The sequence below is a fragment of the Phoca vitulina genome, unplaced genomic scaffold, assembly GCF_004348235.1.
Source record: "Phoca vitulina isolate PV1807 unplaced genomic scaffold, GSC_HSeal_1.0 scaffold16, whole genome shotgun sequence".
Classification (NCBI taxonomy): Eukaryota; Metazoa; Chordata; class Mammalia; order Carnivora; family Phocidae; genus Phoca; species Phoca vitulina.
In genome coordinates, this window is record NW_022589719.1 from 29,474,024 (window position 1) to 29,698,968 (window position 224,945).

Sequence of the window (224,945 nt, forward strand, 5' to 3'; positions counted from 1 at the left end):
TCAGCGAGGAGCCTGCTTCTCCCTCTGACCCTCCCCCCTCTCATGTACTCTCTTTCTCATTCTCGCTCTCTCAAATAAATAAATAAATCTTTAAAAAAAAAAAAAACTTTAAAAAAGAGCTGCTGCTCTGCAACATGTCATCTTCTTTGACCTAGTAACTTCAAGAATAATTATTACCTCGCCGGTTTTACGGCTTACAGAGGAGAAAAAGAACTACAGGAATTCCTTCTCCCGCTCTCAAACACACACCCCCCTACCTACAGCTTGTAAGTGATGAAGCCAAGAACTGAACCTAGCCTGCCTCCGGAACATCTTGATAGTGAAGCTACCAGCCCTACCTCCGTCTTTACAACTAACCACAGCATAGCTGGACTTCCCAAAAAATACGGAAACAAACTAAACATCTTCGCTGCCAAACAGAAACTTAGGAAACAGAACGTTACCAAACTTCTCAGAGGAGAGAAAGCAGTCACTCACACTTGGGATCCCTAGAGACCAGCTGTTACCGGACACTCTCTCACGTCCAAGTCCTCGGCAGAATACAGGGTAACCTGCAAGACTCATCACGTCGTTTCTAACCGCCCCCGCCCTCTGCCAACCTGATTCTTTATAAACGTCACCTGTTTATAGAGCCACAACAGGGTGCAGACAACTGTGATGTCAGCCAGTGTCACACGTTCGCCCACCAGGAAAGTCCTCGTCTTCAAGTGAGCATCCAGTAGCCCCAAAATTCGCCTCACTTCCTCCTTTGCATTCTCTGTGGCCTATTGATTTAAAATGATCAAAAACTTAATAGTGGGTACCCATCCCTTTCCCTGCTCCCCTCCCGCAATGACAGGACAAAGGTAGCTATTTCATTTACTAAATTCTGGCTCATCCCCATCCTCTTTCAATGGAGTCAGATCCTAGGATCACTCCAAATGTATCACAAATGAAGCTCTCCATGTCAAATTTCTTCGTGGTGCAGTCTGGATTAATTTCCCACTATACTGACCTACTCCCTTACCTCTGGATTTTAGACGGAACCTTAGAAGTCGTTTAACCAGCCCCTACCATTTGGTATAGCTTTTCTACAGCAGAAATCTCTCCTCTGACCACTCACAAAAGGCACCACTTCCATTGGGTCTGTGTGACAAAGAACCCAGATATCATCAACTGCAACCCAAATTCACACCCCAATGATGAGGTCTTTTATTATCCACATATTCTTAGCATCCCCTTCTCTCAATCTATTTTATTTCTTACTTCCTGACGCTCAGGAGCTGATGCCATCCCTGCCCTTGGCTTCGCCCCCAGTTCCAAGGCTTACCTGCTTATTGTGGTGCATGATGCCCAAGGTGGGGAACACCCAGGTACTGGCTGGGGGCACTATGTCGCTATCAGCGAAGCTCACCCACTGCACCACCTGGGCTGCTGCCTCTGGAGTGCTTCCCCGCAGCTCCTCATTGCTCACTGCAGAGGCAGAACACAAAGGTCAGAACTTTGGGGTCATGCCAACATCAATCCAAGTCCATGCAAATTCCTCTCCTGTCCACTCCAGCTCACCCTCATCCTCTCCTACCTCCTTCATTCCAGATCTTCCCATTCCCACCCCCACTGCAAATTACCATAGTACGCAATGGCATTGCTCTCGAACACACAGAATCCATCGTCACCCTCAAATGCTGGAACCTGGGACAAAACAGTCAAAAGATAAGTAAAATTCAGAAAAATAAGTGAAATACACAGTAAGTTCTCACTAGCCAATCCCAGGAAGTGAAATCATTTTGGATAAAAATTCTTACATAAGGCTGACAACCCTTACTCAGCAAACTATTGATACAAACTACTGGTACTACCCGTAACCCAGGAATGAGAAATATTTGTTTTCCCTTACAATCTAAACTCACATAAGAAACCCCAAAGATTTAGGTATTTTTAAATGTTCATATAAAATCCCTCAATCAAATAGGCAAAAGATCAAAAACCAAGTGTCACATCTCTGTCCATATTCTTTAAAGTATGGCTCCCCACACTGCATTTCTCTCTTCTCTGTTTAGCTTGGTTATTTATCGATCTCTATAAGCCCCTTGGCTGGCTCATGGCAGATACTTGATACATTTGCACTGAAAACCATCAAAACTCACTCTCTCCCACAAATACAAAGAAACCTGTGAATTTTGTAACAAGTCACTGGACAGCTCTGCATTATTTCTAACTACATGTAAATCTACATTCATCTCAAAATAAAAAGAATTTTAAATCACTGAAATGCAAAGGAAAAAAAAAAGGTTATATGAAAAGCTCCCTTTCAAAGATGGAGACCATCTTCAGAGTGAAACAATCTCAGGGCTCCTTGAGTTCTCAGGACCTAAGACCCCTCTTCACTTTCCTACTTACCTTGCCGGCAGGAAATTTACGGAGAAATTCAGGGGTGCGGTTGGTTTGGCCGAAGTGGAAGTGGGGTGGTGCGGAGAGCACGCGGACCTGAGCCCCGCTGTACTGAGCAGCAATGAGAGCCTTGAAGGCCCTCCAGTTTTCAGGATATGTGTACAGGGTCTATGGGAGAAAGGGGGGAGGGAATACTAATGAGTAAAAAGATCCCAGTCCTAAATGTCACCTCCCAGGATAAATTCCGTGAGTTACTCCCAATCTGTTCAACTCACTTCTACTCCCCCTGGTGAACCAAGCTCTCTAGTATTGTGGTCATGTGTAATCAGAGTCCTCTGAAATACCGAAGACAGAACCACACACCAACTGCTAAATAAAGCTTGTTGACAGGCTTGACCTTCCCTGAGGACAGCTCTAGAAGCATTCTCATCTCAAATACATCCTCGAGAAACCCAGAACCTGTAGCTCCCTCAGACTCCACCTGCCGACACACACACACTCCTCCCTTCCCGGAGCCCTGGTTTCATTCATTGACCGTGAGCGAGTACCTGCCTACTCCACTGCGGAGCCGCTCACCCCTTCCAAAGCATCACCCTTGTCTCTCACACACACCATTTCCAAGTTCCCCTCAGAAGAGCCACGGAGAAACCGAATGGCATCTTCTCTTCCTAAATCAACTCGTTCTCCCCAAAGAACCCCTCCTTCTGTCACGCGTACCGTCCCTCCGGTTCTGTCCCGCAGTGAGTTCCCTGGCGTTGGCTTCTCCTTCTATTAACCTGGCCAGCACGGTGTGCTCCACCGTCCGGAGAGTCCTCCCACTCCCAAACCTCCCCGCCAGACGACCCTTAACCGCAGGCAGCCGTACCTGCCCACAAAGACCCTCCTCTTCACCCCATCCCTGCTGTTGCCCCACAAAACGGTCGCAAAAGTTCGGTCAACCTGCCCGGATCCCACGTCTCGAGGCGGCAATGAACCCGAACCCCCTTCTCAGGCCCCAGACGGCCAGGATCCGACATCTCTTTTCTCCTCTACCCCAGACCCTTCCACCTCTTTGGCCTCCAAGAGTCCCAGCCTCAGTTCCCCTCCGGGGCCTGGAAGCCTTGCTCTTCAACAGTACGGTCTCTACACCCCGGATCAGTTCCCCACTCGGCTCCAGAACTCCTCTGACGCCGGAGGGCCCTACTCGGGCAAAGGATGGCGTCGGATACGGTGACCTGGATCGCTGGAGCCGGCAAACTTACCCCAGCCGCCATGGTGATTCCGCAGAGAAAGGGGGTGGGGCTCTCGGCGCTGCCGCAAAGTAAGCCGTCAGGGAGAGAGGGGGGGAAGGGGAGAGCCGTGGAGAAATGGCAGCCGCAAAGCGAGGACGGCACAGAAGGCATACGCACGACAGTTCGGTCTCCCGCGGCGGCTGAATTGGAAAAAGAAGGGGGTGGGGCCTGCTGGTCTGCGAGGCGGAAAGCTCGCGCCTGCGCAGTGGGGCTCTCGGCTGGCCCGCCCCGCACCCCCCGCACCCCCACCCCCGCCCAGGCATGGCCAATCCGAGGCCCGACGTGGAGGTTGAAGGCGCGGAGGGTAAACTGTGAGAACGAGCTGGAAAACCTCCCCTTGTGTGCGACGTGGCACAGCTGCCAACTCCGCGCCGCGCCGGCTCCCAGAGGCGTTCCCCTCTAGCTCGGGAACCCGCGGTGACTTGACGGAGATCCTGCCAGGCCCCTAACATCAGGATTGTGGGACACTCACAGGAGCGGAAACAAGTCCGGCGTGGATAAGTCCATTTGTCCATTTGTTCCCGCTCTGTTTTTTTAGAGGAGAGAATGAATATCTAACCAGAGCCCAAGTCAGAAACCCTGCCAGAGTGAGGTTTCCTCCCATTAAACCACCCTACGGCTCCGCGATGCATTCGCTGCAAGAAGGGCCCTGGTACCGGGCCTGCAGCCGGGGAGAGCCGAGGGAGAACACATGGCGGATCCCTTCCACCTGTCACCCTGGAGGGGCTGCCAGTTTACCCATGATGGGCTGCCCTTTACCCACGCTCAGGTCGGAAAATGTTTCCCCCATTTTAACCAGAACTCCGTTAAGTGAGAGAGTGGACGAAGAAGCCTGAACCCCAATTTCAGGCCATCACCATATAAATCCCGGCGGCAAGGTAAACGTGGAGGCAAACTTGGTTCTTCTGCCAGGTACTGCCCAAGCCGCCCAGCCGGCCCTCCATCCTTCGGGAACCCTACCGAGCGGGCTCGGGGTGCAGGGACACACACACACCATTGCAGGCGCTCGCTGCAGGTTGTGATAAAGGGTAGGAAGGAAACAGGCTGAGACCTATTTTAGGGTAGCCAAGGACGGCATGGCTGAGAAGAGGCAGTAAGGTCTGGGGAGGACAAGTACTGGGTGGAAGGAGAATTACTACCAGGTGGAAATCAGAGGAAACTGTAGTGTTCATTAAACTAGCAGCTTTATTGCCCCTTAGGGTCCCTGTCTTCACTCGAGGAGGTTCCGAAGTGCTTGAGGGAGGAAAACCTGTAAGAAATGATGGAGGTCAGGGAAGAGGCCTTGAGAATCCTGGATTGGGGTCACGGTGAGAGTCTGGTCAGCCTGGGAGGCAGATGCCACAAAGGTGAGGAGCGGCTCAGCCTCGGGCCGCCGTGCAGCACTGCTCAGTGCTCTCAGCTCCTGGGTGACCTGAGCCTCAACTGCCAGCCACTCCGCGGTGCCAGCGCCGCCTGCACCTCTCCCCTTGGTCTGCTGCTGCAAGCGTCGCCGGGCCTGCCGCCGCCCCTGCCACACTCGGTGCCACAGGGCACAGCGCCAGCTCACTGAGGGGAGCCCCACGCCCTTCCCTGTCTCACCTCGGGACCCTTCTCGGGCTGCCTCGGGTCCTTTGGGCCCCTGCTCTGCCAGTGCTGCAGGGCCCGACTGCACCTCTTCACCAGCGGCTAGCTGCTTTCCGGGCGTCTGGGGTGGCTCCCCTGGCCGCCCAGGGCTCTGTACCCAGTCCTGCACCGTCTCTCCAACCTCTACAACCATTTCCTCCACCCCGTCTTCACTGTGGTCCCCAATACACCCCTGCTGCTCCTCCTGCCCTTCCTCACAGCTTTTTTCCTGTCCATCTAGTTTCAACCTTTTGCTTGTCCCTCCCTGAGGAGACTCCTCAGGTCCCCCTCTGTCTGACCGCAGTCTCTTGGTTCCCTGTTCTATATGGCACCCCAGTGCTTCCCTTAACACCTGGGCCAGGGCAGCGGTGAGCTGGGTGAAGGGAGCAGGGGGTAAGGGGATGGGTGTTGCAGACAGCAAGGAACTAGGGGAGCTGGGCTGCAGAAGGGGGAGCAGCCCCCAGTCCCGACCCCGGCAGGAACGCCGCTGGTACTGGAGGCTCCGGCAGTAACTGGCTGCCGCTCGGCAGCAGTTCTGTAGCCGCCCAGCTACCCGGCTGGTCACGTTGGCTGCCACATTGTGACTCAGGTCAAAGGGGTCCTGGAGATTCATGGGGCCAAGGCGCAGACCCTCCCAGCGATTAGAGAGCAGGCCCCCTGCCACGGGCAGGGCCTGACCCTCCCGCAGGGATAGCAGCGAGCCACGAAGATCCCAACAAGAGACACAGGAGAAGAACTGGGCTAGCAGAGAACCTGGAGGAGGAGGAAGACCAGGCAGAAGGGGTTACTTAGAGGCCGGGACCGACACAGGCCTGCACTAGAGGCATTCTCTTAGAAGGACTTTCTTTTCCCTTCCAAGTAGCTCAGAAGAGTGTCAGAAGCCAGACTCCTCTGATCTCTATATAAACAAGAGGCCCAGCCTCTCTCCCCGTGCCCCCATTTCTATCCACAGCCAGCCCCAAAGGCCCCAGAGTCTCCATCTTTGGACTCGGCCCTTGCATCACCACTGGATCCTCAAGCCCTGGCCTGTACCCCGGCTTCCCCCCCAGATGCTGCTCCTTCCCCTCGCTAGCAGTGTAACCTTGAGCAAGCCACTTAATTGCTCCAAGGCATGGTTTCTTCATCTGTGAAATGGTATTAACCGTACTAGCTCTCCCACGAGGTTGCTGTGAGAACCATGCCTGGCAAACGGTAACTGATGGATATAACCTACAGTTGTGATTAACATCATTTATTAATCCTCTCCCGGGCTCCCCAAACTCACTGAGGGGCTCCTTATTGGTGCTGGGCTCCAGTCTTGAGGCATCCCTGGGGAAACTACAGTCCCAGCCATCAACCTCCACCTGCTCACCCTCACCTGTGAAAGAAAAAAAGGTGAGGGTCAGACCAGAAGCAGGAAGATTTGGGGGTGACAGCAGAGCTCTCATTCCTGGAGTAGCTCAGTGCATCTAAATGAGAAAGGAGGAAAGCCGAAGCTAACAAGATAAAAGAGGGTGGAGGCCAGGCCACTGTACCTGCTTTCTGGGTGAGCTGGGACACAGTGGGCAACACAGGAGGGTCCCTGGTCTGAAGGAAATAGACCACGAGCAAGGTCAGGGCGTAGTTACTGAGGAGGGGGCCACTTCCTGGGTAAACAATTATTCCAATTAGATTGGAGGTGCATCTAACACCCTGGTTGGATCTCCCAACCCTGGTTCCTGTACCTGCCTCCCCTCCCCTCCCTGAACCCCCGCCTTTGCCCCAACACCAGCTCAACCCCAAGTCTGTCCTGATTCACTCTCACCTGACAGCCCTCGACCTTGAGCCCAGCAGCGGAGGGTGTACACGAGGGGCCGAACTCGCCCATCCAGCTCAGAGCAGAGACTCAGGAAGCGAGAGTTATGCAGGGCCAGCCTGGAACCAAGACAAGGATGTCAGTGCTGGGGAAACCCTCTGAACTATCACCCCAGCCCTTGTTCCAGGCTTGCAGAACGGGGGGCCAGCTGGAATGAGGCCAAAAGAGGGTTTCCCAGGTGTTTGCTGACACAGTCATGTGAAGAGGCATGCAAAGAAAGGGTATGCAAAAGGATGTCACATGTGGGGGCAGGGGGGGATAGACACACACAACATCCTATATGCCCATCCTGGATAGGATATTCAAGAAGGGTTTTGTTACAAGACTGCTCAAAGCCTTTCGTATGCCAAGAAACAAAGACCAGAAGGGAGGGAGAGGGCGCCTGGGTGGCTCAGTTGGTTAAGCAACTGCCTTCAGCTCAGGTCATGATCCTGGAGTCCTGGGATCGAGTCCCGCATCGGGCTCCCTGCTCAGCAGGGGGTCTGCTTCTCCCTCTGACCCTCTTCCCTCTCGTGCTCTCTGTCTCTCATTCTCTCTCTAATAAATAAATAAAATCTTAAAAAAAAAAAAAAAAAGAAGGGAGGGAGAAAGAGACGGAAAGAGGAAGTGGGGGAGAGGGTGGGAAGGGAGAAACTGATTTGCATCTAACTTAGCATTTCCCAAACTTATTCAACCCTGGAACTGTTTTCTAAATCCCCTAAAGATAGTATTCCAAGGAACAACACACTTTACACTCATGAAAATGGATGCCAGACAGGAGACAAATGGCAGAAGGAGGGATGGGACCCAACAAGGATAAGCTTGAGGTTCAGCAAGTACAGGAGCTTCCTACACCAGGGTTCCCTCCTCACCCACCCCAGAATGCTCAGCTGGCCTTCCCCAACCACCCCCCTAAACAAAGGTACCGGTTACTGAGGGAGACGTCACCGTGAAGACCTGAAGGTCGATGGCAAAACTTGACCACAGGGCGTCGGGCAGAGGGCACAGTTTGGACTCGATACACTCCAGGGACACAGCCCCGAAGAATGGATCCCACTAACTCCAGCATGGCTATCCCCTCTGTTTTCTCCCCCCTCAGGGCCTCTGCTAGTTCCAGGGCCTTCCCCAGGTCCCCCTCTCCTCGGTCCTCCTGCAGTGGTGAGGCTGGAGGCAGGGACTGGGGAGAGGCGAGGGTCTCAGAGGCCAAAGCAGAGTCTGGAGTCTGGGGTGCCAGGGAAGAGGAAGGAGTTTCAAAATCCAGGGCTTCTGACTCTTGGGGAGAAGGAGGCTGTGAGTCTGGGGGGGAAGCCGGGGTACAGGCCAGGGCTTGAGGATCCAGTGGTGATGCAAGGGCCGAGTCCAAAGATGGAGACTCTGGGGCCTTTGGGGCTGGCTGTGGATAGAAATGGGCTCAGTGAATATTCACCTCTCCTGCTGTCCCCCATCTGGGCAACATTCCCCAGGATATATCTGTTACTGCTTATATGCCAGGTCCCATTCCAAGGCTTTTATATATATTAACTCAGTTAATCCTCACACCCCCTTTTTAAAATTAAAAATAACTTTGTCACTGTCATGAAAGGCAAAAAAAGGCAGAAGAACTGTAAAGGAGACAGAGGGGCCAGCACTAGCCTGCTGGTGGGCAACTGATGAATGCAGGGGATGAGTTGCGGACTAAAATCTCGTAACATTTTTTTTTTAAGATTTTTATTTATTTATTTGAGAGAGAGAATGAGAGGGGGGAGGGTCAGAGGGAGAAGCAGACTCCCTGCTAAGCAGGGAGCCCAATGCAGGACTCGATCCCGGGACTCCAGGATCACGACCTGAGCTGAAGGCAGTCGCCTAACCAACTGAGCCACCCAGGCGCCCCTAAAATCTCGTAGCATTTTACTCCTGCACCAGGTAACACGTCTGTCCTTGCTAACGGTACTGTGGCTGTACCCAAGGATGCCTTTGTGTTTCCCTAATAGACACTGGACTATTATGGGCATCATGTATGCACCCTGCTCTCAAATGATTCTGAAAATATAAAGTGTGTGTGCGCATGTATGTCTATATGTAGGGATAAAGAAAAAAAAGACTGATAAAACAAATTTATGTTTTAAATAACCCTTTTTGTGGGGCACCTGGGTGGCTCAGTCGGTTAAGCGTCTGACTCTTGGTGTCTGCTCAGGTCATGATCTCAGGGTTGTGAGATCAAGCCCCACATTGGGCTCTGCACTCAGCGTGGAGTCTTGAGATTCTCTCTCTCTCCCTCTGTCACTCCTTCCACTCGAGCTCAATCTCTCTCTCTCTCAAATAAATAAAATCTTTAAAATAACCCTTTTTGTAGGGGTGCCTGGGTGGCTCAGTCGTTAAGCGTCTGCCTTCAGCTCAGGTCATGATCCCAGGGTCCTGGGATCGAGCCCCGCATCAGGCTTCCTGCTCAGCGGGAAGCCTGCTTCTCCCTCTCCCACTCCCCCTGCTTGTGTTCCCTCTCTCGCTATATATCTCTCTGTCAAATAAATAAATAAAATCTTTTTAAAAATAAATAAATAATAAAAAAAATAACCCTTTTTGTAAAGTAGGGAGCATATGAAAGCTGTACTTTTGGCTCAATTTTGCTGTGAACCTAAAACTGCTCTAAGAAACAAAGCCTATTAAAAAAATACAACCCTTTCCTATTCCAAAAGCAGAATCTGTACATCAGATGTTAGAAAATACAGATAAGTAAACACATAACCCCAAAATTACTTTATTGTATGTCCTTTCATATATTTTTTTCCCCAAAATACAATATTATATACACCATTTTGAAATCTGGTTTTTTTCTGTTACCAATGCCATGTATCCTGTGTGAATTCGTATTCATCCTATCTAATACCCATCTAATACATTCACATTTCTCCAATTATAATAACCCTTCCAGGTTCCATTATCCGCATTTTACAAATGAGGAACTAAGGCATGAGAGAGACTGTGCTTGCCCAGAGTCCCATGACCATCCCCACTGACTCTTCCCAGCTGCCTCCCCGGTCACTCACCTGGGACTCTTCCAAGTCACCCAGATCCAGGAAGAGGTCAAGATCACAGCCATGGACATCAAAACTGTTTATGGAAGAGCCAAAAGGATGGACCACACAGCCTGGATGTCGAGCAGAAAATAAAGGTCGAGGGCCATTACAGAGGAGTATGGGGTGGAAAAACACGGTGGGGCACAAAGAAGGAAAAACAGCCAAATAAATGCCTCTAGCTGCGGGAGACCTGGGGAATGCAGACTGGGGGCAGGGGAGGGAGGGAGGACGGGGGCTCCAACATGGTAGGGGAAGTGACTCACCGGGGAAGAACTCTGTGAAGACCTCCTGCATCAGGGCCACCACGAGGCTCCGTAGCTGGCGCTCAGCCTCAGACAACTCCCTCAGCCCCACGAGTTTCACCATTTGTGCCCCCACATCTGGGGCCTCAGCTAGTGCTTTGGCCAGCTGGTGACTGTCAGGGGCCACTCCTTTGGGGGATTTGGAGGCTGGGCTCTGGAACTCTTTCTGCTCCCGTGGCCGGACCCGCAGGCGATGTCCTCCCAGGCTGTGCTGGGGCTGTGACAAGACAGCTTCCCGGGTCCCGATGTCCCCCATCTCCACGATAGCAAACACTCCCTGGCAAAACACAACAGGGGCAGGGATCATGGTTTTAGAATAAAAAATCCGAACACATGGTTTGACAGTGGGTGAGATTCTTTGAAATGGGGACCACCCTATAAATTGGGAATATCTGCTTAGTGTTTCTGGAACAGGGAACATATTTAGAAAAACAATTCTCTCCGTCACTCCCATCCCACACATTTACTCTCATCCCATTCTGCCTCTGAAAATCCCATTTTATTTATTCCATTCTCCCCTACTCTTGCCAATGACATGATTTCACCGCTTATACTCTGATGCATCACCTAACTTTTCCTTCTAACTTAATTAGACCTTTTAGCATTGATTTAGAATCCATGTAACTGTGCTAGGTGGAAATATAAACATACCCTACCTTGAACAGACTTCCTATCTAGAAACAACAACAACATGACAGTGTGATGCTATGATCTGGTTGAGTTCCACAATATTCACTAGGAGATATATATATATATATATATTTAAGGCAAAATGTTAGCAGGAGCAGGAAAAATATGACTGCCTCGGGGCAAAAGTCCATATTCTTTTACGTTCTCTTCAGTAGTAAAGATAGAGCCTCATCCTGCTTATAACAAAGTATGCGACAATAACCAAGACAGTGCAATACTGGGGCACCTAGCTGGCTTAGTCCCTGGAGCCTGCGTCTCTTGATCTCGGGGTCTTGAGTTCGAGCCCCACGTCGGAGGTACAGGTTACTTAAAAAAAAAGGAAAAGAAAAAAGGGTGGCACTGGCACAAAGACAGTTATTCAGATGAAGGAAATGAAACAAAGACTCCAGATATTAAACCCATACCTCTATAGTCAACTGATTTTCAATAAAGTTGTCAAGGCCCACTCAATAAGGAAAGAATAGCCTTCCCAACACATGGTGCTGGGACAACTGGATAGCCACATATAAAAGAATAATATTGGGGGCGCCTGGGTGGCTCAGTCGGTTAAGCAGCTGCCTTCGGCTCAGGTCATGATCCCAGGGTCCTGGGATCGAGCCCCAAATCGGGCTCCCTGCTCGGCAGAGAGCCTGCTTCTCCCTCTCCCTCTGTCTGCCGCTCTGCCTACTTGTGCTCTCTCCCTCTGTTAAATAAATAAAAATCTTTAAAAAAGAATAACATTGGACCCCTACCTTACATCACATAAAAAAATTAATGAAGTGGGGGGGTGGGGGATATAGGGGGGAGCAGCCTCACCAGCACGCAGGCTTGAATCACACATGAGGAGTGATAAAACATTCTGGAAAGATGGGTGCAGAACCTTGTAAATATACTAACAACCCCTGAATTGTATACTTTAAAAGTATGAATTTTATGCTGTGTAAGTCACACCTCAATCAAAAATACAAGCGGCGGCGGGGGGTTGGGGGGGGGGTGTACCCTTCCTACCCTCACTTCCACCCACGCCAAACACGGCAAAGAACCATAGTGAAACCAAGGAGAAAGGCAGCCACTTGGACCTGCCCAGGCCAATCTTCTGACTCTGAGGAATCACACTACTCACCAGACTGCAGTTCAAACCCAAGTATGCAATCAAAGCCCCAGCTAGAAATTAGGTGTCTCTTTGCCTGGCCTTGTCTTTGAGTGCACAATTCTCTCAAGAAACTAAAACTGAGAGAAGTTAAATAACTTGTGACTGCCTCCAAGTAAAGGCTTAATCCCCCAGATCTCCAACTTCCCAGTGATGCTGTCCCTCGAGGAAATGTTGTGGAAATGAAATGAGATACTGTATGTAAACCATTTAGCACATGATTAGGGCGTGATAATTGCTCAATAAAAACTTTAGTCATTACTGTCAAAATAATTAGAAGCCTCAGAAACGTGAGGTTTAAGTTCAGAAAAAAGGTCATTCTCTACAACTGAAACAAATCTGAACAAAAACAGAGATACTGAGTTTTCTGAAAAAGGAATCTGGGGCAGACACTGCCAACTGCCCTCCCAATATACATTCTCCTTTTCTTTCTTACTAACAGAATCCCAATTGTTCAGAAGGGCAAGGTGTCCAGCTAAAAAACTTCATTTCCCAGGCTCGCCTACAGCTAGGGGTAACCATGTGATAGAATTCAGGCCAATGAGAAGTCTAATGAAGAGGCCCCTGGGAAAGACATTTTCCTGGAAAATAAAGAAAAGCAGGGGAAGAGAGGAGAGTCAGACTCAGCTGGCACTACTTTTATACTCTGTCCCTCAGCCTGCCCCCTCCTCTTACCCGAAGATGTGCAAACAGCATTATCACAACTAGGAAGGGAGAGCTACGTGCCAATGACAGAGCAGGAAAACAGTAAAGGGCTGGAGTGCCCAGGTCTGGACTTCTTGTTAAAGAGAACAATTAAGCCCCTTTTGTTAAAGCCTCTGTGGGTCAGTTGCCGAATGTGATCTCTAAGAAAAACACCCCAGCGGGGCGCCTGGGTGGCTCAGTCGTTAAGCGTCTGCCTTCGGCTCAGGTCGTGATCCCAGGGTCCTGGGATCGAGCCCCACATTGGGCTCTCTGCTCCGCGGGAAGCCTGCTTCTCCCTCTCCACTCCCCCTGCTTGTGTTCCCTCTCTCGCTGTGTCTTTCTCTGTCAAATAAATAAAAATCTTAAAAAAAAAAAAAAAGAAAAACACCCCAGCCCAGCCTAAGAGAAGAGATGGGCTGCCAAAGCCATTTGGGATCACCTAAGCCACGCCTACACAACCAGAGCACAATCTCAGAACTATAATATGACGATACAACACAGCAGTACAACAGTGAACTTTTTTCAAAGGACTAAAGAGAAACTGACAAAAGCCCTGCCTGGAAGACAAAAAGGACCACAAAGAACAAGCTTATTTGTCTAGTACCATCCAGAAGACAGGGTATTTTGACCAGTTAATTTCAGTACCTCTCACTGTAAGTTAATAAACTGCTAGCTGGTTTATCAGCCAGTCTCTTGTGGAGTTAGGATAGATCTGCCGATGGTGTGGTCTTAAAGCACCTACTTCATTGTAATTACTCATTTAATTGTCTACTTTATTCACTAGACTATAAGCTCTGTGCCTGCACGGGCCACATCTATCCTATTCACTATTGAAAATGCAGCTCTGACGCACCTGGGTGGCGCAGTCAGTTAAGCATCGGACTCTTGGTTTCAGCTCAGGTCGTGATCTCAGGGTCGTGAGATCGAGCTCCATGTCAGGCTCCACGCTCAGCGTGGAGTCTGCTTGAGATTCTCTCTCCCTCTCAAATAAATAAATCTTTTTTAAAAAAGTGCAGCTCTACACAGTGCCTAGTACAAAGTCAACAGCTAATATTTGGCAACTAAAATGAAGACTGACTGACTAAATTAATGACCAACAAGTCCCCCAATGACTAACTCTAGTGCACTGATAAAATCCAAGCAGGGGCCGGGGAGGTGGGAGAGTTGGTGGGGGGGGGGGGGGGTTGCGGTTCGGGAAGGCTCACAAAGCTGGACTGGCCCAAGTATTGTGGTGTCCATCAAGGAACAAGCCACAGAAGGCACCAGCTGAAACAAGGCTGCTGGTTTCTCTCTCATTTCGTTTTGTATGTGGCACACCTGACTCATCCTTTACCCCAAGAGCCATTCACTCTACCTTGTCCTTGTCCATGACGACACTGGCCACGGGTCCAAATGCCTGGAAGTACTGAGTGAGCTGAGCAGAATCCACATCCCGGGGAAAGCCACTGACAAACACACTTCGAAGTCCCTGGGCCTTTCGGGCAGCTCGTAGTTCTACCAGGTGCCGGTGCTTCCGGCCCCCCAAGTGGGCATCTAGGCTGGGTCCTGCAAAGACAAACGTAAAACAAAAAACATCCAAATCACTCTTCAGTGTACTTACCCCCTGACTTTACCTAAATGCACTCCTAAATCCTACTAATCCTCCCAAGCCACAGAAAGTGTGACCTTTGAATATACAAAGTCCTGGCTCTTTTCACCTTCCTCTCTTGTCCATGTGTCTATATAAAGTATTCTAAGTGGTTCCCAGGAGAACTAGCTACAAGTTTTTCTTAAACTATCTCTAAGTGCTAGGTAGAGCAACACCTGCAAATTATAAAACAAATTAACAGGAAACTTATCCAGGTCATATACAGAAGAACTAAATAAAGCAGGACCCTAGACTATTCCCTCAAGGATGGTCTCTAGGTATGGTACAGAGATTGCAAGTGCAAGATTTGAGGTCACACTGCCCAAGTTTAAATCCCGGGTCTGGCAAACTGTGCGAGATCTTGGGCAAGTTACTTAACCTCTCTGTGCATGTTTCGTAGGACACAAAATTAAGATATTAATAGTACTTACCACATGGTTATTATGCAATATAGAGTACCTGGCAGTCTGGTACATGTTGAACATGGGAAAAGTTAACAATTATTATTTTTATTAAATTCTGGGTCAGCTGTTTGTTGTCACCAATGTATATGATGGGCCAGGGAAGACTATGCTGGATTTTTGTCTTGCCCTACAGGACAAATAGTGATAGTGCCATTCACAAAGAAAAAGAACAGAAGATTCTGTTTAGGGAAGTTAGTGAGTGATTCCCGTTTAGGGAAGATCATGATTCCAGTTTAGGGAAGATCACGATTCCAGACTTCAGAAGTGGAATTTGAGTCCACCTGAGTGGCTGAGTCGGTTAAGCGTCTGCCTTCCGCTCAGGTCATGATCCCGAGGTCCTGGGATCAAGTCCCGCATCAGGGTCAGAGCCTGCTTCTCCCTCTGCGCCCGCCCCCCTTGTGCACTCTCTCGCTCTCTCTCTCAAAAATAAATAAAATCTTTAAAAAAAAAACCTTGAATTCGAGGTTTCACGTCCCCTGCGCTGTCATACAAGAACCCTGTCTACTTTGCCAAACCCACCTCCTTGTCACGCATGCCATGCTCCTTCGTACACCTCTGCCTTTGGGTAGCTCCCCCGTAGGGCTTCCCTGAGTTAATTACTACTTTCTCTGTGATCCTACAGCTCTCCAAACATGTCTACTGAGCACTGGAATTGTCTCCACCTCTCGATGGTGAGTTCCTTCATCTCTGAATCTCCTCACCCCACCCGAGAGCCCAGCAGAGTACCAGACACAAAGGTGGCGTCCAACAGATGACCGTTAAAGAGGGAAGAAACTTTCGCTGTGGAGATTTCGGATACCAGGAAGGAGGGGGTAAGGTGGTGGGACTTTCGCCACTCTCCAATCCCTTCGTACAGACGGCGTGAAAACGGAGGTGAGTGACCCTACCAACCGACTTGACAAGAACTATATGACCTGTAACCCTAACTTTCGCTAGGACCCAAAGACGAGAACTCACAACCACCCCCTCACAAGCCACCGCTTACGGTTGGCTGTAGTAACGTGGCAGAGGCAGCAGCGGAAACCCCCACGGGGCAGCGACTGGACATCCGAATCCACTGCCGCCATCGCGACTCTCCAGTACCGGCAACACACAACCACTTCTGCCACCACCGGAACTCACGCCTACAAATCGCAACGCGCTTGGAAGCAACTTCCGCCAGTCCGATAGGAAGTGACGTACGTCGACCAATCGCTCAAGCACACTCCTCGGGAAACTGAGCTCCTTGGACTCAGGGTTCCGTTTCCACCCCGCGTTAAAGTCTCTTCCACCAGTTTCAGGAGAAGCCGCCCATCTTTGATACTTATCTGCATGCTGTAAGCCGATTGGTGTGGTCTGAGCCATTCAGGCGTTAATTGGCCCAAAGATCATGAACATTCATGAGGCGGCCACAAACGCCGGCGCCGGGGCCCTTTGAAGTCGACCGGCTGTTTCCCTCCTGCTGGTTGGTTGAGGGACGCTGTAGGTACCTTCCCTCTGGGGCGATAGGGACCCGCGGCGCTCCATCCTCAAACCCGTATTTACCCGGCGAATAAAGGCGGAGGATGGGCCGACTTCACGAAGCTCAAGGCTGTCCCTGGATTCCCGAGTTCCTTAGGGCTGCTACTCTCTCCTCTGCCCTCGGTCCTCCCCCCAAATGGCTGTTCTGCGACCACTTCCCAGCCCTGGTTGGGGAGCTCTGCCCCACTGGGCACCTCCCAGACTCCACTCAGCCACAGCCAGATCGCTGCAGCCCCGTGAGTCAGGCTTTCCTTCCGCAGGAGTGGGCTGCGTGGAGTGTAGCCACGAGGCGCTAGAGCCACCAACCCACTCCAGGCATGCGGTGGGACCTACTTTGGTGGCAGCGGAATGAAGACTGTTGGAAGAAAATGCTGCTTTCCCCAGACTGGTATAGTGGTCAACTCCTCCCGATACTGCCCAGGTGTAAGCTCGGAATGGGGAGAGTGAAGGAGCTGGGAGGCCCCAGGGGCAGAGAACAGGAAATGGAGATAACTCTCGGTCGGGCTAAGCAGCTCCTGCTGTAGTTATTGGCCCACAGCTTTGGACTGTGAAAAGCACACTGGACCTGAGGCAGACATCTGAAGGTCTGTAACCTTAAGCAAGTCCCAACTGCTGAGGCTGTTCCCCTATCTGTAAGGAAGTGCAGAAGGAACACATAGTAGGCCTAACTTCCTGTACATTCAAGGGTGCTCCTCCTGTTGGGCCCTGCTCAGGCTTCCATTTCCCAAACCCAAGAAAACAGGAGACAGTTCTAGAATGGGCCTGGATATCAAGGCAGGTGCTGAGGCTGGTCTTGGGAATCCTTGAGCAGCAATCTGTGCAAATATACCACAAAGCTGGGTGGTAAGAGACTGCAGTATCCCCAAGGTAGGCTACATCTTGCCCTGGCCTCTAGCAACTCCCAGAATTTCCTGAGAGGTGAGTAAGGGTTGGGAAATAAAAGGAAAAGCACCTTCACACCTCCCTTCCTGTGGAAGCCACCAACCACCCAGAGTCCTCTCATTCCAGCTGTTCTGAATGAATCTGTATATATCTAGAGGAGCTTGGGTTCCAGCACCACAGGGATCTGGGGAGCAGTTTGGGCCCCCAGAGAAAGCTAGCTGAACAGGCTGCCTGTCCATGCTGCCTATCTCCTAAAGCTGTTCCCAGGGCAAGTCCCATCTGTATCTCCTTTACTATCCTTTGTCCTTTATTTTCCCAATTAAGACACCACTCTCCCCACTACCACCCCCCCCACACACACACACACCCATGGCAGAGAACAGCTGAGCCAGGAGAAGCTGAAGAAAACAGCTTTTTATTTGTTACTGTAAGAACCAATTACAGAATCCGAGGTTAAAAAAACGGACAAAAGATCTTTATTTCTGAGAATTGGCGTACAAAAGGCAGAGGGGGCACAGGGAGGGAAGGAAAAGAGAGAGCATGGGCTGGGGTCGATGCCAGCTTAGGGGCTTCATACTCCAATTAGGAAAGTCCGGACACCGGACAGGAAGAGAAACCCCCATTAGAAAAAAAAAAGGATAGACATGGCAGTCATGGCAGTGCACACCCCCCCCCCCCCCAACCACCACCTCCTATGGATTTACTCTTCCCCTCCCCCATCCCTTCACAAAGGGAGGCAAAATTTTTAAAAAATTAAAAAACCCTCCCCCCAAGACTGTCCAAGACAACTGTGGGTCCTACCCCCCAAAACAGGCTAGGTTCCCACAATGGGTCAAGTTCCTGCAGTGTGCCCTCCACCACCAGGTGTGGAGAAGCATGCGAAGGGGACAAGCCTCCAAGTGGTAACACCAGAGGGCGCCCAACCCCTCCAAAGACACACTCACTTGCTCCCTCCCTCCCTCACTCCTCATTCCCTTTGATACTAGAGGGAAGGGAGGTTGGATGCCCTGGGCACCCACCCTCTAGCTTTCAGCCCACCTCCCTTCCCCCACAGATGCTCAATCCTCCAGGACAATGGGCTCATTGGTGCTGGCAGGATGTGCGGGTGCAGACAGTGGGACTGGGGGCCGCACTGCAATCAGTGGTGGCTTCACCTTCAGGGGCAAGTTGGGCCGGCGGGCAGCTCGCCGCATTTCCAGATGGGTCAGAGCCTTCCGCAGGGCCCTGGCCAGGAAAAGAAGAATGGAATAAAAAAACGAAGACTCTCGAGGTGAAACCCCACATTCCACACTCCAGTTCTGCCTTCCGGCCCATTCTTTCCTGACATCCCCATTCTGCACCCAGTCTTGCTGGAAGCGGTCTTGCTCAGAACTATTATCCTTACCCACCAATCTGGGTTGTCAACCTCTCAGCCCCTCCCATGGTGGCCTGCCTACCTGGTATCCTTTGTGGCCACAAACACCACAGGATTGGGGGCATCAGCTGGGTTTAGTTTCTGACGCTTGGCTGCTGGCTGTGAGCTTGAACGAATCCCTGAGGCCAGAGGCCTTCCATTGGCAGAGAAGGGAACCCCTGCTCCTGCCATCTGGGGGGGGGGGGGTGGGCAGCACAATGAGAGAGGACTCACAGATTCCAATCAGAAATAAAAGCCCACCCAATCAGCCTGGCCCACTCCAGCTGTCAACTCACAGTTTCATAGGCCCGTTTCACCATAATGCCCCCCAGACCCCGGTTCTGGGTCAGCTGGTTTCTGTTGATCGGTGTCTTGGTACCCCGAGGTGTTTTTGGTTTCAGAGGCGCCTGGGCCACTGCCATGAAAAATGTAAGAGAAAACTTAAGAGAACTTTCATGCTTTTTCTTCTCTATGTAGTTTCCCTGGGCATCCCCAAAAGCAGTGATGGGGGGAGGGGTCTGGCAAGCAATTAGCACATGAGTGTGACCTTAGCATTCACTATGGATAGCTTATGAGAACTGTTATTAACGTACAAAAGTACAGGCTGTTAGACTAAATCTCTTTGGACTTTGACAGCGAAAGGATGACAGAGAACCTGACACCACCTAACCGGTTCCATCCCCTACCCAGATCTTTGACGATGGTTGCCAGCGGCAGCCGCACCAGAGGGTGAATCTTCAATGGAGTCTTCGCAGCCTTAGGAAGTCGAATGGAGCCTAGAGAACAAAGAAGGAGGCTCTTGAAGGGGCTTCGCTATTCAGGCCTCTCCTATGGCCAGGAGACACATCTACTCTCCTACCCAAGTGCTGTGGTCTGCTATCCCTGCTGTCATTAAACATCCTGAGAAACACTGGTCTCTGCTCTGCTTTCTGGCCAGAGCATCCCGACCTGCCACTAGCCCCACCACTCCTGCCCTTACACTCCGCCTTGATGGCATTGGCATTGATAGGGGCATAGGGTCGTCGGGCAGCCCTCCTCGGCTGTAACAGGTCCCTGCACATGCGTCTGGCCAGACGGGTCAGCTTTGTGGTCTGGAGCAGGAATGTTTGCCTGTTCTTAGCCAGCAGCTTGGCCCGGTTGGCGCTGGTCGTATAGGGGGAGAGACTTTGGGCTTCAGGTCTAGACAAATGACCCCTCGAGTGTGGCTCCTGCAAGAAAGACATGGGAAAAAGGGAGAACCCAGAAGGGCACTGAGGCTCTCCTTTCTTCCATTCTCTGCAAAAAGCAATTTATTCCTGCCTGATCTCTTCACTGCCATCCCAACCTACCTGTCTCTCCAACCATCATCGAGCACCCCCTCCCCACCCACATACACATCACACCATCACCAAACCATCACCATTTAAGGGGTTGGGTATTCTTGCCTTCATCTAAAGCTCACATCAATATGCCTACTGCTCTCCCCTGCCTATTCCCCATCAGTCCTTACTGTTGTGCCCCGAGCAGCCCCCTCAAGCTGGGTCGGGGTCTTCAGTCCCCCATACTTCTTCCAGTAGATCCAACAGGAAGCACAGAGGCGGCACTGCATGTTGGGTGGGCCCCAGGCATACCACTGAGCAGACTGTGTGGCTGTAGGAGCGTGGAGAGAAGGGGGGAGGTTTGGGAAAAATACGCCACCTGAGCCCCTCAGGTCCTTGGACCAGAGAAGACCTCACCCACCCCCAACATCCCTATCCTTCCCTGGAACTCACTGTGGCAGCTCTCACAAGTCAGGCCCTTCTGGAATCCAGCGCCATTCATGCCAGGTTTCGAGCCCACAGAGATGATCTGGTTAGGATTTGGCTTAGTACTAATGGGAACAGTGTGGGGAGAAACCAGGAACTGGTCAAGGAAGAGAATCCCATTTCCACCTCGTCTCTATCATCATTTGACTCTCTGACCCTGACTCCTGCCCATGGCCAATCACTGAGAAAAGCATGAGTTGGGGGAGAGGGGAAGAAAAAGAAAACGCACCAGCCTCCCCCACCTACCACACTTACTAGGTAGGGATATAGACTTGTTTTAGTTTGCTGTCTGCTTCAGCAGCTTTCAATCTTTTCTGCAGGAAAGGAAAAAAGAAAGAAAGAGAAGGATCAGAGCATCTCTGCAGGAGGATGTCATCAACTCCCAAAGGCAGAGGTGAGCAGGAGGCCCCTGGTCCAGCCTTCCCAGCCCAGCCCGTACCTGCTGAATATAGCGGTCTGTGGTTTTCCACATGTAATAAAACTGGACTATGCTGGCGAGTGACTTCCAAGGCAGCTAAGGAGGCAGAGGAAAGAAAGCAGAACTGGCGTCTGACCCCAGGTCCTGGTTCCCTCACCTGTCAACTCTTCCACCTCTCCTCCCAGCCCCATCCACTTACAAAATCCTGGCGAATATCATTGAAATCCTTCCCATACTTCTCCAGGGCCTCCTCAAACAGCATAGCCTCCGAGGCAGACCACTCCTCCATCTCATCCCGACATAGCACCGGGCCCCCCTGGGGCACCAGGGTCGACATGGCTTTAGCCAAGTCATAGCCATTCCTCTGCAGCGTATCCATTGCATGGAACTAGAGAAAAAAGAAAACAACGCTGATGGCCCGAGCCCCTCCGCACCACACTCTCAGAGACCCTTCTCCTCTCCTGTCTCCAGGCTCTGCAGGTCCCCACAGAGCCCAGCCTGTCCGACTGCCCAGCCGCCTCTGCTTACCAGGGTGATATCTCGGGAGGCGGCGGCTGCGCTCATGTGCAGGCTTGGCTGCCGAATGGAGCTGCTGCAATCTAGGGCTCTTGCAAAGGTGCCCACAGCTCTGAGGGAGAGATTGGGAAGTCAAGAGGAAAAGAAGAAGGCATGAGTGGGCTGAGGAATTAAGCCAAATAAGGAAAACACCCATGCCAAAAAAAAAAAAAAAAATCAAGTCCACCTCTGAGAATTCAATGCAAGATGTCCACACCGCCCCCAGCCCATCTTCCCCATCCACCCACCCCTCACCGGGCCACCACGAGAAACTGATCAATCTGCCGGTCTGTGAGAGGGTTGTCTGGGTCCCAGACCTTCATCTCCATCTTCTGTTGGTTCCGATTATCAGATTCTCCTGGGGAACAGGGCGATGGCAACATCAGGGACAGGGAAAGGAGGACACGTGTCTTGACACAACAGCACCTCGTTCCTCCTTGTCTCCTGCCAGGATTCTATCAGCCATCTCAACTCTCAGACTTGTCTTCCCAACTGTGCTCATTTGCCCCTCTCAGGCTCCCAGGGTCCCATCCCGTCAGGGTGGCAGCATAGAGCCATGAAGACTATGCAGCGTACAACTCCATGGCACACCATTCACAGACCCTACCATGTTCAATGACCCAGTAGCCATACAGTCTGTCCTGCTGCTTACCCTCTGCCAGGCGATCTGGGATCTCAGCTTGGTATTTGCAACCAACTCTGATCTCCCCCTGATCAGCTAGAAGTGTCTTCTGCACAGGGTCAAACACCAGTGAGTAAAAAAAGCAGTCCTGGAGATGGGAAGAAAAGGTAAGCAGGCAGCAGTCCTCAGAGGCAGGGGGCAGTGGGGAGGATCCAGAGTTCCCAAGACAGGCAGTCTGTCAACCTATACCTCATCACAGTTCTACTTTCCTCTGCCCTCCTCTTGGGGCATACCCACCCTGCTCCTTCTCCCAGCACCTCTTTCTCACCTCCTTTTCCAAGTACTGGCTCAAGATGTCAGTCTCATTCAAGAGGGTCACACTGCATTTCCCCCTACAGAAGAGAGGTCCGAAAACCCTGGGTGAGCTCCTCATTCCCTCGCCACAGTATCTCCAATACACCACCCCCTCCTCTCCAGCTTCTAAAGAAGTGCATGCAGGCCACAGTGGCCTGGACTGTCCTATACCGTATGTGGGTGGCTGGTAACGATTCAAACTGCCGAGAAAGAAAAAGCTCCCGGTGCTTCAGCTGATGTCGCTGCTGCTCCGACACCCCTGGCTGCTTTGATTCCTCCTCAAACTCCCCTGGGAGATGAAGGGGGAAGAAGCCAAGTCAGAGACTAATTCAGAAAGAAGCCACCTTGGAAACTCTAACCCAGGGAAAACACTTCCTGTTCCAGCTGGCTTTTTCACGTTCCCTGAGCATCTGCCTCTCATACCCTTGGCCCACCAGCTTTCCCGCTTAGCCCTCTTCCCCGTTACAGTGCTCCCAACTCCCCATCGCTAATGCCTTGCGAATAGCTGCTGAGAGTGCAAAGAATGCCACAGATACACATCCCAAACCCAGGTGCCGATGCTCAGACGCCACTCATAAAGCACAAATCTGCCTACATTAGGCCCAGCAAGAATATTACACTCGTCTCTCTTGCTAAACCAGCCTGAGGTGCAGAAACCCAATAAGGTGAAAAATCATCACACAAGGTTGTGTTTACCGTTCTTCTTTTCAGATTTCAGGAGTCTCTTTGCTCTTAAACAAAATGCAACCCTAACTACCCTTCACTGTCCACTCGGCTAATGATAGTTTGTTTATGGGGCTTCCAAGGACGGTACCTCTCAAGCCAGTGCCAACACCTTCTTCCCCAGGCACTGCAACTTTGCCCTGAAACCTTGGTGGAAAGGGTTAACTTGGCCGGGGGCCAACCAAAGCGGGAGGGGGCAGGACAGCCACAGGCCCAGGCTCATTGGTGCATTGTTCCCAACCTCAGGGAGAAGGGGGGGGAGGTGGGGGTGCAGCAGGCTCCACCCCTCGCCTGTGTGCTCCGGAAACCCTGTGCTAAGGCAAGGGGGGGACCACACCCCCCCACCCCTTCTGATTGGACAAGGCCAAGGTCAGCCCCTGCCAGATGGGGCTAGAAACCCCAGAGGGCCAGAGAACTTGGTAGGCCTAGCTCCTCCTTAACCCCTTCATGCCCAAAGCCGCCTGAAAGAAGGAAAATAATTTCAGAAGGAGAAACAAGAGGAAGAGGAAAGAAAGCCAAAGCAGGAAAGGAAAAAGAAACAAAGGAAAACTGAAGGAAATACGTTTTTTAAAGGAAGATGAAGCATAAAAAGAAAGAAGATAAGGCAAAAGGGAAAGATGTAAAATGGAGTGGTGAGAAGACAGAACGGGTGAGAAAGAGGAAAAAGGGCAAGAAAACTTTTCTAACTTCCTATTCTCTCCCTTCAATGTATTCTCACTACCTTGTGATCACAAAATTAGGCCGCTTCCCTGTTACGCAGGCTTCTAAGTACAAGCTCTTCCTCTTCAACCTTGACCTTTACAGTCACCACCCATTGTCTCAGTGTACCCAAAACTGTCCCCCAAGGGTCTTGCTTCTCTAAACGCCTTCCTCATCCCCTATTTAAATACTATCATCTCTTTTACACCCATCATTCAGATACACACAGTCACACATAGGCCATTTTCTGGCTTTCCTTATCTTGGTCTCTCCACCCTGCTTCCAACCCCAACATGTAAAAACAGGCCTCCCTCCGCAGACCAGGCATTTCCCACCCCCAAACTCACACCCCTGCTTTGGGCATGCTACCAGGGGAAACACCTGCAGGGACATGCCCTGGCCTCAGATCATGGGGAGGGGGAGTCGGGGGGGGGGGTGAGGGTGAGGTGGGGGTGTGAAGACACTCACTGGCATTGCTATCAGCCAGGCTGTTGAGGCTACTAGAAATGTCCCTTCGCCGGAAAAGGCACACAACCTTTGCCTCCACGTTTCCATTTGCAGTCTAAGGGGATAAAAAATGGCAGTTAAAATTGGTCATTTAAAGGTGGAAACATATAAAGAAGAAACTAACAACAGTAAATAAGGTTCTAAGGGGTGTAAGTAGAAAAACCCAAGAAATTATGGATAAAGAGACTTACACTTAAGGACAGACTTCCAAACTTTTTTTTCCCCAGACTGTCCCTTTCCTTAGCCCCCAAGAGATAGACCATGAAAGTTCCCACTCAACTCTCAAAAGCCTTTCCTGAATACATCCAATGAATGAATGAATGAATATGAATGGGCACTTAGGATAGGGTTGGTTCCCCACCCCCACCCCTCTGGCTTCCACCTGAAGTTAGTGACCTCAGAAGAAAAAAGACCCCCCAGGAGGGGGAGGGGGGAGGCAGGACAGGACAGGGGTGGGACTCTGCTCCACTCACCTTGTTGAGCTCCTCAATCCGTCTAACCAGGTAAGGATTGCTAGAAGAATTTTCAAAATAGACATAATCTGTAGGAGGGGGTGGGGAGGCATCGGTAAGATCAGAGGAGGAGATGGAAAAAACTGAGCACCAGGGTAGGAGAGAAAAGTAGGCCCGAGAGGACCCAAAGGATAAGGGTCCAGGTAGAGAGAACGCTGAAATGTGGAAGTGGAGAGACTACGAGAAAACAAGGGGTTTCCCCCACCACCACCCCTGACCACCTAATTCTTTTATCAAATCCTTCACTCAAAAGTGTGCCTTAAGGAAGAGACGAGAAGCAGGGGGTCCCCCTGCAGTCCCCACAACTCAGCAGTGGAGGTGCACCCCAGTCTCGGCCGAGCGAGCAATTGTTGACTCCAGCGCAGGGCCCTCATCTTGTAGAACCCAGGCGCACAATAACGCCCGGGGAGAGGAAACCTCCCGTCGGCTCCCGCTCAGGTGGCAGAGCGGTCGCCTCGGCCCCCCGCGCCCCCTGCCTGCCCTGTCAATTCCCTCCGAACCACTTTCCCAGGCCCCGCTCCCCGACCCAGGAGCCCCCGAGGCAACCCTGAGAGTGCCGTCGGGGCTGCCCGCAGCCTCTCCCGGGGCCGCGGCGCCTTCCCCGCACCCTCGCTCCCCATGTTCCCGGTTCCGGTTCCGGTCCGCGCTCGGGACCACGCCGCCCCAGGCGCGGCGCCCCGCACTGCCGGGTGCCGAGCCTCTCCGGCCCCGGACCCCGACCTCTCCCGCCCCAGACCCCGCAGCCCCTGCGCCCGGTACTCACCCCCCACCCGGTACATGTTGGCCGCCATGGCCGTTCCCGCCGCCGCCTCTGGACGCACAAAGGGGTCCGGGAGGCTCGCGGGGACAGGGCTCGGCTCGAAGCGAAGCCCCAAGCGCGGGGCTGGCGCTTCGCGTAAGTCTCGGTCGGGCCCGCGCAGCCGGCACCTCCGCCGCCTCAGCCGTCGCGGTTCATCCCGGCCCGCGCTGTCGCCGCCGCCGCCACCACCTCAAGCCCGGGACGCGGAGGCCAGCGCCGGTCCGCTCGGCCTCTTCCGGAACGAGCTCGGCTCCCGCCGGACCGGAGCCAGGCTCCGGGTCCCCCCTCCCCGCTCGCCGAGCCCCACCAGACGTTGGGCTCTGCCGGCCGCGGGGAAGGCTTGCCCTGCCCGCCTCGGGGTTCGCCTCCTTCCGGAACACCTTCGGCCGATCCGGAGAACAAGGCCCGGCCCTCGACTCAGGTCGGAGAGCGAGACCCCAGAGCTCGGCTACTTCCGGAAGAGATTCGGCTCCCTCCGGCCAACCGCGGCCCGGCGCTCGGTTATTTCCGTTGCAGCTCGGCCCCTCCTCCGAGGGCGGGAGAAGAGTTGGGCTTAACCCTCTCCGCGCCGGAGCCCTGCAGCTCCTCCTGCGGCCCCGAAAGACTCGCGCGCCTTTGCGCTCGGCCCGGTTATTTGCAAGCGGCTTTGCCTGTTATTTGCATGAGTGGCCTACGCTCCCCTACCCTTTCCAAACTCCTCTTTTTCTTCATCGCCACCCCCACAGGGCCCCGGAGGCGCCCAGCCGCGCCCCACAAAAGGACTGGGAGGCGACTTTGCTTTTGGTTTATTGCCCCTCAGCAGGCGGCGGGAGTCAGGGCCCAGGCTGGGGCTGCCCGGCTCAGCCAGCGGGTCTCTACAGTGTGTGCGGGGGTGCCATTCGCCCCCTCCAGGGAAACGCGCGATCGGGAATGTCTCGAAGTCCAGGAAAGGTCGGCCCCTGGTCCTGGGGGCTTCGGGTGGGGCGGAGCCGCGCCGCAGGGCCGGTGGGTCCCCTCCCGCAGCGGTCAGACGTCGAGAGAGGAGGCGGGGGACAGGGAGGGGGTTCGAGAGGGCGTGGCGGGCGCCGGCCCCGCGCCCCCAGCGCCCAGCACTCGCCACTGGAAGATGCTGGCGTCCTTGCCGCCCAGCGAGATGAGGTGCGAGTCGTCGTGCGTGAACCGGACGCTGGTCACGTGGCTGCCGTGGCCGCCGTACACGAGGCTCGGCGCCTGGGCGGGAAGGAGACCGAGTTGCGGCGGCCGCGGAGCCCCGGGCCCGCCCGGCCCCAGAGGCCCCGGGAGGCCTCACCTTGGCACGCGCGCACGGGTACTGGAACAGGTGCACTTTGCAGAAGTCGTCGGCCACGGCCACCACGCGTTCGTTGTGGGAGCGGCACAGGGAGTTGATGTCGGTGCCATCCGAGCCGTCTGGCCACACGCCTAGCACGGCGGCCGGCCTCAGTGCGGCCTCCTCCCCGTGGCCACCCACGGCCCAGGGCCGCACCGTTTCCGACGCCCAGGCAGCCGCGGCCACCCACCGGCCGCGTTCCAGGCAATCCTTCCCAGTCCCGACAGCCCAGGGCCTGAGGGGCCTCCCGGGCTGGATCTGCCGGTTTCTTGACGCCCACCCCTCGACACACGCCCTGCATTCCGAGCCCAGGGCGGGCTCCACCTTGCCCCCCACCCCACCCCTCCCGCAAGGTTCCAAGGCCCTGCTCACCATAGACGTGGAAGCCCAGCACGCAGGTATAGGTGGCCCACTCCCGGTCGCGGCTGTCATAGCGATTCCTCAGCAGCTTGCAGCCTCCAACCACGTCCCCTGGGGAGAGAGAGCCCACCCAGCTCAGCTCTAACCCTGCCCTCAGTCGGGAAGACACCGGGAAGGGCAGGCTGGAAAGACCGGCTTCAGGTAGTGACAGCCCTCAGCCCAGGACAAAACCCAGCCCCATGTGCTTCCTGAATTCTTGCTGAAGTTCTCCTAACAGCTTCTCATCAGTTCCTCCTCCCTAGATAAGTCAATCCCTCCACACCTGCCCTGAGACACTTGTCCAGAACAACCTCTTCCTAGTACATTTTTCAACTCCCTCAAGTCCTCGTGCGGAAAGACACGGTGTAAAACTGTGGGGGGGGGCGGTTTCCAAATCACAGTATTTCTCCTATGTGTACAATCCCAACCCCATCTCCCCCTCCCTATGTAACAGCCCCTCCACCTGGAGTTCCCTACATACTCTCCTTCAACCGCTCCCAACCAGCAGCCCCCCTCAACCAAATAAAACCCACCCGGTTACCCGTTCCCCATGCTCTCCCCTATTTTCACTCACAGTAAAGGATCTCATAGTCCCCAGAATTGGACATGATGAAACTCCCATCCTTGGACCAGTCAAGATGAGTGATGAAGCTGGAGTGACCCTAGGAACAAGGGTCAAGAGACTAAAAATGTAGCTACCGTTTCCCCTCCCCAGATCCCCCTAGTGCATTAGACCCCTTCAAGGAGTTTACCTGCTATGGCAATGCCCCACCCTCCACCCCAGCTTCCTCACCACACAGCGGCCAAAGCGGCTGGACTTGGCACCATCACTGGAAACGCTATAGATGTAGATCATGTTGTCATGGGAACCGATGGCCAGGTACAGCCCATCTACAAAGACAGTCACTCAGAGAAGGAAGGGCCAGGGACAGGTCTGGGTCCGGGGTGGGGGTGACTCCCACCTGGGCTGTACCGGACCACTGAGAGCTGCTCATTGCCGTCAGTGATGTCCGACACGATCTCCCGGGTCTCTGTGTCCAAAACCAGCCACCTGGAAGGGAGGGGGTGGAAAGCAGGTGTGAGGTTACCTGTCCTGGGCAAGGTGGAGGTTGGCAAGTTGGACTCTCAGAGACACCGACAGAACAGCTGTGATGAAGACAAGTTGCCACTGCATCTTTTTTTTTTTTTTAAGATTTTATTTATTCATTTGACAGAGAGATAGAGAGCACAAGCAGTCAAAGAGGCAGGCAGAGGGGAGAGAGAAGCAGGCTCTCCGCTGAGCAGGGAGCCCGATGTGGGGCTCGATCCCAGGACTCTGGGATCATGACCCGAGCCAAAGGCAGCCACTCTACCAACTGAGCCACCCAGGCGCCCCACATCTTTTTTTTAAAAAAGAGAGGGTTGGGGTAACTGGGTGGCTCAGTCAGTTGAGCCCCTGCCTTCGGCTCAGGTCCTGATCCCAGGGTCCTGGGATTAAGTCCCTCGTTGGGCTCCCTGCTCAGCAGGGAGCCTGCTTCTCCCTCTGCCCCTCCCCCTCCTCATGCTTTCACTCTCCCTCTCTCTCTCTCTGAAATAAATAAATATTAAAAAAATAAATAGAGAGGGACAGTGGGGAGAGGCAGAGAGAGAATCTTAAGCGGGCTCCATGCCTAGCACAGAGCACACGCAGGGCTCCATCTCACTACCCTGAGATCATGACCTGAGCCGAAATCAAGAGCTGGACGCTTAACCAACTGAGCCGCCCAGGTGCCCCCAACACTGCATTCTTAGGCTAGGAAACCGGAAGGGGCTAAGGAGAAATAAAGGCTGAGGGGCTGAGATGCCTCTAAGAAAGGAATACAAGGGCCGAGTAGGAGGACCTTGGCTGAGGGGCTGAGATGCCTCTAAGAAAGGAATACAAGGGCCGAGTAGGAGGACCTTATGGAGTCGTAAGCCTGTCACTTCCCTTTGTTAGTCTCTCCTGAACCCCTCCCATCCACACTGCTCCTCTATCCTAAGCTGCCACGTCCTCCACTCCAGGCCCGGAGGGGAGAGTGGTTGAGTGATGATGGTTGCCACAGGAGAGCAGGGGAGGCCCGGGCTGCAGAGAAAAGCACTGGGAAGGTGCAGTTGGGGCTCCTGAGCAGGCAGCAGCCACATTCCTCCCCGCCCCCACACGCACACCCCATAACCGGGGAACCCTTCCCATACCTCCTGCTTTCCCCTCCCAGGAATCCTGGCTCCTCTCACCTCCCTGTGTTCAGTCCTACGGCCACGACTGCCCCACTGGGGTGGAAGTCAGCACAGAGACCAGTCTCCTGGGAGGGGGGAGAAGGTGAATTCAAGAAGATGCCTTTCTAGTGAAGGTTCCCGGATGGACACCTCGTCATGTAGGTAACACGAAAGCCTTCTCCTCCCAAGGATGAGACGGGGAGGAGAGGGACAGTAGACCTGGGGTGGAGGCAGGGTGTCACTGGAGCCTAAATGAGGCGATACTCAAGATATTTAACAACCAGAACTGAGCTGGGAAGCTGTGCTGGAGAGTAACCATTTGTTGCTGGATCGAGGGGAGGTCTGGGGCTTTGGGGGCAAGGGGGCAGTGCGCAGGGGGCGCTGGAGGCATCTGCACAGAAGGGTGGAGATTTTAGTAGCCCTTATAGCCATACCAGTACAAACTGGTGGCCTCTGGGGAGAAGGGAAAAGGATGTTGGGGAAGGAGTGGCGGCCACAGAAGCCATGGTGGGCGTGGCATTGGGGAGCCAGGGACGCGGGGCTCTACCTTGAGGTCAATGCTCCAGGCCAGCGCATGGCCCTCCCCATCCCACAGGCAGAGCTGCCGGTCATGACCACAGGTCAGGAAGCGGTTCTGGAAGGGATGCGTGCAGAGCCCCCAGAGCTCATCCGTGTGGCCCTGCAGCGGAGCGTGGGCTGTCACCTCCGCCCCGCCTCAGTAGCTCTTCCCGCCCTCCTCCCCCACCCCAGGAGCCCTCGGCCCCCCAACCTGGATTACAGGGGAGAAGCCCTGGGCCAGATCTCCCCTCAGCAACGCATTCTTCGTGGTTCCCACCAGCAGCTCGGAGCCCAGCCCCTCCGCAATGGCCCGCACAGCCCCGAAGTGTTCAGGAATCTGCAGGATGGTGGCGGGAAGTCAGGGGCCCCCTGGCCATTCCTCTTCCTCCTCCCTCCCCCCGACCCCAGCCTAGCCCTCACCTCAGCCTCCTGGAGGGCCACCAATCCCGGCCCCCACTGGACCAGCCGGCGGTCCCGTCCACCACCACTCAGCACAGTCCCATCCCGCCGGAGACAGAGGGCAAAGATGGAACCTTCATGAGCGTGGGCCTGGGCTACAATCCCGTAGGTCTCTGTTGGAAGACATGAGTGGGTCATGCCGTAGGGGTGCCGGGAAGTGGGGAACTCGAGCAGCCCTGACCGTCGCAACAGAGTAATAACTCCCAGCTATTGAGTACCTACTGAATACGGTCTCTGATCCTCGGCTATCATTTTACCCAGTTTACAGACTGGACAACCGAGGCCCAAAGACGTGAGGTAACTTCCTAAAGGCCAAACGAGCAGCGGCAAAACTGGAATGTGAACCCAGCATCTGGCAGACTCCAAAGCCCCAGCCCTGCCCCTTTGCCATGGTGTCCCTACCCTTCTAGATGGCCCTCCTCTAAGAGAGCCTCCTTGGGGCCCACAGACAACTATCAGCTCTCATGGTAAAAAAAAAAAAAAAAAAAAAGGAAAATCGTCTTTGTTCCCACAGACCCTCTGGGGTACTGGACTTCCCAGGAGCCACCACCCCCAACCACGTACCTTTGGCCCCACCCCTGCCTGGGGTCCTGGAATCTGAGAGGCTCCGCCCCCAGGTGAGAATGTTCCCCTCTGAATCCCCAGTGAGAATGTCTCCATCCGGGAGGAACACAAAGCAAGGGATAAACTTGGGTTTCTTGTATTTCTGGGGGAGAGGCAAGCAGAGAGCAGGAGTCAGAGGGAAGGGCAAAGACTGAAAGTCATGAACCGTCGCTGGGTGGGGAGTAGTAGGGTCTACAGTACTCAGACCAATCCTCCCACCTCTGTCCTGTCCTCCCACGCCACCCCGCACCCATCCACGCCTCACCCCGAAGACACCCTGTTTCCGGGTGAGCGTCCCGTTTCCAGGAAGCCCTGCTCCTCCGCTCCAGTTCCAGAAGTGAACGTGGGATTTCCCGCTGGTGACAATGCAACTGCTGTCACGAGGGCTGAAGCCAACGGCCAAGACTGAGTCATTTGTACTCTGAAGGGAAGATAACCAGATTCAGCCACCCCAAGCCCTGAGCACCCTCACTTCACGCGACTCTTCAGTGTGCATCCTGACAGCTGGTCTGCTGAAGGCCCGAAACCCCAGGACAAGCCTTCCTTCCGGACCCAGACCCTGGTCCCCTAAGAGCACCCCTCCCAGTTACTCATGATGACAGGCCCACCCTAATGCCTAGCACGCTATGGGTCCCTCGGGAGGCCAGAACTTCCAGAGTTCCCTTTCACAACCTCAGGGAGGCTAAGAGGCTCGCTCCAGGTGACCCAGCCAGAAATGAAGTCAAGGTACGGGGAAGTCTGGAGTTCGCCGTGCACTCCACTGCTCTTAGCTCCCTAAGCTCAGTGCCCCACCAGGCCACCCGGACTCGCTCCTCACCTTGATCTCAGCCAGCTTTGTGCCTCGGCTGCAGTCCCACACTGACAGCATGTGCTCATTGGAATCATCCACCACACAAAGAAAAGCACCCTGATCCTGAGAACGGGGGACACATCGGAGGGGCTGAGTGAGGCCTAGAGGTCTGTGGGCTCACAGTCATTAGGCACGGGCTGCCATCACGGGTGGAGTGGGCAGAAGTGGACACCTGTCCCTTTCTCAGGAAAACCGGCTGGGTAGGGTTCAGGAAGGCCAGAACTTCGGAGGCGTCCTGGTGAGGTGCAAGAAGGAGGTTCCTGGGCAAGGAAGATGGGGGCTCTAGAGGCTTTAGGGCCAGCTCACCGCCACTGAAAAGGCCAGGGCTCCCACACCCCGCTCGAAGGCCCCCAGTCCAATCTCCTGCAGCTTCAGCAGGGTCTCTGAGTCCCAGACGTGGACCACCGGCTGCAGGGGCTGGTGGAGTCAGAGAAGGGGTCAGGGACGTGAAGGAAAGCCAGGCTGGAATTTCATCCTGTCTGCCTGGTGTTTGACTTTGGCCTTACCTTTCCATCTTTATCCACTCCAGCTGTCTGTCCTGAGGCTACACGAACACCATCGGGGTGGACGGCCAGGCTAAGTGGGGGAGGAGACGCTCTAGGGAAGGGGGTCGGTCTCTCATGACCCCCCAGGACACTTTCTCCATGCTTGGAGAGCAGCCAAGTAGCAGCTTCCCTCCTGCTCCTCCACACCCGCCCCGACCCTGTTCCTGCCAAGCCCACCATCCCCACGCCTAGGAGCTGCCCACTCCCAGGCCCCAGGCCCCTCACCATCGAACGCAGTCCGTGTGGCCCCGGTAATGTCTCTGGCCGCCACCTCCAGGACCCCCTGGGCCTCCCTCGGGCCGATACAGCACCACCACACAGGCGATAAAGTAGACCACCTCCCCAGAGCGCAGCACAAACAAATTAGAGCGGGAGTCACGACCCCTGTACCCATAACTGGAGTGGGGATCACGGTCAAGGAAAGGGTCAGACCAAGGGCAGAATGAGGAAGAGAGGGGGCAACGAAAGAGCTTCTGGCTGGCAGCACCGTCGGCAGAGGATGGTAAGGGAGGGGTCAGAGGGCTTCCTGATCCCGCAGACCCAGGGGGAAACCATAAAGAAGGGGGGGGTTCCCAAGATGGGAAACGTGGCTCCCATGGGACTGGAGGGGGCAGGATACACCCAGTCAAGGCTGAGGGTCTCCGGGGGTGGGCCGCTGGGCAGCTCCTCAAGGCTGCGGATGCCAGACGGGATGTACATGGTAATGGGGCGGCCGCGAAGGAACATCTTCACTGAGATGCCTTCTACAGAGAAAAGGGGGGTGTCAACCACCACCCTGCAGCCTCCCTTTCAGGAAAGCCAGAGCAGAACTCTACCCACCACACCTCACAGGTCCCCCACAATAGCTCCTGGGGCTGTAGCCCAAACCCCAAGTCCATCATCCCAGTTCTTCCAGACTCCTCTGTACATACCCAAATTATAGTTGCTCCTCCGAGACCCAGGACCCCCGGGGCTGGAAAGGGGGTCTTTCCCCCCACGGCTGTTGGGAAGAGAGAAAAGCAGAGGGATGGGGTCAGGTCCCAAGACCTAAGTGGGAAAGGGCAGGACACAAGAAAGGAAGCTCCTCTAGAGCCCCAGTCACCTCTGCAGGCTTTTAGTCTGCATTCAGAGCATTCAGGGCCCCAAGTAGATGGGGACTTTCAGCCCCATGTAAGAGATGAGAAGGTTTAGGCTAAAGGGGCAGAGCACACGGCACAAAGCCCTAAAGCCTGGTGAGAGGCAGGGCGGCATGGCAAGGAGGGGCCCTTTCCTCTAGACCACCAGGCCTCTGGCTGGCCTTTTCATTTCTCCATCTGTAAAATGGGACCAAAGTGAATCCAGAATGTACAGCAGGCCTGCCTTTCAGGGATCTGGGAGGTAAGCAAGAAAGTCCTTATCTCGCCAGAGGAAAGTAACAGGTGAATTCCACAAACAGCTGTCCCTAGATTATAAGGTAGTAATATCTCTTCAGAAAATAAAGGAGACCAAGGACAGGACTCGAATAAACACTCAGGTGTCCTGGGGCCTGTAGGCACTCTGAGACAACTATACTCAGCCACTAGCATCTCCCCTTGCTCTCTAGAAATAAAGCCTGGTAGACTGGAGCAGGGAGCTGAGGGGTAGAGCTGAAACTCTGAAAACAGTCATCCATGAAAATGAAAATCATGAGAGCTTTTGGTACCTCTTAGAATCTTGGAAGGAATGTGGTGATATGGTAGAACCGGAGTCAGGAGGAGTAGGGTTCAAATCCTAGCTCTAGCTGTGTGACCCCAGGCAAATGACTTACCCTCTCTGAGCCTGCTTCCTCACCTGGACAATGAACCGCATGAGACCACCTACCCCCCAAGGGTGTCGTGGGAACTGAATGAGGTGGAGGAGGTCGAGGGTTTAGCACAGAGCCGGGAACACAGCAGGCGGCCCAGGAGTGCTTGTTCCTTTCTTCCTGTTGGGCAATGAGGTCCCCCCACCCCACCCAGGGAAGTGAGGTGAGGGATGTGGAAAGTCAAGAGCTTGAGCCTGGGGGAGGGGCGGGAGGGGCGCGGGGGGAGCCTCGCCCACCTCTCTGTGCTCCCTGACCGCAACAGCAGGTTGGCCGAGGAAGCTGCCTTCCGGGAGAGTTTCTGCCGAGGCCGCTCTGAGGGGGATGAGGAGGAGGAGGAATTTCTCCGTGGCCTGGTAGGAGCATAGTGAGCAGGTAAAGATCATTCCCTCTGCTCGTGCTCTCCAGTCCTCCCCCCCCGCCCCGCCCCGGCCAGGCTCTGCCGCAGGACACTTACGTGTCAGCACGCTGTGGGGGCTGCACAAGCCTGAGGACCCCCGGGGGGCCGGGGGAACCAGTACCACTGCTGCTGCTGCCCCCTCCTTCAGACTGGGTCCCACCAGGCTCTTCGCTGCCCCCCTGGGGGGCTGGGGGCCCATTGCTCAGGCCAGGGGGTCCAGGGGATGGCTCCGTCTCCGCCTCTGTCTCGGTCTGGGTGCCCCGGCTCACCAAGGAGGGGCCGCATGTGGGTGGCAGTCCTGGGGGCACTGCAGGGCTGCTGGGGAGACAGTGAATCAACCTGATGCCCCTAAGAGGTCCCTGGAAGGAAGAGGAAGAGGGTGTGTGACAAGAGGCATACCTGTCCCGTGGCGGAGCGGGCGTGCCAGGGTCCTGCAGGGGGGTGGGGGGCACGTGCAGCCGCAGCAGGCGGAGGGCCTCTGCCAGGGCTGCCTTTACCAGCTCCATCTCCTTCTCCTGCACCTGAAGCCGCCGGCTCAAGGACTGCAGGGCCTCCGGAGCAGGGCCCTCACCTGGGAAAGGGGCGAGAAGCACTCAGAACGTGCCCAACCCCGAAGAGAGGGGTTGAGGGGATTCTGTCTTCCCCCAAGTTTGCATTTGTCCAATAGGACTACCCCCTTCAAGCAGCCGCAGGCTTGGAGGCTGGCCCAGAGGGGAGGAGACGGGTGGTAGAGGATCAAGGGCCTCCTTCTGGCAGGGCAGGCGAGGAGCCTGGCAGAGCTCCCTTCCTGCTGCTGTCTCAGCCTCCGCAAAGGCAGGGAGCACCATGGAGTACCCGGGGGGGAAATATGGAGGACCGCCCAGGAACGTGGGAACCACAGAGGGAGGCGCAGTGCGGGTGAAGGATGACAGCCCACCGCAGAGCAGGCTCAGCTCTCCCGGGAAGGCAGAGAAACTGAGGAGGGGGCGCAAAAGAAGAGGGGGACAAGAGACTACAGTCATCTGAGGGCTCAGAGGACCGGGAGAAGAGATAGAGAATGACCGGAGAGGGTATCAGTGGAGACGGAGTCATAGTGAAGGTCCCAGGGTAACGGGTCAGAAGTAAAACGACCCGAAAAACCAGGGGAAGAAGCCCAGAATAACACAGGGGACAGAGAAACATCGAGGGGCCCAGAGTAACATGGGGAGTGGATGACGTTGAGAAAGTTCGAAATGACAGTAGGAGATCCAAATAACTGGGGAGAGCGACCTGAGGAACAGTGGAGGATGCTCAGAGCCCCTGAGGCCGAGGAGCACGCGGGTCGCCACCAGACAGCCGTCGGGCACTGGCAGCGGCCGACCGGCCGGCGCTCCGGGAAGGGGCACGCCGCCCGCCCCGCCCCGTACTCACCGGGCCCCCCGGCCCCGTCCATCCGGCCCCCGGCTTGCTCCGAGCGGCGGCGGCGGAGGAGGCTTCTAAGCCGCCGGGGCCATGGCCAGGGAGACGGGAAGGGGAAGCACCCCGGGGCGCGCGCGCACGGGTGCCGTGCCACCCCTCGGGGGCGCTGTCGGGCGCGGGGAAAGGGCCTGGAGGGGGCGCTGTGGGGCGGGGGCGGCCGGCTCCGGGGCCCGCCGGGGCCTCGGACTCTCCCGGGGCCGCTCTCGGCTCCCGGGGGTGGGGTGGCGGGGCCGTCCCGGGCCCCAGCGCCGCGGCACAAACAGGCGCCGGACGCGGAGCCGCCAGGAAGCGCGGGAGGGGGGGGCGGGACGGGGGGGGGCCGGGCCGCCTGGTAACCCCTCCCTGTCCGGGCCTCGCCGCTCAGGACACGGGCAGGGCCAACCCGCTGACCCCCGGGCCCCCTCCGGGCCTCCGCCCTCCAGGCCCTGCCGGAATCCCCGCCCCCTGACTCCCTGGGGTCCTCTCTGGTCTCCGAGCCCCCAGCCCCTAGCCCCTAGGGCCAGAGCCGACCGGCCCCTCCCCACTTCCGCGAGGGGGCAGGGGCGGGGTCACGAACTGGGCCTCTTGCCCGGGGGCGGGGCTTTTCCTAAGGGGCAAGGCCAAGGCATCTCGAACTGGGGCTGGCAGGGGCCAGGGCAGCGGGTTATTAAGGCTGGGGGGGGGCGGATTCCCAGGGTATTGGGGTCAGGGTGGCATTAGCCCAGCTCAAGCCGGGCTGGGCTGACTCAGCATCGTGCCGCGGCCAACCCTCGTCCCTGACAGCCCTGCTTTCCCTTGGGCGGAGATGGGAGATGGCCCCGGTGTTGCCCCTGGTGCTGCCCCTCCAGCCCCGCATCCGTCTGGCACAGGGGCTCTGGCTCCTCTCCTGGCTGCTGGCGCTGGCCGGTGCCCTCGCCCTCCTCTGTAGCGGGCACCTCCTGGCCCAGCTGGGGCACCTCCGCACCTTCTTGGCTCCCTCCTGCCCATTTGCTGCCCTGCCCCACGTTGCCCTGGCAGCCGGTGCGGTGGCTCTGGGCACAGGGCTGGTGGGTGCGGGAGCCAGCAGGGCCAGCCTGGATGCGGCCCACTACCCTCCCTGGCGAAAGGTCCTGGGCCCACTGCTGGTGGTTGGCACTGCTGGGGGCGGGGGTCTTCTGGTCCTCGCCCTGGGGCTAGCCCTGGCTTTACCTGGGAGTCTGGACACCGGGCTGGAGGAGGGCCTGGGGACTGCCTTGGCTCACTACAAAGACACAGAGGTGCCCGGACACTGTCATGCCAAACGGCTGTTGGATGAGCTCCAGCTGAGGCACCACTGCTGCGGGCGCCACGGGTACAAGGACTGGTTTGGGATCCAGTGGATCAGCAGCCGTTACTTGGATCCCAATGACCAGGACGTGGTTGAGTGAGTGTTTTGTTTCTCCCCTCCCCCCACTCCTCCTGGCCTCCTTCCCCTCCTTCGCCTCCTCCTCCCTTGAAACCCACCTCACCCCACAGGCAATAAATAGAGCGTAGTGATTGAGAGCCTCGGGTTACAGATCTGCCGTTTATTAGGTGTGTGACCCAGGGCATGTTACCCAACTGCTCTGGGCCCGTTTCCTCCTCTGAAGAATGGATATAATAGGACCTATTTTACAGACTTATTGTGAAGGTAAATGAATTATGCATGCCTCGCACACAGTAAACCAGTCAGCAAAGGTCTTTCGAGTTTCCCTTCTGAACTCCTGAGCCCCGTAGCTTCTCCCCGAGGCCTCTATTTCCAGACATCCTAACATCCCTGCCCCTCCCTTTGCAGCCGGATCCAGAGCAACGTGGAAGGCCTATATCTGATCGATGGTGTCCCTTTCTCCTGCTGCAACCCCCACTCGCCCAGACCTTGCCTGCAAAGCCGGCTCTCAGAGCCCCACGTCCACCCTCTCTTTGATCCCCGTCAGCCCAACCTAAACCTCTGGGCCCAAGGATGCCACAGCGTGCTGCTGGGGCACCTGCAGGGCTTGGCGAGCATGCTGGGCAGCATGCTGGCAGTCACCTTCCTGCTGCAGGTGAGTTAGCAACGTGTCTGAGGGCTCCCTCCATCTGGCCCCCCTCCCTGCCTCCAGCCCTGGCCCCAGGAGCAGTTGGCCCTCCCTGACCTCTTTCTCCCTGCCTTCCCCACAGATTCTGGTGCTCCTGGGCCTGCGGTACCTTCAGACGGCACTGGAGGGGCTTGGAGGAGTCATCGACGGGGAGGGAGAGACCCAGGGCTATCTGTTTCCCAGTGGGCTGAAGGACATGCTGAAAACAGCGTGGCGACACGGAGGGGTGGCTGACAGGCCGGCACCTGAGGAGGCCCCACCAGAAGAGGCACCTCCTAAGGAGGGTCTACCTGAGGCCTAGTGGCCTGAATGTTCGGGTGGGGACTGGGGGGGGGGGGGGAAGGGGAGGGATGGACAAGACTGAAAACCTCACAACTCCTTACCAAGGCTCCAGGTCGGGGAGGGGGGATCCCTGGGATTAGAGGAGGGGTTAAGGATAGTCACGGAGCCGGAATGGGGACGGCGAGAAAACTAGGTGTCCAGGGCCTAGCCCTGTGGCCAAGAGCCACCGGGGAACAGAAAGCACCCAGGGTGATGGGAAGGTGACGTGGGAAGGACTGGAGACTGGTCCTGGCACACAGACTCAATAAAGCTTTTGGACTGAAGCCACTGATCTTCCTCTTCCAGGGGGTGGGGGGCCCTGGGAGAACTGATTTGTCTGATAGAGAAGCCAGGACGCCTAGGTGTTGACTCTGGTAAGGATCAAACGCAAGAACCAGACGTGCGCAAAGAAGGAAACCAGAGGCCCCTCCAGCTTGAGATCTTTTATTCTGGAGGTAGGAGGGGGGTCAGCATGCTCAGGTGGGGAGGGTCCAGCCCAGCTCCTCCAGCCCCCCAGTGCATGCCCAGCCCCAATAAGTTACCCAGTTGCTCAGGAGCCCTCCCTCCTGAGTGTCTGTCCTTCTGCTCTGCCCCAGACGGGGCTGACCTGGCTCAACACAAGGGCCGCTTGTCCCCAGCCTGTGGGCAGCGCCACATGGCAGGCTGGGGGAGGGGAGAAGCAGCTGGGCCACGCCCTGGGGCTGAGGGGGCAGAGGGACCGCCCCTGGCTCTGAGGGGTCAGGATTTGGAAAACTGCATCCTGGGCAGGCCAGGGGCCCAGTCCCCCAGGTTCGTGCCTGACGCGGTGGTAGTCAGGGTGGGGCTGCCATCACACCTCAACAGCTGGGTCTGAGCCTCGGCCCTGCCGCTGTAGCTGCTCTTCCTGCTTCATCTTGGGCTTCTCTGTCCGTGTGTGCCACACCAGAACCTGCCCCGGGAGCGTTTCAGTTAGAGCTGGACCCAGCTGCAATGAGGCCTCTGGGGCCCTCAGTGTGGAACGGATTCTCTCACCCCCTCTACACACGCAGCGTTGGCTGCAAAGTGTGAAAGGCAGGGGCCTTTAGTGCCTCTAAAATGGGACCTTATCCCCGTACCCCCTCTGTGCTACGTGGGTGCCCAGGAGACCTCTTTCCTTCCCTGGCTCCCAGCTTCCCCTACAGGAGAGTAAGCAAGGTTGAGTCCAAGCTCTGGAGGGTCCCTCCTGGTTTAAACACCCATCCTTTGATCCTCCTCCCCAAAGCCTTACTCCGCTTCCCCCATCACCATTCCATATCCCAGAGCCAGGTTTGTGCCCACCTCCAGCTCCTTACCCGAGTGCAGTTAGCTGCCCGCGGCTCCAGGTCCTTGGGATCCACGAGGTGGCTCAGGAGACTGCTCTCCAGGTGGCCCCGGGGAGCAGTGGCGTCGAACTGGGCACTGGGCTTAGCCAACAGCAAGGGCAGGGCAACAGCAAATCCTGCCATATCCACTGGGAAGGGCCTGTTGGGCTCCCATGCTGTGTGGAAGCCCACAACCCGGCCATCCTGTACCCGAGGGCCCTCAAATCGCAGGCCGCCCACCAGCCCCACGGGCCACACTGAGACACCACGGGTCCAGCGCATCTAAGAGAGGTCAGGAGAGAAGAAACAGACAGAGTGTGGCCCAGGGGCAAGGGAGCAGCAGGAAGGGCCGCTGCGGCCACTCTGCCCCACTGCTCCCCCTCCTCCCACCCGTAACCAAGGCAACCGGCGAGGCTGGCCCCACCTGCCTCTTTCCCCATCCCCGCCCCTCCCACCGCTCACCTCCTCAAAGAGTTCCCGGCTGTAGGTGTTGTCATCATCTGCAAAGTACACGACTCCCCGCGTGCCGGCTGGAGGGGGGTCCTTCTCTCCCCCCACAGCGCCCCCTCCGCTCCGCAGCCAGTCCAGGGCCCTGTTCCGTTGCTCTACACCGCGGGGCCGAACCCAGCCGGGCTCACCCTCCCTGAGCCGCTGGGCCTTGGGGGTGAGGACCGCCAGGTGTGTGAAGAGGAGGCCCGAGGCAGCCAGCAGCCGGGAGACCAGTGGGGTGGGGCCCTCAGCATCCTCCACCAGCAGCCAATGCAGCCGGGGCACCAGGCTCAGTGTCTGGGACAGCCGCACCAGCTCCGCTTTCTGCACCAGCCTGCAGGGGGAAAGATGCACGGGAGGGCGAGGGGTCGGCACCATCTGCTCACTCCCGCCCCTACACGTAGCTTCTCCTGGGTCCCTTCCAGTAACCCCCATGGTCTTTCCCAGCCAACACCCAAACTCCCCTTCTTGCCTGTCAACTTCACACTGTGCTCACCTGCCCTGTTCCTGCAGCCCATGTCCGGCAGCCCCCTCAACCTCAGGGCTCTGGCTGTGGGAGACTACAAGTTAAGGGCACAGGCTTTGGAATCAGACAGATCTGGGTTTGAATGGCAGCTTGGTAACTTAATAGGTGAGACACTGGAGGAAATGGGTCAGATCTCCCCACACCTCAGTTTCCTTGGCTATGAAAATGAGAATAACGGTATTTTACAACAATGTTGTCTTAAAGATTAAATTATAATGACTTTCTAAAATACCAGGAGGGCCAGGTCCTCTTCCTGGGTTTCCAGGTAGAGAGATTTAGAGGAGCCCTTTGCCTCATTCCTCTCCAGGGGAGGATTTGCCTGAGTTTAGACAAGAAACTGGGAAGGTGTGGCCCAGTCTCTTCTAGGCTTCTTTCTCCTGCAGTTTGGTCTGTCTGCCCCAGGGGTGGTGCTGTGTGTGTGGAAGGGGACAGGGTCTAGAGCTGCCTGTGCCTACATGGGTCAGCCACCTGATTCCAGGGAGGTGTTGGAAGGCTCTTTAGCTATAGATCCAAAACCATGTTCCCCAGTTGGTTTGTACCCAAAAAAACTACAAAAAAAAAAAAAAAAAGTAAAGCCCTTACTTAGCACAGTGCCTGGTAGAGAGTAAACACACCGTAAATCATAGCTGGTGTAACTATTTCTAGACCCTATTATCACTGTAAGGCCAAGCCCTTTCCTATTTCAATTTAGTCAGGGATCCTCAAACTTTCTCACCAAAGGATCCCTGAGAGAGAGAGTGAACTCATGGGCAAGCTCAACATTTCCTTGAAACTTTATTGTTCTATCTTAAAATGTGTTAGGAACTGTGTATTCTATTTCAGAGTATACCCCTGTCTATTTTACTAGGAAAAAAAAACCCTTTTCCCACAAATCTTTGAGGAGAGAGAGGTGTGGCTCATTTATCTCATCATTTGGCGTGCCCTAGTTTGAGGCACATCACCTGGCCCAGTGCCTCCCCAAACTCATCATCAACCCCAACCTCCTGGCCCATGCAGGCCTCTGGGGTACACCAGAGCCCATACCTGGCGTAGGTGGGGGTAACAACATAGATAGTGGGCAGGGCCTCAGGTTCAGGGGGCTGGGCAGGGGCAGGGGGTGGACGGCGGAGATCGGCTTGCAGCTGGGAAATCCTCAGATCCTTCTGCCGAAGCTGCTCTGCGGCTGCGCGCAGGGGAGGGAGGCAGTCACATGGCTGACCTGGTCCCAGGAAGCAGGGATGGGGGCAGAGAACCACAGCATGTTGAGCATCCCAAAGGGGCATAACCTTCTTGTTCAACTCCTAGCCAGTGCAGGAATCTCCTGACAACTTCCCTGGCAGCCTCTTCCACACCCCTGATTGGGGGGTGGGGGGGAGCTCATTGTCTCAATCAGCAGCCCCCTCCAACTGCAATCAATTCCATCTGTTACAGCTTTTACTCGGATATTGAGCTAATCATCTGCCTCCATCCCTTCTACCTGCTGATCCTAATGTTGCCTTCTGGAGCCATAAAGAACAACTAGATCTCCTGAAACAGGGCTGTCTTTTAAATACCTGAGGATCAAGCCCTAAGCCCTGTCTCTCTGTGTAAGAGGCAACGTTCCATCTGTTCCCTTGGCTGTGTGACCAAAGACTCATAAAATTCAATGATTCCGTTATTGGATAAATATTTATTTGAATGCTCCTCGTGGGAGGCACAGCCTTAGGTGCTGGGGATGCGGCAGGGAGCAAAGCAGACACGGTCCCTGCCTTCATGGAGCTTTCAGTTTAGTGGCAGAGGCAGACACTGAGCAAAGAAACAAATTAGTAAAATCATTACGAATTTTGGTAAGGGCCACGAAGGAAACACGTAAGACAGAGAATAAAAGAGAATCCAGAAAAAGAGGAGTTAACGCTAGCTAAGGTGGTCGGGGAAGGCCTCTCTGAGGCGGTGACATTTGAGCTGAGACCTGAAGCATGAGAAAGCGGCGGCCAGGAAGAGCAGGGAGAAAAGCACCGCAGCCAGAAGGAGCAGGTTAAGAGCTTGAGAGAGCAATGAGCGTGGGCTTTCGAGAACCTGTCATGCAGCCAGTGCGGCCGGAGCAGAGCGAGCGAGTGGGAAGGGGAATGGGGTTGGAAAGGCTGACGGCCACAGGATCATGCGGGGCCTTGCGGACTCTGGGAAAGAGTCTGCATTTCATCCGAGGTGCGGCGGGAAGCGGCGGTGCATCCTAGAGAGGGGAGAGCGCCGGCGGCCGCAGAGGGCTGTGGGAGGGCCGAGCCGGCTGAATGGTGTCTGCGCGGGGGTTCATCCCCAGGGCGGGATGCACGGCGGCGGGCGCCCTCGGGCGGGCCCGCCGCACCCCCGCCCCGCCCCGCTCACCGAGCTGCACCAGCGCGTAGAGGAGGCCGGCGATCGACACCAGGAAGTAGGCGAGAAACACGTTCTTCAGCTTCAGCTTCATGGCCGTGCCGCCGCCTGGGCAGGCGGGGTCCGGGGGGGACTAGGGGGTCCCCGCCCCCCACCCGCCAGCCTGCAGACCCCGCCCCTGCAGCGGCCCCGCCCCGTGTCCCGCCTTCCTCACGCTCCGCTCCACCGGCTCGCGCGAGGTGGGAACCGCGGCGCCCGCCAGGGCCCACTTCCGGTCAGTCTGCACCCCTCCCCTCGGGTTAATTTCCGGTCCCTCTGCCTAGTTCTGGGAACCACGGGAGTGGGTGACGTCACATCCGGCGTGGCGAGCTCGCGTGGCGGGCAGTGAGAAGCCTGGTGGGAGCGACTTTGAGACCTTCCCCTTGAACTCCAGTCCCTGTGCGCAGATTTCCTCATTTTCATTCATTCATTTTTCAACCACAGCACCCAGTAACAGTTCTACAAACGCTTGTTACACGAATGAATGAAATCTTGGACTTCTCCCGTGCCAGGCCTGTGCTCTCACGCATCGCAGTTCTCACTCTAATCCTGAGACAGGTGGTATTGTCCCCATTTCACGGACAAGTAGCCAAGGTTGACAAAAACTATGAAATTGCCGCTATGTAGTTTTCTATGCCCCTTCTAGATACCTGTCTCCAAAATCTGTACCGTTTCCTCTGACCCACGTTTCTCAAACGGATGACAATAAGGGTCGCGGTGTATGGGGGGAGGGTAGGGAGTGGGGGGCCAAAGCAGTGGGCTACCTCCCAGGAAATCGTCAATATTTGAGCTGAAAATTGCACGAAGACATCCCCTAACTACTCACAGGCACAAGCCTTCCTGAGCATTTTCCCTAAAAAAAAAGCACAACCCTCTTGTTTCTGGTAAAATCATCTCTAAAACTGGTAGTCTCCAAAATGGAGAAATCTATTTCCTGTCACCAAAACAATGGGGAGTTTTAAAAAGTGATGCTAAGGAGAAGCAGCCTTTTGCACGTGAACATGACTATAAAGCTGTTTCTATTCAAGAGAGACCCCATCAGCTCTGGTCACCACTATTAACTAGGCCTGCTAAAATCTGATGAACTTGCTGGACTCCTCTATGAAAATATTGGCATCTAGCAAGTTGAGGAAGACTTGCACTCATTCATTTTGCTGAACTGATGAGGCTCATGCTGAAGTTAGATGAAAATGTCAGGCCCTTAGGCTTCTAAGGGTCTGTGGTTCAGGCCAGAATCAGAATCCGGACACCAACAGTTATTTATTGGTTTCTCTCTTTATTGTTTCTCCTTTTATCAAAACCTGTCGCAGCTGGGGGCCAAGAGGAAGTAAAAAAAATTGCCACAAATATTCCCCCTTGTCCCCAGTTAGTCCTCCCCCACCCCCCACCCAGGGCTTCAAGCTAACCCTGGGCACACATGATCATCTCCCCCCACCCTCAGCCTTCTCCCAGCAATAAATACAGGTGACCATGATTTGATGAAACCACAACTGATTTCTCCATCTTGAATGCCCCCCGAGGGGACAAAAAGTGGGCAAAAGAAGTTTAATGCCCATCCTCTCTTAAGGAAGAGTGGAAACTTCTTTCCCCCAAAGGACAGGGAAGATAGAACTGCCCCTGTCAGAACTGCAGCAGCTCTAGAAGCAATCGGGGAGAGGAAAGGTTGGGGCAACAGGGAAGAGGATGTTCTCCAGCAACCTCACTCCTTTGATCCATTCATCCCTTATCAGGTAAGGGGTGGTCCCAGTGTATCAGTGGGGCATAAAAAGGGGAGGGCTGACAGAGAAGAATCGGGAGAAAGAAATAAAAGGGGGAGAGCAGTTTGGTGGGGAGGGAAGGGGAAGGAGAAAAGGAGCCCTAAAGCTCACTGCCCTCTTCTTCTTCCAAGAAATGGCATCAACACACAAGAGGTATGAATGAAGAGGGTCTAGAGGAGATTCGGGGCCCCCAAAAGAAAGGAAAAAGAAGGGAAAGCAAGGGCCTCATGGTCCCCAGGTCTTCACAGGTGAATGTGCTCCAGTTAGAGCAACAGAGTGTTGAGGGACGATGGGAGACTTGGTGTCAGCGGGGTGGCAGAGGTCAGGAGGTCACAGGAGGAATTCAGAGTGCAGGGACAGCTTCTCATCCTGCCCAGATGTTGGCAGAATTTGAGTCTTCAGATAAGAAAGGTGAAGTCTGGGGAGGGTCAAACTCCAAGGCAGAAGGAAGAGGAACTCTCGTCACCACTGCACCCCTCCCACCCCCCAACATCCCTTGTGTTATCGCAGGTGAATGCTCCAGTCGGATGCCACGTTGACGCCAGGCTTGCGCAGGATCAACACAGAGGTCTCAGGGTCATGTTGGAAGGACAGGCGGCTTTCAGGAGATCCTGGTGGAGAAAAAGAAAGCGTTCCGTGGTCACAGCAACAGGCTACGGCATAGCAACTGCTTTCCTACAGGCAAGGTGTCCCAGCCCTGCCCCTACTTCCCCTCTTTCCCCCGCCTGGGGGCCAGTCTCACCCCTCACCTTTTGTCTGGAGGACCACGGCTGCTGGCTTTCCGGCCCCTATTATCACCACCCGCTCAATCCAGATTGGTGTCTCAAAGTGGCCTTTGGGGTCTGCTGAGCTAGAGGGAACAAAAACAGATGCCTGTCAGAGAGAAAGATGTCAGAGTAGAAGGAAGGAGGAGACCCAGAGCAAGGTCATATGCAAGAAAAGAGCACAGTGCACTGTGAGCATCCCTGAGGCTACCAAGGACGAATGAGCACTTCCTTACCTGGAGACAAGGCTGTTGCCAGAGTACGAGAACCGACGCAACAGGAACTCATGGCGAGTCTGATAGTTGAATGTGTGCCCATCATCTAGAAAGAGCTCTCCTTGGGCCGTACCCTGAGCGGGAAGTGGGATAGGGGAGAGCCTGAGCCCAAGAGGGAGTGGGGGGCACTCCCCCCAGGGACTGAATCCCGGGAAGGCAGGCAGAGGGCTGAGGGGGCTCCCTGCCCACGCGCTCACCTGGGGACTGAGAGCAACGAAAAGAGTGATGGGGTCATCCTTCATACAGTCAGAAGAGCGCCGCACTCGCATCCACCGAGGGATAATTGTCCCTCCACGCTGGAACACAGGGATCTAGGGCAAGAGCAGGGGATGAAGTTGCCCCACTGTCCAATCTTGGGCCCGGCAGTGTCTTTTGCTCTTGCCCCTCTGTGCCCACTTACGTACTGGACCCCAAAGCACACACTCTCCCCTTCCGGAAACTGACAGGCAGATGGAGCTGGCAGCTGGGCCAGGCATACTCACACTGCTCAGGGTTACAGGCAGGTACAGGGTCTGGGGACCATAATGCTTCTGGTAGCTCTGAATGTCATACCACACCTGTGGGTGGCAGAACACACAGTAAGTCACTGCACATGGCCCCCATCCTATTTACCCTTGTTGGCCTTCACCACCTTTCCCCACCACACCCTTTCTTCCTTAACTCACCTCCCCTTGGCCAGGCAGATAGACCTGCACACCATGAGCCCCGGAATCTGATACAGGGTGAACCAATAATGCATCCCCTAAAACACACCAGAATCAGCTGTGAACTGAGGGGACCAGTTCCCAGGCAGGGAGCACCAAAATGCCTGCCGCCTTGTGCCACCGGCCTCACTCACTCCTCCCTCCCTGGGCATCCACAGACATCTCTCCCACAGGTGCTTACTTCTTCTCAGCCCTATCCCAACCCACCAGCAACTGTCCCCTCCATTTCTCACCAAGCAGGAACTGATCGTCTATACTGAAGGTGGTCACATCCTGAGGATAATGTACCCACAGGGGCCTAGGAAGGAAGCAAGAAAACAAGGGAAGACACCTGCTGTCTTGGCAGAGGTCAAAGATGCTAGCCCAGGAACCAGAGATAAGAACAGCACAGGGTACAAGCCAGGAGCTTGCGCCAGACAGCCCAACTGCGCGGTAGGCCTCAGCTACACAACCTACCCTTGGTCTAGTCACTGAACTTTCTAATCCATCTCCTTGCCTCCTCCTCCCCAGCCTCCTCCTGAAACTATTCCACACGGCAACATACCAGTGGCCATTTCATTATCCTGCATCAGGTCGAATTTTCCTCTCCTACGGCATCTCCTACCTCTCCCTCTGGGTCCTTACCCTGAGACACACTGGTCTTTCTATTCCTGGAACACAACAAACTCATTTCCACTTTAGGATGTCTGCACTTGCAATCTCCTGTGCTGAAAACTTTCTTCCTCTAGATCACAAAAGTCCATCTTCCTCCTTAGTCAGGCCTCATCTCACATGCCCTTTTTTTAAGTAGGCCCTACACCCAGCATGGAGCCCAATATGGGGCTTGAACTCATGATCCTGAGATCAAGACCTGAGCTGAGATCAAAAGTCGGACGCTTAACCGAATGAGCCACCCAGGTGCCGCTCACATATCCTTCTTCTTAAAAAGGCCATTTGTAGAACTAAATTACATTACCCTATTCAAAGAGCTTATCATTGTTGGCAATTTTTTTTTAAATTTTTTTTTTAAAGATATTTATTTATTTATTTGACAGAGAGAGAGAGAGCGAGCGAGAGAGGGAACACAAGCAGGGGGAGTGGGAGAGGGAGAAGGAGGCTTCCCGCTGAGCAGGGAGCCCGATGCGGGGCTCGATCCCAGGACCCTGGGATCATGACCTGAGCCGAAGGCAGACGCTTAACGACTGAGCCACCCACGCGCCCCGGCAATTTTCTTATTTGCATATTTGTGTACATGTCTGTCTGTCTTACTCCCAAGGATGGAAGGATACTTGTCTGCCTTGTTTCAGGCTCTGGGGACAGTGATGAACAATGCCTGGCAGCAATGTTTACTGCTACTGCTACTTAGTCTCTTCTTACTCTTGACCTTGCAGCCAGAATTTCCCTCCTTTACAAGGCCCTGGTGAGTGGCAAAAGAGGCCCAGAGATGGAGCCCAGTTCCCCACTGTCCCTCAGCCACCTCAGCCCACTCTACGCAGACCCAGCTCAATGCCTCACCTCATGACAGGAATGCCTTCACGGTGGGCCTGATAGAAAAGAGTGTACCAGAAGGGCAGCAAGGAGTACCGCTGGCCCAAGGCATCTCGGATGATGTCATGGTACTGAGCTGGTAAGAGCCAGGGCTCTCGCCGCCCAGTGTCCAAGTGTGCATGTGCCCGGAAGAATGGCTGGTAGGCTCCCATCTGGTACCAGCGCACAAGCAGCTCTGGCTCTGGATTTTTGAAGAAGCCGCCCACATCCGCTGGGAGAGGGGAGGGAGGAAAGAGGTTGGAAAAGAGGGTGAAAAGAGGGCTGCTACCTAAGGAACTCCCCCAGGTCCCACCCTAGACTCTCAGCTCTCTGTTTGTGCCTGGGTCCTGTGCCCTCTACCCAGCTCCTCTCCCACCAAACCAAGACCCCCAATTCCTCCCCCTCTCACCTCCACAGAAGGAAAGTCCCACCAGCCCCAAGCTGAGACACATAGGAATAGAGATCTTCAAATGGTCCCACTCAGCAGTGTTGTCCCCTGTCCACACAGCTCCTAAGGGAAGATGAGGGAGATGGAGCTTGCCAACAGTGGAGGGGCTCTGCTTTTCATATAGCCAACTCCTATGACCTGCCACATCTGTTCTAGGGCCCCCGGGGTCCTGTCCAAGGTGGCAGAATTCACAACAGCACTTGAAAGGGGACTGGTCCTCCCCCGTCCCTGGATCCCCTTAAAGTGCGCAGATTGAGGGGGGGACGGAGATGCAGCCTGCTGCTCCCGGAGGACAGCCGCGTGGACACATTTCTCCGAGAAGCAGGCCTTGGTGCACCACTCTTCCCATCTGGCCTTCACACCCTCTGTCACAGCTCTATTCTCCAAATCTTACCAAAGCGCTGGGAGCCAGCGAAGAAAGCCCTGCTCAGGACAAAAGGGCGCTCTAGGCCCCCAGAGCGCAGCACCAACCCGTCTGCCGTTGCCATGTGCTGGGTGGACACAGGAGAGAAGGGGTAGTGAGGAACAAAAGGCTGCTGTCCCGTGTAAGTTACCCAGCCCACAGGCTCTCCTCACTCAGCCTCTTACCACGTAGAAGCCATAGATGTTATGCACGTCTCGGTGCTCCCAGCCCCCATGATGTTGGGCATCCTTGAGCATGGTAACCTCTGGACCATTGAACACAGACGGTTCGTTCATGTCATTCCAGACATAGAGGTTGGGAGCTGAGCCCTAGGCACACGAGGCAGAAAATGGGACAGAGGGGAGGAAAAAGACAAACTGTGAGAGCAGAGAACTCCTCAGAATCCAAAAAGCATTTCTCAGGGTCCTCTGAGGAGCATGATAAATGCTCCTAATAAATACAGGCAGCCAGGGGCGCCTGGGGGGCTCAGTCAGTTAAGCACCGACTCTTGATACCGGCTCAAGTCATGATCTCAGGGTGGTGGGATCAAGCCCATTGTCAGGCTCTGCCCTCAGCGGGGAGTCTGCTTCTCTCCTTCTCTCTCTGCACCCCCTCCCCGCACACACTCTCTCTCAAATAAATAAATCTTAAAAAAAAAATACAGGCAACCAACCACAGCAGGGCTGGCTGGCAGAGAATGACGGACTTAGGGAGGCAGGGTGGGACAGACAGTTGCAGGCAGGGGAGGGGCTGCCGTACCTCATAGTTGTCAAAGCTGAACATGTTAGCCCACCAGGCCCTCATCGTGGGATTGGTAAAGTCAGGGTAACCAGCAGCGCCTAGGACAAGTTAAGGCTGGCTATCAACCTCCAAGGGGCAAAACGGCTCCCATCCTACCTCCCTGGTCTCACAATAGCCTCTCCCTCAATTCTGGGCCCACCTACCTGGCCAGCACCAGCCCTCGTAGTCAGAGCCATCCCGGGTTTTCACATACAGACCCCGGCTCTGCAACTCTTCGTGTACACGGTAGCCGGAATCCACCTTGATGTGGGGGTCCACAATGGTCACCAGCTGCAGGCAAGGAACAGGGCTGCTCAGAGCTCTCCAGGGCTGTTGTGCCTGAGAAGACTGAGCATGACCACAGCCCTCTTACCTTCCGCCTCTTGGAGGCCAAGTGTTCCAGCATGGTAAGGGGTTGGGGGAAACGGCTGGGGTCCCAGGTGAAGTACCGCTTGCCATCGGCATGCTCGATGTCCAGCCAAATGACATCGCAGGGCAGGTTGTGATCATCGAAGCCCTGATCGACTTCCAACACATCAGCCTCATCCCGGTAGTTCCAGCGGCTCTGGTGGTAGCCGAGGGAGAAGAGCGGGGGCAATGCCTGGGTCCCTGCAGGCACGGGGGTCACAATGGGGTCAGGCCCAACCTGGGGCCATCGGGAACACCCAGAAATTGAGGGAGGCTTGTCAGAGAGAGAGGAGAGAGAGAGAGAGAGAGAGAGAGAGAAGGGTACTGGGCTAGTAAGCAGGCTGAGGCACAGAATTTTTGAAAACGGAGTCACCCGTCTCAGGAAGACAGGGCCAGCGGAGGAGGCTGCTGGCTGGCAGAGAGGGGACGCACGTACCTGTGAGACTGGCATACTGCCGGAATACATCAGAGACAGAGGGCCCGAGCAGCAGGAAGACATCAATGATGCCACTCTCCGACATCCAGCGGACATCTGTCTGCGGGGTCTCCCCAGAGCCTTGCAGGTAGTCTAGCATCTTCCCAAACAGGGTCTACAGAGGGGACCAGAGACACAGGTCCGACACCCACCCTCTTCTTCCCTGACCTAGAGACAAAGCAGCAATGTTCTCTTCAGAGTCCTCACACAGCTGGGTCCTAAGGAGTCAGTCAGGGCTGAGATCAGGTATCACCTCCTCAGTGAGGCTTTTCTGGACCACGTCATCTCAAACAGCACTGTCTCCGTCCCCACCATGTGATCACCGCATTTCTTTCTCAACACTTACCGCTGCGGAACTCACCCCGTCTTCTTACCTGTTTAACATCTGTCTTCCACCCTGAGAGTAAGAGCCTTTCCTACCTCAATGAGCAATATATCCCCAGCACCTCCAAGAGTGTCTAGTACCTGACAAATGGTCACTAACAAATGTACTGACAACAGATGCAGAAGAAGCAATATTTTCTCCATGAGTGTGTGTTTTCTGGGAAGGACCAGGGAACTCAAATGTTGCTCCCAAGGCTCAGGGCCCCTTCTCCCACCCAGTCCCCAAACAGTATCCCTGAGAGCCTCCAGCCGGCCTCTTCAAAGTAAACGCCCCTAGCACACGCATTTGCCTCAGGCCTGAAGACTCACTCTCTTACTCCTCCCCGCATGCGTGCTCACCTTCCCTGCAGTGTTGGAAGATATGTCAACCCAGGTCTCTGCGGCATTGAGCCAGAAGATGCCCAGGTCCCGATGAGGGCTGTGTGCCAGAAGCACAGGCACAGACCCATACAGGGCCATGGGGTTGTACAGCTCGTACTGGAATACATCCAAATTGTAGAGGCGATACGGCTCCCCACCCCTGCAGGCAGACAGACAGGCTGGCCCTAGGCTGTAGCACCCACAACCTCCATCCCACAGATACAGGTGAGTGATAAAAACTGGCCCCCCTGCCCTTTCTCAAAGGAGAATTTTTTTTTTTAATTTTATTTATTTATGAGAGAGAGAGAGAGAGAGAGAGAGAGAGCACAAGCAGGGGGGAGGGGCAAAGGAAGAGGGAGAAGCAGACTACCCGCTGAGCAGGGAGCCTGATGCGAGGCTTGAGCCCAGGACCCTGGGATCATGACCTGAGCCGAAGGGAGACTCTTAACGACTGAGCCACCCAGGCGTCCCTGAAGGCAGATGCTTAACTGACTGAGCTACCCAGGCGCCTCTCAAAGGAGAATTTTCTGATCACCAAAGGTGATCTGGCCACAGGAAGTGATCCATGCTTGTCCAGAGTATCCAAACTGCACGGACACCGCCCCACAGCCCTAACGTCCGACCCCTCTTTCCCCATTTCTTGATGTCACCATGGGACTCACTCAGTGACCTTTAGCCTCAGGTTGTCTGCATGCTCAGGGATCCCATACACATGCTCCATGCCTGGCAGGGAGAAGTCCAAACCCACAGATGTGGGGCCTGGAAGGAAAGCAAAAGATGGGCTTCAAAGCTTCTGTTTGACAAGGAGTCCCTGCGTCCCTGCCCAAGGCTCTCCCCTCCCAGTCCCTCACCATATGGCTTGCTGTCAGAGTGAGTTTTGAACGTCTCCTCCCAGGCTCCTGGCTCATCTTTCTCTGCTTTCCCCTGGGTCTCCTCTGGCTGTGAGGAGGAAAGCAGACCACCTCCAATCACACACTAGCTCTCTCTTCCCCCACCCTCTTCTAAATCCCGTCCCCAGTGGGGAGACTGAGCTCAAGTTTCCTGTGGGCCTTTCCCCTCCAACCTCCCAGCCAGCCCTGTGCCCAACCACCCAGCCCACTGACTTGCCTTGTCACCATCCCCAGGTGCTTCCTCGGGCTGGGCCCCATCGCCCTCAGCTGGGTCTTTTGATCCTTGCCTGGAAGGTAGGAGAGCTGTCTGCTCCAATCCAGAGGGGGCAGGGACGAGGGGCTAGTGGAAGGAGGGGTAAGGGAATAGAGAGCCAAGGGTCCAAAGGAACGAAGGCATTGGAGGAAGGGACTGAATGTTAAAGCTTGGCGAGGGACCCCAGTGAGCAGATCAATATGCAAAGGATGGGGAGAGAAATGAGAAAGGGAAATGATTGAATGCCACCAGGAGGTGCCTTCCACACACAGGACTAAATCACTAGCCTCTGCCTGCATTCCAGAAGAGACAGGCGGGATGGTTCAAGTGCCTGGACTGGCAATGTCAGTGCTGGCTCTGCAGCCTCCGAGAGAATCTGGCCCCCGCTACTCTCACTGGGCCTCAGCCTCTTGGCCTGACACCAGGATTTTACAAAGGCAAGTGGGTCATACCATGGTCAAGCCTCTAGAGATATATGCAGGGACTCAAACAAGAGGTTTTGCCAAAGAAAGCTTTCAAGGGCAGCTGGCAAGCAGTTCCACCTAGGGCCTCTGTGCACTCCCGCTAAGAGCCAGAAACCCCAGCATCAGGCGGCATCTCTCCACCCCTTGGCAAAGCAAGAAGCACCCTACATTCCTTAAGGACTCCCAGCATTTCATCTTCCTTCTCCTAGGGAGCTCCCACAGGGGAACAGGGACCAGATACCACGTATCTGGGGAAAGAAGGGTGAGTGAAGGGCAGGGCATAGGAAGGTCTGGGGCACCTTCCCCTGGGGGCCAGAGTGAAGGGCAGGTAAGGGCAGAGGAACAGATACAGTACCAGTGGCCATGGATTTACCTAGAGAAAAGGTTCTTGATCTTATCCCAAATGCTACCGAGCGTGAGACTAACTTTATCCGAGAAACTGGGGCAGGAGGAGATGGGTAGGGAAGGGGAAAAGGAGGCACAAAACCAACACAAAAACAGAAACATAAAAGTGAGTTTCAGTCGACAAACTTCCAGAGATGGGGGGTGGGGCGGAAAAGAAACCAAAAAAAAAAAAAAGAAGAAAATAAACCTGGGAAATGTGATGGTGTGAGAAGGGGAAGAGGGAAAGGCAGACCCAGGCAGGCCTTCCAGAGGAGGTGCCCAGGGTACAGCTCAGAGACAAAAGTGACTTGCCTCCTGATCTGTACAGGAAACGGAGAAAACCGCGACCCGGGTCTGCTTCCTACTCTCCCCGAGAGCAGCTTTTCCCAGCCCCAGCCCCTACGGTGGTCCTGCCACCCTGTCTCCTCCCAGGGACCCGGGGCCAAATCCACCACATCCCTGGGCTCTTGCACACTAGGTTCTCTCCGGTCCCAACCCCTGTACTCACGGGACCCTGGGGGCCCTCTGGTGCTCAAAATCCAAGAGTCCTCGGGCATTGACACTGAGCAGAAGACTGCGGTCCTCTAGCAGGTCCAGGCGGAATGGCCGCGCCGTCAAGATGATTTTATAGGGTCCCTCAGCCACGGTGAGCTCCACGCTGTTATCATCACGGCCAGAGACAGAAAGCCTGGGAAAGAGATCGAAAGGGATACAAAGAAGCACAAAGGGTGAAGAGTAGTGATGACACTTTTGGGGGGGGGGGGAGACTGCTAAGAGCTATAGGTGGTGTGGGGACAGTGCCGGGGCGGACAGATTCACCAAAGGAACCAAAGAAGAGCTTGGCAGTGGACCCAAGCATAGTTAGAACTTAGAAATGTAACAGAGGTAGCATGGCGGTTGGTGAGGAAAAGAGCACTATTCAATAGTGAAGTCAGAAAAACAGATTTCCTGAACAGGAAAAAAACGGTACCAAATACCTACCTCATACCAGATACTAGTATCAACTCCAGACAAATTATTACTTAACATTTTAAAGTAAGATTTTTTAATTCTTTTTTTTTTTTTTTTTAAGTAATCTCTACACCCAACATGGGGCTCAAACCCACAAACCCAAGATCAAGAGTCGTATGTTCTGGGGCGCCTGGGTGGCTTAGATGGTTAAGCGTCTGCCTTTGGCTCAAGTCATGATCCCAGGGTCCTGGGATCGAGCCCCACGTCTGGCTCCTGGCTCAGCAGGGAGCCTGCTTCTCCCTCTCCCTCTGCCTCTCCCCCTGCTCATGCTCTCTCTCTCTCTCTGTATCTGTGTCTCGAATGAATAAATAAAATCTTTAAAAAAAAAAAAAAGTTGTATATTCTGTTGACTGAGCCAGCCAGGCATCCCTAAAGTAAGATTTTTAAAAAAAAAAAAAAAACTTTTCTGACCTTGAGATAGAGAAGAATTATTTCAACACAACTTAGAGGGGCGCCTGGGTGGCTCAGTTGGTTAAGCGTCTCCTTTGGCTCGGGTCATGATCCCAAGTTCCTGGGATCAAGCCCCACATCGGAGCCTGCCTCTCCCTCTTCTTCTGCCTGCAACTCCCCCTGCTTGTTCTCTGTCAAATAAATAAATATTTTGTAAAAAGTATATAAAAAATTAAAGTTAAATTAAAAATATAAGATTATATAAAATAGGGCGCCTGGGTGGCTCAGTTGGTTAAGCGACTGCCTTCGGTTCAGGTCATGATCCTGGAGTCCCGGGATCGAGTCCCGCATCGGGCTCCCTGCTCAGCTGGGGGTCTGCTTCTCCCTCTGACCCTCTTCCCTCTCATGCTATCTCTCATTCTCGCTCTCAAATAAATAAATAAAATCTTTAAAAAAAAAAAGATTATATAAAATATAAGAAATATAAAAATTAAAAATTATATTAAAAAATTAATAATAGGGCGCCTGGGTGGCTCAGTCGTTAAGCGTCTGCCTTCGGCTCAGGTCATGATCCCAGGGTCCTGGGATCGAGTCCCGCATCGGGCTCCCTGCTCGGCGGGAAGCCTGCTTCTCCCTCTCCCACTCCCCCTGCTTGCGTTCCTGCTTTCGCTGTGTCTCTCTCTGTCAAATAAATAAATAAAATCTTTAAAAAAAAAAATAAAATAAAATAAAATAAAATAAATAAAAAATTAATAATAAACACAACTTCGAAAATGCTAACACCATGGGGCACCGTATGAATATATATGGCAGTAAAAATGAATTTCTAAAGCTACATGCAACAGAGTTATATAAAGTTATGTCAAAAACAGAAGTTCCAGAAGCCCACATTCACTAGGATACTTACCTGTAACACTCAAAACCAAACACACCTAGTTTATGGCTTAGGCACACAAACACAAATACGTTTGTGTATATCTGTTCTTATGTGCATACACGTGATACAACTGTAAGAACAAGACAAGGGAATGATGAACTTCAGAGTAACAATCACCTCTGGGGGCGGTCAGGACCACAGGATAGTGACAAGTAAATGGTTGGGCTGGGTAAAGGGTATACAGGGAAGAGGGTTTATCATATCGTTTTCTATAGATTTTCTTTTTTAAGATTTTTATTTATTTATTTGACAGAGAGAGAGAGAGACAGCGAGAGGGGGAACACAAGCAGGGAGAGTGGGAGAGGGAGAAGCAGGCTTCCCGCAGAGCAGGGAGCCCGATGCGGGGCTCGATCCCAGGACCCTGGGATCATGACCTGAGCTGAAGGCAGATGCTTAACAACTGAGCCACCCAGGCGCCCCTTATTATATCATTTTTTAAATTAAGTACTTAATAGGGGCGCCTGGGTGGCTCAGTCCGTTAAGCGGCTGCATTCGGCTCAGGTCATGATCCTGGGGTCTTGGGATTGAGCCCCACATCCGGCTCCCTGCTCAGCGGAGAGCCTGTTTCTCCCTCTCCATCTGCCTGCCACTCTGCCTGCTTGTGCTCTCTCTCTCTCTGTCAAATAAATAAATAAAATCTTCTTTAAAAAATTAAGTAAGTAAGTAAGTAAGTACTTAATAGAGAGCCATTCATGGGGTGCTGGGCTGGCTCAGTCAGCAGAGCATGTGACTCTTGACCTCGGGGTTGTGGGTTTGAGCCCCACGTCGGGTGCAGATATTACTAAAAAAAAATAAATAAACAAACTTAAAAAAAAGAGAGAGAGAGAGAGGAGAGAGAGCCATGCATGGAATATAATGACACTGTGTCATGATTCAAGAATTTGAGTAATCATATCATGAGTATCTGAAGAAAAACAAAGAAAAAGAGAAAAGTAAGGGGAAGGGAAAGGACGGGAGGAACCAACCACAGAGACACTAACACTGGAGGGCAAGACCTGGGGCCTTGTTTATCTACTCTTGCATTGCCAGCCCCTACCCCAGGCCTGGCACAGAACTGGAAGCAGTATCTGTTTGCAGAATGAAAGAAGAAAAAGGGCAGAAGAGAAAATGCGTGAAACAGAGGGAGAAATGGAGCAAGGTTAGGAGAGTGACGAGATGCTAGTCAGCTGTTACCCCAAAGTGGGAAAAAAAATCAGCCAAATAAAGGTTAATCGGGAAGGACAAAAGGAGCAGGGAAATGGATAGGTTTCTCAGGAAAAATTTACCGAGATGTGGGGGGATCGGCCACCAATACATCTGGCACCCGGTATCGGGGCCGCCGGGGCTCCAGTTCATCAATCCTGATCCGGGTCATATTCTTTTGAAGCCCCTGGAGCTCCAGCACCAGCACTACCTGTGGGGGCAGAGGTTTGGATCTGGAGAAGGGAGAGGGCTACACCATGGAATGCCCTCTGAACCCACTCCCTCCTGAGGGGTCTCCTCCTTCTAGCCCCTTACCTAAGGGATCTGAGATCCGAATTCCTCACAAAATCCCAAGACGGCTGGGATAGAATGTTGGCTACAGGTTCACCTTTGCCGAATTACCCCTTAGCCATTTCCCCACCCCCACCAGGCTCCTCCTTTTCTCCCCTGACCTTGGTGACCTCGTTGATCAGATGAACTGTGAGGGCATCAGGACCAAGATGTAGAGAGTCCAGCAAGGCTCGGTACGGAGAGAGGCCTGGCCGCATGCTTCGTTGCCTCCTGCCAAGTGAAATGGGAAGGAGGGAAGGTTCCCCAATGTTCCTAGGTCCCTCTACCACCTGCAATGTCCCCAGGCTACCCCCCATCTGCCACAGCACCTCCCACAGTACCCTATTTTCCATCCCACTCTCCAAGAAATATCATACTTGCAGAAGGAACTCTCTTCACAGGTCTTAAAGTTGCTTCTATCCACAGCAAGGGTAACTCCCAGGCAGACCCCTAAACAAGCGAGTACCAAACCTCTCCCAGACCTAAGGAGGAAAAAAAGACAAAGAGGGAACAATCAGCACAGAGATCAGAAAAGGCCCCACCTTCACAGGGAAAGGCCCCTTCCCACCACAACCCTAAAAGGGGAGAAAAATAGAGTCTGGTCAAATAGAAGAGAAGGCACAGTGGACATGGGGTGAAATGTCAGGCCTGAGGAGTTGGCTCACTCACACCTTCCCTTCAAAAGGCAGGGGAGTGGACAAAGGATCTTTGGCCTTCAGAGGCCCTGGTATTGACTCTGGTTACATCAGCTTCTCAGAGGAAAGGAGCAGTTAACAGCCAGTCCCAGGGGAAGTGGTGGCACCATGTGAGGAAGAGAGAAACAAAGCGAGCCATGCCTTTCCATGGGGAAGGCATTAGGTGGAGCTACGGTGGAAAAGTTAAAGATGTACCCTCAGCTAGCCTGTTGTCACAATACCCAGAGTCCCAACATCCCTAGCACCCTAGGCATCCTGCTCCTCTGACCTCCACTCCTAGATCTTCAAAATAAGTCGCCACTACCATGACCTAAGCCTGAAAAGAGTAACAACAGCCACATGTACTGAATCCTAACATACCCCCAGGGGCCGGGCTAGCTGCCTATATCCCTAGTTTTCAACTCAGCCTGAAGTTTTTAAAAGTGCCAATCTCACCCCCAGAGATTCTGATCGAACTGGCACGAAGCGGGGCCTGGGCATCAGAGTTTTTAAAATCTCCTCAAAACAACTCTAATGGGCAACCATCACTCAAAACCACTTCTTGATACATACTACCTCTTTTTCATTTCTTTCATTGTTTTCTTGGTGAATGTAGGGTTGGGGTTTTTCCCAGATGGGAAAATCGAAGCATAAAAGGTTCAATAATCCATCCAAAACTGAACTGCTAAAAGGGGTGAAACTGGGATTGAACTCAGCTCTGCCTGACTCCGGGGCCCACATAACTTCATGATACACAATACAGCACGCTACCTACCAGCAGGGCCTGCCTCACTGAGGACCATTACCCCAAGGTTACCATAAACTGTTACTTCCCCAAGGTGCTATCAAATGACAGACAAGGGACTAATTGGCTAAACAAGTTAGTTTAAAAGATACATTCATCCATTCTCAGTAAATCCTAAACAGAGGTTCTCAAACTTCATTGTCTGTTAAGAATTACCTGCAGTGTTTAGTAAACGTAGATTCCCGAACCCTGGGAGAATCTGCATTTTAAACACGCTTTCCCAGCGACTGATGTGGGTTGTCCAGGAGCACACTCTTAAAGTGTCCCAAATAGGAGACAAAACAAACACAGGCTTCTCTTCTTCTAAGTCTTAAAACTTTGCAAACTGCTAACTAGAGACTATATACATTGTACCCAGCATTAGCCTCAGCATCTGCCTGAAAGCTAAAGGTAAGGAAAATTCACCAGAAGGGAGATGGCAGAACACAGTAAGCCCTCCAGTTCCAGAAGAATGTGCAAAGCAAGCCAGGGCACACAGAAAAGTGATGAAAACACCAGGCACTGTCTTTTGATAGGCCAAGCAGGAATAATTAGTAGCAAAACAAGCACAAGAAATGCTACCAGAAAACTCAACAGCAAGGCTTGTGGCCCAGATCCTGAGGAGTGACTGCAGCAGGCACCCTGCACCACTGACTCCATGTCCACCTGCCCAAAGCAGCAGTAATCAGAAGTAAAGTGAGTTAAATACCCTCTGGAGTCGTATTTGCACAATCTATGCAATGGGCTTGGGAGAAATGCCAATGAGGACAGGATTTCTAAAAGATCTTTCAGATGTGACCTGTTGGAAGGCCCTAGGAACTCAGGGATGCCTTGAACGCCCGAGAGCAAGAGGTGGTCACAAGCCAATGTCAGGAATGAGCCACAGGGTAAGGTGCACCCGTTTATTGTTTCGATCACAGGCTTCCAGAGAGTTGAGTTTACAGTCCAATCTTTTTTTCACTGCTGGTGACAGTACATGCCTCTCCCACCCCAGTACATCCGTTATGTCCAGGTAAACGTTTTGTGGCGCTGGTGATTGTTTCGAACCGTTTTCTGTTTTTTTGCTTTTCGGTAATAGAAACTCGAGAGCGCAGACCAAAACATTCGACTGCATGTTGTGTTTGAGCACCATCATCCAGGCAGACGGTGAACTTACGGGATCCTGCCCCAGCCGTGCCCAGCGACCGTGAACACCGAACAAGCCATGGTTGGTGTCCACGTGAAGACAAGGGCAGGGCAGGGTCCGGGACTCTTGGGGGGAGGCGGGGGGTAGGGCAAGAAGGGTAGTGCAGGCGGGATAGCAGGCCGCGGGGCTTCCCGGCTGAGGGGCCCGCAGGACAGTGGACTGCGTTCCCGGAGGCCCGGCCGCGTCTAGTCCCCCGCCCGGATGGCCCGCACACTGCAGGAAGGAGGCGGCAGCGTTAACCGCCGCGAGCCGCCAAGGCCAATAAGAACGAACGGTTGCGGCCCTCTTGAGCCGCCGGGCTGGAGCTGGGAGCCCCAGAAGCAAGGGCCCCCAACGCCGCGCGGATGTACCGCGAGGAAACCGGGGAAGCCTGAGGCCGCCTCCAGAGGGACAAAGGCTGCTCACGAGGCCGGGGGATAACAGAGTCTCAGGAGGACACACAGGAAGGAGAGATATGGGGTTTGGGGGGCCTGGGGGCCTCCCGGCCGTGCCCCCGGGTTCCGGGCTCCTCACCGCCTCCTACGCGCCGCCACTGCCGCTACCGCCGCCATCTTGTGCCGGGTTTGCTCCTTGACCCCGAGGCTCCCCTCCCCCCGCGCGCGTTGAGCCACGTATCTTAGCGCCCGCCCCTTCCGGCTTTCTGATTGGCTCGACCGGAGAGCGCCGGGCGGCTGTCCCATTGGCAGAGCGCGCACAACAAATGCCCGCGGCAGGCGGGTCTAGGGGCGTGGCCTGAGGGCGGGGGCGGGATTGTCCAGAGCCAGATGCTGTCCGACTTTGCCAGCTCTCAGCATCAGACAGAGGCACTGGACTCTGCTTTTCTCAACTCGGCAAATTTTATTTAGAAAAAAAAGATGGGGGAGGAAAAAAGTGACAGCGCTCTTTAGGCCAAGGTTTTAGAAGAGAATCCTCCACCTTTCTGCAGCACCTTAGCTCCCTAGCTCTCTCACCGCTCAACCTCCCTTGGCTTCCGAAGCTTGGAAAAGGCTATGTGCCCTGCCGAAGGAGAGTGGACGGTGAAGGTGCCTGGAAACGGCCAGAGAAAAGGCCCAGGCGGTCAATGTTGCGGTGGAGGACACTGTGCAGCACAGCGAGATGGGGTCCACCCTCACCCCCGCCCTCCCTGGAGAAGTCCCGGATGAAGCGGCCACGCTCTGACTGGAAGATGAACTTCTGGGGCAATGGCCCATGCTCCCGGAGAAAGCCCCAGACACTGAGCAGCAGCAGACGCACTTCAAAAGGTGCCAGTTGGCTAAATACCTCGTGCATATTACCCAGGGCTGGTGGCAGGAGGCTTCCCTCTGCCATGACAGCTACCAGGGTGCAGGATGCCTCCAGATGCCAGGGAGAGTGAGCTGTATCAGGGTGGCGAGAGGCTTCCCAATGACCCAGAAGGGCGGCTAGTAGCCCCCGCAGGAGCACGGAACAGTAGCACAGGGCTGGGGGAGCAGCCGCCACCAGCTTTAACAGCTCAAAGAGCAAGGGCTGTTCCCGGAAGCGCCGGCCAATGCGGAGATCCCGCTCCACGGTGGCCCGGGCGTGCTCCTCAGGGGGCCAGGCTAGCTCAGCACCAGCTGCATCAGGACACACACTCTCCACCAAGGTCACTGCCACCGCTTTGGCTGCCTCAGGGCTCAGGGTGGGAGCCCCCCAGCAGCCCCCACATTCCGTACCCCCAGGGGCACTGCAGCAGTGCACCAGGAGGCTGAGGAGGCTCTGGGTGTTATAGACCACTTCCTGCTGATTGCGTGACCGGACAAACTTGGGTGGCTTGAGGCCACGACCGATGACTCCAGCGTGGAAAACTGACCAAATCCCTCCAGGCCCTGGCACAGCTGCAGTGTGCCGCCTGTTTGTGTCCAACAGGGAGGCAGAAGCCAAAGGAGCTGAGACAACTGAAAGAGTCTCATTGTCCCTATCCACTTCCCCTCCAAACAGTTCTGCGTTGCCCCGATGTAAGGCTCCCTCAACTAGCAGCTGCAAAACAGCCTTGAGCCCAGCTGGAGAGGTCTGAGAGAGGCGGGTAAGAAGCTGAGAGGCCGAAGCCACCCCTGGGGGGCCATGCAGCCTCAGAGACGCAAAGAAGCGATGTACTCCAGCTCTCACCAGTCCCAGGAGTTGGGAGGGGGACAGGGCTTCTTGAGGAAAGGGACAAATGGCCAGGAGGGAGGCAGCAGCTTCAGCTACTTCCTCCTCAGGATGTAGCAGGAGAGGAGCCAGGTCAGACAAATGGGCTGATGCAGACTCCCCAAACCGGGCCCCTAGGGCTGCAGGGCCCTCACCACCCTGCTGTTCCCACCCCACGAGCAGTGCCAAGTTGCGCAGGAACCGGGCAGTGAAGGGAGGCTGCAGAGTCCCTGCATGCACCCGAGCCAGGCAGCTTCGGAAAGCCAGAGGCAGGAGGCCAGAGAGGCTGACTACCAGCCCTGCATATAATTGGGTGGCCAGACTCAACTCTTCAGGGCTTCGGGCCCGGCTCAGGAGATGGCCCAAGGCCTCAGGTCCACAGCTAGGCCGAGTATAGACAGAAAGCAGCCCCAGGAGCTGGTGTTGCCAAAGGAAGCGCTTCCGTTCCAATCGTAAGGTCTCTCCACACAGCTCTCCAACATGGTTTCTTAGCGCATCTAGAAAGGGCACAGGGCGGGGGGGTGGGGGCGGGCCCAGCACCCCTTCCCCAGGAGACCCTCCCCGGTGATGAACCAGTTTTTGCAGATGCAGCAGCAGCAGCTGGATCAGCCGGTCACAGGCCTCACGCACCGTGTCCGGCACAGCCAGGCCTTGGGTGGTAATGACTGAGGCAGGCATAGCTGTGTCCACCAGGAACTGCAACAGGCGGTAGGCACCTGCCCCCGAGGCCTGGCTCACCAGGTGCACAGCCAGATTCAGCATGTTGTCCAACTCCTCTCGGGGGAATCCCTGCAGGTGTTGCTGCAGCTGACTCAGCACAGCTGGGGGCTTAAGGCAGTCCACCAACTCTCCAGAGACTGTGCCCAGCAAAGCTGGTGACATGACCGCCAGCTGCAGCAGGAAGGGGACTGTGGCCTGAAGGGACGGGTCCCCACTCCGGCCCCCAGAGCCCCCTGCCAGGCTATCATGGAACATTCGCAGAAGCTCCCGGCGGATGCTGTCTCCGTGGCGGGAGGCCAGGTGCCCTAGGATGCCTACAACTGAGGCAATCTTGGGCACCCGTTTCTCCCCAGGGATAGCAGGAGATCCAGGGAAGGGGTCTATAGAGGGGGTTTGAGAAGAGCTTGCACCACTGCCACCAGCTCCGCCTCCAGCCCCACCGTGAACACAGAAATCCTTAAGGCCACAGGAGAGAACTCGGGAGATGATAGTGCCCGGAAAAGAGGAGCCAATGTGGGCCACAACCCAGTCGAAGTGTGGGGAATGCTGGACAGAGGTATCCAGCAAGGCGTCCACGCAGGCATCTGGGCAACTACCAATGAGAGCTGAGAGACACTGAACATAGATGTCCATTAATGTGCGGGTGGCCCGACAGCCCATCCACAGCTGCAGCAATTCGTTGAGAGAGCCAGTGGCATGGGGCACACGCTGGTGCTGGCCTGAGTATGTGCTGCTCAGCTGCCCCATGAGGTCAATGGACCATGCACTAATCACAGGTGCCCAGGCCTTCGGGTTGGCCCGGATAAACTCAGACAGCACCTGCTGTACTTCCTGCACCACATCTTCTAGACCAGGTCCCCCAGCGGGGACATGGGAGGGTGGGGGTGGACGGAGGTGAGGGGGGCCAGCCACAGGGCTTTCATCCAGGGCAGCCAGGTGGGCCCGGACACTCTCATCAAAGACACCTCGCAAGTGGTCAAGCACGGCAGCCCGAGCAGGTGGCAAAGAGCGGAGCAGGAGAAGACCACAGCGAGCATGTTCCCGGGCCGAGAGTTGGTGGCCCAGAATAGGGTCCACGCCAGTCAGAAAAGCCTTGATTTCCTGGGACAACTCTTGAGCGCTAAAAGGAAGCAAGAGAAGCAGACTTAGAGCGCTGGGAGATGTTAGGCACATTACATTCCCCTCGTGAGCTTTGGTTTCTTTCCATGTAAAACAGGGGTAACTGTACCTCCCTCATAAGATAATGCACATGAAACACTTAAGCACCATATCAAGTTCACACTAATCACCAATAAATATTTTTTCTTTCAATAATAACAATAATATCAATGTTAGGTTAACTCATGTCAGGTACTCTTTAAGTACTTTATGTATATTATTTCAATCCAGACAACAGCCCAATAAGGTATGATCCCACTTTACAGATAAGAAAACTAAGGTTAAGTAATCAGACTATAAGCTCCAAAAGGGTAGTAAACATTTCTATTCTCTTCAACACTGAATCCCTTTCTATTGAAGTGCCAGGCATACGGGAGGTACTCCATGAGTATTTTTTGAATTGAGTAAATATATCTTGTGTGGCTACAACATCTGCTTTTAAAAACACCTTTCCAGCTTGACTACCCTCCCCCCAAAACACAAGCAGCGGGGATTATACTCTTAAAGAAAATCCTAAACTCAACTTGTCCCTCATTAAGGCCTCCTAGTACCTGTTTCTTCCCCATATTCTGCAAGCATCCTAACCACCCACCACTTGAACACATCAACAACCAACTCCGGGCATCCTCCTGGTGCCTAGGAATCACAGTGTCCCAGGATACAGACAAGGTAATGTCTGCCTTTTCTGCCAAAGAAGACCGCATCCTCTAGGGGCTGATAGGGCTCCAACTGTGCCCTCTCTGATTCCTTAAATAAATAAATAAACAAATAAACCACCCTAAGGTGAGAGAGAGTAGCTTAGTTGGAGGGCAAGGCAAAGGCTAGAGGGAAGCATTTTGTGGGTTTCCGGGACTGGGTTCCCAGGGAGTCTCCATAAAGTCAGGGGACCCTGGGTTCTCTCGGGTCTAAAAGGGGCAGGACGGCTGGGTTCCCAAGAGTTCTGATATCCCCAACTCTTGGGAAAACAAGGCCGGGATCTGGGGTAACTAGGCGTTTCGGTTAGAAGGAGGCAGGACCGAGATCTTAGGAGTGCGGGCACTGGAGCCCAGAGTTTTGGTGAAGCAGTCCCTGAGTTCTGGGAAGACCCGAGCAGGAATCTCTGAGAACCCTGACGCGAGTTCTCGAGGTAGGATCCGGGTTTCTGCCGAGAAGGCTGGGGATCGGCGCAGGGCCGCGCGATGGGGGAAGATGCCAGGGGCTCTGACTACCTGAGCGGCGCGGGACCGTGGGTGGCCGGGGCAGGACCGGGAGGCCCTGGGGCCCCGGGAGGGTCGCACAACGCGGACATCCCGGAGCCCTAGCCCGAGCCCGAGGCGGGAGCGGCGAAGCGCAGGCAGCGCATGCGCGCTGACGGGAAACCCAAAAGGAACCAGCGCCTAGGCTTCTCAGGAAAACCCGTCCGGCGACGTCCGCGACCCTCATACATTGGTTCCGGACCGCGTCGGGATCCCAGAGCAGGACTGCGACGGTGACAACGAGAATCCGACCGGCCTCAACAAAACCTTGTTTTCCCTCAAAGGGCTTTTAAGACACAAACTAAAGCTAGCTGCGGCTATTCACAATTGGATTTAATTATTTTTCCGAAAGCCAAAAATTCAGTGTTCAACTCAGGAGGTTTTAAAAAATGAAGCACTAGGAAACATTTTCATCAATAAATAGTGACGATATTAAATAAATAAACAAACAAGTAAACAAACAGTGACAATGGAAAAAGCAGTTAAAGGAGAGAAGGGAAGGGGAAAGCGGTAAGAAGACGGAAAGAAAGGAGGCAGGGGCACCTGGGTGGCTCAGTCGGTTAAGGCTGGGAGTCTGATCTCAGCTCAGGTTTCAATCTCAGGGGCGTGAGTTCAAGCCCCTCGTGGGCTCCACAGTGGGTGGGAGCCTGAGAGAGAGAATGAGGAGGGAGGGAGGGAAAACTCCTAAGAGAGGAAAAGGAAGTAAAGGGAAGGAGAAAAAGCCCAAAATAAACTGGGCTGGCTGGGCTGTAGGTGTTCTCCCAGTCATAAGCTGGCACTTTGTTTAGGCTTTGCTCTCTCCCCAGCCTGCCAACTCAGGACCTCTCCTCTCCCTTGCAGAGAGGGAGTGTGGTAACTATATGAGGAGCTCACGTGCACCTCTTGAAGAGCCCCTAGAACAGCCAGTCTGTCTAGATCAAGTTCCAGCTATCTCACTTACTGGCTGTGTACTCTGCTCAACACCCTCTCTATGCCTATTTCCTCTTCCCCAGTGAGGATGATAATAGTACAACTCCCTCATAGGGTTTGTTGTGAAAATTGAAACCAGGGAATATGTTCACTGATGTGAAATGTTGGGGTCCTGGAGCGAACGGTCAAGAAAGAATTCTTGAGACGTCTACTGTGCAAAAAAAAAAAAAAGGTTTTATTAAAGCACAGGGACAGGACCCGTGGGCAGAAAGAGCTGCACTGGGGTTGTGAGGAGTGACTGATTATATACTTTTAAGTTGGGAGGGGGATAGGGAGAGCGTAAGTCTCTAAGGTTTCCAGGACCTTGAGGGGTCATTTACTACTGTCTAGTAAACTTTAGTCATGAGATCCTTCAGATGTAGATTAGTGGCTCATATGCTTGGAGGATGATTGTTAACATGTATCTTGGGGGGGAGGGTAAGAGATGAAGGACGTTTCCAAACGGAGTTTCATATGTTAAAGGAGACTTAGAGGATCCAGGACTGCGACGGTCAAACAAAGGTTGCTAATGTCAAAGGTTGCCAATGTCAAAGAAAGGTTGCCTTTTGCCTCTAGCAAAGTATTAACATTGAAGCAGTTCAGTTCTTGGAGGAAGGTCACTCTGCCTGTCTCAAGTACTTGTCAATGGGCTACAAGTTGTAAGGAGGTTTAATTTTTTTCCATATTTCTTTAGCCTTTGTTCCCCACATTATTCACTGTATAGCGCTTCGTGCCTGCAATGGTTAAGTAAGCACTATATAAGCATTCACTACTTTTATTATATTTGTGGGTTTTTTTTAAGTTGATAGTATTTTATTTTATTTTTTTAAATATATAATCTCTCACTTTTTCTTTTTTTTTTTTTTAAAGATTTTTTATTTATTTATTTGACAGAGAGAGACACAGCAAGAGAGGGAACACAAGCAGGCAGAGTGGGAGAGGGAGAAGCAGGCTTCCCGCGGAGCAGGGAGCCCGATGCGGGGCTCGATCCCAGGACCCTGGGATCATGACCTGAGCCGAAGGCAGACGCTTAACGACTGAGCCACCCAGGCACCCCAAGTTGATGGTATTTTAAAGATTTTATTTATTTATTTGACAGAGAGGGATAGAGCCAGATAGCACAAGCGGAGGGAATGGCAGAGGGAGAGGGAGAAGCAGGCTCTGCACTGAGCAGGGAGCCCAATGCGGGGCTCAATCCCAGGCCCCTGGGATCATGACCTGAGCCGAAGGCGTACACTTGACCATCTGAGTCTCCCAGGCGCTCCTTATTTGTTGAATAAACTCCAGAAAAGAAGCTCTTTGACAACAGGAACTTTCCCTATTTTGTTGAAGGCTATATCCTCATCCCCTACAACAGTGTTTGCCTAGCACATTGTAGTAGGTTCTTAGTAGTTGGTTAAATGAATGAAAAGGAAAATTGGTTCTGAGGCCAGAAGGCTTACTGCTCTCAGTGGAAGTGTGAGTTAGAATAATACCAGATGGCAGTTCCTGAAGATACTTTTGAAACCACTTAAAGACATAGAATTGAACAAAAGTCAAAATGACTGCACTAATGCTTCCGCGAAGCTCAATTTTAAAGTAAACTTTTCCCTCTCCCGCAAACCTCCTCTCCTCCTTTTTTAGCCTTTTGTTTCAGGAACCTGGTACCACCCTGAAAAGGACTAAGGAGGCTGGCAGCACCTACACAATTCCTGTAGAAACCAGCTAGATCCTGTATTTACCTATAAAACCCCCCAGCACCTTCCTCTGAGCCCCTTCCTCCCGGTAGGCTTACAGTTTTTGAGGGCCATAGCTTGCTGCAGGCTCCTTTGCCCAGCAAAGCAATAAAGCTATTGTTTGGGGCGCCTGGGTGGCTCAGTCATTAAGCATCTGCCTTCGGCTCAGGTCATGATCCCAGGGTCCTGGGATCGAGCCCCGCATTGGGCTCCCCGCTCAGGGGAGAGCCTGCTTCTCCCTCTCCCACTCCCCCGCTTGTGTTCCCTCTCTCGCTGTGTCTCTCTCTGTCAAATAAATGAATAAAATCTTTAAAATAAATAAATAAATAAAAATAAATAAAGCTATTGTTCCTCTTTATCCCCAACTCTTGTCTTCCTGCTATATTTTGGCTCTGAAGCACGGAGGTCGATTTTCCAATAACACTTTTGAAGTGATTGTGTTTTAAAAGCTAAATGACTAATTATGGCTCTTTTTTTGTTCTTACATTTTAGAAGTTCAATCACTTACAAAGTGTATATACTACTTACTAGCAAAATCTGTTCTAGAACAGTAATATGAGACAATTTCTGCTCCTAACACTGCCTCAAACTTGGACCCAACACTTCCCATCTCAGAGCCTCAACTTTTGATCTGTAAAAGGACTTTTGAACCAGATAAGTTCTCTAGCACTGAGACTGTTGTGTGGTCTTTGCTCTTAAGGATTTCATAATCTAAAAGTGCCTTGTTTTGGTGTTGGGCAGATCTAGATTCATTCTGCTATTTATCAGCGATGTAATCCTGAGACAGTGACCCAACTGTTTGAAGCCCATTTCCTCATCTGTAAAATGGGTATGATGTCTCCTATCTCACACATGTTTGTTAACAAAGATCACTTTAAAAGACTTAGCATAATGCCAGATACAGAAACTTCTTTGAACACAGCAAGCTCCTTCTGCCTTAGATACGGGGGTAGAACAAAATTATGAAGAATGGGTATACCAAAATATTAAAAATGTCTTTTCTGGGGCACCTGGCTGGCTCAGTCGGTGGAATGTCTGACTCTTGATCTTGGGGTTATGAATTTGAGTCCCATGTTGGGTGTTGAGATTACTTAAAAATAAAGTCTTTAAAAAAAAAAAGAATATTATTGGAACTAAGGAAATTAGAATATGAAAAACTCAGTATTAGCCAATGTTGAATGTGTTAGGTGTGACAATAGTATTTTGGCATAGTATTTTGGCTATATAGAAGAATGTTCTCAGGGGTAAAATCTCATCTGCAATTGACTTTCAGATGAGTCAGCAAAGACAAAAATACAGACACATACATATTTGCAAGTGCATAGAGATAGAACAAGTGTAGGAAAATGATAAAAACTGGTGCATCTCAGTGCATATGTAAAGGTTCATTGTACTAATTTCTTAACTTTACTGAAGGTTTGAAATTCAAAATATGAAGCTGGGCTGGGAGGTGCAACACGGGCCCAAACCCTCCCTCTTCCAGGAAGCCTGCACTGATTAAACAAGACAGACGGAATATGCTTTTCCTCTGTTGAACACACCTCCACACAGGCAGCTTTTATTTATTTATTTTTTTTTAAAGATTTTATTTATTTGTTTGAGAGAGAGACACAGCGAGAGAGGGAACACAAGTAGGGGGAGTGGGAGAGGGAGAAGCAGGCCCCCCGCGGAGCAGGGAGCCCGATGTGGGGCTCGATCCCAGGACCCTGGGATCATGACCTGAGCTGAAGGCAGACGCTTAACGACTGAGCCACCCAGGCGCCCCCACACAGGCAGCTTTTAACTTTAAACATCCCAGCCCTCGCTTCCAACAGAAGTTCTGAATGTTAAATGGGAAAAATAATGCTTGGTTTTCAGTTTATTAAAAGTATAATCCTGGGATGCCTGGCTGGCTCGGTTTGTAGAGCATGCACCTCTTGATCTCAGGGTCACGAGTTCCAGCCCCGCGTAGAGCTTACTTAAAATAAAATTAAAGGGGCGCCTGGGTGGCTCAGTCGTTAAGCGTCTGCCTTAGGCTCAGGTCACGATCCCGGGGTCCTGGGATCGAGCCCCGCATCGGGCTCCCTGCTCTGCGGGAAGCCTGCTTCTCCCTCTCCCGCTCCCCCTGCTTGTGTTCCTGCTCTCACTGTGTCTCTCTCTGTCAAATAAATAAATAAAATCTTTAAAAATAAATAAATAAATAAATAAATAATCCAGTAGGGGTGCCTGGTGGCTCAGTCAGTTAAGCACCCAACTCCTGGTTTCCACTCAGGTCATGATCTTAGAGTTGATCTCAGGGTTGTGAGATGGAGCCCCTGTAGGGCTCTGTACTCAGCAGGGAGTTGGCTTCCCCTCTCCCTCTGCCCCCCCACCCCACAAACTCTCTCTAAAATAAATAAATCTTTAAAAATAAATTATATATTTATAAAATCCAGCAAAGGAAGTGGAGACAAACATAACATAAAGTGCCTTGCCCCCTCTGGTCACACAGAGGCAGTGGCAGAGCTGATATCAGGACCCTTATCTCCTCTACCATCTCTGCAATAAGCTGTATTTTTGTCAGAAGTGGAGAGTTGGGAGTGTCACCCACTAGGGAGATAGGATCATCACAGAGCCTGGCTTCTCACTGCCTTAGCTCAAGTGAGCTCCCGGGTCTTAATTGTCTTGTTTCCACACCCATAGCCCAGTTCCCGTGGCCCATTCCCGGTCCCACATTAAATCACACGCCTCTCCGTGAGAACTCTAGGGCTTTATTAAAAGTGGAGCTGACTGCGAGGGAGCCCCATTCTCCAGTCTTTTTTCTCCACCCTCTTCCTCTCAACACATCCCTCTGGGGCAGGTCACTAGGCCGTCAAGGAAGAGGAGTCTGAGGAGAATGAAAAGGGGCAATGCTTTCTCCAAAGTCCTCTGAAACAACCAGAGTCCTTCTGGCTCCAGCTGAGAATCTTCTGGTGGAAGGGGTGAGAGATTCAGTTATCTTCGAGGTCCTCCATGTCTACATCCTGGGAGGCTTTTGTCTTCTTTTGCCGCTTGGGCCGTGGTTCACTAGTCCTGACTGGCCTTGTGGGGGCTTCCACTGACCAAAAGGAAAGAGGAAGCATTAAAGAACCCCAACGAATCCAGGCTGCCCCCTTACCCCACCTCTGTGCCCCAGCCTCACCTTCCATGGCTGCTTTCTCTTTCTGGGCCAGCCGGATCTGCTGGAGGAGCTTTCTGCGCTTCTTCCCAGAGAGAGTAATGTTGGCACGTGCACTGGACCTGAAGGGTCGGTAGGAGTAAAGATATCCAGTTTAACCTGAACCAAGGTAGGTTGATTCTGGCTACTGAAAAGGTCTCTGGGGGAGTCCCTCTGACCCTCCGCCCCCCCCCCCCATGCTCTCTCGCATGGAGCAGGACTTGATCCCAGGAGCCGGATACAGGACTCGATTCCAGGACCCTGGGATCATGACCTGAGGTGAAGGCAAACGCTTAACCGACTGAGCCACCCAGGCGTCCTGTGTGTGCTTTAAATTTATTTATAAAAATCTGTGTGGACGTACAATGGTACTTGGGGAGGTGGGTGAGTCGACAGTTCTTACATTCTCAGTGGGGTCCAAGACCCAGAGAGGTTGTGAGCTACCGGTCCTGTGACAGGATAGCGAAGTGTGGGCACAAACGCTGCTTATACAAAAGTCAGTGCGCACGGAAAGCAGAGGGGATACTTGCGGTGGAGCTCGGCAGGAAGGAGAAAGGGGACTCGGTGGGGAGGAGCAAAGCGAAGAGGGTCTGGCACTCACGCCCGCTTCTTCAGGTGGTGCCGCGTGATCAGCCCTTCGTCTATCACAGCCCCGATCACCCGGTGCTTCAGTCGCCTCTCCCGGCTCAACACCCGCCGTCGCTTGAACAGCTTCTTCTTCAGCTCCTAAGGGGGAGGAAGATGCTAATCAGACGGAAGCCGCGACCCGGGACCCCGCACCCGGCGACTCCAGCCCATAGATTCCCATCTCTGGCGAGATTAGGGGGCTCCAGGACGCATGGGGAAACAAAGTCGGGGCGCCCACACAGTCACCGTTCGCGGCCGGTTGATCTTTCCGCCGGGAGCGCCCATGTTGGCTCCACCACCGCGTCTTGGCTCTGCGCAGCGTCAGTGCCGGCCCCGCCCCTCGGCCTCCGCGAGCCAATCGCAGCTCGGGGGCGGGTCCTGAGGGCTCTATAAAGGCGCTCGGCGTCGTTACGTGTCTTTCGCGGGACGGCGTTCGGGGAGGTACGTGGTCCGGTTGCGGAGCTGGGTGCGAGGGTGGGGGTTCTGGGCGAGGCCTGCGCACCCTCCTTTTCTTGGCGGCGGTCGGGTGTGCGGTCCCGGTCCCCGTAATGTACGGAGGCAGAGGGAAAGGGCTCCGGCCCCCTCGGCGTCATGTCTTCGGTGCCCGCGGCTTCTAGTCCGCCGGTTCTATCCTCAAACGCCGGGACACGGGCTCCAGGAAGCGTGACGGAACCAAGGCTCTGCAGGCTCCTCTCTGGTGTGCTAATTTAGCCTTCTCCTTTGATTTCAGGTCCTTGGAACCGTCCCTGGAGCCGGAGCTGTCGTGTGCCCTCCTCTTTCACTGCCCGTTGCAAACAATAAAGGCCGTTCCTACCCTAGTAGGTGTGTGTCCGCGTTCTTTTTTCCGAGGTTGTTGTTAGGGAGGCTGTAAGCGTTATTCCACAAAGCGGAATTTGCAGCTTTTCTCTTGGACCTCAGGCCCCTGCGGGAGTGCGGGCGACATTTCGCGGAAGGTTCTCTGGCCGACCTTGCCGGGATTTCCAGATGGCCGCGCTGCGCCGAACCCTCCACGTGGCGACCCTGGCGGCTGGGGCGCGCCGCGCTTTGGCGGGTAGGGAAGGTGGACAGAGTGGGAGGGAGGGTTCTTAGTGACCTGGGAGTCTAGTCCCTGAAATTGTGATTCTTCAAACTCCAGGGTACATAGCACCGTTTCTGCAGCATTTTGATGGAACTTGGGCGCTGGGTGACACACGTACTCCACTCGTGTCCACAGGCTCCCTGGCTGGTAGCTGCCTGGCCGACCGTCGCCTCTGGGATAAGCTCCATGCCGATGCCCGTAGGGGCAGCGTCCCCACGTTCGACTGGTTCTTTGGGTATGAGGAAGCCCAGGGGTTGCTACTTCCGCTGCTGCAGGAGGCACGGGCTGCCTGCCCATGGAGGGTGTTGGACGTGGGCTGTGGGACCTCCAGCCTGTGTACAGGCCTCTACACCAAGTGCCCACATCCCGTGGATGTGCTGGGGGTGGACTTCTCTCCTGTGGCTGTTGCCCACATGAAGAATCTCCTGGAAGGTGGTCAAGGCCAAACACCCCTCTGTCCTGGGCATCCTGCTTCCCGACTCCACTTCATGCAGGCTGATGCCCAGAACCTGGAGCCAGTGGCTTCCTCAGGCTGCTTCCAGCTAGTGCTGGATAAGGGCACCTGGGATGCTATTTCCCGAGGTGGTCTGCCCGGGGCTTACCAGCTTCTGTCAGAGTGCCTCAGGGTCCTAAGCCCCCAGGGGACCCTGATTCAGTTCTCAGATGAGGACCCTGATGTGCGGCTGCCCTGCCTGGAGCAAGGGTCCCCAGGCTGGACTGTGACTGTGCAGGAGCTAGGCCCTTTCAGGGGCATCACCTACTTTGCTTACTTGGTTCAAGGCTCTCATTAAAGACTTCAGTCCTGACCCGAATTTTCCTGTTGGGTAGCTTTTCAACTTTGTAAGATGGCTGGGAAGCAAGGATTTGAGGGCTGGCCTCCAAGTTTATTAGCTGGGAGCACAGAGTATTGAATGTTTCTGTGCCCCAGTTCATGCTCTGGCAGCAGGGTAGGAATAATACCCGGAGTTAGGGGATTACATGTGATGATAGGTGAAACGTGGAGCATTTAGCAATGCCAGGCACAAGACGGAGTGCTGAGTAGAGAAGGTGCAGTGGCTTATTCCCCAGCCCCAACGGACTGGAACTCCTAAAAACACAGGAGTTCTGTGGGGTTTTTTATTTGTTTGTTTGTTTGAGGAGTTTAGGGATTTGTCTGTTTGTTTTTATTTTTTTTTTTTTTTAAGATTTTATTTATTTATTTGTCAGAGAGACAGAACACAAGCAGGGGGAGAGGCAGGCAGAGGGAGAAGCAGGCTCCCCTCCGAGCAAGGAGCCCGATGTGGGACTCGATCCCAGGACCCTGGGATCATGACCTGAGCCGAAGGCAGCCGCTTAACCGACTGAGCCACCCAGGCGTCCCTGTTTGTTTTTAGATTTATTTATTCTAGAGAGAGTGAGCGAGCAGGGGGAGGGGCAGAGGCAGAGGGAGAATCCCAAGCAATCTCCATGCCCAGTGCGGAGCCCAAATCAGGGCTCTTCCCTGAGATCATGGCCTGAGCCAAAACCAAGAGTTGGGTGCTTAACTGACTGAGCCACCCAGGCGCCCCTGTTTGAGGAGTTTTTTAATAGAGGGGTTCTTAACCCAAATCCCAGTATTGACTGACTTGTGTGAGCCAGTGGCCTCACCCCTAAGCCTCTTGTCCTCACCTGTAAAAGGAGACTGAAAGAACCGATAGAAGGGCCTCATAACAAACCACTGAAATGTGGAGGGAGACAGAACAATACTTACCCTCAAAGCTCCTGGGAGGCAGGAGATGTGAATATTCCACAAAGCAGCTTCTACAAACACGGGAGCTGGCTGCTGGGTTCCAGAGAGGACAGGGGTTGGAGGCTTCCTGATACTCTGTATCCTCAGGAATCCAGGAGACCTCTTGTTCTCCCTGTTCCTGCCCCCAGCTGAGTTCTGGGTTAAAGGTTCTTAAGGGAGATCTGGGGTCCAGTGGGCTCCAAGTCCAGCCTGGGGGAGAGAGGAGTTGAAGAGCCCATTAAGAATGAAAAGTATTCCTGATCTATTACTGACTTTTTAAAAGATGAAACAAATTTGTGTATTTTTTTCTTATTGAAAAAAGTAATACAGCAATTATAATTAAGAGGCTAATTTCAGGGGTGCCTGGGTGGCTCAGTCCCTTAAGCATCTGGCTCAGGTCATGATCCCAGGATCCTGGGATTGAGCCCCACATCGGGCTCCCTGATGCTTCTGGGAGTCTGCTTCTCCCTCTCCCTCTGCCATCCCCCTTGCTTGTGCTCTCTCTGTCAACTAAATAAAATAAAAAATCTTTTTAAAAAAAAAGGCTACTTTGAGACGCCTGGGTGGCTCAGTCCGTTAAGTGTCGGCCTTGGGCTCAGGTCATGATCCCAGGGTCCTGGGATCGAGCTGCACATCGGACTCCTTGCTCAGCAGAGAGCCTGCTTTTCCCTCTGCCTTCCGCTCCCCCTGCTTGTGCTCTTTCTCTCACTCTCTGACAAATAAATAAAATCTTAAAAAAAAAAAAAAAAGGCTAATTTCACAGCCTGTTTCCTCATGAGGATGAAAGGATCTCCCTCACTGGGTTCTGAAAATCATGAGATAAAAGCATTTAGCACACTGTAAATGCTAATAAATAAGCTTCTAGAACAGTATCAGACATGGGGAAAAGTCTGGAAGAAAAGGCATCCAAAATGTAACTTATCTCTGGGTAGTTGATTTGGGATGATTTTATTACCTTTTTTCCCCCACAACAATGAATTTTTTTTTTAAAGATTTTATTTATTTATTTGACACACACACACAGAGGGAGAGAGCAAGCACAAGCAGGGGGAGCGGCAGGCAGGGGAGAAGCAGGCTCCCCACTGAGTAAGGAGCCCGATGCAGAACTCGATCCCAGGATCCTGGGATCATGAGCTGAAGGCAGACGCTTAACCGACTGAGCCACCCAGGCTCCCCAAACAATGTGAATATTTTAAAACATTAAGAATAATTAAAAGGCATCACCCTCAGACCCATCTGACCTCTGAACTTCCCTCTGAAGTTCAACTTTGCCAGACACCTTGACTTTTCTCTCCACCTCTACTTTTTTCCCCACTACATTTACTAAGCACCTACTGTATGCTTGTATTGCTTGGCGCGGGGGATACAGCTGAGGTTCCTATCTCAGTCCTGCCCAGAACATCCAGGTCACAATGGCCCCGCTGAAGCAGCTGCCTCCCTCACCTGGCTCTTCACTTTGGTCCTGGAAGAACACCTCGGCCTCCTCTTCCTCATCGGTGAGCAGCAGCAGCTCCTCATGCGGCCAACCAAGCTCCCCGCTGTCTTCACTCACCTCAGAGGCTTCCACCACAATGGAGGGCAGGTGGGTCTTTTGAGAGACAACCTGAATCGGGATAGCAGGGTGCTTGGACCAAGTTGGAGGATGAGCCAGCAGCCGGACACAGGGTGGAGAAGTACTAACCTGAACATCCTGGTGGCCTTCAACCCTGACAATTTCTCCTCCGTCCATCCACAGAGGGTTGGTCAGCTGAGGACTTTCCGGGTGCTGGGAGGAGCCTGGGCTATCTCTAGGCCAAGGGCCATCCTCACTGCTCCCTGGCACAAGGGCCATGGGTGCTAATTCTTAGAGTACAGAGTGGTTGAACTCAAAGTGGAGTACCCCTGCTCAGTACCCTCCACAGACTGCTCCTTTAATCTTTGGAGCCTGGCCCCTTAATCACTTCTGAGAAGAGAATGACAAGCTAGGAGATTATGGGCCTTCCAGGGGAGGGGAAAATCCCAAGAGGTGGAATAGGAGCTTTATGTCTCCTCACTCCCTGGGTGACACTGGGAAAGGCAGGAGGGATAAGATTCAACAAGGGCATCTGGATGAAAGCCCTGTGAGTGAAGAGCTTTGCTAACAAACTTAGAATTTCCTGATTCCTTTGCTTACTGGGTCTCCTAATTTGACATGTTTCTTTGTGTCTTATTTAACAAATATTCATATGGTGTTAACTATTTGCCAGGAACTGTTTTAAATGCTTTATATATAAACTCATTTAATTATCCTATAATTATGAGATAGATACTGTCATTAGCCCTATTTCCTGATCCAGATCCCCCCTGGGCACAAAGAACTTAAATGACTTGCCCAGAGATACCCAACTAAAAGGTGCTTTCTTCTCCAAACTAGAATTCAGTATGTTACTCCAAATTCAGAGTTTTCATTGGCAGGGGGTGGGGGGTGCAAGGGTATACCATGATGAGAAAAACAACAAATTTACTTTCTTTTGTTATTATTATTTTTTAAGATTTTATTTATTTATTTGACAGAGAGAGACACAGCGAGAGAGGGAACACAAGCAGGGGGAGTGGGAGAGGGAGAAGCAGGCTTCTCGCCGAGCAGGGAGCCCGATGCGGGGCTCGATCCTAGGACCCTGGGATCATGACCTGAGCCAAAGGCAGATGCTTAACGACTGAGCCACCCAGGCGCCCCTACTTTCTTTTTTTAAAAGATTTTATTTATTGGCACCTGGGTTCCTCACCCAGTACACTTGGCTTTGAGTTTTTGTTCATAAATTGAGGGAATTTGGAGGGGGTCAGTAGATTGATGTGTGTAAGCATCTGGATGTCCAGTATGTGCTGTACTGAAAAAGCACAAATCATTGTAGGAAACTACAGAGCACAGTCCTAGCAGATTTCGGAACTGGGCAACTGCAAAACCCACAGCAACCAGGCTGACACGCACTCTGACACGCACGCTCCCCTTAGCAATCCCACTTGGAATTTCCTGACAGTGGGTCCGGGGCTCGGCCCTCGCGGCCAACACTTCGGGACGCGCTCAACCTTCCCAGCCAAACCCGGTCGTTTAAGACGCAGGCGCTCCAGATTCGGAGGCCTTGGCCGATCAGGCCCTCTAGCCGGGCCCCTTCTCTATGGTTTCCTCTACGCGCCGCTCTAGCCTGCGCGGGGGGCGGCGAGACGTCGTGGCCGGCTTCCCAAGCAGCGGGAGGCTCCAGAGGGCGCCCCGCCGGGCGCGCGGTCGGCCATGGAGACCTTGCGCAAAGCGCTGATCGTGGGTGCCCTCCTGGGCGCGGGGGCTGGCGTGGGCTCCGCGCTCTTTGTCCTCGTGACCCCGGGAGAGCAGCAGAAGCAGGCGATGCTGAAGGTGGGAGTAACTGGGGGTGCGAGGTGGGGTGGGCGGATGGAGAGCCTCTGGCTTGGGCGGGGGGGGTCAGGACTACGAACCTCCCTTCCTGCTCGCAGGAGATGCCCGAGCAGGACCCGCGGCGCAGGGACGAGGCGGCGAGGACCAAAGAGTTAGTGCTGGCCACTCTGCAGGAGGCAGCGGCCACGCAGGAGAACGTGGCCTGGAGGAAGAACTGGAAGGTCGGCGGCGGCGGGAGGTCAGCGTGAGCCCGGACCTCCCTCGTGGGCGCTGGGACCTCGCTCCCGCGCAGGAGTCCGACGCGGCTTCTCCGTCGTAGGCCGGGTAGGGAGTCCGGACCCGGGATGCCGCGCCCAGGCCGCCCTGAGGCCCTGGGAGCCGCTGCGGGGTGAGCACGTCCCCCCTCCACCCGCAGACGCTGCACTGACTGCGCTTTCACGTCCTACGTCGCGGGCCGGGGCGTCGGATGTGAGAACTGAAGGAGCCAATAAATCACGTTCCTCCGTCCAGTGAGCCCTGCGGTCTGACGCCTATGTCTAGAGTGTTCTCGGGATCCGTACAGGGGACGCGGAAGACTGTGGCTCCCACTGCCCAGCAGCGACCACATTTTCAAAACACAAGTCAGGGCATGTGGTCTGTTTGGGTGTACTTTTGGTGATAACCAGGCGACATTCTCGAAATCAAAACTATCCTGGAAAATCTTGTAGCAATAGATGCCCATGGAGGACGCTTTGGGTTTCCTGTTCTTTGAGTGAGGTTGGAGAGGGGCTGCTAGCATTTAGCATGTGCCATGATGCTTTCTGAGGATACTGGACCGTTGGAGGCCAATTTGCTAGGAGTGAAAGGAGCGTGCTTTCAGTCAGACAGATCTTGATTAAAGTCCTGCATATTACAAAACCTCTCTGAGCCTCAGTCCTGTTCCATAAAAGGTGTAATTATCTTGAAGGTTGTTGTGACAAGACTAACTTGGAAATGTAAAGTGCATTGCTTGGCACAGAGCAGCCCTTCAATAAATGTAGGGGATGGTTTCCCCTTCCAAGGGATTTCAAGGTAGTAGTTCACAATCTCTGAATCCAGTCATGGGATCTCTTGTAGATGCCACTGAAGTAATGAAATAAAGCTGGCATTTGGGTCACACCCCACATCCAAGTCAACCAATTCACTCCCTGTTGTCTTTTTTTTTTTTTTTAAATTTATTTGAGGGACGCCTGGGTGGCTCGGTTAAGTGCCTGCCTTCAGCTCAGGTCATGATCCCCGAGTCCTGGGATGGAGCCCCACATTGGGCTCCTTGCTCGGCAAGGAGCCCGCTTCTCCCTCTGCTTGCTGCTCCCCCTGCTTGTGCTCTCTCTCTGATAAATAAATAAAATCTTTAATTAAGAAAAAAAAAAAAGATTTGAGAGACCCTGGTGGGGAGGAAGAGAGGGAGTCATAAGTGGACTCTGCTCAGTGCAGATGGTGGGAGGAGGGGGGCTCAGTCTCACAAGGCCGATATCATTACCTAAGCAGAAACCAAGAGTGGGACCCTTAACCAACTGAGCCACCCAGGTGCCCGCTGTTGTCTATTTTACATCCTGTGGTTCCAAGCAAGATTTCAATTGAAGGAAAAAAAAAAAAAGCCTTCTTTTATCTAAATAAAGCCAGAACAGTAAATACAGCTTGGTAACACTGAGGTGTAAACCCAGATGGGAGCATTGGTGCTGTTTTCAGCTGCTTGATGGTGAAGCCCTAAGCCAAACACATTTGTTATGTGTGATCTTCGGTTTGTGGCCTTTTTCCTAGCCTGGGAATGACAAGGAAAAGGTTAGCAGCTCTTTGAGGGAACATTAGGGTGAGCTGATCAGCAACAGTGACGGGCTATGATGCAGGAGCCTGGAGGTTGAGAGCCTGAGCCCTAGAGTCGGACTTCCCCAGGTGTGTCCAGGTTCTACTGTTGGTTACCTGTGTTGGTTTCAGCAAGCCATGTGCTTTGGTGTCCCAATCTCTAAAATGGGATACTTGTACTTATTCCCAGATAATTGCCTTCTTATCTCAGTTAATACATATACAGCAGTTAAAACTGTGTGGTGCATATTAAGTACTCAATACTTTTTATTTTTTTATTTTTTTTTTAAAGATTTTATTTATTTATTTGAGAGAGAGAGAGAGCGCAAGAGGGGGTAGGGTTAGAGGGAGAAGCAGACTCCCCGCAGAGCAGGGAGCCCGATGCGGGACTCGATCCCGGGACTCCGGGATCATGACCTGAGCCGAAGGCAGTCGCCTAACCAACTGAGCCACCCAGGTGCCCCCAGTACTCAATACTTTTTAGTGAAGAGGAAATGCAGTTGTAAAGGTCACTGCAATGCTCCCCTGGCCATTTGTGAATGGCTACATTAAAAAAATTACCCTTTAAGGGGTGCCTGGGTGGCTTAGTCGGTTAAGCGTCTGCCTTCGGCTCAGGTCGTGATCCCAGGGTCCTAGGATAGAGTCCCGCATCGGACTGCCCGCTTCTCTCTCCGCCTCCCACCCCCCCTCCCCCAGGCTCATTCTCTCTCTCGCAAAAATAAAATCTTTAAAAAAGAAAAACATCTGAAAAAAAAATCTTAAAAAAAAAAAAAGAAACTTAAGATGAAAAATAGGGCCTATCCTAAATGCCTTCCCTTTGGCTTCTTCCCCTGCCTCAGTTTTGTCCCTCCCAGCCATTCAGGAAGGAGTCAGGCACATACAGAACTCAGAGGGTCTATTTATTAGGAAGGAGATGTCAGTGCTTTATCAAAGATGAAGAGGTCAGAGAGGGATGGTGGGATAAAGGCCTCTCAGCTGGGACATTTCTTGGCCACAATGAGGACAGCAGAAGGCACAAGTCCTAAGATGGAAGAAAACAGCTTTGACCACAAAGATCCTTGCCTTTTGCCCCCCCAAATTTCTGGCCTCATTCCATCTCCACAAAGTCTCTTCTGGCATTCCTTCCTTTCTCAGGCATCCCCCTCACCCCCGCAAGCCCTGTTTCTGGTCCCAGGTGTCATACCCAGCTCCTGCAGAGGCCGTTCCATGTCAGCCTCTGAGAAGGCCCGTCGGGGGAAGCCACTGAGCAACTGCACAGGGTCCTGGTCTCCCCCAGGCTCTTCCCCCCGGTGGAGCTCCACATACAGCCTCACAGCTGCCAACTGTTCCCGAGCCCGGAACGTCTGCGTCAGTGAGGTCCCATCTGGCAGCCTGACCTGGAGGGCGAGCGAGAAGTACGGTGTTGGGAGCATCAAACCTGAGGAGGTGCCCAAGTAAGGAAAACAAGAGCTGCAAAGTTGGCTTCTGTTTCCTGTTCGAGAGACTGAACCAGCGTAATTACTATCTGAAGCACCCTGATGAACAACCACTTCTCTGCTTTACTAAGCAGTGAAGAGAGGCTCCAGCTTCCTCACATTTTAACAAACACAAGGATAAGATCGTAACAAAAATACCTAAATACCCCATCATGCAAATAGCTGTGTAATAAACTAAAAGAAAACATGAACAACTAAAAAGGTAACTGCTGACGTAAAAGGGAGGTATGGATTTAAATTAAGACCAAGGCAAGAGAAATTTGATATCTTTCCAAGAGTAGAGGAGATAGGATTTCAAAAGTCATTTCCAAAGACGGAAGAGGTTTCGCAAAGAGAACCCAACTGAATAAAGCTCTGAGCCAGGTGTCTTACAGGCCAGCGAAGGGGTCCCAGAAGCAAGACAGGAATTAGAATCAGTACCTGTATGCGACACTGGTCATACTCCCGCTTGGTGGGAGGCTCCTGGCTGGGAGACGAGGGAACAGGACCTGGCTCTGTTGGTGAAGGCCGAGAACCCACACTGCCACCATACTGGAAGATAAAGGAAAACACTGATCAGGCCCTCACCCACTCTTGAGAGGAACATCGTATGCCAATCCTTTCCCTCTGAAGCTAGAAAAGGGAATTTTTTTTTTTTTTTTTTTTACTAGCCCACCTACTTCCTTACTCCAGTGTCTTCCCAATCACCTACCTTCTTGGCTCTCTCTGCTTTGTCTCTTTCAATCTTTTCTCGGACTCTCTGTCTGGAATGCAGACAGGAAGAAAGTAGGTCAGACGTTGACAAAGCAAACCTAGCTTCCCACCTCCTCTATTATCCAACATCCCCATCACCCAGACCTGGCTGCTAACTCTTCAGCCTTTTCCCTCCTCCGCTCCTCAGCAGCCCGGCGCATCTCATCTTCCTGAAGCCGCTGTCGAGCAGCTGACAACTCCTGCCCTTGTTTCCTGCGCTGCCGTTCCCGTTCCAAAGCCTCTCGCTCCTCTCTTTCTTCCCGCTCCCGCTGCTTCTGGGCCACGAGCTCCAACATCCTGTGTTGCAGAAAAGAAGGAGCTTAAAAGAAATGGACATAGATCGAGAAGGTGAGTTTATAACCAGGATTCAAAATGAAATGCGGAGGGGCGCCTGGGTGGCTCAGTCATTAAGCGTCTGCCTTCGGCTCAGGTCATGATCCCAGGGTCCTGGAATCGAGCCCCACATCCGGTTCCCTGCTCCACAGGGAGCCTGCTTCTCCCTCTCCCACTCCCCCTGCTTGTGTTCCCTCTCTCGCTGTCTCTCTCTGTCAAATAAAAAAAATAAAATAAAAGACAAAATGAAATGCGGGAACACGCGTCCAAAGAGAGATGAAAGAAACAGAAAGGAAACTGCCAAGGCAGGACAGAGGGAAAGTGTTAAGATCCAGGTTCTTTAATCAGACTTGTGTACTGTGGACAGGTGGAAGGTGACCCTCAGAAACGTGACACTGTTCCTTACTATACCTCTTAGTCTGTTCCTGTCTCTCCTCTTCACTCAAAGTGGGTTTGCCTTCTCCGGCCGCAGAGCCGGGTCCTACAAACAAGCAATCAGTATTATTGCCCGTTCATCCTCCTCGAACGCACGTGAATAATCACACTGTCCCTCAGTCAGGACCTTCAGGGCCACCTTGCTCCGAGGAGGTGGGTTCCCTTCCCAGGACATGTCCGAGAGGGGTCGCGAGCGGCTCGTCTACATCGGGGTCGTCTTCGTGCTCCATCAACCTGGCAGGGAAAGTCGGGAGGGAGCTTAACACTGACGCTGCCCCTGCCAGCAGCCCCCCAGGCCCCCTGCCACCCGGTCTGAGCGCTCACCAGTCCATTGCAGCCTCGATGCCCTGGTTCCCTGTGAGGGCCAGAGCCTTCTCCCTGGGGGCAGAAACACCGTGAATAGCGCCCGCGAGCCATGGTGCTGGTCAGGCTGGGGCGTGGAGCCTGAGGCCAGGCTGGGGGAAAGGCCAGACAGGCCCGCGATCCCCGCGGGCCAGGGTTTGGGGGGCTGCCTTACGCGCGTCCCCTGGGGAAGCCCATCTCGATGAGACTCTCCAGAGCCGTCAGCTCCGCCATGGCGCCGCCACCGCCGCTTCCGCGGGGACCTGGGGGAGGGCGAGAAGGAGGGCGCAGGGGCGGGGGTCAGCGCGGGGTGCCCCCGGGCCGCGCGCGGTCCCGCCCCCGACGCCCCAGCTGGGCGCTCTCTCACTCACCCGGCGCCGGACCCGCAGCCGACACTGACGAGAAGAAAGCCCAGGGGAAGCGGAAGTGCCCGGATCTGTTTGGGTCACGTGGAGGCGGGCGTGGACGGGGGCCGCCGAGAGCCAGAAGACACAGGCCTGGCCGGCCGCCTGGGCCCGGCGCCCGCGGGGGTGGGCGGTGGCGCGTCGGAGTCGTGGACCCGGAGGCGCCCCCGAAGCTGGGCCGCCCGGCGGCGGTGGGGAAGAAGGGTGGTGCGGCCCTGAAGCCCGTGGGCGGAATGTAGCAAGCTCTCGATGGGGTCCCTGAGCGCAAGCGATTGGAATGTTCTCTGGCAGTGTTGATCAGGAGCCATAGAAATGTGCGTGGTCTTTGACCTGCTCATCCTCTCCGGGGAATTGAGCCATCCTCCGCCCCACTGCCAAAGGGATTTTTGCAGAACACAATTATCTGATCCTGTCATCACCTCCCTGCTTAAAAATTCTCCATAACGCCCCAGTCACTTAGGATGAAATTTAAGTGCTAGTACTCTGGCTTCCTCCGTTTTGTTTGTTGTTGTTTTGTTGTTGTTGTTTGTTTAGAGCCCTCTCTGTAAAAGTGAGAGTAACAGTAAGCACTTGCCTTAGGTGCCTGGCAAGACTGTACCTTGTAAATGTTGGTGGTGCGCAGTGTCATCTCCCACCACGTGCTGCTAACTTGTGCATATTGCAAAACAGGCCCTCTTGCTCTTCCAGGCCTTTGCACGTACCAGTCCCTCTGCCTGGGATGTCGGGCCTCTTCTGTGGGATTGTTTAACTCCCAGTCATTTTTGAGACTGGACCCCAGGTTTCCTTTCTAAGGGAATCCTGCTTTGACCACCCCCTTCACCTCCCAGCCCCACTGGAGACTTATGTGATCAATGCCTATTCAATCATCACAACAATCTATACGATTATACTATTATTAGTCATAGGAGACACAGAAAAAGGAGATAATTTACCTAAGGTCACAAAGCTGGTAAGTAGCCAAGCTAGGATCCACACCCATGCGGTATGCATTCACCAAATCACCATGCTATGTTGCCTCTCCATAGTGGAGTGAAGAACATCTATTTTGGAGTTGGGCATCCTAACTCAACTCCTTAGTTGTAGCTTCAAACCATTTAGAACTTCAAATTTCTCATCTCCTCCCAAGTGATTCTATCTCTTGGAAAGACTGTGAAGAGTAAATGAGAATGCATGCAAAGCATGTCTTGAATAATGAGATTGGGCCCTCATTTGTAAATGAATAAATGTTGAGGAAATACGGGAAGCAAATAAAACAGGACACAGCATTCACTACAGTGTGGTGTGTTAGAGAGGTTAAGTGTTCTAACACACTTAGTTCTTAGTGTGTTAGTTCTAACACACCTCATTTATCCTGAGATCCAATGATTAAAAAAAATCATTAATTGTATGGTACCGCGTCTTTTTTTTTTTTAAGACTTTTTATGTATTCATTTTGAGAGAGACAGTGAGAAAACAGCAGGGGAGAAGAGCAGAGGGAGAGGGAGAGGCAGGTTCCCCGCTGAGCAGGAAACCCGAGGTGGGGCTCAAGCCCAGGACCCTGAGATCATGACCTGAGCCGAAGGTGGACGCTTAACTGACTGAACCACCCAGGTGTCCCATACTGCGTCTTTCATCTACTTCCAGGTAAGCACCCTACAGAAATACACAAACGTGAGGATACATAAAGATGCCCATAGCAAACACTGAAGACAAATGTTCCAGTAAAGAGCGATGGCTTCTATCAGTCAAGGAGCATCCTTCTATGGAAAGTTGCGCAGCCTTTAACATAACCAAGGAGGCTATGATTTACCAACATGGAATGTTGTCCATCATCTATTTAGTGAACAAAGAAAATATCGACATTGAATAAAAATCTGCTCTACTAGGGATAATTACCTCTTGAGAAAAAGAGGAACTTTCTTTTGTATTCTTTAGCAGTATTTGAAATTCGTATAAATGTTAGTTCTATAATTAAAAGTTGTAGGACCAGGGGCGCCTGGGTGGCTCAGTTGTTAAGCGTCTGCCTTCGGCGCAGGTCATGATCCCAGGGTCCTGGGATCGAGCCCCACATCGGGCTCCCTGCTCAGCGGGAAGCCTGCTTCTCCCTCTCCCTCTCCCCCTGCTTGTGTTCCCTCTCTTGCTGTGTCTCTGTCAAATAAATAAAATCTTAAAAAAGAAAAAAGTTGTAGGACCAGCAAAAATGAGGATTATACTCTGTAGCAACTCAGACTTTTCTACATCCAGTTGATTTATTTTTTATTTTTTAAAGGTTTTATTTATTTACTTGGCCGGGGCTGGGGCCGGGGGGGGGGGGGGGGGGGGGAGGGGAAGAGGGAGAAAGAATCTCAAGAAGGCTCCACACCCAGCTCGGAGCCTGAGGCGGGGCTCGATTTCACGACCCTGAGATCATGACCTGGGCCGAAACCAAGAGTCTGACACAATCGACTGAGCCACCCAGGCGCCCCATATCCAGTTAAAGATAAATTTAAAAGTATACAGTACTCTGAGAAATAGGTGTGTGGACAGGGAAATTAAAAGGGTCAGGAAAAATGAAAATAGCTTCATTTTATATTTCCTTTAATGTTGGTACAGTGAATATACGATAGACACAGACTGAGGGAAAGTGGGGGACATCCTTGGACTTGGGAAATGCCCCAGACAGCAGTTTAGGCAGTCCCTGGTTCTCCACCCCATGTCGGTCATTTATCGTCACCCACGTCAGACACAGGTGGGTTCCGACTCAGGTGTGCCCATCTTCAGTATCGAAATGAAAGGTGAAAGAGGGAGTGGTCTTTCCCCAGACTCCCAGCCCGAAGCAATTTGTTCTCAAAAATCCCACCGAAGCCACCAATGTGACAGGGCCCTTTTGAGGGTCTATGACAGGGATTGGGATCAGCTAACTACAGCCAACAGGCCTAGTATGGCCGGGGCCTGATTTGAAAAGAAAAGGCCCATGAGCTAAGAATGGTTTCTACGTTTTTACATGGTTACATGGCCATAGAAGCACCTACATATTATCTTTGATTTTATCCTCTGGAACTGCAAAGCCTACGTTATTTACTCTCTGGTCCTTTAAGGAAAAGGTTGCCAACCCCCCTCTGTTCCTTTCAGCCTGGAGCAGGACGGAAAGTTTGGGACCTGAACAAGCCCTAGGGGCTGAGCACCGAGACTCAGCTGGGGCCCCAGGCGCCTGGCCTTCTACTCTGGCGCCCGGGCTGCCCAGGGGAGTCCGGGCCGAGCTCTCCTCTGCAAGCCTGGGCTCAGCTGGGCCCGAGAGGCGCCCAGGCTGCTTCAGAGCCCTGCTCTTGGTGGGGAGGCCGGCCGGTGGGGGCAGCCCCAGCGCTCGCGCAGGCAGAAGTGCCAGACCAGAGCAGAGCAGGTCAGCAGGGCCAGCACCGTGCCCACCCCTACGGCCGTGTGGACCAGGGTAACGGGCCTGGGGGGCACGGCCAGCCTGCCGCAGGGCCCGAAAGCAGGGCCACCCACCCCCTCGAGGCCCTCCCCACCTGCCCCCGGCACGCTGCTTTCTCCAGCCCCGTTGGCAGCCACCACGCAAACGACGTAAGTGCCCCCAGGCTTCAGTCCCTTCAGTTCTGCTCTGCGGACCGTGGCGTTGAGCGGGGGGCCCTTCTGGGTAGCCCCACCGCCTTCCCAAAGCAGCAGCCAGTACTGGTGGACCGGGGAGGGGGGCGCACACCAGCGCACCAGCGCGCTGCCGGCCTCGGCCACCACGTGCACCTCTCCCAGGCGCGGCGGGGCCGGAGGCTGGGCAGGGCTGGAGAGCCCGGGGCACAGGCAGGCCCCCGGCCCGGCCCTCTGCAGCTCCTGGCATGGCACCTGCAGGTGGCGGCAACTGTCGTAGTCGCAGGGGACAGCCGGCAGAGGTGGCCGTGAGGTCTCATCTTCCTCCTCTTCCGTAAGGTCTTGAGGGGCCAAGGGCCGCGTTCTGGGCACTAAGGAGGAGGTGACAGCCAGGAGCCACAGAAGGCAGGGAGAGCCCAGCATGGGGTCTGGAAGGGAAGGAGGTGAAGAGGAAAAGGCTGTCCAGACCCCATGCCTTCGAGGCCCCCTCCCTCCACAAAACCTCTGGGGACAGGGACACAGAGCTGGGGGCCAAGAAGAGAAGAGGGAAGAGGAGGAAAGGGGGGGACACACTTATTTGTCAACCAACTTCTGAACAGCCTATGGACTTGGTTTCGGAGGGCTGGGGGGGGGGGGGACAAATGTGGGCTGCCCGGAGAGATGGGTGTGTGACCGGCAATGGTGAAGTCCCAGAAACAATGAATAAGCAAAGTGCTGGAGGGGAAAAGAAGAGGAAATGATTTACTCAGCCTGGGGAAGAAAGGTGGAATAATTCCCAGCTGCCACCCAAAGAAAAGATCTCAGTAAAACAATTATCAGTCAGCGACACACGCAAAAACCCCAAAGCGCACAGAAAAGAGAAAGAAGGGATGGAATAGAAGGGGGAAACTTAAGGACCCTGGAATCCTCCCCACCTGTCGAAGGAACTCCAGTCCCTGGCTGCCCCCTCTTTCCCACCCCTCCCCTTCCCTGGCCCCCAGCAGCCCCTCACCAGCGGGGGGGTCTCGCAGTGGTGCAAATCTCCAACCAGAGGTCTGTGGGGGTGCGGCCGGGGCGACCCCGGGAGCACAGGCTCGAAGTCAGTGTCTTCAATTTCAATTCTGTTTTGGCTCGAAGCTTTTATACCCTTCCACTATGATGTCACCACCTAGGCCCCCTCCCCTGCCCCCCCCTTTCCCGGTGAATGCCAAGAAGCGGGCCGGTCCCTTCAGAGAGCCTGAGTCACGGGGCCAGGGATGGGGGGCAGGAGGCACAGCAGCTGTTTCATCTGGAGGCCAGGATGCCTGGGTTGGGAGCCGGGAGTGGAATGTGGCCGGCAGCCAGGAGCAGAGGATCAGAGGGCTGAGGCTATGTGGAGGGGTGAGGAGAGAGGGCCACCTGGCTGGTAGCAGAGAAGAAAACAACTGTGACCGCATGCGGCCTGGGCTACAAAATGCTGTTTCGGTGGAAATCATACCACATCCATGGCAGTCATTTCCTGTCTTCTGCCTCCCAATGGACAGAGAAAGGGAGGGGTGCAGGGGCCAGAATGATGCAGCCCGGCTCTCCAGACCCGCCCTACACAATCCCCCTCCCCAGAGTCACGTGGATGGAGTAGGCCGGGTAGGTTTTCTCTCCTAGGACTTTCTAGGCTTGTGAATGGAGACAGCTGTACCTAGGATAGTCCAGGTCTGGAGGCCTTCCCCGTCGGCAGGCAGCCCCCGACCAGACAACCTCCTCCAATGCAGGGGGGCGGGGAGGCTGCCCGGGGAGCACAGGGTTCTCAAATGGCCCTGAATCCATTTCAAGGAGTCAGGCAAGCAACTGGCATGAAAATAGTTTATTGGGGAAGGGGTCAGGTGAGAAAGGACTGGAATGTCAGGACTCTGCCCTGTTCTCTTCAGGAACTAGAGCAGGTGGCGCGCTGTCGGAGATTGCCCACAGAGGGTTCAGAGCTGCCCAGAGTCTCCGGGGCAGGGGCAGGGGCAGGGGCAGGGGCAGGCAGGTTGGCCTCGGTCAGCAAAGCCGCGTCTTCCCAGGAGCCCGAACCTGGGCCAGAGGAGGGAGAAACAAAATCCCAAATGGGAAATTAAGTAACCAGCGTCTCTTCTCCCCCAACCAATATAACGTCCTCCCTTACGCACACGCCGCCCCCACCCCACCCAGAGCCGCAAGCCGAGCGCCCCTCACCATCACTGGCCTCTGGCTCCAGCTCCTCCTCTCCATTCAAGGGCCGCTGGTCTGCTTTCTCCTCCTCAGGGAGCTGACCCTCTGCAGCCACAGGGGGAAGGCAGAGGTCAGACGAGAAGAGGCTGAAGGGGACAACTGAGGACTCCTGGGGAGGGTGGGTGGGCAGGCGGCAGCACGTACCTGCCCCCGGGGGATCTTCAGGGCTCTCGCAGTCCTCCGTGATGTCTGACAGCTGGGTTGACTCCTCCTGGCCTTGGGGCCCTGTGCCCCCAAAGTGGGTAGAGGACGGGGCAGGGCTACCGCGGCTGCACCCGGGCAGCGGGGCCAAGCTCACCTCCTCCAGCCTGCCCTCTGCCCCTGAGCCCCGCCGTGAGGGCCTAAAGCTTCATACTGGGTAACACAGGCGCCCCCCTCCCGTCATGTCTACCTGGATGACGGACAGAGATCCTTCGCTGCACTGCCTTCCGGGAACTGTCTCTTTTCCGGATGTTGACCTGTGCCGGAGAAAGAGGGAGCCGAGAGTGTGATCTAGGCCCTCGGGGCCCGGCCCTGGCCACGCCCCAGCCCGCTCCTCAGTCAAAGGATCATGAAGGGGAGGGGGAGGAGGTCCTTTGTGACCTGCAAAGAGAAGCGGTGTCGGGGCCAGATGCCCCCCCACACCCACTGCATGTAGCTGAAGAGCACGATGACGCTGAGGAAGGTGAAGTTGCTGGCGACGCCTACGAAAGCACAGGTCATCGGGAAGTTGTACAGCAAGTACCTGGGGCAGGTAAGAGGGTGGCGGTTACCGGGGAGCACTAGCCTCCTCACTTCGCAGCGATTATTTCTAGGAAAGTGCAAGCTAGTTTCACTGAAGGACGGCTCCCGCGGGAGTTGCCCGGCGCTGCCTCACCTGAGGCCGGTGAAGTGGGCATGGATGCGGAGGTAGGCCCCGTACATCTGGATGCGCTTGCTGTGGATCTCGATTACCGCTCCGGTGGTCGGCACGTACTGCGGAGGGGAGGGGAGGGTCAGGCCACGATCGATGCTTACCAGCCCAATGTGAAGCCCACTCCCAGCATCTCCGTGGCTGACCGAGCCCAGAGGCTCCTCAGGCAGAACCCTGGGCTCATGGGGAGAGCGGTCTCTAGTCTTCCTTCACCCCCTTACCGAGTTCTCCCTGTATTCCGCGTAGAGCTCCACCTCCAGGACCTGCTTCTGCTCTGCGAAGCCAAACAGCAGGAGGCTGGAGAAGACCAGCGTGTCAAGCATCTGGAGCAGGTCTGAGCGGTAATGCAACATCACCTGCCAGGGCCAGGAGGGAGAGGCTGGGGACAGGTCCCCCCCCCCCCAATTTCCACAGCCCTACCCACCCCTCAACCGAGGTTCCTGAGCCGTCTGTGAAGCTGGCTTCTTCCTCCGGTCCCCCGCTCCCTCCTTTTCACCTCCTACCACGCTCCCCCTACCCTTGGCCCAACCATTCCAGCTGCTTGAGTGACAGGCCTGTCCTGCCTGACCATGTCTCCATTCCTTTCTTCGAAGAACCTGCACAGGTTAAGCCCCACACGGTCTCTGATCTTTCCCCCAAGCAGTTCTACCATCCAGAATAGACTAAGTTTCAGTGCACCACCTGAAATTTTCTCCATGTAGACATTCAGAGATTTGCTTCATCATGTGGCTCTGTTGATAATTCATGTAAGAATGGAATCTTAGTATTTACTGAAGACCCACTATGGGCTCATAAGCACTGTACATTTCTTCACCTAATCCAAACTAGTCTTGCTACGGGACTATTACTAACATGCCCCGTTAGTAATGCTTTGTAACCAAGGGGTTAAAGAAGCTGTCTCTCAGCTAGTATTTTTCTTTTTTTTTTTCCTCCAGTTGGTATGTTTCTGAGGATTCCAGATCTTTGGGGCCCTAAAGAACCCCATTTTGGCTCCACTCTTCAGACTTTCCCCCAAAGCTGGACACGCTCATCAGATATATAGGGTGTCTGTCTGGCTTGGTAAACTGACTCCTCTTCCCTGTCCTGATGAGTCTGTGACCTCAGAGCTAGGACGTTTTCTCCTGAAGCCCTACCCAGACGTTCTGACATCTGCTGTCACCTCCGCACCCTCCCAGACAGGCCAGGAACACTTACGGAGCGTGAAGAAGTAGAGATGATTCGGCCACCTCTTGTGTAGCATGAAATGGTGACTAAGAACATACCCAAATCTTGATTCACAGGGGACTCTGGAAGCTCAAGCTCTAAGGTGACGCGGTACGGCTGTCCATACATCAGCACCTGCCCAAGGTAGCCCCCGTCTCTTTTCAAAAAATATATATATTTCAAATTGTACTGTCTCTGATCAATCTCCCCCCATCCCTCCAAACACTGCCACCCCCAATCGCCTGGCTAGCGCAGCAGGCCGCTCAGTCTCTCATCCCAGGAAGGTGCTGCCCTCTTGTGGTAGCCGGGTCCCTCCCACTTCTGAGATCAGCAGCATCCTGTGACTTGGCTGAATCAGAGTCCGCTCTGTTCTGAGAAAAGGCTGTGTCGCTTTTTTTTTTTTTTTTTTTTCCGAAAGTGAACCGTCATGTTGCCAACTGGGCCATCTGTGACTCAGGCCTCTGTCCCCATGAGGCCATACCCCTGGGCCCAGCCTGCCTTCCCTTACATTATTAATTAACCAAGTTGTAGTGGTGCGCACCAACTCCAGAGTCACCCCTCCCGGTCACCGTGGCTCCAGATCAGCTTTATGTCACTCTGGGTCCCTTACCTTGCTTCTGTTGATAGAACCCTGAGACTCCTAGTGGGAAGGCTTCTTCACTGGGATTAACCTCCAAAGGTTAAAGATTTGCCACCAAATATACCCTGGTTTTTCCTGACCATTCCTATATTCTTCTAATCCTTTATTCAGTTATTCTTATCTGAGCATAACCCTCCTCAGGGTGATACACAAGAATCACAGGGGCAAGAGTAAAGCTTTTGTTTTTAAATAAAGGGAATGGGTTTAAAAAAAAAAAAAAAGCCCATAGTGAACCACCCCCCAAATCCAGATATGGCTGAGGGTGCTCTGAGCACTATCACTAGGGTAAAAGGTGGAAAATCACTGATTAAAGTCTTTTTTGTACAGATTCTTATTTTCAGAATGAATTATCTGTTGAAAAAATGGATTCCATGAGATTCTAGCCCCTGGAAGAGGCCAGATGACGCCAGCTGCTTCACTGAATTCGTTGAAACATTTTTTAGGGGCGGGGGAGGGCCACAGGGAGAGGGAGAGAGATGCTCAGCACGGATCCTGATGTGGGGCTCGATCTCTCAGGGCCCTTCTCAGGGTCATGACCTGGGCTGAAATCAAGAGCCAGATGCTTAACTGACTGAGTCACCCAGGTGCCCCTGAAACATTTTAATAGGTAGTTCTCTGAGTGGGTTGGAGGAAAATGTGGAGTGACTGCTAGCTAACGGGTAGGAGTTTCTTTTGGGGGTGATGAAAATGCTCAAAAATTAACTGGGGTGCTGGCTGCTCAACTCTGTGAATACACTAAAAATGACTGAACTATACATTTTTAGTGGGCGAACTGTTATGGTATGTGGGTTTTCTCTCAATAAAGCTGTTTTATATGGGTTTAAACTAGTAATTCTGTCTAAACAAACATCATCTCCTCCAACGGGATCCACACGGAATCGACCACCAGAATCTTGTGAATGACTCCATGCCTTTGTTCACATCTGATGGGCAGATTCTCCTTCTGTTCCCCCATACCCACACAATGTCCACCCCTCCTTACAAGGTCCACTTTGAGCCTCGCCATCTCCACAGTCACACTGATCCCTCAAATTCTTCACAAATTCTTCTGAAATGCAGAAGCTGCGTCTTACACTTTGCTACTTAATGCAGCATATAGATTTCTCTATCAATCCTGTGAGCTCCTGGAAAGCAGGATCCCATCTTCTAGCAGTGTTACACATAAAATAGACACATTATTTCTTCTATTCCTTCCTTCCTAAATGTTCACTGTAAATGGGCAAAATGATCAACCTGCTTTAATTATCAGGGACTACCCTGATCGGAGACCCTGATACTGGATCTCCCCTCACCCTTCATCTTTCCCTTCCTTCCTCAGGCAGCAGCTTCACACCCAGTTTTTAGGCTCCCTGAATCACCATTAGGATCTCTGCAACAGGCAGCCACACAATGGTAGGCAGCGTCTCAGGGGCAGACACATTGTAGTATGTAGCTGGACTGTACCTTTGTTTCTAGCTCCCTCTCAACGTAGTCTATTTATTACTATTTTTAGCCACAAAAGCACATCGAATCAGTATCTTCACAAAAGATTCTGTAATAATCTCCAAACTCCTTTTCTGAGTAGCTGGATTAAAATGATAAATCTCGGGGCGCCTGGGTGGCTCAGTCGGTTGAGCGTCCGACTCTTGACTTTGGCTGTCATGATCTCAGGGTGGGGAGATCGAAGCCCCTTGTCGGGCTCCGAGCTGGGCGTGGAGCCTGCTTAAGACTCTCTCTTCGTCTGCTCCCCACACCTCAAATAAAAAAAATAAAACAAAAGGATAAATCTCTTACAATATCCAAACTTCCACGTCACTACATCCATTTGGGACCCAATTCTTCAGACCTGGTAAGTCTTCTTGATGGTGTATGGCTACCTCCTGATCAAGTGGAAGTGGTCACAGGACACACAGAGCAGGCTATTCGTACTGCCAAACAAGGCCAGTCTAAACACCAATCCCAGAGGCCCCCAGATGCTACAGCTTACATTCCTCCCTTCAGTGACCATTTAGGTCTGTCCCGTGTCAGGCAGTGTCCTCCCATGAACCACTTAAAAAAGCTTTTTTTTTTTTTTTCAGATGATTTAAACATTCTTAGTACGTGTGCCCGCTGATGACTATGAAGTACGTTGCTGACTAACAACTCAAACAACTCTGGTGAGCAAAAACGATGTGGATGCTCCAACGGTCCTCTGAAGCATGCAAGGATCCTCCTCTCTTCTCAGAGCCTCCACCAGCTTGCCTATTATAAACAGACGCACTCCCATTCTGCATTTCCCAGGGCTTCCGGGTTCGCTGAGGTCCTACTGGTATCTGGCCCCTCCCCTGGCACACACCCTCTGTAGTGGCAGATGACACAGATTTGTCAAGAGTTTCATAATTTCACATATAGGCTTTCAAAACTCTTGGGTGGATTCCATCCTCGTCCAGTGAAATAGCAGATTTAGGTTCACTGAGGTCTAAAACACATCTCCTGCCTGAAACAACCTGAGAAGGGCACTGCTAACATCTGCGACAGGCAGATGCCTGCGACATTTTTTTCTTTAACCTCCCTTGCCTTGAGAGCCTTCCTCTGAGTCTCTATTACTCAATCCCTGCTCGCCAGGTCTTTTCAATCCCTCCGATTTCAAGTCTTCAAAGTGCTAATGAAACGTCTCTTCAGCTCCCATACTCACCCGATCACGTCCACCCTTAGCCAGCGAGACATTGGCAACAGGGAAGGAGCAGAGTAAGGAGGTGGAGGAATCACAGTCAGTCCTAGATGAGAATGGGGATGATACTCCACTAAGTTATAGAGTCTGCCTTACCTGTCCGTACACCTCCTTGGCCCCCTAGGGCTCCCTCTTGTCCCCCATCCCTTCTTCCAGAACAGGTACCCTTCTCTCTGTCAGAGAGAGATGGAAAAGAAATGCAGCCAGGAGATTCAAAACACCTGAACAATTCTTTCATTCTCTTCTTGCTACTTCAGATTATTTCCTCTCGTTAGAGCAGAAATTCTTACATGGGATTCAATGAACACTTAGTTGAATAGTTTCAGATTGAAGTGTTTCTAAAGACTCACTCGGGGAGCTTGATAAAAATGCAGATTCCTGGGGGCACCTGGGTGGCTCAGTCGGTTAAGCTCCAACTCTTGATTTCGGCTCAGGTCATGATCTCAGGGTCTTCGGATCAAGTCCTGTGTTGGGCTCCCCACTGGGCACAGACTCTGCTTGGGATTCTCTCTCTCCCTCTGCCCTCCCACCTACTCACGGGCGTGCACGCATGCTCTCTCTCAAAAACAAACAAAAAACAACAACAACAAAGCAGATTCCTGGGTCCTATCCCCAGATTCTGGGGCCTAGTTTGAGAAAATTCCTCCCAAGGAATCCAAAGATGGTCTTTTTTTTTTTTTAATTTAAATATTTTATTTATTTGAGAGTGAGCGAGAGAGGGAGAGGGAGAAGCAGGCGTCCTGCTGAGCGAAGAGCCTGACATGGGGCTCAATCCCGAGACTCCAGGATCATGACCTGAGCCGAGGGCAGACACTTAACTGAGCCACCCAGGTGCCCCCACAGATGGTCTTTAAGAGGCTCACAAATCTCAACTTGTAAGCAAAATTACACATGGGCGTGCATTTATGTGTGTGTACGTATATATATATACACGTACACACACACACTTTTTAGTAAGCTCTACGTCCAACATGGGTCTTGAATTCACGACCCTGAGATCAAGAATCAGAGTCATGTGCCCCACCAACTGAGCCAGACAGGTGCCCCCATGCATACATGTTTTTACAGCAGAAGGGCCAAAGTTTTCATGAGATCATGCCTCCTAAAAGTTTAAGTAGCTCTGACTTAAGAAAGTACAGTTCATGATCAGGGACTGAAGACAGGAAAAAAAAAAAAGACTCTGGACCATTGATAACAATGCCCTTATCAGCATCTCTTGATTGGTCCTACTGCCACTGTTAAGAGAAAGGGAGAGAATCTGGCAAGGTCTGTAAAATCAGAAGGAACTGAGGCCTCAGGTGAGAAGCAGGACTCTGGGACTTTATGTACCCTGTCACCTTGTGTTTCCATAATCTCTATTGTGCGGGTTTATCGGGAGTGGGAGAAAATCATGTACAAGGTAACTTGCTGCTTTCCTAATACCTTCTCTACTGAAGGCCAAGTTAGTTCTGAGATGACCCAAGGGATCTGGTTGGTTAAGAGGTCTACAGTGGCCCTGAGCGAGATCTGACCCAACCCAAACAGAACTGATCCTCACAGTGACAGTCTAAAAGGGGAATTTTCTTCTTCTAACAAATTTCAGTAACCAGAGGTAAAACTAGGACCTTAGAGCCCTACCAACCCAGAACTTCCTCAGCCTTGGGCTGTGAAAGGTAAGAAGTCATATAAACACACAGGGCTCAAATTTTCTCCTCTGTAAATGAGGGGGTTGAAATGAATAAGCTCTAAGGGCCCTGACAGCAATTCTCTCAAAGAATTCCTCTACTTTGGTAGAAGACCCCTCTCACCTGTAGTAGAAATGCACGGGGCTGAGGTGGCTGACTGTGGGCATGTAGGAATAGTAGAAGGAGCCATAGAGGAAGACAGACACCCAGAGCAGGAGGAGGATGGTACAGAAGAGCACCCCAAACTGGAGCAGCAGCTTGCGGGCACGACCTGCCAAGATGTGGCCCACCTCCTGGGCCCATAGTAAGGCAGGTACTGGTGGGTCATTGACCATGGCAGGGAGTACAGAGTGTCTGGCCCCAGGTTCAGGCCTTGAGTTCCTAGCTGCTCTGCCACCTGGATGCCACCCTTGGCCATGGGATGAAGCAGCTGGTGGTTCCTGGAAAAAGACAGAGAGGGGGAAAGAATGGCTCTTTTCCCAGGGAAGGTGGGGACAAAAAGGACAAGCTTACTGGACTGGCTTTGAGGAACCAGAGATAGCCAAACACAGCCAAGTCTTTGTTTCATACGGCTTTTCTCCAGATGACTGCGTTTCTCAACCAGTTACCCGTTCCCTTTTCCTTCACTGTGCTTTCTTCGGCCCCACCGCCCCAACAACTCAGCTGAACTTGTCTTTTGGACACCTGATTCTGGGACAGGCCACCTTGAAACATTCATAACAACATATAATAATACAGAAGATGAGCACCTCAAAAGGCTTTTACACACATGATGACACCGCGTCCACACCGCCAGGTGGCCGCACCGAGAGAACGCGCGACTGGCCTAGGGTCGTACAGCCGCACTCAAAGCCAGCGGCCTAAGCGCGGCCACAACTGCCTCCCGAGTTTCTCCTCTTCTCCCAGAGCTGCGCTCGCTCCCCGACAACAGGGCCGCGCCCGACGCCGGGCAGGGCGCCCTGCTGCCCACGGCCGCCCCCCGCCAGCACCCCTTCCGGCTGGCGGTGGGCGCGGCGTCCGGAGCCCCCACCTAACCGCGCCAGCAGGGAACTCTGCTCGCCAGCCGCCGCGGTTCTGCAGACTCACCAGCTCGCGGGCTGCTGGGGCAACGGCGAGAAGGGACTTCCGCCTCCCGCGGAGGCCCCGCCCCCTTCCGCCGGCCGCCTCCGTGACTTGGGGGGCGGGACCTCACTCCAGGGCGGGGTCCGGCGCAAGGGGCGGGGCCTGCCGGGCGGCGGGTTTCCCACCTCCGCGCGCTGCGTACGCTCCCTCCCTACGGTCCCCTTCCCAGACCCAAGAGGACCGGCGCCTCCCTCCAGGCCTCAAGATAGGCCCCAGGGCACGCTATGAGTCAGCAGCATCCCCCTCAGCCTGCCCCTCGAGGCCACAATCCGGGCCCTCCACCCACACCTTCATCACCGGCCACTGAAACCCCCGCAAAGGGGGAGAGGGGCGGGCATCCGGCTGGCGCTGATTTCTATCTCCTACAGCTCCTTGGACTCGTAGGCGTCCAAGGCAGAGAGCATCGCTGGCCGGCTGGCTGGCCCCTATCACAAGAGTGATAGCATTTCAGCTCCCTGTTTTGTCCCCAGCATTTAGAATGTGATCGACCTCCTCTGGCCCTAACTGGACTCTCCCTCGGAATCCCCGCAGCGCGTTATGTACACTAGATCTTGGCAGACGGTACCTTCTATTTTATATATGACTATCCACCCCAAATAAGATCTCTCAGAGGGTAAGGTTAATATTGTGTACATCTTCGCATTCCACACAGCACCAAGCACAACCCTGCAGGCCTGGGATGTAATCTCTCAAACCAATACCCACACTCCAAAACCCACCCTGGGAGTTCATCTATTTCAAGAAACATCCAAAGACTTTCCCCACAGTGCCCCCTACCTCTTCTTTGTCCGATTCTTTGATCTGGTATCTGCACACCTCTTTTCCCCCAGCTTCTCCTTGTTCTGTAGGCATCTTCCTGACGTACCTTGTTGCCCCCGGATCTTCCGCTCGAGTCACTTGTGGCTAGAACATGAAGTGGTTGGTGATCTAGAAGCTGATACCTGTAGCTCATCACATTTTCCTGGATATAGGGAATGGAGGGTCCCTGGGAAAGAAAAGAAGATTCAGGCACTACATGCTATGTCAGAGCGGAGGGAGGAGGGAGGAGGGGGGCGACTGCCCAGCTGATGTCAGATTTTCAAATAAGCAGGGTCCCCCGCAACCAGTACAGACTCCACTGCGGACGATGTCACAGGTCCAGACCACCCCATTTAAGGGGGGGGGGGGAGAGTCTGCCTGGGCCTCAGCTCCTTCCAGCTCCGTCCTAGTCCAGGTTCAGAATGCCTGCAATGGGGGAAGGGCATACAGTGAGACAGTTCACGGTGAGGGTGTGCGTAGGGGCTGCAGACAGCAGCCAGGCTCCCCCACTGGCCGGCAGTTGGTATGCTCCAGGATCTGAGCAGCTCCTTCTAGCATCCTTCATCCTTCAGGTACCAGCGTCTGGGCAGTGCTTGAGCTGCAGGAACTGGGACCAGCCCTCGACAGACCTCTGACCTGCCCTCCCCAGTGGACTTCTTTGTATTAGCTGCTTCTGCTGCTGCAGCAGATACTTTCAGCTGCAACTCCCTGCAAGGTGGGGCACCCATCTCAGGCAGGTTTTGTGCACCCCACTGACTACTCCCCAGGGCTGCCGCTGCCTGTGGCCTCAGGTGAGTAGGGAGGATCCTGCTTTTTTCCCCCTGGGGCTCAAGGGGGCAGGGGGTGTTATGTGTCCTCATCAGGGCGGGGCTTTTTCTGGCTGAGGCTTTCAAAGCTGGGAACACACATGGCTGGAAGGGCTGAAAAGCCTTAAATCGTTTTTATGCCTAATGATCTGTGGCCCAGGCCATGTGGGAGTGTGGGGGGCATTTCATCCCACCCCCTCCATTTCCTTAGTCCAGGAGGACGGGGATGGGAAAGGCCACTGGAGGATGAGGATAAGAGGAACAAAATATTGGGGCATATGACCCCAGTCTTGTAAAGACTGATGAAAAAGGAGCACGGGGGGGGGGTGTCTTCAGATGAGATTATGCAGCCCCTCACCCCCCACATCATGCTCTGAGCTATCCCTCTCTTTTCTCCAGGATGAAAGGGGAGACCCCTGTGAACAGCACTATGAGTATTGGGCAAGCCCGCAAGATGGTGGAACAGCTTAAGATTGAAGCCAGCTTGTGCCGGATAAAGGTGGGCGGACCCTGGGTCCCATTAGTTGGCCCAGTTGTGCTGTAGGTCCCCAAATCTCAGGTTAAGAGATGTTTTCTTTCCTGGACTCCCTGCGATCATGGGAGGAGTCTCTGGCTCTGTGAGGACAGCTGTCCCCTGGTCTCTGTGGGGGATGAAGGAAGAGAATACTGTCTTAAAGAAGCCCTAGAGATGGCAAAAGATAACCCATTTGGGGAGGGAGGCTGCAGTCCCTCTCAGGGGATCTGGCTAACAATTCCCCTCCTGGCTGTGCCCCAGGTGTCCAAGGCAGCAGCAGACTTGATGACTTACTGTGATGCCCACGCCTGTGAGGATCCCCTCATCACCCCTGTGCCCACTTCGGAGAACCCCTTCCGGGAGAAGAAGTTCTTCTGTGCCCTCCTCTGAGTTGCCCTGTCCCTCGGCACAAGCTCTGAACCTTTCCCTCTCCTAGGCTCTTCCTTAGGTCAGTAACTGTCGTGAGCCCCTGAGGGTCCCCGCATCCCATCCCTAGCCCTTGTCCAACCCTATGAGGTTATCTGAAGCACAAAGCTCTCCTTCACCATCTGTCGACCCCATTTCCTCGCCCACTGCGGCGGACCCCATGTACCCCCTGACCCAGGGCCCCCTTAGCTCCATCCCCAGAAGGGCCGTTCAGACTCTGCCAGCGTCCTGCCGGCTTCTCTCTGTGACCCGCTCAGACAATGGAGAGAGGGATGGGCCGGGTGCTTGCTCTCAGTCTCACCTGGAGCTATGAGAAGGGTAAAGCCATTTGAAGAATAAAGTCATCCAGAGTCTCAGAGGACAGCTCCTGTGTTAAGCGTTCTTGGGGAGAGGATCATCGGTCTGTAGATCTGGGAGTGTGTGCGGCAGGTGAAAGGCTTGCCATACCCCAAGAATAGGGCCAGTCAAATCAGGTTAGACATTGTCTAGGATCGGAGATCGCCGGGACCGGGGGGATGGCGGGCGCGAGAGGGTGTCTCAAGTGGAAGAATTAAGTTAAAACAGACACTCAGAGGCTACGGAGAGCACTCACACACACACGCACGCACGCACACGCGCGCGCGAAAGCACTGAACACAAGTGAAAATGAAAACAGACCGAACAGGTTAGATCTAGGGAGGGATTCCGAGGGTAATCGCAGCCGAGGAACTCTGGAACGGAGGGGAGGAGCTCGGCTCCAGCTCCTGCGAAGGGGCCGGTTTACTTCTAAGATGGCCGCGCCCACAGCGGGCCCTTTTCCAAGATGGCCACCGCCATGGGACCAGCGCCAATATGGCAGCCCCACGTCACTGGGTTTCACCGTACAGGGCTTCCGAGCTAGCCCCATATTTAAAATGGCGGCCCCAGGCAGCCAGAGTTCTCAATATGGTCTCTTGTGTGCTCATCTGGTCTCAAAATGGCTGCCCCTGCCCTTGCCAACGCGATGCCCATTCCTACCCACCCCGGAGTCTGAAAGTCGACGTTCCGCCCCCGATCCAGGTGAAGGCACGCGGGTGGCTATAAGCAAAGATCATGGGACAAGAGGACCCTTGCAAGCACAGCGTAGCAGGCGCTGGTCGCATGGATCTTGCGAGGGAATCGAGGTTCTACAGCTTGCCAAGTAGAGGCTCCCTTTGGGGTGTAAACAGAAGTGTGCAACCAGTGCCCGGCGCCATTCCTCGGTCGCCTCCTGGTCTCCCTAGGAGCTGGATAAGCCCGAAATTGTTTCAGTTTGGGTTTCCTGGTAGGGCTTGCTGTGTTCCCATTTCTCCCTCAGGCCCACTCTGTCACCCCGCCCCTAGTGTGCCTACCAATCTTCGTAGTGGTCCCAGCTTGCCATCTGGCCAGAAGCCAAAACCAAGGCTTAATGTCTCACGAGCGCCTCCCAGACTCAAACTTGGCGGAGGTTTACAAGCCTGGGATGCTTTTCTAGAAGCCTTTTCCTTCCAAGGGTGAACATATGGAGGTGGGACCGGGGCCAAGGCAGGGAAGGTAACAACAGTCCCAGGGTGTCTGCTCCTCATGCATTATCAACATCCCCCAAATTCAGGGATATATCCCTCCCAGGGGAAGCCTAGGCCAGCTCCTGTTTTGTGTTGGGATACACTTTGGGTGGGGCACGTGGGTGATTCAGTTGATTGTGTGTCTTCAGCTCAGGTCATTGATCCCAGGGTCCTGGGATGGAGACCCACGTCGGGCTCCCTGCTGAGGGAGCTTCTCCCTCTCCCGATCCCCCTGCTTGTGCTCTGTCAAATAAATAAATAAAATATTAAAAAAAAAAAAAAAGATACCCTCGGGGGGGGGGGGGGGGGGGGAGGAGCCACCCAGCAGTAATAGGAGGTATTAGGGATAGCCATCACCCCCAGCTTCCCCACACCTTTGCACAGGAGAAAGCAAGGGGAGAGGAATGCAGAGAGGAAACCAAAAGGAATAAAGGGCATTCTACCAGGAATTGAACTTAGTCTCCTATGGATGTCTCCACAGGTCTAGGGGCACCCAACGAACTTGGGGCATTTTCAGGAACAGCAGCTTTCCAGCTGTTGATGAATTTCTGAGCCCTAACAGGTCCTGAAAGTCATCTAACTACCTCATCCTAGAGATGAAGAAACAGGGAAAGTAACCTGGTTGCCCTCTTGAAGTGGGGGCCTACCCCCATTCTGTTCAGGAGTCCCCATTAGTTCCTTCTTGGTGTTTCATCAAAACTCCTTAACGGATGGTCTGTTCTTTTTTATCCTTTTAAAGACTGATTTATTTATTCTTGGGGGGGAGGGGCAGAGGGAGAGAATCCCAAGCAGATTCCCCGCTGAGTGCAGAGGTGGGGGGGGGGCGGGATGCGGGCAGGGAGGACTCAGTCTCATCAGGAGATCATGACCTGAGCTGAAATCAACGGACTGAGCCACCCGGGGGACCCCAAGGATCGAGTCTGTTTTAATCCCTGCATCCTGAAAGTGTCTGGCACAGAGCTGGCACTCAAGTATTTAATGAATGATTGTACGAAATAGCAAGCAATACAGAGCAGACACTAAGAACCTCTTTCTTTTTCTACTGCATCACAGTGTTGGGCAAATTCCAGGACAGTAAATGAAAATTTCCATATCAGCTCAGACTTGGTAAAAAGCCAGAAAAGAAGTGCTCAATAAATGTAATCTTGATATTAGTTGTTTTGTGTTTTAAGCCTCTGCTCAGTTTTTCTGCACAATTTTCATACTCACCAAATTGAGGGTGAATGGTTGCAGCCCTATTTGGGCACAAAGGGGGCTTAAGAGGTTACCAGATGGGTGGCTCAGTCAGTTAAGAACCTGCCTTCGGCTCAGGTCATGATCTCAGGGTCCTGGGATCCAGTTCTGCATTGGCTCCCTGCTCAGCAGTCTGTTTCTCCACCTCCCCCACTTGTGCGCACGCTCACGGGCTCTCTCACACAAAGATAAATAAAAAATCTTAAAAAAAAAAAGGTTACCAGAGACCAGGCATTAACTATAAATAACCATTAAAAATGATTAATTAGCTCTAAAACTGACTTTAGGATGCCTGGGTGGCTCAGTTGGTTAAGCGACTGCCTTCAGCTCAGGTCATGATCCTGGAGTCCCGCGATCGAGTCCCGCATCGGGCTAACTACTCGGTGGGGAGTCTGCTTCTCCGACTCTCCCCCATCTCATGCTCTCTCTCTCAAATAAATAAAATCTTAAAAAATTAAAAAATAAAATAAAACTGACTTTAAATATCCCAGAGAATGGGCAAACACTGAAATCAAGGATAGCCTTTACCTATACAAAGCTGTAAGCTCCTGGGGTCTGAACCTGTGTCCCACATACAGGGAGGAGTTAGAGCAGGATCTGTAGCTTTTGTATCACTACTCTTTCAGAACACTGGTTGTGAGCCTGTGGCCTCTCAGCCTTAGTAAGTCCCTGACCATTTACTAGAAATTACAGTTAGGATCAGTTCAGTGCTAGCAACACAACAGTGCTTTTGTTACAGTTACCTTCTCATTCTCCAAATTTACTATGAAGTAACCCCCATCAACCATCTTCCACGGAGTAAGGCTTTTCCTAAGTGGTAATGACTCATTAATAAATTTACTTGGGGTGCCTGGGTGGCTCAGATGGTTAAGCGTCTGCCTTCCGCTCAGGTCATGATCCCAGGGTCCTGGGATCGAGTCCCGCATCGGGCTCCCTGCTCCTTGGGAGCCTGCTTCTCCCTCTGCCTCTCTCTCTCATGAATAAATAAATAAAATCTTTAAAAAAATAAAAATAAAAAAATTTATTTGGCCCCCAAGTGGAACCTTACATTTAGCTTTAAGCATCCAACTGGTTTTAGTATAGGCTAAGTACAGAGAGGTCATGGCTTACAATTTATTTTCTTCTACTCCAGTGGCTCAAGCGCTCAGCGAAAGCAGGCACTAAGGGAGCTAACAACCCTCAAGTGAAGGCATGGCCGGCTCCCAAGTGATCTGTAGAATAGGAAGGGAAGAAGAGCCATGCAAGAGGAAAGCCACCGTTGGTTGGACCCAGTACAACTTGAGGAAGCAGCATCAACAATCAGTCAATCCCCCCAGATGACACACTCCGCCCCAGTCAGTGCAGCCACAGGAGATAGGGTGAATTCAATCCAAATGGTTATTTATTCTAAAACTGGAAGCTACTGTGCCTACATTTTCGCCAGGATGTAATGAGAACAGGGGAGGAAAAAGTTACAGATGTAAACAATGACACAGTTACATTTTTTTTTTTTTTGAACGGTAAAACCCTTTTTTACTGGCCACTTCCAAGAATGCTTTACAGGTTGTGCAAAAACATTTACAGGCTCCATGTGGTGTGCGTTTCCATCTACAACAACTACAACAGACGTCTGATAAAACACTAAACAAATCCTCTAAGGAAAACAAGGCTAGGGATCCCTCCTGGTAACCCACATTTCCCCCCCATAACATCGTTTTTTCACAATAAAAAGACATAAACAAAACCCAGACATCTACTGTTGTTGTAAGTGATCTCTTGGGTTAAACCAACAAGGATGTGGCAGTTTCACTCTCCATCCATCAGAAAAACAGCTTTTTTTTTTTTTTTAAAGATGACTTTCTGGTGTCAAAAATTAACAGCAAGTCCCTCCCCTAGCCCTCCCCCACCCCCGAAGACCTCCAAACGGCTTGAGTTTTGGCCCCCTGCCCCGAGGGCCCAGCATCCACAAACCATGCCAGAGACTAGAGAGAGATGCTATTCGCTGGAGGACGGAACGTTTGGAAACGAGACGGCAACTTCTGCCTCAAATTCAATTTTCTATTGTTACGTAATCTTGCCCTACGGGAATTTCTTTGGGCTCCAGTTTTTACCTCCGTGCCTGACACTACGAGCAAAGCTTTCTCAAACTCCCTTAATAAGTAGTTAGTGGATTACAGCAAAGTTCATGCAATCACTCCACCCACTGCCACACGCAAATCCATGAGGGCACCACAAGGAAGCAGGCGCCAACAGAAAGGACATCACTAGGAGCAAGCCGACTTCCTACCAGCACCCCTCGCCAGTCTCGGGGGCAGAAGGGTGTACGGGACAGGGGTGACTGGAGAACTAGGATGTGGGCCTGCACGCCTAGGGGAGGGCTGCACGGAGGGAATGATGGCCAAGGGAGAGGAAGGTCAAATCTCAGCACAAAATTTTAACCCGAGAACTGCCCAGGTGAGGAAACGGAAGTGAAGCCTCGGCGGGCAGCCCGAGCCGGGCTGTACGTGGTGTTTGCGGAGTAAGCTCTTGGCTGACACAACGCTGAGCACGAGGATGACTTACAAGTGAAGCGCGGAGTACTGAAAGAGCATTCCCATATCCCCCCCGGATTCCTGAGCCCAGCCACCTGAAGCGGTTTGTCAAGAACTGGGAGGGTGTTGGTAAAGTCACAAACAAAAACTATCCCAACTGAAGTCTCTTGGCTAGAGGCCTCTCTGGGGACACGCAGGGACAGCACCCATGGAGGAATCCGGTTTCAAGAAGTCGGAGGGGGTGCCCCATTCTCATGCACACAGTACACACGCTCCCATTCTCGCTCTTCCCCAGTTTCGGCAGCCCCACTGAGCTGCCTCCCACCCCCCACCCCCCTCCTATCCACTCTCTACCTGTGTATCAAAAAAACCAGCAGGGCTTGCGCCCTCCACATTGTATAAAATAGTTGCTATTCTCAGCACCTGGGCCCCGGAGCCCACACCACAGGATTCACCTATATACATATCCTGCTGCAGCAAAAAGAATCCTGCTTCGTTTCTGTGTGAGCTGAAACCCTGAGAACCGTTCCTTCTCTCGCACTAGAAGAGGACAGATACTCTAACAGAGATGATTTCAGAGACTTCCCGCCTGTCTCGAGCTTGGAAGACAGAGAGTAGAGACTGGTAAAATCACAATCTTCAGGCTGAGGGCGGCAATGCCCTTCTCCCTCGAGGTTCTGCAGGAAATTCATTACGGGGCGCACAGAGGGGGGAAGCTATTCTGCTCTGAAATCACGAACAGTCCCCGTGCCCCCTTGGCCTGGGAATCCCATCTGACAGAACCACCCAATTGGTAGTCTCCGCGCCTCAGCCAAACAGCACGAGGCACGGGAAAGTGGAGATAGGGACACTTTGGCCTCCCAGCCCACCAGACCAGATATCCCAAGAGGGAAAGGTCGGTAAAGAAAATACAAACGGTTAGTTGGTGCAAGTGATTGATAAGAGCCAATCGTTTATTTTCACTGCCCCAGTCACAAGCTGTCCCTCTGTCCCCGCCTCCTGCCTGCTCTGGAGAGAGTGCCCTCACATGCGTGCCCACCCTCTCCGCGCCACCTCATCACTCTCCCTTCCTTGGCTGCCAGGCCAGCTGCCTCAGAATGTCAGAAGGGTGACATTTTCAGTTCTTTTCCTGTCCAACTGCAGGATATAGGACAGGCAGCCCTAAGTGCTGCTTTCTGCGCAAATGTTTTTTGATTACAAATATCTAACTAGGTTTGAAATGTTTTATAGAATAAGACAATATTCTTTTCAACAAACTTTTAAAAAAAATGTACAGTTTTGTTGTTTCCGCCTCCCCCCTCCCCTGCCCCTGCTTGCGCACCCTCCCCCCCACCGCCCCTCCCCGGCAGCTCAGCCCCACCCGAACAGCCCCTGTTTTCCTTGGTTGTGTTTTGGGGGGTGCCTGGCACCCCTAGAGATTCAGCTTCATGGCTGACAGGCGAGAACAACAGGGGCTTCACCGATACCCTTGGTAACCGTAGTAGTTCCTGTAGTATCGGTCTCTGTCCTGGGGGTGGTGGTAGTAGTAATTCTGCCACTAGAAGAGAGGGGAAACCCCATCACTCAGAGCCACAGCTGGCCGAGGACGGAGAGGCATGACACTCGTTCCTCTAGTCCTGCCACCCCCACTCTGTCCCCAGGAGATACTCACATCCCGATTGTACTGCCTGTAGTAGTCTCTGTATCTGTTGTACTCATAATCTCGCCCGTAGAATCGATCATAGTCTCCCCTGTATCGATCGTAGAAATTACGGTAACCCTGGGAAAGGAGGAGCGAAGATTTATGGGTTGTCAGGATCATGATCCACTCCTATCCCATTTTAAATGAGACACATGTCATAGCTTCATAGTATCAACAGGCTTAATCTTCCCAGAATAAATTCTTCCAGAGGAACACATTAAATGGGCAAAACCCTAAGCCCTGAGAAAACAGCCCGAACCACTCTGCTCCCCCAAGCCAAGAGGAATGGCCATCACGACCCAGAGGGAGGAGCAGGAGAGCTGCACTCACCCCTCTGTTTCCAGACTGCCCCCAGTACTGCTGCCCGTAGGCCCGGTTGTCGTAGCCTCGGCGCTGCCCGCCCACTGGAAGAGAAATGGAGAGCGCGCTCAGACAGCTGGCGTGGGGTCCTGGCTCCACAGCTGGGTGGAAATCAAAAAGTTGGAGCCAAAGGCAATTCTGGGAGAATAGGAAGCCTGCCTCTGTCAGGCTCACACAATGGTAATTAAAGCACCAGCCAGGAGCTTTTTAAAGAGTCTGAAGGGGGAGGGCAGAGGAATAGAGACACAAGAAAACCAAGCCACCTTGCTTTTGAAGCTCCCCAGTTCCTGCAAAACATCTAAGATGGCAAAAGGATACATGGCAGAGTTAGAAAGAGGAGTAAAAACTGCCATTCGTACAATCATAGACCTTCAGTCTCAGAAGGGACCCCAGATATCCTATATCCTAGACGCATTATTTTATACCAATGAAATCAAAGTCTAAATACTAAGCTCGTCTAGGGGAGGAAGTTGGTATTCTCAGTGCCTAGCGCACAGCAGGCACTCGAAAATTTTGTTGACTTATACACACACACACACCCCCCCCCAACATTTTTAAAGGGCAGTGAATGCACACTGCGGGGTTCACTGACAAACAAGACATTCAGGAGGGGAATTAATTCTACTACTAGCCTAACTGACTTTGTAACCCCCCAAAATTACTCAATAATAACGCATTCACTTTCTGGTCTACACAGCTGGGTTGATCCAACAGGCAAAGCAGCAAGAAACCTTAAGTTAAGAACCCAATTTCACTGCACACATCCTTAGGCTATATACTGCAACAGTGAGTAGGAAACAAAGAGGGGCACTCGTATGTAAAAATGAAAACGAGACAGAGGAGAAGGTCAAGCACCGCTTTTCAAGGAAACAAACGTTTCTGTTGCAAAATAACTACCTTTCGCTTAAGGAAGGCTTATGGGAAAAGCGTAAGAAGGTGGGGGTGAAGGACATAGGAAGAACGAGCTCCATAAAGAAGGTACTTCCTTATTGCCCATGACTTGACTGGGTGTCCTCGGACTCTGCTAGGGATCCCGCTGTGCACAGCACCAACAGCACACCGAGGCTGGGGGCTGGCAGGTCCCCAGGACTCACCGTAGCCTTGGCCTCGGCTTCGGTTCTGCCGGTTGCGCTTGTTTCGATTGTTTCGGCGGTTTGTCCGCTTCTCGGAAGGGGGCAGCAGCTTCCTTGCCTCCTCCTTGTACTTAGTGACAATGGGCTGAGCTTCCTCCTTCTCCAGCTCCCCGTATGTCACCTCATCCATATAGTCGCATTTTTCAGGCAGAGAGAAGTTGGCTGTAAGAGGAAGAGAGAAGCCTGTGAGACCTGGAAAGTGCATACACGTGCAAGAGCTCCCCGTGAAAAGCCCACTATAGGAAGAATGGGATTTTCTAAGCCTCATCTACCAATGCACGCTAAGGTGCTGAGTGCATACCCACTCACATTTAAATGAACAATGCACTTCCCCTACCAAAAGTGTTTCCCTAAACTGTAACAGCCCCGAGCCAATGGCTCTCTGCAAAGTACATCTACGAGTTCTCTAGTGTTCCATAATAAATTAACAGTGAATTGGGTTAAAGTTTCTTATCAGGGCAGATGCAGGTAGCCAGAGGCTAAAAATAACTGAGAAAGTTGTGGTGTTGATTAGATAAGACACTGAGAAATACACTTTTAAAAGAGACTCCATGAGAAACTGACCCAAACCAAAAGGACTTACTCATCTAGATGAGAAGAACAGGAAACAAGAGTACAAGGGAGCTCATTTACTACCTGTGCACGATGGGCCAGCACATGAGCCGACTCTCTAGACATCAAGGTCAGAGGCTGGGTCTCAGTGGAAGTCAGCTCAATGGGGCTCTCTCGATTCTAAGATGAATCCAGTTAGCCCTCAGTTTCACAAAACAGAATTAAACTCCTCCAAGTGCCTGAATATCAGTTATGGACTGGCAGAGTTCATTCTGAGTTAACTCGGAGACTCCAGCTCTTAGATGTGTCATTGGCTCCCAGGCCTGGGCATTATCATAACTCAAAGAGCCAGCAGTTGATAAGACAGGTGGGATGCCAGAAGGTGAAGGAAGCAAGGGGGAAAAAAAATCACACTCTGAAGGAACAACTGGAAGTGTGATCAATCAAGATGGAGATGATGCTATAAGGCTTTGTATTGCATTAAAATTTTCGGGCACATACCAAAAACCAAAACAAAAGCACAGTCCTAATGTGATACTAGAAAAAGCAAGGTATACTGATGAGATTGTTCACTCCAAACACCAAAGGTTCATTTGAACCATAATAATCTCCCCTCTCCAGAATATAAATTCAATGAAGGTGAAGCCTCATTTCACTGACTATTCCCTATACCTAGAATAGTACTGGACAAACAATAAACACCCTTGAAGCTTTTACTAAATGAATTGACTCAGCAAAGCTTCTGCCTTGAGTTTTAATCACCATGGGGTCTATCACTACCTCCCTTTTTGTATCTTCTCTGGAATGAGTCAAGGAATTACTGCCTCTCCGGTCACCCTCCTCATTCATTCATCCACAAGTGCTCATACCCATTAATTTAGTCTTCAGATTTACACTTTTTTTTTTTTTTTAAGTAAGCTCTATGCCCAACGTGGGGCTTGAACTCATGACACTGAGATCAAGAGTCACATGCTCTACTGACTGAGCTAGCCCGGCATCCCCAGATTTACTCTTTAGATGTGGAGAAGCACTCCAGATGCTAAGAGGTGCTAAGAGGCCCTGGAAAGGTGTGCACGGACCAAGGACAGGGTCCCTAACTTGTATCATGTTAGCCCACCTTTCATCTCCAGCATTATAGACTCAGGCACATCATCTCCCTCCACTTCCTTCCTCAACTCCAGCCTCTTCTTCCAATCTTCCTCATTAGGAACAACCACCACCACTTTCCGAGAGAAAGTCTTGAACAGCAACAGCTTCCGCCGTTGGCCAGAGTTGTACACATTACACTAGGGACAGGAAGGATAACAGATGTTTTAGGAATAAAAATTGCCACTCATATGCAACCAAAACACTTACTGAGCATCTTTTATGAGTAAAGCAAGAGATTAGGGGTCTTACAGATACAATTTCCTCTAATTCTTAAAATTCTACCTAACAGATATCATCCTGTTTTGCACATCAGAAAAATTGAGACTCAGAGACCAGACTTGTCTGAAGTCATAAACCTAGTAAGTGGTGGAGCCAGAAATCCAAACAAGCTCTTCCCATTACCTCTATTACATGTTTTATAGTCTGGGTCCATACACTCTCTGGTAAAAACACTGATAAAACACATCTCTGAGTTCAAAAAACATTACGACCACAATATACCACTTTGTCATAATTAGGTAACCTGGTTCTGATCGTTAATTCAGTCTCCCTCTACATGTGCACCCTCTTGGGACTGTAAGCAATTTTATCAGATAATTTTTCATCTTTGGACCTTCTGTAAAGCTAGATTTCTTTCTTTCCTTCTTTCGTTAAGTAATCTCTACACTCAATGTGGGGCTCGAACACACAACCCCAAGATCAAGAGTTGCATGTTCCACTGACTAAGCCAGCCTGGTGCCCCAGGTTGTTTTGTTTGTTTGTTTGTTTCAATGTTTGAACAATACCTGATCAAGAATGAAGTTCCTCTTTGTCCGGGAAGCAATCTGGACCAGCTTACTAAGGCACTGGGAGGCTTGCTGAACTAAAAGGTCTCTGCTTTTGGGATCCATCTCTGGCTCCTCAAGCCCCTTCATCTGGTGAGTTTGAGAGGAAGTGAAGAGAAACACAAGAAGTTATGCAGCAAGTTAAAACCCAAGAGTCACTGGTAAAGGCCACCTCTTTAAATGCCACCAAAGCTATCACAGTAGTTCACTCCTGTTCCTCAATGCTGTGAACATATGTTGTCCATTTTCTAAGAGTTATTTCCAGTCTTGATCTGGATATAGTCCAGATTTCACCTGCTTTCAGCAATTTGACAACACAGCAGAGGAAAAAAAACCTACTTTAAACGTATACTGAGAATTCATTTCTCTATTTGTGGGACCCTTATTCTCAGACACTTAAAAGACCCAACTCCATCAGGAAAAGGTTATAGGCATTTCTTGGAACCCCCAGAGCAAATACCACAGCTAACCTTCCCTAGCAACTCACCCTCATTTGATTGAGCACAGTCTCAGCTCCCAGAACATTGTATCTTTTCTCAGGATTTTCTTTTGCGTATTTCAGTGCCCACTGGGTCTTTCCAGATCCAGGCAGTCCTACCATCAGAATCACCTGTAAGTAAACAGAACCAGGAATACCACTGAAAACTAAGGAAGGGTCATGTTTACAAAGCCCTATTTAAGAACATCATCACCTGCCCCAGTTCGGTAAAGCTCTGAGAAGAAGCTTTAAGAAAAGCCTGAAGACCAACCACTCCAAAGCACAAGTACTAATGAGTTTTTGCATGTTGTCTGGCATACCTCACACTCCTCTCTGGTCTTGGGAGGGACTGCAGTGCGCACACGCTCCTCAACAGGCACAGCATGAATGAACACAAATTCTTCTGGTGGTGGGAAGAAGGGCTCCTCCTTCTGACCAAAGTTTAATTCTACAACACAATTTTTGCAGAGGACATGGGGTAGGAGGGCCCGTTCTGCCAGGGATTCCTTGTTGATCCGGAACGCCACACCTAGGTCTTCTCCGTTCTTGGAAAAGGAAAGTTCTACTTCTTCAGTCTCAAAATTCTACAATGACAACAAACAAGATCATTTATGACCTTACAGGGTTTGAGACATTAAATCTTACAATTTTATATTTTTTTAAACTCCAGACTACTGAACACAATTAAGCAAACAATGCATCAAATGCACAAAAGACAGGAGCTGACAAGAAGCAAATTGAGGGGTGCCTGGGTGGTTGAGCGGGTTGAGCGTCCGACTCTTGATTTCAGCTCAGGTCTTGATCTCAGTCATGAGTTCAAGCCCCACACTGAACTCACTGATCTATTCCAGACTTTACCTGCTTTCAGAAATTTGACAACACAGCAAAGGAAGGAGGCTCCCGCCTAGCATGGAGCCTACTTGGGGGGAAAAAAAAAAAAGGGAAGCAAATTGAATTCCCAGTGCCCTCTATCCACTCCTTGCTCTGAATCCACAACTTTTAGGAGCACTTACAGCAAAGCAGCCAATGACATCATTCTCCCCGAAAGTCTGGCCAAATTCTTCAAACTGCCCATTCTCTGCCTTGAGTCCTCGTCCATCGAAACCATAAGAGAATTCATCCTCACCTAGAATGGTGAACAAATTAGTTACCTACACCCAAACTTCCCATGGAGTAAGCAATATGGCAGCAAACACAAACGATTAAGTTAAAAATAACATTACCAAGCTGTGGATGGGAAAAATCAACAGACCATCCAACTCGAAGGAGAGAAACCTCTGTGCAGCCTTCTTTCATTGGGAGATTCTGGGTTACCTGGCCAAGTCAGAAAAGGAACTCTCAGATACTCTGACCAACTCAGGAGCAAAGTCTGAGTTAAAAAGACAAGACTTGTATATAAACTGAAAACAACTATCACAACTCAACATCAGAATGTCAGGGCGCCTGTGTGGCTCAGCCATTAAGCGTCTGCCTTCGGCTCAGGTCATGATCCCAGGGTCCTGGGATCGAGCCCCGCATCGGGCTCCCTGCTCAGTGGGAAGCCTGCTTCTCCCTCTCCCACTCACCCTGCTTGTATTCCTGCTCTCGCTAACTCTCTGTCAAATAAATAAATAAAATCTTAAAAAAAAAAGAAAAAAAAAAGAGTAACAGCTGTCAGTGAACTTAAACCAAAGCCACAGGGGTCAATTTCTTGGTTACTGGAGCTAAGGTTATCATTAAAACATGGTGCCTTTTACTGCATTAATAAAATACTGGTGGGCAGGAACCCAAAACATAGTTTAATAACGAGTAATTTAATAAATGAATGGTCTCAATAAACTGCATATACTACCTTGTCCTCAAAACAGACTTTCCCCTTTGTCACGCCGTAAGTACTCCTTGCCCCAGACCAAAGGGTGGGGAACTTCTCTGAAAAAAGTGGCTGCCCTCCATAGCGGTCTTTGCTCACTTGAAAATGGAGATCCGAGGTATCTGTTAGAAAGAAGCAATCTGTTTATTCCAAAGCTCAACACCCGAAAGCCAACAGAACACAAATATACCTAGTTGTCAAGAATGGATACAAAGTCTCCGGTTGCTAAATCTCTTAAAAATTGCAGGCCATGAAATTTTAATATCCCAAATCATGTGTGATTGGCTGAAAACCCCAACCTATCTGCCTTATACATACACGTGTCCAGGTTCACAAGAGTCTGATCCTCCTCCTCGTCTTTTGCCTCTTCTTCAGGGGGTGGTGGAGACTTTGAGCTGTAGGTATGAGAGAAAAGCAATAGTGTATCCAAAGCCCTCTTCTTTGAGGGATGTCTGTCTCTGTAAAATGTTTTAAACGATCAGTGAATATAAAACTCGAGCAGACAGCTTCTTTCAACAAATGAGAAAACAGCAATAGGAGCTTTCAGAGCAGATTCGATCTAAAACTTATGCCTATAAAAACCTATTCAATTTTTAATCCACCCCTCTTTCCAAACTCTCCAATCAACATCAGGTATACCAAAATCAGAGCAGACACTCCTTTCAATGAAAGGGACTGTTTCCCTCACCGGCTGTGGTAAGCCTCCTCTCGGAATTCATAGTAAGCTCGGCCATGTTCATCCTTCTCATCCCGCTGTCTCTTTACCCCCCGCCGCTCACCATCTGAGCCTGCTGGTTTTGACTTTTCACTATCTTGGTCATCTCCTACAAAAAGGAGGGAAAGAAAATCAGCAGTTTTCATTTTGGAATGTAGAATAAGCTCAGAACCAATAGCAACTAAAGGGGGAGCTGAGTGTCTAATCAGAACAGCCAGATTATTCCCACTGCATCCACAGAATGTTTTATTTCTAAAGATCATCTTCCTGTCATTGGCTGGTATTTTATTTTAGAAAAAAGAAAGGACGGACATTATGGGCTAATTACAGTCAAGCAGTAGATAAAAATTGGACAATTTTTGCATTCTAAATTTACCTGCTTAAATCAGGTCAAACTTGCAGATTTTCCCACCAATATGACATCTTTGAAAATCCCCTAAGTCTTTAAAACACTTCATAGGTTAATTTAATTTTGATTCCTGTCAGATTTGGATGTAAGCTGGACACTTAATATACATTTTCCAACACTCTTCCACAGCTTCATGATATAGACGCCTCAGTATGTGTGTGCGCGTTTTAAAGAGTTTGCCTTTCTAGCTTAGAATGCACAGCCATTCACAGCTTTTACTTATATTGCAAACAGACTCAGGTGCACATACACAGCTGTATTTTTATCATGGGTTTTTACTGAAAGTCGCCAAGAGCAAACCATTAAGTCACAAGAGACCCATAAATAATACTGCATCTTTACTGCACATAATTTGGGCCAGAAAGGTGGTGTCATGTATTTAGCAACATTCTCTGCAAAAGGGGAAAAAAATTGGAATTTTTCCTTAGGCTTTGGTAGTTTGCAACACGAAGATTTTTAATAATAATTTTTTTAAAGCAGTCCTTTATCTCTCAACCTTTTTTATCTGCTATTTGGGATACACGTTAAGTCAAAGGTTATGTAATGGGATTTTTGTTCGAGGACACAGAACAAACAATCTGTAAGTTGCATGTGACTGTCTTAGAATGGGTTCCAATCATACCATGATTACTAATAGCAGCTTAAAAAAAATCTGTTATAAAAACTAAGGCAACCCACTTCATAGTAAGACTTGGAAGCAGCTCTAGTTTTCCTGCCTACTCTGACAGACAGGTATGGATCCAACCACTTCAAAAGAAGAAAGGTCACTAACTCCCTGGGGCGATTCTACACATTCTCTTCCGAGGTTACTCAAATGGAGCCACTAACACCTCAATTATTTCAATTCAGGAAGTCAGGGACCTAGAATGTAAAAGGCTGACCAAGTGTACAGCAAATCCACAAATTTGCCCATCCACGGACCCAGTGAGAAGATTAAAATTTAATCATCAGAATTCAGGCAAGATAAAACCTCTACCAAGAGGCTGGCTGGTTCTAAATGCACTAGATCAAGACCTTCTCTTCACTAGTTAACTATTAAACTCCACACCCTCACACCACAGGCTGCTAAAGCAGGAGCAAGGTTAGATTTCCAGATTCACTGTGTGGCTCAAGCTCCAGCCATTGGATGGAGCGAACTTTGGCGAACTTAGCTTATTGCTTAATATTTTTAAGGCGGAAATGTCAATAGTCAGGTAACCCAAAGGCCAAAACCTCCAATAGTCCGGTCTGGCCGTCCGTGCAATCGCCAATTTCTCAGCGCATTCCCGCTTTAGGAAAAGATAACCAGTACCGCGAGAGACTGCTCCACAGGTAGCTCACGAGCAGTTCGCATGCAAAATCGCTCACTTCCATCCACTACCACCAAGGAACCGAGTTAGGCAGGAACCTCCCTCCTGCAGAGAGCGGGGCCACCAGAGGCAGCCAAACCCCCCCAGAAAAGTGGGTAGAGAATGAAAACCACCTCCCCTGGGGAGTCCCACCAAAAGGCGACGGGAATCTTGCGCTTTCGGGCAAGTGAGAACAAGGATTCGGACCCCGCGGTGCGCGGCTGGGTGCTGGGTCGGGGGCAGTTTGGAGCCCGGCTCCGCTGCCAGCTCCTCACCCTGTTCCTCTGCGGCCTTGTCACCCGGCGCCTCGGATCCCGGCGTCTCGTCCCCGCTCCGCTCCTCCGGCTCGTCCTCCTCCCCCTTGCCGGTGCCCTGCTCTTCGCCACCATTTACCCCACCTGACCCGGCCGTGGCCTCCTCCACCGGCTTCTCGGAAGCATCAGGCTCGGCCGCGGCCTCCATGGCTGCCGCCTCCGGGGGCTCCGGCGGCGGCTGCGCGGCCTGGCCCGAGGCCTGGGCAGGGGGTGGCTCTTCGTCCTCGTCCTCAAGCAGCGCCTCCTCGTCCTCCTCCTCCTCTTCTTCGTCGTCCTCCTCGTCCCCGCCCGGGCCACCGCCCGACGCGGCCACAGGCCGAGGCTCCGCCTTGCAGGCCCCGCCGGGCCCGGCCCCGCCACCGCCGGCCTCGTCCTCGAGCATCTCGGCGTCCAGCGCCTCCTGCAGCCGCTGCGCCAGATCCACCTTTAGGCCGCGCGAGTCCAGGCCCCGCCGCTGCAGCTCCGACCGCAGCTCGGTCACTTTCAGCCGCTTCACCTCCATCGCCGCCGCCTCCTCCGCCTCCCGCCGCCTCCTCCCCTGCGAACCGTCGACCGAGCCCGACCGCGCAGGCGCCGCCGCCGCCCGCCTCCGCCTCACGCGCCAGCACTGAGCCCGCGCGAGCGAGCGCACGCACGTACGCACGCAGGCAGCGAAGGCCGCGCGCAGCCTCCGCTACGTAGTGTTTGTTTCTCCCTTTTGCTCCCCTCCCCCTTTCGGCTCACGGAGCCCAAAACAACGCAGCGGGGAATTGCTTCCCTCACAGACCCCTCGGTTCCCCTGTCGCGGGCGGGCGCGCGCCAAGGACGACGGACTTCCCTCCCCTTACCTCCCGCCCCCTCTCACCCCTGGGCCAATCGCCGCCAGTAGTTTCACCGCGCAGCCGCACCGGAGCCGGAGACGGGGAAGACTGGCTACGGTTCAAGTGCCTCGTAGCACGGAGGGGTGTGCGCGCCCGCCTTCCCGTACTTCCAACCGCGGGCTCTGCGCAGCCGCCGGGAGCTCCCTTCCCACACGCCCCTCCCACCCCGTCACCACCCTTACTCCCGTGTGGCTTCCGATCGCGCTGTCGTTTTAGGGCTTGCTTGCTAGTTTTCCTTCCCTACTACCTATATGTGCAGCAGCTTCTTGAGAGGAAAAAAAAAAGCCAGGAGGGAAGCTGTTGCAACTTGAAAGCCTACTAGCAATTGTCCTTCTGCTTAGTACACAAAGGGCTTCCCCAAACCAAGGAATATACAGTGATTCCCTGGCCCTCTTCTCGCAATCCTTCAACTTCTCTACCCAGCAACAGACGGCGGGACCTCGCCTTTTAGCTTTCTTATTGGCCAACTTGAATCGACATCTGCAATTCTGATTGGTCATGCGTGATCGTCCGGATTCTTCCAATTGGCGAAGCTGCCGGGAGTTTTTTTTTCCGGGTTGATCCGCAGAGGGCCTGGAGAGGCGGGGTCGTTTCTGCGGGATTACTTTTTCGAGGCCGCCTTTGATTGGGCGGCGTGGCGCAATGCGCGCGACCCTTTAGACTCCAAACTGTCGGGACTCTGGCGTCGGTGCTTTAGGTGTTTCAGGTGCTTCCGCCCGTAAACCGAAGCCGAGGAGGAGACTTCCGTGCTTGGGCATTTGCAGAGGGCGAGCGGTTGGCCGTGGGGCTTGATGGACTTGCAGCTGAGCTGCTCTGCTGCCGCGTCAGTTTATGCCTGTGCTTTGGGTGCACGGAACGCATTCAGCTTGGTTCCCAGCTTCTGACACAGGCATAAACAAATGTTTGTTGAATACGTGCAAATAAAGAGCAAGGGTGGAGGCAAGCCCTGTAGACCTCTTTTAGCAGTTGTCCCCGCCTATTCCCTTCCACTTCCGGGTCAGGGAGGTGTGTCCAAAAGAAAGGAGGAAGCAAAATCCGCCGGCATTCCCACGCCTGCCACAGTTCCTTAGTACGGCCTTTGATTTTGGGGGAAGGTGTGTTCACCCCGCAGTCTCTTTAAGAAATCACTTAATCCTTGGCTTTGCTATTCCCACATCCTCTCCCTGATTAGTCCTGTACTTCTAGAGATTGAAAAATACTGCAGAGAAGAGAGGAAGGGGCTGTAGAAGAAATAAGAAACTTATTCTCTGGGGGGCGTCCTGGAGAAGGGTAATTTCGTGCATTCTTAAATCGGCTACCTAAATCAGTTATTTTGCTCTTATCTCCAGACCTTCAATTGCTCTTTCACTTCCCAATTCCGCAAGAGCTCTGGGCGGCAGAGTTATGGAGAAGCGCCTGCAGGAGGCTCAGCTGTACAAGGAGAAAGGGAACCAGCGTTACCGAGAAGGGAAGTACCGAGATGCTGTAAGTAGGTACCATCGAGCTCTGCTTCAGCTGCGGGGTCTGGATCCAAGTCTGCCCTCCCCGATACCTAATCTAGGACCTCAGGGCCCGGCCCTTACACCTGAACAGGAGAACATACTGCACACCACCCAGACAGACTGCTACAACAATCTAGCTGGTAAGAACAGGGCTGAAGGGCGGGTAGAATCTCAAGGCAGGCACGTGGAAATCTGTGAACATTGGGAAAAACACGGGCGTGCTCTTCTGTCATGTAATTATTCTGCCATGAATTGAAATGTATTTCCAGTCTCTAGGGCTTTAAATGAGTTTCTACAGGGCCGTGCTTCTCAAACTTCACTTGGAGAGTTTGTTAACTGAGCCCCACCCTCAAGAGATTCCAATTTAGTGGGTCTGAGTTGTGGAGGGGGGAGAACTACCAATTTGTGTTTCTAACAAACTCCCAGGTGATGCTGATAGATTTAGGGAATTTTGCACGCTCTGGAGAAAACACTGAACTTACGTTTATGGCATTGTTTCTTTAATGTAGGAAAGAAAGCACTTGCTTTAGCTGGTGGTGTCAGTCATTATTAGATGTTTTGGACAACTTTTCCTCGTTTTCCTTCTTCCTTTAAGTCAGCTCTTAGGGGCGCCTGGGTGGCTCAGTCTGTTAAGCATCTGCCTTCAGCTCAGGTCTTGATCCCAGGGGCCTGGGATTGAGCTGGAGTCCCGACTCCCTGCTCAGCTGGAAGTCTACTTCTCCCTCTGTCCCTCCCGTCACTCATTCTCTCTCTCAAATAAATAAATAGATAAAATCTTTAAAAAAAATCAGCGGGTCACCTGGGTGGCTCAGTTGATTGGGCGTCTGCCTTAGGCTCAAGTTGTGATCCCAGGGTCCTGGGATCAAGCCCTGCGTTGGGCTCTCTCTGCTCAGCGGGGAGCCTGCTTCTCCCTCTCCCTTTGCCTACTTATGTGCTCGCTCGCTCTCTCTGAATCTTAAAAAAAAAAAAAAATCAACTCTTGGATAACTAGTGTCATCCATCTCCATATGGCCTTGGATGAAGAGACATGCCAGAGTTAGTATCACTAAGATTAACCTGCGAAAAGAAAGTAGACTGCTTAGGTCTCTTCTATGGCGGACAAATAATCATAGAGCTAATGAAATTATTTTGAAATATGTTAAAGCATTCTAAATGGTCCCAGCTGAGGCCATGGAAATTATTAGGATTGGTTTTTATACTTCGTGATGGTTATTTAAAAGTGATTTTTTTACTACAATAGTTTTCACCTATGATTTGGTGAAAATCTAGCTTTGTTATAGTGTGTGTCCAGCACTACTCTTAGACTCAAGTACCGACAATAGTAATTATAGTAGCTAATGTTTCAAGTCATTCAATTCAACATTTATTTGGTACTAAGGACATGGGAGGATAATGAGACAGATAAAAAGAGCTGCTCTCATGGAACATAAATTCAAATAAGGAGATGGACAATTAACAAAGGTAACATACATAATATATGAGATGACGTTAAGTGCTGGGGAAAGGAATAAAGCAGAGAATGGGGACAGTGAGTGCCACAAGAGGGTGGCCAGCCAATATCTTCACTTTGTAGGTGGACCTGATGGCAAAGAGTATGGCTTAGCCATCCATAGAGCCTCTGCTTGGAGGTGCTTGGGAGATGCTCCATAAAGACTTACTCAGTTAACCATTTTCACTCATTGAATGCCTGTAACATGTGGGCCCGTTTATTTACAATATTTCTCATCTTCATAAAAATTCTGCCAGCTACTTGTGATTATTCCCATTTTGTAGATAAGGAAATGAGATCGTGTCACTGCCGAAAATCCTCCAGTGGTATCTCATTACACTTAGGAAAAAACCCCAACTCTGATGCTCACCTGTAGGCCTGACATGGTCTGGCTCCTCCATACACTGAATTTGCAAAGCACATTTATTTCTACCTTCTAGCTTTGTAGGATTTCTTCTCTCTCGGCTGGAATGCCCTGTCCCTTGAGTGACCCTGGTCATTCAGAGCTTGGTTCAAAAGTTACTTTCTTCGAGAGGCCTTGTATAATCAAGCATCACTCCGACCTCATTCACTGTATTCCTAGCATAGTTCTGTTTTCCTCAAAACACTTCTAAAAATTCATTTGTTTATTGTCTACTCTTCCTACTTGGGGGCTAGGATGCAAGTGGTGTTTACTCATCAAGATGTCTGTCTGGGGCGCCTGGGTGGCTCAGATGGTTAAGCGTCTGCCTTCGGCTCAGGTCGTGATCCCAGGGTCCTGGGATCGAGTTCGGCATCGGGCTCCCTGCTCAGCGGGGAGCCTGCTTCTCCCTCTGCCTCTCTCTCTCTGTCTCTTATGAATAAATAAAATCTTTAAAAAAAGAAAAGAAAAGAAAAGAAAGATGTCTGTCTGGTTCCTCTTCCCTGCTGCTCCTGGCTCTGCCTAGCATATGGTCAGTGCTGCATAACCAGTTGTCAAGTAATGAATGAAGCTACAGTGATGGATTAGTTAAATACAAGCCATATGACCACTTGGTGGAGATATTGTAGAAGGGATGCAGATGTAAGCCTGGGCCCTTTAATGTCCTCAGAAGCCCTGATTCTCCTTTCTTCTCAGCACCATGATTGAATAATACTATGTTTAATTCCTACAGTCATGAAATAGGGAGCACATTTCCCTTTTAATTATAGAAAGGCTGAACATTGCCTCCTAAACAGATTTGTATTTCGAAGTCCCCTTATATAATCCAAGGTAATAGTGAAGTAATATATTATCAAGAATGATGGTTTGGGAATTAGAGAGTCCTTGGTTCAAATTTCATATTCCACCTAGAAGCTGTGGGATCTTGGACAAGTTACTTTATCTCTCTGAGCCTTGATTTCTTGGTCCAATACATGGAGAGAGTAACACCAATTTCATAGAGTGGATGAGAAGATTAAACGAGATTATGTTTTGTTTTGTTTTTTAAAGATTTTATTTATTTGTTAGAGAGGGTGAGAGGGATAGAGAAAGGCAGGCAGAGGGAGAAGCAGACTCCCTGCTGAGCAGGGAGCCCAACGAGGGGCTCAATCCCAGGACCCTGGGATCATGACCTGAGCCGAAGGCAGGTGCTTAACACACTGAGCCACTTGGGCATCCCTAAACGAGATAATGTTTTATCAACCACAGTGCTTGCTATTTTCTCACATAATTGATGGCAACCGTTGTTGTTTATAAAGCTGCAGTACAGGGGCACCTGGGTGGCTCAGTTGGTTAAGCCTCTGGCTTCGGCTCAGGTCATGATCTCAGGGTCCTGGGATTGAGCCCTCCCTTAGGCGCCCTGCTCAGTGGAGAGTATGTTTGACTCCCTCTCCCTCTGCCCATCCTCCTGCTCGTGTACGTGTGCGCTCTCTCTCTCTCTCTTTCTTTCTTTGATAGAGAGCAGGAGGGCACAAGCAGGGGGAGTGGCAGAGGGAGAGGGAGAAGCAGGCCCCTGGCAGAGCAAGGAGCCTAATGTGGGGCTCGATCCCAGGACCCCGGGATCATGACCTGAGTCCAAGGCAGACGCTTAACCAACTGAGCCACCCAGGCGCCCCTCTCTCTGTCTTTCAAATAAATAAAATATTTTATTTTAAAACTGCAGTACAATAATTGTGGTTAAATGGGGATTCAAGATGGAGAGCCTGGTGTAGAAGAGAAACAGTGAAGAATTTTAAATTCATTTTAATGTATGTTCCTATCAGTTTTATAGCTGGACTTAACCCAGCACTAGGCACATAGTAAGCATTCGGTAGCTATTAAGGTCACTTACAAGGTACGTAAAGCTTCTGTTCGCTGTTGCAGCCCCGGTGCCTAGAAGAATGTCTGACGCATGGTAGACACTTAGATGCATTAGATGAGTGAATACTGTTGGTATTGTCCTCTGGTGCTGCCTCCAACTGGCCCGTGGAACTAAGTGTAATAAGCCCCTCCTCCCTCTTCTGTCTTTCCTTTCATTTGGCCTATTAGCTTGTCTCCTTCAGATGGAGCCAGTGAACTACGAACGAGTGAAAGAATACAGTCAGAAAGTCCTGGAACGACAACCTGATAATGCCAAGGCCTTGTACCGGGCTGGAGTGGCCTTTTTCCATCTGCAGGACTACGACCAGGCTCAGCACCATCTCCTGGCTGCTGTCAGTAGGCAGCCAAAAGGTGAGAGAGAAGGGGGTGGAAGTGGTAAGAACAAACAAAACTGTCCTGCAGAGGTGCTTTCTGTCAGGGGGGGGGGGGGGGGGGGGGAGAGGGAGTATTTTATTTTACTTTTTCAATTTATTGAATGTTTTTGAATCGACAATAATATATTCACAGAGCTCAAAATTCAAAAAGTATAAAGAGGTATTTGATAAACTGGCCTTCTTCTATCCTTGTATTCTTGCCTCCACAGGAAAGCAGTATTGTATACCCTCCAGAAGTAGTTATGCTTCAACAGGCATATATATAATCTCCCCTCCATCCCCCCCAGTGAGAGAGGTTTTAAAGCATTGTTTTTCAAGTTTCAGGTCCGAGACTGTAACTGAAATAGTATCTAGATTCCAGTGAATATACTTGATGATCCTTATTTCTGGCAGCTCCCCCACTGGGTCTGGCCTTTGCTTGAGCTATCATTTTATCCTTTAGCTCAGCTAGGCCTAGGTATGACCTAGAAAAAGGGCAGCCCTACTGAGAGAGAATTTGAGACTTGGTTCTTTGTTTCCAAGGCAAGGATATTGTGAAGTGGATTATAGACTCGTTCCTGTGTTCGTGGTTCAGCACTGAAAATTGTCGCCATTTTGCATTCTGGCTTAGAGCAGCTATGAGATGCTAGAAGCAGAGGGTCCCCAAAGAACAATGCAGCAAAAACTCTCTAATGAATGGGGCGGGTGGGGCGCCTGGTTGGCTCAGTTGGTAGAGCGTGTGACTCTTGATCTTGGGGTTGTAAGTTCGAGCCCCATGTTGGGTGTAGAGATTACTTAAAAATAAAATCTAAATATAAGATATAATAATAATAGAATAAATGAATGAGAAAGCCAGTGTGAATTAATAAAGACCTAAAACATGAGGCATTTGTTCATGTTTCTTACCTTCAAGTACATAGATGAACTGCCAGCCATGGATCATATCTTTAGTCTCTATAGTTGTGACAGGTTTTCTTGGAACTCTTTTTCATTATCTTGAAACTCTTATTTCTTGAAACTCTTTTTCATTATCAAATTAACAACCAGCCAGCCCTGATTGTACAGAGATTTTTCTTCCTGTACAGAGATTTTTTAAAAATTCACAGTGGTATTAATGAATGAGATTTACTATTGCAAAGAATAGTTATGATATATTCAGATCTTAGAAAGATTTTTAAAAACAGAAGTATGTGGAGGGGGAGATGGCAGTGGAGTAGGGAGACCCTAGGCTCCCCTTGTCCCACAAATCCAACTAGATACCTATCAAATCATCCTAAATACCCCGGAAATCAACCTGAAGACTGGCAGAACAAACTCCACAACTAAAGGTAGAGAAGAAGCCTCATCAAAGAAGGGCTAAATTAGCAGCTGAAGTCCTACACCCACCTTTATGTATGTTTCCTTTTTTTTTTTTTTTTTTTAAGATTTTATTTGAGAGAGAGACAGCGAGAGAGGGAACACAAGCAGGGGGAGTGGGAGAGGGAGAAGCAGGCTTCCCGCGGAGCAGGGAGCCCGATGTGAGGCTCGATCCCAGGACCCTGAGATGGCAGACGCTTAACGACTGAGCCACCCAGGCGCCCCTATGTGTGTTTCTTCAGAGGAAGATTCCTGGGCTCTAGAGAGTAAAAAATACTCTGCATACTTTGTAGATCGGAACAAACTTATTCTCCCAGAGAATATGTTTATTCTGATACTTAAACACACACACACACCCCCCCTCCAAAAAAAAAAAAAATTTGTTCCAGCATAATACTAAGTAAACCCAAATGATTCTTTCCAGATTCAGAAATCCGGTCCTCCTCAAACCTACTTTCTATAGTAAGTCCTTTGAAAGACTGGAATCTTGATTTGAAATAATAGTGCTGGTTTATATCCTTTATTCAGAATGTCATTTGGGGTTATCTCTGACCTATTTTTGTAAAATAACCTCATCCCTAAAGTGGGGGTAAAAATGCTCGCTTGCAGAAGCCAGTAACAGTAACTTGGTATTTTCCCTAAGTATTTATAACCAATATGTTTGCTTTGAACATTTTAAAGGGCTTGTTTATAAATTTTGGCCATGGCTAAAAAGGAAATATCTGACTCTATAAAAGTAGAAAAAATTGTAAAAAAAAAAAAGGAGGAACTGTGTGAACAGTCCTTTCCTGCCTCGAGGTGTGATCGTGTTCTAACCGTCTCTAATCGCCTTCTCTGCCCTATTCTAAGACGCCAGTGTCCGGCGGTATCTCCAGCTAACACAGTCAGAACTCAGTAGCTACCATCAGAAAGAGAGACAGCTGTACCGGGGCATGTTTGGTTAACAAAGAAGAAAGATGCTCCTCCACTTGAACTTGAAAGTTAAAGACCAGAGGGGAAACCTGAGCCTCAGCAAGAGAAATTAACCCCATACCTCTGACCCAGGTGGATTTCGGTTTTGTTTCTATCCCTGCACAAACTCTTGGGCACTTATGCAGTCTCTGTCTTTTGGTGGTTCTGTTTTTTTTTTTGTTTTTTTTTTTTTGGTCTATCCATCTATGTATTTGTATAGCTTTCCATACATGATATTCTTGCGGATATTTGCCTTGAGAAATACAATCAGCTATAGGTGCAATTAATCCTCTCTATGGGATAGATTTTAATGATAGATGTTATATGTATCCATATACAGAGGAGAAGGCTAGTAAAGGATGAAAGAATGACAAAAGAGTTTTTTCTGTTTCCTCAGATGCCCAAAGCCAAAGTCACACAGGCCACAAACTGGGAGATATATTATTGTGTGAAAACAGACAATTATAAATTGGACCCACATGCCTTAAAAAGGAAAGATTTGAAATTAACCATTTTGGGGGTGCCTGGGTGGCTCAGTCATTAGGTGTCTGCCTTCGGCTCAAGTCATGATCCCAGGGTCCTGAGATCGAGCCCCGCATCGGGCTCCCTGCTCCGTGGGAAGCCTGTGTCTCCCTCTCCCGCTCCCCTTGCTTGCGTTCCTGCTCTCGTTATCTCTTCCTCTGTCAAATAAATGGATAAAATCTTTAAAAAAAAAAATGAAATTAACCATTCTGATTAAATCAATTCCTTATTCTTAATATTCCATGTACATTCAGATTCTTTGTCCCCCCCACAAAAGTATCTGGTTTCTTTTTTTTCTGGTGATAATTTCTAGTCCCTGCTATTGTTCATACTCAAAGCATTCATATAATATACTTACTTATTTTTTCATTAAACTCTTCTTTCTTAAAACCTTGAGTCAAGCATTTAAGTATTTAATAATTCTTCAACCCTCGTACCAAAAAACAAAACAAAAAACCCAAGTAAACATTTTAATTTTTAATAGGTGCATATCTATAGTATGCTTATTTCTCTAAAAAAAAAAAAAAAAATAGGAAAAACAGATTGCCACGACGTCTTGAAACAGTACCATGAAAGAGCAGGATAAAAACATAAATATATTCTTTACTTGTCACCTTATATTTTGCAAGAGCTCAGTTCCTTACAGAGGAGGGAAATAATGAGGAAGGGTCCTCCTTCCCTAGTGCTGAAGCACCCATGGAACTTTCTAGAAGCTTCGTCAGTGCAGGCTGCAGATCTGATGCAGTCATGTCTCAATAGGAGACTCCATCAACCATGAGCTCCTTTGTCATTCTGTGTACTTGTGAATAATGTCCACAGTGTTTGAGTTCTACAGAGTAGATGAGATCATGTAGCACTGTCTCAACCTTTATGAGTGGAGGTAGTAAGCATGTGTTACTGGCCACTGTAAGGACAGATTTCAGAAAGAACAACAACCACCCCAAAACCCTTAGTCTTGCCAAGTATGCATGAATTCCTCTGCCTTCATCAGTAATGCCCGCCCCCCAAAGAGCCAGGCTCCTCTTTGTGTCTCCCCATATCCTTAAATAACAGGACTTACAACAACAAGGTTTCCTACCAAATCATCTTGTAAGTCAAAGGACAGAACTAACAGAAATAGAATATTTTGCTCCTTTCCCAAGATGCATAAGTTTCTAAGCCTAGGTTGTTGGCAAAATTATGTCATGGTTGCATGTTTGCTTTGGGCAAGTTTTGCTTTCTGATCTTCTTTTTTCTTTTTTTTTTTTTCCTTCCAAAGACTTGATGTCACACTAAGCTATCTTCTGCGTCAATGAGGGAAAAAATAAAACTGGTATTTAAAAACGTATTTTAGAAATTTATTGCACTAATTCCTTTATTAGCACTGCTAAGAGACAAAGTAGTCGGGCTTACATTTCAGTCTTTATTCTGAAGGCCAACTTCTAATGGAGATGTTAATGAACAAGAAATTTTTCAAAGATAGGCAGTCAGATATGGGTCTAGAGGAGGTCCAGCCAGCCCACATCCTGAAGGAATCAGCCAGAGAGCACCTAAATCTCTGTACTCAGAAGTTCGTGGAGTGGGGGGCAGCTCACTTTACCAGTCCTTAATGGATTCCATGCAGAATTTCAGGGTTTGATTGAAGAGAAAGTATTGTGGATGTGAAGGTCCATACTTGGGCACATAAGGGACAGTTTAGACTAGTCAGTGTCTTCCGAACTCATACCCACTACCTTTACAATTTTGCCAAAACCACATACTATCTATACTATTATTTTCAATATTTTATTTAAATATACATTTTCGGGGCGCCTGGGTGGCTCAGTCGTTGGGCGTCTGCCTTCGGCTCAGGTCATGGTCCCAGAGTCCTGGGATCGAGCCCCACATCGGGCTCCCTGCTTGGCGGGAAGCCTGCTTCTCCCTCTCCCACTCCCCCTGCTTGTGTTCCCTCTCTCGCTGTGTCTCTGTCAAATAAATAAAATCTTAAAAATATATATATATAGGGGCGCCTGGGTGGCTCAGTCGTTAAGCGTCTGCCTTCGGCTCAGGTCATGATCCCAGGGTCCTGGGATCGAGCCCCACATCGGGCTCCCTGCTCGGCGGGAAGCCTGCTTCTCTCTCTCTCACTCCCACTGCTTGTGTTCCCTCTCTCACTGTGTCTGTCTCTGTCAAATAAATAAATAAAATCTTAAAAAAAAAAAAAAAAAATATATATATATATATATATACACATTTTCAAAGGAACTTTTGGACAGAGGAACATGTTAAATGATACTCTGGGGATATAATCCACAAACTCCAAACTGTGAAACTGTAAGACAAATAACCCAATTTCTTCAATAAATAAATTACAAGAGGGGTGCATGGGTGGCTTAGTCAGTTAAGCATCTGACTCTTGATTTCAGCTCAGGTCATGATCTCAGTGTTGTGGGATCGAGCCCCAAGTCAGGCTCTGCACTCAGCGGGGAGCCTGCTTGAGATTCTCTCGCTCTCTCCCTCTGCCTCTGCCGACCCCCCACCCCCCCGCTGCTCTCTATCAAAAATAAATAAAATCCTAAAAAAAAAAAAAATTGCAGGTGGGCACCTGGGTGGTTCAGTCATTAAGTGTCTGCCTTCGGCTCAGGTCATGATCCCAAGGTCCTGGGATTGAGCCCCGCATCGGGCTCCCTGCTCATCGGGAAGCCTGCTTCTCCCTTTCCCACTCCCCCTGCTTGTGTTCCCTCTCTCACTATCTCCCTGTCAAATAAATAAAAATCTTAAAAAAAAAAAATTGCAGGGAAAGGAGAGAGGAACTTACAGATTAAAAGAGGCTTAAGACACATCAACCAAATAAATGTGACTCTGCTTTGGATTCTGATTTGAAAACAAAACAACTGAAGGGCACCTGGGTCGGTTAAGCCTCTGACTTCAGCTCAGGTCATGATCTCAGGGTCCTGGGATTGAGTCCCATGTCTGGCTCCCTGCTCGGGGGAAGCCTGCTTCTCCCTCTCCCTATGCCCCTCCCCCTGCTTGTGCGAGCGTGCTCTCTCTCTCTCAAATAAATAAATGAAATCTTTAAAAAAAGCAAAAAACCTGGGGCGCCTGGGTGGCTCAGTCGGTTAAGCATCTGCCTTCGGCTTGGTTCATGATCCCGGGGTCCTGGGATTGAGCCTTGCTCAGCGGGGAGCCTGCTTCTCACTCTCCCTCTGCCTGCTGCTCTCCCTGCTTGCGCTCGCTCACTGGCTCTCTCTGTCAAATAAATAAAATCTTAAAAAAAAAAAAAAAGCACCCCAAAACAACTGAAAGTTTATGAGGAAAGGATGTCTGGCTGGCTGGTCAGGGGAGAGTATGACTCTAGATCTCAAGGTTGTGGGCTCAAGCCCCATGCTGGGTGTAGAGATTACTTAAAAATAAAATATTCAGGGGCGCCTGGGTGACTCAGTCGTTAAGCGTCTGCCTTTGGCTCAGGTCATGACCTCAGTCCTGGGATGGAGCCCCGAATCGGGCTCCCTGCTCCGCGGGAAGCCTGCTTCTCCCTCTCCCACTCCCCCTGCTTGTGCTCTCTCTCTCGCTGTGTCTCTCTGTCAAATAAATAAATAAAATCTTTAGGGGCACCTGGGTGGCTCAGTTGGTTAAGCATCTGCCTTGGGCTCAGGTCATGATCCTGGGGTCCTGGGATTGAGTTCCACACTGGACTCTCTGCTCAGAGGAAAGTCCGCTTCTCCCTCTGCCTCTGCCTGCCTGCTGCACCCCCCGTTTGTGCTCTCTCTTTGTGTCAAATAAATAAATAAATAATCTTAAAAAAAAAGTTCTTTTAGAGGTGCATACCGAAATTGCTTACTGATAATTGGGGAGGGGACTTTGGAACACTTCATATTATTTGCCAAAACAAAACAAAAATCCATAAAAGTAAATATATTTTACAATAAAAATAGTATTAGTATATGTCCAGGTAAATCATCTTTGGAAACATTGGCTTTGGCGACATTAAAATTGAAATTCAGGGGCACCTGGGTGGCTCAGTCATTCAAGCACACAACTCTTGATCTCTGTTGTGAGTTTGAGCTCCATGTTGGGCGTAGAGATTACTTTAAAAAATAAATAGTTGGGACGCCTGGGTGGTTTGGTCGGTTTAGCATCCAACTCTTGATTTTGGCTCAGGTCATGATCTCGGGGTCCTGAGATGGAGCCCCACGTTGGACTTTGCACTGGATGTGGAACCTGCTTGAGATTCTCCCTCTCCCTCTGCCCCTCCCCCCCGCCCACATCCCATCCCCAGCCTTGCGCACACGTGCATACACTCTTCTCTAAAGCAAAACAAAAATAAATAAAATGGAAATGAATGCAAAGGACTGAAATGGTGACTTTGGTGAAGTCAAGCTTGGCCAAATGTCTGGTGATCGAAGAGGCAAAATAGGCAGCAAATGAAGTCATACACTTACAGAATGGCCAGTTAAGAGAAGAATTGAAATCCAGAAAAAAGAAAAAAGAAAGAAAAGAATTGGAATCCTAAAGTAGAATTATATCTCTAGGAGCACCTGGCTGGCTCAGTTGGTACAGCGTGCAGCTCTTGATCTTGGGGTTGTAAGTTTGAACCCCACGCTGAGTGTAGAGATTACTTAAAATTAAAAATCTCAAAAGAATTATATCTCTAAAGCTGGAGAGTAAAAGGTGGTTGTCTGAAAACTAAATCAGCTTATAGCTCAAAAACAAATAACTTTTCAGGGTGAAACTCTTAGTAGGCTGGAGCCTGACCCTGACCCTCATAAAAGGAGGCTGATTTTGGCTCAGTAAAAGGCAGCATTATCCAACAATTAAGACTGTCCGACGATAGACTAGGTTCCTTTGGGGATAATGAGTTATTTTTTTATAATGATTATTTAAGTAATCTCTATACCCAATATGGGGCTTGAACTCATGACCCTGAGGTCGAGTTGCAAGCTCCACCGAGTCAGCCATGTGCCCCAAGTTCTTTTTCAAGCAGGGGCTTCACACTGGCAAAAGGAGGATCCAGTGTTGGACTAGAGGTTAGATGAGCTCACCTGTGGTTCCTTGAATCCATGGCTGAGACCATTGAGAGTAGCGGAAACGAGAAAATTCTCTACTGATCGCACCTCTACAGACTGGTAGAGACTGTTCCTGGCGTCCGGCAGATACAGGGAGACAACCGTGGCCTTTTGTGTTGGCTACTGTGCTGCTTTAAACATCTTGCAGATTTCTAATTGCCACCTCCAAGGAAAACTGCATCTCATGCTGGGAACTGAAAGCAAATGCTTGCTCTGGAGGAGAATCTCACCAAGCAACAGATCCTCTTTAGTTAGGTATTATGCATGGCCAAAACTTTTTTTTCCAGACTGTCTAGAGAAATTGTATACATTCTATATGCCTGTAGACACCGATGTTATGTCTTGCTTTTAGGAATTGATGTTCTGAGGCAACTGATTTTATTTTTTCTCCTTGTCTCTCTCCTTTCCATATATATAATTTTTATGTAATTCACATACTGTAAAATTTACCCTTTTATTTAAAAATTTTATTTGAGAGAGCGTGCGCACAAGAACACAAGGAGAGGGGCAGAGGGAGAAGCCGACTTCCCACTGAGCGGGGAGGGGAGCCCGATGGAGGGCTCGATCCCAGGACCCTGGCATCATGACCTGAGCCGAAGGCAGATGCTTAACTGAGCCACCCAGGTGCCCAAAATTTACCCTTTTAAAGGCAACTGATTGTTTTTAGGCATTTTGCTTTGGTATTTACTCTAGGAAAGACTTTGGAAAAGGTGCACCACTCAGCTAGAATAACTTATCTTGTGTATGTAAATCTTGCCTTGTTACTGACGCCAAGGAGTTAAGGTAGAAATATATATTTGCACAAATAAAATTAGCCATTTGAAAGACAAACTAAAAGGTTATTCCAACACAAGGAAAGTGAAAGGCATATAATTCATTCAGCTGTGAAAATGTTAAGCATCAATGGTTTTTTGGGAGCCCTCTTACCCTATGGCACCACTGTTCACACAGAGAACAGAAGGGCAGGCCCCTTCTGTTACATTCCCAGAGCTCCCAGAAGCCGCCTCAACACCCGAGACTCCCATTTCTCTGCTGTATCTACTGCCAGTAACCATCTGGGTGACTACAACGGAGTAATCTGACTTCTCGAGGCTGTCCTCATGCTTTTCAGGTGAGGGAGTTGGACTAGAGGAACTATAAGATTCTGTCATCTGGAGTTCCTCGCTTTAGTTTTTCCCAAGCACCCATCTTTTCCATACCACAGGCCCTTCCCCTCCCCCACCAACCCACCACCCCGGAGTTTCATGTTTTCTGCGTTTGGGTTCCTCTTCTTTGGAGACCTCAATTCCTATTAGGACACATAGGCAAAAATTTCAAGTCATCGATACAGTGTCTGTTATTGAAAGAGTCAGCCAAAGACTTTCTACACTGGAAGTAGAGGCGAAGGGGAAGGGAGCAAAGCCAAACCCTCACAAGGACGAAAGAGAAAACTTCTGGTTCTTAGTTAACTCTCCTCAACAATGTTCTAACCCAGCACAGTGGGCATGGTGTTTGAAGCCATGATTCAAATTCTGGCTTGCCCCTTAACTCGCCCTGTGACCTTGAATAGGTTAACTTGATTTCTGAGTCTCACATTTCCTTGCCTGTGGAAAAAGGGGAGGGGGGGTGCTAATACCTCATAAAGTTGTTGAGAATTGAGGATTTTTATGAAGTCCTCAGTACAGCCCAGGACACAGGAGCTCAGCTATAATGATAAACCATCACTGAGTACAATTCCCTAATCAGTCCACTTCTCCTAAGCCAAATCCATGTTGCCCTCTGCCTCAAAAGCAACCTGACCCCGAACCCTACCCCAGGTACAGATGTCAGCTTCCTAAAAGATCTGCAGGAGAGGTATGAAAGAATCAGGAGGCATGCACATTTGTGGAATAAACCAGCCAACACCAGTTCAAAGAGATACTTTCACTGCTAGCTTTATGGTCCAGAAGGCAGGGCGGGAAGCGATTACAGCTCAGAAAAATTCCCAGTGCCCTTGGAGAGGAGCTGACTGAGATGCACTGCCCCAGAAAGTCCTGCTGTCTGGCTGGGTAAAGAAAAACCGGTGGCAATCTTCAGCCTGGGCAGGAGGTTCATTCTGCTCCCCCAGCAGGGAAAAGGAGAAGCTTCCAGTCTCTGCTGCCCCCTAACGATGGCAAGAGCAGGCCTAGCATCAGCTTATGATGCTCCTGTAGATGTCAGTTTTTGGGGCCCAGTATAAAATCTTTGGGTGGCCCTCCACCAGTGTTGTTCTGTTTGTCTGCTGTAGGGGAGCCGTGGAGGGGCTGCACTCCTAGGAGGGGGCCGGCCTCTGGGTCCGGTTTGCTGCGTTTGGCCAGGTCCTCATTGTGAGCCTTGCGGATATGTCGGTACAAGTCCCCCGACTGCGTGTAGCTGCGCAGACAATAGCGACACTCGTAGGGGCGCTCGCGTGTGTGCACCGTGGCGTGTCGCCTTAGTGTGTAAGAACATGAGAAGGTCTTCCCACATGTCTTGCAAGTGGGCACATCCTCAGTAAAAACCCCAAAGCTTCCCGGGGTTGCTTCATATTCGGAAGGCAGGTAAAGTGGCTCATGCAGGGCTGGGGGCGCAGGCAGGGGCGATGTCACCAGTCCTCGAGGATACTGCCCTGGACCTGGCAGCAAATGGTAGGGTAGGTGAGGATCTGGGGGCAGGAAGTGCTCACTTGGCCCCACCTCCTCCAGTCCTGCTGCTCTTGGCTCCTCAAAAGCCTCTGGCTGAGGGGGCTGTCCACCATACATTGCCCCTCCGGGCGGGAATAGTCCCTCAGGCCCCTGAGGCTGTTCCTCGGACACGTCGGGCTCCTCATCAGAAATCACAATAGCTTCTACTTTCACCTGGACCAGCTCAGCTTCCACTGGTGCTGGAGCCTGTGATGGAACTGGGGCTGGGACTGGGGCTGCTGCTGGAGCTGGAGGATAGAAGCCTTGCAGTGGTCCCCCAGCAGCCCTTGGTTCCACCATCCTCAGACTCTCAGTACCCACATCAAGGGGAGCCAGCGGCTCCACCGAAACTGCTGGAAGGCCCGGAGAGAAGTAGTTTGCAGGAATGGTCTCTGTGGAGCTACTGGGGCTGGCAAGGGAGACATCAGTCACTAGAGGAGGAGGTGCCCGTAGATGTGGTGCCTCGACCTCCATGCCGGGCTGTGTAGTGTCAGCCCCCCCAGGCATTGGTGGCTCATCTGGAGGACAGACAGTTGGAGAGGGAGCTGCAGGGCCCTTCCATTCCCCTTTGCCCCAATTGCCTGATGTCTCGGCAGATGCCAACGAAGGCTGGGCGCCACGGGAAGTGGACAAAAACTCCAAACTAGGGGGCTGTGAGCTGGTTTCCTCCTCCTTCTTGGTACTGTCTGCCTCTGCCAGGGCCCGGGCCTGCAGCCGCCGCTTACACACTTTAACAATGTCATTCATGTGCAAGTAGCTGGCAGCAGCCAGCACATCCTCCACAGGGGTATCCCCCCTCAGGACCAGCTGGCCAGCATACATGAAGTCCAGAAGCAGCCCAAAGGCTGGGGCCGTGACAATCTCATTGTGGATGCACACCAGATCCCTCTTGTCCAGTTCTCGCTCTTTGTAGAAAAGCTGGAAGAATGGGCTGCAGGAGGCCAGCACAGCCCGATGGGCCAAGAACTGGGTGCTACCCACCATCACGGTGCAGTCACAAAGGAAACCCTGGGACCGCTGCTCTCGGAGGCTCTGCAGCAGCTGCTGGCTGTGTTCTGGGAACTCCATAGCACCCCACGAAGGGAAAAGGACCCTACGAAGGTCCCCACCAGAGGCTCCCTGGGAAGAGAGGACAGTAGGTTAGGGCAGGTAACCTCCCCAGTAACCTTCACCTCAGCCTGAGCTATCACCTGCCACCCAAAGCCTCTGGCAACACCGTCCTGACCCCAAAACGCCCGCTTAAATTACTACCCTTCTTTCTCCTAGGTCACACCCAGTGGTTTCCTTTTAGCCCCGCCCCCTCGGCACAACCTCCGCAGCAGGCCCCGCCCCCGCTTCGCAAAGGACACGCCCCGGAAGCCCCGCCCCCTAACCAGCCTCCGCTTCCTCAAATCCCACCCGGTGTTTTCCAGCAGCTCCTCCAACTAGGAGTCTCTTTTGCTTCCAGGCCTTTCCGGAAGGTACCTCTAGGCCCCACTCCAGGAACTCCCCTGAGCCTCTCTCTCTCGCATTCCAGGGGCTAAGAAGTCCTAGGGTGGGAACTAGCAGAGAAAGCAGATCCCTCACCCACCAGCGAACAACCACCGGCGAACTCCGCCCCTTCCCACCTTCTCAGTTTTAATTGGCTCAAATTGGCCTCCCCTCGGCACGGATTGGCTCGCTGTCCATGAACCATCCCCCACCTTCTGAGCGGCGTCTGCAACTGGGTGCTGGTGGCGGTTGCTCCGGCAGCTAGGCGCAGGATTGGTTGGCGCTCCTGTCCTAAACTTTTCCTCCTCGTCCCTCCTTCTTTGCCCCAGAGACCTCTTGATTGGCTGAGCTTCTCCATCTACCTGCGGCGGTAGGAGGGCCGGCACCGGCTCCAAGGAGATGAGCACGAAGTCCTCTGGGCGGGGCGCGAGGCCCGACACCCTGCAGGGTGTTGTGCTCAGGGCGACTGGGAAAGGGAGAACCCACAAACTGGTGTGGTGCCCAGGCGGCCCGGCTCCAACATAACGGTGGGCAATAGCTATGCCTCTCTGAACTGCAGGTGTCTCCTGAAGGTCCCTTCCTCCCTCAAAAATGTTAAGATGCCCTTTTGCTTCACTACCCCAGTCTGATCGCTCCAGACTCCGGGCTCAGAAATGGTGGTGTCCTTATACCTGATCATACCGTCCTTAGCCTGATCCCTGTAGTCAATTTTACAATGAAGAGATTAGAGTGCCCTTTTCTGTGTCTGGAGCGGCCTGGGAGGTGCCGATGGAAGGAAGGGAGGGAGAGGGCACAAGGCCCTAAAATTTACCAGCACAGGAGAAGAGGAGAATAAAGAGCATGGTTACTTCTTCTTCTTTTTCTTTTTCTTTTTAAGTAGGCTCGATGCCCAACATGGGGCCTGAACTCACGACCCAGAGATCAAGAGTCATACACTCCACCGACTGAGCCCCAAGAGCACGGTAGCGTGTTTTTTTGTTTTGGGTGTTTTGTTTGTTTGTTTGTTGGGTTTTGGGGGGTTTTTTGTTTTTTAGTGTGGTTACTTCTGAATAAATCTTTTTTCTTTTTAAAGTTACTATTTCTTTTTTAGAAAGATAGTAGTTTTTTGTTTTGTTTTTTTAAGATTTTATTTATTTATTTGACAGAGAGATAGGGAGAGCCGGAACACAAGTAGGGGGAGTGGAAGAGGGAGAAGCAGGCTTCCTGCGGAGGAGAGAGCCCGATTGGGGCTCGATCCCAGGACCCTGGGATCGTGACCTGAGCCGAAGGCAGACGCCCAACGACTGAGCCACCCAGCCGCTGCCTGAATAAATCTTTTGAGGGTACCTACGCAACCAGCAGAGGAAGGGGTATGAGTTGGGAGTCAGTGATACCTGCCTCTTCCCTGACCAGGGCAATGTGTTGACAGGATTATCACAGGGGTAGCTCAGTGCCCTTCACCCCTACTTGCCCCATCACCCACAGTACTAAGTATCTTCACTTTGTTCTGCAGCCAAGCCCTCCAATGAGACCTAACCAGAATTAGGGACATTCATCAAACTTTCATCCTTGTACTTGAGCTGTGTGGGCCATACTGGACTCAGCTTGAGATCCCATCTTTTCAAGATATCTTCCAAGCCACACAGTATTGCATAGAAATTAAAATTAATGTAAGCAACATTTCATTTTTTGAAAAATAACTATATTTTCAAAACAAAAAAAATATAGTGATAATTAGTGGCATTGTTTTATATTTTCCCAAATTCCTTTAATGTCTGGCTTAATAGAAGACAGATGGATTCTCACATCTGCTTCTTTTTTCAAGCTATTATGAGATGTTGTCTTGCTTATGTGAAGAAAATGCCTCACACAGGTATGAGTTCATGGAATTTCATTGGTTATGGTGAGGTCTTTGTATTTTATTCTTAGTGTAATGGGAAGCCATTGATGGGTTTTAAGCGGAGGAATGTTCTGATATGATTCTAGTTCTTAGAGGCTTATCCTGCCTACTCAGTGGAGAAGGGACCACAGGGGATCAAAGTGGGAGCAGTGAGGAGGGTGTGGGTATGGTCCCATAGGAGATGATGGTGCCTTGACAAAGGTAGTGGTGGATGTAGCTGGAGAGAAATGCTGGGTCAACAGAATTTTGCTAAAACAAGGGTAGGAAATTAGGGACAAGAAAAAAAAAAGAGTCAAAGGTGGCCCAAATTTTTGCATGAGCAGTGGTGTGGCTGATAGAACCATTTTCCTAGAGGGGGCAATGGGAAATCGAGAGTTCTGCTTCTGACCTTTAAGTAGAGCTTCCTCTTAGCCAGTTAGACTTGTGAGCCTGAAGATCAAGGGGAATGTTGGGGTTGGAGATACATGTTGGGAGTATCATCAGCATATAGATGGTATATTTAAAACCAAGGGACTAGAGAGATTACCCCCTGCACAGTAGAGGGCTGCTGGAGTGGTAACATAGGCTGTTTAGGAAGGTGAAGCAATCCTGTTTCTACAGGTTCAGAAGAGATCAGAATGAAGGTGAGTCAGAGTTTGGGCACAGAGACTGAATGCATGCCACACTTCAGTATTGCCATGCCTACTGGACCTAGATTAAAAAAAAAATTTTTTTTTTAAAGATTTTATTTATTTATTGGACAGAGAGAGGCACAGCGAGGGAGGGAATACAAGCAGGGGGAGTGGGAGAGGGAGAAGCAGGCTTCCGGCTGAGCAGGGAGCCCGATATGGGGCTTGATCCCAGGACCCTGGGATCATGACCTGAGCCAAAGGCAGACGCTTAATGACTGAGCCACCCAGGTGCCCCCCCAATTTTTTTTTTTTTTAAGTAACTCTATGCCCAACGTGGTAAGGCTTAAACTCATGACCTTGAGATCAAGAGTCACATGCTCTACTGACTGAGCCAGCCAGACACCCCTGAAATTTCTTGTTTTAGCTTTAAATTTCCCACATTGGGTGTAGAAGTTACTTAAAAATAAAATCTTAGTAAATAAATAAATTAATAAATACCAAAAGAAATTTCATACCCATAGTAGCAACTTTCCCCCAAGAAAAAAGCTTGAAAAGCTTTGCTTCTGTGTCTGTGTATTAATAGAAGTCAGATAAACATCTACCATTTATTTAGCATTTGTCAAGTGCTAACAGTGTGCTAAAGATATAATCTCTAATTCCATAATAGCCTTTCTTCTTTCTTAGACAGAAATGACACCTTCAGCTACATTAAGTAACTTGGCCAAGGTCACACAGCTAATAAAAGGCAGAGCTGAGATTGAATTTCAGTCTATCTTCAAAACCATACCCCTAACCATTCTGTAGATCTATCTTCCTAGAGTGTCGGCAGGTGGTTTTCAAGGTTGTTGTTGTACCAATGGCCAGAGGATTTAGACTTGGTCATCCTACTGTTGGAAGAACTGAAGGCACAGAGGGAGGAGCCCAGAACCCGGAAGAGGGGCAGCTGAGATGGATGATTTTGCTCAGAGATTGCCCTCCAGCAGGATCAGCTGCTTCTGTTTGTCTTTAGGAAACAGGTGACAGACATCACAAGGGCTCCTCTCTAAAAAGAGATAGCAAAAATTAACTGAATCCTCCAATGGACTTTCTCTGTATGCCAAATCTTAGTACAGCTGATTGGTAGCCATTGCTGTTTTCTCTTCTATCTTAGCTGGTCTCTCTCTGATCCTGAAGCTTTGGAAGCAAGGGGATCAGGGCTTGGGGAAAATTTGTCATGGCCAACCGATGCCTGGGGAGCTCAGAGACAGACCAGGTTCAGCCAGTCTTTGCTGACAAAATCCAAAGGCAGAGAAACAAGTGGTGATGAAACAAGAAAGGAGTTTATTTCAGGGAAGCCAACACTGGGGAAGACAGTGGATTAGCGTCTCAAAGGCTGTCTCCAAAGTGCTGATACTCCCACGTTCATATAAGGAAAATGCAGGGCAAAGGTAGGTGGGTACGTGCAGGTAGGCGGAGAAGTTCAAATGGATCACTGTCTTGCAGGCAATCATCAGTGGGGTTTTGCTGGCTCAGGACAGTCCTTGTTGCTTGAGGGGATAGTTTGGTTTCCATCAAGGGATGCTTTGCCCTCAGGGTCTTCTGCATGAGCCAAGAGACAAGCTGTAATGAAGAACCCAACTAGAAAGTTTGAGGTCAAAATGGAGGCAGCCAAAGCCCTCTTTTACCCTGGGAAGCCACTGGGTTCCAAAAAGGAGAGACATAATTAGACTTGAGTTTTAAATACATCACTCTTGGCAAATAAGCACATAAAAAGATGTTCAACATCATTAGTCATTAGGGAAGTGAAAATTAAAACCACAATGAGATACTACTACACATTTACTAGAATAGCTAAATAAACAAACCCTGCTGACAATACAAAGTGCTGGTGAGGATATTAGAGCAACTGGAATTCTTATCCCTGCATATGCAATTATAATATTTTACCATACCACACAGGCACAATAGGTGTAAATGAACTCAAGAGCATCGATAATAGTAAACTGTGGTAAAATGACTAGGAAGAGATGAGGGTTTCTTTTAAGATTTTATTTTACTCTTTTAAGAAATCTCTCTACCCAACATGGGGCTTGAACTCACAACCCCCAAATCAAGAATCATATGCTCTACCACCTGAACCAGCCAGGCACCCCAGGAAGTGATGAGTAATAAGTATCTATTAATAATTCTGATTCTAGGGGCGCCTGGGTGGCTCAGTTGTTAAGCGTCTGCCTTTGGCTCAGGTCAGGATCCCAGGGCCCTGGGATCGAGCCCCGCATCGGGCTCCCTGCTCCGCGGGAAGCCTGCTTCTCCCTCTCCCACTCTCCCTGCTTGGGTTCCCTCTCTCGCTGTGTCTCTCTCTGTCAAATAAATAAATAAAATCTTTAAAAATAATAATAATAATAATTCTGACTCTAATTACAGTGTCTGTCCCCCCCCCCGCAACACACACACACACACATCAAGTAATTCTCAGACACCAGCTGAATGTTCTTTTTTTTTTACATTTCTTTTTTTTTTAATTTTTTATTGTTATGTTAATCCCCACACATTACATCATTAGTTTTAGATATAGTGTTCCATGATTCATTGTGCATAACACCCAGTGCTCCATGCAGAACGTGCCCTCCTCAATACCCATCACCAGACTAACCCATCCTCCCACCCCCCTCCCCTCTAGAACCCTCAGTTTGTTTTTCAGAGTCCACCGTCTCTCATGGTTCTTCTCCCCCTCCGATTTCCCTCCCTTCATTCTTCCCCTCCTGCTACATTCTTCTTCTTCTTTTTCCAGCTGAGTGTTCTACAATTCAATTCTGAAACCATCTCCCTGGAGATGTTGGGTTCCACAGGTTAAGGGCTCAGTCCTATAAGAATGCTCCCCTTTTAGATGCCAATTGAAAGTCCAGGTTGTCCCTGTGCTTCTCACCTACTGGCTATAGATTGGAAGTTCCAAAGACTCCTTCTTGGGTTTAGTTAATTTGCTAGAGTGGTTCATGGAACACAAAGACATTTCACTTACTAGATTACTGGTTTATTATAAAAGGATATATAACTCAGGAATAGCTAGGTGAAGAGATGCATAGGGCAAAGTATGGGAAAAGGGTATGGAACTTCTATGCTCTCTCTTACAGTGCTACTCTCCCAGTATCTCCAAGGTATTCACCAACCTAGAGGCTCTCTGAACCCCATCCTTTTCGGGTTTTATGGAGGCTTCATTACACACACACAATTGATGAAATCGTTGGCCAAAGGTCAAGGATTCAACCTCCAGCCCTCTCCCTACCCTGGAGGTCAGGAGGTTGAGACCGAAAGATCCAACCCTCCAATCTTGAGGTTGGTTCTCCCAGCAACCAGTCCCTATTATTAGGTGATTTTCAAATTTCACCTCATTAACATAAACTCAGGTTTGAAAGGGGTTTGTTATGAATATCAAGACACCTTTAACACCGTTATCACTTAGGAAATTCTGAGGGTTTTAGGAGCTCTGTGCCAAGAACAGAGAAGACCAAATATATATTTCTTATTATAAATCACAATATCACAATTACCTTTGTGGGTTTTTTTCTAACTTTTTATTATGAACAATGTCAAACACACAAAAGTAGAAGGAAACATATAAGAAACCATTATTACCCATCACCCGGCTTCAACAATTACAAATGTATCGCCAAACTTGTTTCGTCTATACCTCTGATGTGGGAAAGACCGAAGGAAATGTAGATAAAATTAAACATCCTTATAACCGGCAGCCCATTGACAAATACTTGAAAAGGCAGATTATAACATTCCTCCAGGATCCTGAGTCTTCTTTAGCATATGAAATTCCTTTTAGAATTTCCCTTATCTTTATGTCCCCCCCAACCCCAAGGTATATAATCTGTTGTTCCTCACAATCCCCGGGCAGCAGGGAGCAGTGGGGCCCCATCCACAGCAGCTCTTTCTGCCCAGGGGTCCTGTCCCGGTGCTTTAATAAAACCACCTTTTTTGCACCAAAGATGACTCAAGAATTCTTTCCTGGCCATCAGCACCGGACCCCACCAACCTCACCAACATTCCAAAAAAAGCAAAAAGCAAAAAACTACCTCACCTCTGCCTTTGTTTTTTAAGTTTATATATATTTTTAAATATTTGTTTATTTATGAGAGAGAGAGAGCATGAACGGGAGGGACAGAGGGAGAGGGAGAGAGAATCTCAAGCCGACTCCATACTAAGCGGGAGCCCGACAGGGGGCTCGATCTCACAACCCTGAGATCACGACCTGAGCTAAATGAAAGCAAGAGGTGGACGTTTAACCAACTGCGCCACCCAGGCACCCCTGCCTTTTTTTTTTTCAGTATAATTAATTTAATTGTAAGTTATAATAATAGACAGCATTAAATGTTTGATAGAGGCTGTATTTAACAGCTGGCTTGTAAAATTTCTGAAATACAACTGGCTAGGGGCAATTGGCTGGCTCAGTCGGTAGAGCATGCAACTCAGTCTTGGGGTTGTAATTTCAAGCCCCACTCGGGTGTAGAAATTATTTAAAATTGGGACACCTGGGTGGCTCACTCATTAAGTGTCTGCCTTCGGCTCAGGTCATGATCCCGGGGTCCTGGGATCGAGCCCCGCATCGGGCTCACCAGTCAGCAGGAAGCCTGCTTCTCCCTCTCCCACTCTCCCGGCTGCTCCCTCTGCTTGTGTTCTCTCTCTCTCTCCCTCTCTCTCTGTCAAATAAATAAATAAAAGTCTTAAAAAAAAAACCCTAAAATAAAATTAAATTAAGGGGCACCTGGATGGCTCAGTCGGTTAAGCGTCTGACTTTTTTTTTTTTTTTAAGATTTTATTTACTCATTTGAGAGAGAGAGAGAGGCAGAGAGATCACAAGCAGGGGGAGAGGCATGAGGAAGAGGGAGAAGACTCCTCGCTGAGCTGGGACCCCGACATGGGGCTCGATCCCAGGATCTGGAGACCATGACCGAACTAAAGGCAGATGCTTAACCATCTGAGCCACCCAGGTGCCCCATAAGTGTCTGACTCTTGATTTCAGCTCCAGTTGTGATCTCAGGGTTGTGGGATTGAGCCTCACCTTGGGCTCTGGTCTGGGAGTGGAACCTGCTTAGGACTCTCTCTCCCTCTCCCTCTGTGTCCCCCCCACCCCTACTACTTACCAAACACGTGCACTCTCTCTCTCTTAAAAAAAAAAAAAAAGACTCAGAAGTGATAAGGGAGTATCTGAGGTTTTGGACTTTAATCATTTCATCCCTCTTACAAGGAGCTTCCTAACTCCCAGCCCCAAATTAACCAATCTCTCCCATTTCACCCTGGGGACCAAGTGCTTGTTAGACCTGGTCTGGGAAGGCCCATATACCAGGATTTTAGCAACTCTACCAGCAGTCAAAGTGAAGCCTGGATCCACCATTCCAGAGTCAAACCCTGGTCAAACCCTGGTCCCCAATGGGGCCTAACAACAAGGAACCAAAATCCCTCTGTGAACCCAGAGAGGACTCAAGCTAGTCTTGAAGTGACAAGACACAGATAAGTCTTTTTCCTTTTGCCTGCCTTCTCACAGTATGTGGGGAGTTCACGAAGACATCCTCTATCTCTCGCGGGACCCCTGGCTGTACTCAGTCTTTCATTGTGCACTGGGCCTTGCCTCCTAAATGGCCTAACCCTCTTCATATTTTCCAGAAGGTCAAACCAGGGGACCTCTTGATAGATCTGGATGAGAGGAACCCTGACTGCCAGGGGACCCCTTGATAGATCTGGATGAGAGGAACCCTGACTGCCACCCCATCCACGTCCCTGACCAGCAGGAAGTAGCTATGGTCGGTCGTCGCCCTTTTTCCCTAAGAGCAGTTAGGGTTACCTCTTCAGAGGGGGGAATGATGAAGGATAATTGGAAGAAAGGCAGGTGGGACAACCCCCCCCCCCACGCCCTAAGAGGAAACCACCCTTAAAACACCCTTTTACACCACCCTGGAAGGAGCCCTCCACCCTTTCCCATATGATAGGTGACAAAAACCCGATTGGATGACAGGCTCAGGGAGGGTTCATCAGATGAAAACAGCCCGCCAACAAAGCCCATAAAAACCCCTAGACTTAGAAATTCCGGTGGCAACCCCTTTGGGTCCCCTCCCTCCTTGGAAACTTTGTACTATCACTTTGCTATAGCTCAATAAACCTTGTTTTGCTGCCCACCAAAAAAAAAAAAAAAAAAGGCTCTTGTAGTTGGTTCCAGCACCCCACTGTCCTTAAGTTTGCCTTTGAGGGGTCCATAATAGCCAAACTATGGAGAGAGCCCAGATGTCCATTGACAGATGAATGGATAAAGAAGATGTGGTGTATATATACACAATGGAATACTACTCAGCCATCAGAAAATGAAATCTTGCCATTGCAACACGATGTAGATGGAATTAGAGGGTATTATGCTAAGCGAAATAAGTCAACCAGAAAAAGATAATTATATCACTCATATGTGGAACTCAAGAAACAAAACAGAAGATCATAGGGGAAGAGAGGAAAAAATAAAACAAGACAAAATCAGACAGGGAGACAAACCAAAAGAGACTCTTAACTCTAGGAAACTGAGGGTTGCTGAAGGGGAGATGGGTGGGGGGATGGGGCTATTGGGTGACAGGCATTAAGGAGGGCACGTGATGTAATGAGTACTGGGTGTTATATAACACTGATGAGTCACTGACCTCTACCTCTTGAAACCAATAATACACTATATGTTAATTAATTAGATTTAAATAAAAAGCAAAACAAAACAAAAGTTGCCTTTGAGGGGAGGCTGGCTGGAAAAGAAGAGAAGTTAAGGACTGCTGGGGCCCATTCATCTGCTTCCTTGCCTGATTCTCCAAAGGGGATCCCCATGGAGTCTGAGTGGGAGACTGGTGGGCTCAGACATTCTAGGAAATGGGCAGTGTCAATGGCAACTGGTGTGTGACTGCTCTGAGGAAGCAGATGTCTCTGTTCTTGAAGGAGGGTGGGTCAGGCTCTTTTATTTACAACATAAAAAAACTTAGGCAACTGGGAGTTTGCTCAAGGCCACAGTATTGTCCTGGCTCTAGAACCCGCTGCCCTTGCTAAGCCTTTCTCATGGGTCTGTGTCTCATGATTTCTGCCTCTTTCTGTACCACCCTTTTATCAGTCAGGGTCTCAGCAGGGAACAGACTGTATGCTCACTCTGGTTAATTGAGGTGAGTTTAATAAAGGGACTGTCTACAAAAAAGTGGGCAGAGTTGAAGGAACAGACAAAGGCTCATCAGTTCTCTAAGCCCCTGGTGTGTGTGTTGGAGGGGAGTGGAAAGGGGGACCAGGAAGGAGTGCAGTGACCTGGTTTCTCACACAGGGAGGGAGTGCTGCCTTCTGGGCTCTGATTTTGGCTGCTTCATCTCCTAACTACCTGGGGGCAAGGAGTGGGGTATTCCATGTTTGTTGAACGAATCCTGCATGAAAATCTGGAATGCCCAAATATGCAAGAGTCTTGGGGTCAGACATCGTGAATTTGAATCCCGCCCTTGAGTGATCCTCAAGTGACCTCAACCCTCTGAGCCTGGGCCCTCATTGGTAAAGCTTGCCTGGTGGGGTTGCTGGAAAAAGACAGCTACTTCCTATGCTTAGCTATGTGAAAGCAGTCCTCAAATATTTGCTATACGAATGCACTCTGCTAAAGCGCTTTATTCCTGTTGTCTTTCATTAGCTAATTAATTCCATTTAAAAGTACTTATTTGGGATGCCTGGGTGGCTCAGTCGGTTAAGCGTCTGCCTTCGGCTCAGGTCATGATCCCAGGGTACTGGGATCGAGTCCTACATAGGGCTCCTTGCTCAGCAGGGAGCCTACTTCTCCCTCTGCCTGCCGCTCCCCATGCTTGTGCTCTCTCTCTCTGATAAATAAACAAATAAAAATTTTTAAAAACTACTTATTTATTGAGCATCCATTCTAGCCCTGGCACTGTTAAGAGTCTGGAGGTTGGACCCACTGGTGGGCGTGGCACAAGTGGGCGGGGCTCACGGATTTCCCGCCCATGACAGCGATGCCCAATTGGGTCTACGGAGGGCGCACAGTCCCGCCCACTTCGCTGGGGCAGGCCCGGAAGCAGGGTTGGGAAGGCTGTGCGTGTTTCCGGTTTGGCCGGAGGCCCGGCTGCCGAGGCTCGTCTGGGTTCCGGTGCTGTCGCGTCCCTGCTGGGAAGATGTTCTATCACGTAAGCGGAGCACGGGGTGGCGGCGAGGGCAGGGTTGAGAGGAGGAGCGAAGCGGGGCGCCGGGACGAGGAGTTGCTCTTGGCCCCGTGTCCGTCCCGCGTCTTGCTTGGTCTCCACCCCACTTTCCCCGCAGATCTCCCTGGAGCACGAGATCCTGCTGCACCCGCGCTACTTCGGCCCCAACCTGCTCAACACCGTAAAGCAGAAGCTCTTCACCGAGGTGGAGGGGACCTGCACCGGCAAGTGAGTGCCGCGCGCTTCGAGGCGCCCGATGCTTGCAGCCTCTCCCCAACTCCTACTCATCCCGCAAGGACCTGCCACCTACCCTGGGGAACCCTCCCACCTTCTCAGGCACCCCCCGCAGTCACTTGCTTCCTGCTTTGGGTTCCCGCGGCGCCCTCGGCAAAGCTGAATCGCAAGACTGCTTTACTTCAGCAGAGATTGGTCATTCATTTACTCCGCAAACATTTCTAAAGTTCCTGCTGTGTGCCAGGTTCTGTGTTGGGCCCTGGGAACAATGCAGGGAACGAGATAGAATGAGGCCAGCTCTCGTGGGGCTCACAGCCTAATCATTGTTCCTGTGTCTGTTCTCCCTGTTATTCTGGTTTTTTCCATCCCACATGAATGGCGTGGCACATCTCTGGGCTCTGCACACAACGGCCTCTCACATGGTGATGTGAATGAGCTGGGATGAGCCCGGGGCTATGGAGTACATGGGCCTCCCACATCCGAATAAGCACAGGCAGGGGCGCCTGGGTGGCTCAGTAGGTCAGGTGTCTGACCTCGGCTCAGGTCCTGATCTCAGGGTCCTGGAATTTAGCTGCACGTGGGGCTCCATGCTCAATGGGGAGTCTGTTTCTCCCTCTCCTCCTACCCCTGCTCGTGCTCTCAAATAAATAAAAAATAAAATCTTAGGGGCACCTGGGTGGCTCAGTCGTTAAGCGTCTGCCTTCGGCTCAGGTCATGATCCCAGGGTCCTGGGTTCGAGCCCCACGTCAGGTTCTCTGCTCGGCGGGAAGCCTGCTTCTCCCTCTCCCACTCCCCCTGCTTGTGTTCCCTCTCTCGCTGTGTCTCTCTCTGTCAAATAAATAAATTAAAAAAAAAAAAAGGCACATGCAAGTTCCTGAGCCTCATCTCATCCCGACAGAATCAAGACTGGGGACAGACCTGGGAATCTGTGTTTTAGTAAGTTCCTCTTAGGTGATTCTGAGGCATGCCCAAGATTGAGGTCTCTTGGCTCAAGGACTGCAGCCTCCTTGGACATTTATTGTGAAATTATGAGGGCAGCGTTTGGCATTATAGATACTGATTGGTGTCCTGTCTTCTCTCAGGCATTAAGTTCTGGGGGCAGGGGTGGTGCTCTCCCCTAATCCCCATGCTCACTGTCTTGTTGCATATGGTTTTAGAGGCTCTTGCCCACACATTGCTTTTCTTTCTTTTTTTTTAAATTTTTTTTTTTAGATTTTATTTATTTGAGAGAGAGAGACAGAGATAGTGAGATAGCACAAGTGGGGAGGAGAGGGAGAAGCAAGTTCCCCACAGAGCAGGGAGCCCGATGCGGGACTCGATCCCAGGACCCTGGGATCATGACCTGAGCCGAAGGCAGATGCTTAACCGACTGAGCCCCCCAGGCGCCCCACACAGTGCCTTTCTTTTCCCCATCCTCTTTACAGGTATGGCTTTGTAATTGCTGTCACCACCATTGACAATATTGGTGCTGGTGTGATCCAGCCAGGCCGAGGCTTTGTCCTTTATCCGGTTAAGTACAAGGCCATTGTTTTCCGGCCCTTTAAAGGGGAGGTCGTGGATGCTGTCGTCACTCAAGTCAACAAGGTGAGACCATACGTAGCGGAGGCAGTTGGGTGGCTGCTCAGAAGATGGGGGCTGGGTCCCGCCTGCTCTTGCTAACTCTGTGTCCTTGGCTAAGTCGCTTTGTACTTGAGTTTCCTCACCTGTCAAATGGTACAGTCACCTGAGCTGCCTCCCTCCGGGTCATGGAAGTCAGTGTGAGTAGTCAGCAATAGCAGCCTCCATTCGTTGAGTACTTACTGTGGGCCCGGTGTGGTGCAAAACCTCATGACGACTGAGGTGGGTGCTTTTCATCCCTTTTTATAGAAGCTTACGCTTGGAGAAGTTAAGTCTACTGGCCAAGGTCATGTGATCAACAGGTGTTCAAATTGTGGATGGACAGGTCCCAAGCCTTGGCCCTTGATTGCACTGAGTTTGCTTCACTTAAAATGAAATCTTGGCAGAAGAGAGACATGAAAGCAAATGATCCGACTCAGAGTGGTTTCAAAACATCAAGAATATTTTTGGGAATCAGATGAAGTTGGGAAGCTTAAAGGAGTTGGGGGATAAAAGACAAAGCAAAGTTATTCATTGTCCTCCTAGGTTGGGCTCTTCACAGAAATTGGACCTATGTCCTGCTTCATCTCTCGACATGTAAGTCTGGGTGTGCCGGGGGTGCTAAGGAGGAGAGGCGCCAGTCATGACCATCTCTGGAAGCACCCATGTAAAGCGCTGACCCAGTCTTGCTTTCCTTTCAGTCCATCCCATCAGAGATGGAGTTTGACCCCAACTCCAACCCACCGTGCTACAAGACAATGGACGAGGTGAGTGAGGAAGACCGTGAGAGGGAGGAAGAATGAGCCCTCCAAGGGATTTTTGGCTTGGGGGCTATCTGAGTATCCTGTTCCCTCTTCCCCAGGACATTGTGATTCAGCAGGACGATGAGATCCGCTTGAAGATTGTGGGGACTCGTGTGGACAAGAATGACATTGTGAGTCTCTTGCCTGCCTTCCTGCCTGTACCAGGCAAAGCTGGGAGCTGTTGATTTCTTACCACCCAGGGTTCCTGGGGATTTTGTGCTCTTCTGCCAGGAGGAGGGGATGGGTGGGCAGAAGGCCTGGGGCTAGGGGTTAGAGGCTAGTTCTGTGCTTGCTCAGGCTTTATTTCCTTTCTACTTTCCCTCCTGCAGTTTGCTATTGGCTCTCTGATGGACGATTACTTGGGTGAGTGCCTGATCATGCATCCAGGGTTGTTACCTGGAGAAGGGGTGTGTGGAGGCAGGGGGCGGATGTGGGACTTAATGGCCAAGTCGCAGATGAAGAAAACTCTCATGACTGTTTGCTTGGAAGATCCAGGACATGTGCTTCATGGGATGGGGAATGCCTGGGGATGGCTGCCCCAAGCTCTGAGCCTAACTGATGTGCTTTTCCTGTTTCCTGCAGGGCTTGTGAGCTGAGTGCCGGGGCCCCCTGCTCTGTTTGGTCCTTATCTAGGAGATGTGACGGTCACGCTCCTCATGTTGTCCAGAGGCCCAGTCTGGCTGCTGTAGGGAGGCAAAGAAGGTTCCTTGTCCCCAGAAGAACATCTGATTCTTCTTGCTGCTTAGCAGCCCCCCCCCCCAGACTTTTGACTGTGCATTCTAACCATAAAAGGTCCTTTTTCTCATGGAAGTGTTACCTTCTTTCTTTGGTAAGAACAACTCTTTCTTAGAAAAGGCTAGAGGCCCTTTGCTTGCTAGCCTCTCTTTTGGTGGCCTGATGCCTCAAGTGGCCTCAGCGACCCAGGGGATCTGACTAAACCCTTCTGCAGAGGGCTAAAGTTGACCTCGTTGAAGGGAAGGCACCAATGTTAGGTCTTTGGCTTCCAGCAAATGATTCTGCCTTTAGAGCCATTCCGAGTCCCAATCTATTGTCAGAGTATTCGCCCTTCCCTCACCCTTAAACATAACCAAGGGTATAGCTGGGCATGAGGGGAGACAAGATGGTTGGGTAGGGAGAGGGAAACAAGGATCGTAATGACCCAGACTATGGCATCCCAACGTAGCCCTTCCTAGGATGGCTCCACAAACAACAGAAGCCTTTATGTGCTAATCAGTCCCTAAGCTGAACTGAAAATGTGAGCAGCCTCAAAATGTCCTTAGGATGACACGGCCAAAATCCATGAAATGAACATAAGACTAAACAAACATGCTTCCCTCCCCCACAGTATGCTCACACTCTGCTTTTGTAATATAGTTTGTCTGCCTTGGAATGCCCTCTCCCAGCCTGTCTGCTTGTTGCCTGCTAATCTAGCAAGTCTCAGTCAATAATTCTCCTCCTCCTCCTCCTCCCTCTCCTCCTCCTCTTCCTCCTTTTTCAGCAGAGCTGTGTTGTAGAAAGCGTGGTATTTGGGTTGAAGCAGAACTGGGTTTCAGTCCTAGCTGGGTGACCTTATGTTTTCTCATTATGAAATGGGCATACAACCCTCTTTGAAGGCTTTATTTTTATTTATTTGTCAGAGAGAGAAAGCACAAGCAGGAGGAGCGGCAGGTAGAGGGAGAAACAGGCTCCCCACTGAGCAAGGAGCCTGATTCGGGACTTGATCCCAGGACCCTGGGATCATGACCTGAGCCCAAGGCAGACACTTAACCGACTGAGCCACCCAGGTGTCACCATACAACCCTCTTTGGATGGTTGCTGCTAGTGTGAGCTCACACGTGCAAGTGGCTTGCATAGAGTCTGGCCCATGATAGGCCTTCAACTGTTAATTGTGATGATTGTGATATAATGCATATAAAGCAGTGATTATCAGCTGGGGTGATTTTTGCCCCCAGGGGACATTTGGCAATGACGTTTTTGGGTTGTGACAACTGTGGATGGTATTGCCTTCTAGTGAGTAGAGGCCAGGGATGCTGCTAAACATCCTACAATATATAGGACGGTGCACCCCCCACCCCCCAACAAAGAATTATCTGGTAAGTTTGCCTCAATGCCGGCCGCCAGGACCTGTGGAGGAAGGGATGGGGCTTCGGGGACCCAGAGGGCGATGAAGACTTGCTACCCCAGTGCAGCACTCAGGCCCAACTCCCTCCTGTCTCATTCCTACCTTTCCATTTCCCCTCCTGTGAGTCCACGCTGCTTTAGGGCCCCACCTACACATGGACTGTTTGTGGCAAGCAAAATGTGCCTTATGTGCCTTATCCATGCTGTTCCCTCTGCCTGGAACGCCCTTCCAGCCTTTTTTTTTTTTGGCCAGGTTCACCCTTACTAACTGTTCCTAGCTCTGCCCAAGCATTTGCTGCCTCCAGGAAACCTTCCTGAAGCCCCAACTGCGCACCTGGGCGCCCCCAGCACCCTGTGCTTCCCCAGAGGACTGAACTCCCTCAGTGTTTCCATCTTCTCCACCACCTGGGAGCTCAGCTCCCAGCCCAGGCCAAGCCCAGGTGCGTGCTCGATAAATGTCTGAACAGATCCTAAGCCTTTGTCTTGCACCCCAAGGAAGCACCACCAATGTCCCGTGTGGCCAAGAGGGGCCTAGGGCGCTGGGCCCCAGTCTGTGTCGGAACTCCCCCCAGGACAAGGACCCAGAGCGGCCTCCCTCCACTCGCCCCCCCCCCCCCCCCCCGCCGGTTCCCCACCCCCAGGCTCCCCCAGCCCAGCCACCAGCTGAGCGCCCTAGCGGGCAGGACTGCAGACCCAGCCCCTGAGCCAGCTTCCCACACGGCCTCACTCCTGCCCGGCTTCGATATGATGCAGTTCTGGATACATTCTCATTTGAATAAAGAGGCTTCTGCTGCCAAAAGATAAACTTTCCAAAACTGGAAACAGACCTATAAAGTTCAAATTGCATAATAATAAAAAAAAAGAACTTTCTGGTCCCAAATGTCAATCATGCCAAAGTCCAGAGACCCTGATATGAAGCATCCAGAATAGTGGCTGGAACATGGTAAGAAAATGGCACTTGAATGTGGTTTCCTTCTCCTTGCCTTCACCACTCCTGGACAGATAGATCGAGGCTTTTCCATTCATACCTTAACAGTGTGTCACAAAATGTGGTTTTGGGGCGCCTGGGTGGCTCAGTTGGTTAAGCGACTGCCTTCGGCTCAGGTCATGATCCTGGAGTCCCTGGATCGAGTCCCGCATCGGGCTCCCTGCTCGGCGGGGAGTCTGCTTCTCCCTCTGACCCTCCCCCCTCTCATGTGCTTGCTCTCTCTCATTCTCTCTCAAATAAATAAATAAAATCTTTAAAAAAAAAAAAATGTGGTTTTGTTACTGTCTCCCATTTCTTTTTTTAACCCTTTTCTTTCTTTTTTTAAAGATTTTTATTTATTTGGGGCATCTGGGTGGCTCAGTCGGTTAAGCGTCTGCCTTTGGCTCAGGTCATGATCCCAGGGTTCTGGGATTGAGCCCCACATCGGGCTCCTTGCTTAGCAGGGAGCCTGCTTCTCCCCTGCCTGCCGCTCCCCCTGCTTGTGTTCCTGCTCTCTGTCTCTCTGTCTCTGTCTCTGTCTCTGTCTCTCTCTTGCTCTATGTGAAATAAATAAAAGATTTTTATTTATTTGACAGGGAGCACAAATGGGGAGAAGCAGGCAGAGGAAGAGGGAGAAGCAGGTTTCCCACTGAGTGGGGAGCCTGATGCAGGGCTCGAACCCAGTTCCCTGGGATCATGACCTGAGCCGAAGGCAGACGCTTAACCTGCTGAGCCACCCAGGTGCCCTCTCTCTCTCTCTCTTTTTTTTTTAAGACTAATTTATTTATTTTAGAGAGAGAGCATGAGTGGGAGGGGCAGAGGGAGAGAGAATCTCAGCAGACAGCTCACTGAGCGCAGAACCTGACGCAGGGCCCCATCTCATGACCCTGAGATCACAACCTGAGCTGACACCAAGAGTGGGACGCTTAACTGATTGTGGCACCCAGGCGCCCCTAACCTTCTCTTTTAAGTAATCTCTACGCCCACCGTGGGGCTTGAACTCAATGACCCGGAGATCAAGGGTCGCCTGCTCTACGGACTGAGCCCGCCAGGCGCCCCTCATTTTTCATTATGTAAAGTTTGTTATTTTATTGAGATAATTGTAGATTCACACGCATCCCTTTCATTTTTTTAATCTCCGGCTCTTGGCACTGGGCCAGGTTTTCCAAGTTTGTTGAATCGGGAACAGTTTCTGGGCTGGATTTGCAATGAATTTTCCCCACGAAAACCACATTATAGTTGTGCTACCACTTGGTCGTACTCTGAGTCGATCACCCGGGTTGTAGGGACTTCCGCCTAAGCTGTAAACACCATGTGTGTCACTGCGAGCAAAATTCCTCCCAAGTTCTCAGGTGGAACCACTCATCTGTAGATTGTGTGTGGGATAACCTGGAAGTAACACCAGGCCTAGAAAGGAAACAACTGATGGACGGAAGCAGCTCGTGGAACATGAGGACGTGGGTGGTGGTGAGGATGTGCGGTGTGGCACCCACGAAGAGGAGAGGCGCTGTGGGGGGAAGGGATCAAGTACGGATGGCCTGGAGATGGTTTGTAACTGAAAGTTACGGCCTCTTACAAAGGTCACAGGTAACAGGACTATCTGCCTGCTAATGCTAAATCTTTTACACACGGTACTGGATTGTTCACAACAATCAGTAGGTTCTGTTATCCCACTTGACAGTTGATAAAACAGGTTAGCACCTGAACTAGAATGCCTAAAGTCACACAGCTCGTGAGTGGTAGAGCTTCTGTTTTGTTTTTAAACTGTCCATCTGGCTCCAAAGCCATCATTAGCTCTTTTTGCCTGGCACTAGGTGGCTGGGGAGTGAGTGGGACCACTTTTATCTGTGGCCATGTGGGTCTCACTACTGTTTTCCTTGGCCCCTGCCTCCACCCGAGGTTGGGAGCAGATGGGCCCCAGATAGCTTGAATTCGGTTTCACTGTATTGCACAGGCCCCAGGGCCTTCCCCTGTTGTCTCCTGCTTCCAAGGTTGCCAATGGCTGTCCAGACTAATAACACCTCAGCAAGGAGATCTGACAGCAGCCCAGATCTTGCTAAGCTGACCTCAGACTCAGGACCTTGGAGGAGCCCCCACCCCTTCCCTTCATGCAGAGGCGGGCTGACACTCCAGTGTTCAAGCACAGTACTAAAAACTACTCCGAATGTCATTCTGAATAGAACTGGAAGAGACTCAGCAGGGTCATAGTCTCCTTAGGTGGTGTTGCCATGACAACCCAGCCACATCCATCTGGCTTTCCCAGCTCTGGCCTGGGAGGATCTTCTTTTCTAGAGGCAGCAGCATCTAACCCTGAGAGGGAGGAAGGGCGAGTATGTGTACATTCACGCTCCCCCGCGGAATACTCCTTTCTATAATGAATAGCCCATTGCAAACTACCTCATCTTGGATGAACATAAAGGAATTAATTCACTGTCTGCCTCTTGTTGTGTGAAAGAAGGTTCAACCACAACTCTGCCAAGGGCTTTCACGGACATTATCTCATTTAATCTACAGAATCCCGTGAGGTGGGTATTATTATCTCATTTTGTAGTTGGGTGAAAATGTGGTTAGGTAACTTGCTCCAAACCGGTGGCAGAATTTGAACCCAGGTTGGTCTGACTCCAAATACTGTCCTCAACTCACTAAATCCACTTGGTTCTGAATTGAGAACTGCCCAAGTTCGGGAAAGTGTGTGCACGTAAAATGGTCAAGGAAGTCTGCGAGGCAGGTGAGGGGTTATATTTCGCTTACTGAACAGGAATGAGAAAGATAGGAGGTAGGGTGTCAGAATGAGCAGGGCCCTGGAGTCTGCAGCTTGCACGTGAGTTTGGGCCAGTGGGAAGACCCTTCTGTCCGAAGAGAATACCCACTAGGAGCTCCATCCATCCGGCGGAAAAGAGAAGTGCAGGTGATGCTGGAGAGGTAAGCTGAGCCCCACCAAGCGGGCAAAGAAAACTCTGATTAGACATCAAAGTTGAAAGTTTCGCTGCAGGGGCGCCTGGGTGGCTCAGATGGTTAAGCGTCTGCCTTCCGCTCAGGTAATGATCCCAGGGTCCTGGGATCGAGTCCCGCATCGGGCTCCCTGCTCCTTGGGAGCCTGCTTCTCCCTCTGCCTCTCTCTCTCTCTCTGTCTCTACTGAATAAAGTGTTTAAAAAAAATAAAAATAAAAAATAAAGCTTCGCTGCAGTCGCGTAAACGCAAATGCCCTGAAACTCAGGAGCAGACAAGACCAAGGGAATAGGGACGCTTTCTTTGACAATACGCTTTCAAACAGACGCCAAACCATAGGTACCTACTCGCAAAACTCTCAAGAGCTGTTGCTTTAAGAAGCCCGACTCCTCGGCGTCACGTGACCCACATTGCGCCCAGATGCTTTTCAGCTCCTTCACAGAGGCCAATCGCTTGGCCGGAAGCCCCCAGGAGGGCGGGAACTTCGCAAAGCGCTCGCCGATTGGCTGTGCTCTTGGAGGGTGGGGCCTGGGCTCAGAGAGAGGGAATTAGGGTGAGCAGGGTAAGTGGGAGCTGCCGCCGCCGCCGCCGCCTCCACCGCCGTCTCGGTAGCCGCTTTCGCTGCGCCGGAGCCCTCAGGTGAGCAGGCCCGAGCAGGCCCGAGGACTCTCCGTCCCGCTGTGGGCCGCGCACTCACTGGTCTTAGGGCCGACTCCGCTGGGGGCCCGCCCCCTTCGCTGACCACGTGACCCAAGTTCGGTAACCCCTGACCTCCTCCACCCCACCCCGCCACTTCTGGATCTGGGATGAAGCGAGGCGGGGTGGGAGGATGCGCGCCCCCGAGGCCGGTGGCGGTCAGTTCCCACGCTCTTTACCAGTGTGGCTAGTGGCTGAGGGTGCAGGGAGGAGGTTGAGGAGGGGAAGACCTTGGTCAGAGCCCGGACTTTGTGGGTCTTCATGTGGGCACACAGTAAGGAAACTCCCTCCGCGCTTTCCGCGTGGGCAGGACTTCATGCTCCCATTTTACAGACGGGGAAACAGAAACTTCAGAATTATCCGTTGGCGGGTCTCCAACGCCAAGAATCCGGGCTGGGAATCCAGGCCTTGTTCCCCACACAGCCCGCCACTCCTGATGATCAGGAACCAGAGTTGAGCCCTTGCTCCCTACTTAGTGCTCGCTGGGTGATCTTGGACAAGTCACTGAACGTTTAACCTCTCTGAGCTTTGATTTCCTTGGCTGTGAAATAGACGCAGTACTTACATAATACCTATCTCATTGTTAATGAGGATAGAATGAAGTATAAGCCATATAAAGCACTTAGCTCTGTGCCTCAGGCGTTGCATGTGCTTAGAAAAAAATAGCTATTCTTTATTCGTTTTTGCAGCAAGTGTTCATTGAGGGCGTATTATGTGCTGACACTGTGCCCGACGCTGGGGATGCAAAGGTGAGCAAACAGGCATGATCCTAGCTGGTGTGGAGCTTACAATCTAGTGGGGAGGTAGGTGTTAATCACAAAGTTACACAGATATATAATTACAAGCTGTGATAATTACTTTGAAGGCAAAGTACCGGGACACTGTGGAGGTCTGAGAAGACTTCCCTGAGCAAGTGACATTGAACTGAGATCTGAAGGAGCCGCTAGGAGTCCATTAGACAAAGAGATTGGGGGTAGAGGAAGAGGAGAGTGTTTCAAGTAGAGCAAACAGTGTATGAACGTCCTGATAGCAGGTGTTTTGGGGGAAATGGAAAGAGGCCATGGTGGGAATGCAGAACACAAGAGGGAAAGAGGTGTTGCGGAAGTCAGTGGACATGCACGACCTGGGAACCAGGTTTGTTCTTTATTCCAGAGCCATGTGGAGCCACTGGGAGGAATGCGGGAGGCCGGGTTAGGATGCCCGTTGGATCTAGGGACCCTGAGATCACTGGTGACCCAGTGAGCCCCGCCAGAGAGGAGTAGTGGGGCAGACCCTGGGTGGGTCACCCTGGAACTGGGGCCTTGCTGCCCGTGGTGCTGATGCCTCAGTTTGGCCCTTGTGGGCCTGCCTTCTAATTGTGGTGTAAGTTGTCGGAGTCCTTCATCGGCCTCTGTTTTTGTTGGATTCTTATTCTGCCATATCCTGTGAACGGAAAAGGCCTCGCAGCCAAGCTGGGAAAGACGGGGCACATGGGCAGAAAGCCCAGCCGCTAAAAGCCTGACAGTCCCCAGTGGCATACGGGCAGGAAGACCATACAGGGCAGCCTGGATTTGCCTTAGCAAAGGGGAGGGGGTGGGGGCTTGGGGTAGAGGGGGAGGCCGACCAGCCTGAGCGCTGGTGGTGGTGCACAAGGCAGGCTGGAAGACACTAGGCTGGTCTTACTGGGAGGAGGGATCGGCTTGAACAGCTCTGGGGATTTGGGACCAAACACAGAATGTCAAGCTGGGGGGTTTAGAGTTTCTTTTAGAACCAGTGGGTAGGACTGAAGGTTTTCGAGCAAGGGAGAAGTACTGTTTTCATCAAGCTTTAATAGGTCGTGGTCGTAGCAAGAATCAGGAGGAAGAAGACACGAAGTTTTTACTTGTAACTGACCATGGTTCCATCTTCCATCATCCATTTGGGTGGCGTTCTAGTCCCTGGCTTTCTCCTGCCCCAGCTCATTTTGTCCTCACAGCAACCCTGCGAGTTACGGAGGGCGGGGGCGATTGCCTGTGTTTCACAGGTTGGGACACCAGGGCTCAGGCTGACGAGGACCTCGGCCACATTCACTCAGGATGTGGTAGGGCACGGCTGGGGCCCCGTTCTGTGAACTCCCCAAGGCTACGTCCTTTCGCAGGCAGCACTCCTGTCTGACCCAGCTCGTCTGTTTCTTGCGCTTCGCCTCAGACACGCAGAGCCTCTGCGGCTCCTTGTTCGGGGATTCTGGAGCAAGAGCAGCGAGCCTGGCTCAGAAGGCCTTGAGTCAGGCTCCTGGGCTCGGAGGGGGCCTGCGGGGGCCTCTCAAACCTTCTCTCCTGGCTCCCAGCTCCGTCGGGGCCATGTCCGAGCGAGAGGAGCGGCGGTTCGTGGAGATCCCTCGGGAGTCGGTCCGGCTCATGGCGGAGAGCACGGGCCTGGAGCTGAGCGATGAGGTGGCGGCCCTGCTCGCGGAGGATGTGTGCTACCGGCTCAGAGAGGCCACCCAGGTCCGCTTCCCCTTCGCTCCCGGCACCCTCCCAACTCTCCTTGTCCCTCCCGGTGGCTACCCCCTCCCGCAGGGATGTATTAAACAGGTATGTGGCCCGCCCCTACTCTGTGCTTTGAGGGAACGCAGCGGAGGCAGTCCCTGCCCTCTCCAGTTCCCCTTTGAGCCAGCGGGGCTTCTGGGCAAACAGAGTGCTGGCTGAGCATTGCCTCACGTGCCCATCTTGTGAACAGCCCTGCCGGGCAGGCCAGGCCCCATTCATATTCACATTCTGCATGTGAGCAGCTGGGTCACAGAGAGGGAACATTACATCGAGGGCTGTTTGCACAAGACCAGCGCTGGATTCCAGGCTTTCTGGTCTCCGTTCTGGTGTCCTTTTTGTCTCCTGGCTATCTCTCTTCCCTGGGGGAGCTCTACACCCCCTTCTTCCTGTCCGCTGACTTTGTTTCTCCCCTCCCAGAATAGCTCTCAATTCATGAAACACACCAAACGGCGGAAGCTGACCGTCGAGGATTTCAACAGGGCTCTCCGATGGAGCAGTGTGGAGGTGAGTGGAGCACAGGCTTCGGAGGCCTCGGCTGGCACGATCCACCTCCGTGCCCAGCTCGGGGCTGGCACCGCAGAGAGAGACATGAAGACCAAATATGCACATAAGGTGGCCGTGGCCACCACAGGATAGGTGCTGGGGGGCCCGGAGGTTAGGGAAGCCTTCTTGGAAGAGCTGGGACTGGAGGCAGGCTTTGAACGGAGGCTTGCATTAGACTAAGCCAAGAGGGGAAGGGGGGGGACATTCTGGGTAAAGGAGGAGGCTGGGCACAAATGTGGGTATTAAAATGTTCTGCATAGTTGTTGTGGGGCAGGGACTTGAGGGAAGAAGGTCATGTTTATTTTTTTATTTTTTTATTTTTTAAAGATTTTATTTATTTATTTGAGAGAGAGAGAATGAAAGACAGCACATGAGAGGGGGGAGGTTCAGAGGGAGAAACAGACTCCCTGCCGAGCAGGGAGCCCGATGCGGGACTCGATCCAGGGACTCCAGGATCATGACCTGAGCCGAAGGCAGTCGCTTAACGAACTGAGCCACCCAGGCGCCCAGAAGGTCATGTTTAGAAGAGAGTAGTGTTGGGGCACCTGGCTGGCTCACTCAGTACAGCACATGACTCCTAATCTCAGGGTTGTGAGTTTGAGCCCCATGTTGGGCATGAAGCCTACTTAAAAAAAAGAAAAAAGAGGGCGCCTGGGTGGCTCAGATGGTTAAGCGTCTGCCTTTGGCTCAGGTCATGATCCCAGGGGCCTGGGATCGAGCCCCGCATCGGGCTCCCTGCTCAGTGCAGAGCCTGCTTCTCCCTCTCCCTCTGCCACTCCTTCTGCTTGTGCTCTTCTGTCTATCTCTGTCAAATAAATAAATAAAATCTTTATAAAAAAAAAAAGAAAAAAGAGAGTCGTGTTTTCAAAGTAGGGTGAGTATGAGGACTGGCGGCATAGGGGTGTGGGGCTCAGCCCGTACGAATCAGGGAGGAGGGACCACGTTCTACTCCCTGACCCAGTGAGCGCTGGATGCTCCAGCCAGATTCCCAGCGGTAGGCTCGAGGCCTCCCACATCTCCCCATTCTCGGGACTTTTGGACTTGCCTCACGTGTAGACCCCCTGCCCTGGTTGGTAGAACGCCTCTCCCGCCGTGGATTCAGCATGCTCTCTGCTCCTCTCTGCTCAGGCCGTGTGTGGTTATGGATCCCAGGAGGCGCTGCCCCTACGCCCTGCCAGAGAGGGTGAGCTTTACTTTCCTGAGGACCGAGAGGTGAACCTGGTGGAGCTGGCCCTGGCCACCAACATCCCTAAAGGTTGTGCCGAGACAGCTGTGAGAGGTAGGGCCAGGGACACAAATGGGGTTGTCAGAGGAGGGGTGATGGGCTGGCTGGTGGATGGAGCAGGACCCGGGGGGGTGGGGGGCTGTTGCTCTCACAGGCAGAACCCCAGGCTGACCCAGCCCTCTGCTCTGGTTCTAGTTCATGTCTCCTACCTAGATGGCAAAGGGAACCTGGCCCCACAAGGATCAGGTAAGGGGCTCTGAACTTCCCCTTGGGAATGGTGGGGGTGCCCCTGTACCTCTGATTGTTCATCTGACAAGTATTTACCGATGCCCGGTTCTGAGTGGCACCGTCCCTGCCCAGAGGGCTCGGATTTGGAGATAGGAGCCCAGACCTGGAACCAGTCATGATGCGGGGTGTTGGATGCTAGCACAGAAGTCTGGGCAGCTGGGGTCCCTGGGATTGAGGACGAGCAGGAATCTGCCTAGCGGAGGACGGGTGGGAGGCAGAGTAGAGAGCACGGAGGTGTGAAAAGCCTCCAAGGTCAGGGCCGAGCAGGCTGCTCCGAGGAGCTGGTGACTATGTGCTCTGGGAGTCCTGTCTGAAAAGGCTTCTGGTGGGGAGGGTGGAGGGTAGGGGGGTGAGGGAGAGCAGGCCGGGGAGGCCGGGAGAGGGCTGGGCTCTCCACCCTGACCACCTCCTGCCCATCCCCGCACAGTGCCCAGCGCTGTGTCTTCGCTGACTGATGACCTTCTCAAGTACTACCAGCAAGTGACCCGGGCTGTGCTGGGGGACGACCCACAGCTGATGAAGGTGAGCCAGTGGGGCACAAAGTCCAGCTTTCAAGTTCCCCGAAACTCTTTCAGATGCCTGCTTCCTGTCCACTCCACACCACCCGGCTGATGCGGCTGGAAGCTGCTGCCAGTGGGGATGTTGTGCTCGGAGGCTGGCCCTCCTCCGGGGCTGACTCCTCTTCCCACTCTAGCAGGAACCTCGTTCTCCGGGGAACGGGCAACTCAGCAGGGCCATTTTGGGGGCTCATGTGGTCAGTACCCCCCCTTTAATTCCAGAGTCTACTCTTTAGCGTGTATATTAACCTGCGGCCACGGGGGTGGGTGGGGGGCAGCCACCTGGCAGCTTGCATTTGCCTGGACGTGAGAGGGAGAGAAAGGAAGTAGAGGCAGCCAGGTCAGGGTGCCTGGCTGCCCGGGTCTGAGACTCCGCCCCCCTCTGGGACTCCGCGGGGCCTGCCGGACGCGACCTGTCCAGAATGAGGGCAGCGCTGATTTGCGGTCTGCTCAAGCATGAGGTCTCTCCTGGAGGGCTTACCTTCTCCACTCCTCCACGTGTCTGGCTGTCGCTGCCACTCTCCCGGCAAAACTGGGAATGTCCCTCCCGTACAGGCCTGCCTTAGGAGCATGGCTCCGGTCCCCAGGCCCAGGGCAGATGGCTGGACGCAGGGCCTGGGAGCTGAGCTCCTTCCTCGCCAGCCTGTTGCCCGCAGCACCTGAGCACAGGAGCTTTATCCAGAGGCGTTTGGAGGTCACAGCGGAGATTCAGGGCTAAGACGGTTTTTCTCATTTACTTAACTCTCTTTTTTTCTGCTTATAAAAGTAATACCAGCATGTTCATTATAGAAGGATTGTAAAGTAAAAACATACAAGCTGGAAAGTGAGTCTCCAATGGAAACAACTTACCTTTTTTTTTTTTTTAATGTTTTAACTGTGGTTACTCTAGAATAAAGCAAAGTGGTATTACAGTAAACATCTGGTTTTAGAACAGCTGCTTCTCTCAGTTAAAAACGTGTGGGGCATCTCGGGTGTATTCAGTTTCGTGTTGCCACAGACAGGGCTGGGAGTGGGTGTGTGTGTGAGTGGGTATTTCTTACAGTGGGTTAAATTTATAGAAGTACAGTTGCTGAATCAAAGAGTGTGAACGTGTACAATTTTACTACAGAAGTACTCAGGCATCCTTTAAAAAATGTCCGTTTCTCCTTGGGGCTGGTGGACCCAGTGCAGTCTGGCTGCTTCCTTTTCAGATTGCTCTCCAGGACCTGCAGACTAACTCCAAGATCGCGGCCCTCCTGCCGTACTTTGTCTATGTGGTCAGTGGGGTGAGTGACCAGGCTGGGGCAGGGGAGGAGGTTCTGCGGGGACACGACCCAGCACCGGGTAGGGCTGGGGGCAGGTGCCAGCAGAGCGGCAGGCTCCTGCCCGCCCCCCCCGTGTGCCCCTCAGCCAGCGCCCGTGCAAACAGGTGAAGTCCGTCAGCCACGACCTGGAGCAGCTGCATCGGCTCTTGCAAGTGGCCCGGAGCCTGGTTCGGAACCCACACCTGTGCCTGGGGCCCTACGTCCGCTCCCTGGTCGGCAGCGTCCTCTACTGCGTCCTGGAGCCCCTGGCGGCCTCCATCAACCCTCTGAATGACCACTGGACTCTCCGGGATGGCGCTGCCCTCCTGCTCAGCCACATCTTCTGGTAGCCACTGGGCCTGGCCCAGCAAAGGCTGGGGCTGCCGCAGCGCGGAGGGGCTCGTGGTCCGGGGCGGGGGGTCGTGTTTGGCTGCGAGGCCCTGTGTTGCGAGGTCAGGGAGCCTCTTCCCATTTAGAGCTTCCCGGTCGCCGCGCTGTGGCACCCCGGGATTTTATAAAGGGATGGCGCGACCCTGTTGGCTGACCCCAGGGCGCCAAAGGCCGCCGCGTGCTCCGCGTGCTCTGCCTGGAGTCAGATGGGGCGGCCCCGTGCTCCGTTCTCCTCTCTGACTGACTGCTGCCCCCGTAGGACCCACGGGGACCTCGTGAGCGGCCTCTATCAGCAGATCCTGCTCTCCCTGCAGAAGGTCTTGGCAGACCCTGTGCGGCCTCTCTGCTCTCACTACGGGGCTGTGGTGGGGCTGCACGCCCTTGGCTGGAAGGTGAGGACCCTGGCCTTTCCCACAGGCAGGGCCATAAGAGCTCCCATTTGTAATTAGAAAAACAGTGTTTGTGTGTCTTTTCTCACAAAAATGGTCTGTGCTTGCTGCTGCCGTGTATGGAGTTCTTGCCTGAGGCCAGGCTAGTTGATAGCGTTACTGTGTATCAATGTCTTATCCTTTCAAAAATTAAGATACTAATATATCCCCACTTCAAAAATTCCTGCCCGTACTATGTTAGTCATGTTAAGGAACTATCCCTCAATTCTTCTTGTATTATTTTTTTTAAGCTTATTTATTTTTAGTGATCTTTATATCCACCATGGGGCTCGAATTCACGACCCGAAGATCAAGAGTTGCACACCCTACCCACGGAGCCAGCCACGTGCCTCATTCTTTTGGGCTTTTTTTTTTTTTTTTTTAAAGGTTTTATTTATTTATTTGACAGAGAGAGACACAGCGAGAGAGGGAACACAAGCAGGGGGAGTGGGAGAGGGAGAAGCAGGCTTCCCGCGGAGCAGGGAACCCGATGCGGGGCTCGATCCCAGGACCCTGGGATCAGGACCTGAGCTGAAGGCAGACACTTAACGACTGAGCCACCCAGGCGCCCCTCTTTTGGGCTTTTAATGTAGATCATATGGTACAAATAATGACGGCTTTATTTCATCTTTTCTAAACCCAATGCCTTTAATTTCTTTTTATTTTTCTAATATCATTTTACATGTGATGGTAAGGGGCATCCTTGTGTCATTTCTAATAAGAGAAGTGCTAATAACGTTCCCACTTATACTGATGTTTACCTTGTGTTTATTGATATCCTTTCTCAGATTAAGATTACTTCATATTGTTTTATACTCTTGGTTTTATTATTTATGTTGAATTTTTATCAAATGCTTTTTCAGTAGCTTTTGAATTGATCCTAAGGTTTTTCTGCTTTTATCTGTTAATGTGATTAATTGTATTTATGGATTTTTAAAAAGATTTTATTTATTTAGAGAGAGCATTTTCACACTTGAGAGCGGGGCAGAGGGAGGGGATGGGAGAGGGATAAGCACTCAAGCAGACTGTGCATTGCATGACCCCAAGATCACCACCTGAGCCAAGTGGAAACCAAGAGCCCAACTGACTGAGCCACCTAGGTGCCCGTATTTATGGGTTTTTAATAGTAAACCATCATTACATTTCTGTGTATAGACTCAAATAAGCTATAGTATAGACTTTAAAAAATCTAAATCTTTTATTGGAATATAAGGCATTTTTTGTATACTATTGGGTTTACTAAATTTTAAAAGATTTTTCTATATTCACGAATGAAATCAATCATAAGTTTCTTCTCATGTACTGTCCTTGTAGAGTTTTAGTATCCGGGTTATATTGGCCTTAGAGACTGAGGTAGGGTGGGAGCACTTCTTTCTCGTTTGTTTTTGTGAGACTGAGATGCTCTTTTCCTTGAATATCTGTAGACTGTCTTTGTAAATTTTAGCAAAGTGTTTTATTTGTGGTTGGTTAGCTACTATGGTTAGAGAATATAAGTTTTTATAGCTGAGTCAGCAGTAAGTTGTATTTCTCTAGGAACTCACCCATTTGTTAACATTTTCAGATCCGTAGGCTGTGGATGACCAACGGCGTAACAGAGGTCACCTCCTCTGTGAAGTCTTAATTGCTTTCCCGAAATTAATCACAGGATTTAAAATCTGATACATAATCAGAGACCAGGTCTCTGATCAGTTGTTTGTTTACATCTCAGCGAGAATACTTGCCTACTGACCATATAGGGTAGCAGTTGGCAAATTAAATGTGTCTGTTGTTAGCAATGGGCATTACTTATATATACCCTCTTAGCCTCTGTCCTACAGGTCAGTGATAGTTGGGTCACTTTATACTGTTTTTGTACCTGACCTTTATTCCCAGTGCTTAGCAAAGGCTTGGGCATACAGTGGGTTCCAAATAAATGCTGGCTGAATATGCCAAGCTAATTTCGTATCGGAGATAAAAGTAGGTCTTTCATGGGAAAGGGTACTTGAGAGGCAGTAAGCAACAAAGAGGTGCTTACTGCCTGCCTTCTCTCCCTTCCAGGCAGTGGAACGCGTCCTGTACCCACACCTGTCCACTTACTGGACCAATCTGCAGGCTGTGCTAGATGATTATTCCGTCTCTAACGCCCAGGTTAAAGCAGATGGGCACAAGGTTTATGGAGCCATTCTGGTGAGTGCCTGCGCCTTCCAGCCTCCCTTCTTCCCTGCTTGAGCTCAGCAGCTCACCTGCCTTACTCTGGAAAACTTGATGGGCCCAGGTTCCTCCTAGTTCTTGCCTATCCTGGTCCCTCTGCTCTTGCAGGTGGCCGTAGAGCGACTGCTGAAGATGAAGGCCCAGGCGGCAGAGCCCAACAAGGGGGGCCCAAGCGGCAGGGGGTGCCGGCGCTCCGACGACCTGCCCTGGGACAGCCTTCTTCTGCAGGAGTCTCCCTCCGGGGGCAGCGCGGAGCCAGGCTTTGGGTCTGTCCTCCCGCTGCCACCAGGAGGCGCGGGGCCGGAGGACCCTTCCCCATCGGTGACCCTGGCGGACATCTACCGGGAGCTGTACGCCTTCTTCGGGGACAGCCTGGCCACCCGCTTTGGCACGGGTCAGCCCGCGCCCACCACTCCGCGGCCGCCCGGGGACAAGAAGGAGCCGGCGGCCGCCCCGGACTCGGTGCGGAAGATGCCGCAGCTGACGGCCAACGCCATGGTCAGCCCCCAGGGCGACGAGAGCCCCCGCGGCGGCGGCCCCGCGGCGGCCTCTGCGCCCGCCGCCTCCGAGAGCCGGCCGCTGCCGCGCGTGCACCGGGCGCGGGGGGCGCCCCGGCAGCAGGGGCCCGGCGCCGGCACTCGCGACGTCTTCCAGAAGAGCCGCTTCGCCCCGCGCGGCGCCCCCCACTTCCGCTTTATTATTGCCGGGCGGCAGGCCGGGAGGCGGTGCCGCGGGCGCCTCTTCCAGACCGCCTTCCCCGCGCCGTACGGGCCCAGCCCGGCCTCCCGCTACGTGCAGAAGCTGCCCATGATCGGCCGCACCGGCCGGCCGGCCCGCCGCTGGGCGCTCTCGGACTACTCGCTGTACCTGCCGCTCTGAACGGCGCTTCCCTGCGTCCTTCCCCCCCCACCCCGCCCCCCGCCTCTGTAAATAAAGCCCCGTGTCGGAAGTGACGTCTCCGCGCTCGTGGGTCGCGCCGGATGAGGCGGGGCTTGGGCGGTTGGCTGCCGCGGCGACCCTTCCTGGTGGCGGGGGTGCCATGGCGCTGCCCTGGCTGCAGCGCTTCGAGCTCTTGCTCTTCACCGCCGCCTTCCTGTGCGGGGCCGTGGCGGCCGCGACGCTGACCCGGACCCAGGTGCGGGGCGGGGCCGGCCGTGGGGTCGGGGAGGCGAGGCGGGGCGGGGGTGCTGGCTCTGCTGGCCGGGCCGGGCTGGTCCCGTCGCGCTGCTCCCGGGAGCGGGTGGCCGCTGCTCTGCGGCCGGGATGCATCGGCGCCGATCGCGCTCTGTGGCTCCGCCCGCCGGGGTTCTGCTTCACAGCCGTTTCCTCGCCGAAAGGACGAGTCCTCAGGAGTGACTGACAGCGGCAGACATAGCCCGGCCTGGTGGCTCCGGCTGCATAACCTCACACTGGTTCTGCAGCAGAATTCGGCCCAGGCCCTGCCTTCATCCGTTAAATCAGACACTGTTGTGCCGAGCTCCGCCAGGAAATAAAGCTTAGTGTAGCGGAGATGACCAGGCTACCGCAGGATTGCAGCCCAGTGTGTGTGAATGACAAGACAGCCATGTAGGAGACGCCCACGGAAAGCCCAAGGGTTTCCCCAACCAGGCAGTCGTGTTCATAAACACAGGCTCATGTAACCCTATAAAGTAGGCACTATTAGGACTTTTTTTTTTTTTAAAGATTTTATTTGAACACAAGCAGGGGGAGTGGGAGAGGGAGAAGCAGTCTTCCCGCGGAGCAGGGAGCCCGATGCGGGGCTCGATCCCAGGACCCTGGGACCATGACCTGAGCCGAAGGCAGATGCTTAACGACTGAGCCACCCAGGTGCCCCGGGTAGGAGTTTTTTTTTTTTTTTTTAATAGATGAGAAAACACCGGAGATAGCTGAAGGTTACACAAGTTCTGGTTTTACTCTAGGATTTCTGCAGAGGGGAGACCAGAACTTGTGAGGCCTCTCCGAAGCTCACTATCCTTTATAACCACCGCCTATTTCCTGATCCTTGTGGCCACCGCAGGTTTGACCTCCCCAGCAGGCCCTCTCCATCAGGCCCAGAAACAGGAACTGACAGTGTAGAGAGAACCTCCTAGGGTAGCCCTCTCCTAGGCTATCCCTCACACCTGCCATGAGCCTGCGCCGAGGCTCTAACCTGAAATCTAGGTGGGACTCAGCAGCTTCTCTTCACAGGGCTCCTTCAGTGGCCGCTGTCCGCTGTATGGTGTGGCCGCCCTGAATGGCTCCTCCCCGGCCTTAGCTCAACCCTCGGCCCCATCCCTCTGCTACTTTGTGGCAGGGGTCTCTGGCCTCCTGGCCCTCTACTGTCTCCTGCTTCTACTCTTCTGGGTCTACAGCAGCTGCATCGAGGACTCCCACAGGTGACTGCCCTGCGCTGAGGGTGGGGGGCTGAGCTGGGAGAAGTCCCACCTCAACCACAAGGCTTCCTCTCTCCCTCCTCATAGAGGTCCCATAGGGCTCCGCATTGCACTGGTCATCTCAGCTATAGCCATCTTCCTGGTCTTAGTGGCTGCCTGTATCCTTCGATTTGGCACCCGTTCTCTCTGCAAATCCATCATCTCCTTGAACATTACAATTAGGTAATGGAAGAGGGAGGGAGCCCCGGCTGGGGCTGACTGCCTTCCCTCTGCAGAGGGGAGCTATAACCCCCTTTCTGTCCCTGTCAGTTGCTCTCACCTTGAAGGGCACCTGGGCATGGGTGTGTTCGGAGTATATCCTCCCTTTCTCACCACCATCTCTTTGACCTCACAGCTGCTCTGAAGCCCAGAAAATTGCATGGACACCCCCTGGAACCGCCCTGCAGTTTTACTCCAACCTACACAATGCTGAAGTGAGGTCCCGGGATATGAAAGACTGGTGGAAACCCAGGGATCCACAGATTCCTATAAGCATCTGTAGTTGTTAAGGGTGCTCTCCAGTGAGAGGCTGAAGGGCTTTCAACCTGACCGCGAACAGAGAATAGTGGTTTGTGGGTGGAACTGGGTTTGAGATGGCCACACTCCTCACACTCCTGTTCCTGTCTCCCACAGACCTCTTCTTGGGTGAATCTGGTATTGTGGTGTGTGGTCTTGGTGCTTCAGGTGGTGCAGTGGAAGTCCGAAGCCGCCCCATACCGGCCTCTGGAGCGGGGCGACCCTGAATGGAGCTCTGAGACAGACGCTCTCGTTGGGCCACGCCTTTCCCATTCCTGAAGAGTAACCAAAGAATGCTTCCTGCAGCCAAAGACTCTGTGCCCAAGTGCCTACAATCCTGTTGCCCCCTCATGGCCCTGTTTATGCTGGGAGCCTGTTTTCCCTCCACGAGGGAAACATGATGATAGGCCCCTCCACCTCTCTTCCTACAGCTGTTTTTGTACCAGAATATTATATTACTTTCTTCCTTCATCTTGGTACTGAGTTCTTGGTGTTAAAGCACTGTAGGCAGGTGGATGGGAGGACAGAGCTAAACAGATATGGAACAAAAGTCAGAGGTTCTGTCCCTTGCCCTTGGGATGACTGCTCTTTTATTTGCTGCTCATGAACCCTGGGCCCCCTTGTGTCCTGCCCTTGGTTGTCACCCCATCTCCAAGGTTCAGTTTTTATTCCCCTCTGGGAGAGGTGAGCGACCCAAGGTGGTTTCTTCACAAGCTGCGGTAGGCCCCCACAGTATTGTCAAAGAGTTTTGTGTTGGGGAAATGTCCAGCTTTGTCCAAGAGGAAGTAGAAGCGCCGGCCTTTGATCTTCAAAGGCAACATAGCAGGGACTTCACCACGGTGGGCCATGCAGGACACCTGGTTCAAAGGGACGGTGAAATGAGCACCCAAGCCAAAGGGGGCATGAGTGGTGAGGGTCACGTGCTTCCCTCCAGCCTGCAGCATCACTGAACGCACAGAACGGAGGGAGAAGAGAAGACCAGCGCCAAGTACCAGGGTACCTGCAGGAAGACCAAAGTTTGCGGTGAGGGGTTTTTGCTGAAGAGCTAAGCAGCAACCTTTCCAGTGGCCCAGAATTAAAAAAATTGTGATGACAGTTAACATTTACCGAGCTCCTCTTCTACCCGGCTCTTGTGTTCGTCCTTCCTCCCCAACAACCTTCATGTACACCCCCGTTTCAAGGGCGAGACGGGTCAGAGCGGTGTAACTGCTCAAGCTCGCAGAGTGAGAGGCAAACCTCACCCCAGGCCTGTCCGAGGGCTTGGCTCAAGGGCCTCCAACTCCAGCGTGGAGAAGTGCGTGGGAGCCCCGCACTGTCCTTGCCGGGGCAGGGAGGGTCGTGTCCAGCCGCCCCCGTCCCCGTGTTGGAAGCCAGCCCACGCCTTACCGATGGCGCCGCAGCCGACGGCCAGGCCGTAGCGCCAGAGCGTGGAGCGCAGGTCCAAGCGGCCGCGGTCTGCGGGCTCCGCGTCTGGAGGCAGCGCCCGGGCCGGGGGTCGGGCCAAGGCTGCCACGGCCAGGGACGCCCAGAAGACGCCCTGGCCCGCGCAGAACAGCCCGAGGACGGCGAAGAAGCGGCCCCGTTCGTGCTGGAAGAGCAGCACATCCCGTGACAGAGCCACCTCGTGCAGGGGCCGCACTGCGGCCAGCAGCCGCACAGTCCACCGCCGCCCAAGCGCCGCCATGGCCCCAGCACGTCGTCGCTTCCGGGGCGGGACTTCCGGCCTGCGGCCCCGCCCCCGAGCTTAGAGGCCTGCCGCCCTGGTGGGGTGGGGCCCCGCCGCCCCCCAACAGGGGCGAGGCAAAAACAATGTAGCACCGTGACACAAAATACAATATCACTCTTTATCTTAAAAAGTACGGCGGGTTCTGGGGTTAAGTACACAAAGCACCTAAATCCTTCGGGGGAGTTTAGTGTCAGTTCTACAAAGTAAGCTTTGGCTTCCTGGCACCAGTGAGGCTCAATCCCCTGGAAGTCTCCCAGAAGTCTTCCAGAAGGCAGGTGAGGAGAGGGATCCAGCAGCCCTCCCTCTTCGGTCACAGTCACGGGGTGGCCTGGGGGCCAGAGAGGAGGAGACAAGAGCCGACAGCCACGACAAGGAGACATCAATATCCAAGGGCTATTTTACAGGGGGCTTCTTCTGGGGCACGGCTACAGATCACTTCATAAACGCCACTTCTGGGATCTCGCCCTTAGCCTTAGAAAAAAAAGAAAAGGTCAGTAGAGCCAGTCCCTTTCCCCCTCCCCCCAGCTGGCTTGACCGTCTCAAGGCCCAGAGATCCCTGGCCTTCTTGCTACTGAATTCCCAAAACTTACCTTGAGATGAGTAAAGGCCTGGGCAGATCTGGTGTAGTCCCAGTTGTTGTCCTGAAGGCACCTGGAGTGGGGGGAAGAGCACCCTGCTCACTAAACGCCACTTCACAATCCTTCCTAGAGAAACACTCACCCATGTGTGCCAACAATTACATACACTCTTGCACTATGGATTACAAATGAAAAATTAGTAAAAATCCAAATGTCTTCTCACTGGTCTACTGGATACAAAGGAGTATTAAGTAGCTATCAAGAAGACTAAGGTAATTTTTATAATGATAGGGAAAGACATCCATGGGATAAGCAAAAAAAGTAAGTTGCAGAATAGTATATAAAAATTCTGCTATGCTGATTTAGGCATAGGCCAAATTTTTTTATGGGCCATATTTATAAATTTTGTTTTTTGTTTTTTTTTAAAGATTTTATTTATTTGACAGAGAGACAGCGAGAGAGGGAACACAAGCAGGGGGAGTGGGAGAGGGAGAAGCAGGCTTCCCGCTGAGCAGGGAGCCCGATGTGGGGCTCGATCCCAGGACCCTGGGATCATGACCTGAACCGAAGGCAGATGCTTAACGACTGAGCCACCCAGACACCCCTAAATTTTGGCTTTTAAAATGTCAGCAGCACTCATTATTCACTTCCACTCCTACCTCTGTTTACTCCTATTCCTACACATGCCCAGTACTCACTTCTGGGACCACTCAAGGTTCATGCCAGACTGGGTAGAGAACGCCTGCAGCATTTCCTGCTGCTCTGGGGACAGGGTGGGCACTGGACTGGAGGAAGGGGTGGGTGCAGGCATGGCAAAGGCTCTCTGGATCTCATCAGGGCTGGCATTCCGCACAAACAGCTCGTCGTTCACGATGCACAGCCTTCGGGACAAAAAGCACTTTAGACAGCTGGCCAGACAGCCAACCTCAACTTCCCAACATTATTCCTGTTCTCACACTTGACACTTTTACACTTAACAGATTCTTTCAATACCCACCAAGTCCCCCTCCCCACTCTTGGTCATTACTTTTTTTTTTTTTTTAAGATTTTATTTATTTATTTGACAGAGCACAAGTAGGCAGAGGGAGAGGGAGAAGCAGGCTCTCCGCTGAGTAGGGAGCCGGACGTGGGGCTCGATCCCAGGACCCTGGGATCATGACCTGAGCCGAAGGCAGCCGCTTAACCGACTGAGCCACCCAGGCGCCCCTTGGTCATTACCTTTTATCATTTACGCTCCTTACGCCCCTAAGAACCCATGTATGGGGGCAGATGCCAAACAACATTAGAGTTACATATTCTCCCCCAACTCAGGGAAGTTCTTATTCCCACTGATCTTTACAATAGACCAAAGAAGTAAGTAGCTTATGTTAGTTTCCCAATGAGGAAACTTGCTCTTAGCTAGAAGTGGTGCAGCCAGATGAAAAACCCAAACAGTCTGGCTCCAGAGCCGAGTTCACCACCACTGTGAGAGCCTCCTCCTGAAATTCTGAACATTTCCTGAGGACCGGCTCCCCCCTCGCAACCCCCCACCAATTCCCACATGCTGGCCACAGACTGGGACTGGGACCCCGTGTGGTAAGCCACACACTCACCCTGAGTTGCTCGCAGGAACAGCGACAAACGTCCGGGTGAATGCTCGCAAAGAATCCCGAGACTTTCCGTCCACTGTAATGTTAACAACAGCAACGACCCCTTAGAATCAGCTACACCTCAAGTTTACTAAAAGCTTCTCCAATCCTGGTCTTACTGGATACAACTAAACTGAAGCAGACCAGACAGATGATTATGTGTGTATAGAGGAGGAGAGGGGAAGAGGAGTGTCGGAGGGCAGGGCGAACCACCACCAGCGTTAGCCCACCCAGAGGACCCATGCGTCAGCTCCTGTGTCAGGCGCTGCGCCGACTCCCCACGGCACGGCTGTGAGATGGCTCTTACCAACCCCCTTCTACAAATAAAGAATTCGAAGCCCAGAGATAACGTAAGTTGCCCACAGACCCATGGGCCCGAGGCTGGAATGGAGCCCAGACCTGCCTGACCCCAGAGTCTGTGTCCTCCTAATCCTCAGGCTTGTCCCATTTCCCAAACATGGGGTGGGGAGGGGAGGCCTCATGAAGGTGGCTTGGGGGCAGAAGAGGAGGAGGTCAGGGACGGAGAAGGAAAGCAGCTGAGAGTGCTGAGAAAAAAAAATCTCGCTGAGGGAGGGCCCACTCTGCAAACTCGGGACTCCAAAGCTTCTTACCTTCTTTGAAGACCCCGTTGACAGAAAAACACAGCAACGTACTCTGAAAGAGAAGAGGTGTCTGTCACCATGCAGGCTCCCGGCCAGAGCCGGAGACCCCCAGGCCTCGTAACTGCCCTTCCTCAGTTCCGGCTTTTGTGGGCAAGAAACAGGTGCTTACTGTCTGCGCGCTTATGTCTACCACAAAGGAGTTGATGTCGTGCTGAGTTTTGGGCAGCTCATTGAGGAAGGCGACGACATTGAGACGTGTGTGCTTCAGCAGCCGGAACCGCAGGGCTGTGGGAGAGGAGAACCCAAGGTCAGGGGCTGCCGCACGCTCCTGAGCCCCGTGACCGAGTCCCGCCCGCCCCCCTTTCCCACCCTGTTCTGCTCACATCGCACACTTACTCGGGTCTTTGAGCTTCTTCACATTCCTGCTATCCTTGAAGTACTCGGCCAGGTTGCTTCTAGAGGAAGAAGCGGAAAAGGAGGCAGGGGTCAGAGCAGGATGTGGGCTAGCAGGTGCTCGCCTGCATGGTCCTGGGCAGGCTGTGGCCGGGGACACTCACCGGGCAGGGTTCTGGGGCGTGAAGGGAATGCTGAGGGAGCAGCAGGCCCCGTCGTGGTAGGCGTCCAGGAGCCGCTGCCGGTCTCCAGAGTCGTACACCGCATAGTACCTGTGTAGAACACAAAAGGGACAGTCTGAGCTCCCGGGTCTGGCTCCCCAGAGGGAGCTGTGCCGGGACCCACCCACCGCTCCCCAGCCTCGGGGAACCCTGCATACTCACTGCTGCAGGAAGTGCAGGACCAGATTCTTCAGGGTCTCTGTTCCAAAGTAGCTTCCCTGGAATCACACACGGGTATCAGGACCACGTATCCAATCCTCTCCTCCCGACATGAGTTCTAGCGCTGCCCCCTTCTTACCTTGCAGGGAGGTAACATTGTGGGGGCTTCAACATCAAATGCAATTGGCGGAGGTAACTCATGGCCGTCCTGTGGGAAGTCGACAGCGTAACCAGAGAGAAAAGGCTGGATGAGTAATGAGATGGGCAAACTAGGAATGAGGGGTCAGAGATCAAGTGTCAAGGACACACGGAAAAGATCCAGGAATCCCGACAGAGGCAACTTTTGTCTACGAGCCTTTTTCTGAGAAGGATTATAGCCTTTGCCAGATTCTCAAAGGTCTTCGTTGTCTCCAAATTAACGGTCATACGAACACACATGAGGCAAGAGCTTTTGGGTGGGAGAGCCTATGCTCATTAGAAAAGAATTTAAAGAGCTACGGACTTACCAGGCGTAATAATTTGGGAAATCGTTCTCGAATGGCGCTGTCAAAAACGGGACAGAAGTGAGTGATGCTTCAGAGCCACCGTGCCTCCTGAGCTGCTCTAGGAGCAAATACTCCAAAGCCCAAGGGACCGCCCACCCCATCCTGCTTGTCCTCTCACTCCTCCCCAGCCTCTGAGCTCTGGGGAAAGAGGCCCCACTCCCCACCTCACCCGGGGCACCCAGAAATGACCGCCTTGAAGGCTGACTCTCTTCTTGCTGCCTGACCCGAGCGCCACAGAGCAGCACTCCCAGCCCAGGCTTTAAGCCAGGACCTCCTTCCCCTCCCTGCCCCCCTTACCTTCCACCTACTCACCTGTGCAGCCCCGGGAGGAGGGAATGGGGTGGGAGCCCAGGGGCTCCGCTGCCTCAACAGGTATCCATCAGTTCTGCCCGGTCTGGCCATGGCCAAGACCAGAACACACCACAGGGATGGCACAGGATGTTGGGGCAGGGAGATGAGCAAGGCGGGGGGTTCAGGAAGAGGGGAGGTGAAGGAAGAACACAAGGAAGGAAAAGAAGAGAGAGAGAGAAGGCAGGATGGGGCTGGGGCAAGGGAGAGATGGGGAGACAGAGAGAAGTAGAGAGTAAAAAGAAAGAGAAAGCAAAGAAAAAGCGAAAGAACTATAAGGCAAAGAGGCATTCAGGAAAATAAGGAAGGAAAAAGGGAAGAAGACACCCAACACAGCCTTTTCCTTCGGCTGCCCCTTTCCCCGTGGTCCAAGGTACAGACGAAAAACAAATTCTTGCTGCAGCCGGAGGGCAGTTGCTGTTGGCCAGGTCTCTGTCTGCTACCTGGGTCCCGATCTGAGCTGGGCGTGGGAAGCGAAGCAGCCATGGGGGCAGGAGACCTCCCTCAGAAGAGGTGAGGGTTCAGGCCCCTGCAAAGTTGGGGGGGTGAGGGTCTGTGCCCCACCTCTGTTGGCCCCCAAATTCTCTCCTGATGGCCCCTCTGCGACTGTGCCTGTCTTAGGTTGTTCCTTCCCTGAGGAATCTTACCCGTCTCTGGCTAACCAGCCATCCTCCGGGGCCAAGCAGGGCGATGTGAGGTGTGCAAGTGAGGGCGGGGCAACGCCCCCCGAGAGGGTCAGTTCTGTGTCTCCTCGGTAGTCTATGCCCCCGTGGCCTCCACGCCCAGCACCTGCCTTGGGCTTCCCTCGCCTGCTGGCGGGGCCCCGGCTCTAGTCACATGGCTTGGGGAACCCAGGTTTCTTCTCCAGGGAGGGCCCAGCTCACAGCTCTGGGCAAGAGAGACAGAGTGCGTGGCACCAGCTCCGAGGAGGCCTCAACCTCAGCACGAGGGGGAAGGCCCAGGCAACGGCCTTGGGCACGTGGACCGTGACAAGAGTCCCTCTTGGCAAAACGGCAAGAGGGGCCAGCACCGGACAAAGAAGGGAAGGCCCATCAACAGCAAGTCCCAGGGAGGGAGGCCTTTCTCGGCCCAGGGATACCAGGCTCTTGGCACAAGGCAGATCCATGTATGGGACATATATGCAAGACACGCCCTGGTCGTGGTAGAAAGCGGGAAATGCCCTTCCTGGAACAGTAGGGTAGGGAGACTCTAGAAAAGGCTGTGTTCGGGAAGAGGAAAGACCACAGAACAGCAAATAGGTAGTCAGGTGAGAAGAAAGGAAAGGAAACCTCGGGGCCAAGCTGGGACACACGGACAGACGAAGGGAGGAACACGTGATCCTCCCAAAGGACAGGTGGTTCCAGCTCAGGGCTGCACATCTCCTGCAGACGGGCACTGGTCAGGGTGCATTAGCTCAGCCTCCCGGGGGGTGAAGGTCCCCAGGAGGGGAGACAGAGGCTACAACTGACCTGATGTAGGTGGACTGGTCTCGGAAGGTGTCGCATAGCGGGTTTCCGTCGAGCCACAACTCTTCCAGCTTCAGCCCTTTTACCTTGTCCAACTCCCTCTCAGACTTCAACTGCAGAGAGGTGGGGAGAAAGAGTGGGCAGGAGATCCTGGTAAGGAGAGCCGGCGAGATCCCCAACCCCGAAACACCCTCCTTGAGCCTCCTGCCCGAGCCCTCTGCTCACCCTGCCCACGACACAACCAGGCCCTCAGGTCTCACCTCGTTTCCGGAGAGGTTGAGGATCTTCAGGTTGGGTGCTTTCTGCACGAGGCTGGACATGTCATCCAGCCTGTACAGCCTGTTGCTGCTCAAGTTTAAGGACAAAAGCTGCGGGCGGAGAAGAGTATAGAGGAAGCACCGCCAACAAAGAATGAAGAGACACAGCTGCCTCCCGACCCCATCCTACCTACCGCACCCTGCTTCCTCCCGTCTCAAAACAGGACAAAGGCCTCACCTCAGGGATGTTCTCCTCAATGATTCGCAGGGTAGCCGCCATACAGCTCCTGCGATTCAGGACGACATCGATATTCTGAGCCACCAAGTCTTCAGGAAGCAGAAAGGAAGGAAAGGCAAGTCTGAGAGGGCTTTCCCAGGTCAGAGTTCGTACCAAACCATTCTCGAACTTTCCCCCCCCGAGAGATTCCCCTCTGCCTCCACCTCCCTGAGAATGACTGCTACTGGTCCTACCTGGGTCTGAACGGAGGCCTTTGAGGTCGAGCGCTTGTTGGGAGCCATCATATCGTTTGCTCATGATCAGCTACAGGGGAAAGAAAAGGGGTTGGGGGTCAGGGGCTCACTTGGGTTGTGTGGAGGGTTGTGGATGCAAGAAGTGGGAGGACTGGAGCGGAAACACATGACAGGAGCCTGCCTCACCTTTAGCTGCTCGACTTGTTCCGGCTTCAGTTCGTTCTGTACCGAATGGGGTGGGGCAGAGGAGTTGATGATGATGGATATCTACAGGGAAGACACAGAGGGCAGGGTGAATCCCAGGGAAGCCTAAGCTGCAGGATCAAGACCTACCCCCAGCCAAGCCAGGCCCTTCATACACACCCTTCGGTTTTCCTGATCTACGATCTTATAGTTGACGGCCTTCAACGCAGAGGCGGTGCTGGCATCCTCCACGAAAAACTGGGCCCGTGTGTTTTCATAGTGAAACTGCACAAAGAGGAAACAAGAGCATGAGACTTGGAGCCCAGGGCCCCTGGTCCAGCTGGCCCCTGACCTTCCTTGGTGCCCAGCAGCCACAGAGGCCTTCTCTCACCTCAATGGGAGTGAAAGGGACATTGCACTTGCTCTGAATCACACTCAGGAGCCATGACTTGTCATACTTTCTGCCATAGGGAATCTAGATGAAAGAGAAAAAGGAACAATATGTAACAAAGGCCGGCCAGCAGACGCATCTAGCGCTCCTTTCACATCTTCTGCCAACTTTCACAACATTTCCTGAAGGAAGGGCCAGTTAAAAGTTTTTTTACTCAAGTCAGACTCCTTACCCTCTTCCTTTCTGTCCATTTAAACTTAGTATTCCTCAAGAAAATAAAATTTTTTGGTTCTAAAAGTTTCAAGATATGATTCAGACCTGGCCCGCCCCTCAGAGGACTTAAGAGATCCCAAGCCCCATGATCGGCTTGACCCACATGGAGACATTCAGAGGAGTTCCTCTACCTCCCAACCAGTTAACCATGTTTTCCTTTAGATGGTGCCCCCCCCTCCCCGCAATCCTGCTTGTCCTCTTCTATGCCTTTCCTGAACCTGCTCTTAGGTGTTCTAGGAGAAAGGATGGACACCTGACTGTGGAGAAAACAGCTGAGAAGATCGATTTTGTCATGTGAAAAGTAAAGACCTTCACTCTGAGACCAGCCCCCTCTCTCCCTTGCAGCATCTACTTCCCCAGACACTCACTGTAATCTTTTTTTTAAGGGGCAAGGGGCAGAGGGGGGGGAGGGATAGAGAGAGAGAGAATCTCAAGCTGGCTCCATGGCCAGCACAAAGATGACACAGGACTCAATTTCATGACCTTGAGATCGTGACCTGAGCTGAAATCAAGAGTCGGACAGACACTTAACCGACTGAGCCCCCCAGGTGCCCCAGACACTCACTGTAATCTTAAACCAGTTTCTCGAGGTCCCATCCTGACTGGTACCAGCCCCTCCTCTGTCTGGAAGAGTTCTGTCTCTCCGCACAGTAACATGAATGCGATCTCGATCATGCCAACTGTCACCTCGACGGTTGGGTCGGGAAGGATAGGGGTTGCTGTGGGGAAGCAAAGAACAGAATGTCCACAAACACTAGGAATGTCTTCTCAAAGGCTTCCCACACTGCTGTCAGGACTGCAGCTAAGACTGTTCGCCTATTAAGCTGGCCCTGGCATCTCTCACTTGTACAGGTGGGAAGAGAAATGGTGTGGGCAGTAGAGAGCTAAATAAATAAATGGGTCACTAAAATCAAACCAGATCAACTGGTCACTTACTGTCGTATTCGGGGAACATCCTGGGCATCACTCATCGCCACATCTCTGTCATCTTCCTCCAGGCGGGAAGACCGGATGCCAGAACCTCCTCTTCCAGACCTACGGTTCCCCTCACCGTATTTCCACCGGAAAGGACCCCGGCCTTTCTTTCTTCTTTGAGGGAAACTAACACGGTCATCGTGCTCTGGGGTTAAAAACGACATCAATCAGAAGACACGTTGCTAGTCCAGCTACCCTGCTGTGGCAGTCACAGCTCCAGCAGCCTGTGCTATAGAACGACATACACACCAACCACGAAGCCCACTTCCACGCACACTTCTGTCTGTTGAGAGAGAGAACCCTCTCTGTGGCATGGCAGCGTGAGGGAAACATTACTGGAAGACAACACAGGGCTTTAGAAAAATGAGTCAGAAACTGGAACTTACAGAGAAGAGAAGCACAATGTGGAAGTGTGAGCGGAATACGGACTCAGTGTGCAACTGAAAAGTCACCTGAAATCTGCTTGCTCTTGGCCTCCCAAATCTATTTAACCCCTCTCAAAATCTGGATGGGGACCTCTCTCACATCTCCTAAAATCAATCAATCACAACGATCACATCAGCTTTCAGTAAACAATGCTTCCTTTGCCTACAGAGTACAAACATCATACAGTTATAAATATAATCAATTTAAGAGCTTCTTTAAAACTTTTTTTTTGGCTTCTTTAAAATTCTTTTTCTTTTTAAAAGATTTTATTTATTTATTTGACAGAGACGCAGCGAGAGAGGGAACACAAGCAGGGGGAGTGGGAGAGGGAGAAGCAGGCTTCCCGCGGAGCAGGGAGCCCGATGTGGGCTCGACCCCAGGACCCCGGGATCATGACCTGAGTCGAAGGCAGATGCTTAATGACTGAGCCACCCAGCCGTCCCTCTTTAAAATTCTTGTTCTCGGGGCGCCTGGGTGGCTCAGTTGTTGGGCATCTGCCCTCGGCTCAGGTCATGGTCCCGGGGTCCTCGGATCGAGCCCCACATCGGGCTCCCTGCTCCGCGGGAAGCCTGCTTCTCCCTCTCCCACTTCCCCTGCTTGTGTTCCCTCTCTTGCTGTGTCTCTCTCTGTCAAATAAATAAATAAAATCTTAAAAAAAAAAAAAATTCTTGTTCTCAAACTGACACCCTGAAGTTTTGGGAGCGGGCTCTTTATTTCCTTGGCCAGAAATGCCTAAAAAAAAAAAGATTTTATTTATTTACTAGAGAGGGAGAGAAAGAGAGAGAGCGCACAAGTAGGTGGGGCAGCAGGGAGAGTGAGAAGCAGGCTCCCCACTGAGCAGAGAGCCCGACATGGGGCTCTATCCCAGGACTCTGGGATCAAGATCGGAGCCAAAGGCAGATGCTGACTGAACCAACTGAGCCACAGAGGCACCCCCAGAAATGCCTTTTAACTCAGGAGACAACTTCTAAGATTCAGGTTCTAGTGGCAACTAGGGAGCTTAGCCAACTGTCCTTGACTGCTCTCCAGGAACAGGACCCTCTGAATCCTGTGGTGTGTAGGAATGGCTTCTAAAAAAAAAGGTCTATGACTCCCAAAAAGGTCTGCCTCATGCCTAGCACTCTGCAAACAATGAACCTTAAGAAATGACCATAGGAGTAAAACAAACAAACTGAATAGCAGGCACAGCTAATATACACTGAGAACTTTCTCCAGAGCCAGGCACTATGCTCCAGGCACTTGATGTGAATAAACTCGTTTAACATACACAAGGGCAAACTTAGAAAATAAGTACAATCGCTACCTTCTTAGGAAAATAGAGAAATGAGGCCTGGGAGTGGAATTCACTCAAGCGTGGGGAAGACAACTCAGAACTCAAACCTCAGCTGTCATGTGCTCCTAACCACTCCTCTGGACAAAAACCCTGCGTAGTGTTCGGATACAGCGCGTTGGTGTGGAGGTTTAAATTTTAAAGCCAAAGCCAAGGCCGCAGGGGAGGCGGGGCAAGAGACTGGACGCGGTGGAAAATAGGACACAGGTAGCCGATGAGAAGGGCACCGACTCACATTAAAGGAAGAGTCTGGCCGCCAAACTGAACTGACAGGCATCAACCACCCACAAAGTTCAAAGGAATCTCGCCACCCCACCGCCAGGCCGCCTGCTCCGAACCGAAGCTCCTCGCAACGCCAGGATTCCCGCGTCAACACGTCGGGCTCCCAGCCTCGAGTGCGGCCGGGCCCGCGGGGGGCCTTGCCCCCGGCCCGCGCCGCCGACGCCCCCCGCGGACGCCTGGCCTCTCGCAGCCTCCCGCCCCGGGGCTGCGGCCTAGGCCGGCGCCGCCCACTGGGCCCCAGATCATCTCGCTCCCCGCCCTGAGAGCCAGCACTGACCGTTGTAGGACTTCCCCTCGTCCGCCATGGCACAGCGAGAAGCAGGGCCGGCTCAGGCGCGGGCCACAACGCCACCAAACGTCCGAACGCCCAAAAGCGCCCCGGCCGAAGCGCTCCTACGCCCGGCGCCACCGCATTTATCCTGCGAAATACGTCGCGCGCCGCCGACGTCCCCCGGTGGTGGGCGGTGCCGCCTGAGGAGCGCGGCCCTCTGCGCGTGCGCGCTCGGCTGGCAGCCGCGCTGGGGGCGGGGCTCAACCGCTCCTGGTCCCGCCGGAGACCTGCGCTCGCCCAGCCACCCCAGGGTTGGGGCCTGCCCGCCCCGCCGCCTTTCTTCGGTTCGTCTTACGCCAGCACCTCCGGGGCTAGCGCTGGGGCAAAGAGCAAGCTGCTGCAGCCCAAGTCTCCGAGAGGAATGGGGAAGGGGGTCGCACGAAGGGCTTCCGAGGAAGGGGAGACCCGGGCCTTGGAGGGGGAGTGATGGTTCTTAGACCCCCTAGCGTTATACAGCCAGTATTGAATCTCTCAGCCCAGCCCTTTGCCAGTAGCCGATATATGTCACGCTTTCCTCGTCCGTAAGATGGATTATCAGGCAACAGAAAACTAGAACGTAAACCCCAAGAGAGCAGGGATGTTCACTAATTCGTGACTTTTCTCCAGCTCCTGGCTCAGTACCCTGCCTGGCATGTACCAAGAACTCAACAAACACTTGGGAAATAAATGAATTTCCGATCTATGCATCCTCCCAAGAAGAGTTGCCATGTCAAATGAACAGACCATTTTTCTGGCTTTCACAAGCAATTGTCTTCACAACCTCCCCATCCACCACGGAGGTGCTGTACCAGAACTACAGCTTGTGTCAGTTGGGCAGTGAAGATGCAAGCAAGACCACCTGCTGACCAGAGGCCTGGGAGAGAGGAAATAGTAAAATGCCTGGGCTAGAAAAGACAAAGGTTCTCCGAGACTGCCCCCCCCCCCCGAAGTTCTAGGGTCAGCTTTCAGAGTTGTGATTGTTCTCTCTGTAGCTTGAACTTCCTCTGGGGTGTGTGAGATGTCGGGGGACCCCAGTAACCTCAGAGTAACACCAAGAAGTGTATTAACCTCCCTGGAGGGTGGGCGTTCCAGGCAGGTTTCTCCTCCATCCTCCTGTGACTGGCTTGGATTTGGTGAGGGGCTTGGAGGGGACCAAGAGCCTCAGCTGGAGCTGGGAACAAGTTCTTCACCTTTCACTCCTGGCAGCAGGCAGAGCTCCTGTGTCATCCAGCTCAAGGAAAAATGGGGGCCAGCTGGTTGGAGCATGCAGCTGAAACAGGTACAAATACTGCTGGAGATGATCCTGGAAGTTGCCACCAATCAGGGACCCATGCTGGGGTCGTGCTTCCCCCTCTGAAGGGAAGTTTCCATGCTCATGAAGTGCTGCTGCACCTGGGTGTTCCCTGCCCGGAGGCAGCTGTGTGCATAGGGCCCAAAGCTTGGCCCTTAGAGCCATCAGCCCAGCCTCAGTTCTGGTACCGAGCAGTGCGCTCACTCCACTGGCTGTGAAGGCCCTTCGACGCTCCCACCCAGAAATGACCACATGGCTAGCGAGGCTGACAGTCTTGCTGTAATTGGGAGAAAACGGGCTGCAGCGCATTTGGCAGATTGAGAGTCACCAGCAGCCAAAGTTGGGGTTGTTCAGGCAGCCGAGGGGCTCAGGGCCCCCTGCTTCACATGGTGGAGAGAGGAAGAAGAAAGAGGTCAAATTCTAACCCAGATGGGAAAGTTGGTCCCGGGGGGGCTGGGGGGGGGGGCGATTTCACTTCCTCTCCTCACTCTCAGGAAGGTGGGAAAGGGCATCATCTCCCCTTGCTGCCAAAGTTTCCTTTGGAAAAGGCTGGGGAGTTTCTAAAAATCTCCTACCTAGTGGAGACAACCTCCCCCACTGCCCCCCAGTTGGCTTCTGCTCCCTTCCAGCCACCTCACAGCAGAGTACAAATCCAGAACCGTGTGTGTTTCGAGGGCCTGAGGGCGGTGAGGGGAGGACAGGGTGGCCAGAGGCAAAGGGTTAGGGGTCAGGGGCAGTGGCCATTCTCAGCAGTTCCAGGGAAACAGGGCCTTTCTCCCAAGCACCCTGCACAGGCTCAGTGGCAGCACTGGCCACCTGCCCTCCCAAAGGGGTTCCAAACCCCCACGGAGTGCCTCAGAGTGGAGAGGGTTCAGGCAAGGAAGACCACAAAGATGATGAAGAAGACAATGAGGATGAGGAAGATTTTGACCATGAGCCACCGGTTCGAGGTGACCGACTGGAAGTACTTGAGGATCTCTGAATGGGCGGCCTCAACATCCAGCTGGGCTCCCAGCACGTTCTCGTCGATCCTGGGTATAGGGCCGAAAGAAGAGGAAACAGAAGGACACTGGATTAAAAAGAATGCTGTTGAAGTAGATTTACCAACATGGAAAGATGGTCACAATATATGGGAGTAAAAAGTATTTTACATACAATACGATCCCATTTTTGTGTATATATGCCTGTGTATAGGAAAAGCTCTGGAAGGGTAACACAAATAAGTCTTGGCTCTGGTTTGAAGATCAGCTCTGCAACTTATCAGCTTGTGATTCTGAGCCAGTCATTTAACCTCCAGACTCACTTTCTTCAACTGCAAAGGAGGGAATTTGAGGATAACCCCAACCCTACATCTCTGGTTGTTGTCGGCCTCTCAAATGAGTTAACAAACACCAAGTGCCCAACCTACACTAAGAGCCCCCAAAATGTTAGCTATTATAATTTTTTGCTCATCTTTATTGATTTTTGTCTAATACATAATATTGCATTTGTAATACGGGAGAAAACGCTCACAGATCATTACAGTCAGGAAATCCCAGTTCTGAGTGAGACAGGAAGAAAAACTTAATGATATGGACAGGAAGTCAGGAGATAAGAAAAACCCTACAATTAAGAAAACATGTCTCTCCAGGGTACAGAGAAGTCCTCAAAGAAAGGGCCATCTCGGGGCGCCTGGGTGGCTCAGTTGTTAAGCATCTGCCTTCGGCTCAGGTCATGATCTCAGGGTCCTGGGATCGAGCCCCACATCGGGCTCCCTGCTCAGCGGGAGGCCTGCTTCTCCCTCTCCCACTCCCCTGCTGTGTTCCCTTTCTCACTGTCTCTCTCTCTCTGTCAAATAAATAAATAAAATCTTTAAAAAAAAAGAAAGAAAAAGAAAGGGCCATCTCTTGAGAGACTCCTGAGGAAAATAAAACATTTCCTGGCCATCCTGCATATGCAATCCTGAAAACCCAATACAAATCCGGGCCTTTGCAAAGGGAGGCCCTGGGAGCAGAGACCACGGTGAGCTGTGAGGACAGAAAAGCTGGGAGCCTGGTAATCCAGCTGAAACAGGAAAGGAAAGCCTGGACCAGTGGCTGCAAGCCCCAGGTCCTCAGAAGTTTGTCATGAGGCCTGCGAACTACTCTCTGTCCAAATACAGGAGCCCAGGGGCGCCTGGCTGGCTCAGTCAGAAGAGCATGCCACTCTTGGGGCACCTGGATGACTCAGTCAGCTGAGCTTCCGACTCTTGGTTGTGGATCAGGTCATGATCTCCAGGTCCTGGGGTTGAGCCCTGGGTCAGGCTCCACACTTGGTGGGGTGTCTGCTGGGACTCTTTCTCTCTCCCTCTGCCCCTCCACCTGCTCGCATTCTCTCTCATGAATAAATAAATCTTTTTTTTTTTTTTTTAAGATTTTATTTATGGGGCGCCTGGGTGGCTCAGTCGTTAAGTGTCTGCCTTTGGCTCGGGTCATGATCCCAGGATCCCCGCATCGGGCTCCCTGCTTGGGGGGAAACCTGCTTCTCCCTCTACCACTCCCCCTGCTTGTGTTCCCTCTCTTGCTGTGTCTCTCTCTCTGTCAAATAAATAAATTAATTTAACAAAAAAAGATTTTATTTATTTATTTTAGAGAGACCGGGGAGGGGGTCAGGGAGAGGAAAGAGAGAATCTGAAGCAGACTCCCCACTGAGCATGAAGCCTGATGCCGGGCTTCATCTCACAACAGGAGATCATGACCTGAGCTGAAGAGTCAGACGCTTAACCAACTGAGCCACCTAGGCACCCCAAATAAATAAATCTTTAAAAAAAAAAATGGAAGAGCATGCGACTCTTGATCTCAGGGTCATGAATTCGAGCCCCACATTAGGTAGAGAGATTAAATAAGTAAATAAACTTAAAAAATTTTTCAACCACAGGAGCCTGGACTGTACATGATTCCCTATTTGTATCAGAGTGGCTAACTAAAGTATCAGGTTTCTTACCTTTGGGCTGTAATTTCATTTCTCAGTGTGGGTGCAACTGTCATTTCATACCCAAGAAAGCCCATCTCGGCAATCATGAATGGCTTTGCTTAACAAAAACGGATACACAGTAAATGCAGTCTAGCATAAGACAGATTTTAAATGAGAGTCCATGAATGAAAACTAAAAGGAGGGAACTCGGGGCGGGGGGGCGGGGATTAGGGATCCGTGGGACACTCACAATAGTGCGGAGCAGAAGACAGAACGGGGTGGGGGGGGCAGAAAATGTGGCTTGGAAAGGAGAAGGCTGAAGAAAACAGGGAAAAAGCACGGTGAAGAGGATGAAGGAATGTCTTATGGAGAGAAAGTAAAATTATAGAGGGAAGGAAACAAGCATTAAGAAGCTGGAGTCTGGGGCCCCTGGGTGGCTCAGTCGTTAAGCGTCTGCCTTCGGCTCAGGCCATGATCCCAGGGTCCTGGGATCGAGCCCCGCATCGGGCTCCCTGCTCGGCGGGAAGCCTGCTTCTCCCTCTCCCACTTCCCCTGCTTGTGTTCCCTCTCTCGCTGTGTCTCTCTCTGTCAAATAAATAAATAAAATCTTTAAAAAAAAAAAAAAGAAGCTGGAGTCTCCGGGCGCCTGGGGGGCTTAGTCGGTTAAGCATCTGCCTTCGGCTCAGGTCATGATCCCAGAGTCCTGGGATCGAGCCCCCACATCGAGCTCCCTGCTCAGTGGATAGTCTGCTTCTCCCTTTCTTTCTCCCTCTGCCTCTCCCCCCTCCTCATGCTCGTTCTCTCTCTCAAATAAAATCTTTAAAAAAAAAAAAAGAAGCTGGAGTCTCAGGGTGCCTAGACGGCGCAGTCGGTTAAGTGTCCGACGCCTGACTTCTGTTCAGGTCATGATCTCAGGGTTGTGAGACTGAGCCCTGAATCGGGCTCCCCACTCAGCTTAGAGTCTGCCTGTCCCTCTCCCTCCCTCTCAGGCCCTCCCACCACCCCTGCAAGTGCACGCATGCGTGAACTCTCTCTCTCTCTCTCAAATAAATAAATAAATCTTAAAAAAAAAAAAAAAGGAGCTCCATGTGGCCAGGTTTAGGAAATCTGACTGTAATGAAAAACAATGATGGTAATGGATTACAATACATCGGATATGAAAAAGAAATCCATTATTCCTAGTAATGTTTTTTTTTTTTTAACGATTTTATTTATTTATTTGACAGAGAGAGACACAGCAAGAGAGGGAACACAAGCAGGGGGAGTGGGAGAGGGAGAAGCAGGCCTTCTGCTGAGCAGGGAGCCCGATGCGGGGCTCGATCCCAGGACCCTGGGATCATGACCTGAGCCAAAGGCAGACATTTAACCGACTGAGCCACCCAGGCGCCCCTATTCCTAGTAATGTTTAAAGAGAGAAGGCTCCTGCTTTACAGGATGCCAGCTAATAAATGTAGAAGGGATGAAATAGAAAACTGCCACTTGGCCACACACAAAGTCACGAATGAATCAGGCAAGGACCATCACGGGTCTAAGGAGCTTGACGTTCACATGGACTTGAAGTGTCACTCCACAGATGACTTAGTTGTATGGTCACATTAAACAAGTGACCAAACTTGGCTTCACCAATAAAAGGATAACCTCATCAAGTGCCTACTGATAATAACCACCTATGTAGCTGGCCAACAATCTACAACCTAGATCTGATGACAAAGAAACACTGGACAAATACACATGCAGGACTTTCCACAAGAGGCACTGGGCTCTTCGAAGAAAAGTCAATGTCACGAGAAGCAAAACAGAAGGCAGACTTAGAGACATAACAAATGCCACGTGTGACTACTGCCTGGGTCTTAAATTCAAGGAAAAAAAGCTAAAAGCACTTTTTTTGGAACAGCTGGGGAAATTTCAATATGGACTAAGTACTGGGTAATGACAGAGAATTGTTTGTTTTCTTAGCTATGATAATGGCATCGTGGCTGTTCAGGAGAATACCAATTCTGGGCAGGTGCGTGCTGAAGTCTTTAGGGATAAAAATGTCATGATCTTTGCACTTTCAAATGGTTCAGAGGAAAAAAAAAAGAGGGAAAGCCAATGTGAGAAAATATTAAGTGGGCAAATCTGGGTGAAAGGAACATAGTTGTTCATTTGTACAATCCTCTCAACTTTTCTAAATTTTTTTTTTTTTAAGATTTTATTTGACAGCAAGAGAGCACAGGCACAGGGGGAGGGGCAGAGGGAGAGGGAGAAGCAAGCTCCCCGCTGAGCAGGGAGCCTGATGTGGGGCTCGATCCCAGGACCCCAGGATCATGACCCGAGCCGAAGCCAGTCGCTTAACCAACTGAGCCACCCAGGTGTCCCCCTCTCAACTTCTCTAGTTAGAAATTTTGTAATTTACAAATTGGGGTGCAAACGGAAATGAAGGAGTAACAGATCAGCAGTTTTCATACCTTAGAAAAAATAAGAATCACCTGTTGAGCATCCCCAAAATGCAAATTCTCATGTCTCCTATTCAGAAAGTCTAGGATGGGGCCCAGGAATCTACATACTGAAGAACTTTGGACTAAATCAGTGGTTTCTAAAGAGGGTGCTCAAATTTCAATCCACTGGCATGCAGGAGGCAAACAGAAGGTCTGTCTATTTAAAAAATTTCATCCTTGGGTGGGTGCCTACTCAGTGGGGAGTCTATGTCCCTCTCCCTCTGCCCCTCCCTCCCTCATGTGCACACGCTCTCTCAAATAAATCTTTTAAAAAAATAAATACAATAATAATTTCATCCTTTCAAAATCTCAATTTCTTGTACATATAGTTGCCCACAACTTTTCTCTCTTTTGTTATTTCCCTTTTGTGTTTCCAATCCTCTGTAAAATTGCTTCTGAACCATTCAACTGAAGTTGCTGCACTGATCCAATTAATTCCAGCCCTGCCGCCCCCTGAACACCCTGGAGCCTTGCCTCACACTTCCTTTTTCAGGGGGCACTGAGAAATAACCACTCCTTTCTTCCCAAAACCCCCACTGCCTCAGCTTCTAAGGACACATTTCTCTCCGCTTTCTTTTCTCATCTTCCTTAGCCGTCCTCCTCAGCCTCCTGGACAAATCCTTCCCTTCTCCCCATATTCCTGGACCCATGGGGATCTGTCCTATCCTTTTTCTCACTTTGTCCACTGTCTCTGGATGGTCTCGTCTATGTCCACGGTTTCACCAGGAGGCCACTGACTCCCCCAAGTCCTTATCTCTAGCCCAGCCCTCTCTGCTGAGCCTCAGACCACACATCAAATGCCACTTGGAGGTCCCATCGAGTCTGTCAGCATGTCCAGAACAAAGCTCATTCCCCTCACCCCCAGCATCCATCTACTTCTCCCTGTGTTCTCTCCGAGAATGAACTTCTTGCTGCAGCACACAGGTCCTTTGTGATCTGGCCCTGCCTCTCCAGCTTCCTCCCTCACCACTCCCCCTGCCATGTGCACTAATTCTGCATTCCTGGAAGCCACCCAAGCCCTTTCTCATTTCTCAGCTGGTTTTCCCCAACGTAGAATGGCCTTTCCTTTCCCTTTCTTTGGCTGGCATTCCTCCTCAGAACTTGGCTTGGTATCCTTTATTTCTAGGAGAGGTACCTAGTCTGAGTTCCCTTACCTCCTTCTCTTCCTGCCCTTACCATACTGAACTATAACTCAGTGTATGTCTCTCCTACTAGACATGAGCTTCACAAAGACCGGAATGGTCTTTCACCTTCCTATCCCCAGATCCAGCAGGACTAGCTCACAGCAGCAACAAATGTTTGCTAAACCAATGAACAAATGAAGACTAACACTGAAAGATACTTCAGACGCTCTTTCAAGGAAGCCTAGAATATAAAGTTGCATGCAGATGCATATAATGTTAACTATTTTTTTTTAAGATTTTATTTATTTGAGAGTGAGAGAGATAACAGAGAGAGAGGAAGAGGGAGAAGCAGACTCACCACTGAGCGGGAAGCTCAATGCGGGGCTCGATCCTAGGACCCTGAGATCATGACCTGGACTGAAGGCAGACGCTTAACCGACTGAGCCACCCAGGCATCCCTAATGTTAACTATTTAAAACACATATGTGGGGCATCTGGGTAGCTCAGTTGTTAAGCGTCTGCCTTCGGCTCAGGTCATGATCCCAGGGTCCTGGGATCGAGCCCCGCATCGGGCTCCCTGCTCAGCGGGAAGCCTGCTTCTCCCTCTCCCACTCCCTCTGCTTGTGTTCCTGCTCTCGCTATCTCTCTCTCTGTCAAATAAATAAATAAAATCTTTAAAATAAATAAATAAATAAATAAATAAAACACATATGCAATGGAGAAAGAACCCAAATATCTTTTTTTTTTTTTTTAAAATTTTACATTTATCCATCAGAGAGAGAGAGAGCAAGCGAGCACAAGCAGGGGGAGCTAGAGGCAGAGGGAGAAGCAGGCTCCCCGCTGAGCAAGGAGCCCCACATGGGACTTGATCCCAGGACCTGAGCCGAAGGCAGATGCCCAACTGACTAAGCCACCCAGGCGTCCCAAACCCAAATATCTTTTATAATTCTGTTTCACTGAATCTATAATAATATTCTAATATTCAAAATACATCACAGCCTGAGGAGCTACAGTGTTTATGGAACAACCCAGTAAGGAGGTCCCTAGGTCTCAGTTGAACCAGGTTAAGAATCAGTCTTTTGAAGTCTCTTGATTCCAGGACCAAGATGGCTAGACTCATAGCACCTTATAAATGGCTGATACCATAGTTAATGAATAAATAAACAAACAAACATCCTGTTAACTAGTGGTTCTCAAACTTGGATGCTCATGAGAACCCCCTATGAGCTTATACAAAATGGAAATTTCCTGGAGGTCCAGTCCACTCACATCTATGGAATCAGGATCTCCAAGTGTGAGGCCAGGGCCTATTTTCTTTACCTTGCCCAATTAAATAGGTGAGGATGCTTAATGGGCTGGTACTGGGAAACCTGCTTTATGCAAATATAGGTGTTCACCCCGTCTCACATGATCAATAACCTAGGGTGAAAGCACTCAGAGGTGCTGTGGGAAATAAAGATCAACCAAGATCGGACGTTGCCGATCTAAGGCCTAAGAGCAAGGGGGCAGGAACGCGCAGCCGTGTGGATTCCTCCCCCTCTCACATCTCCTCCCCCTCTCTCCGCTACTGGCCCTCCCTCTTACTGAACTGAGAACACTGAAACAGTCTGAGGAATTGGGCACAGTCTGAGTAAATAATGGCCAAACGTTTCCTAAACTTGTGAAAGACATAAACGTACAGATTCAAGAAGCTCAGAGAATCCCAAAAAAGAGAAGTTCAAAGAAAATGACATTTGGAGACTGCTGAAATAGTCAACTGCTGAAAACCAAAGACAAACAAAACAAAACGAAACAAAAACCTGAAAAGCAGCCAGAGAAAAACACATTACATACACAATTAAAGTTACCACCGCCTTCTCATTAAGAATGAGAAAGACCGGGGCACCTGGGTGGCTCAGTTGGTTAAGCGACTGCCTTCGGCTCAGGTCATGATCCTGGAGTCCTGGGATCGAGTCCCGCATCGGGCTCCCTGCTGAACAGGGAGCCTGCTTCTCCCTCTGACCCTCCCCCCTCTCATGCTCTATCTCATTCTCTCTCTCAAATAAATAAATAAAATCTTAAAAAAAAAAAAAAAAAGAATGAGAAAGACCAAGACAGTAGAGTGATACATCTAAAGTGCCTAAAGAGTGAAACTGTAAACCCAGAATTCTATATCCAGGGAAAACATCCTTCAAGAATGAAGGTGGGGGTGCCTGGCTCAGTAGGTGAAGTGTGCGACTCTTGATCTAAGGGTTGCGAGTTCAGGCCCCATGTTGGGCATAGAGTCTACTTAAAAACATAAGTGGGGGTGCGCACCTGGGTGGCTCAGTTGGTTAAGAGTCTGCCTTTGGCTCAGGTCATGATCTCAGGCTTCTGGGATCGAGCCCCACTTGGGTCTCCCTGCTCAACTGGGAGTCTGCTTCTCCCTCTCCCTCTGCCCCTCCCCACTGCTCATGCTCTCTCTCTCTCTCTCTCAAATAAATTAAATCTTACACACACACAAAACAAAAAAGAGAAAGAGAGAATGAAAGTGAAATAAAGAAATGTTCAGATAACAGGAAAGTAAAACAACAGAACTGGGGTGCCTGGCTGGTTCAGTCGGATAAGCTGCTGACTCTTGATTTCGGCTCAGGTTATAATCTCCTTGGTCCTGGGATAGAGCCCCATGTTGGGCTCCTTCGGCTCCATGCTCAGCAGGGAGTCTGCTGCTCTCCCTTCCCTCTGTCCCACCCCCTCCCCGAAATAAATAAATCTTTATTTATTTATTAGAGAGAGAGCACAAGCAGGGGGAGCGGCAGAGGGAGAAGGTGAAAATGACTCTCTGCTGAGCAGGGAACCCAGTGCGGGGCTCGATCCCAGGACCCGGCATCATGACCCGAGCTGAAGGCAGACGCTTAACTGACTGAGCCACCCAGGGGCTCCACTAACTAGAATTCAGATAATAATTTGGAAGGAAAAAAAAAGGAAATCGTAAACATAGAAGTAAACATGAAAGACAATTTTTTCTTCTTAATTTCTGTAAAATAAAAATTATAATACTGGATTATGGGATTTCAAAGGTATGTAGGTGCAATAGATAGGACAACTAGAACATAAAGGCTACATGACAGAGTTGCACAGTTCTTACATTTTATTTTTTGGTTTTTTATTTTTTTGAGAGAGAGAGAGAGTCCACGCATGTAAGCACGCACATGCGCACAAGCAGGGGGGAGGGGCAGAGAGAGAATCTCAAGCAGACTCCACACTCAGCATGGAGCCCAACACAGGACTGGATCTCATAATTCTGAGGATCATGACTTGATCTGAAATCAAGAGTCAGACTCCAACTGACTGAGCCACTCAGGCACCCCTAAAGTTCTTGCACTTTATACAAAGTAGGCTGTGAGAGCCAGTGATGCCCGCTGTAATCCCTAGATCAGCCACTTTAAAAAAAAAAAAAAAGGCAATGACATATAGCTAAAATACCAATAAAAATTTTTTTGGTGGAATTTTGAAAAAAATTTCAGTTGTTCAAAAGAAGATAGGGAAAGAGGAACAAAGGGACAAAAAACACGAAAAAGAAAGAGAAAGCAAACAGTAAAATGGTAAGCCTAAATCCGACCTTATTAAAAAGTACACTATTTTTATGAACTCAAAGAAAACCCTGAGTAGCCACAGCAATCTCGAGAAAGAACAAAGCTGGAGGTACCACACTCCCTGATTTCAAACTATACTACGTAACTATAGTCATCAAAACAGCATGCTACTGGCACACGGATCAGACACACGGATCAATGGAACAGAAGAGCGAGCCCAGACATAAATCCTTGCATGTATGATCAATTAATCTACGACAAAGGAGGCAAGAATATAAATGGGGAAGACAGTCTCGCCAACAAACGGTGTTGGGGAAACGGGACGGCTACATGTAGAGAACGAAACAGGACCGCTTGCTTTCACCACACATGAAAATGAACTCACAATGGATGAAAGACTTGAATGTAAGACCTGAAACCATAAAAACTCTAGAAGAGAACACAGGTGGCAGGCTCCTTGACATCACTTAGCAATATTTTTTGGACCTGATTCCATAGGCAAGAGCAACAAAAGCAAAAATAACAAATGGGAGTACATCAAACTAAAAAGCTTTTGCACAGAGAAAAAAACTATCAACAAAGTTCTCGCCTACTGAAAAGGAGAGAAGTTTGCAAATCATTTATCCGATACGGGGTGAATATCCAAATCTCATATAACCCAACAGCAAATAAATAAATAAATAAAATAAACTAATTAAAAAATGGGCAGAAGGTCTGAATAGACATTTTTCCAAAGAAGAAATCCACATGGCCAAGAAGCACATGAAAAGATGCTCAACACCACTCATCATCAGGGAAATACAAATCGAAACTACAATGAAATACCACCTCATACCTGTCAGAATGGCTAGCATTTAAAAAAAGAAAGAAAGAAAGAAAGAAACAACAGGTGCTGGTGAGGATGTGGAGAAAAGGAACCTTCGTGCACTGTTGGTGGGAATGCAAACTAATACAGCGACTCTGGGGAACAGTATGGAGGTTCCTCAAAAAATTAAAAATAGAACTACCACATGATCCAGTAATTCCACTTCTGGGCATTTATCCAAAAGAAAAGAAAACACAAACTCAGAAAGATATATGCACCCCTATGTTCACGGCAGCATTATCTACAATAGCCAAAACTACGGAAGAAGCGTCGGAGTCCACTGATAGGAACTACTCAGTCCCTTTCTTAACACATCACGCCACTGTAATTCTCCGCATAGACCTTATCATTACTAGGAAATTTCTTGTCAACTCTTTCGAACAGCTATCCTCACCCATGCTCCTGAATTCCACACCACACTACAGAGACTTCACTGTTATACTCACTGCTGTATCAGCAGCACCTAGAACAGCGCCTGACAAGAAACAGGCGCTCCATAAACACTTGCTGAATGAATCCTGTGGGTAGGCCAGATTCACTCTCCTCTTCCAAAGGGCATCAAGCTGTCCCTGGGGACCTTTAGGATGCCACCCCACAGGGAAGACAAGGCTCTTCTATCTGGGGTGAAAGAGAGTCTCACCTCTGAATGGTTTCTTCCTGCTCCTTAACCATGTGTGCCAGTTGCTGAAAGATGGAGCCCAGCTCGACAATTGTGGACTCGATGTTCTGCATAGTGTCTGCCCGGCTCTGGATGTAGGAATCCTTCAGAGGAGAGAGAGTGCACGTGAGCACAAGGAGCTTCCTCAGGGGAGGGCCTGCCTCTTTAGGACCCTCCTAGCTTGCCACTCTACTCAAGGCACATTTCAAACACTTGCTAGCCGCCCACTGGGGGGAACAGAGGAGCATCTCCTCCCCGGTTCAGAGCCCAGGTACCTGCTCATCAATGAGCTGCAGCTGCTGGCTGGTCCGAGAGTCCATCATGTCAATGGCCACATCCCCAGAGGCACGGGACTCCGCCCCCAAAACCACAGCACTGCCCCCTGGGGAAAGAAAGAAAAGGCACTTCTTAGTACTTGAAAGCAGGTTCAAAGCCCACATGCTCTGAGTTTGAGTTCCAGCTCTGGCACTTACTAGCCTTGTGACCCTGGACAAGTCATTTAACCTCTCTGGGCCTCAGTTCCCTCCCCTTTAAATAAGGCATAATAATAATGGCTTTCTCAGAGGACGGTGGTGAAAATTAAATGAGAGAATGTGAACGAATAATAAAAATATTAGAAACAGTCATTCTACTTCACATGACTGAATTCAGCCAGTTGAGAATGTGGAAGACTAAGTGCGGATCATGAATGCCAGCGATCGGGTTTGACCTCTGAGAGAGAAATCCTGGCGTCTCCCTGGCCTGTCCATTCTCCTAAGTGAGCCCTGCCCTCACAGGGTTAGAGGATGCCATCACAGCCCGAGTAACCGAGTAACCGAGTCTTAGCCCTCAGGACTCCCCACACTGCCGGTGACTTACCCAGGTGGTTGGGGGCCAGAGGCAGGGCTGACACGGGTGCTCGGGAGAACTGGTCCCGCCGGTTCCTCTGCTGCTTCAGGTTCTGGGATTGGGGAAGAAATGCAAAGCTCCTGAGGCCTCTGGGAAGCAGGCATGTTAGAGAGAGAGAGACCCTCCTGTTGGCCTAGGATGCTGTTATCCTCACCCCTCCACTTGTTCCTTCCCCATTTCCCCCTTGGACCCTTACCCCGGTTCCTACTCCTCCTAACACAGATTCTTCTTACCTCTGTCCTCACTTCTAAAACTGATTTGAAGTCATTGGACATCGAGGCCAGTTTTGACTAGAAAAAAAGGAGAGAGGGTCAGCCAGAGAATACAACACCTTTCTCCCTTCTGCCTCCCCCTCCACCGATCCCAGGTTCCCCCACCTGCAGGGAGACCACGATGGTGTTGGAATGGGTTTGCAGGTGCCGGCCGCTCTGGCTGCCCTTGGCCCTTACGAAATCCTGAAGCTGGGCAATTTGTTTGTTGAGGCTATTGATGTCCTAGGGAGAGCCAACAGAAAAACTGTTAACCAAGGTGTCCTCAGCCAATATCTCTCCCACATGGACAGCTCTGGCAGGGAGGACAGAGTGGAAGCTATGAGCAGGGGTGAGGGTATTTTGAAGTAGGACCAGAAGGGCCTGCTGGGATGTTCCAAGCTCCGGACTTTGTTCTGGCTCAGTCCCTGCTGAGTAGAGACAGAAGAGGCGAAATCTGGTCTCATCCATTTCTAAATAAATGACTTGTTTACCCCCTTCACCCTATAGCTCAACTCCACCCTGTGAGGCCAGGCACGTGGCCACAGAACTACTTCGAAGGCCAAAATCTCACACCCAGAGCATGCTGACCAGCAAAGCACCTATGCAGCTGTCAGGAGAAGGGAAGGTAAAGTAGCATAGCCAGGCTTTCTACACCAGACCAAGGAATCCTCCGCTCCCTGATCTGGCTTGCCAAGGGCCAGGGAAGACAAGAGAGACGAAGGAGGTAGCCGGGGAGTGGCAGAGAAAGTTTGCCCAGGGGATTGGGGGGGAGGGGGGAGAAAAGGTCAGGAATAGTGAGTTCAAGGAACAGGCTGAAGACAAACTAGATTAGTCAACTTCTAGAATTCCTCCAATAGTCCCCCCAGTTAGCATTCCAGCCACAACCATTCAAGACCCATGGACAATATCCACTGCTGACTGGTCTGGCCCTTTGGAGCTGATGCAGCCTCTTTAGAGGACCACGTCCAAACTGCATTCCACGGTTTCTCCCCATAAAATCTCCTCTCCCACAGTTCTAGCTTAGAAAATGGTACCACTTCCCACCAAGGTGCCCAAGCTAGAAGCTTTTTTTTTTTTTTTAAGATTTTATTTATTTATTTGAGAGAGAGAGACAGCGAGACAGGGAACACAAGCAGGGGGAGTGGGCAAGGGAGAAGCAGGCTTCCTGCTGAGCAGGGAGCCCGATGCGGGGCTCAGACCCAGGACCCTGGGATCATGACCCGAGCCGAAGGCAGACGCTTAACAACTGAGCCACCCAGGTGCCCCTAGAAGCTTCTAAGTCACATACTCATACCGCCTAAACCCATCTCTATGCCACAACACAATCACTTAGGGATCGCTTACCAGGCCCTGAGCGCCTTGTATCTGTGTACCGTGTGCCACACAGCATGCCAATCAGCTTACAACTTTCTTTGTCCTTACACTTAACACAGAAGACAACTCCTAATTCCCCGCCAAAAGCTGTTCCCCCTTCTCTCTCCTTTTCCATTTTGGTAAATGGCACCACCAGTCACCAGCTGCTCAGACCAGACACTGGAGAGCCATCCTCAATTCCTCTCTTTCCCCCTTAATCCATAGAGAGCCTAGCGGGAGCCCACAGAGAACCCAGCTCACCTCCTTCTCTACTAAACCTACCCTAGACCATATCGTCACCTTCTCTCAACATTCGCCAAGAGCCTCCTAAATGGCCTTCCTCTTACAGCCTGCCCTCAACAATCCACCCTCAACACAGCAAAAAGAGTGAGCTTTTGAACCAGAAACGGAGCATGTCATCCCTCTGCTTAAAATCTCCCAAGAGCTTTCCACTAAATTTAGAACACAAGCCAAACTCCTTACCTGGCTGATGCAGACTCTCTAGGCTCTGGCGCTGCCCATTTCCCTGACCTCATCCCCTCCCAGTCTCCTTCTCACTTGCTGTGCTGCAACCACACTGGCCTCCTTTGTGTTCATCAAATGCACTAAGGTGGCCCCCTTCAGGGCCTTTCCCTTTGCTATTCCCACTTTCTGGAAAGTGCTCCCACCAGATCTTTGGATGAGTGGCTTTTTCTTCACCATTCAGGTCTCAATGCCACTTCTCACAGGCGGTCCTAGATCACCTCCATCTACAGTAAGCCCTTACCCTGAAGAACTCATGTCCCTTGTTTCTTTAATAGGATTCACCATCCTAAAATTGTTTTTTCTATCTACTTGTCTAGTGTCTGTTCACCCATTCAGAAAGGAAATTCCTGGGGCGCGTGGGTGGCTCAGTCGGTTGAGCATCCGACTCTTGATTCTGGCTCAGGTCATGATCTCAGGGTTGGGACTGAGCCCTGCATTGGGCTCTGTGCTGAGCATGGAGCCTGCTTGAGATTCTCGCTCTCCCTCTCTCTGCCCCTCCCCACCCTCTCAAAAAAAAAAAAAAAAAAAAAAGTAAATAAATAACGAAGGAAGGAAGGAAAGAAATTCCCCAGGGCAGGTACCACATCTGTCTTGCTCACTGCTGAATCCCCCAGAACCAGGTAGCTATAAGTCACTCAATAATGTGACTTCAAAAACAAACACCTGAATCCCCGCAACCACCCTCTGAGGCAGGTGCTGTTATTAGCCCCCTTTTATTCATTAGGGAACTGAAGCTCAGAGTAGTTAGGTGGCTTACCCAACATTACACCATAGTCAGTGGACTTGGGATTTGAACTCGTCTGTCTGAATCCAGGCAGTGGTTCTTCATAGCCTACGCAACAGCGCCCCAATAGTTCATGGTGTCCTCTCTCCTCCACCCCGCACGGCGCCTCATGTCACGGCTGGCCCAGCCTCTGCTAGGGTCACCGTCCCTTTACAACCGACAGCAGCAGAGTTTCCTCCCTAGCCTCTCTGCCCAGCCATGCTCTGGGCTGGTTTTTCCCCCCTGCGGTCATTCAACTTCACGTTTTATTCTCACGCCATTGTGCTGGGAGGAGGAGGAATCACAACTGTACAGATTCTGCTACAACTATACAGGGGTCTTTCAGACAGACTTAGAATCCAGATTCTCATCGTCCTTGCAGCCTATGGCATTCAGTGAGTCCATGCTCCTTACCCAGGCCCACAATGATCTTCACAACCAGCACCAACCTACCTTCCCAGCCTCATCTCCTTTTTTTTTTTTTTTTAAAGAGTTTATTTATTTATCTGACAGAGAGAGGCACAGCAAAAGAGGGAACACAAGCAGGGGGAGTGGGAGAGGGAGAAGCAGGCTTCCCACGGAGCAGGGAGCCCGATGCGGTGCTCAGACCCAGGACTGGGATCATGACCTGAGCCGAAGGCAGATGCTTAATGACTGAGCCCCCCAGGCGCCCCCCAGCCTCATCTCCTGCCGACCAGTCATCCGATCAACAAATAGCGAGCACCTCCTCTATACCAGACACTATTACAGACATTGGGGATACATCAGGGAACAAGCAGAAAGAAAAAAAATAATCTCTGCTCTTGTGGCACTTACACTTTTTTTTCTTTGCTTGGGGGTTGGGGGGATGAGGTAGAGGGGAGGGAACAAAACCAATAAATGTAAGTAAGTCAATGACAGAGAATGTTAGAAAGTATCAAGTGCTGTAACAAGAAAATAGAGGAAGGAAGGGAGATCACAGGTCTGAGCACTGAAGTACTAAACAGCATGCTCAGGATAGGCCTCCCTGAGCAAATAACATCTGAACAGACTTCAACTTTCTCTTTTAAAAGCTAGGCCACTGTGCACACTGTTTCCTCTGTCTGGAATGTTCTTCCACTGCCTCTGTGCAAGTCTTGAAACCAGTTCAGATTTCACTCCCTCTATAAAATCTGGAATGTTCTTCCACTGCCCCTATGCAAGCCTTGAAACCAGTTCAGATTTCACTCCCTCTATAAAATCTATAAAATCAGTGTCCCCAAACTGTCTCATTCATCTTTTCGTAAGGTCTAGACCGCTCGCCTTCTCCTCACTGTAAGTATGAGTTTGTGGGACTGGACACCTCCTGTGGACAATAAGCCCCGAAGGCGGAAATCTTGCCTCAAGTTTGCGAGGCAAGTGCCCAGCAGTGCTCTGTACACAGGTGATAACCAATCAGTGTCCACTGACTCAATGGATGAGCAGGATGTCTGGGGCTGGCTCTAGAAACTTACTCTGGGCCCCATGATAACGGGAACTCATCAGAGTGATCTGACTGGAATGCTAGTTCCTGATAGCTAGCAGCTCACCTGTTTGATGATGTAAGTTAGCTCTTCGATTTCCACTGCTTTATCATCGAAGAGGGACTTGCGCTTTGCCACTGCAGAGACAAATGAGGCCACGATGGGGGAGGTCAAAGACAAGGCTCAGGGAGTACGGTTCCTCAGCCCTCTCTGGTTCACTGCCCCATCTCTGAAAGACCCCAAGAACACTCACAGATTGTCAGCTTCTCCAGCTTGGCAAATGTGTTGCTGAGGTCTTTCCCAATGCGCCTGGAAACGAGCATTAGTGAGAGCACCACGGGAAAGGGCAGGACAGGGCCTATTCCCACATTAGCTCCAGCAAAACCGACGCGGCCCTCCCTCACAGCCAAGGCCACCCGAGGCAAGCCTACTGATCCCCAGACACTGCAGCACCCCACCACGTAACTTCTCTCAACTTACTTGGCCATGAGGGTAAATTCACTACGCTGCCGGACAGCACGCAGAGCCGGCTTGTTTGTCTGGATTCCATTCTGAAATGCAACATCAAGAGGTGACACTTTAGTCCCCCTCCCCATTTCCAGCTTTCACTGTTCCTCGGGTGTCCACTAAAATTCTCCCTAGTACTTCCACCAGACGATCTTTTTTTATCAGTAGTAGTCACTTAGAGCTCACATTTGAACATGGGGAGACCCAGGTTTAAATCTTGACTCCACCACTTATTAGCTGGGAGGTTTGGGGCAAGTGACTTAAACCATCCTGAATCTGTTTCCTCTTGCATAAAATGGAGACAATCTACACACCTCCTATAGTTGTTGCCAAAATTAAACAACACAAGGGCTATAAAGTATTTTAGTTAGATACCTCCTACATTGTAACCACTAAATAAATGATAGGCACTATTACCATTTTATTTCTCCAGTCAGGAAATCAAAGAGGATAACTGGAAAGCTCTTGGAGATCATACAGAAAAGCAGTTGTTAAGAGCTGAGCAGTAAAAATATTTAAAATTACAGTCACTCAGGTCCCACTTTGATTCAGGGTGTCTGGATTAAAACAAGGGAATCTAATTTGTAAAAAAGCACTCCAAAGTAATTTTGAAAAAAACTACTTATCAAAAAAACTGCTTTCATTTTATAGATGTAAAAACTGAGGCCCAGGGGCACCTAGGTGGCTCAGTTGGTTAAGCCTCTGACTCTTGATCGCAGAACAGGTCTTGATCTCAGGGTCATGAGTTCAAGCCCTGCACTGGGCTCCACAGTGGACATGAAGCCTACTTTAAAACAAAAAACCCCCCTACACCTCCCAAAAAACCCGAGGCCCAACTAGACTAACTTTCCTGTGGCCACAGAGCAAACTTATGGTAGGATTATTCTGCAACTAGAATTCAAAGTGCCTGTCTCTGAGCTAAAGGCTCTTCCTAGAACCTGTTCCTTATCCAAACCAAATATACTGCAGCCACCTCTCATCCTGAGATATTCCTTCAAAGAGTAGCAACCCTACCCTCTGGTGGAATTTCTCAAAAAAGAGTCTAGGTCCTTGTCTCTAGATAACTGACCCACTCCTTTCCTGTTGCTCAGTAGATCCTACAGCCCCCTCCAAGCTGCATCAGTTCTCCATCAGGTCACCCCCCCAAATTATGTCAATTAACGGTGCTGGAGCACAGCCTCTCCCAGATTTCAGTAAGGCTCACTCCTGCCTTTCCCACTCCTGGTCCTTACCTGACGGCTCTGCAGGGACTTGCAGGCAGACAGGAACTCCTGGGTCCGATCCCGGCAGGACATGGTGTTGGGAGGGGGAGGGACCAGGGTCACTGGGGGGGGCAGAGGGGCGATGTCGCTGCTGCTACTGCCAGCAGTTGCAGGGGACAGGACCTGTGTCTTTGAGAGACCCAGGTAGACACCCTGATCCGTGTTCTTAGACCCGTAGCGTTTCCGCGGGATCATTGAGACGCATAACCTCGGACTGTTGTGGAGGGGAGAGTGTCATTCCCCAGGCAGCCTCCTTCCCCGCAAATCCCACGCCACCCCCCCCACCAGTAAATTCTCGGGCCCCTTCTGCACTTGGCACGGGCTTTCGCGCCCAAAGCCACCCGCAGATCCTGGGGCCGGCTCACGGCGGGCAGGGCTCCGCTCTCCCGCCCGATCCGTCCCGCTCCTCAGACTCTACCAACTTGGCTCCGGCGGCCAGAGCGCGGGCCGGGGGCCGTGAAGCGGGGGCAGGGCCAGAGGCAGGTCCCGTGGCCCCGAGGCGCCAGCCCGGACTGTGCAACTGCCCCAGGCCTTAACCAGGCCCTCTCGTATCCGCGGATCCCTTCGACTCCTGAGGGAGAAATGGTGACGGACCCCCTGAGGGGGACACACTTCGGTGGGCGGAGGGGGGAAAAAAATCTCTGGGTGTTTATTTGAAACAGGAAGTCCCACCCCCGCCCAAGTACCGCCTTCTGGAGGACTGGAATCACTGATTAGCTAATGCCCACGTCTTTCTCAACAGGGGCTTTCCTGATTGGACGGCGAAGTATTCCCTCACCCCGAGCCGGGCCGGCAGGACTTGCCCGCTCGCCCCAGGTTCCCTTCCCCCCGCGTCGCCGCCCCCGGAAAGCCGCTGCCCGGAGCGGACACGGCGGCCAGACCCCTCCTAAAGCGAGTCCTACCTCCTCTCTGCCGCCTGCCGCCGCCACCACTGCCACAGTCTCCCGGATGGTCACCGCCTCCTCCCCAAGCGCTGTAGCCGCCGAAATCCGACCAAAGTAGAAGCCGCCACGTCACCCACACATAACCCCACCCCCGGTGACGAGAGGGCGGTGCCACGCCTTTTGGAGCACAGCGGCCCGAGAGACACGCCCTCCCACCCAAACGCCAGAACGGCTCCATCCTCCCATTGGCTCGGCCGCCCGTAACCCCGCCCCCGAGGAGCTAGAGCCGGGGCCCAGGGGGCTGGGCCAGCCCCAGGGGAGGAGCCTTAAAGAGCCCGCACCTCCGCGGTCCCCGCGTCGGGTGTGCCTAGAACCGGCAGCGGAGGCGCTTGCACTCGGGCAGGTACACGTTAGAAACTTTATTCTCTGGAGGCTGGGGCAGACTGAGAGCAGGGCTGGGGTCACCCCTTCTCCGGCTCCTCCAGGATCCCCTCCCGGTTGCTCTCCTGTAACCCCTGCTTTTGATTCTGGGCTGATTGCCTCTTGTTTGACCCCCGACGGCTGAACAGGGATAGCCGCCGCCACAGCACGGTGATCAAAAGGCTTTCATTCGACCTGCGATTCCGGCGGTCCTGCGGGTCCTCATCGAAGCCTGCGGGGATGACGAGGCCACTGAGCTCCGCTCTACCCTCCCCGGTCCAACCTCCTGCGGTCCCGGTCGGGGCAGCCCCTTCTCCCGCTCCCCGGGCCCCGTTGGTGTGTCTTGGGTCCCACCTTCGCCTTCCTCTGACTCGGCCTCCTTGGCCGCCTCATCGGAGGTCTGAAAGTCCTTGTCTTGGCAGCAGCCCATGGCCCCGAGCGGCCCCGAACTCCGTGCCACCCTCGGCAGCCCGCCAGGCTCCCGGCCTGGCTTTTGTGACGTCAGATATCCCACTGCACCAGCGCTGGGAGCAGCCACCCCTTTTTCCTTTCTCCCATCACAAAAGGCTCAGGGTCATGGTGGGTACTGAGATGTTTATTTACAAAGTGAGCACAGGCTCTTCAGGGGCTGGTGGACCCAGGCCGCTTCTTTTTTCTCCGTCTGGTTTGGAGAGCCCGTTGGGTCGGCTCCAAATCAGGGAGCTTCCGCTTGGCAGCTGCCTCCAAGGAGGCCCAAAGTTCATCTGTCTCTGTGTCTTCTGGGACTGCCTTTTTGGCTTCTTGGGGCTCTTGGGGCTCATCCTGGTGAGTGGGAGAAAACTTAGGGGAATCAGGGGCACAGTAACAGATGCAGAGGGAAGGAGGATCTGGCTGGGAAATAATCGCTTTTATTTCCTGCTCCCGGACACTATTCCCGTCCATGCTCCTATATCAACCCTTGGCAGTAACCCTGTCAGGATTATAACTATTGTTTGTTTAAGATTTTATTTATTTGACAGTGAGAGAGAGAGAGCGCACACAAGTAGGGGTGCAGCAGGCAGAGGGAGAGGGAGAAGCAGGCTCCCCGCTGAGCAGAGAGCCTGATGTGGGGCTCGATCCCAGCACCCTGGGATCACGACCCGAGCTGAAGGCAGACGCTTAACCGACTGAGCTACCCAGGCGCCCCAGGATTACAACTATTAACACCCCTCAGAGAAGTTTAGTAACTTGACAAGAGAGTTCCAGGTCTGTGTTCCAGCCGCTGCTTTTTTTTCTCTCCCCAGGGAAATGCTCACATCTGTGCCCTTGCTCCCACCATTCCCAGACCCAACTGCTTACCTCCCAGTTATCCCTGCCTGACAAGAGAAGGCAGTTCAGTTGAGACTTGAGATAAACCTGCAAAAGATCAGGGGCCTTAAGGAGCCAAGCACACTGAAACAGAAACACGGATGGGGAGACATGAGGCAGCCAGCTCTCACCTTATGCTCCAGGCCCCGTGGATTCCGGATCCTGTGTACCCTCAAGACTCTGTCCAAGCCACAGGAGGCTAGTAGGGGCTTTGAAGGGTGGCACTGTAATCCTCGGACACTGCCTGCCAGCCCCTTCAGACAGCCCAGGAGGCGCCCTGGAGAAGGGGGGCGGGGGGGAGGCATCAGCACAAGCTGGCCAGCCAACAACCATTAAATGTTTCTTTCTTTCTTTTTTTTTTTTTTTTTTTTTTTTACAGAGAGAAAGAGAGAGAGAGTGAGTGCTCGTGTATAGGAGGGGCAGAGAGAGAGAGAGAATCTTAGACAGGCTCCATGTCCAGTGTGGAGCCCATTCTGAGGCTTGATCTCACAACCCTGAGATAATGACCTGAGCCGAAATCAAGAGTTGGACGCTTAACCAAACGAGCCACCCAGGCGCCCCAATTGTTTACTAAATCAATCACTTTATGTTTCAATATTTATTCTTCAACGTAACGCCGGGACAGGAGTTATCATTGGTATCTCCATTTTACATGGTAAGGAGCTAGAAGTCACAAGGAGGTGAAGTAACTTGTCCAAGATCCCATAGCTTCTGGTGAAACCAGGATTTGAACCCAGGTAACAGGCACCTGAATGAGGGCTCAACCACTCCCCTGCACCCTGTCAGATGGCATCCTGCCTTTCCTCCCATGCCCTGCCCTCCTGCAAGGCTCCCTGGCCCACTCACCTTGCCGAAGGTCAATCTCTGCCAGCTGCCCGTGAGTGTTCCCCACGATCACTGAACTATGGAGGGGGCCAGAGGCGGGTGCGGTCAGCAGGGGCCTCCTGGAGTCCTCTCTGAGCCGCCCCCCCCCCTTGTCCTCGCAACACTTACTTGGCCCCAGGAGTGAGGGTCATGGCTGTAAGAGGGTACTCTCCATAGGTGGCCTCCAGGACTGGCCGGCGCTGGGGGGAGGCTGGATCATAGACACGGACCTGGAAAACACCGAGGCATCACAAGGGCAGCCCACCCCCTTGGCTTCTCCACATCTTTACCCCCTCCTTCACACACCGCTTTCTTGTTTATGACCGACTCTTAGAGAAACTTTCTCATCTGAAATGTACCCCCTCTTCTCTGAGTGTTAGGGAGGAGCGGGTAGAGGAGATCTGCTTAGGAGCATGAATGGTCCGCATGTGTGAGCATTCCATCCCTCCAGACTCCCACCTTGGGATGAAAAAGCAAGCCAGTCCAACTGTCAGAGAGTACTGCATTTCAGAGAAATTTAGCCTGAACAACAGAGGAGAGAGGAAGCCCTCAGGGTGTGTTTTGAATAGAGGCATATCACCAAGATCAGATGTCATTATGCAGGAGTAAAGGAAATGGGGCAAATATAGTGACCCAATCCTGCCTGGGTCTTAGGACTTCAAGTGAGGCCAGCTGTAAAGATTCCCAGCTGGACCCTCGCTCCCTTCCTCCCTCCTATAAAATAGCCGAGGAGCTGGGGCGCCTGGGTGGCTCAGTCGTTAAGCGTCTGCCTTCAGCTCAGGTCATGATCCCAGGGTCCTGGGATCGAGCCCCGCATCGGGCTCCTCGCTCTGCGGGAAGCCTGCTTCTCCCTCTCACACTCCCCTTGCTTGTGTTCTCTCTCTCACTGTCTCTCTCTCTGTCAAATAAATAAATAAAAATCTTTAAAAAAAAAAAAAAAATAGCCGAGGAGCTAAGGCTGGAGAGGAAAGGGTCAGGCCTGGGTCCCAAAGCAAATCAGAGGCCTCTCATCACACCTGTACGCTGTGCTCCTACTGTGAAAGGGGCACTCTCTTCTTCTCTCCTCCCTTCCAGGTGGGAAGCAAAGGAAGGCTCACAGTCCAGAACACTCATCCAAGGATGCACTAAAAGGTCACTGGCTCAGCCACAGGGCTGGGACGGATGGAGGAAATGCTTCCTCTAACTCAGGGACAGAGCCTGGTGAGAAGGGCAGCTGTGCCAAACAATGAGGACTGAGCCTGTGCAGGGAGGCTGTTTCTCCAGGAGGCTGCTGAAGCCCAGGAGGGGTGAGATGGTGCCTCACCTGGTGGTACCCTGTGCAGGTGACAAGCTTCTGAGACCCAGGGAGGAACTGTATGTCCTGATCCCAGATGGGAACCCGCAGGTCAAGCCAGTCATTCCGTACCTGGTGGGGGTGGATAGATGGGGGACAGGCTGTGGGAGGCTCATAGGCTTTTCCTTCAGCCCATCAGCAACATCCCCTAAAGCCCATCTGGTCTCTGACTCAGTCAGTGGCCTCAGCCTCCCTGGACCTCAGCCCCAGCCCCTCCCACCCCTGTCACTTACATTCTTGGCCCTGAACACAGGCTCCTCAGACCCTTGTAGGTCCCACACCTTCAAAGCATTCTCTTTCCCACCCGTGGCAACCATGTGGGGGTGTGCCGGGTCTTGGCGCATCCTACACACCCCAGGACCCACACTCAGTTCCAGGAGCTGAAAAGAACAGGAGATGAGAGGGGAGACGAGAAGCAGTTCCAGAGTCTTTAAATCTCTTCCCCCAAAGCCCTCACTTGGTTCCTACCCTGGCCCCCATCTTCCCCAACCATCACCAGCAAGGCAGGGGAGACTTACTGGGTCAGAGGATGCCTCCTTGTCATTGTTGTGCCAGACTTGGATAATCCCAGATTCCACACATGTGATAAGGGTGCTGCAGGCAGAGGGAGGACAGAGTTAGGTTTAAAAAAAAAAAAAGGTGTAAAAGTCTTCTCCAGGCCCCAGTCGACCCACCCCCAGATTCACATTAACGAGACTTTCCCCTTTCAGGTCTGTTATTTAATATCCTCGATGGGGGGAGGGGTTACCAGTTTTGGAAGTGAGGAGACTGAAGCTCTGAGAAATGACAAGATTTGCCCACACAACTAAACGTCAGAACCAGAGCTGGAAATCAAGTCTGTGATACTCCAAAGCAGAGTGCCTTTGCTGTTCCACAGCTGGGGGCACCTGGCCCTGCTGGTCTTTCTCAATCTTGAGCGGATCACCAGGAGTCAGGATCAGTAGCTATGAAAGGACTGAAGTGGGACTGGTCTAAATTTAGGGTCTGGCCAAGGTCAAACACTAGCTTCTTCTCTCCAGTTCGCAGTTCAGGGTTCCAGACACTAAATGTCGATCTGTCCCTTAAAGTACACACCCCTCCCATGAAGCCCAAGCAAGTCTCTCCCAGGATCTGTAGAGCCCGAGCCTATGTTCTTTCTCACATCTGCCCACCTTCTCCACCTCGGTTCAGGCTGTGTTGTTTGCTTGGGCTGTGGCGACAGCCTCCCAACTGCTCTTTCCAATCCATTCTCCACACCCCTCCTTGCTCAAAACCCAATACCCCCCACCACCTGCCAATCACAAGTGCAAATCTTTCAGCCTGGCTCTGAAAGCCCTTTACATATAATCCCTACCTATCTTGTCCATCTTGTATTAAAATGCATCCTTGGCTTCAACCCCTAAATGCTGTTTATCTTTCCCAAAATATGGTGTAGCCTAACACCAATCCTTGGCCTCTGCCCAGGCAGTAGCCTCTTTCTAGAATGCACTTACCCCTTCCTCCTCCTGTCAAAATTCTGCCCATCCTGCATGGCCCAGTACAAATGTCTCACCCACAGACACTTCTAGATCTCATGTGTCGGAACACCACCAAACCTACACAGCCTATTTACAGCCTTCTCCATCTTTGAAGGAAAGCTAGGCCAGTTACCTAACCGCTAGCACTTTCCTATCCTTTACTTTGAGAACTTCACCATATTGCCGGTGATTGTAGTGTCAGTTCTCAAACACACTCTAAACTATTAAATGACTTGCTCAGGGTCATCCAAAACGCCATGGAGCCAGGATGCAAAACCCTTGCGGATGCAAACTCCATGAAGGTAGGTACTTCATGTGTCTGGTTTACCTGCAGCCCTTGCATTTCGCCCAATGCCTGTTACTCAGCAGGTGTTCAATAAATGCTTGTTATAGGCAGGACACAGGTCCCTGTCACCCAGCCCCGGCCCGTGTCACTATGGGTTGATCGTCATTATTCGGCCTTCCTGAGGGAGCCTCCACGCTCTCCCCGCGACCTGAGCGTTCAGCGACGTGCTCAGTCTTACCCGTCGACCTGGGCGAGACCTCGGAACGTGCCCTCCCCGCCAGGGCAGTGCTTCTGGCCCTGGAATCGGCCCTCCTCGGTGCTGAAGTACCTCACCGTTCTGTCGGCGCAACCCACCAGGATCTGCGGGCAAAGGAGAGCAGGATGGAGATCAAAGCGAGGCTGCCGCACCTTGGCCCCCCAGATCGGGACCGAACAGCGGCCGCTCACCTGAGTCTCGCCGCCCGCGCCCCAGCACAGGGCGCTCACCGCCTCCTCGCGCCGCGGCTGTCCTGCCGCCGTGAAGTTCGCTGCCTGTTTGCGCTGAAGGTTCACCCCTGCGGGAGGCGGGTGTCAGTCGCGCCGCAGTCGCGAGCGGGGGATACCCCCCCCACTTCCCGACGCCGGGCCCAGCCACCAACCTTTCAGGATCCCGGTCTCGGTGCCCACCCACACATGGTTCCAGCGTGCCCCAGCAGCCGCCATAGCGGAGCGCCGCAGCCCACGGCGCGTACTTCCGGCGCAGTGTCGGCGTCACCAGCGCGCGCCGAGCCCCATCGGGAGGAACGCCCTCTCCTGGAGTTTAAAGAGCCGGAAGGAAAGAACCTGGCTGGTTCCGTGGGAAGAGTTTGCGACTTTTGATCTCGGGGTCTCGAGTTTGAGCCCCCAGGTTGGGTGTAGAGATCACTCAAAAACAAACAAACAAAAAGCTGGAAGAGTAAAGATCCCCTAACTTCGCCAGCTGGTTTTGCTTTACGAAGACGAAATCTGGAGATAACTTGTGATCTGAAGAGTAACTTGACAGTTTTGCACTTGGAGTGGAAGGCATCCTAACCGGACCGCGTCGCCTGAAGCCAGACCTAGTCCGTCTCCCGGCTCCGAAGCATCATGTACATCTTGTTTTCTGTACAAGTCAAGAAGGAAGAGCGCACTTCAGAAACAATTCAAATCACTAATGAGGCTCATGGTTTCAACCTCGATGTATAAAAGACACAAAAGGAAGAAAGATGGGGAAATTGAAATCTTAAAACAGGAATCTGGAAAGTGGAGGTAGGGGCGTCGTTTTTCTTTCCTCACATTGAGGTTTGGTGATGGTAAAACTCAGCTCCAACTGAGAGTAGAAATCTTCAAAATTAAAACTATTTCTCCCAGGGACAAACTGCTTCTTTACAATGTTGTAACAGCCCCTTCTTTGAGTGACTGTTTCTCTGAAATTAGAGAACCAGAAACCGTTTGAAATTGTATCAGTACAGAGCTGCTGGTGAGAGTTCTGAGCATCACATTCCACATTTATCTTAACGTTGTATTACCAAGGAAACAAGCGCCCTGGGTCTACTTCACAGTCTACACCTGATACTCACCTCTTTGCGCCCCCCGCCCCCGTCCCCGCCCCCGCAGCCCTACTTTGTATTGAGCCTATCACGTTAAATTAAACCTAAATCCCCCCTTACCTTTAACACCCTACATTTACATCCTTTATTTTGTGAGACATCCTCTGTTGGACGGTTTCTCTCATTGTCAGGTCGGGGACACACCTGGGGCTTAGGCTAGACGAGGCGACCCAGTAGTCTCCAGGGGTAAAACGGAGACGTAAGGAAAGGCAAATGAAGTACTTCGCCCCCCGCCCCGAACGCAATCAGGTAATTTATGAATCTTATACTTTTTCTAAAGGTAGAGTAATGCCTGTGCGTAAAAAGGAAGATAAAGCTGCGGCTCTTCCACTTCGGATTGAGAAGGTCCCCTTCGTAATAACTGTCCCTGGGCGAGAACGCGTGACAACGCATCAAATATAACAAGAAAATACTAACTTAAAAGTGCGGGAAAGTAGTGAGTAACTACGCTCATCTTGCAGTCAACCTGTATTGTTCTCCTGTCCTACATTTCTTAGCCCTATCAAACTCTCCTGGGTTCAAGTACTACAAATAGTCTTCCATAAAACTTACCCAAAAAAATACTAATACACTAAACAAAAAAACTTTGTTTTTGCATTAAGAAAAATGAGAAACAGAAACACAAATCAATAATCTTTCGTCTGAACATTACCCACAAAACTCATAAACGAAAAGAGAACAAACACGGAACACCCCAAATTCTTACTTTTGAAACACCAGTTATTCCCCCGAAGGGGGTGCACCGTTCTTGGAAGTACTGCAATACCAGGTCGATGCGTGGAGTGGACGGAGCAAGCTCCTATTCCATCTCCTAATTCCAAAAATCCATTTAATATATTGTCCTCGGATAGAGGACGTATCAGATATTAAACTGATAAGAACAGATACTACACTTGATCTTAGCCAAAAGGCCGAGAAGCGATACTGGGACGTTGGCTTGCCGGCAACCCTTACCCTTAGGATAGCTTTTACGGTAGTGGTGATTTTGGTGGCATAATGATTAGATTACTTTGCAATGTGAAGTTCCTCTACAATTCAATTTCCCATTATTCTTACTTCATAATAATAGCTAGACTTTAAAAAAAAAGCCTTAAATTTTGTTCTTTACTTCTTTGCCTGCCTGTTCACCCTCGGTGTGCTTTACATAAGCCCGCCCCCGAACTGTTTTTACTTTCTTGGGATTGGTCCACATACAAGTCGGATTGCGATGTGGGCGTGGCCTTCCCCCCTTCTCTTCCCGCCCCACCGCGTCAGTCTGCGAGCCTGAAGGTTTTCAGGCGGTTTCCCGGGGGTGTGGGGCGGCGTTTCCTTTAGCGTGTGAATGACTGTGTGGCGGGTGCCGGCGCCCCTCTCCCGGGCCTTTATTTGGTGAGGCTGCAGCTCCCAAGCACAGGCTTTGAAGAACCGGGTTGGGATCCCTGCTCCCTAGTCCGTGACTTGATGACGTGAGGCCCGTTGCTTAGACCACCGTGGGCCCTTCGCAGAGGGGAAAAGCGGCCCCGAAAAAGGCCTTGCGGACGTTCCCGATTCCTAAACCCCGGTGGGAGAGAGGGGGTGCGGCCAGCATAGATAAAACTGAAATGAAGCACTTCCTTTGTAGGCTCAAGGCAAAGACAGCTGTATGAAAGGGTTTGAGCTCAGGCCGGGGCTGAGCAGGAACTTGGGGTCCCGTCTTCTTGGAAACTCTATTGATGGAAATGTGGAACGTTCTGTCCGAAACCTCCTTAACAAGCTCTACACCCGGGCTGGAAATAGAGGCCGAGTCTCTGTGTCAAAGTGACCGGGTGGGAACTTCCGTTCTCATTGAGAGGCTTTTAATTAGCAAAATGTCTGGGATCGATGATTTTAGAGAACAGGGTTCTCAGCAGTGTGTCCCCGATGTTACTAAACAGGGGCAGTTTCTACAGGTCCCCATAAGTAAACCCAGAGCCTCCAGGGAGGGGCTGAATTAAGAGGGCGTGGCCAGCAGAACAGTGCCCCCAACCCAGAGGCCCAGGTCCTAATTCTCACAACCTCGCAATGTATTACCTTGCAGGGCAAAAAGTACTTTGCAGATATGGTTAAGTTAGGGTTTGGGGAAGGAGAGGTTATCCTGGATTATCTGGTGGGCACCTGTGATCACAAAGGTCCTTATCAGGGCTAGAGGGACGCAGGAACCACCAGCGTCAGAGTGATGCGGCATGCAAAAGATGGATGAGCCATTGCTGGCTTTGAAGATGGAAGGGGGTCATCAGATGGATGTGGGTGGCCTTCTAGAAGCTGGAAAAGGCAAGGAAACATTCTTTTTTTTTTTTTTTAAGATTTTATTTATTTATTTGAGAGAGAAAGAATGAGACAGAGAGAGCATGAGAGGGGGGAGGGTCAGAAGGAGAAGCAGACTCCTGGCCAAGCAGGGAGTCCGATGCGGGACTCAGTCCTAGGACTCTAGGATCATGACCTGAGCCGAAGGCAGTCGCTTAACCAACTGAGCCACCCAGGCACCCAAGGAAACAGATTCTTCCTTAGAGCCTCCAGAACGGAATGCAGCCCTGCCAACACAGCTTGATTTTGGCCCAGTGAGACCCGTTTTGGACACCTGACTTCCAAGACTGCAAGATAAGAAGTTGTTTTGTTTTAAGCCACTGAGTTTGTGGTAATTTGTTACAACGGCAGTAAAAACATACAGGGGCAAAAGCAAAACTTCATTTCTTTCAATCTCAACCTTCTCCAAATTCTGCAAGACCCAACCTTGGGCAGACCACAGCCCCCTAGCTGAGCAGCCTTCACCTTCTGCCCAGGCTACAGCCAAGGGGCCCAGACTGCAGATTTGGGGCCGGGGGTAGTTCCCTAGGCACCTGGCCTTCGGCTCAGGTCATGATCCCAGGGGCCTGGGATGGAGCCCCACATTGGGCTCCCTGCTCAGTGGGGAGCCTGCTTCTTCCTCTCCCTCTGCCATCCCGCCGTTTGTGCTGTCTGGCTCTCTCTCTCTGTCAAATGAATAATCTTAAGAAAAAAAAAAGAACTTAGAATTACAGGGCCGCCTGGGTGGCTCAGTTGGTTAAACGTCTGCCTTTGGCTCAGGTCATGATCTCAGGGTTGTGGGATCAAGCTCCCTGTCAGGCTCCCTGCTCAGTGGGGAGCCTGCTTCTCCCTCTCCCTCCCTCTGCTTGTGCGCGATCTCTCTCTTTGTCAGATAAATAAATAAGATCTTAAAAAACAAAAACAAAAACGTAGAATTACATTTGCTCCTGGGAGGCTATTTGTCCATTTGTTTATGCTTATTGAGCACACACTCTACAATGATAAAATCAGGCATGGCCCTTGCCTTCATGATGTTCATAGTCTACTGGGGAAAACCGGGAGAAGAATCCTGGGGTCCTCCAGGCAAGAGCTGGTGGGGACCCGGGCAGGGGTGGCTCTATGGCAGAGGTGGAGGGAAGTGGGGGAGTTCACAGAGAATCACTGGCTTTGATGACAGGAAAAGCGAGGCACAGATGAGGGGGTCCCGGAGGCCCTGTGTGCAGGCCCATGCCAGGGTTGGCCGGGGGAGCACTGCCCCTGACTTAAGGCTGGTTCCACCTGGCCCACTTTCCTGTGGCGACTCTGGGGTGGATTTGGGCAGCTCCTGGGCAAGAAGCACCAGCTCTCCTCTGGGCCACCAGTTTCACCCTGTCTGCTAATGTGTATCAGCCCCCTGGCTCTCTAGAAATTTGAACGTACACTTTCCGCTGAAAGGCTCTCATCCAGTGCCTGGGCTTTCTATGCCCCAGTGGCAGCTGATTCCCTGTCTCCAGCCTACCGGTCAGTGGTGCCAGGCACCATTCCAAGTGCTTTATATGTTTTAACAACCTTAAGAGAGAAGTAGTTACTATCATCTTTCTTCTCTAACAGATGGGGAAACTGAACCACAGCAGGTTAGGTGACTTTCTTAAAGTCACACAGCTAGCAAGTGGCAGGGACTCCAAACTCAGCCACCTGGCCTTGGAGCCCCCATTCCTAAAGCCTATGCCCTACCACCTTTGCTGGGCTCTCTCCCTGGATGTCCGGGAGGCATTTCAGACTCACTCTATCCAAAATGGTTCTGTGTCCCCACTGAAACATCCTTCATGCTCCCTTCATCTCACTCCTACATTCGTCAGCTTGGCCTGTTGCTTCTACTCCAAAATACATTCTGAATGACTCCGTTTCCTTCCCTGGGCTGTTCCTCAGCCTCCACATCTTGCCACCTCCTCTTTCCCATCTTAGGTCAAATGTCACCTCCTCCAAGATGCCTTCCCTGGCCACCTTCTCACCAAATCAGAGAGTCTTGTTCTCTGCCACCATTTCTCATAAATCTCAGGGTGTCTGCATTTAGCACTACTGACATTTTGGGCTGAATAATTCACTGAGGAGTGGTAGAGAGGGAGCTGTGCATTGTAGGGTCTCCCCACTGGATGCCAGTAGTACAGCACCCCCAAAGCTGTGACAATCAAAAATGTCTCCAGGGATTGCTAAGTGTGGTCTGGGGAGGGGAGGCAAAATCACCCCTGGTTGAAAACCACAGTGCAATTTCAAATATCTTATGTATTGGCTGTCTTATTTTCCTTTTCCCTCTTCCTGTAGAAAATAACCGGACAGCAGTCAACAAAGGCAAGAACAAGGCCATGGCTCTTCTGAGGAGTACACTGTGAGGTTCGGGACAGAGCACCCTGTCAGTGGGTGGGGAGATAGGGGATTGGGTGTAGCAGACCTGAGCAGGTCAGGAAATCAAAGGTCTCAGTGTCCAGTTGGGTTTCAGGTAAGTAGGTCAAGGGGTGAGCAGATGCCCCTGAAGCTCAGGGGAGAGGTCTGAGGCATCGGGAACAGGGGGAGCCAGGCCTCAATCATTCCAGCACTCTCCCCCATTTCTCCACGTTGTCTGTTATTTCTTTCGTCTTTTAGCCAAAGTAGCCATCGACTTGGACCTGAATTTGAATTCATTTGCCCAATGGTGAAAATAGTGCTCCTGGAAGGTTTCATTGTCAACCAGACTCTTCTGCTGAATATTGCCTGGCTCCTGTGCCGGCTTAGACCCAGCTTTGGTTCCATCACCTGCTTGCTAAACTTCCCTAGGCTGGATTAGATCAGCAGTGTCCTGGAGACTCCCAGAGAAAACAGCCCGGCCTAATGGTTAAGCACCTAGGACTTTAACTATTGACCCGACCCGACCCGACCCTCCCCTGCTATTCTAGCTCTGTGATAGCAGGCAAGTTCCTTGTCTCCTTGTGGGGTCCCTCTTCCAGCCGAGGATACTTGTGGCACCTACCTCCCGTGGTTAGTCAGGGGGAGAGGTCCTGCACATAGGGGCTGGTCTAAAAGCCCCACACTTGCTTGTGGTTGTCAGTCTCAGTTCCACCTGACCTCTTTGTGGCTTTAACACAATTCATCTGGTATTTCCAGATTAGCACTCTGCCGATTGTCCCACTGCTTGCGGTACCTCATTGTGGGTTTCTAGTGTTCCTCCCCACGTTCCTCCCCCCCCACCCGCCGCTTTAAAACTGGTCCTCCTTCAGGGTACTTGCATGTTTTTTTCTTATGCAACCCATTTTCATAGCTGAATTACTGTATTGACAGCTCTCAGATCTGCATAGTTACCATTTAATGAGCAAAAAATCCACATTTTTTTTAAGATTTTGAGGTGGGGGAGAGGGAGAGAGAGAGAGAAAGTGTGAGAGCGAGCTCGCACAAGCAGGGGGAGGGTCAGAGGGAGAAGCAGGCTCCCCGTTGAGCAGGGAGCCAGACAAGTTGGGGCTCAATTCCAGGACTCTGGGATCATGATCTGAGCTGAAGGCAGATGCTTAACTGAGCCTCCCAAGCACCTCAAATGCATGTTCTTTAAATTAAGTTGCCTTATAGTTTTTTTAAATGATTTTTTTAAAAAAGATTTTACTTGAGGCTGCAGGTGGGGAGGTAGAGGGTGAGGGAGAGTCTCAAGCAGACTCCATGCAGAGCGCACAGCCCAGAGCCCCAGGCAGGGCAGATCCCAGGATCCCAAGACCAGGACCCAAGCCAAAACCAAGAGCCGGACACTCAACCGACTGAGCCACCCAGGAGCCCCTAAGTTGCCCTATAGTTCTAACATAATCTGCATACTTTAAATTTTACCTATAGATGGGAATCCCATTTTGAGCAACAGAAGGATGTTCACTATAAGAACTACTTATGTCAGGGCACCTGGGTGGCTCAGTCGTTAAGCATCTGCCTTCAGCTCAGTTCATGATCCCAGGGTCCTGGGATCGAGCCCCCATTGGGGTCCCTGCTCCATGGGAAGCCTGCTTCTCCCTCTCCCACTCCCCTTGCTTGTGTTCCCTCTCGCGTTGTCTCTGTCAAATAAATAAAATCTTAAAAAAAACAAACCTACTTATGTCAACCAGAATTGCCTGATGGGATGGGGATGGAAGTTGTTCACTAAGTGTGAAGATTTGAGCCTCCATGTGAGGCAACTGTTTAACTGCTCTAAAGATTAAGCATCGACCTATGCACACAAAGGTCACCCCAGACAGTGCTTCTACTTTGACTTCCTTTACTGTCCTTCATCCCCAAAGCCAGCTTGCCTAGGGACAATTAAAAAGATTTGGGGGCACCTGGGTGGCTCAGTCAGGTGTTGGCGTCCTGGGATCCAGCTTCTGTTGGGCTCTATGCCCAGTGGGGAATCTGCTTGGATTCTCTCCCCCTCCTGCCCCGCACACTAAAATGTATCTCTAAAAAATAAAAAGCATTGAAATTACCAGGTTTGTGTGGAGACAGGGAACCCATCTTAATGATCTTAACTCCACTTCCTAAATTTATGTCCAGATACAATGGCACATGGAGACAGATGGATATTCATTGCAAATCACATTCATGTAGGTGTTCACAGAGCACCCCTAACTGATGTCCTAAGTGAGTAAGTTCTACTTTCCCACTGAGAGAACAAATGGAAGGAGGGAAGCCTGGGTGGCTCAGTTAAGCATCTGCCTTTGACTCAGGTAATGATCCCAGGGTTCTGGGATCTAGCTCCCTGCTCAGCAGGGATTCTGCTTCTCCCACTCCCTCTGCCCCTCTCCTGGGCTGTGCTTTCTCTCTCAAATAAAATCTTAAAAAAAAGAAATGGAAGGCAGACAAACACAAGCAAGGTCATTCCAATCAAAGTATATTTACACCAACAGCATAAACTGACAATGATTAGCCAAGGTAGGCCTTTTAGCAGTTGACTTTTAAGTAGGCTCCATGCCCAGTGTGAAGCCCAACGCAGGGCTTGAACTCATGACCCTGAGACATCAAGTTGGATGCCTACCTGACTGAACTACCCAGGGGCCCCCAGCAGTAACTTTTGAGCTGAGAGTCCCTGAATGAGTCACCTCCATGAAAGAGCGCAGACCATTCCAGAAAAAGAATGTAGAGACCCACAGGTTCACTACAGGAACAGAAACTCAAGGGTTGTAGGCCTGATTCTACAGAAAAAGCAGACTCCACAGAAACCATGTTGAAGTTTCATGGGCAGAAAAGGGCAGTGAAACACCAAAATCTGACAGCCACTTTTTTTGAGTCTAAGGGATCCTTGATGGTCATACTCCAGCCTCCTAGGGCCTTCAGCCAAGCCTGCTAAAGTTACCACCCAAACCCCAGCAGACATTTCACACAGTGAGGCACATGGCAGGTGGTGGTGAACCTTAGGAGATCTACTGAGGCTCCTTGAACACTGCTTCCCCGAGCTGGACAGCAGTAGGCAACCTGCCACACTAAATAGAACAATGCTGACAAGGGCAAATTCCCCAGGATTATTTCCTTCTGCCCACCTAGACACTCAAACACATGAACCACGATAAAGGTTAAACTTTTATTTAGAAAGGCTGAAACAATTGTATGCTAATTTCCACAGGTAGGTTGTACAAAAAATGACCTGAAGATTTCCTTTTAGTATCCCCGAAGAACTGGATTCCTGTACAGGAAAGAAAGAAAAAAAAAAAGTGAGTCTCCTTATTAGGTAAGAATGTATTATGTTGAGTTTATAAGGGGCTATCCTTTAAACTAGTTCACGTTAAAAAGCTTGTTTCCAGGTATACTTTTCTGTTTATCTTAGTCTATTAGATACTAAACACCAATATTTGAACAGATGCATACCTGTGATATGGGCCTTGTTCTTTTTTCACACCTGGAACACAAATATACAATCGACTTCAGCAAGTGATTTATTCCCTTTCCCATATTTAGAAATCCCTTATGATCCCTCAGACAGTTCCTTCTGGAACAGGCTTCCTCTTTTCCCCCAGCCAGCCCCAGTGGGTTCACCTTTACAGGCTCTGGGACTAGGACAGGAGGTAAGACATGTGACTGTTTCTTCACTGGGAGTTCTAGTTTGGGCTACCCTGCACCACCTAGATTTACTCACCTCTGACTTCAGACTGGAGCTGAGCAGAAAAACGGCTGAGGGTTCCTGCAGAAGATTGAGAACTAAGCCTCTCAAACATCTCCGGTCCCTATAGCTGAGAGCAAAGGCACATCTGTAAAGGCTTTGTAGGTTTCAGAATGCCTATTTTACAGTAACCACCAGGTAGTCCACAGAACTTCCTATTGGCTTGAAGCCAGTTGATAAACCTCTCACTGTTGTCACTTCGTTCCAAGGCAAGCTCACAGCTCAGAAAATACCTTTCAGTCACAATGATCAGACTGGGGCGGTATTGAATTCATCACTGGTGAGGGGGAGCTTGTTGTAGGTGGTTCAGAATGGCCACAGACAAGCCTCTGGAGTGAGCCAGTAAGGTCTTCTTATAGCCACCCAGACAAGTGCCACCCAACACACACACCCCCTAAAAACACCCGGCAAATTTTATATAGCAGCTAAGTGATGTTACAAAGGCATTTACCTCAAATCATTCTTGGGCTCCACACAAGGCACTGGACCTGAAACAATTAAGAACAGTCAGTAATGCTTACGTCCAACAATAAAAGTTGTTCCTGCTTAAACTATCATTCCTAGGAAAATCAGATTTCCGAGTCTCAGCAGCAAGTTATCAGCCGAACGAGATTCCATGTAAGTCATCATGCATTTAGACCCTCGAAAGGGTATTTTTTTCTACCCAATATGCTCCATGAACCACATATGGAAACAACTCACCTTTGCGCACACAAGCAGGTTAATGGGTTGACAGCACCTAGAGAAAGACAAAAACGTAGGTGGATAAAAAGCCCTTCCACATAGCATCCCTCCACTCCTGCCTTCTCCAGTTTCTCAGGTGTTCACTTATTTTCATTGTGTAGGTCATAGTGAGCTAGTTTGATTCATCATGGAAACTACCTATTTGGTGGCATGAGCCACAGACATTAATCCACTAACCTGTTAACTCTGGAGGCTTTTGGGCAGCACACAGGAACAAGCTGCTCCTGAAAGAGATTACATAATTAGTGAAGGACCTAAAACAGCCACATCCATTCTAGCTATGGTTAATGGATTTAAACTAAAAAAAGCCAAGCAGATGCTATTCACAGGCATACACTGTACCTCAGACAGTTCCTTACGAACAAATTCTCATCCTTTCTCCCAGGTAGCCCCAGTGGGTTCACCATTACTGGCTCTGGGGCTGGAACAGGGGTAAGACAGGATGCTTGCTTTCCTCACTGGCACATACTCTGGCAAGCCACAACCACTAAGGTTACAAGTACTCACCATCCTTAACGCTCTCCAAAAGTTCAACCCTGGGCAGAATCATCAATGAACATCTACAAGAAATTGATCAAGGGACGCCTGGCTGGCTCAGTTGGTGGAGCATTCGACTCGAGGTCATGAGTTTGAGCCCCACGTTGGGCATGGAGCCTATGTAAAATAAAAATAAAAAAATAAAACTGCTCAGAAGAAATAGATCAAGAAACATCACTACTACAAGAACCAGAAACCTATATGGGTCAATGAAATGTCTGGTCACAACAAAACACCCACAATGGAATCATCCTTTGGATAACGAATTCACACATATGCTCATCAGTATTGGGAGAAGCTACTTACTTTAAGATAGAGGAATGTGTCACCATCAGGACAACCTGCAAAAGGGGAACAAATGGTTATCTCAAAATATAAAACGGAATAAAGTTTCTTCATTAACAGAAACTGCCATCAGAACTCTAACATGCTATTAATTGTCGCACCTCACAGAGGATCAGCATATCTATTCAAATCATCTGACAGTTGACATACGGGTGAGGGAGAGCACACCCTCACGAGAACTGTACTGTTAGGCTGCTCTCTCCCTCCACAGCAAAGTCATCACAAGAGAACAAGCTGGAAGGAGCAAAAAGGCAACGCTGCTCCACTGGCCATTTGCTCTCCTGGTTGTAGGCAAAACCGGACAACACTCCAATCCCCCACCTGAACAATTCATTACCTGTATTCACCCTGGGAGGCAGTTGGGTTCCTCAGGCCTAGTGATGAGATGCTAAAACAGAAAAGGAAGGCATTATATGTACCTAAGAATAATCACTCATAGACCCTTGAGTACTCCTGGCCCACTTCTCAGTAGGAAGATGACATCACTTTAAGTTCAGCCATATGCTTGTCTGTTTTTATGTTCATCATGGAGTGGTCAGCACAATTTGAACAAGAACAAACCCCACCTAGACACTGTGCCCACCCACACCTGCGGAAATCATTGCCTACCCACCTGGAGCATTACCGTAATACCTAGTTTGCACGACAGGTCTTGTCCCATCCTCCAACCTGTAAGGTCTTTTGAGCTGAACCACATCTGAAAAAAAAAAAACGAGGCGCACCCCTCACTTAGTTCCATACCTTGCAGTCTGTCTCACGTCTGTGCCCTAACACCTCCGCGCTAAAACCCCAAGCGTTTGCTGCGGGATGGTGCTACTCAGAACTTTTATGTTTTCTCCACTATCCATCAGAAAGAGAGAGTTCAATTTAAGTATCATCCCCGTAGCACATCCCACGGGACTTGCGTAAACTCCACAACGGAGAACAGTGGTAAAGGATGGGCGTAAACACTCACCCTAACAAGTCGGCTCCTCTCCGTTCTTCAGCGTTCCAAGTGCGCCCGAACCCTGCAGACGAGAGGACAGTAAATCAACATTCGTGATTTCACAATCGCTTTTTCCGGAGCTACGACTGTGTTGGACTTCGGCTATGCGAGGCCCGTCTCCTCAGAGAGTCTTATCCTCACGGAACTCAGTACAGGTCTGTGAAAAGGTTCTCATCACAGAGAGGGCCGCCGCCACGGCCCGCCATCGCCATTTTGTCCTTCACAAAGCTCCGCTGCTGCTTCGTGGATTCAAGGCCATGGCCGAGATCTTACCCTCCCCCCGCCAACCAGTAAGTGCAACCTAAATGCTCAGGCGTGCTACGCTCACTTGGTTTACGAAAATAGAACAAAAAAGACTCCACTCACCTAACGCCGCGGAAAAATGAGACCGAAAGGCCGTAGCGAGATACTTAAATACCACCTCGCAGAGGCCCACGGGATTTGGGGGTGGGACTATGGCGGGCGCAGGCGCATAAGGAGAGGGCGCGCGAGCCCGGGGAGTTGTGGGTAAAGAATTCCAGGGAAGGCGGGAGTGCCATGTGCGCCCTCAGGAGCTGGGGCGCGAAAAAGACGCGCTTGCGCTTTAGGGAAGTGCGCGGGCGCTCCTGTCTGGCGGCGGGGGGTCTGTACCCCAGGCTTTCTCTGGGACGAGAGCGCGGAGGCCTTGGCTTCGCACCGGTGGTGGGCGACCCTCTGCCTCCGTCACCGCTGCCTGCCCCCACACCCTTCCCGGAGCACTCCCCTTACTTACATACACACCCTAAACCGGTGTGCAGGCTCCGCCTCCACGGATCCCGAACCTCCTGCAGCCTCGACCGGTGTCATCTCGGTCCCACGCCTGCCGCCCAGGCGCATTCCAGGACTGGTGCGCAGGGTCCCTGCTGAGCGGGCGGCTTGGAGGAGGTCCTTTGCATGAGCCATTTCGGGAAAGTGAATCCGGCCGTAAGTGCTCTGCTTGAGTCTTCTGATAGGGTCTGATTTTTCCTGAGCGGCCACCTATGACCTGCTGTCTAGTCCGCTGTCGCTAGGAGCTTGGCTTGTAGTTGGGCTAATATCGCTATCATTGGAAGCACTGTTTTAAGCACACTACACGAATTGATTAGTTCTCCCAAATCCCTAGATAGCCCATTTTATAGATAAGGGACCCTAGGTGTAAAGAGTTCTTACAGAGCTGCTTGCATCTCCCAGCTGATCGTCAAGGTGGTTCCAGTCACCTCTAGACCGTTAAGACCAATTGGCTTGGTTCATCAGTAGTTTGCGGTAAGCACCTAGTGTACTTGCAGGTTTTAGAAACATTGCCTAAGCTCTGACTATGTGCTCTGCTGTATGACCTCACCTAATACTGCAACCTGGGGAGGAAGGTATTAAGGTAATGTTACAGATGAGGAGACTGAGGTCTAGGGAGGTTAAGTAACTTGCTGGGTATTATCCATTTAAGAGATATCAGAGGCAAGCAGTCTGCAAATCCAGGCAGTCAGATTCCATGCCTGCACTTCTGACCACTATGCTTTACTGCTCTCATCTCACAGTTCCTGCTCAAGGTAGTCAGGGAGCAGGCAAATGCACAGGAAACAAATGGAATGATCCCTGGGTCCTGTTTCTCAGTCTTTTTTTCATTATCGTCTCCTCCTCCCCAGGAGCCTTAAAAAGACATTTCCCCCTTCAATCCCACTCATGAAATTTTAATACCACTGATATACTGCATATCTGCTTATGTACGATGGCCCTTTGGTGGGCCAGAAACCTCTTTAATATCTAAGATTTTTCTGCCCCTCCCCCTGCCAAACCGATTGTCACTCTTTCAGGGGCAACGTTGTCCCTATGTGTGTCCCAGGGTAACATAACAAGTATTCACAACGAGAGAATTCCAGTTTGAATACATTTAGGGACAAATAAATTTATTTACTCAGCAAATATTAATTGCTTGTTCAAATACATGATTGAAAAGTTGTAACAAGGGGCGCCTGGGTGGCTCAGTCGTTAAGCGTCTGCCATCTCAGGGTCCTGGGATCGAGCCCCACATCGGGCTCCCTGCTCGGCGGGAAGCCTGCTTCTCCCTCTCCCACTCCCCCTGCTTGTGTTCCCTCTCTCGCTGTGTCTCTCTCTGTCAAATAAATAAATAAAATATTTTTTTAAAAAATTGAGCACAGGCTTGGAGCTGGAACAGAAAGGAAGTGTATGGATGTTTCCAAAAGTTGGAAAGAGGCAAGTTATTGTTTGGTGTCCTTTTGATGTTGTAAACTGGGCCAACACACCCTGGGGGTTATCTGATTTTCTAGGGAGTGTGCACTTTTGTTGGACTTCCTATTTGCTCTTGATTTGGTTATTTTATAATTCTTTGATATCCTTGTGTGACATTAGCCAGTTTTATATCTACCTATGAACAAATTAATTCATATCAGCATTCTTGACGGATGGACTCTAAAATACTCCTTTCCTAGAATTTTCTTTTGAACAAGTCTTAAATCTTATTTTTTCTCTCATTAGTAGGTTGCATAAAATCTTTTTTTAAAAAGGTTTTATTTATTCATTAGAGAGAGAGAGCTTGCGCGCGCAGGGGAGCAGCAGAGAGAGAGGGAGAAGCAGGTTCTCCACTGATCAGGGAGCCTGATCCAGCGCTCCATCCCAGGACCCCGAGATTATGACCTGAGCTGAAGGCAGATGCTTAACCAACTGAGCCACCCAGGCACCCCTTTCCTGTGGTTTTTACAACAAATTTAATCTGGCTCCCTGGCTCTGGTTTCCTCCCTTTTAATCAATCCATTCTCTACCTTGTAGCAGAGAGATCTTTCCAAATAAAACATCTGTGGTCAAGTCTCACTTCTCAGGGGCACCTGGGTGGCTCAGTCGTTGGGCGTCTGCCTTCGACTCAGATCATGATCCCAGGGTCCTGGGATCGAGCCCTGCATCAGGCTCCCTGTTCGGCAGGAAGCCTGCGTCTCCCTCTCCCTCTCCCCCTGCTTGTGTTCCCTCTCTGGCTGTGTCTCTCTCTGTCAAATAAATAAAATCTTAAAAAAAAAAGAAGAAAAAAGTTAAAAAAAAAAAAAGTCTCATTTCTCAGCTCATAATCCTTCAGTGCCCTTCCATAGTCTTTAGGCTAAAGACCAGACCATCAATATAGCCATCAAGACCCCTGCTTTCCTTGGCAATTTTTTTTTTTTTAACCACTTCTCCCTCCCCAAGCCTGATCTACCCTGCCTCCCATTTTAACTCTTTTAGGTTCATGCCTGTGTAAATCATCACTGTATCCTTGTTGCCTGGCAGAATGCAAGACACTAAGAAGGATTCAATATATATTAGTTTATCTCCATAAATCTGGAATGACCTTTTTCCAGCCTCAATTCATTGCCCTACATACGGTATGAGCGCCTTGCTTAGAGGTCTGGCGAGTTTCCTCAGGGAGCAACCCTGCCCCCACGTGGCTGCAAGAGGCACTGCCTCCCTTAAGGGAGGAGGAGGATATGCAGATTACCACTGTTTTGCCAGGAATTGGGAGACCTGCCAGTAACCTTGGTGGAGAAACAGTCCCAATTTGATAACAGAATTATCTGGATTGTGGTAAAGTGTGACATTGGGAAGGATTAGCCTGGTCTCAGGGGAGATGAGGATGTTGAAGAGTATAAGGACAGGCTCACGTGCTTTATTTGTAGACCGGAGGGAGGAAGGTTTGGGACGGAAGGCACGATGGGGAGTTAATACAGGTAGTATCAATTCTCGGCCTTTTGGCTAAGATCAAGTGTGGTATCTGTTCTTATCAGTTTAACATCTGATACGTCCTCTATCCCAGGACAATGTATTCCATTGATTTTTGGAGTGGGAGCTGGAATAGGAGCTTGCTTTGTGTACTCCATGCATCGTTTCCCTGGTCCCTGGGTGTTTAATGGGGTTGATATACTTGGAGTTAGAGTAATCCCACATCAGGCCTTTGGCCTGGGAAAAAGAGCTATCACAGTGGTAAAGACAAAGTAGAAGTCTCTGAAACTGCCCCGTCCCCATTCCAGGGATGTCCTTTCTTCCCATTCTCTCCTTAACCCATTGCACTCTAGCTCCTGTACCTTCCCCTCCACGAGGCCACTACTGACCTCATTCACTTAATCCCAGAAGATAGTTCCATCTTTTTTTTTAAGATTTTATTTATTTATTTGAGGGACACCTGGGTGGCTCAGTCGTGAAGCATCTGCCTTCCGCTCACATCATGATCCCAGGGTCCTGGGATTGAGCCCCGCCTCGGGCTCTCTGCTCAGCGGAAAGCCTGCTTCTCCCTCTGCCTGCTGTTCCCCCTGCTTGTGCTCTCTCTCTCTCTGTCTCTCTCTTCCTCTCTGACAAATAAATAAATAAAATCTTTTTTAAAAAATAAGATTTTATTCATTTATTTGAGAGAGAGAGAAAGTGAGAGACAGAGCATGAGCGGAGGGGAGGGGCACAGCCCCCCCTTTTAAAGTAATCTCCACACCCAACATGGGGCTGGAACTCACAACCCCAAGATCAGGAGTAGCACAGTCCACCACTGAAGCAGCCATGTGCCCCAATACTTCCATCTTTCTTGACCTCTCAGTAGCATTTGACACTGTTGACCTGCCCTTCTTCCTGAAGTGTTCTCAACCCTTGCTTTCTGGGACCCTGCCCTCTCCTGGGTCTCCTCTTGCTTCTTGGCTATTTTCACTATCTATCCCTACACATTCTTCAGGGCTCTGCCCCAGGTCCACTTGTTTTCTCATTCACTATGCTCTGCCTAGACCAACTTACCCATCATCTTGGCCTCATTTACCATATATATGCTGCCATGTCCCCAACATCATCTCAACCCACGATCTTCTGAACTGCACACCTTGTATCTAATGGTCTGCCAGACATCTTCATTGGGATTGCCCATAAACAGCTCCACTTGTCCAAAACTGAATTCGTCGTCTTTTCCTACAAATCTGTTCCTTCTCCAGTGTGCCCTCTCTTGCTCAATTGTCTAAGCCAGAGTGTGATCATTATCTCCAGAGCTGATGCACTGTAAATGCTCTCCAGCCAAAGACTGCCAGGAACGTATTTGTATTGGAGCAACTTGGGTTTATTACTTGTTACAGTGAGGAAGAACCCACACCAGGGGAAACCGCAGGGTGTCTCAGTAGGAGGGCGTTAGAAAGAACTTATTGTAGGATCTGGGCTTGTGTTAGGCGATTTTGGGGAGGGTTTAAACAAGTGAGGCTTTACTTTTTTACTTTTTTACTCCGGATTTGATGTTTTCAGGAAGTGGCATCGTTTTATTATTGGGTATCTTAATAAGTCTTACCTAGAAGGAGGGAAGACTATAGTTGATGAGGCTAACCTAGGATTGGTGAAGAAGCAACAGTCACTCATAGTAGCCAGGATAGGGAGCTGTTTGGACTTTTGTGATTTGGACAATGTTCATGTTTTTTTTCTGTGTGCAGACGTGATTATAGAATGGGCTTGTTTTGGGCGCCTGGGTGGCTCAGTTGGTTAAGCGACTGCCTTCGGCTCAGGTCATGATCCTGGAGTCCCTGGATCGAGTCCCGCATCAGGCTCCCTACTTAGCAGGGAGTCTGCTTCTCCCTCTGACCCTCCCCCCTCTCATGTGCTCTCTCTCATTCTCTCTCTCTCAAATAAATAAATAAAATCTTAAAACAAAAAAAAAGAATGGGCTTGTTTTGACTTGACCCATCATGATCAGAGAGTGGCCTTGTCTTATGTTGATGTTCTGAAATTATGTTCAACAGGAGAACACCAAGGCCTCGGTGTAAGTGCCAGGCCAGCTTCTAGATGTCAGCAGCTGCTTTTCTCTTTCTCAGTACCCTAGCTTAAGCCATTCTCCCTGGATTTCTGCTACATATTCCCAACCTGGTTTCCTGGCTCTGACTTTGCCTTCTCCTCCTCCTTCTCCTTCTGCTTCTGCTTCTTCTTCTTCTAGTTTATTTTTAAGTAGTCTCCACCCAACATGGGGCTTGAACTCACAACCCCGAGGTCAAGAGTCCTATACTCTACTGACTGAGCCAGCCAGGCGCCCCTGACTTACCCCCTTCTAGCCCATTCTCCACATTATAGCCAGAGTAGTCTTGTGGTCTGTCTTTCTTTCTTTCTCTTTCTTTCTTTCTTTTTCTTTCTTTCTTTTCTTTCTTTCTTTCTTTCTTTCTTTCTTTCTTTCTTTCTTTCTCTTTCTTTCTTTCTTCCTTCCTTCCTTCCTTCCTTCCTTCCTTCCTT

At 51.5% G+C, this 224,945-nt stretch overlaps 27 protein-coding genes, 1 long non-coding RNA gene and 11 other non-coding genes across 67 annotated transcripts in view; 11 read left to right on the plus strand and 28 right to left on the minus strand.

Annotated features, from left to right (window-relative positions):
* The window catches only part of EEF1G (eukaryotic translation elongation factor 1 gamma), a 10,418-nt gene extending 6,686 nt beyond the window's left edge, over positions 1–3,732 (minus strand). Inside the window, exons 1-5 of the mRNA XM_032414446.1 lie at positions 3,612–3,732; positions 2,380–2,538; positions 1,608–1,671; positions 1,310–1,452; positions 621–764 (exon numbers count right to left, since the gene is read on the minus strand). Coding sequence (XP_032270337.1) covers positions 621–764; positions 1,310–1,452; positions 1,608–1,671; positions 2,380–2,538; positions 3,612–3,623 — 522 coding nt within the window. The 5' untranslated portion in view covers positions 3,624–3,732. The remainder of the gene's footprint in view (positions 1–620; positions 765–1,309; positions 1,453–1,607; positions 1,672–2,379; positions 2,539–3,611) is intronic.
* Positions 3,733–4,811: 1,079 nt separating this feature from the next.
* Positions 4,812–16,177, minus strand: TUT1 (terminal uridylyl transferase 1, U6 snRNA-specific). Its single transcript, XM_032414447.1, has 9 exons — positions 15,991–16,177; positions 14,269–14,459; positions 10,373–10,688; positions 10,080–10,180; positions 7,983–8,449; positions 7,027–7,136; positions 6,758–6,868; positions 6,508–6,600; positions 4,812–5,996 (listed from the first exon to the last, which is right to left on the minus strand). The coding sequence occupies exons 1-9, from the start codon at positions 16,070–16,072 to the stop codon at positions 4,852–4,854; spliced, it is 2,616 nt and encodes an 871-aa protein (XP_032270338.1). The 5' UTR covers positions 16,073–16,177; the 3' UTR covers positions 4,812–4,851.
* Positions 16,178–17,842: 1,665 nt separating this feature from the next.
* On the minus strand, positions 17,843–26,215 carry MTA2 (metastasis associated 1 family member 2). Its single transcript, XM_032414914.1, has 18 exons — positions 25,718–26,215; positions 24,916–24,983; positions 24,404–24,497; positions 22,685–22,802; positions 22,488–22,551; positions 22,190–22,307; positions 21,793–21,895; positions 21,511–21,610; positions 21,182–21,370; positions 21,004–21,078; positions 20,820–20,878; positions 20,532–20,629; positions 20,270–20,409; positions 19,760–19,988; positions 19,467–19,556; positions 19,077–19,195; positions 18,824–18,972; positions 17,843–18,611 (listed from the first exon to the last, which is right to left on the minus strand). The coding sequence occupies exons 1-18, from the start codon at positions 25,743–25,745 to the stop codon at positions 18,446–18,448; spliced, it is 2,007 nt and encodes a 668-aa protein (XP_032270805.1). The 5' UTR covers positions 25,746–26,215; the 3' UTR covers positions 17,843–18,445.
* Positions 26,216–26,534: 319 nt separating this feature from the next.
* Positions 26,535–36,399, minus strand: EML3 (EMAP like 3). 4 transcript variants are annotated; one of them, XM_032415029.1, is made up of 22 exons: positions 36,293–36,399; positions 35,401–35,474; positions 34,961–35,262; positions 34,743–34,856; positions 33,617–33,684; positions 33,325–33,448; positions 32,931–33,101; positions 32,667–32,736; positions 32,467–32,577; positions 32,128–32,223; positions 31,576–31,731; positions 31,272–31,413; positions 30,669–30,820; positions 30,460–30,585; positions 30,238–30,369; positions 29,709–29,776; positions 28,442–28,530; positions 28,273–28,370; positions 28,054–28,141; positions 27,453–27,551; positions 27,042–27,172; positions 26,535–26,962 (listed from the first exon to the last, which is right to left on the minus strand). In XM_032415029.1, the coding sequence occupies exons 1-22, from the start codon at positions 36,312–36,314 to the stop codon at positions 26,759–26,761; spliced, it is 2,637 nt and encodes an 878-aa protein (XP_032270920.1). In that variant the 5' UTR covers positions 36,315–36,399; the 3' UTR covers positions 26,535–26,758. The 4 variants fall into 4 exon arrangements, with proteins under 4 accessions (XP_032270920.1, XP_032270919.1, XP_032270917.1 ...); XM_032415028.1 differs by having other exon boundaries at positions 33,325–33,445; positions 34,961–35,221; positions 35,303–35,474; XM_032415026.1 differs by having other exon boundaries at positions 34,961–35,221; positions 35,303–35,474.
* A 277-nt stretch (positions 36,400–36,676) lies between these two features.
* ROM1 (retinal outer segment membrane protein 1) lies at positions 36,677–38,725 on the plus strand. The gene is made up of 3 exons (XM_032414389.1): positions 36,677–37,721; positions 38,112–38,358; positions 38,474–38,725. The coding sequence occupies exons 1-3, from the start codon at positions 37,132–37,134 to the stop codon at positions 38,690–38,692; spliced, it is 1,056 nt and encodes a 351-aa protein (XP_032270280.1). The 5' UTR covers positions 36,677–37,131; the 3' UTR covers positions 38,693–38,725.
* A 415-nt stretch (positions 38,726–39,140) lies between these two features.
* Positions 39,141–43,664, minus strand: B3GAT3 (beta-1,3-glucuronyltransferase 3). The gene is made up of 5 exons (XM_032415017.1): positions 43,387–43,664; positions 42,070–42,244; positions 40,494–40,854; positions 40,023–40,313; positions 39,141–39,640 (listed from the first exon to the last, which is right to left on the minus strand). Exons 1-5 carry the CDS (start codon positions 43,466–43,468, stop codon positions 39,542–39,544), a joined length of 1,008 nt encoding a protein of 335 aa, XP_032270908.1. The 5' UTR covers positions 43,469–43,664; the 3' UTR covers positions 39,141–39,541.
* Positions 43,665–44,669: 1,005 nt separating this feature from the next.
* GANAB (glucosidase II alpha subunit) lies at positions 44,670–60,761 on the minus strand. Of its 2 annotated transcripts, XM_032414684.1 has the most exons (25): positions 60,676–60,761; positions 57,896–58,000; positions 57,641–57,749; positions 57,272–57,399; positions 54,177–54,356; positions 53,658–53,723; positions 52,785–52,854; positions 52,529–52,616; positions 52,340–52,436; positions 51,657–51,837; positions 50,895–51,048; positions 50,424–50,659; positions 50,215–50,341; positions 50,030–50,109; positions 49,456–49,599; positions 49,262–49,358; positions 48,829–48,930; positions 48,408–48,651; positions 47,147–47,211; positions 46,875–46,951; positions 46,692–46,766; positions 46,407–46,520; positions 46,171–46,283; positions 45,920–46,020; positions 44,670–45,781 (listed from the first exon to the last, which is right to left on the minus strand). In XM_032414684.1, the coding sequence occupies exons 1-25, from the start codon at positions 60,711–60,713 to the stop codon at positions 45,672–45,674; spliced, it is 2,901 nt and encodes a 966-aa protein (XP_032270575.1). In that variant the 5' UTR covers positions 60,714–60,761; the 3' UTR covers positions 44,670–45,671. The 2 variants fall into 2 exon arrangements, with proteins under 2 accessions (XP_032270575.1, XP_032270576.1); XM_032414685.1 differs by lacking the exon at positions 53,658–53,723 and having other exon boundaries at positions 60,676–60,760.
* A 120-nt stretch (positions 60,762–60,881) lies between these two features.
* INTS5 (integrator complex subunit 5) lies at positions 60,882–65,513 on the minus strand. Its single transcript, XM_032415064.1, has 2 exons — positions 65,376–65,513; positions 60,882–64,129 (listed from the first exon to the last, which is right to left on the minus strand). The coding sequence occupies exons 1-2, from the start codon at positions 65,453–65,455 to the stop codon at positions 61,150–61,152; spliced, it is 3,060 nt and encodes a 1,019-aa protein (XP_032270955.1). The 5' UTR covers positions 65,456–65,513; the 3' UTR covers positions 60,882–61,149.
* Positions 65,514–70,774: 5,261 nt separating this feature from the next.
* Positions 70,775–72,196, minus strand: CUNH11orf98 (chromosome unknown C11orf98 homolog). Its single transcript, XM_032414944.1, has 4 exons — positions 72,093–72,196; positions 71,821–71,945; positions 71,205–71,302; positions 70,775–71,120 (listed from the first exon to the last, which is right to left on the minus strand). Exons 1-4 carry the CDS (start codon positions 72,129–72,131, stop codon positions 71,014–71,016), a joined length of 369 nt encoding a protein of 122 aa, XP_032270835.1. The 5' UTR covers positions 72,132–72,196; the 3' UTR covers positions 70,775–71,013.
* A 9-nt stretch (positions 72,197–72,205) lies between these two features.
* On the plus strand, positions 72,206–74,055 carry CSKMT (citrate synthase lysine methyltransferase). Of its 4 annotated transcripts, none has more exons than XM_032414939.1 (4): positions 72,206–72,287; positions 72,577–72,668; positions 72,765–72,897; positions 72,982–74,055. In XM_032414939.1, the coding sequence occupies exons 3-4, from the start codon at positions 72,831–72,833 to the stop codon at positions 73,713–73,715; spliced, it is 801 nt and encodes a 266-aa protein (XP_032270830.1). In that variant the 5' UTR covers positions 72,206–72,287; positions 72,577–72,668; positions 72,765–72,830; the 3' UTR covers positions 73,716–74,055. The 4 variants fall into 4 exon arrangements, with proteins under 4 accessions (XP_032270830.1, XP_032270833.1, XP_032270831.1 ...); XM_032414942.1 differs by having other exon boundaries at positions 73,060–74,055; XM_032414940.1 differs by having other exon boundaries at positions 72,577–72,897.
* On the plus strand, positions 72,349–72,497 carry LOC116638983. Its single transcript, XR_004300750.1, has one exon. It is a non-coding gene; the product is annotated as a small nucleolar RNA SNORA57 (small nucleolar RNA).
* Positions 74,056–75,902: 1,847 nt separating the features above from the next.
* Positions 75,903–76,564, minus strand: LBHD1 (LBH domain containing 1). Its single transcript, XM_032414943.1, has 2 exons — positions 76,353–76,564; positions 75,903–76,274 (listed from the first exon to the last, which is right to left on the minus strand). The coding sequence occupies exons 1-2, from the start codon at positions 76,500–76,502 to the stop codon at positions 76,050–76,052; spliced, it is 375 nt and encodes a 124-aa protein (XP_032270834.1). The 5' UTR covers positions 76,503–76,564; the 3' UTR covers positions 75,903–76,049.
* A 1,230-nt stretch (positions 76,565–77,794) lies between these two features.
* On the plus strand, positions 77,795–78,939 carry LOC116638819 (ubiquinol-cytochrome-c reductase complex assembly factor 3). The gene is made up of 2 exons (XM_032414945.1): positions 77,795–78,038; positions 78,137–78,939. Exons 1-2 carry the CDS (start codon positions 77,919–77,921, stop codon positions 78,284–78,286), a joined length of 270 nt encoding a protein of 89 aa, XP_032270836.1. The 5' UTR covers positions 77,795–77,918; the 3' UTR covers positions 78,287–78,939.
* Positions 78,940–80,737: 1,798 nt separating this feature from the next.
* UBXN1 (UBX domain protein 1) lies at positions 80,738–83,648 on the minus strand. Of its 2 annotated transcripts, none has more exons than XM_032414296.1 (10): positions 83,548–83,648; positions 83,352–83,439; positions 83,159–83,212; positions 82,974–83,068; positions 82,811–82,880; positions 82,172–82,363; positions 82,026–82,077; positions 81,755–81,865; positions 81,043–81,235; positions 80,738–80,880 (listed from the first exon to the last, which is right to left on the minus strand). In XM_032414296.1, exons 2-10 carry the CDS (start codon positions 83,408–83,410, stop codon positions 80,831–80,833), a joined length of 876 nt encoding a protein of 291 aa, XP_032270187.1. In that variant the 5' UTR covers positions 83,411–83,439; positions 83,548–83,648; the 3' UTR covers positions 80,738–80,830. The 2 variants fall into 2 exon arrangements, with proteins under 2 accessions (XP_032270187.1, XP_032270186.1); XM_032414295.1 differs by having other exon boundaries at positions 82,962–83,068.
* Positions 83,649–86,103: 2,455 nt separating this feature from the next.
* On the minus strand, positions 86,104–88,433 carry LRRN4CL (LRRN4 C-terminal like). Its single transcript, XM_032414304.1, has 2 exons — positions 88,133–88,433; positions 86,104–87,569 (listed from the first exon to the last, which is right to left on the minus strand). The coding sequence occupies exon 2, from the start codon at positions 87,562–87,564 to the stop codon at positions 86,851–86,853; it is 714 nt and encodes a 237-aa protein (XP_032270195.1). The 5' UTR covers positions 87,565–87,569; positions 88,133–88,433; the 3' UTR covers positions 86,104–86,850.
* A 494-nt stretch (positions 88,434–88,927) lies between these two features.
* BSCL2 (BSCL2 lipid droplet biogenesis associated, seipin) lies at positions 88,928–98,739 on the minus strand. 7 transcript variants are annotated; one of them, XM_032414298.1, is made up of 11 exons: positions 98,334–98,735; positions 96,558–96,874; positions 94,735–94,816; positions 91,433–91,598; positions 90,460–90,594; positions 90,203–90,300; positions 89,929–90,070; positions 89,738–89,804; positions 89,491–89,571; positions 89,311–89,391; positions 88,928–89,169 (listed from the first exon to the last, which is right to left on the minus strand). In XM_032414298.1, exons 2-11 carry the CDS (start codon positions 96,850–96,852, stop codon positions 89,021–89,023), a joined length of 1,296 nt encoding a protein of 431 aa, XP_032270189.1. In that variant the 5' UTR covers positions 96,853–96,874; positions 98,334–98,735; the 3' UTR covers positions 88,928–89,020. The 7 variants fall into 7 exon arrangements, with proteins under 7 accessions (XP_032270189.1, XP_032270190.1, XP_032270191.1 ...); XM_032414299.1 differs by lacking the exon at positions 98,334–98,735 and adding an exon at positions 97,184–97,513; XM_032414297.1 differs by having other exon boundaries at positions 88,929–89,169; positions 91,433–91,576; positions 98,334–98,739.
* A 154-nt stretch (positions 98,740–98,893) lies between these two features.
* On the plus strand, positions 98,894–100,463 carry GNG3 (G protein subunit gamma 3). The gene is made up of 3 exons (XM_032414305.1): positions 98,894–99,145; positions 99,560–99,659; positions 99,936–100,463. Exons 2-3 carry the CDS (start codon positions 99,561–99,563, stop codon positions 100,062–100,064), a joined length of 228 nt encoding a protein of 75 aa, XP_032270196.1. The 5' UTR covers positions 98,894–99,145; position 99,560; the 3' UTR covers positions 100,065–100,463.
* Positions 100,464–104,233: 3,770 nt separating this feature from the next.
* Positions 104,234–116,761, minus strand: HNRNPUL2 (heterogeneous nuclear ribonucleoprotein U like 2). Its single transcript, XM_032414307.1, has 14 exons — positions 116,138–116,761; positions 114,099–114,234; positions 113,729–113,805; positions 113,393–113,532; positions 112,785–112,875; positions 112,575–112,687; positions 111,882–112,145; positions 111,571–111,693; positions 111,045–111,173; positions 110,228–110,396; positions 108,520–108,720; positions 107,396–107,469; positions 107,036–107,143; positions 104,234–106,921 (listed from the first exon to the last, which is right to left on the minus strand). Exons 1-14 carry the CDS (start codon positions 116,676–116,678, stop codon positions 106,841–106,843), a joined length of 2,247 nt encoding a protein of 748 aa, XP_032270198.1. The 5' UTR covers positions 116,679–116,761; the 3' UTR covers positions 104,234–106,840.
* Positions 116,762–117,214: 453 nt separating this feature from the next.
* Positions 117,215–127,213, plus strand: TTC9C (tetratricopeptide repeat domain 9C). 4 transcript variants are annotated; one of them, XR_004300696.1, is made up of 5 exons: positions 118,029–118,130; positions 118,365–118,657; positions 122,474–122,656; positions 124,864–125,058; positions 126,746–127,213. XR_004300696.1 is itself a non-coding variant. In XM_032414312.1 (4 exons), the coding sequence occupies exons 2-4, from the start codon at positions 118,420–118,422 to the stop codon at positions 124,956–124,958; spliced, it is 516 nt and encodes a 171-aa protein (XP_032270203.1). In that variant the 5' UTR covers positions 117,215–117,742; positions 118,365–118,419; the 3' UTR covers positions 124,959–125,508. The 4 variants fall into 4 exon arrangements, 3 of the variants coding, with proteins under 3 accessions (XP_032270203.1, XP_032270202.1, XP_032270204.1); XM_032414312.1 differs by lacking the exons at positions 118,029–118,130; positions 126,746–127,213 and adding an exon at positions 117,215–117,742 and having other exon boundaries at positions 124,864–125,508; XM_032414311.1 differs by lacking the exon at positions 126,746–127,213 and having other exon boundaries at positions 124,864–125,508.
* A 4,983-nt stretch (positions 127,214–132,196) lies between these two features.
* Positions 132,197–134,762, minus strand: ZBTB3 (zinc finger and BTB domain containing 3). Of its 3 annotated transcripts, none has more exons than XM_032414309.1 (2): positions 134,742–134,762; positions 132,197–134,290 (listed from the first exon to the last, which is right to left on the minus strand). In XM_032414309.1, the coding sequence occupies exon 2, from the start codon at positions 134,237–134,239 to the stop codon at positions 132,686–132,688; it is 1,554 nt and encodes a 517-aa protein (XP_032270200.1). In that variant the 5' UTR covers positions 134,240–134,290; positions 134,742–134,762; the 3' UTR covers positions 132,197–132,685. The 3 variants fall into 3 exon arrangements, with proteins under 3 accessions (XP_032270200.1, XP_032270201.1, XP_032270199.1); XM_032414310.1 differs by having other exon boundaries at positions 134,570–134,743; XM_032414308.1 differs by lacking the exon at positions 134,742–134,762 and adding an exon at positions 134,636–134,722.
* A 10,340-nt stretch (positions 134,763–145,102) lies between these two features.
* Positions 145,103–149,514, plus strand: POLR2G (RNA polymerase II subunit G). Its single transcript, XM_032413942.1, has 8 exons — positions 145,103–145,305; positions 145,439–145,548; positions 146,979–147,138; positions 147,697–147,747; positions 147,852–147,917; positions 148,013–148,084; positions 148,283–148,316; positions 148,536–149,514. The coding sequence occupies exons 1-8, from the start codon at positions 145,126–145,128 to the stop codon at positions 148,547–148,549; spliced, it is 687 nt and encodes a 228-aa protein (XP_032269833.1). The 5' UTR covers positions 145,103–145,125; the 3' UTR covers positions 148,550–149,514.
* A 5,034-nt stretch (positions 149,515–154,548) lies between these two features.
* TAF6L (TATA-box binding protein associated factor 6 like) lies at positions 154,549–164,995 on the plus strand. 3 transcript variants are annotated; one of them, XM_032414184.1, is made up of 12 exons: positions 154,549–154,630; positions 155,377–155,436; positions 156,993–157,152; positions 157,612–157,698; positions 158,866–159,016; positions 159,158–159,208; positions 159,678–159,772; positions 160,998–161,072; positions 161,216–161,436; positions 161,740–161,872; positions 163,946–164,074; positions 164,207–164,995. In XM_032414184.1, exons 2-12 carry the CDS (start codon positions 155,429–155,431, stop codon positions 164,975–164,977), a joined length of 1,881 nt encoding a protein of 626 aa, XP_032270075.1. In that variant the 5' UTR covers positions 154,549–154,630; positions 155,377–155,428; the 3' UTR covers positions 164,978–164,995. The 3 variants fall into 3 exon arrangements, with proteins under 3 accessions (XP_032270075.1, XP_032270076.1, XP_032270077.1); XM_032414185.1 differs by lacking the exon at positions 154,549–154,630 and adding an exon at positions 154,768–154,845; XM_032414186.1 differs by lacking the exons at positions 154,549–154,630; positions 155,377–155,436 and adding an exon at positions 155,452–155,490.
* Positions 164,996–165,090: 95 nt separating this feature from the next.
* On the plus strand, positions 165,091–167,452 carry TMEM179B (transmembrane protein 179B). Its single transcript, XM_032414320.1, has 5 exons — positions 165,091–165,233; positions 166,286–166,473; positions 166,558–166,692; positions 166,865–166,943; positions 167,143–167,452. The coding sequence occupies exons 1-5, from the start codon at positions 165,138–165,140 to the stop codon at positions 167,302–167,304; spliced, it is 660 nt and encodes a 219-aa protein (XP_032270211.1). The 5' UTR covers positions 165,091–165,137; the 3' UTR covers positions 167,305–167,452.
* TMEM223 (transmembrane protein 223) lies at positions 167,453–168,814 on the minus strand. Its single transcript, XM_032414321.1, has 2 exons — positions 168,412–168,814; positions 167,453–168,025 (listed from the first exon to the last, which is right to left on the minus strand). Exons 1-2 carry the CDS (start codon positions 168,707–168,709, stop codon positions 167,733–167,735), a joined length of 591 nt encoding a protein of 196 aa, XP_032270212.1. The 5' UTR covers positions 168,710–168,814; the 3' UTR covers positions 167,453–167,732.
* A 41-nt stretch (positions 168,815–168,855) lies between these two features.
* On the minus strand, positions 168,856–181,060 carry NXF1 (nuclear RNA export factor 1). Of its 2 annotated transcripts, none has more exons than XM_032414314.1 (21): positions 180,780–181,060; positions 177,203–177,386; positions 176,832–176,985; positions 175,994–176,077; positions 175,783–175,887; positions 175,606–175,686; positions 175,420–175,489; positions 175,187–175,275; positions 174,952–175,059; positions 174,695–174,804; positions 172,839–172,875; positions 172,472–172,540; positions 172,336–172,391; positions 172,117–172,224; positions 171,956–172,014; positions 171,729–171,844; positions 171,569–171,611; positions 170,922–170,994; positions 170,028–170,210; positions 169,342–169,402; positions 168,856–169,222 (listed from the first exon to the last, which is right to left on the minus strand). In XM_032414314.1, the coding sequence occupies exons 1-21, from the start codon at positions 180,853–180,855 to the stop codon at positions 169,184–169,186; spliced, it is 1,905 nt and encodes a 634-aa protein (XP_032270205.1). In that variant the 5' UTR covers positions 180,856–181,060; the 3' UTR covers positions 168,856–169,183. The 2 variants fall into 2 exon arrangements, with proteins under 2 accessions (XP_032270205.1, XP_032270206.1); XM_032414315.1 differs by lacking the exon at positions 180,780–181,060 and adding an exon at positions 179,557–180,495.
* Positions 181,061–181,141: 81 nt separating this feature from the next.
* Positions 181,142–200,553, minus strand: STX5 (syntaxin 5). 4 transcript variants are annotated; one of them, XM_032414317.1, is made up of 11 exons: positions 200,422–200,553; positions 199,490–199,733; positions 198,231–198,301; positions 198,004–198,059; positions 197,817–197,887; positions 193,755–193,871; positions 193,611–193,667; positions 193,348–193,429; positions 192,765–192,871; positions 192,472–192,593; positions 181,142–181,911 (listed from the first exon to the last, which is right to left on the minus strand). In XM_032414317.1, exons 2-11 carry the CDS (start codon positions 199,712–199,714, stop codon positions 181,752–181,754), a joined length of 1,068 nt encoding a protein of 355 aa, XP_032270208.1. In that variant the 5' UTR covers positions 199,715–199,733; positions 200,422–200,553; the 3' UTR covers positions 181,142–181,751. The 4 variants fall into 4 exon arrangements, with proteins under 4 accessions (XP_032270208.1, XP_032270210.1, XP_032270209.1 ...); XM_032414319.1 differs by having other exon boundaries at positions 199,490–199,581; positions 200,422–200,544; XM_032414318.1 differs by lacking the exon at positions 200,422–200,553 and adding an exon at positions 199,938–200,354.
* A 765-nt stretch (positions 200,554–201,318) lies between these two features.
* Positions 201,319–206,864, minus strand: WDR74 (WD repeat domain 74). Its single transcript, XM_032413977.1, has 11 exons — positions 206,767–206,864; positions 206,576–206,682; positions 206,367–206,488; positions 204,865–204,940; positions 204,580–204,726; positions 204,317–204,418; positions 203,143–203,243; positions 202,996–203,051; positions 202,281–202,426; positions 202,141–202,197; positions 201,319–201,624 (listed from the first exon to the last, which is right to left on the minus strand). Exons 1-11 carry the CDS (start codon positions 206,828–206,830, stop codon positions 201,445–201,447), a joined length of 1,158 nt encoding a protein of 385 aa, XP_032269868.1. The 5' UTR covers positions 206,831–206,864; the 3' UTR covers positions 201,319–201,444.
* Positions 206,865–208,467: 1,603 nt separating this feature from the next.
* Positions 208,468–208,658, minus strand: LOC116638966. The gene has a single exon (XR_004300735.1). It is a non-coding gene; the product is annotated as a U2 spliceosomal RNA (small nuclear RNA).
* Positions 208,659–215,409: 6,751 nt separating this feature from the next.
* LOC116638575 lies at positions 215,410–219,174 on the minus strand. Of its 3 annotated transcripts, XR_004300710.1 has the most exons (12): positions 219,105–219,174; positions 218,709–218,760; positions 218,367–218,450; positions 218,091–218,141; positions 217,715–217,749; positions 217,379–217,525; positions 217,049–217,095; positions 216,830–216,866; positions 216,579–216,615; positions 216,104–216,197; positions 215,836–215,866; positions 215,410–215,653 (listed from the first exon to the last, which is right to left on the minus strand). It is a non-coding gene; the product is annotated as an uncharacterized LOC116638575 (long non-coding RNA). The 3 variants fall into 3 exon arrangements; XR_004300711.1 differs by having other exon boundaries at positions 215,544–215,653; positions 217,049–217,525; positions 218,387–218,450; positions 219,105–219,156; XR_004300709.1 differs by having other exon boundaries at positions 215,544–215,653; positions 217,049–217,525; positions 219,105–219,156.
* Positions 215,938–216,062, minus strand: LOC116638981. The gene has a single exon (XR_004300748.1). It is a non-coding gene; the product is annotated as a small nucleolar RNA SNORD22 (small nucleolar RNA).
* On the minus strand, positions 216,344–216,412 carry LOC116638979. Its single transcript, XR_004300746.1, has one exon. It is a non-coding gene; the product is annotated as a small nucleolar RNA SNORD31 (small nucleolar RNA).
* On the minus strand, positions 216,692–216,761 carry LOC116638977. The gene has a single exon (XR_004300744.1). It is a non-coding gene; the product is annotated as a small nucleolar RNA SNORD30 (small nucleolar RNA).
* LOC116638972 lies at positions 216,939–217,005 on the minus strand. Its single transcript, XR_004300740.1, has one exon. It is a non-coding gene; the product is annotated as a small nucleolar RNA SNORD29 (small nucleolar RNA).
* Positions 217,210–217,335, minus strand: LOC116638982. The gene has a single exon (XR_004300749.1). It is a non-coding gene; the product is annotated as a small nucleolar RNA SNORD22 (small nucleolar RNA).
* Positions 217,818–217,892, minus strand: LOC116638973. Its single transcript, XR_004300741.1, has one exon. It is a non-coding gene; the product is annotated as a small nucleolar RNA SNORD28 (small nucleolar RNA).
* Positions 218,214–218,286, minus strand: LOC116638975. Its single transcript, XR_004300742.1, has one exon. It is a non-coding gene; the product is annotated as a small nucleolar RNA SNORD27 (small nucleolar RNA).
* On the minus strand, positions 218,566–218,639 carry LOC116638976. The gene has a single exon (XR_004300743.1). It is a non-coding gene; the product is annotated as a small nucleolar RNA SNORD26 (small nucleolar RNA).
* The window catches only part of SLC3A2 (solute carrier family 3 member 2), a 19,603-nt gene continuing 13,669 nt past the window's right edge, over positions 219,012–224,945 (plus strand). The window contains exon 1 of one of the 2 annotated variants that reach the window (XM_032414690.1): positions 219,012–219,028. The gene's annotated coding sequence lies outside the window, so the exon portion shown is untranslated. Of the gene's footprint in view, positions 219,029–219,510; positions 219,681–224,945 lie in introns of those variants that run through there. The other variant, XM_032414689.1, reaches the window with a different exon arrangement.
* On the plus strand, positions 222,445–222,629 carry LOC116638989. The gene has a single exon (XR_004300756.1). It is a non-coding gene; the product is annotated as a U2 spliceosomal RNA (small nuclear RNA).

Excerpts from the sequence above, each read along its gene's own strand:
- TUT1 (XM_032414447.1), bottom strand. The coding sequence starts at position 16,072 with ATGGCGGCAGTGGATTCGGATGTCCAGTCGCTGCCCCGTGGGGGTTTC. Across the intron at positions 8,450-10,079 it reads GTGACTTGGAAGAGTCCCAG|CCAGCCCCAAAGGCCCCAGA; the intron begins GTGAGTGACCGG and ends TTCTATCCACAG. Across the intron at positions 6,601-6,757 it reads CCAGCTCACCCAGAAAGCAG|GTGAGGGTGAGCAGGTGGAG; the intron begins GTACAGTGGCCT and ends TTTCTTTCACAG.
- MTA2 (XM_032414914.1), bottom strand. The coding sequence starts at position 25,745 with ATGGCGGCCAACATGTACCGGGTGGGGG. Across the intron at positions 21,611-21,792 it reads CAGTTTCTCGTGGTGGCCCG|AGCTGTGGGCACCTTTGCAA; the intron begins GTGAGGGGTGGG and ends TCTCTCCCTCAG. Across the intron at positions 20,879-21,003 it reads CAGACCGCTATATTCAGCAG|AAAAGATTGAAAGCTGCTGA; the intron begins GTACGGGCTGGG and ends CCTTTCCTGCAG.
- EML3 (XM_032415026.1), bottom strand. The coding sequence starts at position 36,314 with ATGGACGGGGCCGGGGGGCCCG. Across the intron at positions 30,586-30,668 it reads TGGCCCTCCAGGAGGCTGAG|ATTCCTGAACACTTCGGGGC; the intron begins GTGAGGGCTAGG and ends ACCATCCTGCAG. Across the intron at positions 28,142-28,272 it reads GCCGCTTTGGCCGCTGTGTG|GGTCACTCCAGCTTCATCAC; the intron begins GTGAGGAAGCTG and ends CCTTGTTCCTAG.
- ROM1 (XM_032414389.1), top strand. The coding sequence starts at position 37,132 with ATGGCCCCGGTGTTGCCCCTGGTGCTGCCCCTCCAGCCCCGCATCCGT. Across the intron at positions 37,722-38,111 it reads AATGACCAGGACGTGGTTGA|CCGGATCCAGAGCAACGTGG; the intron begins GTGAGTGTTTTG and ends CTCCCTTTGCAG. Across the intron at positions 38,359-38,473 it reads CAGTCACCTTCCTGCTGCAG|ATTCTGGTGCTCCTGGGCCT; the intron begins GTGAGTTAGCAA and ends CCTTCCCCACAG.
- B3GAT3 (XM_032415017.1), bottom strand. The coding sequence starts at position 43,468 with ATGAAGCTGAAGCTGAAGAACGTGTTTCTCGCCTACTTCCTGGTGTCG. Across the intron at positions 40,855-42,069 it reads GTTACCCCCACCTACGCCAG|GCTGGTGCAGAAAGCGGAGC; the intron begins GTATGGGCTCTG and ends TTCCCCCTGCAG. Across the intron at positions 40,314-40,493 it reads GCCGGGAACTCTTTGAGGAG|ATGCGCTGGACCCGTGGTGT; the intron begins GTGAGCGGTGGG and ends GACCTCTCTTAG.
- GANAB (XM_032414684.1), bottom strand. The coding sequence starts at position 60,713 with ATGGCGGCGGTAGCGGCAGTGGCGGCGCGTAGGAGGCG. Across the intron at positions 49,600-50,029 it reads TCAGCTTTGACAACTATGAG|GGCTCAGCTCCCAACCTCTA; the intron begins GTACGGCAGCCC and ends TCGTGTGCCTAG. Across the intron at positions 45,782-45,919 it reads CGTGGTCCTCCAGACAAAAG|GATCTCCTGAAAGCCGCCTG; the intron begins GTGAGGGGTGAG and ends TTTCTCCACCAG.
- INTS5 (XM_032415064.1), bottom strand. The coding sequence starts at position 65,455 with ATGTCCGCGTTGTGCGACCCTCCCGGGGCCCCAGGGCCTCCCGGTCCT. Across the intron at positions 64,130-65,375 it reads CACGGTCCCGCGCCGCTCAG|CGCTCAAGAGTTGTCCCAGG; the intron begins GTAGTCAGAGCC and ends GCTTCCTTTTAG.
- CUNH11orf98 (XM_032414944.1), bottom strand. The coding sequence starts at position 72,131 with ATGGGCGCTCCCGGCGGAAAGATCAACCGGCCGCGAACG. Across the intron at positions 71,303-71,820 it reads CACCACCTGAAGAAGCGGGC|GTCCAGTGCACGTGCCAACA; the intron begins GTGAGTGCCAGA and ends CCGACCCTTCAG. Across the intron at positions 71,121-71,204 it reads AGAGAAAGCAGCCATGGAAG|TGGAAGCCCCCACAAGGCCA; the intron begins GTGAGGCTGGGG and ends CCTTTTGGTCAG.
- CSKMT (XM_032414940.1), top strand. The coding sequence starts at position 72,831 with ATGGCCGCGCTGCGCCGAACCCTCCACGTGGCGACCCTGGCGGCTGGG. Across the intron at positions 72,898-72,981 it reads GGCGCGCCGCGCTTTGGCGG|GGTACATAGCACCGTTTCTG; the intron begins GTAGGGAAGGTG and ends TTCAAACTCCAG.
- LBHD1 (XM_032414943.1), bottom strand. The coding sequence starts at position 76,502 with ATGGCCCTTGTGCCAGGGAGCAGTGAGGATGGCCCTTGGCCTAGAGAT. Across the intron at positions 76,275-76,352 it reads AAGGCCACCAGGATGTTCAG|GTTGTCTCTCAAAAGACCCA; the intron begins GTTAGTACTTCT and ends ATCCCGATTCAG.
- LOC116638819 (XM_032414945.1), top strand. The coding sequence starts at position 77,919 with ATGGAGACCTTGCGCAAAGCGCTGATCGTGGGTGCCCTCCTGGGCGCG. Across the intron at positions 78,039-78,136 it reads AGAAGCAGGCGATGCTGAAG|GAGATGCCCGAGCAGGACCC; the intron begins GTGGGAGTAACT and ends TCCTGCTCGCAG.
- UBXN1 (XM_032414295.1), bottom strand. The coding sequence starts at position 83,410 with ATGGCGGAGCTGACGGCTCTGGAGAGTCTCATCGAGATGGGCTTCCCC. Across the intron at positions 81,866-82,025 it reads AAGCAGAGAGAGCCAAGAAG|TATGGTGGCAGTGTGGGTTC; the intron begins GTAGGTGATTGG and ends TTTATCTTCCAG. Across the intron at positions 80,881-81,042 it reads ACGGCCTCTGCAGGAGCTGG|GACTTGTGCCTTCTGCTGTC; the intron begins GTATGACACCTG and ends CTTCCATCTTAG.
- LRRN4CL (XM_032414304.1), bottom strand. The coding sequence starts at position 87,564 with ATGCTGGGCTCTCCCTGCCTTCTGTGGCTCCTGGCTGTCACCTCCTCC.
- BSCL2 (XM_032414297.1), bottom strand. The coding sequence starts at position 98,408 with ATGCCTACAGAACAAGGAGAAGCTGGGGGAAAAGAGGTGTGCAGATAC. Across the intron at positions 96,875-98,333 it reads AAGAATCGGACAAAGAAGAG|GAACCACCAGCTGCTTCATC; the intron begins GTAGGGGGCACT and ends GTCTTTTTCCAG. Across the intron at positions 90,301-90,459 it reads CGGAATACAGGGAGAACTCG|TACGTGCCGACCACCGGAGC; the intron begins GTAAGGGGGTGA and ends TCCCCTCCGCAG.
- GNG3 (XM_032414305.1), top strand. The coding sequence starts at position 99,561 with ATGAAAGGGGAGACCCCTGTGAACAGCACTATGAGTATTGGGCAAGCC. Across the intron at positions 99,660-99,935 it reads CCAGCTTGTGCCGGATAAAG|GTGTCCAAGGCAGCAGCAGA; the intron begins GTGGGCGGACCC and ends GCTGTGCCCCAG.
- HNRNPUL2 (XM_032414307.1), bottom strand. The coding sequence starts at position 116,678 with ATGGAGGTGAAGCGGCTGAAAGTGACCGAGCTGCGGTCGGAGCTGCAG. Across the intron at positions 112,688-112,784 it reads TTTTTCCCATCCACAGCTTG|GTGAGGATGAATTCTCTTAT; the intron begins GTAATGTTATTT and ends TCACCATTCTAG. Across the intron at positions 111,694-111,881 it reads AGACCAGAGAGGAGTGTGAG|GTGATTCTGATGGTAGGACT; the intron begins GTATGCCAGACA and ends GTTTACTTACAG.
- TTC9C (XM_032414312.1), top strand. The coding sequence starts at position 118,420 with ATGGAGAAGCGCCTGCAGGAGGCTCAGCTGTACAAGGAGAAAGGGAAC. Across the intron at positions 118,658-122,473 it reads CTGCTACAACAATCTAGCTG|CTTGTCTCCTTCAGATGGAG; the intron begins GTAAGAACAGGG and ends TTGGCCTATTAG. Across the intron at positions 122,657-124,863 it reads TGTCAGTAGGCAGCCAAAAG|ACGCCAGTGTCCGGCGGTAT; the intron begins GTGAGAGAGAAG and ends CCCTATTCTAAG.
- ZBTB3 (XM_032414309.1), bottom strand. The coding sequence starts at position 134,239 with ATGGAGTTCCCAGAACACAGCCAGCAGCTGCTGCAGAGCCTCCGAGAG.
- POLR2G (XM_032413942.1), top strand. The coding sequence starts at position 145,126 with ATGACAGCGATGCCCAATTGGGTCTACGGAGGGCGCACAGTCCCGCCC. Across the intron at positions 145,549-146,978 it reads GAGGGGACCTGCACCGGCAA|GTATGGCTTTGTAATTGCTG; the intron begins GTGAGTGCCGCG and ends TCCTCTTTACAG. Across the intron at positions 147,918-148,012 it reads GCTACAAGACAATGGACGAG|GACATTGTGATTCAGCAGGA; the intron begins GTGAGTGAGGAA and ends CCTCTTCCCCAG.
- TAF6L (XM_032414184.1), top strand. Across the intron at positions 159,017-159,157 it reads TGCCGAGACAGCTGTGAGAG|TTCATGTCTCCTACCTAGAT; the intron begins GTAGGGCCAGGG and ends CTCTGGTTCTAG. Across the intron at positions 161,073-161,215 it reads TTGTCTATGTGGTCAGTGGG|GTGAAGTCCGTCAGCCACGA; the intron begins GTGAGTGACCAG and ends CCGTGCAAACAG.
- TMEM179B (XM_032414320.1), top strand. The coding sequence starts at position 165,138 with ATGGCGCTGCCCTGGCTGCAGCGCTTCGAGCTCTTGCTCTTCACCGCC. Across the intron at positions 166,474-166,557 it reads TGCATCGAGGACTCCCACAG|AGGTCCCATAGGGCTCCGCA; the intron begins GTGACTGCCCTG and ends CCCTCCTCATAG. Across the intron at positions 166,693-166,864 it reads TCCTTGAACATTACAATTAG|CTGCTCTGAAGCCCAGAAAA; the intron begins GTAATGGAAGAG and ends TTGACCTCACAG.
- TMEM223 (XM_032414321.1), bottom strand. The coding sequence starts at position 168,709 with ATGGCGGCGCTTGGGCGGCGGTGGACTGTGCGGCTGCTGGCCGCAGTG. Across the intron at positions 168,026-168,411 it reads CGTCGGCTGCGGCGCCATCG|GTACCCTGGTACTTGGCGCT; the intron begins GTAAGGCGTGGG and ends GTCTTCCTGCAG.
- NXF1 (XM_032414314.1), bottom strand. The coding sequence starts at position 180,855 with ATGCTCCAACCAGCTGGCCCCCATTTTTCCTTGAGCTGGATGACACAG. Across the intron at positions 175,060-175,186 it reads TTGAGGAGAACATCCCTGAG|CTTTTGTCCTTAAACTTGAG; the intron begins GTGAGGCCTTTG and ends CTCCGCCCGCAG. Across the intron at positions 170,211-170,921 it reads GTTCCTGCGAGCAACTCAGG|GCTGTGCATCGTGAACGACG; the intron begins GTGAGTGTGTGG and ends TTTGTCCCGAAG.
- STX5 (XM_032414317.1), bottom strand. The coding sequence starts at position 199,714 with ATGATCCCGCGGAAACGCTACGGGTCTAAGAACACGGATCAGGGTGTC. Across the intron at positions 198,060-198,230 it reads GAATTTACCCTCATGGCCAA|GCGCATTGGGAAAGACCTCA; the intron begins GTAAGTTGAGAG and ends GCTCGTTTCCAG. Across the intron at positions 181,912-192,471 it reads CAGGAAGAAACCATTCAGAG|GATCGACGAGAACGTGCTGG; the intron begins GTGAGACTCTCT and ends CCCTATACCCAG.
- WDR74 (XM_032413977.1), bottom strand. The coding sequence starts at position 206,830 with ATGGCGGCTGCTGGGGCACGCTGGAACCATGTGTGGGTGGGCACCGAG. Across the intron at positions 206,683-206,766 it reads CGAGACCGGGATCCTGAAAG|GGGTGAACCTTCAGCGCAAA; the intron begins GTTGGTGGCTGG and ends CGCCTCCCGCAG. Across the intron at positions 204,419-204,579 it reads CTGTGTTCAGGGCCAAGAAT|GTACGGAATGACTGGCTTGA; the intron begins GTAAGTGACAGG and ends CACCCCCACCAG.